At 36.8% G+C, this 252,405-nt stretch overlaps 2 protein-coding genes and 1 non-coding gene across 7 annotated transcripts; 1 reads left to right on the top strand and 2 right to left on the bottom strand.

Moving 5' to 3' along the window:
* Positions 1-20,840: 20,840 nt before the first annotated feature.
* FBXL5 (F-box and leucine rich repeat protein 5) lies at positions 20,841-71,107 on the top strand. Its single transcript, XM_072620300.1, has 11 exons — positions 20,841-21,028; positions 32,091-32,306; positions 34,078-34,173; positions 37,854-38,040; positions 40,500-40,682; positions 42,668-42,793; positions 49,074-49,222; positions 49,534-49,616; positions 49,816-50,541; positions 58,222-58,370; positions 70,276-71,107. Exons 1-11 carry the CDS (start codon positions 20,945-20,947, stop codon positions 70,350-70,352), a joined length of 2,076 nt encoding a protein of 691 aa, XP_072476401.1. The 5' UTR covers positions 20,841-20,944; the 3' UTR covers positions 70,353-71,107.
* Positions 71,108-85,407: 14,300 nt separating this feature from the next.
* CC2D2A (coiled-coil and C2 domain containing 2A) lies at positions 85,408-237,465 on the bottom strand. Of its 5 annotated transcripts, none has more exons than XM_072620297.1 (37): positions 237,394-237,465; positions 223,532-223,580; positions 221,280-221,360; positions 215,730-215,844; positions 198,968-199,056; positions 198,535-198,633; positions 194,682-194,783; positions 193,839-194,015; positions 187,205-187,367; positions 182,185-182,321; positions 178,924-179,055; positions 169,318-169,527; positions 168,623-168,729; positions 165,284-165,424; positions 162,716-162,872; positions 159,914-160,146; positions 156,065-156,242; positions 145,086-145,242; positions 143,188-143,335; positions 141,254-141,383; positions 138,697-138,900; positions 135,561-135,653; positions 130,685-130,776; positions 125,073-125,240; positions 121,466-121,571; positions 121,186-121,295; positions 119,533-119,629; positions 114,426-114,524; positions 111,495-111,671; positions 102,508-102,711; positions 97,231-97,320; positions 95,826-95,939; positions 91,671-91,805; positions 90,948-91,070; positions 90,017-90,075; positions 87,251-87,428; positions 85,408-86,098 (listed from the first exon to the last, which is right to left on the bottom strand). In XM_072620297.1, exons 2-37 carry the CDS (start codon positions 223,568-223,570, stop codon positions 85,910-85,912), a joined length of 4,833 nt encoding a protein of 1,610 aa, XP_072476398.1. In that variant the 5' UTR covers positions 223,571-223,580; positions 237,394-237,465; the 3' UTR covers positions 85,408-85,909. The 5 variants fall into 5 exon arrangements, with proteins under 5 accessions (XP_072476398.1, XP_072476396.1, XP_072476395.1 ...); XM_072620295.1 differs by lacking the exon at positions 237,394-237,465 and adding an exon at positions 228,349-228,502; XM_072620294.1 differs by lacking the exon at positions 237,394-237,465 and having other exon boundaries at positions 223,532-223,701.
* LOC140512917 (U6 spliceosomal RNA) lies at positions 93,013-93,118 on the bottom strand. The gene has a single exon (XR_011969974.1). It is a non-coding gene; the product is annotated as a U6 spliceosomal RNA (small nuclear RNA).
* Positions 237,466-252,405: the final 14,940 nt, after the last annotated feature.

Genomic DNA, 252,405 nt, shown 5'->3' with positions numbered 1-252,405 from the left:
CCAAAATCCCAGAGCATCTCCAGTCATCTCAAAGAACTTAGTGAAATTCTCTCTCAAATCCACAGGTTTAATTTTAATTCATTTGAATTGTTTCTTAAAATATACATTATATTAACATCAGTGTGACCTTAACCCCTATGGACCTCAGTTTCCACATTCATAAAATGAAAGTTGTACTAGATAAACTTAGAGGTCACCTCTAACAATAAATATATCATCTATGATTTTAAGGCTATTAAGAAAATTAGGATGGGGGACTAGTAGGCAGTGTAACTGAGTCAAACAATGATAGGATTCAAAATGGTTAGGAAACACTGGTCTTTGATTTATTGGAGAAATGATCAGTTCTCTGTTTCAATGCAATTGGGTAGACATGAGCCAACTGCTGTCATTTTCAAACAGCTGGAGAACTTGTTGCTCCTCTGGGCAAGGATGAAGCAATCAGCGGCTAGATTTCATCATCAAAGTGACTGGAAGCCTGACAACTTTCAGGAAGTGTGTCTTCCTGGAGATAGTTATTGAGTAAAGCTGTCCAATGACAAGGCAAACTCTGCCTTTGAATCAAAACAATGTAGAAAACCTCTTATGCTTTGCTGCATAATAATTCCTTTGACTGAAAGGGAAAAGTAGCCAATGGGAAGGAATAATTGTTTAAATGGAACGTGGTCCAATTGGTATTTTTAAAGTGAATCACTGCAGGAAATATTTGTTGTTATTATTGTGGCTTTTTCTGTTGCTGCTGTGGTCTAGATCTGTGATTTCATTGGTCAAAGGGGCTCCCTTTGCCAATATAACTGCTCAGCAACTTCTAGTCTTTAACCAAGAACTTTGAAAGACTTAGGCCCACAGGACTAATAGTAAGGCTTGCTTACCTAACAGAGAAGATACAGAATGAGGTATACATTTTTGGGCATTGCAAATTTGGGAATTTATTTTACTGCCTATGTATATTTCTTATAAGTTTTTTTTCCTTTCTTTTCCAATGGGGAGAAGGGAAAGATGAAAGAGAGAAAAATAAATGCTTGTCAACTGAAAAAAAAATTAATGCACAGAAGACAATGAGTTACCAAAACCCTCCAAATAAATACCTCATGTGCTTACAGAGTTTCCTGAGGCGCTGAGAAGTTAAATCAGTCAACCACAGTGAAGAATGTATAAAGTGGTTACTAAGTTGTACTAAGGGATAGGGATACAAAGAAAGGTAAAATAATTCTCTGCTCTCAAGAAACAAATTTTGAGGGGGGGAGGGTGAAGCATATAAATAACTAGGCATACATAAGATATATACAGTGATACTGCTGGATATTCTCCCAAACCTAGGCCAGCTGTACCTTCCATTTGGCTTCCTAATGAGTATCCATGAGGGTAAAGGAAATCTTTTCTGTTATCAGTCCAATTCTGATATGCTTCTTACTCTCTCTGTTAGCTGCTAGTAATTATCACTTTAGTTTCATTGAACCAGTTAACATCAATTAGCTTATACAAAGAGAAAATTTCTTCAAAGATCTATCAAGAATAGACTAACAAACATTGCTCACTACCACCACATGGGACCCACGCTCCCCCATGCCATTTATGATCTCAGACAATAATTACCATACAAGTACTTCTCACCAGTACTTATTACCCAGCAGGCATTAGCTCAACAGGTTGACTTCCAAAATGACATGACTGATGGATGTATCGACGAGCCTATATCTCTGCTACTGCTGAAATGGGTCACATAGGTCACTTTGTTCTTCAGCACTTGACTTTCAGTCCATCCCAGAATGACCTCTACTTTCTGACTTTCTGTGACTCAAGCTCCTGATCTTTTAAAGCTCACGAGATCATAGCCATCTTCAGTCTCCTTCACTAAAAGCAAAAAAGAATATATACAACAGAGCCAGAACCAACAGCAGTACAAAAGAACTAATGAGGAAGATGGGATATGGATATCATGTTAGAAGAATTACAAGTAGATCAGTGTAGCTAGAAGACAGAGTATGGAGGAGAGTAAGGTGAAAGAAGACTAGAAAGGAAGGTGACCACATTAAGTGACCTGTCTGAGGTCATAAAGCTAGAACACATGGGAGATAGAGCTGAACCCAGACCTTCTTGACTCTAAAGCCAGTTTTCCCTTTTAGTTGTTGTTGTTGTTAAAGTTGTGATTCTTTGTGACCCCATTTGGGGTTTTCTTGGCAAAAATACTGGAATGGTTTCCTTCCTTTTCCAGCCCATTTTACAGATGAAGAAACTGAGGCAAACAGGGTTAAGTGACTTGTCCAGAGTCACACATCTGGTAAGATAAGCCTTCCTGACTCCAGATCTGGCACTCTATCTACTGTGCTGCCTGATTATCCTGCTTTCCATCTATTTCCCCTCATTTAACCAGCTCAGTAGCACAGTGGATAAAGCACTGGACATGAAGTCAGGAACACCTGATTTCAAGTCCTGGCTCAAATACTAACTATGGAATCCTGGGCAAGTCACTTATTTTCTATTAGTCTCAGTTTCCTCATCTGTAAAACAGGGATAATAATAGCACCTATCTCCCAGGTGTATGTATGTAATATTTGCAAAGTGAATTGCAGACCTTAAAGCAACCTATAATGCTAGCTATTATTATTTTGTAAGACTGAGAAATACTTTAATACTTCAAGAGCTTTTGGTTTCTATGTCAATTAGTATTGAAGCAACTCTTCTTTTACTTAATAGATAGTATTTCAGAATTGCTACATCCAAAAAAAATTCATCCCCCTATGAACAACCTGGTAGTAATAATCCTTCCCAGTTTAACTAAGTTCATCGATGGTCAACAAACATACTAGACCTATGCTTGAAGCCTTTCCAACTTTGTAGGACCTACCAGGTTTTGTATTCTGCTGATTAAACCACTGAATATCAGAGTGGGATAGACTCATGTATCTATATCCACACTGACAATATGTAGAGCATCTTCCCACCAATGCCTCAACCATTTTTTGAGGGTGGGATGCTGTCAAAGGATTAGATGCTCCACAGATCACCTTATTGGAGAATTCATGCAGTGACTAATGCAACTGTCAGTGCTGTTTTAGGGGAAGAGAAAGAAAGGGACACAGGCAAGGAAATAAAGTAGTGGCTGATTGTTGAGCTGAACTCAGTGGCAGATTTAGATGTGGGTTATAGGATGTAGGATTTTACAGTATGAAATTCCTTTAGAGAAGTCAAGCAAGCCATGTATAACTTCTCTTTGTGGTAGCAAAGAACTAAAGGGGTGCTTATCAATTGGGGGATGGCTAAATAAATTTTGGTATATGAATGTAATAGAATACTGTTCTGGCATAAAAAAAGAAGAAAAGGTTAGTTTCAGAGAGAACTGGGAAGACTTGTATGAATTGGTGCAGAGTAAAGTGAACAATGCGATGACGGCACTACGACCATGATGACTTTGGAATGCTTATGAACTCTGAGCAATTCATTGACCAGCCATGACTCCAGAGCACTAATGATAATGCATAGTGCCCACATCATGACACAGAAGTGATGGATTACGAGGTACAGAATGAAATATACCATTTTTAAAGTTTTCAATACGGTCAATGTGAGAATTGATTTTGTTTGACTATACATATTTATTAGCAGGCTTTTGTTTTATCTGTTTCCAGTGGTGTAGGAGAAAAGCAGGAGGAAAAGAAGGGAACATTTTGTTAATTGGAAAAATAAATAAATTAAAAAATGGACAATTTTCATCTTTATTTTTTATTCTACATGGAAGGTACTTAAAATGCGTAATGAATTAAATTAAAAGGTGTCTCATTCTATGTTTATGGTCTACCATCTCTCATCATGGAGAGAGGAAGTTTATTTCACTTCCATTGTTCTGGTGTCAAGATGGAGAATTTTTTTTTGGTTAATTTAAAGAAATTGATTTTTTTTAAAAAGAAAAGTCAAGCAACTGTTAAAAGCCTGAAAGACTAGGGGGAAAAAAACAACACAACTCTTCCCTTTATCATCTCCTCTTTCCACTCCTTTGAGCTGATCTCAGAGAAAGAAGGAGCCCTTCTAGTTACTTAGGGCTAACACCTCTATTTATGTCCTTAATCCAAGTTCTTACAGTTTTCTTTAATAACTTGTCTTAGTTCAAGAATTTCCTTTGTCTCTCATCTTCATCTAGAGCAGCAGTTCGCAACTTTTTGGTCTCCTAACTCCTTTATATTCTTAAATACTATTGAGAATCCACTTCACACACACTACCCCCATGTTGACAATGCCATTTTTGCTTATTGTTAATATAATTTTGCTTCTTAATGGGAAGATCTTTCCCATCCATTGATAAGCTTAAATCACCTGGATTTGGGATCACAAAATATAATGCCTCTATTTGTTCTAGGATCCATGGCCATTTAGTTTGTAAGGCCAAGGGTACCAGAAGGGTAGAGTGTAATGGCAAGAAAAGTAGGATCTTTTGCTGTTTTTGTTTGAATCATGTCTTTGATTGAATTAATCAGGAGTCTTTAACTAGAAACAGCACATGTATTTGCATTGTTAATTATTTTAATGTGATTAAAGAAGATCTTCCCCACCCATTAATGAGCCTGCCCATTAAGGGGAGTTTGATTAGGGAAGATTTGTAGGAAGGGCCATACCTTTTGTTAATGAGGCGCTGGTTCCCAAGGATTGTGATGCCCTCTGGTTCTAAAAAGAGGTTTCACTTTGGGGCTTACTCATTGAAAGTGTTTCTTTGGGCAGATGAAAGTCTGGGCACCCTCAAAGGAGGCTCCCCCCCACTTTGAAAACCCAGATATTGATGCTTCTCTCTCTGGTAACTATGTATGTATATTCTGACAATTATCTGTTGATCTGTGATCTATGTATTGCTTATTTAGGCAGATGGAAGCACTGTCTGTTGATCTCTATTTTTCTGTATTTTCTCTGAAGTTCAGGGTGCTGACTTTTCCCCCTGAATAAAGTGAATGATAAATGTGCTTGATTAAAGTGATTATTGATCCCTCAAAAGTTGCCTTTCCTTTTAGAAAAGCAGATCTAAGAACCTGTGATAGCAGGCTGTGTCTGTCAGGGTGCTTACTTTTACACCCCCCCCCCCCCCCAAGAGCTTTTGTTCATCTGGCTAATATCTATTGACATATATATTAAAACATCTTAGTATTGTTATGAAAATAATTTTGACCCTGAAGACACCCTTAAAGTGTCTCGAGAAATCCCAGGAGTCGCCAGAACAATTTTGAGGACATTGATCTAGAGAGTCCTTCCCTGGTGCTTAAAAATATCGCCAGGTCACTCTTTTAGAAATATTGCTTGATTCTGCCGTTCCCTATTATCTATCCCTATTATCTCAACCCCTTTACTACCAAACTCTAAGAAAAAGTTGACTAAGCTTGCTGTTTCTACTTCTTTAGCAATTAAACATTTAATTAACTTTCTACAATCTGGATTTTTTTACCCCACTATTTTAGTAAAAAAATTTTTTTCTCAAAAGTTACCAATTTAGTTCCTGCTAAATTTGGTGGGTTTTTCCCCTTCATTGTTTGTTGTTCTTGACTTTTTAATAGCTTTTGACACTGTTGGCCACCTTTTCCTTACTCTTTCCTCTGATTTTCTTGACACTGCTCTCTCTCTCTCTTACCTTACCTTTGTAATGACTCCTTTTTAGTCTCCTCTGTTACATCGTCATTTAGCTTCTGCCCTTAAACTTGGCTATTCTACAAAGATCAGTCCTAGGTAATCTTTTCTCTCTCTACACTCTACCTACACTTACTCCCATGACTCCAGTATTATCTATATGCATGCCAAGTCTATGTCCAGCTCTAATCCTTCTCACATACTCCAAATCTATATTGTCAGCTTCCTACTGGATAGCCCTACTGGATAGCCCTCCAGCACCTAATGTTCAGCATGTCCAAAATGGAACTCATGGCTCCTCTTTCCCCTTGAAATCTGTCCCTCCTTCTAATTTTTCTTTTTCTCTTGAAGTCCTCCTAGTTACTCAGGTTCACAATCTCAGAGTCATCTTAGACTCTTCCCCTTTCCTCACACCCATAAACAACCAATTGCTTAACTCGCTATGTCTTCATAGAATCTTCTATCACCTTTTTTCTCATCACCGCATTATTACTTTAGTTCAGGCCCTCATTACTTCTCTTTTGGGTCATTTTAGTAAGGTCCCAATTGGGGTCATCCTGGCTGCAATCACAGTCACTCCCTTCTCCAAAATCCACTTCATAAAGTGTCCCAAAAGAATCTATGCATATTACTTTTCCATACCCCTGCTCAGAGACCTTTAGGTGCTCCTGATTCCTTCTAAGATAATGTGCAAACTCCTCATCTTGAAAGTTAAGATTGTTTATAATCTTATCTTTAATCTATCTTCTTATTTTATACTTCGTTCATACTATATTTTCCATAAAGATAGCTAGGTGGTATGGTGGGACTGTGAGTGGAAGACATGAGTTCAATTCAGCCTCTGACGCTAGCTATGTGATGCTAGGCAAATCACCCAAGCTCAGTTTGCCTCAGTTTCCTCAACTGTAAAATAGGGATAACAGCACCTACCTCAGAGGGTTAGGAGAATCAAACAATTTGTAAAGCATAGTGCATAGTAGGTTACCATCAACTACTAGTATTCTCTTACCCTAAAGTCTCTGTGTTAATTTACTGGTGTACTATGTTGTGGAATCTAAGCAACTTATGGGCAAGGATTCTCTCTCTCTCTCTCTCTCTCTCTCTCTCTCTCTCTCTCTCTCTCAGAACAGTGTTCAGTGGAACATCTTCCTTGATTTGAATTGTTTGTTTGTATTAAACTACCTTCAATCCAGGCACGGACTTCTCTGAGCTAAAAAAGTTTATATAAACAATTTCAAGTTCTCCCTCAATTGACCTTGTTATTTGGGTTAATTATGCCCCACTAGACCTCATTATAGAATGGAATTCCCTCAGGTCTCCCCTCCCCAAAAGCATGGACTAACATTTTAGATAAAAGTAATACACTGTTTTTAAATTCCTGGGGGTGGGGGTCCTTTTTCAGGTACCATGTTAAACCATAAAACTCTATGTAAATGGAGGCTATCATTATCAATATTTTGTTTAATTTGCTCCTTTTTATTATTTTAAATAAAATACCATGCTTCAAACAGTAGTTTCATAGGAAAGATTCAAGGTAGGTTTAGGAAGGAAATTTTGATGACAGCTGCCACAAGACAAGTTTAAGGATTACCAAAATATTTATTCTGGGGATGTTGGGGAATTCCTTACCCCAAAGGTTCTAAGATCCTCTGGGAGAATAGTTCTTCCCACCTTGGTTGATTTGACTGGTTGATTTGGGTGGTTACCATGTGGACACCAATGCCAAGGAAGAAAGGGAGTGACACACATATATAGGATTTTATATATCTTTAAGGCAACATTGTTGTTGTACAGTTGTACAAAGAGTCATGTCTGACTCTTTGTGATCACATTTGGGGTTTTCTTGGCCACTGGAGCGGCCTTAACCCTGTTTACTGAGGCAAACAAGGTTAAGTCATTTGTCCAGGTCACACAACTAGTAAGTGTTTTTGAGATTGGATTTAAACTCAGATCATCCTGACTCCAGGCCTAGCTCTCCACTGTACCACCTAGATTCCCCTAAGGCAACATTGTTATAAGGCAAAAAGAGCATATATACTGAAAATGTTCAGCTATTTTCCTTATTTTGGAAGCTGAATAAGAGGAATTAAATGTCAGGTGATTTGGGGAGAGAACATTTTGACCCTGGGAGTAGAACGTGTTAACTTTGGGATCTCTGGAGTTGCAAAGATAAGATTTGTTCCAGTGTCATAATGCATTTCTCTAAGGTTAGTCTTATCAGAATATCCTGATGGGAAAGGAAGTCTCTAAGATAGTAGAGGTCTCCTTCAATATAGAAATCAATAAAGTTTATCTTATCCTTGCCAGGCCTAATGTCTCCATTTACACAGCTGTATTTCTGTACTTCTGTTTCTTTAATTTCTAAGATTACTATTTGTGGGGAAGATGTTTCCCTGAAACTCATGTCTACCTTCTCTCCTGGTGCTTTCAAAGAAGTCCTGGACCTATTAATAAGGATGTATTCTTTTTCATTTTTTTCCTTTCTTTCCTTTTCCATTTATTCTCCTTGTTTTAATTTTCCCCCTTTATTGCTCTTTTTCTTTTTCTCGGGTTTTACTTTCAATGTATTGTGCCTTTGTATGTGTGGAATTCAGTAAATATGTAAGTATCCAAAATGTGGAAGACACAGTGCTGGGAATACATAGATAGAAAATTACAATCCCTGTCTTAAAGAAACTTATATTCAAATAAAGAAGTGACATGTTCATAAATAAGTATGATACAAACGAGAATGTGATTTGAGGTGAAGGATAGATCTAGAGGAAAAGTGTCCTAGAAAAGTTGAGAAGCTAGGAGGTAGGACTCAGGGGAGGAAGAATCTGGGGAGACTTCTTGAGGAATGGAGTATATCTGATGATTTTTGAAGGAAGAAAGGGATTTGTAGGCAGAGATAAGAAGAGGTGTGTATTTCAGGCATGGAAAATGGTTTGTGTGAATGTAAGTAGAGTAAATCAACAGATTTTAGAACAATTTTAATGAAATTTTCCTGACTCATGGATTGTGGTCTATGTGTTTGAGGAATTGCAGAATCTTAGAGCTGCACAGATCTGTAGGTGGCTTTTAATCTAAGCCATATAATCTAAACTATTATCCTGGTTGTCTTTTTCAATTTAGCGGGGACTGTAATGTATTTCTAATAAGGTTGGAAATGTAGGTTGGAGCCATATTGCAGAGGGCTAAAAAGCCTATATTTTCACAAAATCTCAGCATTTGTGAGCTAAAAAGTCCTCATTTGTTGTTTTGTCCAACCTATACATGAAAGGAATCTGGATTATAAAGTAGCTATCAGGTGTTTATCCAGCTTCTCCTTGAAGACTTCCAAGTCAGGAGTACCATAGCCATTCAAGGTTTTTGCAGAGGGAAAAGATGATTAGATCAATGCATTAGAAACTTGTTATTGATTACTATGAGGAAAAGGATTGGAATGCATATAAACCAGAGGCAAGGAAATTGGTTAAGAGGCTCTTACAATGGATCAGGTAAGAGCAAACAAAAAACAATTTAGGATGGTGATATTGTAAAGAGGAACAAATGGGAGACAGACTGTGGATGTAGAACAAATAGGATTTAGGGTTAGTGAAGTGCACGTGAGGAATGAAGGATGGACTTTATTTTTCACTATATCCAGCCAACTTATTGATTGAATAGAGGTGAGAATCAGGATTCTTCTTAAATAGGACATAAAATAGTAAAGATTTAGCTAGCAGGAAAATGAAAGTTTAGGATGAAAATTCTCTTGAAAGGGTTTCACACATAAGTATGATTATATTACACAGTGACTATGCCATTTGAAAAGAAAATTTTCTTCTTGATTAATCAGGATGAAAAATGTTGGAAGTGAGCCCATTTAACAAGCCCCCAATAGTGAGAAGCATGCTTACCTTAAATAAAGAACAATATCTGTTGTGAAATCAGGAAAGACTTTATTAATGTTTACATCCAGTCCCCTTGAATGGACGGGTAACCTCCCCAGTAAGATTATAGCAAGACTACAATACGTGCAGGAAGATGGGGCTTCTTATACTGCTTTCTGAACTTTGGATCTCCTGCAACACCATCCCCTGGCTACGGGACTCTGTGTTCTCCTCCCTGATAGGTCCTTCCTCACACAGCTCCTTGCACATTTCTGACCTCTAACCTGACCATGCTAGGTCACAACCCTTATCACCTATGAATGTGGACAACAGAACTTTCTTACTTCCTACAAAAAAGAAGACACAGGGAAATAAAAAAGAGCATAGGACTTTCTACTGAACAGGAATACTAGGAAAGTTAACAAGTATGTTTCTCTCGTTAACTCTAACAGTCTCAGCAAAATGAATAGAATGTCTGTGGGCATGACAAAGAGGAGACCATGGCATCATAATTGCCCAGGGGATGCTAGGAGAAGTATGCAGGAACTGAGACTGACTGAGGGAATAGTGGATTCATATTCACTCAGGGTCATACATACATTCTTTCGGTTGAACTGAGTGCTCAATCATCTATACTACTTAAATTATTTTTCTTACAATTGAATTTGTATAAGTTCAATGTGCATATGATATGTCTCTATTTTGATACTGTTATACAAAATTCTAAATAGTTCCTTGGTTTGAATATATATTTTCAGATGGTATTTCCAACAATGAAATTATTGTGGAAAGGGGGAGTGATTATTGTTGTAACTTTTACTATGTATTGCTAGATTGTTCTTGAAAAGACTTGACAAGTTTTCACTTGTACTGGTAATGAACAAACCATCCCATTTTATAATTTAGTCTCTCAAAAAACAATAAAAAATATATCGTGAAGAATATTTCATGATGTTTCAAGTCTGTTTCTCAACCTTCACTTCTGTTGGACTTCTACTTCAGCCTTGTTTCCCTGCGTACATTTAAAAAGAAGTCTCTCAATAGTTCATTGTTATTTTGTTGCTATTGTTGCCTTTGGTTACTGTCTTTGTTTGCCCTTCTGTATCTGTATCATCTGAGGTATTTGAGAAGCAAATAATCTCTTGAGGTCTAGTTTTCTTCCTAAGACTGTTTCTAATTTTTCTATTGAAAATACATCTTTTTTTTTTTCATTTATGTTTAGGCTCAGATTTGCAGGGTAGCAATGAAGTTCAAGATGCTCTTCTGAACACATTCCATTACCTCTTGGGTTTTTGGGTGGGTGCACATCATTTGCAGAATGTTTTTTCTCAAGGGGATATTAAATTTACCCACTATACATCTTAGAGTTTGCAGCTCCAAAGTATTTTTTTTCCTGGAGATCTATGGATTATTTTAATTGGTACTTTGTTTTCTGTGTTCAGAAGTTCTGAGCAATTTTATTTTACTATTTCTTTTCTTATGTTCTTCAGGTTTTTTTTTATTTGTGTTCTTCTGAGAGACCTATACTTCTTAAGTTGTCTCTATACACCCTGTGTTCAAAATCATTGTGTTGTGCTTGTAAGGAGAGTATGTTTTCTTTTAATGTTATTGTTTTTTGCTTCTTTTCTTCCAGATTGTCCTTTACTTCTATGTAGTTTCATTCTCAATTAGTTATCCTCTCTTTTCTTCCTTTTGTGTGTCTTGCTGCTATAGATTCAAGTTTTTCTATTCTGCCAATTATTTCTGCTTGCAAGTCATAAATTCTACTCTCACAATTCTTATTTCTTTTTTAGACCATTTAAAACCATTTTTTAAATAGCATGATGTGATTTCATGCTCTTCTCCAAATACACAGTAACCTGTCATATCAAGTGTTGAATCATTTTTCTTTATTTTACACTATTTACTCATAGATGCCTGAACTCTCTTATAAGATCTGTAGTCATATTTCCATTTGCTGCTAACATTTTCCCATTATCTATATGTGCTCAGGAACTTGGAATTTTCTTTCTTCTGAGATCTTTGGTAATTTCACTCTTTTCCCCTTTATTTTCCCTTATTACTTAGTTTTTGATTCTTTACCTCTGGTGGTGGTTTCCCTGGGGGCTAAATCTAGAGAACTGGCTGGCCCCAGCTGGATGCTGGGCTCTTTTCCCTCAAGTTTAATGGATTGCCACACATCCCTTCCCACACATGAGTCCTACCTTGTTTCCTCTGTTCCTCAGTTCTCTGGTTCAGTGGCACAGAATGCTGCTGTCATAGCCTCAGCAAATTTGTGCTATTTGAAATCTGGATCTCCTAGTATTGTGAGGAGGATAGGATGGGGTAGAACTATGGGGTAGAGCTCTATTAATGCCGGGACACGTGTCCTGTTCCAATTCCCTCTGTTCCTTAGCTCTCTGGCAGAGCTCTGTTGCAGCACAGGAGGTTTCCTCGTGGCTACTGTAGCCTGAGCAAGTTTCTGTGTTATGTAGTTGATATGTCCTTGGCACTGGAAAGAGGGAGAAGATGTTGGGATGTAGAGTTTAATCTATTGCAGCCATTAGGTCTGCTTGTCCAGCCTAGAGACTGGGAGCATGGTGGGTGGTGGGTGGTGGGTGGTTCTGGGGGTTGCTGAGTGAGTTCTTACAAGGGGTTAGTGAATATTGACCTTCTCTGCAGTTAGTTTATTAAGTTTTTACCTTGTTTGGATTCTTGCTGTCCTAGACCATGGAGACAGCTGACATTGCTTTATGGTTGATATATTTTTCCTATTTTGGAGAGGTCTGAGAAAGAGAGGATCAGAAAAAATGCCTAGTTTGCCATCTTGTTAGTCATGTGACCCAGAAATCCCTATGAACAAGTATATCCACCCCTGCTAGAACTATTTCTTTGTTTTAAATCGGTGGTTCTTAAGCTGGGGTCTGTCAATAGTTTGATAACTGTATTTAAAATATAATTGGTTTCCTTTATAATGCTATGTATTTAATGTTATGCATTTAATAACATTATTCTGAGAAGGGGTCCATAGATTTTCCAAGGGGTCCAGGACATAAAAAAATTTAAGAATAATCCTCACTTTAAATTATTTCTGCTAGTTTGATGAGTGTAAGTTGTTTTAATTTGCATCTCTTACTATTAGTGAATTATATTATTACCATCAAGAATATTATAAGTGATCATCAAGTGATTTTTAAAAATCATTTTTATTTTCTCTTTTGACAATTGTCTGTTTGCTGATCTTGTACCTTTCATTGTGTTGACTAGGGGGAGAATTTTTAACCAACACAAATGATAAAAGTGATAGCAAAAGATAAAATAGATAAAATAAAATCAATATAACTAGGTTAACAATGAAAGCTGTCCTGGGGCGAAGGGCTAGGGAAAGAACCTTTCCTTGAGGGGTCTCTGATAAGATAGGAAAGGAACACAAATGTATAATATTAAGGTCGTTTCCCAGTGGATAAGTGGTCAGAAGGTAGGAACAAACAATTTTTCAAAAAGTTTCAAACTATTAATAACCTTATGAAAATTGCTTTATATAACCAATAATATTAAAAATGCAAGTCATCCAGAGGACTCAGTACTAGGACTATTTCCTAAATTTTATTGAATGGGACATGTCTGGGGAGAAAACCCTGTGGAAAGTTTATCTGAACAAAATTGTTCATTGGTGATTCCTTTGAAATCATTAAATACTAATAACCTATGTATCTAACTATTGGGAAATTGCTTAATAAACTGTAGTGGATCTGTCTGCCTCAAGTCTCTCCCCACTCCAATTCATTCTCCATTCAGTCACAAAAGTGATTTTCCTAAAGTATAGGTCTGACCATGTCACCGCCCTACTCAATAAATTCTAGTGGCTTAATATAAAGAAAAAAAAGAAATGCAAGTCATAACAACTTTGAGGGTTCACTTTAAACCCAGAAAATTGGTAAAGATGAAAAAGGATGGAGATGATCAGTTTTGAAGGGGCCACAGAAGTCAGGCAGACAAACCCACCACTGTAGAACTGTGGATTGGTCTAACCATTCTGGAAAGCAATTTTTAGCAAATGAAATTAAATAATTAATTAATTTTAAATTTTCAACATTTACTTCCATAAGATTTTGAGTTCCAAATTTTCTCCCAATCTCTCCCCTCCCCCCACCCCATGATGGCATGTAACTTGATATAGACTTTATATACACATTCATACTGAACCTATTTTTACGTTAGTCATGTTGTCAAGAAGAATTAGAACCAAAGGGAGAAACCATGAGAAAAAAGAAACAAACAAACAAAAGAGACAGCAAATAATATGCTTCAATATGAATTCAGACTCCATAGTTTTTTTATTTTTTTTTTTTCTGGATGTGGACATCATTTTCCATCACGAGTCTTTTGGAGTTTTCTTGGATCCTCGCATAGCTAAGAACAGATAAATCTTTCAAAGTTGGTCATCAGGTTATGTGGCTGTTATTGTGTACAGTGTTGTCCTGGTTCTGCTCATGTCACTCAGCATCAACTCATTCAAGTCTTTCCAGGTTTTTCTGAAGTCTGCCTGCTCATCATTTCTTATATCACAATAGTATTCCATTACATTCATATACTATAACTTGTTTAGCCATTCCCCAACGGATGGGCATCCCTTCAATTTCCAATTCTTTGTCACCACAAAAAGAGCTGCTATAAATATTTTTGTACATATAGGTCCTTTTCCCATTTTTATGATCTCTTTGGGATACAGACCTAGAAGTGGTGTTGCTGGATCAAAGGATTTTTATAGTCCTTTGAGCATAGTTCCAAATTGCTCTCCAGAATGGTTGGATCAGTTCACAACTCCACCAACAATGCATTAGTATGGAAAGCAATTTTTAATTACACAAGTAAGTAAAGAAAGTGTCCATATCCTTTGACCCAGATGTCTCACTGCTAGGGATATACCCCAAAGAGGTCATATACACTGAAATACGTATAGAGGCATTTTTTGTGATAGCAAAGAATTGTAAACAAAGTAGATGCTCATCAGTTGGAGATTAGCTAAATAAATTATGGCACACAAATGTGTGGAATATTATTGTTCTGTAAATACAATTAATATAGACAATACAATGAGAGGAATAGGAAGACTCCTATGAAATGGTACAAAGTCAAGTAAGTAGAAACATAAGAAACATAACACACCAGAATTCTCAGAGTGTAAACTGAAAGAACAGTTGCCACAACCAAAACATCAAAACTGAATGTGTCAGAATTACAATGAGCAAGGTTGATCTCAAAGAAGATGTATGAGAATATATCTCCCTCTCTTCTTCGTAGAGGACATGATATTCCTGCATCAAAAAAGGTGCTATACTCTATGAACTAAGCACAATGGCAACAGATAAGAAAAATGAAATGGGAGACATCTCTACTCTAGACATTCATGTGAACTATTTCTGCCCAACTTTTTGATGGAGTCCTAGTTCAATCTCCTATATATATATATATATATATTTGGTAACATGGTACAGTGCCAATGGGGTATTCGCAGCACCTACCAAGGCCACGAATATCCCAGTATAATTCTCAATTGTGAAATACAACAGACTCTCCACATGGAAGGCAGAATCAAAACATTGATTCAGACATCAGAAAGTCCAATCCACCACAATTACAAAAATCTATAACAATGGAGAGGACAACACCCTCCTCAAGCCTTCCCCCAGCTAGGCTTCCCACAAAACAACTCCATGAAACAAATCACAAACAATCACAAAATCACTCACATTAGCGCATCCTTCCTAGCTCTGATCACTTTCAAGACTAACTTCTTCTCGGTTCTGCTCTAGCTCTGCCTCTTCCTGCTTCACCCTTCCTGTTCTACCCATTCAGCAAACTCTTTCTACCACAGATTCCATGTGACTTTGACTAATGACCCATGCAGGTCGCATGGGCCAATTAATGAATGAGAAAGACCTCCTTGTTTCAAATGACTATCACATATGTTTAATATACAAAAATATTTTCCATGATTATACATATTTGTGAGAGGTGTTGTCTTTCTTGGGTAGCTAGGTGGTACAGTGGATAGAGTGCCCATCCTGGAGTCAGGAGGGCCTGAGTTCAAATTTGACCTCAGATACTTTGTGTGTGCGTGAGACCCTGGACAAGTCACTTAACTCTGTTAACCTTAGTTCTTCATCTGTAAAATGAACTGGAGAAGGAAATGGCAATCCACTCCAGTATCTTTGCCAAGAAAACCCCAAATGAAGAGTTGGATATGACATTAACTAATCAACAATTGTCTTTCTTGCCTTCTTAATATGGAGGGGGAGAATTTGGAACTGAAAAAAAAAAGTCTCACTGCTTTAAAAAATATTTAAAAAAGAGTAACCTGCATCTCAGTTCTGAGACCCTACTGTCTCTAATTCAGTGGAATTTAGAGGGTACGCCTATTGATGAAAATATGGCTTGAGTTCTCATTTCAGTACAAACTCATTATTCAAATTGTATGGGAAGTACAAATCAAAGAGCAAAGTACTAAATACAGTATATCAAGATAATTACAAAGGAAAAAACTGGACAATATAATCATTCCCATTCCTACAACTCCTTCCTTGTACATAAAATGGCACAACCTCTTAGAGCCTCATGGGTCAATGAAATGTAGTCAACCCTCAGAGAAATGAGGAAACTCATCAAGACAGGGGTGGGGTGGTTACTGTCAGCAGACTGAGATATTCTGTACCCTCTTGGATTTAGGAATTTGCCTCAACTCTGGTATCAGATCTCCTCATTTTACCTCCAATACAATCTCTGGAGCCTAAATTTGTTAAGTATGAGCTGCAACACCAGGAGTCCCTACTCAGCAAGTCATATCCATCGTATCCATTGTATCCTTTGAGCAGTTTGCTCTTCTGCCTGCCATCTTCAGCATGCTTTCTTTGGATGGAAAGAAAGCAATGTTGCCATTATCATATCTCTTTCTTTTAACTCTTTTCTTTAACAAAGCCCCTGGGGAGCAATTCCTATATCCATGTAGAAGATTGGTATAATTCTCAAGCCCTGGAATTTTCTCCCAGAGAGCAATAGCTTCCTTGCCTTTGTCAATTTGTCAGTCAGTCAATTAGCATTTATTAAGCTACTGTGTATCAAGTACTGTGATAAGTTCTGGGGACATAAAGACAAAAAATAGTCTCCATAGAATTCAGATATTATGGGTAATGATCACCATGCCCCTATTACAGAAGCAACTCCCCTTCCCCTAGAAAAGCATATCTCAAATTTTCTACAGAAAGTGAATGGGAAATTGGGTTCAATATAAAAAAGAGATAAGAAATGACAATATATATTTCGTAAAGTAAGGTACAACTATATTCAAAACTATTTTTAAAAATCTAGAGTTATGATATTACATTTCAGTAAACTGATTACCTTTCCCCTTGATATAGTTCACTCCTATATTCTGCCAACCTTGCTTTTATGAAACCAGAAATTACTGGTTCATAGACAATCATATATGGGGCTGTGAAGGACCTTGGTATTAAATCTAAACTCGGCATTTTACAGATGAAGAAACTGATGTCCAGAAAGGGACAGTTACTTGCTTAAGATCACAAAGATAGTAGCAGAGTTTACCCAGATAATAAGAGCTAGTATTTGAATATAAGTACTCTCTTTAAATTCAGTGTTCTCACTGATCCATATTGGCTCTTGTACTTTTTACAATATTACATTGATGTATAGGATACTCTCAGTTCAATAAACACTTATTAAGTGCCTATCATGCGCAAAGTACTAACATATCATTCTTTCATGTTACTAGGGAAGCATTTAGAGTATTATTGCTATAATGTGCCATGCATGGTCCACAAAGATGACCCTTTTGCCCCATCATCAAGAAGGTATCCACTTAGAGTGTAGATGGTTCAGCTCAATCATCTGATCTCCCTTGTGACCATAGTTGGCTAGGGTCAGAAGAGTAGTATGTGGTCATGGAGCACAGAGAAGTCACCCCTAGAGGAGGTAACTGATTTTTATAGAGGGGGTCATATCTATGGCCTTGGCTTCTTTAACACAGAGCTAATCAACTGTAGTTGCTATAACTTGAAGTGATAATACTTAACCAATATTTTCCATTTCTCTCTTGTAAGGGTAAAGTTCAGTTTACATCAGCTGTTTAATTCTGGCTATGTCATGTGATAAAATGCTACACTAGTCAGTTTATAGAGTAAATATTAATGGTTAGCTGATGTGAACTAAAATTTCACTTTGGAAAGGAAAAAATAACCACTCCAATTTATTTCATGTTATTATTTCAATTCTGTAATTTAAAGAAAATTCAGTTGAATTCATGTTCAGAACCCTGAGTGGTATGCAGTGTGTGTGTGTGTGTGTGTGTGTATGTATTCTAGTTCAGAGCACAGCAAGGCTCAAATCTCACGTCACAATGAATCTCTTAGGGCAGATCTATTCTTTTTTTTTTTTTCTGTTGCCACACTGTATTGTTTGATGCATTTATCTACCCTTAATTTATAAGCCTACTATGTCATAATAATTTCCAGGAGCTAGAGTTAAAGAACTTAATAAAAGAAAAGTAAGACAGTCCTCTACCAGGAGATAAGAAATGCAAATGAAGACAATTTGTAGAGAAAAGTTCAGAGAACAAGATGAGGCAGCAAATAGGTACTTAAAAAGCGAGGACTTTGAGTCTAAATTTCCTCAATTGTAATCTGACGGTACATGTTGTATGATTATTGTTATGTTTTGGGCATTAGGCTGCCTAGGAGACCCAAGATCAAAGGTTTATCCTGGTATGAGTCTGGTACTTTTCTATTATATGATCATATAGAGAACCTCTAATCCTGACTTTACAATGATTTCTGTTTAATAGTAAACTAGACCTGGAATTCCAATCCACGGTGTTGACGTCTTTTTACCAGTCTTCTCAGACAATTTAGCCACATCCTTGTTTCCCCCTAAATTTCCTTACTTCATCCTCTAGTGAGTCAGTTATTTAGTCAAGGTATTTGGCAAAGTTTAGAGGTATTGCCTTTCACTAACACTTTCCCTACTACCAGCACTTGTCCTAGGTGCTGTTAGGGAGATACAAAACAAAACAAAACAAACCATAAAGACAATGCAGCAACCTTGGCTTTGGAGCCAGCAACCAATTTACACCTGTGGCTCTGTCCTTAACAACTGTGGGACCTGAGTTTTCTTTTAAACTGTTTCCTTAAATATAGAAGGAGGAGGTGAAAGATAAACTAGATCATCTCCATTCTACCTCTAAAATTCTGTTCTTTTAGAGCTGTATCCCAAAGAGATCATTAAAAATGGGAAAAAGGTCCCATATGTACACAAATATTTATAGCAGCTCTTTTTGTGGTGGCCAAGAACTGGAAATTGAAGGGATGCCCATCCATTGGGGAATGGCTGAACAAGTTGTGGTATATGAATGCAATGGAATACTATTGTGCTACAAGAAATGATGACTTCAGAAAATCCTGGAAAGACCTATATGAAGTGATGCTGAGTGAAAGGAGCAGAACCTGGAGCACATTGTTCACAGAAACAGCCACAGTGTGCTCCAACTGATTTTGATAGACTTAGCCCTTCTCAGAAATGCAAGGACCTAAAACAATTCCAAAGGACTCATGATAGAAAATGCCATCCACATCCAGAGAAAGAACTATAGACGGGGAACACAGAATGAAGCAGACTATTTTATTTTATTATTTTTTGGTTTTGTTTTTCTTATTCGGGGTCTCTCCCATTCTTTATAATTCTATGCAACATGACTAACGTGAAAATGCGTTTAGCAGGAATAGATGTGTAGAGCCATATCATATTGCATGCTGCCTTAGGGAGGAAAGAGGGAGAACATTTAAAACTTTTGGAAGTGAATGTTGAAAAGTAAAAAAAAAAAAGTTAAAAATAAAATAAAATTTTGTTCCTTTCTTCCCCCTTGCTCGTACTGACCTAGTCTTTGTTGATCTGGCAGTCCCAGGTTTGTCTTCTGCCTGAAATATACACTTCCCTATCACCAAGTCTCCTCCTTTCCTGCTGTTAAAGGATCTTTTTTACCTTCAAAATACCGAGAAATTTTGGCCTTCTTCTCTGATCACACAATTCACAGGCATCTTTCTATTAGAATGTAAATACTAAATAGTAATTGTTTCTCTTTTACCCAGACACCCTGAGGGTCCTCTCCCAGTTATATAAGAGGTCCTCCCTTGAGTAATTACTTAAAGAAGCCTTTTCATCGAATGGGTGTCTCCCAGTGCATCCTGATGAATGTCTGGTCCCGGCACCCAGATGGCTCAGGAGGGGAAAGTGAGGCTGGTGACCTTGCGCAGCCCTCCCGCATTCAAATCAAGGTCAAGTGCAGGTCATGTCCTCATCCTGAGGTCATGGTCCTCATTGAGAAGGAAGGACAACCAACCAACCACAGCAGCTTTCCCGTTTGCGCACGCGCACACACACGTTAGCCCCGGATGTTGGATGAGAGCTCATCTCCTCCACTATCCTCTCCTATTTTAGAGATGAAGTCACCTAGGCCAACAACAGTTAAGGGAACCAGCCCAAGGTCACGGTAGCTTTTGCTTTGGCCTTGAGGCACATGTGGCCCTCTAGGTGCTCAAGAGGGGGAGCCTTGGACCAGAACGAATCCTCTTAATACGAGAATGTATTATGTAAAGCTCGGACTCAGACGGCAGCACCCCAAAGCCTCCGTTATGATCCGCATTTTCCCCTCGTGCCATCCAGATTGCTGTACGTTTCAGGGGCAGGCCCAACAGCCCGCCCGCCCGGGGCCTCTCCTGCCGAGGGTCGGACGGAGCCCCGGGGATTCGGGGCACTCCGCTCCGAGGCAGTTCTCGGTGGAGCGGGGTCAGGGGGCCCGAGCGGGGCTCCTCTCGCCGAGCTCGGGACGCCAGGGTTCCTTTGGCCTCGGGCACCGAGCGCTCCGAGCTTCCGGGTGCCGCCGTGTTCCCTAACCACAACAGCGCTACCATCGTCGCTCTTATTACGGTTGGCACTGGAAGAAAAAGAACCGCGCGATGGCGGTGCGAACGGAGCGAGGGGAGGAGGAAAGGGCAACCTTCACACCTGCCCCCCCGCCCCCTCCCCGGCGTGTGGGAAGCTTTTGGCCAGAAAGGAGAATTTTGAATAGCGACCGCAAGAAGTAAACCGTTTGGTTTTTTTTCCTTGGGGAAGTGAGGGGGTCAAGTAGTGGGAATCGAGAAGACTGAGCGCCGATGACGGGCGGCGGAAGCGGGGAAAGCGCGCGCCTCGGTCACGTGGACTCGCGCTTTCTCCCTCCCTCCTCCTGCCCCCCACCCTTCCGACCGCATGGCGGCAGCCCACGAGCCCACGGGCCTCCCTCCCAAGGAGGGAGGGGAAGGAGAGCAGGGGGAGGGCGCGCCTGACGGAACGGCGCTGGCGCATGCGCGCGCAGGGGAGGGGCGGTCGGCGCGCGGCCGCCTCTGCCCGGCGGTGAGGGAGTCTATGGAGAGGCGGCGGCGGCGGCGGCGGCGGAGATGGCTCCCTTCCCCGAAGAGGTGGACGTGTTCACCGCCCCGCACTGGCGGATGAAGCAGCTGGTGGGGCTCTACTGCGACAAGGTAAAGGCGGGAGGAGGCTGGGGGGCGGGCGGCCTGCGCGGAGCCCGGAGCCCCCGCGAATTAGTGCCTGCGCAGCGCGGCTGTCACCGCCTCTGCCTCGGCGGGGATGCCCCGGCCGCCGCGGCCCTCCGGAGGCCCGAGAGCCCGGGGCCGAGGTAGGCCTCCCCGGCGGCGCCCGGGCCCCGGGGCGCTCGGCTCCCTGGGGGCTCGGGACTTGGTGGGCGGATAGGGGGTGACCCCCTCACCCCTTCTTTCCTTACCTCCTCTTCCCCCACTCGCCCCCCTCGTCTTACTCCCCTCCTCAGTCGCGGCTCCTAGCTCCCCTCCCCTTTCTCCCATCGCGCCCCTCCCCCTCGCAGCCCCTTTCCCTATTTCCCTCATCTCTCCCCTTCTCCCCCGCCCCCACTGATACCCACGCGCCCCCCGCATTTCAGTGCCTTCCTCCTCTTATCCCTGCCCCGATGCCCAGTTCACCGTGTTTGATCCCATCTCCTTCCTTAAATTTTAATATTTATTTGCACGGGACGGGATAAAGGCTGGTGTGGTTCCCTGGGCACCTCCGGCGGCGGACTGGGGTTTGCAGCCGAGGAGCTCTGCCCCGGAGGAGTTGGGAGGAAGAGCCCCGGGCTTGGGAGGGGGAGACCTGCTTGGGTTTAGTAGCCCTTCCCCTCGGGTGGTCTCGGGCAGGCTACGGGAGCTTCGGTGCCTCAGTTTCCTCATCTGCAAAATGAAGGAAATGAACTCGATTATCCATAGGCTCCTCTCCCAGCCCTGATACTCTGTTTTATAAATTCTCGGATTTCTGGGCCACGGATTTCATCATTTTGAGATTGCCGAGATCCTTTCCCATTTTAGCACAAGATTCAGAATTACTGTTTTGAAGTCAGCCAAGAGCTTGCCTTTCTGCAATGCGCTGTCTAAAAATAAGTAAATTAAGAATAATTTAAAAATCTGTACTTCCCGTGTGTTTGAATCGACTATATGTGGTAATGGGGGGAAGATGAGGCATAGATTTAACTCAGATAACATAATCTGTAGGGCATGTAACTTAGGTACCAGTTTATTGCCTTTAAAAATTGATGTTTTAGCGAGTACTTAACCTGATAAACGGAAGAGGTGGTAATAGCTTTTGTGCGTTATGTGGGTAATCAGTAGTCATAAAGTTTGCCTGGAGGACATTACAATTATTGTTCATCAAAAACCTCATTGATGGATCCTATCAAGTTGTTTATGGTAATGTCCAAACACTTACCAAGGAACAACACTTTACATTTTTAAATTTGGACTTTTTGTCTTTCTAAAAATTTTTATTTACCTACCGTTTAGAGATGCTGGCTCCTGGCGTAAATGAAGGGTGACCTATAAATCAGAGGATCTTGTTTTGAATTCCCTTTTGCTTACTAGCTGTGTGACCTTAGGCGAGTCATGGTAAACTCAGTGTCTTCATCTATAAAGTGAAATTGTTTGGATTAGATGACCTCTTAAGTTCACTTCCAGCTCTAAATTCAACAGTGTTATGAAATGGCCAAAGATAGAAAAAGCCTGAGAAGGAAAAGCACGTGACCTGAACAGGAGACAAAACTGGATGTTATAGAACAGAATAAATAATCCGTTGTTTAGTAGTAACTTTTTAAAAACAAACTCACATTCTGTGACCTCTACCGCACTATTGTGGTTACAGATGAAGAAAAAATGTTCAATTTCTCTGCCTTTAAAGACCAAATGCTAGTTGATAGGAGAATCTGGATTAATGGCACCTAATGAGACATACCCTTTGGGTTGTTTGGTGGCTAATCTGTCTCTTTTTTTCAATGAATTAGAAATTAAGAAAATTCTGGAGTATGTGAAATGATTTGAAAATTGAGAAAGAAATTTACAGACTATTCCTGTAAATATTTTAGGTTACATGTTCTTGCAATGTTTACCCATTAGTTTGTTTAGGAAAAGGTTTTTTTTTAGACAATGTCAAAATGAACTTCATTCTAGCAACTATATGTGATAGCAAGTTTTGATGGAGTATATTCCAAACGAATGATTTTATTTATGCAAACAGTAAAGATGAAGTGATCCTCATTGTGTGAACCATAGACTACTCAACAAATGATAAGTGCCTACTATGTGCCAGGCATCATACATGCTAAGCCTTGGGGATACCTGGAAAGGCTGTCCCCCTTTTCCCTCAACTCGCTAATCCCTCCGTCTCTGAATGCCTGGGAATTGTAAATTTGCATGTGAAAATACTGAACCTTTTAGTTCTTGGGAAAGGATTAGGCTCCACTGTGATAACTTTTGGGGTCCTCTTGGGCTTGTATTGGTACAGCCTCTGAAAATGAAGTGAGAAACTTATCCAGCTCAGTGTTTCAGGCATTAGATGGAAAAATAGTTATCCTTATTTTTGATAACATCTTAAATTCTGAGGCACCATCTTAATTACATTGACCACTTGTGCCCAGCCAAACTATCTACCGATGCTTTTTTTTACATTAAAACTTTGAAATTTAATACACTTTTATGAGGAAACTTAACTCCCCCGATGCAGATGGGCACCTGCTCAGATGCTTAGGGTTTTCTGGGGCACTGAAGGTTCACTGACTTATTCAGGGTTTACACAGCCAGTATGTGTCACAGCTAGAACTTGAACTCAGGTCTTCCTGACTTTGAGACTTGGACCTTTCCATCCACCTTATCATGCTACTTCTCATTATACGCATTTTAAAGAAAAGGCTACAAAGTACAATGTTTTATTTAAATTCTTACTTATTTGGTGGGCACAGAGATCGATTACTAAGTAGCTATAAAGAATCAATTCATAATTCACATTTAGCTTTGGAACTAGCATTTTAGAAATAGATGGATGTACAAATAATTTTAAACTGTTAAGCAAAGTGGGCAGCTTGCTGACATAATGAATAGAGCACCAGACTGTGGAGACAGGCAGGTCTGTGTTCAAATGTGGCCTCAGATACCTAGTAGCTGTTAGACTCCAAACAAGTCATTTAACCTTTGTCAGCCTTAGCTTTCTTATCTGTAAAATGGGGATAATAAGAGCAACAATCTCCCAGGGTGTTTGAGGAGGAAAGGTAATAATTGTAAAGTGCCTGGCACAGAGTAAATGCTTCATAAATGTTAGCTGTTAAGTGTCAGGCAATATTCTTCAGCTGGATTTTGGTAGTGTCGGTGACATTTCCCAACATTTCCCAGTTTAAACTTTTGTGAAGCACTTTCACACTTGTTAAACCAACAATAACTGACGTAGATAGGGTAGTTTATTTCAGTTTTGCAGGTGAGAAAGTAAATACTGAGTAGCTTGCCCAAGGTCATACAGGCAATTAGCAAAGAGTCACAGCAAGAATCTAGGTCTCCTAAATCTATACTGTGTCTATTACTTGAAGTAGTTAAGCTTCATTTCTTTAATATGTGAATACTTCAAGAATTTCATCAGTGTGTATATCCCTTTCCACTGTCATAGATTACAACTTTGCTATACATTGTTCAAGTCTCTTGAGTTTTTGTGACTGAAAAAATTGATCACCTGGTGACAGTCTAATTATGATGATCCTATCTGAACTTAGCCTGGTCTTTGGACAACTGACTGATGTAGTCTGTCACTGGGCCTGTAAATTGAAGCCTTTCTCTTTTGGTAGGACCTTTCTGAACTTGAGTTCTACAGAACACAGGATTACCATCATGCCATTATGATGCATTGAAGTAGGACTTTAAGGGACACATTTTTTCCACTAGGTAGTTAAGACTTTTCACTAGTTCTCACCTTTTCCTCAATTCATATGAGTTGGTGCGGTTTTATAGTCTATTTGGTATCCTAGTACATTCTTCTTATTCTAATCTTTTTCTATTCAGGGATCCACTTCATTGGAAAAAAGTAGGGGGAAAGGGAAATAAGATGATCATGGTTTTATTTAAGATAAAAAGGATATTTTACAGGCTACCAGAATGTTTCTAAAATACATATATTTGTCTATGTGATACGTTAGATTCATACATGAATATAAATTTCTCTGTCAGATAACAAACATTAAATGTCTACTAAACACTGCTGGTTATTCTGGTGATAGAAAAATAGCTATAACCAGGGAACTTACTCTAAAGGATTTTACATTTATTTAATTGGAAGGAGTGAAGATATATATACATATATATGTATATATAGTTAACTTTAATACAAAGAACAATATAAATACAAAAGAAATATTTAGGTAAAGTTCTTAGAGATATTTGAATATCTAGTAGATATGATATAGGTTCTTAAGACCCTGTCCTAAGGCAGTGTTTCTTTGGTTAGGTCTTTAACTGACAGACAATTGCAAAAACATTTTCCCCCTATAATCTGTTTCTTTTAACTTTAGAGGTATTTCTTTTTGTGCAAAATCTTTTTTAACATAGTCAAACCCATTCAAAATTTCAAATTATTTTTCCATTTGCTTAATAAAATGTTGATTGTCTTCTTATTTGAGACATTTTTTCTTCTGGTTTTTAAAAATGGCAAATTATTACATTATTAATCTAGTTAGTGTTTATTATATAGTGCGGGGTGTGTGCCTAAAGCTCATTTTTCATCTTATACCAGCTTATTTTATGTCATACTTTCACATTCCGTATTAGTTTTACTGAAAGTTCATTTTAGTCATAGATTTTATCATGTGCTAACCTACGAATCCTATTTCTGGGTTCTCTTAACTGTTGTATTTATTTTTTTTCCATACCATACAATCTTGTAATTGTTACTTTAATTATGGAAATCTGGTAGGACAAGTCTTTTTCTGTCTCATTTAAATTTTTATATTCTTGCCTGCTAGAATTTTGTCATGACTTAACTATAAAGTAAACTTTTATATTGTGATTGGTATTTTAAGTCCGCAAATTGTTTTGCAGTTTATTTGTTTTACCTAACCAAGCAAAAGAGAGCCCTTTATATGTTTAGTTCCTTGATTTCTTTCAAAATAATTTTGAAGTTGTCTTGAGAAGTCAGTGCCCAGATATTTGATACTTTTGTTATTGTATAAAAGATAAGTCTATTTCTTGATTCTTGTTCATTGTTATTTTTGTGAGTTTATCTGACATCTTGCTCTTTTACTGAAAACATTTATCATCTCAGTTCCTCTCGTTTTTCTCCACACTCTTCTCCTTAGAGAATCTCATCTGTTCCCATGTGTTCAGTTATCAGCTCTATACAAATAACTCCCAATTCTTTATATGTAACTGTTCTCCTCTGAACTGTAGTTCTGCATCTCCAGTTGTTTGCAGGACATAGATGTCTTGATATGTCTACCAGGCCTCTCAAAAATCAAATACCTGAGACTGAATTCTTACTTGGTATTTATCATCCTTAAGCCTTCCACTCTTCCTACTTCTTTTGATTGTGTTGTCATCTTCATAGTTAAATATGCTTGAAACCTCAGCATTATCTTTGAATCTCTTCAGTCTCTTGACCTTGATGTTACAGTTACCTGCTGATTGTACTTCATAATATTTCTTACATCTGTCTAGACTCCATTAACACTGTCACCACACCTTATCACCCCTTGTCTGGACTATGCTATCTGCCTCCTTACCAATCTTTCTAATTCAAGTCTCTCCCCTTTCTGGTCTTTCTTTAGTATAGCTGCCAAAATAATCTTCCTAATGCACAGGTCTTACATTTCTTTCTTGCTTGACAACTGTAATTGGCTTTCTACTGCTTATGGGATAAAATATAATTTCATTGGCCTGGCATTTAAGGACCTGTGCAATTTGAGTTTGACCTGGGTTTTGTATACCTTTTTAGATGTGCTTTTGAATTATACATTCATGCATTCTTTATTTTTTTTGTGAACAGTATTTTTTTCAATTATATATAAAGATAGTTTCATACATTCATTTTTATAAGATTTTGAGTTCCATATTTTTCTCCCTACCTCACTTCCCTCCCCAAGGCAGCAAGCAATTTGATGTAGGTTATACATGTGCCATCTTGAAGACATATTTCCACATAAGTTAGGTTGTGGAAGAAGAAACAGAACAAAAGGGAAAAAGCCACAAAAAAACAACAACAAAAGTGAAAATAATATGCTTTTATCTGCATTCAGACTCCATAGTTCTTTCTTTGGACATGCTTAGCATTTTCCATTGTGAGTCTTTTGGAATTGTCTTGGATTGTTATATTCCTGGGGAGAACTCAGTCAGTCGTAGTTGATCATAGCAGTGTTACTGTTAGTGTGTGCAATATTCTCCTAGCTCTGCTCGCATCACTCAGTATCAGTTCATGGAAGTCTTTCCAAGTCTTTCTGTAATCTGCTTGCTCATCATTTCTTAGAGCATAGTAGTATTCCATTACATTCATATACCACAACTTGTTTAGCCATTACCCAATTGATGGACATTCTCTCAGTTTCCAACTCTGCCACCATAAAAACTGCCATAAATATTTTTGTATATGTAGGTCCTTTTCCCTCTTTTTTTGATCCTTTTGGGATACAAACCTAGTAGTGATATTGCTGGATCAAAGTGTTTGATTGTCCTTTGGGCGTAGTTCCGAATTGCTCTCCAGAATGGTTGGATTTATTCACAACTCCAACAATGCATTAGTGTTCCAATTTTCCCACATTTTTTCCTTTTTTTTAATCATATTAGCCAATCTGATAGGTATGAGTTGGCACTTAAAAGTTGTTTTAATTTATGCACTTTTTATTCTAGCCAAGCATATTACATATACGGAATGTGCTCCCTTATCAATACCTGTTGAAATCTTTTCTGTCTAGGTTCAGCTCAAGTGCCACTTCTTCCATGAAGCCTTCCCAGATTCTTTTGGTCAGAAGTGTTCCCTACCTCCCCTCCTCTAATTTTCAGAGTATTTTTTTGGTATGGATTTTTCCTTTGCTCCATTTATACTATCTTAAATCATTCTTAACTTCTGTGCATGTCTCTATCCTTGCAATTAGATTATGAACTAACTGCGAGGCTGGTACTACCTTTCAGTTTTGTGTCCTCAGCTTAATAAAACACTTGTTGACATGAACACATTGTCAGATTGACTTGGAAAAGGGAAAAGCAAGTGACTTAATAATGTCTTAATGTGGATGACAGGGCCTATAGTCTCGAAGTGTAATATGTTAGTTAATAAAATGTTGTCCAGCCTTGGAATCAGGAAGATCATACTTTCAGAGTCTGCCTCTTACAGAGGACTAGGTTTGTGAACTTTGGCAGGTCACTAAAGATCTCATTGCCAGGATTGGGAGTTCCAACATTCTGATAAAAGCAGATTTGTAATAGCTTCTCTTTCTCCCCATGCTCTTGGTATTTATCAGAAGATCTGGATTATTGAAATATTTAGCTTATACCAGCAATTTAGAGGGATGAAATTTTGAGATATCCTTTATGTTGGATACTTTGTTATATGTAATCAGTTTCTCATTCTTTCAGAGCCATGATAATACAGGCATAACTTGGAGATATTGTGGGTTCAGTTCCAGACCACTGCAATAAAGCAAGTCACATGGATTTTTTGAGTTCCTAGGGCATATAAAAGCCATATTTACACTATACTGTAGCCTATTAAGTGTGCAATAGTATGTCTTAAAAAATGTACAAGCCTTAATTTAGAAATATTGCTAAAAATGCTAGCCACTATTTGAGTCTTCAGTGAATTCTAATCTTTTCTGGTGGAGTGTCTTGGCTGGATGTTGATGACTGCTTATTGATTGATTCAGGTGGTGGTTCCTGAAAGTTGGAGTAGCAGTGATAATTTTTTAAAATGAGATAACAATGAAGTCTGCTGCATTGATTGACTCTTACTCTCACTTTGAATACTTAGAGGCCATTGTAGGATTATTAATTGACCAGTATATTCAGTATTATATCTACAAAAATAAACTGGAGAAGGGGGATGGAGAAACTTGGAACAGCTGATGGTTGGAACAGTCAGAATACACATTTATTGTGGTGCACCCCAAAACAATTACAGTAGTAATATATCACTGATATTATATTATTATTATCATATTATATAATAATATATCACTGATCACAGATCACAGTAGCAGAGAATCATAATACTAATAGTAGTAGTAGTAATAATGATAATTGAAATTTTGGAATTTGCCAAATTGGGATACAGCCACATTATGTGAGCCCATGCTATTGGAAAAATGGTAGCAATAGTCTTGTCTCAGTGTGGGGTTGCTATGTAGGTGACTGGGGTCCTTCACATTAGGTCCTAGTACCATTGAACCCCATAAGAACTGGAAAAACTTGTTACTATAATTATTTAACATAAAAAGTCAACCTTAAGGTTAGTGTAGCTTGGATGAGAAGAATTGTGTAGAATTACCACTGAAGAAGTACTGGATTTGGAGCCAGAAGATTGTGGGTATGAATCTCAACTTTGTTAGTTGTGTGACCTTAGGCAAGTTATTTTACCTTTCCGGATCTCAAGTTTTTCTCATTTGTAAACAGTGATCCTATACTACTTAAAGGGCCCTTACTAGATTGTGATATGTACCTTCCCAGGGCTTTAGAATCAAATGAAATCATATTTGTAAGGCACTTGGTGAACCTTTTAGGCGTTACTTAAATGCTATTATCATTGCCTTATTTTTTCTTAGTGCAGTTTACACATTTGAATACCTTTCTCTTTGTGTAGGAAAATAGTATTTGAAAAATTGTATATATGCCAAATTTTGGAATAAAGCTGAATTGCATGTTCCTAATTGTTATTTTAAGGGAGGAAACTTGGCAGTAGTAGTAAGTAAAGTAGGAGCCAAAATTAAAATAGGCTAAACTTTATTCAGGTGCAAGATAGGTTTTTTAGTAGCTCACTTTCCAAGTAAAGGTAAAGAGAGACAAACTGAGTATGGTATTTTTCATTTTTTGAGGGCCTAAATTATTCTCATTACAAAAATATGATGTCCTATTATTGGTCATATTTGGTCGTACTGCTTACCCTCTTAGTTTTTCCTTTCTGTTGTTTCTTGAGTGAGTTACATATTTAATAATTACAAAATATATTTGATCTGTTTTTTTCCCTAAGCCTTTTCACCTTGATCGTGATCAAATAAAAATATTCCTTTTTCTTAGTAGCAAAAAAATACATATGCTAATTGCATTACTTCGAGATTTACTTTTGTAATAGAATATCTTCTATGTAACTTCTGTGTGAGATACAAACAAGGCTTCTATGAAACAGTCTAATCTACTGTGTAAACATAGCTACAGATAAAGCAAAGCACAAGGCTGGAAATCTTCACTGATAAAGTTTTCATAAAACTTTCTCATTCCTTTTTTTTCAATAAAGGATTATTTTAAATGGAAAAAGTGGGATATCAGGTTCATAAAGAACTATTAATGGTGTTCAGTACTGGTTAAAATATGAATACCCATATACAGTTTGGCATAAGAAAGATGCCTATCATCTACTTCCCTTTATTTTTAATGATGCATTGTCATTAGATTGAAATTACAGTTGAAAAAGTGGTATTAAGGCAGATCAGACCATAAGTGTTTTAATTGCACAGCACCTTTAGAAAGTTTTATTTAGTCATAGATATTTTCATTATTGTTGGTTGACTTAATCAGAAGATAGATTCAATTCAGTAAACATTTAATTGCCTAATGAGTCCACTTTGCTAGTCAGTGTGACTCCTTTCTTCCCTTGTCCCCATTTAATTATTGGGTTTGGGAATTGATATAATGGGCAGAGAATAGTCTAAAAGTTTACAGGGCTTGAGTGTTTGAATTTTGTTTGGATACTGTAATCTGATTTTGAGGTGTATTCTTTGATTATTTTAATTTTGTCATTTAATTGAAATGATTAAAAACTACTTCAAGTAGCAGTCAATGCTGCTTTTTGGACACTTAAATTTGTGAAAGTGATCAAATTACAAAACTCCTTTTCTAGCTTTTTTAGATTAAATGCTCTCCTAAACCCATTATTTTTCTGCTGTTGTTAATGAATTTGTTTCTTTATTCTGCACTATATCTGTCTTGGTTGCTTGGCTGGTATCTTTAATGTTTGTTGTGAAAGTGTCCCCAAAGATACCTTATAGCAAACTCAGGAAGTGTTCAAAGCATTGATTAATAGTTATGATAATATTTTAGAGGGTACTTACAATCTGTCATCACCTGGAGAGCAGGTACTTTACCAAGTGCTTTGCAAAACAGGTTTATAGACTTTTTAATGTCCCAAATGATGTATTTAAAAAAAAATAATGTCCCTAACATAACCCTATTACTTCCTAATGTTGGCGCAACCACGTTGTAACTTTTGTCTCATTACCTGAGACCAGACCAGTTTTTCTTCTCTATGCTTGACTCTTAACCCGTTCAGGAGGACCATTTCTCAAGTTTTATTCTTCAGGAACCCATTTGCCCTTTAAGTATACCTAAAGTAATGTCCTAGAAACAGTCCTTAATAATGTTGTTTTCGTTGACATGTAAATTCAATAAGTAGTAGTCTGGAGTCACAGAAACATAGGATTTTAAAATTTAACGTATCCTAGTCTTTGGGTCGTAAGATCATAAAGAACTCAAAGGGACTACAGAGAAAATCTAGCACAAACCTCTCGTTGTACAGATGAAGCAAGTCTTTACCTAGGGTGGAAAGTTTCAGAGGTAGGATTTGAATCCAGGTTTTTTGATTCCAAAGCTCGCTCTTCTATACCATGCTGACTAATAATGAATATAGGAAGAGGCGAATAAACAGGATGGTGAATGATGTCAGCGTAATGTAGACAAAAAGATTTCCAACAGTCCATTCAAATAGACCAGGTTTATGTTCTTGAAGCTTACTATCTCTTTTTAGTCATTCAAACCATTTGTTTTGGAGGTGAATCACTTAGTAAGAGTGAGGGTGAGTAGTTTGCCCAAGATTACACAGTTAGTTGTTGACAGAGTTTGTATCAGAATCCAGGTATTCTGAATTCTAGTCTAGTATTATAGCAACCTGCTGCATTTCCAGAGTCCAAAGTTTAAAGGGAGGGGTTTATAAATAAAATAAGTGGGAAAGATTCTGATATTCTTTGTGCATGTTAGTTTGAACTGTGTTTATTTTGAACCCTTATTTTTCATTCAGCTTTCTAAAACCAACTTTTCCAACAACAATGATTTCCGTGCTCTTCTACAATCTCTGTATGCTACATTCAAGGAATTCAAAATGCATGAGCAGATTGAGAATGAATACATTATTGGCTTACTTCAGCAACGCAGCCGGACCACTTATAATGTACACTCTGACAACAAACTCTCTGAAATGCTTAGCCTCTTTGAGAAAGGGTTGAAGAATGTGAAGGTAAGCTTTAAAATAATTAATATTTTTATAGTCTCAAGTTTATGTCATTGGCAGAACTTGACTGAATGGAGTCATGAAGAGTTAGACATGACTGAATAACAACATCATCATCCAGAATAAGGGTTCTTTTGGAAACAGTATTTTTTCTTATTATTTCATAGCCAGTATGGAGGAGTTTGTTTTTAAGCGACAATTGGGTTAATAAAATAACCCAAATAATTGGGTTAATTTAATAATAATATTAAAATAATACTTTAAGAAGTATTATTATTTGTTATTCTTTGACTTTTCATTGTGTTAAGAAAAATAGAAAGTGACTGTTATGTAATATATTGATACTAAGTTAGTGTGTATTTAAACAGTGTGATTGAATTATAATTCTATATATATGTTATGCATTTAAAAACATCATTCCGAGGGAGTCCATAGGCTTTACCAGATTCCTTAAGGAGTCTATGACACAAAAAAGATGTCAACGAACCCTGCTTTCATCAGAATTCTGCTTCTCCAAAACTTAGTATTTAATAGTTTTGAAGCAACAGCTAGTCAAATTAAACAGATTTTACATTTTCTTTTTTTTATTGAGACTCCATCTTGGAATTTGTTACAGAAGGAGAAAAAAGAAAATTAGGCATAGTTTTGATGTGTACCTTATTTTTGGAGAGCAGATGTCAAGGGAGTCAGAGAAGGGCGATAGCTAGGGTCCCCCAGCTCAAAATTCTGTTGGGAGAAGGGGAGAAGAACATGCCATCAAGGCTACATGTTAAAAACACATGTGCTGAAATGGAATCTAGGAAAGATACTTTAAGGATAAATGTAAAATTATCTATGGCAGGTTCCTATAAAGAGAAAATGTGTGTAAAATCTAAGTTCAAAAAGAAAAGCTATAGACAACAAAATTATGTCTTAACAAAAGCCAAATTAGAGGGAAAAAGAATCAAAGAAGTAATTAAACCATAATATTTGGAGTTGGATGGAATGGAATGATAATGGACAGTCAGGAGTAGGCAACACTATTCAACTCATTCTCATGAGTTGTGTCTCACCAAGTATTGATGATTTTTCTAAGGCTGTATGTATTTATCTCCTTGTGTTAAGACCTTTCCTCATTCTGACTATGATCCTGTAATCTTTATGGAGTATCATCACTAGAAGTACTTAATAAAGTTGCATATCTCCCAAAATTGTCCTGATTAACATGGTTTCCAGTTAATACGTTATAATCAAAAGTCACATTCATGGTGTTGAGATCCTGTTACAACATTGTTTGGCTAATTGTCCATTTACCACATTTATGATATTTCTTTGGAATTAACTGTACTCCCCTGTGATGTTGTCTGGCTTACATCATATTTTGGTAGTATCAGTTATAATTTTGTTAGTGAAGAGAAGCCTATGAAATGAAGATAAATAGGAATTTATTTAAATTATATAAAAATATATTTTTGGACTTGTAAGCAATTAATGATAATTTAAAATTTAGCAGTGTAAAATGAATGTAATCAAAATTTTGAGGTCTTTGTCATATATTATATCTGTTCTTTTATAGTGGAAGAAAATGTATTGTATTAAAGGAATCAAAGGTTTATTATTTTAAGAGCATTTTTTCCCAATAGGTCTTGATGTATATAGGTTGCTGTAACTTTTTATTTTGTAAAAATGCCCCATAAAATTTAAAACTTCTTCCTGAGATCAGTATGGGATATAAATAAACAATATTTCGTTAGTTATTAACTTCATTTTAAAGTTCAGTTCTTTTTATTTTCTCCAGAATGAATATGAGCAGCTAAATTATGCAAAGCAACTGAAGGAGAGGCTGGAAGCGTTTACAAGAGATTTCCTTCCTCACATGAAGGAAGAAGAGGAAGTGAGTATACATCAAGTTTTTCTTATGAATCAGCTTTAAGATAAGTCATTGCTTTGATAAAGGTGAAATTGGTTCCACACCTATCATTTTATAGTCTGTAGAAAAGGTCAAGGAAGCAAGAAAGTCCATGTTGTTTGTGAATTAATTCCTTCATTTAACAGTTAAGTTCTTATGTGCATAACTTTCCACTAGGTACCTGGTAGTTTGCAATTACACCATGAGATCCTTCTAACACCTGTATAATGAACTTATAATGATATGTGTATTTCCATACTGTTTTTTTTTTTTTAAGAAGCATTTTATTTATTCAAAACTAAACCTTATTCAGGAAACTAAAGGATTCACAATTCATAATAACATAACAAAATATCACCAGGATGGTTACGTGTCCTTAAACAAAACATATTATTCAGTATATAGCATACTGTACCAAAATATTTGTTTATACGATCAGGGGATACCAGGCCAGGGTCTTCCCTTAACATAGAACAAACCTAGGGGTAGCAGACTCTACTCCTAAGGTAGGTAACAATCCCCTCAATTCAAACAGAGCATCCCAAGTAAAGTCCTCCTGGGGGGTGTGTCTTTGTCTGCACACTACTATTTCAGGCTCCCACCTGGCACTCTCAGGTGCATGCATGCTCACATGAGCAAAAGAGTCCAAGTCTTAATACTACTCTAGCCTCCACTTCTAAGTGCTGAGGGGCAGCTGAGTGACAAAGCAAACAGGGTAGGTGCCTGGGGATTATGGCACTTTCCCCCATCTCACTGCTGACAACTCTACCCCCTGGAAGACACAGGGAGATGTGGCAGGAAAATACACTCACTGCTCCTGCCCTGCTGCAAAATCTCCATCTCAACTCAGGCGCTAAGTTCCGAGCTTCAGGGTTTCTCCTCCTTCAGGTCTAGGGGCCAACCACTCCTGGCTCCTGCCTGGGTTCACATGCAGACAGCTGTCCACTCCTGCTCTGTTTGCCACCTCACGGGGGAAGGGACTGCTCCATTCCAAGCTCTCCCTACTCCTCTCTGGGTTCAGGCACAGCAGGCTCTAGGAGCTCCTGTCCCTAGCCTCCATCTCTGGCCCACACTATCCCAACTCTAGGGCATCTCATCCTCCCCCAGCCTTACATGGAGAGGGACAAGGGACTACTTCAATCTGGGTTCTGGGCAAAGCACAATAATAGAAGGTGGTAAAGGTAAAGAAGTGAGTACCCAAGAATGACTGACATATCCAGTAAATAGGGTTCCAATTGCCTAAACAGAGTAATAGAGTGATTTACATACATCACCCAACCAAAAGAGCACCAATATCTGGGTTCACAAAGCTGGGGGGCCCTTACAATGACTACCCAGAGTTTTTTTTTTTTTGAAGTCTAATTTTCAAATGTTTATTTATTTATTTTTAGTTTTCAATATTCATTTCCACAAAATTTTGAGTTCCAAATTTTCTCCCCATCTCTCCCTTCCCCCTACCACATGACACCTTGCGTTCTGATTGCCTCTTCCCTCAGTGTGCCCTCCCTTCTATCACACCCCTTCCCTTCCCTTATCCCCATCTTCTCTCTTGTAGGGCTACATTGATTTCTGTACCCCATTACCTATATTTCTTATTTCCCAGTTGTATGCAAAAACAATTCTCAGCGTTTGTTCCTAAAACTTTGAGTTCCAACTTCTCTCCCTTCCCTCTCCACCCATCCCCCCTGAGAAGGCAGGCAATTCAATATAGGCTATATATATGTAGTTTTGCAAAAGACTTGCATGATAGTCATGTTGTGTAAGACAACTATATTTCCCTCCATCCTTTCCTGCCCTCCATTTATTCTATTCTCTCTTTAGACCTTGTTCTTCCCCGAAAGTGTTTACTTCTAATTACCCCCTTCTCCCATTTGCCCTCCCTTGTATCATTCCGCTCCTCACTTATCTCCTTCTCCCCTACTTTCCTATACTGTAAGATAGATTTTCATACCAAATTGAGTAAGCTTCTTATTCCCTCCTTAAACCAAATGTGAAGAGAATAAGCTTCACTTTTCCCCTCTCATCTCCTCCCTTTTCTCCTCTGTTGAAAAACCTTTCTTGCCTTTTTTATGAGAGATAATTTGCCCCATTCCATTTCTCCGTTTTCCCAATATATTCCTCTCTCACCCATACTAAGTTGTTTAGAGGATCATAATGATGTTTTTGCACTAATGATCTTTGAGTTTATATTAGTGCAGTTCAGCTGGATAAGTATTTATGGAACATTTAATTGTAGTCTATGATAGGCAGTTCTCATAAACTTTTAAGCAAAGTGCAGGATGAGTTTTGATACTCAAAGCTTTTGTAGGTCCCTGAAAAAAATATAAAATTGGCCACATTTCCATACTTTCCCTAAAAGAATAGTTTTAGATTGTTGTGTTCCTTTTAGAACCAGCAATCTGGAGTGTACCTTGTGAATGCCCTCTTTCTTTGTATCTTTTGTGAGTATGGACCAACATTCCCACTGTCTTTTCAAATAGGCAGTGTGTTTTATTTACTCCAGTTTCTGATGAGGGGGTCCTTCTTTTTACCCGTGTTAGTCAGTATGTGTGTACCGGTCCTCTCCCCATCTTTTCTAGGTAGTTACCTCTCTCTCTGTACCCCCGAGCATGACATTAATCTCTGTTTGCCTCATTTTACTCATCTGAAAAATGGGACAGTTAATAGCACTTCCTGCTGTTAGCACAACTCAGCTCCTGTGAATAGCAAATAAGATATGCATGTAAAATTCTTTGCAAAACTTAAAGCCCTTATGTGTTAGCTGTTACTGCCACTACTGTTGTTACATTTTTCAAAGTAGTACAATTTAATAGAAAATATTACGTATATAATAAAGATAAATCTTACAACTCCAGTATTTTTCCAGTGTTCAAAAAAAAGAACAATTAAAGGGAAACATCACTACAACAAACTAGATTAAGTTGAGCACTAGTTTATTCATTGCTTCTTATTTTGTGAAGCAACTTTTGAGCTCATTCTCCCAATTTGGAACTATTCCTTAAAGATTTGCTACCCACTTGAATCTTAAGTGGAAGATGTGCTATGGTTTATATCATTGAGGTAGATATTCATTTGTATTTATGACGATGTTTAATGATTTACTTTTGGTAGTATTAATGATGGCCATGTAGGTTGTCCTGCTTCCTTTAGGCAGGCCTACATTTAAAATATCTAGTTAAATGGGTGTATAGTTTTAATTAGAATTGAGTCCTTTTTCATTATTCTCATGAGTCATGAAGCATACTAAAAAGACATTGAAATCTATTTTGAAGTTTAGACTTATTTAGTTTAGTGGTAGTCAATTTAATCTATTCCATTCACTGTTGCTCATTTTGATTTGCTTACAGGTAAGTAAACATTAAAATAACCAAACAGCAGATATCGTTTGTAGTAAATTTAATGTAATTACTGCATTTCCTTTGCCTGGTGCAAAAACAATGCCTTGTATAAGATATTTCCTTGTTATTGAAAATTGGATTAGTGTCTTACTACTTTTTAGGACGATTTTATATAGTGCTATAATTTTGGATATTAAGATTTTTGTGAATTTAAGGATTCTAAAGGAAATTGCCTTTAAAAGTAGAAAAATATTTTAAAGTATCACTAATACCTGAAAATTATGACATTTCTTTTCAAATTATTTTTCTGACTTTGTAATAACTTAGGTTTTTCAGCCAATGTTGATGGAATATTTTACCTATGAAGAGCTAAAGGACATTAAAAAGAAAGTGATTGCACAACATTGTTCCCACAAGGACACTGCAGAACTTCTTCGAGGGCTTAGTCTCTGGAATCAAGCTGAAGAGAGACAGAAGTTTTTTAAGTATTCTGTGGATGAAAAATCAGATAAAGGTAAGACTTATGTAGTTCACCATTTACCATCATAGTTCAAAAATACTTCAGATTGTTAAAATGAAATGTAGATTTTTTTTGGTAGGAATTTTAGAAATGAAGCTTGCATTATAGTTTAGAACTGAAGTAATTATTTTAAAGTATAAATTTGATTTAAGCTCCTTATTCTAAACTTTTAAGTATTTGCATTCTAAATAAAGGCATTTAATCTTATTTGCTAAAGATATAGATGACCTGGGAATTTTTATATATATATAAAAGAGAGAGAGAGAGAGATAAATCTGGGAAGAGTGAAATTAAGGGAAATCTACTTGTGTTTTTTTTGGAATTAAATGTGTATTTATTGCCCTAGTATATGCATATCACTGAAGTATTTTTTCTTTTTATGTTCCCAGCATACAAAGTGCTTACCTTCTTGTTTGTTTTGATGACAATATATTTATAAATCGGTTAATAAGCTTTAACTGAGTGCCAGATACTCTGCTAGGTGCTAAAGATGCAAATATGATGGATGATTAAGTCCTTACTCACAAAGAGCTTACTTTCTTCTAATGGAGGACATGATAGGATATATGGAGATACATATTCCTATATGTAGATAGATGTGTATATATATCTATCTATACACGTGTGTGTATGTGTATTTCACACGGACTATCTGTGCCCAACCTGTGGTAGAGCATTCTGAGCTTGTATTGATCTGGTCAGCCACAGTTAGATACATTGAAACTTGAGTTTATCATGGTGATGTCATTTTAGTCCTCTTCAAGAATGAAGGACATAAACCAACCACCAACCATTGTGCGTATGTGTATATACACATGTACATATATATACAGATATGTGTGTGTATATGTATTTTTATATATATATATACACACCTCTATCTACTTATATTTACTATATGTATATATATATCCATATATATTTTCATATTCTGTTTATGTGGAGGGATGGACACACATACATTATAAATGTACATTTGTGTGTATATCTATCCTCCCCATATACACAGAATAAATACAGATTATCAGGAATCAATTCCTAATTGTGCCACTTACTAGAGAAGTTTTTTTTACATTAGTTTCTTTATCTGCAAAATTATATTAGACTGTATATCTATAATAATGGATGTATTGTTCATTCCTGTGACCCTCTCATTGTCTTTCCTCTGAGTCCAGTAAATTTATCTGCATAGAGTTCTCTGAGAAAGCAATTAAAAAGTAAAAACCATGCATAGCCTTATAGATTTTGCCTTTAATTTTCAGCTGCCATTCTGTTATTTATTAATCTTTTATGAAGTATTTGCTACTACATTTCAGTGGACCAAGACCGAAGATTTAGTTGTCGTAATGCTGTTGAAAAGTTCTGAAATGATGCTTGAAGAAATTTGTTCCCTTTGCTGACTTTTTTATTAAATGAAAAACTTAGGGACTCTGTAATTTGAAACAAAACTGTGTAGGTTATCATTAAATCTATAAAACTTCTTCACTGGGATTCTTTACTGGGAAACACATGCTTATGTCTATATGCCAGTTGTGTCATGTTTTATTGTAATTATTACATGTGATTTAAAAGCATCATACCTGGTATTTAATTTGCCACTCCTTTTAAGAAAATGCTAGTTGCGTTGTTTGAGATATCTTTTTCCTTCCTTCCTTCCTTCCTTCCTCCCTTCCCTCTTCCCTCTTCCTTCTTTTCTCCATCCTTCCTTTTAGTCTTTAGGCTATTTTGTGAATCTAGTCAGTTATAGAATGTAGTCAATTCTTGATATAATTTATAAGAAGTTTTTATATTTTATGTTCCATTTCATATATTTTTCAGCCTTCTTGAGAAACTCACTATTAAAATTATGGGCTTGATACGTGAAAATGTTCATGTTACATTGACATTGAGAAATAGTGACTTGGCAGAACATGATATGTAAGATTCTATACAAAGAACAGAATATATTGATATGATGTTAGCTTGTTTAATTTTTGAAAAGTAATTGTTAATGATAGAATCTAGTTAAACATCTGATAAATAGAGGGATTCAGTCTTTGGATTTCATAATTTGGCACACTTCACACATGTTTGTTTTAATAAAGGCTTGTCTGCCTTTAAAGCTGCACAACCTGTCTAGTTCCTTTTTCAAATGATACTACTGTCTGTGACACAAGGTGAAGATTGTTTTCTCTGATGCCTTTGTAAAAGGAAGTTAACTCAGTTTCTTCGTAGTTGTGCATCCTATTAATAAGTATTACTTATGTCATAGTAGTTTGATGTTATGGATCTTTAGCAAGTTAAGCATTCTCATGGTACCTCTAGTGCATATTGTTTCATTTGTACGCCTTGCAAGCAGGAGGAATCCAACCTCAGGCATTGGTTTTTATATGTAGAATTATATTGTTGTGTTTTTTGCTTTTCATTTCTTAAGGCATTAGTGTTGTGGTTGTAATTTTCTTTTCTTCTTCCAGAAACCGAAGAGACAGATTACTCCACAAATATTACCCATCTTCCTCCTGAAGTAATGCTGACAATTTTCAGTTATCTTAATCCTCAAGAGTTGTGTAGATGCAGTCAAGTGAACACTAAATGGTCTCAGCTGGCTAAAACTGGATCTCTTTGGAAGCATCTTTACCCTGTTCATTGGGCTAGAGGTAAGTGATAACTTTATTTTTATAAAAATATTTTCTGAAGCTGTTTATTTAGAGATAAAATGTATCTGAGTTAAAAATGTAAATTAGAAAAGTTCCACCTAACAAACTAATTTCATAAAATAGAAATATTTTTCCAATTATTTTAAAATTAAGTAAAAATTAAAATAGATTAGTAGAAGCTTAAAATAATTGGAAGAAGTTGAATATTGATTTAAAATGGAAATTCTGTTAAATTAAGACAGAAGATAAACTCTTAGGGAAGCTTGTCATAGAAGTTAGGGGTATTCCAAAATGATTTCGCCAAGTATTTTTGCTCTTTTGAAGGTCATTGGTTATGTTGATGTATCATTTTTCTTGTAAAGCGTTTAATTTAAAATTAAAATTTTCATGATAACAGTGCCTTTTGCATCAATACCTTATTGAAAGTTTGGTCTTTTCATGATGACTCCATGCAGGCATAAGATAAAATGCAGCGTGATATGAACCACATTTTTCTCTTTGACTTAAAAGTAGTATAAATATTGCTTTTCTAGGTGAGTGTTCTTTAGCTTTAGATTCACATTTGTAAATTTTATAACCATTTGGTTTACCATGTAATTGCGACAATTAACACGGAAAATGTGTTTTCCTACCTAATTAAGTGTATGTGAACATAAATGTAACCCACTTATATTTTTGATTCCTTTTATATTGTAGACTTTTGTCTAGTTCACTTTTAAAAAATCTTAGATATCCTATATTCAGTGACCAAAAAGAAACCATTTGGGGCATTTTATAAATATACTACATAGTCATTCTTTTGGATGTTTGTTGTAAATTATTTAGATTGATATGTGAATGTCTTTGGATACAGCTTTCTTGATTAACTTTATTTTTGGGGGGACAAAGTAATGAAATAATGAATGATGGGTCAAAAAAGATAAACACAGTGGACACTTTTTGTCCTTATATAGATCTTTTGAAACGTTTAAATAGTGTCCCAGACAAATTAGATGCCATATGATACAAAGGTTTCTATAAAGTCTTAATATTTGAAGTTATTTGAGCCACTTCACACACACACACACACACACACACGTCTCCTTAAACACAGTGCAAACATAAAGATAGTTAATTCCTGTGTGACGTACATTTTTGCTTTGTTTGAATTAGCTTAATCAAAAATTTTATGTAAGAGGTAGTAGTTTTATTTGGTCCTCCAAGCAGATTGGTCATCTTGGATGTATGTAATATTAAAATTGTTTAGAAAACTAAATTACATAGTAGACTTATGCTTGTTTTAAGATAGTAATTGCAGGTATGTTCTGCTAGAACTTTAGCTTTTCCTTTTATCTTCCCCTTTCACTTCTATACCCACCTACTTCTGTTTTCCTGATCAGTTAATTCACTGCAGACCAGAAACTCCTGCCTTTGTGTATCAACACCAGCATATTGGGGTACTACTGCCATGGCCAGTATGCAGCCACAGTTTTCACCAGTAGGGGTCAGAGGTTAGGTCACTTTCATTGACTTACAAGATGGCATGTAAATCCTTGCTATATTGATAAGGTTACACATTGGAATGCGATTATAGCTGTTCTGCTTTTCAAGGTAGAACAAACGAAAAGAAAATATCCAAACTCTTCAAAAATGAAAGAATACAGACTAGTATGTGTTTTTATATTTATTAGAAATTTGCAAACCTTCAAAAGGAACAGGGGTTTTCCCCTATACACTTTATCAGTTAATTTTTTCTGTACTAACATTTCATGTTGAACATACCAAAGTGCCTAAAGGTCGGATCCTATTACAGTGAGCTTCAATGAACTATCCAAATCATTTGTTGAACTGAAATTTTGATGTATTGCTTGAAATTGATGGGCCACTCTGTAATGCAGAAATCTCTTCAAATTTTTTTCATTATGCAGTGATGTTTGTTGTAATGGGATTTCTTGTAAGAAGATTTGGTCTGCATTTATCTTTTTCCTTTTCTTTTTGTTGAGAAGGTGATTGGTATAATGGTCCAGCAACTGAACTTGATACTGAACCTGATGAGGAATGGGTGAAAAATAGAAAAGATGAAAGTCGAGCTTTTCAGGAATGGGATGAAGATGCTGATATAGATGAATCTGGTAAGCCAAATTATGGACAAAAATTAATTTTGCATAGTATTTTTCTGTTCTTTCACAAAATTGTATACACATCGTTTTACATCTTAAAGGTTGTGATTACATAAATAAAGTTTTATCATTGCTTGCTGAAAATAGTTTTGTCAATACCAAATTGTTTTATAAGCCATGTTTTTGGATAATAATATTTGCTTTAAACCTAGTAAGGTTTATTTTGTTGTAAATTATTTAGATTGATATGTGAATGTCTTTGGATACAGCTTTCTGTATCCAAATCCAACTATTATTTTAACTGTGAAACTTGTTACTCCAGTGACAGTTTGGAATAGTCATTGAAAGACTTATAATTGCATCAGAGAGAAAAAAAAGACCCAGCTTTTTTTCTCCCACTAAAACCAAATTTGTAGTTCAATTCATTAATGTATAGCGCATCTACTTAGTTGGTCTGGAAGAAAACTAAGTTACTTGTGAAAATGGAATAGTTCCTGTTCTTTAGTTCATTTGACTGAAGAAGTAGGGTAATTTTTTGATACCATTTTGGGAGACAGAAACTTCTAGATGATTGATACATCACAATCTCAGCTTTAGAGTCATATGATCTATAAAATTATCATTAATATTGTAACTATTTTGTATTTAGATTTTTTCTTCCATTGTGTTTGAAGTGTGTCATAACATCCAATTATATTTATCTTTACTTTTCTGTTAGAAAGTAGGTAAGAAAAGATAGTATTTCTCACTCTTAAGTGAGTGTTAAATTGAAGAACTGAGAAAATGATACTTGTTTGAGGTTATAAAGCACTTGTGAACCATAAAATAGTGATCACTGTGTTTTTTCTTGTTTTTCTTTTTTTTTTTTTGGTGAGACATTTTGGTTAAGTGACTTGCCCAGGGTCACAAAGCTAGTACGTGTCAAGTGTCCGAGGTCACATTTGAACTCCTCCTGACTCCAGGCCGGTGGATCACTGTTGAATTTTTTTTTTATTTTAAAATTAATTTATTTTAAACTTAAATACTATAACTTACATATACAATAAAAAGAGAAATGTCATGAACTTAAATACAAAATAAGAAAAGAAAAAAAGCATTGCCGTATGCACAGCAAATGTAAGAGAGGATTCAAAGTATACAATAAATTTCCATTGCAAGAAAGTCTCTATATTAAATACTACACATTGTGTTTAGAGCTGTCTGTCTTTTCTTTGCTTCCTTGTAGTTTGCTTTTGTTCTTTGCTGTGTACTTTTTACTTTGTTCTTTTTTTTCCTCCTTCTGTTCCCCTCTCCCCAGAGGACTACAGTTAAGTGTGGAGACACACACACACACACACACACACACACACACACACATACTTAGATATCTATAATCATACTCATATATAGACACATACATTCATATGCATCTATATAAGACCATACTATAGTTGTTTGACCTCTGTTTCTTCACGGTGGAGAACATCTTCCTTCATAGTCCAAATCTTTCCCTATTTTTCTAAGTCTACTAACTTACCACTTTCTATGTCACCGCAGTATTCTAACCTTATATTGTCTAGTTATTTTAAATGGTCTAAAATAATATTGATTAATATGGCTGACATATAGTATAGTTTTTCTGCTTATCTCTTTTGATTAAATCTATTTTAGTTTTAACTTAATCTGAGATCATATTACTACCCCCTGCTTTTTTCCCTAATAAATTCTATTCCTGATCATTATTTTATGTTTGTGTGTATCTCTTCCTATCCCTCCTGACTCTTCTACTTTACTCCTACCTGCCACCTTGCCCTCCTATTACTTAGCCTAACACTCTCCAAAGATCCCTCCCTTGTCCTCTCCCCCTGCCCTTTCCTCTTATCCCTCTTGTTTCTATCTGAATTTAGACTTTTATAGCCTTCCAAAACATGTTATTCCCTTTTTATCCCATTCATCTGGGCACCCTTCTATACCCCCTTATTCTATTCCCTCACCGTTTTCTTTATAAATTTTAGAAGACTTTTATTCCCTTCTAATTATATATTGTTCTCTCTTTAACCCAGATCTGATATAAGTAGGATTCTCAATAAAAATCTCTGCTTTATCCTCTTTCCCCTTCTTGTCCCCTTAGTTTTTTATTTCTTTCTGAATTTAGAAGATTTTTATTCCCTTCTATATATTTTTGTGGCATTCCTTCTTTAACCTATTTCCGAAGAGGGTAGGCTTCTAGAGCTACTAGCCTTCTCCAGTCTAATTCCTTTGTGTCAGTTCCTTGTTTGTAGGGGAAATCTGGAGAGCTTAGATTTTCTGACCTACTATCTTCCCAGAATCCTATTTCTACTGTTTACTTTTAATCTGTAGTCACATGGAAGAAAAATAATTTTCTTTTTTTTGTAGAATATGAATAGAATTGAAAAGTTTTGGTAAAAGACAAGATATCCATTTATGTTTAAAATACTAGATCTTGTGAATGTTAAAGAACAGAATCCTCAGAATTCAAAGAAACATGAAGATATAATTAAATCTTTCAGTATTTTCAGGAATTAGGGATAGGAATAAAATCTTTAAGTAGTTAAAGAAAGGACTTTGAAAGATGTTAATTTAAAGTATGTAAGTCAAAGTAAGCATTCCATTTAATGTCTGTGCAACTCTTAAGATCCTAGGTCTTTTAGCAAATTTGTTGTTTAGCTTATGTTTATACTTCTATTGTAAGCTTTTATTAGTTTCATTTCCACTTCAAACTCCTTATTTTATTGTTATGAAATTTAACCATAATCTTTTAAGTATTTTTAAAATTAATTTTATTTATTTCCACTGTTCTACAATGACTACCATATATCTTAGATTTTTTTTCCCCTTCCTCCCCGAGATGGCATACAATTTTATATAGTTTCTACACATACATTTCTATTAAATACATTTTCACTATAGTCATGCTATGTAGAGGAATTAAAATGAATGGGAGAAATCATATAACAAACCAAAACATAATACACCAAAAAAATGATCTGCTACAATCTGCGATTGAATTCCAGTCCTTTCTCTGGATATGGAAGGCATTTTGCCTTAAAAGATCATTGGAAATTTTTTTTTAAGTCCCTGCATTGCCATGAAGTTCTTTTAAGTATTATCAAATTGAATTATTTTCCAGTGAGATTAACCTCAGATGACAATTACGAAAAGAGAGGGGAGAATTTAGTTTGAGTGAAAACTGTCCTTTGTAGTAAAGGTACAAAAATTACTTAATTTATGACTTAGCTTCTGTGTTTTGGGATATTACCCAGAATTGTATCCTTAGGGAAGCACAAATCAATAGGAACTGAAAATTGGGACACAAGTTTTAATTCCTTAATCATTTTAGTATAGGTGGATCATTTTTCTTAGGTGGAAAGGGAACACTGAACAGAAAATTCTGTGCTTGTGGCTTCCTAGAAATTTTTACCTTTTTTTGATGCTTCAATCTGTATCTAGTCACCAACAATTTTTACCCTTTTGCCTAAATTTTTTAAGTCACTTTTAAAAGTAATTTACACTTATCTTCTTATTGATTAAAACCTCTGTGGTGTTGCATTTTTGATTTCAACTTGCTGGTCATACTGCTTCATAAACTGTTTCAGAGGTTTTACTGAGCCTTCTTCCTTGATTACCTATAATTGTCAGTTTTTTTCTTAATTTACATATTTCCAGACTCCAAGCATTTTCACTGCTTGTCCCCCATGCTGGGAACTCTCTTATTCCTCATTTTCACTTTCTGGTTTCCCTGGCTTCCTTCAAGTCTTAGCTTGATGATTGCATTCACTGACATCAGTATATGGCATGTGTGTGCCCTTAGGGATAACACAAAATCCAATAGACCTAGAAGATGAACAGCTCTTGTTGTGAGAGAATGCAGCAGTATTGCATCCAAATAGTAGCCCTGAGTGAAACAAGATTAGCAAGTGATGGCCATCTTACCAAAATTTGAACTGTCTGCATGTTTTTTCTGGAGTGGCCACAATGAAGGGATGCTCCCTAAAACTGGCTTAGGTTTTGCAATCAAGACCCAATCTAATCAGCAACCTTGTGTACTTCCCAAAAGGAGTGAATGACATGCTTGTGATATTGTGATTGCCATTGTAGTAAAGTGCCATGCTATTATCGTCAGTATGTACATTCCAACCATAACGAACCCTGCTGAGGTCAAAGAAAAATTTTATAAAGACATGGAGAACCCTCATCTTTGATGTGCTAAACGCAGACAGGCACAGACTATGAGACATAGCAGGAATGCAGTCAGAAACAGCAATTACTACCTAAGACTTGAGCATCTCATGATCTCATCACCAACATTGTTTTCTGTTTACCTAAGTGCAGTTAAACTTCGTGGGTGCGCCTTCTCAGTAAACATTGTCATTTAATAGACTCTGCAAGAAGAGACAGGATGTGAGAGTGACAAGACAGTGTGTGCTGCAGAATCCTGGACTGATCATAGACTTAGCTTCTCTAAGCTAAATATAACAAAAGCTGCAGATGACTACCAGAAGACTTATTAACATTAATAGATTAGAATGCTTCTCTGAGTTTGGACAGTTTGTTGCTCACTTGGAGGGAAAGCTGAGCCAACATAGAGTTGGCAGCGAAGCAGAAAAGGAGTGGGCAGCTTTCAGAGATTTGGTATACAGCATTGCATTTACTCATCAGGGCCAGAACACTCATATACATCAAGACTCATTGATGAAAATGATGGGGAGATTCAGAAGCTGCTAAATGAAAAATGAGAACTCCACAGGATTCACCAGCAGGATAGTTCATTTGTCTCTAGGAAGGCAGCATTTAACTCCATCAAAAGTAAAGCAAAGCTTAGAGAGATAGATGATGTTTGGCTAAATAAGAAAGTAGATGAAACTTGGTTTTATGCTGGTAATAACAATCCAAAGCACTTTTTTGATGACCTGAAGGCTTTTTACGGGCCAAAGACTTATGGTACATCTTGTCTACTCATGCTGATGGAGCCACATTGATTAGTTATAAGGACATTATCCTGAAGAGATGGGTTGAACATTTCCATAGTGTTCTCATTGGACCAGCATCAGTCAGTGCTAAAACCATTGACTATACCTCAGGATGAAGTCAGTCCATCTATAGCAAACTTAGGGCCTCAATTTTCCCATCTGTAAAGGAGGTTGAATTAATTGCTCTTTACTCCTTTCTTGCTCAAATAGTCTGTTATTCTGTGAGATCTCTCTTTTTAAATAAAGAAAAGTGTATTTATTTTCTGTTCCAAATTTTTTCCCTTTCTCCACCTCTCCCCTGTTCTGAGAAGGCAAGAAACATACCCATTATACATATGAAATTATTAAACATAATTAGTCATGTTACAAGTAGAAAGCAAGAAAAGGAAAGGAAAAAAACTGCTTTGGTTCTCTCTCTGGAGATGGGCAATATTTTTCATCATGGGTACTTTGGATATGTCTTGAAACAGTTTATTTGTCAGAGTAGCTAAGTCTTTTACAGTTGCTCATCATTACAATATTAGTGTTTACTGTGTACTGTGTTCTAGTTCAGCTTATTTCAAATTGTATTAGTTCATGTAAGTCTTCCCAGGTTTTTCAGAAAGCATCCTGCTTGTTGTTTCTCACAGCACAGTAGTATTCCAACACAAGCCTATACTACAACTTGTTCAGTCATTCCTTAATTGATGGGTAACCCCTCAATTTCCAGTTCTTTGCCATTACAAAAGGAGTTGCTCTAAATATTTTTGTACAGATAGGGCCATTTCCTTCTTTTCTGATCTCTTTGGGATTTTTTCTCTGATCTCTAATAGTGGTATTGCTGGGTCAAAGTTTATGGACAGATTTTAGCCCTTTGGGCATAGTTCCAAATTATTTTCCAGAACGTTTGGACCACTTTACAGTTCCACCAACAGATATGACATCTATCTTAAATGACAGCTAATTTTAAGGTAGACAAGGGAAGAAAAATAAGAGAGGCCAAAGTTGGAGGTTAAGCAATTTTTTCTTTTTTCTGCTACTGCAGAGTTGCTCAATGATAATTGTATAAGTTAATTAAATACTTTCTAAGTTATGTTGTAAATGAAGAAAATGTTTTGTTCATGCTTGTTACCTACATTACAAAATACTGTTTTTTTAAATATTTAAATCTGGTACCAGCATAGTATATAACATACTCTGGTGTTTGGGAAGACTTAAGAAATTATGAATGATGGAAATGTGCAGTATTATTGCTAATCTCACATTTGTTTAAAGTCATTTAATATGTTATGTACCACTTAAAATGACCATATCTTTGAGATTTATTATTTTTTTTTTAACAGAAGAGTCTGTAGAAGAATCAGTTGCCATCAATATTGCACAAATGGAAAAACGTTTACTACATGGCTTAATTCAAAATGTTCTCCCGCATGTTGGCACGTCTGTAAAAACTTTAGTTTTAGCATATAGCTCTGCAGTTTCCAGTAAAATGGTAAGCATCAAACAGTGTATCATTAAATGGTTATGAACGAAAACCTTTAGAAATAATAACTTTACACAACTGCAAGTTTTCCAATGAGGTGTTGTAGTTCTATTTTTGTTTTCAGTATAGATTTGGACTAAAAATAAATCAGAGTTTCCCTTTAACTCTAAAATGGTATAACTATATAATGTCTATGTGTCTTGATGAGGAGAAAGTTGAGTTTAAATCATTGTTACAAAAATACATATTCTCTTTTGCCTTAGAATCACAAAGACTGAATATTCTAATTAAAAATTCCTATTCCCTCCTTTCCCTCTTAGGTTAGACAGATTTTAGAGCTTTGCCCTAACCTGGAACATTTAGATCTTACCCAAACTGACATCTCAGACACTGCATTTGACAGGTAAGTTATTTTTCAGTTTTCAAATTATCCATATTGTGAACGTAATGATTCTTTTTTGTAGTTTTTATAGTGATTTAAATTGTAATTTGTTTTGTATCAAGATATGAATTGAATATTTTGATCTGCAACTAGGTAGATGGCTAATCATTTTTGTAATTTTAGAAAAGTTCTTTAATAAGCTTTTAACTCTTGGTTGTAGTTGGTCTTGGCTTGGTTGCTGCCAGAGTCTTCGACATCTTGATCTCTCAGGTTGTGAGAAAATTACAGACGTGGCTTTAGAGAAGATTTCCAGAGCTTTGGGAGTCCTCTCATCTCATAAAGGTGGCATTCTGAAGACTTGCAGAAACAAGAGCACATCGACTACATGGAGAAATAAAGACATTGTCATGCAATCTAACAGCAAATATACTTGTTTGCATGATATAACTAATGAAAGTCTTGGCAAAGAAGTAGACAATGAACACCACTGGACTAAGCCTGTTTCTTCTGAAAATTTCAGTTCTGCTTATGTGTGGATGTTAGATGCTGAAGATTTGGCTGATATTGAGGATGCTGTAGAATGGAGACATAGAAATGTTGAAGGACTTTCTGTAATGGAAACAGCATCTAATATCAGTTGTTCAACTTCTGGTTGCTATAATAAGGACATTGTTGGACTAAGGACTAGTGTTTGTTGGCAGCAGCATTGTGCTTCTCCTGCCTTCACATATTGTGGTCATGCATTTTGTTGTACTGGGACCACATTAAGAACTATACCTTCACTCCCAGAATCATCTGCACTCTGTGGAAAAGCAGCAAGGACTAAACAGTCTGTGGGAAAAGACTTACTTTACTCTGGGAGTGAAAAAACTGATCAAGAGACTGGACGTGTACTTCTTTTTCTCAGTTTATCTGGGTGTTATCAGATCACAGATCATGGTCTCAGGTAGGTAACTAATTGTAGAATGTTAGGAAATAGCAAGAGCTGAGCCAGAACTGTTCAGTTCAGAAGTTCGAATGAGTGATGAAATAATATTACATGGTCATCAATAGTATCAAAATGTTTACTGAAGTCTTTACAAAAATTTGTGGCCCCTCCTAAGGTGATCTGTGTTAAAGATATGCTGTATTCTGCATAATTTATATATTCTTGAAAAGTTATTTGTAAGTTCAATCTTTGTAAACTAAATCCTGTATTCATTACACCTTAAAGGAATCATCTGGTTGAATCTTCTTGTAACGAGCAAATATTTTTTATAGTGTAAAAGTCACCTTTAACTTTTTTCTGAATTTGTTTATATTGACCTTAAAATATTAAATTGTTATGATTATAACTGGATTACCAATCTAGGTTTTATATACTCTAGTAAGATGTGTTAACGTATTGTATAATGGGAGACATGCTGTATCAAAGGGCCCCTTATGTGTTGAATAGTCTCTGAAAACCATGATTCCTTTTATAACTTTCAGGAGCAGTTTCTAGATTGGAAGTAAATTAGCTCAGGCTAAAGTTTTGTATTCTGTGTATGGCTGTAATATACTAGTTTTCTGGCCTGAATGGGTATACAATATCACTTTTTGGTAGTTGAAGGTAGTTATGATCAATTTCACCAGCTATATTTATTTTGAGAAAATATTTAATATTGTCACTAATTTCATTTTTTTATTAATTTATTTAACTTTAACATTCATTTTCACAAAATTTTGGGTTCCACATTTTCTCCCCTTTTGTCCCCTCCCCCCACCCCAAAACACTGAGCATTCTAATTGCCCCTGTCTGCCAATCTGCCCTCCCTCCCTTCCCACCCCTTCCCTTTGGAAGGCAAGCAATTCAATATAGGCCAGATCTGTGTAGTTTTGCAAATGACTTCCACAATAGTAGTGTTGTGTAAGAACTAATTATATTTCCCTCCATCCTATCCTGTCCCCCATTACTTCTGTTCTCTCTTTTGATCCTGACCCTCCCCATGAGTGTTGACCTCAAATTGCTCCCTCCTCCCCGTGCCCTCCCTTCCATCATCCCCCCCACCCTGCTTATCCCCTCATCCCCCACTTTCCTGTATTGTAAGATAGGTTTTCATACCAAAATGACTGTGCATTTTATTCCTTCCTTTAGTGGAATGTGATGAGAGTAAACTTCATGTTTTTCTCTCACCTCCCCTCTTTTTCCCTTCACTAAAAAATCTTTTGCTTGCCTCTTTTATGAGCGATAATTTGCCCCATTCCATTTCTCCCTTTCTCCTCCCAATATATTTCTCTCTCACTGCTTGATTTCATTTTTTTTTTTTTAAGATATGATCCCCTCCTCTTCAGTTCACTCTGTGCGTGTGCGTGTGCATGTGCATGTGTGTGTGTGTGTGTTATCCCACCCTGTACCCAGATACTGAATAGTTTCAAGAGTTACAAATATTGTCTTTCCATGTAGGAATGTAAACAGTTCAACTTTTGTGAAGTCCTTTATGACTTCTCTTTGCTATTTACTTCTTCATGCTTCTCTTCATTCTTGTGTTTGAAAGTCAAATTTTCTTTTCAGCTCTGGTCTTTTCATCAAGAATGCTTGAAAGTCCTCTATTTCATTGAAAGACCAATTTTTCCCCTGAAGTATTATATTCAGTTTTGCTGGGTAGGTGATTCTGGGTTTTAGTCCTAGTTCCTTTGACTTCTGGAATATCCTATTCCACGCCCACGCCCTTCTATCCCTTAATGTGGAAGCTGCTAGATCTTGTGTTATTCTGATTGTATTTCCACAATACTTGAATTGTTTCTTTCTAGCTGCTTGCAATATTTTCTCCTTGATCTGGGAACTCTGGAATTTGGCCACAATGTTCCTAGGAGTTTCTCTTTTTGGATCTCTTTCAGGCAGTGATCTGTGGATTCCTTGAATACTTACTTTGCCCTCTGGTTCTAGAATCTCAGGGCAGTTTTCCTTGATAATTTCATGAAAGGTGATGTCTAGGCTCTTTTTCTCATCATGGCTTTCAGGTAGGCCCATAATTTTTAAATTGTCTCTCCTGGATTTATTCTCCAGGTCAGTTGTTTTTCCAATGAGATATTTCACATTATCTTCCATTTTTTCATTCTTTTGGTTTTGTTTTGTGATTTCTTGGTTTCTCATAAAGTCATTAGCCTCCATCTGTTCCATTCTAATTTTCTGTTCCATTCTAATTTTGAAAGAATTATTTTCTTCAGTGAGCTTTTGAATCTCCTTTTCCATTTGGCTAATTCTGCTTTTGAAAGCATTCTTCTCCTCCTTGGCTTCTTGAACCTCCTTTGCCAATTGAGTTAGCCTATTTTTCAGGGTGTTATTTTCTTCAGCATTTTTTTGGGTCTCCTTTAGCAGGGTGCTGATTTGTTGTTCATACTTTGCTTGCAAGTCTTTTATTACTCTTCCCAGTTTTTCCTCCACCTCTCTATCATGATTTTGAAAATTGTTTGGGCTCTTTAAGGCCTTTTCCCAGAACTGATCCCATCGAGTGGGCTGGGATTTAGAAGCACTGACTTCCGTGTCTTCCCCTGATGGTGAGCACGGCTCTTCCTCATCAGAAGGGAGGGGAGGAGAAACCTGCTCACCAAGAAAGTAACCCTCAATAGTCTTGGTTTTTTTCCCTTTTCTGGGCATTTTCCCAGCCAGTGACTTGAGCTCTGAATATTCTCCTCACACCCACCTCGCCTCCGGATCCTCCCAGCCCACGCTTAGGATCTGAGAATCAAGTGCTGCTTCCTAGCCTCAGTGCTTTGGGCGGGGGCAGGGCTGCTATTCAGTGTGAGATTAAGTTCAGGTGCTCAGGTGGGGGCAGGGCTGCCACAAGGGGCTCAGTTCCCTCAGGGGGTTTATGCAGAGACCTGCAACAATGGATCCGGGCTCCTGCCTGCTTGGGGAGCCCCAGTCTGCTCCCGCCTCCGCTGTTGTTGCCTCCCGAGGGGGCCTGAGTTATGGGGGCACCCCACTCCCCTCTCGACCCACCAAAGAGACCTTCTCACCGACCCCCGTCACCTGTGGGTGGAGGGACCCGCAGGGCCGCTGGAGATCCCGCCCCTGAAGCCCACTCGGATCTTTTCCTCTCAGTGCCACGGCTGCGGCAGGGCTGCACTCAGCTCCCAGTCCCGGTGCCCAGTCCGCAGCTCGAAGGACCTTTTGTGAGAGGTTTGCAGGTCTCTCTGGAACAGAAATCTCCCTCGCTCCAATGTTCTGTGGCCTCTGGGTGCAGAATTCGCCGTGAGTTACTTCTTTGTAGATGTTCTATGGGTTGTGGGTTCGGAGCTATGTGTATGTGCGTCTTTCTACTCTGCCATCTTGGCTCCGCCCCACTAATTTCATTTTTTAAAAAATATTTTATTTTTTCCCAATTACAAGTACATAAAGACAAGTTTTAACATTCATTTTGAAAATTTTTGAGTTCCATATTTTCTCCCTCTCTCCTTTGCCTCCTCCCTCGCTAAGATGGTAAGCAATTTGATGTTATGCATAATTCAGTCTTATGAAAACATTTTCATGTTACCTGTGCTGTGAAAGAAGACACAGATCTAAAGGAAAAAAACGTGAAGTGAAAAATAGTTTTATTTTATCTGCATTTAGACTATCAATTCTTCCTTTGGATGTATCAATAACTTAAAAAAAAATTATTGATTGGGCTTAAGTTTTTGTGGTTAGACTATAAAGTCTCATGAAATTTTCCTTTACAGAAGTATAGAGTAAATCAGAGCAGTTAAAGTAGCAGTCTGAGGGAGGCATAAGCTTGTACTGAGGCAATTGCAATTACTTTGTACTAATCTTATAAATTGGTGCTGCCTGTTATTTGAGTTAGACTTTAGCATCCCATTGTAACCATATGCTGGTTGATTACCCTTGATATAAGAACTAGTGAATGTTGAACAACTTTTTGTTGTTTATTCAGTTTATATTTTATCGAAGATTATTTTCTGAAATGTAAGTCATTTAGGCCTTGCCCAGCACAGCTATTAAAAACAAATGGATGTGTTTTTCATTAAAAACTCCACTTGAGAACTGTTTTCAAAAGTCTTAGAGTAGCCAGAAAATACTTTTAAAGATGCATACAGAACCTCTATAGAAATGTATCACAATAAGCTCAGAATTATTTTGCATGATAAAGCACTTTTCTTGGTACTCTACACAGTGCCAGATTAATTTTATGTATGCTTTGATTTTCTCTGATCCATTATTTGTAGAGATATACATAGATAAATATACAGATATAAACAAATAACCTAAGCAAAAAGTGAAGTACTTAAGTTTCTCATGAGATAATCCTTTCATTCTTCCCTGTCATGCTCATGCAGTTGTTCCGAAATTTATCCCCTCTTCTAACACCCAAAGATGTGGGAAAAGGTCTTGAAATTCCTTGCAGTAGATGATGCCTTTGTTTCCTTTTTACTGAGAAAAAAAAAATCATGGTCACCTTTTATAATCCTGAACCAAGAGTTCCCTTTTCTCGCCTGATCCACACCTCAGAATGCCATGTCTTTTTTCCTTCTTTTCGCCAGTTTCTGAGAAAGAAAGTTGGTCTTTCTCTTTGCTAGGGCTTTTCCTTTTTATATGTGTCTATGTCCCATCCTCTCATCTCTTCCAGGAGATTTTCTTGCCGATAATTCTCCTGCTTTGTTTTCCCCTTTCCTCCCTTTCCTTTCCCTCTATGAAATTGAACCTTTATTGCAATTTTACATGATAGTACCAAACCTGCCTTGTTTATGTCTCTTCTGTGTATTTTTAAATATTTCATTGACATCATTTTCATTTTCCTTTCAGTAATTTCCTTTTCTTCTCATCCACTGTCTTTATTCACTATACTATTGTACTCAGGTCTTTCTTGTTCTAAAAAAACAGAAAATATGAAACTTCACTTGACCCCATTATTTTGCACTTTACTTTCCTGAGTAAATACCTTCTTTCCAAGCTCAAGTTTTCACTTTAATTCAGCATACCTTCATTCATAAAACCTTAACTCCCTTCCCCTCCCCCAAGCCAGTGATTTAATGTCTTCTCCTTCCTTAAATATATTTATTTTTGTACATAATATATCCCCTCCTGAGAATGTTAAGTTCTTGAGGCCAATGACTGGTTTTGAAAAAAATTTTTGTGTGCCTTGTATATAATAAATGCCTAATGAAGTTGTTACTGAGTTGGGATGTGGCACTGAGAAATGAAGACTGGTATTCCAGATGGAGGACACTGGGAGTTAGTCCTGCTAGTTATTTATTTATTAATTACCTGTTAGTAATTGTGTTCTTTGGCAAATCACTTAATCTCTCAGGGTCTCCATTTCTGTATCTGTAAAGTGAAGGAATTTGATGGTTTGTAAGGTTTCTTCTACCTCAGAATACATGATCCTGTACTCTATTTCTATATTCTTTTCACTTTTTCCTTTGTTAATAGATTGGCAAATGTAGTTTTAATAATAACCCTTTAAACTATGTGAGACATAGGGACAGACATTTGGCCACATGAATAGTGCCATCTAATTTTGTCTGAGTGCTTTTGAGATGGAATTTTGATTTTAAAGTTTGCTTTAACCTTTTATCTGTAAAAGAAATTTATTTGTGCAGTATAATATTTCTGAAGACTTGAAAAAATATGAAAAAGTAAGATACGGAAACAGATTCATTCACCTGATATAATATAGTTTATTAAACTGGGACTTAAGCCCCAGGTTCTTACATCGAAATCTAGCGTCCCACTCCTTTCCTAAATATTTTCAGGTAACATTACTTCTATATCAGGAATAAAAACTACAATCCTTTTACAGTTATGTAAGTAATCTCTGCAAATTTCATTTTTTTCTGATAAATAGCAAATGACTTATTTTAAATATTTAACTACTTCAAGGTTCTGTGATTATCAGTAAGCAAAACGTTTTTTCCATGCTTGCTTGGTGATCTTTCTGAATTAATTTGACCCAGACAGTTCATTGTGGTGATGAGCTTCTCTGAATTTGTTTAGTCTTTTCAGTTGTGTCTGACTCTTCATGACCCCATTTGGGGTTTTCTTGGCAAAGATACTAGAGTGACTTGCCATTTACAGATGAGGAAACTGAGGTAAACAGGATTAAGTGAATTGTCCAGAATAAGACAGCTAATAAGTGTCTGAGGCCACATTTGGATCCAGGTTTTTCTGACTCTAGGCCTGGTTCTCTATCTCTCTAGTGTGATTGGATGACAGACAGGCACTCAGTTTGTCAGTCACTCCATTGATATTCTTGAAGCCTTTAATTCTTGGTTGGACCTACCAGAACTAATATTCTGATATTGTTGTATATGTAACTGTAGAGAACTCAGCTCCACCTCCATGTCAAGAAATGGGGCATAAGAGGATTGTAGTCTGCAAGCAGACTACCTTGGCTGTGTGGAACAAAGATTTTTGCAGTTCTTGTTAAAATTTGAAGTGCCTCCTTTTTGCATGGAAATAGTTTCTGTACTGTGGCATGTCAATCTTGATTGTTATTTACCTATTGCCCATTGTAGGGCAATAGGAACTCTTAAACTACTCTTGCCAAGCCTTGAGAGATTCAGAACTGCCACTGTTGTGACCAGCACTTCTGCCAGGTGGGAAATTACATTGAATTAAAACATATTTCCTTATCAGAATTTTGTATGTGAGTAAATCTTAGATTTTATATTTGACATGTTTATAGATACGATACTCACTTTTTTCCATCTTTATTTGAATTTTTGCATTATACTTTTGTAACTTTGTGTGGCTTCCTCAATCATAGCTCGTTATTTTTATGCTGCTTTTATGTTTTTAGTTTTACAATCATTTTAGCTTTCAATAGATTTTTAAAATAAAAATTCTAGTTTTTACTTTAATTTTGACAGCAGAAGATACTATAAATCACAGAATGTGAAAGCAACATTTTTTTTTCTTTTGAGTTCCTGGAATATATTTTACTAAGATAGGTTAGGGGTTTCCTTGTTCCCAAGATCTGGAGAGATTAAACAGTTAACTTGAATATAATGTTGCCTAAAATCTATTTTAAAATGTTTATTTTTATATATGTGTGTATGTGTGTATGTGTGTGTATATATATATATATATATATATATATATATATATATATATATAGTGTGTGTGTGTATAGATATAGACAGATAGATAGACTAAAGCTGTAATTTCAACACTAGTGAGCTCCTAGCAAGCAAATTCCTCTATGAATGTAAATCAACACCTGCTCTGAAACTTAGTGTTAGAGTATAACTTGGGAGAAAATTACATCTTTATTTTAGTATAGTTTCCTTTTTAATTTTGTGCATTTAAAAACATTATTCACCAGAGAACCAGAGTCCATGACTCATGAAAGGTTAAGAACTCTTTTCTTGAAGTAACCTGGGACACTGGGAAATTAAGTAGTTGTTACTTGTCAAGGGTCTCACAGTTTATGTGTCAGAGATAGTTCTTGAAAGCAGGCCTTTTTGACTTCAAGGCCAGTTCTCTGCCTAGTCACTGTGCTGGTCTCTCTGTTTTATAAATGTTGTCATATTCTTTTATTTCTGTTTTCCAGGGACATTATATGGAAAAATAAATTTAAACTGTGTTCAAGTGCACTGTCAGGATTCTTGCTTAATCTTCTCTTTGAGATAGCTTAATCTGATTTGATTATTTCTCTTTTAACAGGGTTTTGACTCTGGGAGGAGGACTGCCTCATTTGGAGCACCTTAATCTATCTGGTTGTCTTACTGTAACCGGTGCTGGCCTGCAGGATTTGGTCTCAGCATGTCCTTCTCTAAATGATGAACACTTTTACTACTGTGATAACATTAACGGTAACGTTTCTTTTTTTTTAAGTGAGATAGTAAAAAGTTGTGCTTTAAAAATACTAATACTTATGCTCAGTTGCTTGGCTGTCTTCACCAAGCTAACTTCACTGATTTCAAATTAATTTCTTTGCCTTTTGGTAAATTTAATACTTAAATTTACATTTAGGAGCTTCTTTTAAGGTAAGTTTTACTTGTGAAAAAAGCATACTTAAATTATAAGCCATATCAAATGTTATTGAGATATATGGAAATTTAAGTATTCAAAGTGGTGGATATTTAGAAATGTTTGTAACTTAGGACGGACTATAAGGGTTTAGAAACATGGAGCATGACTTGGGGCATTGGACTAAATTTCTCTTTCCTAGTTATTCCTGTAGTCCTCTTATAGTAATTACACTGGCAGCCATGACTTTGTCTCTGAGTGGAGTTATAAATAAACTAGAATACATATTTGACAAACCAGCCTAGTGTGACAGAATTTAGAGTAAAAAGGAGCCTTAAAGATCACCTAATACAATCATGTGTATTACAGATGAAAAAACAAACCAAAAGAGGCAAAGGTTCTTCCACCATTCTGCAAAGTACAGTCAGGATTCATATTAACATTATCTTTTCCTTTGATCAGTGGACATCTCTTTTAAGAACTTTTAAAAACCCTTGGAAATGAGAGGTGCACAGGGCAGAAAATTTGCTCACAATTTGAGCGTGCATCACATTTAAAGAGCAGCAGAATAGATCTGTCTTGGGAGACTTACATCATAGGATTCAGTCTTGCTCTTTGAACAGTGTACTTTGATTGTTGGAGGGAATAGTGGTGGTGCTGGAATTCTAGTTTAGGATGCTTGAATTCCCTGGGATTACTTTGGAATTAATCAGAATCCTTAAAGGGTTCCTGATACTTCATTCCCTCTACGAGAGGGTTTTGGGTTTTTTAAGATTTGGAGGATCTGTAGGGCAGCTTTGGTTGTTTCAGTCTGGTATTGAGAAAAATATATAGGTTCGTCCTGGTGACTTTAAAATTACTGTAAAGGTCAAGCTATAGATTAAGGTGATTACTTTAAAAGTACTAAGTACAGCTAAGATTCAAGTAAAAACAAATAAGGCATGCCAATTTGCTGTGGTATAAGTTTGCTACTTATAGATCAGCCCCAAATTCCCCTCTTTCCATTGGATCCCCCTCACATCCCATTAAAAACAGGTAGTGATTTCTGTTTAAAAATAACTTAACTTTGAAATCTGATTGACCTCCAGGATAGATGGAGGTGCTTTGGTGTTTTTCCTTAGGGCAAAAATGACCAGCTCAGTTTGGGAAAACAGAATTCTTGCTTAAGTGGAGGGATAGACAAGTTAGCAGATAAAAGTGGTTTCTGAGACCACTTCAGTCATGTTGGGGTTGGGGTCACGAGCTCAAGTGGGATGGGGGGAGTTACTCTTTTCTTTTTGCGTCAAAAGTAAGTACAAAAGAGTACTGCTCTTGCTATATCTAATATTAGGGCAAGCTTGAAAGGTAAGTGGTCACCTTAGATTCTCAATGGGTGAGGTGGAAATTTTTTGGTTGGAATCTGTTAAGTTTTTTAATTGTAAATATCTCCAAACTATAGTGAAAATATTTTTGATATTAGAATAACTATGTATAGTCATCAAATCAAAATGTCTGTTGCTTGTTATAGTGTACTACCATTACTGTACTTGTAAATTCCATATGATTCTTGAAGAAAAATAGAGATGTTTTCATTTCTTCTCTGCCAAAAAAAAAAAAAACCCCACAGCCCAGACTATAAAGAATAAGAACTTTAACTATTTTAAGCTAAATATATATCTTATAATTGAGGTTCAGCAAATTAGGCAGTTAGGCCTGTGAAGGAGAGATCTATTTACAGTTGTTTAAATGATGATGACTACTATCTTTATTAAGGGTTGTTGTGTGTGGCATTAATAAAATAATAAATTGTTCCTGTATATTGCATTTACATATATACCTTGCGTGTGTAAGATATTGAGATACAAAAGGAGATATAACAGGTTGGAGCCACATTTTAGGGGGAGGTGAGCTTAGAATGCCAGTTAGGGGTTAATAGTTTAATTAGTGACCCTTGGGGAGCCAAAGAATATTTTCAAGTAGAAAAGTGATATTATAGTAGGACATGAGGAAAATTACTGGACAGCGGTATTAGAGTATGGATAAAAAGAAGGTAATGAATGAAGGCAGAAAGACCAGTTAATATAGTAACCTATCACAGTTGTTCAGACAAGAAAATAAGAGTGCCTGAGCCCAAGTTGTAAACACGCAGCAGAGGTTGCTGTTGCCTTGAAAAAAGGAAGATCCATATTGATGATTAATTGGTCATCCTTTGTAGCCAGTTTACTGACCTTAACTATGATATATATAGGTACATATATTTGTATATGTTTATGGATAGTCATCCCTCGACATTCATGGGTGCAGGACCTTCACAAATGTAAAAAATCACAAATAACTTTAGGTCCCACCCCAAGCCTTTATTTTTAATAATTTTGATCATAAACAGTACACTACATCCATAAAAATTCTTCATAAGAGGTTAATATCTCACATGCTATGTGGAGTCTTCAAAACTGGCAGTGTGTCTGTAGCAACTGCTTCCCAGATTTCTTTCTGTGAAAAGCATGCAAAATACAAGAAGCACTGCTGGAGAAAACGTATTGCTTGATTCTGGGTGGTAGATAGAGAAGGAGACGTACCAAAGAGACTGTGTAGCCTGTAATTCTTTATCACATTGAAAGAAAATTTAGCTGTTTATTTTTTGGAGACAGTTGCAGTTGAGTGACCTGCTCTAGGTCCCACAGCTAGTAAGTGTTGGAGACCAGATTTGAACTCAGGTCCTTCTGACACTAGTGCTGGTACTCTTATCCATTCCATTGTACCACCTAGCTGCCCCAAATTTTACCTGTTTATAAGAAATTTATGTATACTTATTGTAGTAAATGATAAATAAAATAGATGACCAACATACAGCATCTATGCATTTATGACTTTCTAAATGTTTTCATTTTCGTTACATATTCATGTCTTCTGCAATTTTCACAAGTTTGCCACAAATCTCCAAAAATTATCATTTGATGGCTAGCCCACAAATAACCAAAAACATGAGAGTGAAAGCTGTGAATATTGAGGAGTGACTTATATATAAACACACTAGAAACCCCAAATTCAGAGAGACTTCAGAAGTCATCTGTTTCAGACCTTAATAATTATCTTTTCCCTTGGAGTGATCAGAAGCCTATTTTGAAATTTATTTGGAAGAAAATGAGAAGAATTTTATACTCCAGTTTTGGACAGTTAGTGAGGAATACTTATTACATTTGACATAATGGAGAAGTTTAATTGATAATTATGTAGGTTGAAATTTGTAATTTGTTATAAAGACATAGATATCTTGACCATAGAAGAGTTTAAAAAAATTTTTTTTTAGTCAGAATTTTTTGGAGTCCCCTTTTCAAGTGCTTTTACCTTTTCTAGACATTTCTATGGAAGACATATTTGTAGTTGAAGAAAAGTTCTAGCATTTCAGAATTATAGAAAGAACTGGAAAAGATCTTAAAGATCACCCAGTTGAAACCTCCTTATATTACAGGTTGGGAAACTGAAGTCCAGAGATGTAAATTTGACATGTTTTAAGTTGATATATTGAAATAGCTAACAATACTATAAAAATTAAATTGTCATGTAGTACCTTGGTGGTAGTAATTCATTTTTATGAGTTTAGCTTATCTCATATTAGACTTTGGTTTGACAAACCTCTTGAAACAATTTAAATGCTATTTTTAGGGGTCCGTACCTGTCATATTTATATATGCAGAATATTCCTACTATTGCATATTAGCAATGTATCTCTGATGTCTGACAAGTTAGATTACTTCCCCATGGTTACACAGCTATAGAATGTGTCAGAAGCAGGACTGGAAGCTTGGATCATCCTAACTCCAATACCTGTTATCTAATCCATCTATGCTATGCTTTCTTTCTGTGGCCATCTAATATAGAATTAAATAGATTTGAATTTGCTTGCTATTGCAATGTTTCTCTCAGTTTTAGTTGTAAATTCTTGTATATGAAACTGTTTTCTTGAACATACTATTGATACTTTAAGACATGGTACTTTGAATTCCCAGAAAAAAATAATGCCACAAGTGTTGTTATCTCAGTGTTATACTCTGCTTTTCACACCCTGACAAACATGATTTGAAAAGCATGGCAACCCTTCAAAGTTTTCACGGAAATGTGCTTTATAATATTTACCCTTGTAGTGTAAACTTGTACCTTGTCATTCTGGCCAATTTCCCTCAAAGCACTGTTGTGATAGAATCTTTTCCTTATGGCATTTGGACAGGCAGTTTATTACCTAGGAAATGTTAAAGTGAGATTTTATTGTACTTAATTTTGTACAATTCTCTAATTATTTACCTTCTAAAAATATTTAATATTTATTGAGCTCCTAAGGTGTGGGCACTGTAAAGATTTTAGCATAAATGTTTTGATTCACTAGTTTTCCTGTTTGTGACTTTATTTTTTTTAAAGGAAAAGTGTGCTAGTAAATATGTCTTCTACAGGTTTAGAATTAGATTTATGTATTTATGTAGATGGAATCTTTGTAATTTTAAACATTAGTATTTTGCTGAAGATTTGAGATGTAATTTGAGTAAAAATTCAAAAATGATCGAATTAAGTGTATGCTACTAACTTTTCCTTTTGTCAGCATTGTCACTATTGAGGGAAAGAATGTAGGTTTTATTTTGCTTAAAATAACTAAGGATATGACATAATGTTTCCCCTTCCCCTTACCCCACTTTTACTCTTTCCCCCTAATATCAGGCCTTGTTAATATTAGACTTTTGAGGGGAGTGTGAGGTGAGGTAGGATGGGAAGGAGGAATGATTTATCAAACAGTAAACTGGATTTGAATGCCTCTCATTGTACTGTGCTTGTGTGATGTACTGATTTAAAAGCTAGTTTGGGTTTCCACATTATTTCCCTATGTGACACTTAACAGTATTTGAACATAAATTCAATTTTAAAATGAGAAAAAAGTCATATCTTAAGGCTCAGACTTTCATAATGCTCTATTACTTACAAACACACTTTTATATTGAGTTCTACTGTTGTGTTCTAATTTAATTTAATTCTGTTTTAGAATTAATTTAATTTAATACTGTTTTGACTACTGCACTTTAAAAAAGGTACTTATTTGCTTTTAAAACCGTGTATAAAATCACAGTAGATTAATTCATAGTTCTGAAGGTAAAATATCCTTAGATGATTTGCTGTTTTATGTTTTTAATTTAAGTTGAAGAGGAGTAAAGGTAAGTTAAGGTAAGTGCAGATATACATCAAAATTACGTAAATGAAGTTAGACAAAAATCGTGAGCATTCCAGTAACAAATGTTGGCGGATGGTAATCGGATTTGCCTATGTAGTTATTTTCCTTCAAATGATATTTACATGAAATTTTATTTTTCTCATAAGTTGTACTTCACTTTCTTGTACAGAACCATTTTATTTAATAGTCATATAAACATTTTAGTTTTAAATTTTTAGAATTGCTTCAAATGGTTTGATTTTAAAATATGACTGTAATGAGTCTTGCTTGCCAAGTACATTGTAATTGACTTATTTGATAGGAATTTTCTCATGACACAAAAATCTAAAAAGCCTTACTTTTTGAATTATTATTTGCTATAAAGTAAAATGAATATACATCTTGTATTAGTCATATCATTTTAAAAATTATTTTACTTAAATAGTTATGTTTTATTCATTTCTATAATCCACTTAGCTTTCTCTTTGGGAAGTTCTACATTGATAGTTTGCTGATTTCTACCTACTAAAACATTTTTATTATATCTTATTTATTATATCTCTGTGCTCTAGATCCTTGTGATTCCTGGATATTAAGAACTACTAATCTTTGCCCTACATAAGCCCAACCTTAGATGAAAGCAGTGCTTGTTTCTTGTGATTGCTTTATCCATTCACTTTCCTGTTTTTGTCCCTCTTTGTCAGAACAATTCAGGAAAATCAAATGATGAGTTGCCTACACATCCATGGATTACAAGAGCTTTTTAACCAGATGACTATGCCATTTATGACAGTTGAATTTTTGAGATGGTGATGATGACTGAGATTACCACTTATCTGCCAAAATTGCTTTCTGACTTTGTTTCAAATTTAGTGAGGCAATGGAAAGAGCACTAGATTTAGTATTATAGGACCTAGGTTTGATTCTGACCTCTCTTCCTTATTTGTGTCCTTGAGCGTGTTGTTTAGTGTCTCTGGACCTCAGTTTCTTTATCTGTTAAATGTAAGAGGATTGGATTAGATGGCCCCCAAATTCTAGGCCCTTGATCCTTTGATTTTTTTTTTTCTGTTACATCCTTTGAAACTCAAAATACACTGTTCACAGGAGGCTTTGAGAGAGACAACTCTTAAATCATTTTTAGAGAGAATAGTGAGCATTGACTGTGTTATCAAGGTGATGTAAAAATGGGTGACAGCTCAGTTCTGAAGCAGCTCTTAACTGCAATTTCAGTGTTTTATTTGACATGAATTCTCAAGAATATTGGACATATTCAGACATAAACACATGAACTGAGCCATGAATTGTGTCATGGATTTCTGAAGGCAGAAATGATGAGGTAAAACATTCTAGACATGGGGAACAGCCTCTGCATAGGCAGAGAGGGAGGAGATATGATGACATTTTTGGCTGGGGATAGAGTGTATAAGGGGAGTCTAGACACTTAAATCTAGAAAGAGCAACTGGAGTGAGGTTGTAAAGGACTTTAAATTCTAAACTTAGAAGTTTATATTTTAATCCTACATGCCAAAGGGAATCTCTGAAGTTTCTTGAACAGGGGAGCTCTTGAGCAGGTCCTATCTGTGCATTAGGAATATCAGTTTTGTGGAGACTTATGGAGGATGTTTTGGAAATTATTGGAGGAGGCAGATCAATTAGAAGACTGTTGCACTGGTTTGGGGGAGATGTGATGAGGGCCTGAACTGTTACTGTGTTTGTGATATAAATGGAAAGAAGACTCTTCCCCCCCCCCCCCCCCCCCCGGATGTTGTGGGACCAGAATTACCACAATTGGTAACTGATCAAACTGAGTAATTTAGAACGTTGACAACAAAGTCTATGAACCTGGACGATTTGGAAGGGTAGAGTGGTGATGGTATGCTCAATAGAAATTGGGAGAGAAAGTTGAGTTTGGGGGAATAGATGATGAGTTAATTTTGTGGACACGTTGAATTTAAGGTGCCTTTGGGATGTCCAGGTGTAGATATTAAGGTAGTCATTGTGTTGGAGTAGAGTTTAAGAGAATGATAAGGGCTGGATTGTAGATTTGAGTTATTATAATAGAAATGACTGTTGAACTTAATGGGAGCAGATGAGATTATCAAGAGAAACTAATGGAAGAATACGTAAGACAGATCCAGGGCCATACCCAGGTATAGGGGCAGGACAGAGGATCATTGATTTAGAGCTGAAAGGGACTTCACAGGACATCTGTCCTCTTCTAATACCCTCATTTTACAAATGTGGAAACTGAGGTCCAGAAGAGGTTAAATGACTTGCCCAATGTCACACAAATAACTGATGAATACAGCTGGCATTCCAAGACAAAAATTGAATCTTTCCTGTTAAGGATCTTAGATTCATTCCATGTTTAAATACAAAGTAGGGAGAGAAAGCAGTAGAGTTGAGAGGGATCAGGAAAGGTTCAGTATAGAATATGGTACTTCAGTTGGTTTTTGAAGGGAGTGAGGTATTCTTTGAGGCAGAAAGAAGGCCAGAGGGGAGTGTATTTCTAAATATGGGAGAGGGGTGACAAGTGCAAAGAAGTGCCATAGATAAGGAACAGGAAGAGAAGACTTGTTTGTCTGGATTGTCGAGAATCGGAAGAGATTTATGTACAATGAAATTGGAAACATAGATTAGGGCCAGGTTGTGAAAGGCTTTTAAAAGCCAAACAAGGGCATTTATTTGGATACGCTGGAATTTGAGTAAGGAGATTTCAGAGTGAGATCTTTGTTTAAGAAAAATCCCTTTGCAAATGTGTGGAAAACAGAAAGGACTAGAGAGAAACTTGAGGCCAAGGAGACCAATTAGGAGAGTTTTGAAGTCCCTTCCAGCACATTAATCTAGGAAAAAGGTGATGAGTCGATGACTAAGGTAGTGACCATGAGATATGAAGAGTGGGCATATTTGAGAGGTATCTTGAAGGTAGAAACGGCAAGATTTGGCAGCTTGATTAGATGTGTGGCTTGGTGAGAAGTCAAGAATAATGTTAAGGTTATGAACCTGGGAGACTGAAAGAATAGTGATGCTCTTGATAGAGGCAAGGAAGTTTGGTAGATGGGTAGATTTGTTAGGAAAGATGATGTTTTGTTCTGGACATCTGGAGTTCTTGATATCTCTTAGTTTAAAACGTTCAATAGATGTTGATGCGGGTCTGGAACCTAGGAGAGAGACTGAGGTTAGAGAAATAGATCTTGGGAGTCATCTGCATAGAGATAATAATTAAACCCGTGGGAGCTTATGGGGTTACTACTACTACTACTGCTGCTGCTGCTGCTACTACTACTAATAATAATAATAACTTACTTGTATTTGACACCTTAAGGTTTGCAAAATGCTTGACATAATCTCATTTGATCCTTACAACAGCCCTGTGAAATGGTTGCTATTGATTATTCCCCTTTTTATAGATGAAAAAAACTGAGGCTAAGAGGATAAATGATTAACCTAGGTCCACAGGTATTGGAGACAATATTTATATTCAAAGTTGTCAAAGGCTTCTAGGTTTTCTAAGTCTATGTCTGGTGCTCTATCCTCATTTTACCATGAGTCTACCAATAAGGCCATGAGAGAATGTAGAGAGAGAGATGAGGACACAGATTAGAGCCTTAGGGTAAACTCACACTTAAGGATGTCATTGAAAATGAGGCAGTAAAGAAAACAGAGGAGTAGACAAGACCAGAGGAGAAACGAGAGACTAGATATGTCATAAAAACCTGGAGAGAGAATATTTTGGAGAAGGTGATCAGCCTTGTTAAATGATGCAAAAAGACCAAGGAGGGAGACTGAGAAAAGACTATCTGATTTGGCAAATAAGAGATCACTGGTACTTTGGAGAGAAGTTTCACTTGAGTGAGTCTAGAAACCAGATAAGGGTTGAGAAATTAGTGAGAGGAGAGAAAATGGAGGAAAGAGAATTAGGCATTTTTTTTTAAAAAAGAACTTTGAGAAAAGAATGAAGAAATAAAGACATGGGAGGATATTAGTGTTTGGTGAAGGTTTTTTTTTTTAATGGAGGAAACTCATTTTTGTTCTGCAAATGGAGGGACTGTCTCTTAGCAGAGATTGGAATAAAAGGAGGAGACAGAAGGGGAGGATATTAAAGGGTTTTGAAAGGAAGAGAAGTCAAGAAGAGGTATGACCTACACTAGAAGATCTCAGTTTTCTCAGTAAGTTTAAAAGGCTAAGTCCTCAGATGAGATGGTGAGGGATCAAAGTGGGATATGTGAAATGTCAGAATAGGAAAGAGAAGATTTTGATCAGCTTCTGTGCCGCGTGGGACAGGCAATCAGTTGTAGAAGAATAAAATGATTGCTTTACTGCATTAAGTAGCTGGACTGTACGGGACACATTCAGTTTGTGTTCTTAGCTCCTTTTCCCATTTGGTAGCAGGTGAGAACAAGTAAAGGAGGTGGAAAAAGAGTAATCTAGTATTAGGGGGTTGGTAGAGGTGTGGGAACATTATGACGTTGACTTGTTAGCTATCGGTAAAGATTGGAGAGAAAGGAAGTCAGAGTAGGAGTTAATAGCCTGAGAAAGTACCTATGAGTTGGAGGAATTGGAATTTCCAATGAGGATAAAGAAAAGATTTGGAGATATAAAGTATAGAGAGTGAGGGAATAATATGAGATGCTTAGCACAGGAATTGTAATTTTTGATCATGAAGGTGGGAACATTTGTGGATTAGGGTGTAATCCAGGGTACATATGGTATACAGAGATCTAGTGAAGGAGTAGGTAATGAGATTTGAGAAAATTTAGGGACTTGGAGGATAGGGTGCTTGTCCTAACAGCATATTTTTTCAGAAAAAAAATTTCTCTGCTTTTAGAAACCAGAATTATTTTTCCAAATGATTTTGTTTTTAAGCTTTCAGTCTTGTCCATCTGAAAAAAAAAAGGCATTGAAAAAGCACTCTTACATAAATGTGTAGTTTATTAATTTCTTTTACTGTTTATATACTTTGACATGTTAAAGTGTATGTACTTGTAATTCTTTTAATTCTATTGAGGATTTATACTGATTTACTTTTCTATATGTAGTTTCTGTAATTTACAGTGAACGTGAGAACATGGAATTAAATTCTCAGAAATATTTTAATTGAAGGCAAATGTTAACTTATGTAATGATCAGCTAGGCTCTAGTTATCTTTTATGTTGCTTCAGTACTTCAAAGATCAGTTACTTCAGTGGTATACATCAGAGGTGTCTCACTCATGGCTTGTGAAACTCTAGAACAGATAAATATGTAATTGGAAAATATTTACCAAAACAAATAAAATGTAATAGATACTATTAGTTTTGTGGTTTTTTAAAGTCAGTATGCTGCCTACAGGCACCATTTCTATTTGAGTTTAATACCACAGATGTCGGCATTCTCTTTATAGAAGCAGATTTTAACCCTTCTTTCATTCTTGAGTGGATAGTTTTTCTGAGTAGCTGATGTTGAAAGATTTACTTTTGCCTAATTCTCTTAATGATGTACCTCTGCAAAGCTAACTAAACTAGTACCCCAGATGATAGAACTACAGTTCAACTCTGGGGCTATACAGATCTTTTATATTGGAATTTTTAAAAAGTGAGAATATATTAGTATGAATATTTCTGAAGTTTTGTTGTGAAATTAGGCATGGATTTTCATGATAATAGTAAACCCAGATTTTCAATGACTTAATCTTAATTGATAAAAACAAGACTCACCTACTTTTGAATTTTTCAGTTTTGAATGAGATACAATTTGATGAGGCTTTGATAGTTAAAATGTACTTTTTTCCCACATCCTTGTTTTTGAAAACTGTCATATTGATCCATTTACTTTAAAATGCAAACATCTGTAATGAAACCTTTTTTGATGGCAGTAATTTCTTCGTGACCTTGACTCTTCATGTTACATGATTCCTTTACTAAATGCCTGTGCATCCAGAAAGACTGAGATAAAGTGTTAATAACCATGTTGTGAGTGGTTGTTTTTTTTGGTAGTTGCTGCTTTGTAAATGAGCCATAAATCTCTTAAGATCTTTGTGTCATTTCATCTTCCATTTTATTAATCTTTTCATTACTACTATTAGATGTAAGTTAAATGCTAAAAACTAGATTTATCCAGAGAGTTATTAAAAAATTCTACTTTAAATACTTTGAACTAAGATAGTGCTTTTTTATATCTGTGAGCTTTATTTTGTTTTCATTTCTGGAATTTTTATTGCAGTTGTTTAATATACTGTATTTTGGAGGAGCAAACAAACACATTTTCTTGAATTGTTTTCTTATTTGGAAGTGGTTGAATTTTTAACATATTTGTTGTTTCTTTGATTTTCTTGTCTACCAGGCATACTTATGTAAAAATTTTTTTAACAGCTTCTTTTTCTTCTACCCAAATTTTTGGTAATAGCTAAAGTCAGGCTGTTTTGATGTGTTCTCTCTCTTTAAAAAATTTTCTTAACAATTGTATAAATGAATTTTGTATTTCTTAGTTTTATAACAATATGTAACTTTTAAATACAACCAGTTTGCCTTTAAAATACCAATTATCTTAGATTTAAAAAAAAAATTCTTCCTTTCACATTTCTTCTGTTTCCACAGGTCCTCATGCTGAAACCGCCAGTGGATGCCAGAATTTGCAGTGTGGTTTTCGAGCCTGCTGCCGGTCTGGTGAATGACCCATGACTTCTGATCTTTGTCTACTTTATTTAGCTGAGCAGGCTTCCTTTCATGCACTTTACTTACAGTACACTTCTTGTGTTAACCATCCCTTTTTGAGTATGACCTTTTTTGGCCCCTTCCTGACAGCCTCAAAAATTTTAATTCACCAATGAATTGTTCAGTGTTGTATTTCATGCAGATCTCATTTTGTTTCAGAACAGGGTTAGACTTTGTGGTGGGGGTGGGAACAGACTTATCAAATTTCTTTTTAGTGTCATGGTTGTTTTTTGTTTTTGTTTTTTGACACTTCAGTATGCTTTTGATTATTTTGTGTTAGAGAGTATGGGGGACCTACTGTTTTTCTTGAATTATACAAATAGCATAACAAGCTTTGCAGATCATTTTAAGTTGTGCATCTTTAGAAGTATTGTTTTTCCCAACCTTCCAAAATGGAAATTTATGGAAACCAATTTCTTTCCCATTGTATTTTCTTTTATTTGACTATATCTATTAGAGCCAATTAAACATAGCCAAATATAAAGATTCTTTAAAAGGTTACTATCAAATTAATTGGCTACTTGGTGAATTAGCTTGGTGTGAGCTCTATGAAAACATCCACTATGTATAAAGTTCCTTCAAAACCCCATAGGTTCCCGCCAGTTTCCCTAAATCTTCAGGAATGTTGAATCTTGGAAGGGATTTTCAACAATTTCACAAACCATGTGAACAAATGTATAAATAAAATCTACTTTGAAGATTTCACTGACTAAAATCTTTGTGTTTTACTTTCATTGTTGGAAGCGATGATAGAGATTTATCTTGTTATGTGGTAGGATTAAAATAACGTTTTTGGACGAGTCTGACAACTAACCTTTGACTGATGTGTCAGTTTTATTGAACTATATTTTCTTTTTCTAAATACCTACTAGTCAAGATTTTAAATTCTTTAAGCTTCTTATAGTTGCTTTTTGAAAAGACATAGGTGAGGTAGAGAGAGATTATATTGAAAAACAATTTAAATGTTGAATCTCTAAATAAATTTTGCATGATTTTGATATTCACTGGAGATCTTTTTGAAAACAGGCCTCCTGCTTCTGTACTGATAGTGATGGAATGTCTGGAAGGAGGCAGGGGTGAGATAGGGAGGGTACTGTTCTTAGACTGTAATTTAACTTGGCTATTGACTATTCTTAAATGTGACTAGTGATGTCATTTAATTGGTTTGTTTCTGGCTTAAAAGGATACGAGCTCCAACAATTGAGTGTTATGACAATATGGGATAGATTGTTTTGTGAGCTGGTTCTAGAAGGTTCTCCATCATTGAAGGTTTAAAAATGTTTTTAATTGAATTTTTTTCAATTAATAAGTATATATTTTTTCCTCATTTCCACTTTCGCACCCAATAATGTCAACAAAAAAATTCTCACATAATAATGTGTATAGTTAAGTCATAATAGCATATATAGTCATTCTCACATTGGTCATATTTTTTAAAAAATGTATTTATTCTACACCTTGAGTCCTGTTTGGAGGTCTTCAAGCGAAGGCCAAATTCCTGCTTATTTATTTATTAATACATGGTCATAAGGATTTGTGGGGAGTATGGATTGCTTTAGATAGCTAGTGGGGTCCCTTCTTATTCTGAAATTCTGTGATTTTCCCTGATTTTACTAGTGATATTAAGACTAAGGTTTGTTTGGTGAAAAGACATACCACTTGGTCCTATTCAGCCATTTTCTGTAGTACTGTAGCAAATTAAGCTATAGACACATGAAATTAAAGAACTAGATGTATGTGAGAAAAATTCTACAATAAGAATTCTAAGCTCTGGTGAAAAAATTGAATGATCCTTATTCTTGGCCCACTGCCTTTTGAGAAGGCAAAAGATTTTAATTAACACATGCATTTAACAAAAGCATACTTGTTTTTGGTTTTTGTTTGTTTTTTGGGTTTTTTTGGCAACCAGTGCTTCAAAGTAAGGTATAGTAAAAAAGGGTTAGTCTTAATTAAAAATGATTGATTCAGCAAAAATTTTCAAGCATATTTATACACACTATGATGTTAGGGGAATACGAAAGAGTTGAGAGTTACTGGCATCTAAGTGAATATTATAGTTAGGAGAATAGTTGTGTCACAGACAAATACAATACAAATTAGGATATGTCTATATCTGCATACCTGAACTATATATAAAAAATACTGCAGTTGTAGTAATTTCTATCAGTAGTTACAAATTGGTAAAACAGTTTTCATGGCTTAATTTATAATCAGTAGATTATATGTTGGCATTCTTATCAGTTTCTGTCAAAGTGATAGTTAACAGGCAACCCTAATTATGCTAGGGTTTGTAGAGGCTAGGTCACCCCTTGGGTTAGGTGGTTGAACATGGCTTCTTAAGTTCTGTGAACTTTGTTTTAAAAAAAAGATATTTTGGTTAACTGACTATACTAGAGCAAGGATTTTTAACTGAGACTTTAAGAACTTTTAAAAACATTTTGTTAGCTTTTTAAGTGTAGTTGGTTTCTTTTGTAACTCTGTATGTTTTGTACATTGAAAATATTGTTCAAGAGATAACCTGTAGGATTCACCAGTCTGCCAGAAGGTGTCCATGTCACTTAAAGAGCTGTGAGTTTCTGAACTGTATGGTATGTTGAATGGCTTACTATATGAATTACTATAGTCTCTGAAAATGCTATGAGATCAGATTACTTTGAACCGCATCCTGTGAGTTCTTTGCCTTGTTAGATATATCTCCTTTATCTGCATTTTTGTACCTATTTCCTTTAGCATCAATGCATTAATGCAATAAAGTAGTTTTGTATCTTTTTCAGAGAATTCATTTTTAATACCACTTTACTGCCCTGAACAGTGATGTTGAAGCTGATCATTTTTGACAATGCCTGGCTTTATGTGGAATAAGGACTGTTTGATTTTTTAAAACTTGGTGATACACAGTCTTGAGGTCTTCAAAGGGGGTCTCACCTATTGTGAGCACTAGAAGCTAATTTATAATTTCCAGTGTAAAATAAGGGGTTTGTTTTAGTTAAAGGACCCCTAAATTTATGATGCTGTGACAAATTATCACATATTTTTAATTTGAGTGAAAGAGCCACAAACATTTGAGCTTTAATGTTTAGTCCTCTAGGGTGAAGTAGGTGAAGTAGGAGATGCAGTTGGGAAGAATTACTAGACTTGACCAAACACATAAGGAAGAAATGTAGATCAGTCGTGGAACATTTGAATTGATTTTTCAGATAATCTCAAATGGTAAGATTTCAAAAGAATGGAAAGATTAGAAACAACATTTCCTTTCCCCCATTCCCCTTCTGTAAGTGACTTAAGTAACTAATACATGTACTTATTGTATCATACTTCTAACATTTAGAGAATAATACGGAATATATTATAATATAGAATAATCTTGTCAAAACTTACCTGCTTCATCAATAATGTTGAGGGAATTGTGCATGTTATAACATGCTTATATTGAGAGTATGCTTGATGAAAATTTGAGAGAATAAGACAAACTTTCATAAACCATTTTCTGCTGCAGGTTGTGTCCGTATAGGCAAATAAGAGCTTGTAGTGTCTAACTTGATTACAAAAGCAACATTTGACTCAAGAAAATGTTTTACTGTTTTTTTCACATGGCACATAGTGAGATCGTGTAAAATTCCTTGATAAATACTGTGGAGAACTTGGTTAAATGATTGTTGTTATCAATACCAGGTCACGATAGGGAGACATGGCATGGCAAAGGAATTTTGCCAGCTTCATGAAGGGTATTGTGCCAAAATCAAATCTTGTTGATGGTGAGGTTCTCTAGATAATTGGTGTCAAATGAGTAGAAATGGCAGCTATTATACATTAAGAATTCCTGTGGGCTGCATATGAGTTAGAAGACCACATATTTGATGCCTGTGTTCTAGACAGTCCTTAACTCCTCACTCTCCATGTGTTTGCCCAATCTTGCCATTTTTATCACCCCATCTTTTTTATTTGACTCAGTACTCACAACCATTGTTCAGGACTTCATCATCTAATTTGGACAGTTGTAACAACCAATTATTGTATAAGCTACCCTATATCTCTTCTTTCTTCAGTCCATCCTGTTTACAGCTGTCAAACTGATTTTCCTTAAGAATAAGTCTATCTCCATGCTTTTGTGTACTGGCTGGCCTCCAGGTTTGGAATGTACTCCTTAGTCTACTCTGTCTCTTAGAATCTTTTGTTTCCTTTAAGACTCAAATACCGTATAAATGAATCCATTATCTTCCTCCCAGCATCTCCTTGACTTATTATATGTTCTATATATCTTAATGTATATACATTGTTTCCCTGCATAGAATGTAAGTTTCTTGAGGACAGGGACCATTTCATTTTTATTCTCAGTACCTAGCACAATATCTGGCACTTGGATGTTTAGTAAATATTTGTTGATTGATTGATAGGGCTTTCAGTAATTCCAGATTGCTTCCTGCTGCAGAGGTACAGGTCACTTCTGTTTACCTTAATTCACTGGAGAAGGAAATGCCAAACCACTCTAGTATCATTGCCAAGAAAACCCCAAATGGATTCATGAAGTGTTGGACATGGGTGAAAAATGACCGAACAACTAAAGATGGGAATATAGTGAATAGCAAGGAATGCTACTGTTAGAAAGAGACTATGTTATAAAGAATTTTAAAAGCCCCTGTAGGATTTTATATATGATCCTGGAGGCAGTATTATGCTGCTGGAGATTATTGACTAGGAGGATGCTATGGTCAGAATGTACTTCTTAAGTGAAGTATGAACTGGGCTGGGGAGTTGTCCAGGTCTAAGGTGATGTGGATCTGTGCCAGGGTGGTAATTGTCAGAGGAGAGGAGGGTGCAAATGCAGACATATGAATGAATTGACAGGGCTTGGTGCCAAATAGATTGGAGATGGGAGGTGATGGTAAGAAGTCAACGGTGACATCTAAATTGGAAACTTGAATGACTTGGGAATGTGGTTCCCTGGATGTAATGTGAAGTAAGGGAAGATTTGGGGGGAAAGATGTGACCAGTTTTGGACAGGTCGAATTGGAGCTGTCTAGTTCAATATGTCTTATAGGCAGTTGAAAATATACTGGAGGTCAGGAGAGTGTTTAGGACAAGATAAATCTGAGAATCATTGCATAGAGATAATTGAATCTGTGGGAGCTGATGAAGTCATCAAACAAGATATTATAGGGAGAGAAGGGAAGAAGGCCTAGGATAGAATCTTAGGTGATTGTAAGGTAGTAAGCACCCCTGCATACACAGGAGGATCTGCTGCACAGGTTCTTAGATCTGCTTTTCTGAAAGGAAAGCAACTCTTTTTGGGAGTGAGCAGTTGCTTTAATCAAACACATACCAACAGAGAAAAGACTGACAGGGCTTCCAACTGTCCGACCACAGGAAATATGTGTATCATTACCAGAGAAAGAAACACCAACAAATGGGTTTTTAAAGCCAGGGTGGGGGGTGGGTGCTTCTTAAAACTACCCTGAGTCTCATCTGGCAAACAAACCTTCTTCCAAAAACTAAGCCCTCAGAGCAAAACCTCACCTTAGAATATATATATTCTTTTCTGGGCCTAGTGCCTCATTAGCAATCAGTCAAAGGTGTTGGCCTTAATAGGAAACAAGCCTCCCCAATTCCTTCCTCAGTAGCCCCACCCCAGGCCTATCAGTGGGAGGTGAAGATTTTTAACTCCCATTATATTTTGCGATTCAGAACTACACTGGCATATTCAGTCACCTTCAGAGCTGTGAATGCATTGCCTTGGTGATATGGGGATACCCATCATTAGCACCTGCAAACTGAATGAAGATTCAGCAAAGGGGAGTAGGAGACTGAGAAGTGTGGTTAAAGCACTGGAGAGAAGAGGGTGCAGAGTGAATAAAGGCTTTGGTAACTAAGATTACTAGCTACTTTGAAGGGAGCCAAATTTTAGACTTTAGGAATGAGAAGAAATGTAAGCACCAGTAGTAGATAACCTTCTCAAGGAATTTAGCCATGAAAGGAAGGAGATATATATAAAACGATAGCAAATATCAAGTGCAGATTTTTTTTTCTTTTAATGGCAATGAAGGACACAGATGTGTACAGGCAGCAAGGAAGCAGCCAGGAGATAGGAAGAGACTGAAGATTAGTGAGAGTAAGCATGGTAGAGAAGGCAATCTTTTAGAAAAGTTGGGATGTCATGGAACCATGTGTGCATATAGAGGGGCTTACCATTGTAAGCAGAAGGCCCTTCTCTTCATATGAGATGAATGAAGGAGGAGGTGAGATGAAAAGAAGAGACCTCTTGGTGAATGGCCTCATTTTTTTCAGTGTTTCTCAACTGAGAATGAGTGGGACAGGAGAGCCAGGGGATGATTTGAAGAGGGAGAACAAGGTTTGGAACCTCTGCTCTCATTCTGAGAGGGCAAGAGAGTAAGCAGTTATATAGTACCAGATGCTGCTAATTTGATCCTCACAACAACCCTGCAAGGTAAGTGCATTATCTCAATTTTTCAATTGAGGGAACTGGTCAAGTGATTTGCACAGCTAGGAAAGTAAGGATGAATTTTCATTTAGGTTTTCCTGACTTCAGGATCATTTATTTCTCTATCCACTGTTCCACCATTTGCTTGATGAGTAGAAATGTGCCAGTTAGGGATTGTAAAAGAATTTCCTTGCTAAAGTAGGGCCTCAGTTGAGATTCTGTAACATCAGTTTGTAGTAAACTCAGCATGGTTTTGTGATTTTTCTACAGCCTCATTCAACATAGTCGGAATAGGAACAAAGGCAGAGGATGGTGGGAAAACTCCAGGTTTGGGGCTTGGCAGGGTGTGATTGGCAATGGGATAAGGGATCCAGGGATTTGAGTGTACACAGCAGTGTGGAGTTGAACTGGTTCACCAAGAAGTCAAGTTGGGAAAGGAAGAGTGTAGCCAGTAGAGGGGTGATGATGTTTTGGGAAAGAACTGAGGTAGGGACTATCAAACTTGCTAGAGGGCCAGTCATCTTTCTAGTGATTTTTTGACCCTTACTATCTGTACAGCAAGTGGAGGCAGATACAGTGTATTAGAGCTAAGGTCCGTTATTTGTTTGAAGGGCTAGTTAATGTTGAATGTAGATTGGAAAAGAAAATAAGCAGTGCAAAAATAGTGTCTAGCACAGATTAACAACTGTTTCAGTGAATTTTATAGACTCTAGGAGGAATTTACTAAGCAGAAGATGGGGCTGAAGGGACAGAAATATCATCAGAGTTGACAAGGCTCCTCCTGACTCATACCTAGCAACTTTCTCACCCTTGAAGATACCTCTACTCTCGTGATGCCCTCCTTGAGACTCATGGCTAGTCCAGCCCCGCATGCTCAAGTCTTTTCCTGCTCTCTGAACTCTGCTCTTGACTCTTGTCTTTGGATTACCATAATGAGCACTATCCCTCTCTGTGTTCCTTGCCTGCCTTTTCAGCTCCCCTTTCTGTTTTTTCCTCAAGGAATGTAAGCTCCTTCAGGTCAGGGACTGGTTTTTTGTTTGTTTGTTTGTTTTTTGGTTTTTGGTTTTTTTTGCTTGTATATGTATTTCTACCACTTAGTGCCTGGCGCATAGTAATATTTAATAAACATTTGTTAACTTACTGAAATACAGGAACAAAGGATTTTGTGTGTGTGTGTGCGCATACTTTTCTTTCCATTGGAATATTGAATATTCAGCACACATGTAAGCATCTGAAAATTACAGCTTTTTCTTTTGAAACATTCCTTTTACAACATTGCTTATTTGTGGCCATACGCAAAAGTAATCATCTTGGAATTAAATGAGAAACCAAGCATATATAATAACCAGAAAATATCATTTATGTAAAATTCAGTATAGTTGAAAAAACATAGTGATCTATAAAAATGCTTTTGAATTATAAAGCATTAATAAATTTACATTTTACAGATCAGTTATATTTCCCATACAATATTTAAAGTGTTTTTTAAAAAATTTGTATCAGTTGCTTTGTTTTTATATCATTCAAATATCCTAATGTATTTCTTTCTTTTTCTACTCATCCCTTACAATAATGAAAAAGGAAAAAAATAGTTCAGAATAGGTTAACCAAGATTTTGAAAAAGTCTAATATAGCACTATACTGTACAAAGATATGACAGACATGCCTTCTTCTATCTCTTCTACTTTTCCTTTGTATCATTCAGTTTTCTATTGTTTTGCCATTCTTTCCATTTATAGTATTGTCATTGTGTTGTATTTTCAGGTTTTTGTCAGTTCATGTGTCTTGTCATGATTTTTTGTATTCAACCTACTCATTGTTTTTTGCAGCATAATAAAATTTCATTCATATTTAACAATTGGTTCAGCCATTCCTTAATTGATGTACAATCGGGGCAGCTAGGTGGTGCAGTGGATAGAGCACCAGTACAGGAGTCAGGAGGACCTGAGTTCATATCTCACCTCAGATGCTTGACACTCACTAGCTGTGTGACCTGGCAAGTCACTTAACCCCAATTGCCTCATCCTGGGTCATCTGCAGTCATCCTGAGGAATATCAGGTCACTGGATTCAGATGGCTCTGGAGAAGTGAGGCTGGTGAAGCCCTCCTTCACTCAAAACAAAGTCAAGTGCAAGTCATGTCATCATTTCTCTGATGCCATGGTCTTCGGCAATGAAGGAAGAACACGCACACACACACACACACACAATTGATATACAAATACTTTTTTTAAAAAAGTGTCTACTGCAAAAGACATTTCTAAAAATATTTTAGTGAATATGAGGCCTTTTTGCCACTGACTTCTTTGGCAAGTATATTAGCAGTGGAATTTCTGAGTCAAAAACTATGGAAATGTCAGTCATGTTCTTTCCATAATTCCAAATTTCTTTCCAGAAAAATTGGACCAATTTGCAGCTTCATCAAGAGTGCATAAGTGTGTCTTTCCACTTATCCTCCAATATTATTGTAATCTTTTGTCATCTTTGTCATTTTGTCAGAAGTCTACATTAGAATCATACATTATTGATATCAATAGGCCAACATCAATCAAAATTTAAAACTTTGGAGGAACTTAAATTTAGAGTGGAAGAGGGATCATGGAGATCACTAGGTCCCATCCATTTATGTTAAAGATGAGAATTTTGAGAACCAGAGAAAGAAGATGATTTATCAGTCACAGAGATAATAAGTAGTTGAACTCATAATGTAGTTCTCTGACTATAAGTTCAAAGTTATTTCTATTACACTAGCTGTAACGTATAGCACAATAGAATTTTTATAATAAAATGCTGATGCAGACAATTTCCAAACAAAAGGTCTAGTTCATTGTCCGCTATAATTGATTGCATACTAACACCCCATGTTTACTGTAAGCATTTGTTTCAGAAAGTGTATTATGTCCTAATTTGGGAGAAAGGGATGATACCACTTTAGCTTGTAACCTTTTCTTCCCTCTCAAATTCCAGTTCTCCAGATTAAATTGTTAAGAGCTAATCTTTTTTTAAAAATTTATTTATTTAACTTTTAACATTCATTTTCACAAAATTTTGGGTTCCAAATTATCTCCCCATTTGTCCCCTCCCCCCACCCCAAAACACCGAACATTCTAATTGCCCCATCACCAATCTGCCCTCTCTTCTATCATCCCTCCCTTCCCTTGTCCCCATCTTCTCTTTTGTCCTGTAGGGCCAGATAACCTTCTATACCCCTTTACCTGTATTTCTTATTTCCTAGTAGCAAAAACGGTACTCGACAGTTGTTCCAACTTCTCTTCATCCCTCCCTCCCCACCCCTTCCCTTTGGAAGGCAAGCAATTCAGTATAGGCCATATCTGTGTAGTTTTGCAAATGACTTCCATAATAGTCATGTTGTGTAAGACTAACTATATTTCCCTCCATCCTATCCTGCCCCCCATTGCTTCTATTCTCTCTTTTGATCCTGTCCCTCCCCAAGAGTGCTGACTTCAGATTGCTCCCTCCTCCCATTGCCCTCCCTTCCATCCTCCCCCCCCCCCCCTGCTTATCCCCTTCTCCCCCACTTTCCTGTATTGTAAGATAGGTTTCATACCAAAATGAGTGTGCATTTTATTCCTTCCTTTAGTGGAATGTGATGAGAGTAAACTTCATGTTTTTCTCTCACCTCCCTTCTTTTTCCCTCCACTAAAAAGTCTTTTGCTTGCCTCTTTTATGAGAGATAATTTGCCCCATTCCATTTCTCCCTTTCTTCACCCTTTCTCCTCCTGATATATTTCTCTCTGACTCCTTAATTTCATTTTTTTAAGATTTGATCCCATCCTATTCAATTCAATCTGTGCTCTTTGTGTGTGTATGTAATCCCACCCACTATCCAGGTACTGAAAAGTTTCAAGAGTTACAAATATTGCCTTTCCATGTAAGAATGTAAACAGTTCAGCTTCAGTAAGTCCCTTATGACTTCTCTTTGCTGTTTACCTTTTTATGCTTCTCTTCATTCTTGTGTTTGAAAGTCAAATTTTCTTTTCAGCTCTGGTCTTTTCATCAAGAATGCTTGAAAGTCCCCAATTTCATTGAAAGACCATTTTTTCCCCTGAAGTATTATATTCAGTTTTGCTGGGTAGGTGATCTTGGTTTTAGTCCAAGTTCCTTTGACTTCTGAAATATCATATTCCACATCCTTCGATCCCTTAATGTAGAAGCTGCTAGATCTTGTGTTATCCTGATTGTATTTCCACAATACTTGAATTGTTTCTTTCTGGCTGCTTGCAATATTTTCTCCTTGACCAGGGAACTCTGGGATTTGGCCACAATGTTCCTAGGAGTTTCTCTTTTTGGATCTCTTTCAGGCAGTGATAGGTGGATTCCTTGAATACTTATTTTTCCCTCTGGTTCTAGAATCTCAGGGCAGTTTTCCTTGATAATTTCATGAAAGATGATGTCTAGGCTCTTTTTTTGATCATGGCTTTCAGGTAGTCCCATAATTTTTAAATTGTCTCTCCTGGATCCATTTTCCAGGTCAGTTGTTTTTCCAATGAGATATTTCACATTATCTTCCATTTTTTCATTCTTTTGGTTTTGTTTTGTGATTTCTTGGTTTCTCATAAAGTCATTAGCCTCCATTTGTTCCATTCTAATTTTGAAAGAACTATTTTCTTCAGTGAGCTTTTGAACCTCCTTTTCCATTTGGTTAATTCTGCTTTTTAAACATTCTTCTCCTCATTGGCTTTTTGAACCTCTTTTGCCAATTGAGTTAGCCTATTTTTCAAGGGGTTATTTTCTTCAGCATTTTTTTGGGTCTCCTTTAGCAAGGTGTTGACCTGCTTTTCATGCTTTTCCTGCATCTCTCTCATTTCTCTTCCTAGTTTTTCCTCCACCTCTCTTACTTGATTTTCAAAATCCTTTTTGAGCTCTTCCATGGCCTGAGCCCATTGGATGGACTGGGATACAGAAGCCTTGATTTCTGTGTCTTTCCCTGATGGTAAGTTTTGTTCTTCCTCACCCGAAAGGAAGGGAAGAAATATCTGTACACCAAGAAAATACCCTTCCATAGTCTTATTTTTTTTCCCTTTTCTGGGCATTTTCCTAGCCAGTGACTTGACTTCTGAGTGTCCTCTCCACACCCACGTGGCCTCCAGATCAGCTCAGCCAGTGCTTGGGGTCTGAGATTCAAATGCTGCTTCCCAGCCTCAGGGCTTTGGGGGGGGAGGGGCAGGGCTGCTATTCAGTGTGAGATTAAGTTCAGGTGCTCAGGTGGGGGCAGGGCCGCCACAAGGGGCTCAGTTCCCTCAGGGGGTTTATGCAGAGACCTTCAGCAGTGGATCTGGGCTCCTGCCTGCTTGGGGAGCCCCGGTCTGCTGCCGCCCCCGCTGCTGCCTCCCAAGGGGGCCTGAGTTATGGAGACACCCCGTTCCCCTCCCGGGGAGCCAAAAAGACTCTCTCACTGACCTTTGAGGCCTGTGGATGGAGGGACCTGTGGGGCTGCTGGGATCTGCTCCTCTTGGTGCCTCGCAGCCAAGGCAGGGCTGGGCTCTGCTCCGGTCGGGTGCACGAGGGACCTTTCGTGTCCGGTTTTCAGGTCTCTCTGGAACAGAAATCTCGTCACCTCAGTTGTTCTGTGGCTTCTGCTACTCCAGAATTTGTTGGGAGTTCTTCTTTACAGGTAATTTATGGGCTGTGGGTTCAGAGCTAGCATATGTGTATCTTTCTACTCAGCCATCTTGGATCAAGAGCTAATCTTTTTGTGGTTGTTTTTCAAAAGCATAAAGAAGTTGATTTCTGAAAGATAATAGTAAAGATTTTAGGATAATAGAGCTGTGCAAAAATAGAATGATCTGTTTCCTTGGTGGTGGGGTGAGAGTAATGAGTTTCTCTTGCTTTGTGTTCTTCAAGTAGAGGCTGGATGACCACTTATGAGGAAAATTCTGAGAGTTCATGCTTTGGTTTTGTTCTATGTTACCTGTAAGGTTTCTTTCATAGTTTTACTTTTATTATTCTAGTGGGCTAATTTCCTTTCCAAACGATTTGAGAAAATTTAGTCCTTATCTTGAATTATTAGTTTATGCAGTTATTACTTGGCATAATTTAATCCATTTCCTTTTTTTTAAATTGATGATCACTTCCATGATAATGCTATCTTTGAATGTATTCTTTGGCTTCTTCTTTTGCCTGCTTCCCACTCCTTTAATTGTTTTTGTTGCTTTCCCCTTCAGGACTTGGAAACCCAGTTAGTCAGTTCTCTAGAAATTCTGACCTTGGTTAAGTATATTGTAATTTTGTATTTAATATATCTTAATATATTTATCAATGTACCTCAGTGATATTTTTTTAAAAATGTTTTTATTTCATTTTTTCTGTTATTGAGTTCCAAAATCCCTTCTTCCTTTCCCTCCCCTGTTCTTGAGAAGGCAGACACTTTGATATAGATTATATGTATTATATTATATGTATTTGCAGTTATGCACAACCTATTTCTATTACCCTATTACCCATGTTGCAAAACAGAACACAGACTAAAACAAAACAACACCCCCAAAATGAGAAAAATAAAGAAAATAAAAAAATGTATGCTTTGATATGCATGCAGACTCCATCAGTTCTTTCTCTGGAGGTAGATAGCATTTTTCATCATAAGTCGTTTAGAGTTGTCTTGGATCATTGTGCTGCTGAGAATAACTAAGTCATTCAGTTGATCGTGATTGCTATACAGTATGACTGTGTGTACGATGACTTTTTGGCTCTTCTCAGTTCACTTTGCATCAGTTCAGTGGTATATTTTTAAATATCTTGGTGTTTATATTCTTAACTTAAACTGAAATTTGCCAGTGTGCAACTGTGTGAGTAGTGAAGTAGTATTGGTTCAGTTAATACAGTGGTGTGCAGTGTCTTGGGATAAGCATTCATTTTGATGTAGCCTTATTTTGTGATAGCAACGATTGTATACTTGCACTTAATTTTGATCATATGAAACCAGATTGAGTTGATTTCCCTACCTTTAACTAATTCCTTGTCAGCTAAGTGCTGCATTTCATGCAGATTTCTTTGCTGTCTGACTCTTATTTTTCTCTCTCCAATGCAACATACAAAAATTGTAGCTCTTAAGAGAACAATTTGATTATTAGAGGTTGTTTCAAGGATCATTCAAGCCCATGATGAAACAGTATCCAAACCAAAACACAAAGGAGAGTGTGCTAAAAATGAGGGGAAAAAAGTCAAGAAGAGACAAGTGCAGCAAGTAATTGTTGTAAAATAGCCTGATGCTCCGAAAACAAGCCATGGATTTTTAGAGATACTCGCAGCTGGATGGGTGGTTATCGCTTCCTCTTCAGTAAGGAAGGAAACACCTCTTGAAGTTGGGAGAATAGCAGGAAGACCAGAAAAACAAAACAAACCAGATAGTAACCATTCCTGGAGGGCAGCCAGGGCGCCAGACCTGGAGTTGGGAAGACCTGTGTTCAAATTTGGCCTGGGAGACTCTGGGCAAGTCTCTTAACCTTGTTTGTTTTCTTCCTCTGTAAAATGACCTGAAGAAGGAATTGTTGCTCTAGTTGTGATTTTTCCTTCATTTTCAGAGAGGACCAATGACATCTTGAAGTGATGTCTTGACTTTTGGGTGAATTGGTTATAAATGAGGCAGAGTTGAACAAAGTTGTCAGCTTCACTCTCTTCCATGGTCATTGAAGTCCAATGGCAAGACAGAAGTCAAGATGACTTGCAGTGCCCCAGGATGCAATGGATGACTGAGGCAGCTTTGATGTTTGACCAAGCTCTACACACTGCACAGGGCCTGCTTCAGCTACCTCCAAGGCTGTTGGAGCAGATTGTTCTCATCCACTGAGAGGTTTGAGGCCTGTCAGTTACCTTCAGCCTGGTTTAGCCTTTCTGCCAAGGTTATATATGGCTGCTATGCTCACTTCTTAGAGGACAGGTGCAGGTATATGGGGTATTCAGGGAGGATTAGCACCTCTAGAGTAAGGCTTGTGGAGGCCTTTTCAGGGCTGCTCCTCTACCTTTGGTGTCCACCTGTCACTCAATCACTCCAGTGTCTTTGCCAAGAAAGCCCCAAATGGGGCCACAAAGAGTCAGGCATGACTGAAATGATTGAACAACCACAGCAGCAACAACAGCAAAAAAAACCCCATCCCTCTGAAGAAAAAATGCTGGCCATGGACAAGACAAACATGATGAAGGCTAAAAACTTCTGAAAGCTGCTAAAGGCTGCCAAAAGGCTTAAACTCTTTTATTCAATGCTATAACAAAACTATGGTCAGAAGAACTCCAGGTGGATTTGTGAGAACTAGGGGGATATTCATCAAACTGAAATGTCTACACCCTAAATTTTTTTTTTTTTTTGACTTTCAGTGGGCCTGGAAGTTTTTTGTCCCTATTGGGGAATGATCAACTCTGATAAATATATTGATATCTTGAGGAACAAACTTGTTCGCAAATGGCAAGGGAATACTGGGATGTAAACTTGTGCAATGCCACAAAATGTTAAGCAATATATCCACTAGAATTGGATAGATATACTTCAAGTACATTCATTTAATTTAGATTTCATTAAAACCTATGAACCATAATCAAAGATAGACTTGGAAAAGTGGACAGTTCATTAGCAACATGTTTAATATCCACTGTGATAAAACTGGTTTCATGATGAATTAAAGACCGTGTCATAAGCCTGAACGTAATGTCAGATCGTAAAACAAGTTACAAAAAGACATGTGCCATATTGTAAAAAGTTTCTTAAAGATATAAAGATGTTTATTGTCTAATAAATTCATTTACTTAGTGTCGAATCACATACAACTATAGTCTGGAGAGCTTCTACTATGTAACTGGTAAATTTCCAAAAATCATACCTCAAATATCTTCTTTACAAATAGAAAAACTCATCTCTGTAAGCTTCAGAATAAAACCAGTAGTATCTAAATGAGGTAAATCAGTCAGGTTTGGTTTTTTTTTGTAATGGCTTTCAAATTAAGCACACTCGTTCTGTCTTTGATAACTGAAAATGTGTTCCCCCATTTCCCAAGGAGCCTGGTGCTATTAGTTCTTGATCTGATTTTACCTGTGGATACTCAAGTATACAGTGCACCATTGGGAGCATTTATTTGTTACGAACAAGTGAAGCCACGTAAATCCATACGGAGAGCACATTTTTGGGGTAAGCATGTACATAGACAGCCAAAGCAAATTCAACATTGGAAATATCGATGTTGTGAACTCCAGTGCTGTATATGGCCTCTATCAAAGGTTTCACTTCAGAAAATGCCATATGAATTGGAAATCCAGAGAACTAGAGGGGAAAATAAAATCAGTAAAGAGTTTTGTTTTTTTTTAAATTAGCATATAAAAAGCATTTTCCTACAATTTTCAGTTTATTTTTTCAAGTAGATGTATTGTAGTTGCTATATATAATTGACCCAACTGCTGAAGTGGAGTTCCTTTGTTTAGTTACTCTGCTTATGCACAAAAGTCTATGTGTATTATACATGTTGAGAGGCATGTGAATTAGACTGCTAACTTGTAAGCAATATCATTTATGGGAGCAGGTGAATTAACAGTTTCCCAGAATATTGATTTAACCTTAAAGAGAAGAGATGTTTTAGTCATTATTGTAAGAAATTTACCCATAAACAACTATTTGGTCTTATAAACTTAAGCCATTCATTTGTCTGGTGCAACTGAAGCAACAAGGCTTATTTTTGGCTATGGTAACTTTCTGGGTTTTATATATAAACTAGAGCTTAATGAGGGGGGAGAGAGTGTTAATTTAGGAATTACGTATATTAAATCTGATGGGTCAATTAAAAAATTTCCCTCCCAATAACATGTAAAAGCAGTTTTTAACATTCATTTAAAAAAAATTTTAGTGAGTTCCAGATTCTTTCCCTGCCCTCCCCCTTCATTGAGAAGGCAAGTAATTTCATGTAGGTTATACATGTGCAGTCATACAAAACATTTACATAGTCATGTAAAAAAAAAAAACAGACCAAAAAGAAAAGAAAAAGAAAGTTAAAAAAAGTGATAGATCTACTTAATAGCCAAATAGCATGCCATGAAGATTGGTTGATGTATTTTAATTGGTTGCTTAATCTAAAGTGATTTAGTTAATTGTTTTTAGTTCTTGAGTTTAATTTTAAAGTGGTTAGTTATTCCTTATGCAATCCTTTGACAGAAATGATTTACCTAGTCTTCCCATTTGGTGGATAAAATACCTTTTATGTCTTCTAGGTTTCGGAAAGTTAATGATAAACATTGAGAATTTATGGTCCCTATTTACATTTCTATTCATCTGCTTAATGCATGTACACAGTAAGAAAAACTAAACTTAGAGGGGTAAAAGTAAATTATTTGAACAAGAAATTTGATTGGTGCTGTTTTATTATTTCCTCTCAAGTAGGAAATGATGTGTTCATTTCAAAAGGCCATATGTATTCTCTCTTACCCTATAATCTCCTAGCTGTCGGAGGAGTTCTGCTCTGTGGTCATCTTCTACATCTTTCCCTTGGTTCTTTTCTAGCAAAGGCAGGAAGTGTCGTAGAGTAGATGTGCAATATCTATTCCATCGAGTCATGTGGCGTGGTCTCCATTCCATGATTTTCTCCTTTAGTATTTTTTCAATCCTGTGTATAAAAAAAAGGTTTGGTCTTTAGGGGACTGTACCTGTAATCTAGCCATGATGAAAATTTGTAAGAGGATTTGCTTACTATAGGAGTCTGATTTAGTCAAAATCAATCACTTGTACAGTAATAGTAAATACTACAATTCCAGAGTTAGCAGAGAAAATACTCAAGGAATTTATAGGCAAAATTTCACAGGGCAGTTATGAACAAAATGCTTTGGAATCACTGATGTGCTATCTAAATGAGAGTTATTTATGTTATTACTGTTCTTGAGTATGTCATTTTCTGAGTTTTTGTTTTAAACCTTCCCTATCCTTCATAACCAGACTCAGAGACAGGGAAGGAGAAGGCTTTAGGGCTACCATTTTTTTTTTTTTTGCTCTGGATAAGCATAAGATTTTAATTTTTAATCATAAGATTTAATTATGATTTTAATTTAATCATAGGATTTAAAATTTCAAGACCTTTTTGCTCATATTGAACATCAGGTAAATCATAGAATGTAAAAAGGATAGAAGCAAATAAATTAGGGGCCTAGTTGACTACTTTGTCATATGATTGTGGACTGTGCTTCTAGTACTATCAACTTACTTTGTAGATCACTTTAAAATTTATAAGCAGCTTTCCTCATGATTATTAATGTAGTACATGTGCTGTACTACAGCACAGAAGAGGAAACTACAAATCCTTGCTATTGGGTCACAGAGTAATAAAGTATTAATGGACTAATGAGCATTCTTGTAGATTTTGTACCTTAAACTGTACACTTTGCCTTATATCCCTTTGTAGCCTAGCTGCTAAGAGCATCCTGCCACAGAAAAGACACTTAATATTTTTTGAATGAGGGCTTTTTGTAATGAATTAACCTTTCTTAATTGGAGTCGTATGAGCAGATGCTAGAGATTCTCTTAGTAATGTTTGTTGTTTTTTTATTGGGGGGTCTACATTTTGTTTTGATGGACATATCAGTTACTTCTCAACAAGCACCCCTCCTGACCCCAGTATTTTTTCATAAAAATGACTTAAAACTCTATAACAGGGATTGGGACATCATAGCACCTTATAGTTTAACAGAAAGGAAGGATGTGCATTTTAACTCCAATAATTAGGAATCAACATCCATTTTATTTGACCTGAATTTTGTTACCTCTTAGTATTATATTTATTTGTATTGTTATAAATATTGTTGTATACATTCTTTTGATTTCTTTACTCTGCAATTTATGCAGATTTTCTCATGTTTCCTTGAGTTCTCCATATGTTATAATTTTCTTCTTACTCTACTAAAGTACTCCTTACTTTATAATATTTTTTTTTATTTGTGTACCACAATTTATTCAACTGTTCCTCAGTCTTTGTAAACACACTTTTGTTTCCTGATTTTCTTTATTAGTATTGCTATGAATATTTTGGTAGAGGGGATTTTTCTTTTTCTGTCATTGACATAAGAGGGAATGCTATGGAGTAGATTCGTGGTTTAGGCATAGGTTGGGTGGAGTGGCTTCTGAAGTCCCAATGATATGATTCTGATTGTAAGGTTCATGATTAAACTAAAAAGTTATAGGCTTTAGCACTGTAAGAGACCTGAGGTGTCATTCTGTCTAAGCCCTCCATTGTACAAATGAAGAAATGGCTCCAAAGAACTAATGGGACATGTCCAAAGATAAATGGGTAGTAAGTGGCAAAGCTAGGATATAAACCTCACCTTTCCTGACATTCATCCACTGTTCTTTCCATTCTGACATTCTTACCAAGACTTAAGGAATTAGAATATGCATCTTGGTTGTCATTTGGAGACATATGTTTATAGACAGTAAGGGGGGAAGATCTAATTAGACTGAATTTAGACTATGTATATCACAGAATGTTAGCTTGGAAAGGACTTTAGAGATTATTTTGTCCAGCCTCATTATATAGATGAAGAGAAGTAATTTAAACATTTAGGACAAAATTTAGGCGCTTCCTTGAGAGGGTCCTATTGCTTCTGTAATGGTTACATAAAGCACTCTTCTCCCTCCCATCCAGCCCCTGACATTTTTGAAAATAGCAACTAGGAAGCCCCTTCAATTTTTTTTGCATGTGTCTCCAGGCATCTAGATTTTCTTATAATAAAAAGAGCACAACATGTTATTGGAGGACTCATAATAGTTAACTGACCAATATGGAATGAAACACTGTGCAATTTAAAGTCTAAACATAATTCACAACACATCTTCGCATCACAGAACCTGAATGACTATCAATTAGTATCTACTCCTGGCAGAAGGGAATTTGTGGTGAGTCATTTTTAATAAGATCAAGGGGAAAAGAATAATGGTCTAGACTTGAGGCATTTAGTTCTTATTTCATGCTCAGGGCTGGTCCTAAGGTCAAAACATATCTTGCACCAACAGAGGTACAATTTGGGACGAGTTTGTTCATATACACCAGCTAATAATGTACAGTGTGTATACAGAGCAGGAAAAGGTAGTAGTTCTATTTAAAAATGGACAAAAATAATTAAATCCTTTGCCTCATTGATGTAGATTACAACTCAATGGACATTTGTTGTTACCCATAGAATTAGGGAATTATAGAGAGAAAATTACCTGTCTTGTAGTTCTGCTGCAGCAACTTTGTCTGCCCGTTGGTAAATTAATTCTTCAGGCTGAGAAGAAATGTTTTAGAGTTTGAAAAGGCTATGAAGAATTAAAAAAGCTTTGATACTATGAAATAATATATCTTAAACATATCTCCACCTGTTTGTGCAAAATTAGGTATTGAAAAGTTCTGGCTATTAAAATGATTCTGTAGTTTCTTTCAAATGTTTCCATGTGTATATTAATTGGCAACTGTGAGAAATAATTCATTTGGCCCCCTACTCTATTCCAATCAGTAGTAATCAGTTTTATGTTTTACATAAATCTTATAGGAAGCATCAGATAAGATAGGTTCCTATAGTAGGCCATTATAATGGGCTTCAAACTTTAATATAATGTTTACTACTTGTTTACCAAGTTAAAAGGCTTACTTGTGCAACCACAAGAATGCTGACAAAGATATCTCCATACTGTTTTACTCAAATTCCATGTCCAAACCTAGCACGGGTGGGATTTCTTCATTGTTTGAAAAGTCTCCCAACTTATTTTTGTACCCCTGGACCATTCTCTCTTGTCCAGTGTGTGAGCAGGTGACAATCTTATGACCATCTTATGACCACTTAGTAGAGATATGACATGCTTCACCCAACCTGTGACCCCCTTACTGATACATCAGTTTTGGTTCTCAAGAGCAAGGTCTATCAACCAATGAGATTCTGTATTTTACCATGTCTCTTTCACATATTTGAGTATTAAATCCTATAAAAACAAGTTCTTGGGGACGAGGAGCATCTCAACTTGAGAAAGATCTGAGGTCTGCTTCTTTAGAGGGGACCATGGACCCTTTAATAAAATGCCATTGGCTCAAAGCTCTTTCTCGATGGTTTTTCTTGCAGATTGGGCAATTTTAATCCCCATAAAACAAAGATAATATAAATACCTGAACACTTGAGAGCCCTGGATAAGGAAGACTTCTTGAAAAAAAAGATTTCCATAGTTTGGGTTTGGTGATATCAAAATTTATCCTCATTGGAGAATCATACCGTTGAATATTAAACCAAATCTAAAGAACCAATTGAAATATATTAGCAGATAGATATTAACCACATTTGGAGGGGCCTAGTCTCTTCAGAACATTTATTCAAAACGTATAATATTAAAATTCATTCTTGTCCTATTTTGTCAGAAGAGAGACAATATTATACATAATTGTATAAATTACAGACTTAAGGGGAATGACCCTAACTTCTAAGAGCTTTACTACATAATTATGAAAAGGAATAAGACTAGTTCCCAACTGGAGAGACCTCATAGTTGTATTACCATCAGGTTTTTTTCCACGCAAATATATTGACACTACTTGGTATCTTCATCAGCTCTTCAAACTTGACAAGGGAGATTAAGCCAAGGAACAACCCATCAATTAACAGCATTTACTAAGGAAGGTGAATTTAAGTAAAAGGTTTATTTGAATTAGTTCTGTTTCAATGACTGGACAGAGTGAAACTGTAATTTTAAAGTTAATTTGCCATTATAAGTCATTATAAGAAAAGACATGATTTATATACAACAGATATACCAATAATGTACAATATTGTTGAAATATTAAATGGAAAAAAAGAAAATAGTGATCTCTTTATAAAAAGAACCAGGGAACACTTACATTGTCAGGACTTATTAAGCAGCCCACACTTTTTAAAGGACAAAATGTATCAAATTGTCCATAAAAGCGTCCACTACAGGGATTCCATATTAAATACTGGCTTTGTTCCCAAGTTAGCACATAGGCGGTTGGACCCTGGAGGAAAAGTAAATACTTATTAAAAACTGAATGATTTTTGAGCTTATACTTAAGTAGTCCACAGAACTAGTTGGAGTTTTGCTTTGTTGGATTATTGCTTTAAATCATAAATTAATATTTCTAAAATCACAGTGAATATATTTGAGATTTTAAGTTGAAGCTGATTAAAACCATAAATTTGGTTGCTGAAGGACAAAATTCTATCCAAGGAACATCCAAGGAACTGCGCTATTTATTTTTATAGTGTGACTAAAAGAACAGTGGGTTTAGGAGTTAAAGGAACAGGATTTAAGTGTCTGCCTATTTCCTCATCTGGAAAATTTGGATTATAATGCTTACACTCATTCAATATAGTTCTCCTTTATCACTTCATAATTGGTAGAGGTGACTTTGGACACTTGAAGGTTTTACTACTGGGGTGTAAGCTCTGGTAAATTTTACTAAGCATAAAAGGTTTTGGGCAAGGAGCCCATGATAAACTCTATTTGTCTTCTGAGGGACTGGCCCAGTTAAGGGCAGAGAATCTTGTCACATCACAAAGCAAATTTCTGGGTGATTTTTTAAAAAGCATCTATTAATAGATTGCAACCTGCAAAGCAGAAGAACGCAGATTTGCTCAGCAATAAAAATAAACTTTTTTGAAGGAGCAAAGCCATATTTGCACTATCTGCTTCAAAGGGCTGTTGCTTGGAGAAAGGGTTTTGTATACTGTAAAACTCTATGTAGTCTGAACAGCTATTAATCCTTAATTTTGGCTTAAAAGAGATAACAGTAATGCTCTAATGCTAACACTGGTGGTATTTTGTCAGCAAGACAAGCAGATTAAATAGTAATCTCAGCTGTGAGTAAAATTGTCACTGGGAAGAAAGAGTTCCTCCAAATGACCAGTAGTCATGTCCGTAGCTTTATAGGTTACCCTGATGCCCTCTAATATTCAGCTTTCCTGGGGATGAATATTTTATTCCCATAGAAGATTTTACATCAGTGTGTCTTAACCATGTCAAATAATAGTGAACATGCTAAGGGGTATCTTTTCTAAAAAATATGAAATAGACTTTCCAAAGGAGTTCTTCCCATAAAATTCTAGGACAAAACAATCCCACTTTGTCTATGAGACTTCTACCTCCAAATCCTAAATTTCATATTTTAATTTTTTTTTTTTGTTATTCTGAGTTTGACAAACTTCCACCAATATGAACAGTTCAAAAATATGGAATGCTTTGTAAATTTGGGTGTCAGCTTTGGGTAGGGACCATGTGATTCTTCTCTGTTATTTTTTCCAATTTTAGCATCTGTGAACACAGTAGCACTAATTCCTTACTAACTTAGAACAGTTGTATAAAGCTGAGATCAGAAGTTGCCAGCTTTTGAGAAGTGAGGTGTCAGATTGCTGATAAAATCTGTTTGCATGAGGGGGAAGGTTAGTAAATGTTGGGATAGGTGATAGAGTAGAAGGAGATAGGAATCACAGGGACTGTCCTTCTGCTCACAAATCTCTATCCTTTCCCTGTATACTCTTAACAAGCAACCTTAAAGTGGTGTGACTTGAAGCAATACGGCCTAGTACAGAATCCAGGCTGACATAGGTACTGAACCAGATTAAAATGTAACTGGGAAATGTTTAACAAAATAATAAAAATACAATACAACAAAGCTAATGTTAATTTATGGTTTGCTAAATCAGTATACTGCCCAAAGGGATCCTTTTCTATTTGTGTTTAACATCACTGGGGTAGTGGAAAAAGTGCAGTATCTGAAGATATATGGGTTCAAAGTCTTGCTGTGCTATTTACTTCCTGTGTTACCACAGGGAAGTAACTTGAACTCTCTGGATCTCATTTGCCTTATGTATAAAAAAAAAAATGAAGTGGTTAGAGTAGATGATCTTATGATTATGGCTCCTTCAGTAGTTATGGTTCATCACAGCTCCTTCCAGCTTTAAATCTTTGAAGCTTCAGGGAGGGTTAATTAAGCCTTTTGGTCCTCTGCATTTTAGTTGTAGGTTTTGGCCAGTCTATCTTCAGAACCTGCACAGTACTTTGTCCCTCCCTAAAATAATTGTATTTTTCTGTGTTATGGTATATATGCAATTTTTACTCAGACTCTAAGCTCCAGGAGACAGGTATTATGTTATATCTCAATTTTTTATCTTCCCTAGCTTCTAGCCTAGAGTTTGACATGTGATAGGTTCTTAATATAGCTGCTGTTTGTCCTTCATTTTTGAAGAGTACCATTGACATCATGACCTTGGGTAAAATAGTGGGTGATGGGTAATGACTTGTGTGTGCCCAGTTCAGGCATGTGGGATAGCCAATGCAAAGGCTATAGAGTGTCATGGGTGGGGAACAGGAAGAAAGCCAGTTTGGTTGGATTAAAGAATATGGGAAGTAGAGTAGTGTACAGAGGGACTGTAAAGGCAGCTGTGGGCTAGGTTATAAAGGATTCTAAGAGCCAGACAGAGGAATTTATATTTTATCCTAGTCAATAGAAAGTCACTTTTTATTAAGTAGGGGGATGACATACCCACATCTGTGCTTAAGGAAAAATCACTTTGGCAGCTATGTGGGTAATAGACTGGAGTAGGGAGAGATTTGAGGTTGGAAAGATCGATAAGGAGGGTGTTGCAGCAATCAACATGAGAGTTTATGAAGGTCTGAACCAAAGTGGTAGGTATTTTAGTAGGAAGAAGGGTGATATTGTGGAGATAGAAATTGCAAGATGTGGCAGGTGATCCTGTAAGTGGGGTAAAAGTGAGTAGATGAAGGTGATGTTGAAGTTCTTATCCTGAGAATTTCAAAGAACAATGATTCCCTTTGAGAGAAGTAAGAAGGTTTGGAAAGGGTTGGGGTGGGGACAATAAATTCCGTTTTGGAAGTGTTGACATCGAAAGTCTCTAAGACTTCAAGTTGGAAATGTCCAGTAGGCAGCCAGTAATGTGGGACTAAAGCTCAGGGGAGGACCAGGACTGGATATATAAATCTGTAGGTCATCTGCATAGAGATGATAATTAAGCCCTTTGGTACTACTGGGCCACTGAGCGGGTGTAGAAAGAACTAAACCTCTGCTTTGTCTTCACTGTGACATCTATTCCCTCTACTTACCGGTAACCTCTTTGGTCAGTAAACCTGCTTTTAAACATTGACCCTATCATTAACCAGTTCTGAAGTCTAAGACAAATTTTACAGTTTTGTCCATTGTCTTGGTTGCAATGCCTAGGTGGCACTTACCTCTGGCATGACTGGTCATAATGTTACTAATAGCTGTCTTACATAACTATTAGTCTCTCCTCTGATTTAAGAGGAGACCTCTCCTGACTTTTATGTCAAAATCATGTCAACAATACAAATTAAATTCTTAGAACCTGGGGAATTCTTTGTCATCTATGTAAGCACACTGAATGGTACTAATGATGATTAATAATTAGATATAATAGGGCTTCCATGTGCCAGGTATCAACTGCTCCTAAGTTATCACATCATTCACTTCCTAAGGATAATTAATTGGCCAGGGATGTTCATTTTAAAATAGTTGTTGCATAAGGTATGCTGGCACTAAGGATGGGTGAAAGGAGTTGGGAAAGCAGCTGCCAGTAATGACTGAACCCTCTGCAGCTTTTTCTTTAACCATAACATCCATCACAGTTCCCAGGTACCTCGAGTGCTCTAAGTAAGGTTGTTTTGTTATTGTGAGTCAGTCATTTCAGTTGTGTCTGACTTTTCTTGAGCTCATTGGAATTTTCTTGGCACAAATAATAGAGTGGTTTTGCCATTTCCTTCTCCATCCAAGTAAGGCATAGTCTATCATCCCTAGCCCAACCAAAGGTCATTTTGTCATTTTCCAATAAGCAACTCTGTACATTTATAGAAAATAAGTCTGTCCACGATTAGATCTATTAAATCAAATTTCAACCTTAACTACTATTTGGGATATTTTAAAGGAGTTATGCATTTAATGAAAGGAAGGTTTTAACTGCGTGACTTCTAACTCTGTGACTCTGGGAAGTACAAATGACCTTACCTCAGGAATGGCACTGCCCATCACAAGCCAGGCTTTTTTACCCAGGGCCAGAAAATAATTACACAACAGCACTGCATGCTCTTCTTCATCTCCCGCCAGCAGATCAAGAAATTGCTAATAAAGAAAGACATTTTGCTAAATAGATTGGCAGATTCATCATTTTGGCAAGCTCTTAATTCCCTTCCAACATGTCATATATTTTTTAAGTTGCCTTTAGTGGAAATGCCTTAATATAAAAATCCTCAATGAAAAGTTGACATCCTGTTTAACACACAACAAAGAATTCACTTAAGTTGTACATGGAATACCCCCGTGATGTGGATGATGGTACTGATGGGCAGAGTGCATATGTGATTACTGCAAATAGATGGGAAAAAAGACAAGCCTAGTATGTTAAATTATGCCCTGAGAAAAAATACATGCTTTGAAAAGGTTTTAGGTAAAAAAACCAAACAAACTGGATATCTCTAAAATTACCAGTCTAGATGCTGTCAAAACATATTGTGTAACAATTTAATGAATTCATTTAAATACCTTTATTTTTAGGCTCTCTGGTTTGTACCCGATAAGTAACTGTATATTGAGATGGCACCTGAATTATAGGAGAGTGTGGGAGATACAGGGTTTTTTGTTTGTTTGGTTTTTTGGGGTGTTATTTTTTTAAAGGAAGTACATTAAATGCAGTGAATAGATAGTAGAAATTCTGTCTGATGAAAACCTCATGCTTACATGGATGCTTGATCTTGAGAACACCTAAGAAAGAGCTGGCCCAGTTTTAGTGCCCCCTCCCCACCCCTGGAACAAAAGGTAAGGTACAAGACCACTAATAATGATCAGTGGATAGCAAGAGATTGAAAGATGACCTAATAATTTCTAAGCTCAAAGAAGGATGAGTTAATGGGCAATTGAGGAGGGAAGGAGGACAAATGGTGATGACACTGAAGAGAAGAGGTCTGAAAAAAAAAGATGAAAGGGATCTACCTACAAGTGCTTCTAGGTGGTATTTAATGCTCCATAGGTTCCAGTATCAATGGACAGAGCTGAGTTAGGCTCAGAGCATGCCCCAGGACAGTAGGTTGCTAGAAGAAGTGGATAGATTGAGGTTAAATTCTGTGTGACCCTGGGCAAGTCTCTTGACCTCTGTCTGCCTCAGTTTGCTCTTTGGTAAAATTGAAACAATCATACCTACCTTGCAGAGTTGTTATGAGGATCAAAGAAGATAAAATTTGTAAATTACTTTGTAAGCCTTAGAGTGCAAAATAAATGCTATTTTTATTCTCATTTATTATTATTATCCTCAGTTGGTAGGTGTTTAATAAATGTGTTATGTCATCTTAGTGAATCCTAGGTAACAGTTAAGTTTCAAATAATAAATATATGAGAATGAAAAATTATCATGACTTACATCTGATGTGCTCCACAAATCACAGATCCCATTAAATGAAACACTGTCAGGCAAGAAAGGAATCAAAGCAACATATCTGGCCACCAGCTCCTATAGAATGACAAAAAATGTGAGAATTTCCGTTTGGCAAACTTTATGCCAGATAAAGCATACCCAAACCATACTTTCTGCATTTTGTCTACTGTCCTTTGACTTCTTCATCCTCCTCCCACTATAGCCTTGGAGTCTGACCCTGAGACCACTCTGGGTTCTGATAGATGAGCTTTCATTTTAAAGGGTCTGCTTTCACCTTCAGTTTTGTCTAGAATCAGAACTCCATATCATTTCTTGACCATACCCAAATCATGCTCTCTGTGCTCTGGCCTCGGGCCTCAGTCTTATCGTTTCCTTTCCACTGCAACCTTGGAGTCTGACCCTGGAACTATCCTGAGTTCTAGTAGATGAGCTTTCCCTTTATTTTGCCTGGAAAAAGGATGCTCGGAAGGATGGTATCAGTAACATAGGGAGGGAGAGGAATTAGGAGTAGAGACATCATGAAAAAGAGGTTGCTCACTTTTTTTTTTCTGTGCTCAGTTTTCATTTATTAACTGTTTTTACTTCTAACATGTTATTTTTATTTTTTATAAATTAATTATTTATTTTTAGTTTTCAACATTCACTTCCATGAGTTTTAAATTTTCTCTGCCTCTCTCCTTTCCCCAAGATGGGGTGCAATCCAATATAGGCTCTACACATACATTCTTATTAAATATATGTTCACATTAGTCATGTTGTATAGAAGAATTAGAATGAATTACAGAAACCATGAGAAAGAAAAAACAAAATGCTGGGGATACAAAAAGAGGGAAAAGACAGTCCCTGCCCTCAAGGAGCTCACCATCTAATGGGGACAGATGAACAGGTAGGTACAAACAAGCTACATACAGGATAATAGGAAATAATTAAAAGAAGGAAGGCACTGGAATTAAGAGGAGTTAGGAAAAGGTTTCTGACAGAAGAGAAGATTTTAGTTGGAAGCCAAGGAGATCAGTAGTCAGAGTTGGAGTGAGCATACCAATGCGTATTGAAATCTTTACAATTTATGGTCTTCGAGAGTTTCTTGGGAAGCACTTAGAAGTTAGGTGATTTGCCCAGGGTAATATGGAATATATCAGAGGCAGGACTTGAACCCAGATCTTCCTGACCCCAAGATTAGCTTTCTGTACTCTGTATTGTCTCTGAGATAGGTATTAAAGTATATTATGCCCATTTTACAGATGAGGAGACAGGCAGTAAGTGATTTGCCCAGGGTATTTTAGTAAGAGAGGCAGGATTTGAACCCAGGTCCTACTGAATTCCAACAGTTATGCTACCCCTATACAAATGCTGTACACTTTGTATATCTAGATTTCAGGAAAGCATTGGCAAAGCCTGCCATGCTATACTTGAATTCCCATCTGCTCTTTAAAAAAAAAATGCTATCTCCTTGAGGAAGCCTTCTTTGACTACTCCAGTTGGAAGTGATCTTTTCCTCTTCTGAATTCTACTTGTACCTTGTTTGTATCTCTCTCATGATCAGTGGTGGAGCCCACTTCCTCCTGGAGCAACCCTTCCATTTTTGGAAGGAACTCTAAACACCAGGAAGTTTCCCCTTATATCCTAACTGAATTTGTCTCTTTGCACATAGGATCATGGAATCAAGGCTCTAGAGCTGATCAGAGACTACCTATTTTGACCTCCATATTTTAAGAGGAGGACATGAGATCTAGCAACGTCCAGGTACTTGCTCAAGGTCTTGTCAGAATAAATGTCAGAGACCGGATCTAAACCCAAGTCCTCTGACTACGGTCATTTCTACTTCTGATGAACCATCCTCTCTCCTGTCCATCTCTCCAAGTTATTCTCTTTAGGTCTAAGCAGAGCAAATCTAACTCCTACAGAAGATGACCTTTCATAGAAGTTCAGAGAGCCACCATATTCTCCTTAAGTCTTCTTTGCCAGGCTAAATTTTGCCAGCTCTGTTAAATGATCATCATATGGCAGGACCTCAAAGCTTTTCACCATCCTGGCTGCCCCACTCTGGAGGGTCTCCAGATCATCAATGCCCTTCCTCACCTATGGACTAATTTCAGTATTAAATGCAATATTCCATAAAGTCTGTATGCTTCAAAGAAGATGATAGTGGGGTTATCACTTTTCTAAACTTATCCCAAGATCACATTGGCTTTTTTTGACTGCTTTTTGTTCTTTAATTTTGTTTTTGGTTTTTTTTGTTTAAACAAATTCCAAATTTTGCCCCCTTTTTTTGGGGGTGGGGTGGAGGAAGAACACTGGGCCAGTAATTTCACTGGTACAGGGAAATTCTGGTAAGGAAACTCCCTCTACAAATGCAGGTTAATACCTTTTCTTCAGTTTATAGTTTAATAGAGTTATAGGTTGCCCTGAGAGGTTAAAGTGACTTCTCCAGAGTCCCACAGTCATTATATGTCAGAGGCAAGACTTGAATCCAGGCATTCCTAACTTTGAGGCCAGCTCTCCATCTACTATGCCATACAATCTTTTACTGCCAATGTAATAAGTCTGTTTAACTCCTTTTGAACTTTCAGTCAACTTTTAAGCCCCCTCATCTTTCTTTAACTCCTATCTTGTCATACTTCCTTAAGCTAGTTCTTCTGAAGCTGAGTTTTGAACTCAGGTAAGACACTGTCCTTATCCTATTGAGGTCTTTTTGGAGCCCAATTCTGTCATCTAATAGGTTAACTAGGTTTTTTTTTTTTGCTTTATGTTATATACAGATTGGATAGGGATACTATATACCTTCATCCAAGTAATTGGTAAAAATATTAAATATCACTGGACCAACTATTTATTCCTCTGTCATTCTATGGTTGATATCAAACCATTAATAATTATTTTTTTATTTCAATCATTCAGTAAGCTCCAAATCAACCTAACCATAGTATTGCTAACCTACATCTCTATCTTATCTACAATGACAGTATAACAGATTTTATCAAAGTCTTCGCTAAAATTGAGGTAGAATTTATAGCATTACCTTGATCTACCAGTTTTTTCAATGTCATAAGTGAAATGAAGTTAGTCTGGCATGATTTGTTCTTAACTAAACTGTTCTGGCTCTTTGTCATCACTGATTCCTTTTCTGGATATTTATCAACCATCCTTTTAGTAACAAAGTCTACAATTTTGCTGAAATTTACAAATCAGTGTTAAAGTCCATTGACCTATTTTATCGACTCCCTTATCAAATTGGTAAGTGACAAAGTTGAGTGAGACAGGTAATATGTAACGTGACAGTCAAAATCTGAGAAAGTTATTGACAGGCTAAAACAATGATTCATAGCTAATAAGATAAAAATTGAGAGAGAGAAACATTGAAAGCCCTTGGGTTTCGGAACAGTCATGTTGATAAAGATCAGACAAGATTCCATAGCCATTTAAGTGTCAAGTACATGCCATACTTTTGTCCCAGGACTGGCAAGAGTAAGGCATGATATGAATTTATTAAGTAAGTGCTAACACCTATTCCCAAGTTACAAAGACCTCTCTAGGTTAAAAGTCTCAGTTAAGCTTGGGACCCAGCTTTGGGTCACTGAACTGAATAATGATGAGTAAGTACCTCCTGCTTAGAAAAGTTTACTGCACAGCCCAGATGTGGGAATAGTGGAGTCGGTGACTATTACTCTGCTTATGTGGTTGGCTCCTGATGCTGTATATCCTTTTAAGAAACAACTTAAAATGATAGCCTTGAGTCAGAGCAATAGCTTGTAATTTTTGCAGCTAGGGTAAGCCGTGGTGGGCAGAAGAGAGGGAGGCCATTGTAGAATATAGGGAGGTTGTTATATTTTTATGGATAAGGAAACTCACCTGGGGTGTGGCCTTAACCACTTGTGATTCTGTGTATAGTCATTTACTCTACTTCTAAGTAAGATACAATTTGGGCAACTATCTTAAGGTGGTATGACTATAGGTTCATTGGGGAAAAAATTGGGTTGGTGGCTGTAAACTCAATATAAATAAACATTGTAACATAGTCACCAAAAAAGCCAATGTACTAGGCTGCATTAAAAGAGAAATATTGTCAGACTGAGGGAAGTGAATGTCCTATTATTCCCTACCTCAAAGGGGATATTTAATTCTAGATACTATATTTTAGGAAGCACATTGACAGCCTGAATGGAGCATGTCCATAACATATGGTACCCATAAGAAGACACCCGTTTTAGAAGTCATTTGGAGCCCATGCCCCAAGAGGACTAGTCAAAAGACATGGAGGTTATTAGACCCAGAGAGACAAGCTCTGGGGATGTAGTTTTCATGTATCTGAAGAGATTGCACATGGGAGAGAGTTTAGATCTGTTTTCTTCAGAGCACAGAACAAAGAAAACTGATGAAAAAAAGATTCTTGAATGGCTACATGTAAGGCTAGATGTTCTCTGATGTCCCTTTTGACTCTGAGACTATGTTGATGAGTTACTATTTTAATTAGCTAGGTAGCTGCATCTGCCCTATGCCATCCACCTCGCAAAAGTGGTTTATAAGTTAGAAGTATTCATAAAACCAAAACAATGTTAAGAGCCTTGTTCATCCTCCTTAGTTCACAAGGGAGGAACCCTAGAGCAATAAGTGACTTGTTGAAGTTAAAACAAGTCAGTTTATCCAAGAGTGGAGCTAAAACATGACACACTTTTCCCTATTCTAAACAAGTAAAGCTTGGACAAATTGCTTTTGGTCTCTTTGAAGCTCTAGCTAAGATGCCTTAGAGCTTGGGACAGAGCTTTAACACTATATACTTAGCTTGCTTGGCTCCAGAGAGGAAAGCTGGAATGAGTGGCAGGCTATTTCAGCTCTCTCTAAGGAAGGACTCCTTAACAGAGTAGAAAGGACTTCCTCATGAAGGGAGCTCCTTACACTGGCAGAGATGTATGAGCATTGTCTGTATCACTTATCAGGAATATTGAAAGAAGACTCATTCCTTGCACAAAAGTTGTATCATCTCACTTATAAGTGCCCTTCTTGTGCTAGAATCTTATGCTTGATAGGAATAGTATAGTACTAAAAGTTCCCCTTGATTTCTGTCAAGTTAGGGTCTCCTTTGTGAAATAACTATTGTGTGATTTGTGATAACCATTCAGATCCCCATGAATGAGAATATCCTCTTGGTGTTAAAGACTACCTCCTCTGAACACAAAAATTTCTTACAATAGTTGTCATTTTAAGTGAAATTAAAATGTCATATTCTTGGTTAACCAGGACATTATTTAGGAATTAAATACTTACTGCCGTTGCTTGTGGATTATTGGGGTACATATCTAGAAGCTCCTGGGGTGGGTTTAAAGGCTTGAGATAACGCGTGATAAAAACTGTTTTCCCACTTAAGTTGGTTACGGTAGTAAGGCATTGGCGTTTTGGAAATTTCAGGGCACATTCAACATGAAACTTCTCTGTTGCCCAAAGTAATTTCTCATCTTCCTGGGAATCAAACTTCAGAAAGAGCATAGATTAATAGATAGTTGTGGGTACATGATAGGATATGTTTATAACTATAACATCCAACATGAATGAGACTCACCAACATGTAACTAATGGAAGGATTTCTTACTCAGATGACTGTTTTTACTTTCTGTAGATTATGTGTATAGCTCAACATGCTGTCAGATAACTGCCCACAAAACTGTGCAGCTCTTCTACCATACTGAAATGGTTGCATTCGTAATTTTTCAAAAAGAAGATCAAGTCTTTAAAGTCATTTAATGCATTAAATAGACCAATCCTGAATGAAGAGCTGCTAGTTAACCTAAAGGTGTCCACTTCTTTAATAGAAGGTGCTTGACTGAAAATCCCATAAGCATCAATATGGTGAGCTAAGGCAAATTGACAAAAACCATTGCAGTCATGGACTGTGTTTGTCAATGTTCCCCTCAAGCAAGTCTCATTGCTCTTGTTTTCAGGTTATTAAAACTATTTTTTAGGTTTAAATTTCAACAAAATTCTAAGCTTGCAAGTTTGCAGATGTGCCTGTATATGTTTTGGAGTTCCAGATCCAGTTACATGGGGACATCCAAGAATTCTTCATCTCCAGAGAAAGGATGTATAAGCAGCACCACAGATACAGAGCAGTGATTTAGAATGATTCACTCCAGGGTGAGTGACCGGCTGCCAGGATATTTAGGTAACGTTAAACAGATGTAACAAAGAACATGGCATGCTTGTCTAGAAACACGTGTCAGGGTCACAAAATCACTCAGGTCATTGTTCCGTTGTTTAAGTATGTTAAAAAGATTAGAATATCACCTTAGCATTCATGAAAAGAATGTATGTGTGTTCTGATTTTTATTTATAGTGGCTTTCATGGGCCTCAATTTGTCAAGCTTACTAACTAAAGAAACCTATTTCTTAGTCTTTCTAATTGGTATTCATAGTTGAAATGTGAGCCTCATTCTTGTATTATGTAAAGGGGATGGCTGGGGGTTATGGGGTGGAAATATCACCATACTTTTTTTTTTAAATGTCTGGTTCACAGTCATAACTGCCATAAACTATCCCTCACAATAGGGCTAACGTTTGACATCTGTCTTTGGCTTGGTGTGAGAAGAGGGAGCATTTAATTATAGAATCAGAATTTTAGAGTTCAAAGGGAGATTAGAGGTCATCCAGTACAGCCTTCCATTCCACATAAGAATCCCTTCTACAAAATCCCTAAACTGTCAGCTTCTACTTGAATGCTTTCTATGATGAGGAACTATGATGAGGCCATTTCCATTTTCGGACAACTTTGATCAATAGTAACTTCCTTATGTTGAGTCAAAATCTGTCTTCCTGTAATTTCAACCCTTTGGTTTTAATTTTGTCCACTTGAGCCAAACAGAAAGAATATAATCCCTCTTCCACATGACAGGTTTTCAAATAACTGAAAACAGCTATCACATTTCCTCTCCCTCCCTGTGGGCTGTTTTTCTCCAGGCTAAACCTTTCTACTTCGTTCAACTGTTCCTCACAAGGAAGTTTTGAGTCTCTTCACCATCTGGTGAAAACTTCCAAGTTTTGAATCATCTTTCTCAGATTGTGGGGCCTTTAACGAACATAGTAGTATGGATATGGTCTGACCATTGCAATGGATAGAGCGCTGGGTCTGGGATCAGGAAGATCTGATTTAAAATCTGGCCTCAGACCCTTACTAGCTGTGTGATCCTGGGCAAGTCACTTAACCCTGTTTGCCTCAGTTTCCTCATCTGCAAAATGAGCTGGAGAAGGAAATGGCAAACCACTCCAGGATCTTTGACAAGAAAACCCCAAATGGGGTCATGAAGAGTCAGACATAACTGAAATGACTAAACAAAGTAGTTGTTATCTATGCTTTAGAACATAGGTTGGTGATGCTCTCAGGAGAAAAGATACAGGGGTTTTGAAGAACGCTGCCCTATTGTTCAGGTTATCAGGTAAAATGAAGGGTCCCTCAGAAAAAAGATTTGAAGACAGAGGGAAATTCTGACCTGTTTCTGAGGTCAGAGGGGAGAAGAATGTGACATAGAGGGGACTTGACACTTGAAACTAAGTAATAGATATAAATTTCTTACTGAACAGGAGAGAACAGAGCATTTGGAGGAGTTAGGAGCTGCTTGTTGTTCTGGGTGCAATGAGGTGGATCCCCAAGGTAAGACAACAACTTCTTAGGGTTAGAGGAAGAAGAGACAAGTTCCGGCTGCCCCCTCGAGGAAGGGTTGGTATTGAAGTTGCGACTTACTGAAATGATACCAACAAATTCTTTGCTTTGTCACTGTCTTTTTCACTTATGGTCGGCTCTCCAAATCTGCCTTTCTCTGCTAAAGCCCCTGTCATCCGTCAGCAAATGACATCATTATCTCTGCTCCCCAAATCTTTTATTTCTTGATGAAGATTTCATGTTGTTCAGTTGTTTTTCAGTTGTGTCTGACTCTTTGTGACCCCATTTGGGATTTTCTTGGCAGATACTAGGGTGCTTTGCTATTGTTTTTTTCTAGCTCAATTTTATAGATGAGGAAACTGAGGCAAACAGGATTAAGTGACTTGCCCAGGGTCATGGAACTGAGGCCAGATTTTAACTCACAAAGATGAGTCTTCCTGACACCAGGGTCATTGCTTTATTCATTGAGCCACCTAGCTACCCATAAATACTTCATATTCTTTAGCAGTGCTTTCTGGATACTTTCTAGCAGAATCGGTATTCCCATGAATATCAACAGAATTGGGTAGTTGTTATCTGGTTGGATAAATTTTGGGAGGTTCTGAGTTATGCCTTAGATGTATGATAGAAGCAAGTAAGATAGAAGAGTGGGTGATGAGACGAAGGATCAGAGAGAGGAAGAATTTAGGAAGAAGGATATTTGGACCAGGAAGGATAAAACAAAAATATTAATAGGGAAATGGTACTCATGATAAGTTGAGAGGTGGCAGGAGAACACCTAGTTTCCATTGATAAGTTCAAATTTTTGTTGTTTGATCATTTTCAGTTGTGTCTGACTCTTTGTGACCCCACTTGGGCTTTTCTTGGCAGAGATACTAGAATGGCTTGCCATTTCCTTCTCCAGCTCATTTTGCAGATGAGGGAACCGAGGCAAAGAGAATTAAGTGACTTGCCCAAGGTCACACAGCTAGTAATGAGACTGGATTTGAATTCAGTGAGATAACTTTTCCTGACTCTAGGACCAGCACTGTATCCACTGTGCCACCTAGTTGCCTGTTCAATTTGACAAGCACAAATGAATTACATCCCGAGGTATACAAAATAATTGGTGCATCTGATTACTATTCCACTGTCAATGATCTTTGAAAGACTATTGCTTTCACACAGGAATCAAATTTTATCCTAATTATATATACATATATATATATATAAAATGACTTAAATTATTGGCACAATTCTAGAACCTTTTATTAGGTTTATGTTATGGTTGGTTAGTGAATATTTAGAAAAGAAAGTGAGAATGATAAAGAGCCAGAGTGTTTTCATTAAGATCAGGAATTCCAGACTAATTTAATTTCTTCTTTTGACAGTGATTGCTCACAGCAATGTGATAGTTTACCTAGATTTTAGCATAACATTTAATAAATCTCTCAATCATATAGGTCAGTGTCTTATTCAAATATAAATTCAAATCACTTTTGACTGTATATTGACTTAGAAAACTACAAATTAACATTGTCTGTTTTTATTATATATATTATTATGTGTTTTTATTTATTTTTTCAAACATTTCCCAATTACGTTTTGGTCTGGTTCAGGCTTGGGAATTTTGTGGCTGCTTGTGACCTATAGGCTATGTGTTTGACACTTCTATTGTAGACTAGATAGGTATATGTAAACTAGACAACTTAGTTAGATTCAGAACTAGTTGAGTGGCGGGATCTGAAAATTGGCATCAATTGTTAGATGACAATTTGGAAGAAAGTCTCTAGTGGAGTGTGACAGGCACTTGTGATTGGTTCTGTCTTCCTTAGCATTTTCCTCAAGCATTTGTATAAAGGGATATGTAGCATGTTTATCAAGTGTGCAGATGACCCAGTAGTTATCAGGCCCTCCTACTTTTGTATGAGAGAGTCAGGAGCCATAAAGATAGAATAAAACATTGATCAATTAGAATAAAATGAGCCATAAAGGGATAAATCTAAAGACTTACATTTGGGTTAAAAATCAACTTTACAAATACATGATGGGGACAACAAGGCTAGATAGATCATCTGAATAGATTTAGAAATTTAGAAGATTACATCTTAACTATGAGTCAGTTGAATGATGTGGAGGAGAGAAAGCTAGTGATCTTAGGCTGCTTGAAAAGAGGCTTTAGGCCTAGGGAGATGATAATTCTACTTTACTTTGTCCTATCTAGGAATCTGGATATATTATCTGGAACACTGTCCTCAGTTCTGGACACTATCATTTAGGGACATTAAATTATGGAGGGTGCCTTAGGTGGTGAATGGCTTTGAGCCCCTGCCATCGGAGTCCATTACAAGGAATGTTTAGCCTGGAGCAGAGAAGCCTCAGGGGGAGATAGTAATTGTCTTTAAAGAAATGTCATGTAGAGGACAACTTGACAATTTAATTGAAATTGTTCCTTTGGATATAGGAGAGAAAAAACCAGAAGCAGTGGATGAAAGTAGCAAAGAAGACAAAGTTAGGTTTGATGTCAGAAAAAAATAAAAGAAAACCCTTTCTAGCCATCAGAGCTATCCCACGATGGAATAGTCCGCCTCTATTGGCAGTGGCTTTCTTCTCATTGGAGATCTCCAAGCAAAGGCTAGATAAATGTGTTTGTAAGAGAATCTTTCAGGTCTCTGAGATTCTTTCCCAGTTTGGGGGACTTTAAAATCCTGTGAAGTGTGTGTAGAAAAGGCTAGGCACACATGCTACGACAGAAAGCGTTCAAAAGTAGAAAAGAAGAGAAAGCTGCTATTTCAAGACCAGTAAATAAATATTGACCAGTGTATTGGGAAATAAAATGTTTTTTACCTTCTTTAGCATGTCAGCCATCTATCAGAAGCAAAGAAGAGAAAAAAATAGCAAGCAAAACAGTGTAATAACAGAAATACAAAGTTAAAAAATGGAAATAATCAGTTTCTTTTGCCAAAACAATACAGTGAAAGAGCTGCTAAAATGGTGAAAGGCATTCAGCTTCTACACCTGTTTTTGTTTAAAAATTTTCCATTAAGAAATACTTGCAAAATGGCACAGAAAAATCTGCTTGGTTCCTAGAGTAAATATGAAGATTGATACACTATTCATCATTCCTAAAAGTTTACAAAATGAAAAAATGCATCCAAATCCTACATCATACCCAATTTCAGTGGCTGTTTTATGGCCCGAACTCCTCTTTCCTGAATAGATCATTGAAGAACAAACAGTGCCTGCACTCTCCACCTCTTCTAGTGGAATGCTAGACATGTTGGATATGGCTGTCATCAGAAGGCATAAGAGCATCTTGGTGAAGTTTTAGGGTATAGCTAAGTCCATATGCACAAGGATCATATTTTCTATGACCACACTGTGGCAGTGAGGCACCGAAAAAGGGAGCAGATTGGGAAAAAACATTTTTACAAAAGGAGGAAAGAATGTATAAAACTGTGTTTGAAAAAAAAGGAAAGAGGCTTAAAGGACACTGGAGCACAATTAAAATTAATGAAAAATGATGTCAGTGTCTGTAAGTTATGTGCCACTAAGGATGGAAGGAATCCTAAAATATATTAATTCTTTCAGTCATATTCACATGCGTTGACAAATCCATGTGAAAACTTAACACACTTAAAAAAAAACAAGCAAAACACCACTTTACTTCCAGCTCCAAGTCTCACTAGACTTTTCTGTCTCCTAACCAGCAGTCTTGTCCCAATCTGGGCATTCTTCTGCACTCTCTACCCATCCCCTCCAAGCGTTCCAACTTCGCATTATAGGTTGTCTTCTCCCATTAGAATGTGATCACCTTGAGAGTAGGGGCTGTCTTGTTTGCTTATACTTATACCCAGTGCATCCCTGTTCTTGGCACGCAGTAAACAGTTAATAAATTTTCTGCCTATCTATGGATCTGTCAGTCTGCTTGCATGTCTGCCTATGTATCTATGTTATCTATCCACATCATTCCTCTCTTTTTCTCTTGCTCCATCTTTATCAGCTATTAATCTGTCTTTCATTATAAAGCAGAGATGTCAAACTTTTGGACTGGCTGAACTAGATTAAGATATAATTGGGAAATCTTTTTTTTTTTTTAATTTTTATTTTTTTTAATTTTTAATTTTTAATGTTTAACAATCACTGCCATACAATTGCGATTTTATCCCCCTCCACCTACCCCCCACTACCCCCCTCCCTCCCCACGACTGCATACAATTCTGTATAGATTCTACATATACTTTCCTATTGAGTATATTTTCACTATAGTCATGCTATGTAGTCAGACTAAGATAAATGAAAGAAATCGTATAACAAATCAGAACATGATACACAAACACATACACATACACAAACATGATCTGCTACATTATGTGAGTGACTTCCATATTTCTCTCTCTGAGTGTGGAAGGCATTTTGCCTTGAGATCCACCATTGGGATTTTTTTTTTTTTTTGTAAGAAGTTCTTGTGTTATTACAAAAATCTAAGTCTGCCAGAAAAAACTCTCACACACTGTGGTTGTTGCTGTGCATAAAGTTCTCCTGATTCTGCTCCTTTCACTCAGCATCAGGTCATACAAGTCCTTCCAGGCCTCTCTGAAGTCGTCTTGTTCATCATTTCTTATGGCACAATAGTACTCCATTACATTCATATACCATAATTTATTCAGCCATTCCCCCATTGATGGGCATCCCCTTGACTTCCAGTTTTTGGCAACTACAAAGAGTGCTGCTATAAATATTTTTGTACATGTGGGACCCTTTCCCATTTTTATGATCTCTATAATTGGGAAATCTTTAACAAAATAAAAGAATACCACACAGATAATGTTAATTTGTGGTTTTCTTTGTCAGTATGCTACTTCAGAGTTCTATTTCTGTTTGAGTTTGACACCACTGAGCTAAAGCATATATGGGGAAAAATCCTTCAGAAAGTCCTGCTCAGATGTTTCATTGTGACCTGGAAGTGACCCAGGATTCTCAGTGGTCAGTGACAAACTAGCCCGGGCAGGTCTTACTAAGCTGGAAAGGCTTTGAGTACAGACCTTGCAATAGATCATATGTCTAGTAAGTTGGAGGGGCTCATCACGAGAAAATTATCCAACAGAATGTGATGAATTCTTTTGGCCATTTCAACTCTTTCTAAATAAATTCCTGAGACTTATTACTTAAAGGATGAACTATAAAATCCTAAAAAGACCTTTACAACCTGGTCCCCCTTTATTTTTCCAGCTTTCTTACACCTTCCTTCCATCCACATTAGTCTCCTTGTTCTTCCTGGAACACAGTGCCCCATTTCCTGACCTTTTCATTGGCTTTCCTCTGTGCCTGGAATGCTCTCTGTGCTCTTGGAGGAGGTTCCCTCTTGGCTTCCTTCAAGACTGAGGCTTTTCTCAGTTCTTCTCTGTCGACCTCATCCCCTACAGCTAGTGCCTTCCCTCTGTGATTGCTTCTAGTTTACCCTGTGTATATCTTGTATATAAACAGTTGTTTACATGTCTTCTCTACCATTAAAATGTGAATTCCTGATGGGTAGGACTGTGTATTTTGCTTTTCTTTGTATCATCAGTGTTTGGCATATAGTAGGATATTAATAAATGATTGTTGATTGATTGAATGAACTGTCTCCTGAGTCATGGGGAGGTTGTCACCTATGTCAGTGGAGGAAGACTTTACACTGATGAAATCACTAGTCCTTGAATTATTTAAATAACTATAAGAAAAATATCATCCTTTTCCTTAGAGCAAATGGTTATGAAGTTATACTTACTTCTTTGTCTTGTATATTACTATTTCTAGTTTACAGATGTAGAAAAATATATAAAAATATATACCTATATTTTCCCTTTTAAGAATATTTTGAAATAGGTATGACCCAAAGTGCTTCCTTGTGAACAATACTCTTCTTCAATGAAAAGCATATCTACTACATAAATTGTCTTAAAATTTGGTAAATAGGAAAATTTCTTTTATGTTTTATGAATTCAGACTTAAGAAAAGAATTATAAGATTGCACTTCCATGTGAATCTGAATCCATCCAGTAAAGTACAGAAAATGAATATGAGAATATATTTGCGCTCATGGAAAAAGTGGTTTTCCTTCTTCTTTGAAGGAAAGACAAAACAATCTTAAACTGAAACATTGAGGAAGAGATTCTGCACAGTACAGATTGTGAAATTCAGGAGTAGCTATCAATGAAGTCAATGAAATCACCTTTTTTGGAGGTCTCTAAAAATGAGGAAACAAGTAAAAAAAAAAAAAGAAAAGATAAAAAAACCTAAACCCACACTTTTATTTGCCTGTTCCTGCCTTAAGGCACTGGGGGTGACCTCTTAAGGACCTCTGGTCTTATGATAGGTTACTGATATATTCAAACATGTGAGTCTAGGCAAAGAAGTGTGTTTCACAATCCATTTCCTTTTTGATCTATTTTTGCAATTCAGTTCAACACTAAAAGTATAAAGTTATTGGGTCCAAGCCAGAAAAAAAATACCCAAATAAACATTTCTGTTAGAGAGCTTGATATGCATAAAATAACACAGTATGTTTGCATGTATAGGGGACAGAAATTTTAAATGATCGACCAGAAGCACTGATTAGTTTATAACATTGAAAACTATTTACCTTTTCTCGAACTGACTCCCCAGGTACAAGGTGAGGTTCAATAGTTATGAAGAGTGTGATGTAGGTGCCTTCACTCAGACTTCTGACAGAATCAAAGCCCCTTTCATTAGTTATGTTTCTTTCTTTACTGTAACCCAGGAGAACTGGGGGAATATCTATTTTAAAGGTACCATCAATCTGTGAGAAAAAATAAAATTCAATAAATCTCCTCATGGAGAGTGCAAAAGAAACAATCAACAAACACAAGATATCTCATAAAATCTATTTCCTGAGGCTCAAAAAAGGTTCAGGGTAGTATTTCAGCGGTGTGACAATGGGCAAGCCATTTTCCCTTCTCTGTCTTGGTTTTCTTATCTGTAAACTGCCCTAAATGACATCTACTTTCCTTTGCAGCTCTGGAAATCAGAGGATCTGAGTTCTGATACCCCCACTGATATGTCTGCCTAAGTGAACTTGTGTAAGTCACTGAAGTCTCCCTGGTCCTCAGTTTTATAATTTATAAAGTGAAAGAATTGGGCTCAATAGCATCATAGGCCCTTTCTAACTCTGGAACAATGGGTCTATGGATTTGGCTAGGGTCTTCTAATGATACTAGCTTCTATGAACAATATTCAGATAGTACCAATAAACAAGTATGTATGTTTTAGGAGGTGAAATTCCCCAAAGTGAAATGTACCCAATTTAAAGATTTATCCTTATTGATTAATTGACTTCCATATCTGAAAGGCCAATGAGATAAAATGAACTTTGAGAGAGTGAGTTGCCCTTTAGATTAAATTGATCTCTTCTCTGCTTGAAGATATGTTTTCTTTAGGTTATAAAGATATTTTGCTCCAAAACCTAGAGCAAAAACATGTTAGAGGGCATGGGATTTTTAATTTGTAAAAGGAAAGTATCATAAGAGAATTTTGGTAGAGCTGCCATTTTGCCTGAAACATCTAACTTTAGACCGTTGCTGTCTTGTTAGTTTCTGCTCTTTCTGCAACTGCCAGCTAAAAACCCTTAGTATTTGCTGATTCAGTTATTATTTTACCTGATGTAGATCTTCCCCTCTGACTATTGATTCTTTGAGGTGTAATTCGTTATCTTTTCCTTTGCCCTCTGTAAGATTCCAACTATATCCCTCATGCTGATATAAGTAAAGATCATAATAAGATTTTTCAAAATGCTACTCATGGCCCATTTGTTTTTGTGCATCGTGGGATCATGCTCTGAGAATATAATAAACTGGTTATTAAATGTCTCCATTTGTTGATAAGAATGATTGGCAGCAGTATTTATCAGTGAATAATTTTAGAAATCATTTGAATATCCATGCAAAAAGAACCCAAGTCTTCACTTGGGGAGTTTAATGCTTACCTAGATAAGCACTTCATTGCATTAATAGCTACCCATTGTCTGCCTAATGAGAATGATTGCCTTGACTGAAATGGTAAATGTTCATCTTGCCACTCCATGTAATCAGATAGAATTTTAAACTTCAGAGATGACTTAGTCTAGCCCTGTTGATTTTATAGATAAGAAAACTTGGGCCCAGAAGTGGGGGAAATGAATTGTCTCAGATCACACAGCTAGTTTTTCATAGGATCAGAGTTGGAAGGAATTTTGAAGATCATTTCTAGTCTAGCTCCCTGCTTGAGGCATGAAAATCCCTCTACAACCTGACCAACAGCACTAAGTTTTTCTCTATCTACTCCCCTTAGGTAAAGTTGCTTCAAGGCAAGTCCGTTTATTGGGTTAAACCTCCAACTCCTTTGTTGGCTGGTAAAGATTAGCTACAACCCTAAACCTCAGGCCTGCTGTTGCCATGGATGTAACCTCAGGCTATCAAGGGCACTAAATGGATTAAAGCTATTTCAGGAGAGAATTACTATAGCAACTGAAGATTTAACTCAACAAATCCTCTTAAGTAAATCCTTCAACTCTGCAGAATTGTGTATTTCTCGGATGTGTCGCTATCAGTTTTTTCCTCTACTTCCTTGATTGTGAATATTGATGGAAATTGACTTTTGACTGTCATTGCTCCCAAGCATTTTGTTCTTTCCTACTTTTCCCCTTTATACTTGTTAAATTCCTACCTATCCTTAATCAAAACTTAAATGCTTCCTCCTTGTCTGATCCCATGCCAGTAATGACCTTCCCTAATAGGAAGCATTTCATTTTTATACCTCTCTAATGTATACATCTCTATCTCATCTCTCTTTTTGACAATAAGGTCTTGAAGGACAGTGAAATATTTTGTCTCAGCTCTGTATCTTCCCCAGAATTCAGCAGTATTCTGCTCACAGTAAGCACTTAGTAAATATTATTGAATGAATATTATAATTTTCTATGTGTTGTATTTAATGAATATCACAATTTTTTGCTAAATGTTATTTATAACTTCAAAGAAACTTACATATTCATTCACTTTTACTATTCTGGTGAGTTTTTCAATCCAATGCCCTTTTTTATCCCTGCTAGTATTTAATTTTAAGGGGAAAAAAGAGAGGGAAGAAGAGATAAGAGAAGAGAAAGAGAGCTTGTTTCAGTAGCCAGTTTCAAAAATATAAGTTAGTCAAACGTTTATTAAGTGTCTACTATATGCAAAGGACTGTGCTAAACACTGGGGATATAAGGAAAATGTGTATTTTATGTCATACATGTGACAAAAATGAGCACTGAGTGATAACTGTAACACCACCTTCTTTTTGCATTATAATTTGGGATTTTTAGAGTGTTTACTCATATTATCTTGGTGCCTAGAACAATTATCCCTAGAGTGCTCTCCTTTAAAAGGTAGAAGTTGATGGATTAATTCACTGTAATGAATTCTAAAATTACTCGCATATATTCTGTATTACTAAAGGTGACCCAATTAGAAAAGACTGTTGACACATTTGTTGTGATTTTGTAGTGAGAACATTTCAGCACTAAATTTCAAATGCTTACCCTGCCCTGAAAATATAAAGTACTAAATGGAATTCGAACTGATCCCAGCCAATGTCTCTCAATTCGGGTGTGGATGCCACTTCCTCTTTCACGATCATCCTAGAGAAGATATAAAAATTGGTAACAGTAAATTAATACCCAATGATAAATTCAATTATTTGATAAGTGTTAGAGTGGCTTCTGTGTTGTAGTAGGTGCTTTGGGAGGTAAAAGGAATAAGATGAGGCAGGTTTTGTCCTAGGCAATTTCAAATGTTGATTTAAATCTGAGATTCTCAAAATTTTTGACTGAGAAAGAAACTTCTTTCTTTTTTTTTTATTGATGCCTTTACTTTCTTAAAACTTTTACTTAGGCATTTTCTTTTCTTTTTTTATTTAAATTTATTTATTTAAGTTTTCAACATTCATTTTCACAAAATTTTGGGTTCCAAATTTTCTCCCCATTTCTCCCCTCCCCCACCCCAAAACGCCAAGCATTCTAATTACCCCTATCACCAGTCTGTCCTCCCTTCTAACATCCCTCCCTTCCCTTATCCCCATTTTCTCTTTTGTCCTGAAGGGCAAGATAAATTTCTATACCCCATTACCTGTATTTCTTATTTCCTAGTTGCAAGAACGATACTCAACAGTTCCTAAAACTTTGAGTTCCAGCTTTTCTTCATCCCTCCCTCCCCACCCATTCGCTTTGGGAAGGCAAACAATTCAATACAGGCCATATCTGTGTAATTTTGCAAATGACTTCCATAATAGTCATGTTGTGTAAGACTAATTATATTTCCCTCCATCCTATCCTGCCCCCCATTGCTTCTAGTCTCTCTTTTGATCCTATCCCTCCTCAAAATTGCTCCTTCCTCCCACTGCCCTCCCTTTCATCATCCCCCCCACCCTGCTTGTCCCCTTCTCCTCCACTTTCCTGTATTGTAAGATAGGTTTTTATACCAAAATGAGTATGCATTTTATTCCTTCCTTTAGTTAAATGTGATGAGAATAAGCTTCATGTTTTTTCTCTCACTTCCTCCCTTTTTCCCTCCACTGAAAAGTCTTTTACTTGCCTCTTTTATGAGAGATAATTTGCCCCATTCCATTTCTCCCTTTCTCTTCCCAATATATTTGTTTCTCACTGCTTAATTTCATTATTTTAAGATATGATCCCATCCTATTCAATTCACCTTGTGCTTTCTGTGTGTGTGCGTGTGTGCATGTGTGTGTGGGTGTAATCCCACCAACTACCCAGATACTGAAAAAAGTTTCAAGAGTTACAAATATTGTCTTTCCATGTAGGAATGTAAACAGTTCAACTTTAGTAAGTCCCTTATGACTTTTCATGTTTCTCTTCATTCTTGTGTTTGAAAGTCAAATTTTCTTTTCAGCTCTGGTCTTTTCATCAAGAATGCTTGAAAGTCCTCTATTTCATTGAAAGACCATTTTTTCCCCTGAAGTATGATACTCAGTTTTGCTAGGTAGGTGATTCTTGGTTTTAGTCCTAGTTCCTTTGACTTCTGGAATATCATATTCCACACCTTTCGATCCCTTAACGTAGAAGCTGCTAGATCTTGTGTTATCCTGATTGTATTTCCACAGTACTTGAATTGTTTCTTTCTAGCTGCTTGCAATATTTTCTCCTTGACCAGGGAACTCTGGAATTTGGCCACAATGTTCCTAAGAGTTTCTCTTTTTGGATCTCTTTCAAGAGGTGATTGGTAGATTTTTTCAATATTTATTTTTTCCCCTGGTTCTAGAATATCAGGGCAGTTTTCCTTGATAATTTCATGAAAGATGATGTCTAGGCTCTTTTTTTGATCATGGCTTTCAGGTAGTCCCATAATTTTTAAATTGTCTCTCCTGGATCTATTTTCCAGGTCAGTTGTTTTTCCAATGTGATATTTCACATTATCTTCCATTTTTTTCATTCTTTTGGTTTTGTTTTGTGATTTCTTGGTTTCTCATAAAGTCATTAGCCTCCATCTGTTCCATTCTAATTTTGAAAGAACAATTTTCTTCAGTGAGCTTTTGAACCTCCTTTTCCATTTGGCTAATTCTGCTTTTTAAAGCATTCTTCTCCTCATTGGCTTTTTGAACCTCTTTTGCCAGTTGAGTTAGCCTATTTTTAAAGGTGTTACTTTCTTCAGCATTTTTTTGGGTCTCCTTTAGCAAGGTGTTGACCTGCTTTTCATGATTTTCTTGTATCTCTCTCATTTCTCTTCCCAATTTTTCCTCCACCTCTCTTACTTGATTTTCAAAATCCTTTTTGAGCTCTTCCATGGCCTGAGACCATTGAATATTTATTTTGGACGTTTGGAATATAGAAGCCTTGACTTTTATGTCTTTTCCTGATGGTGAGCATTGTTCTTCCTCATCTGAAAGGATGGGAGGAGATATCTGTTCACCAAGAAAGTAGCCTTCTATAGTCTTATTTTTTTCCCCTTTTTTGGGCATTTTCCTCAACCAGTTACTTGACTTTTGGGTCCTTTGTCAAGAGTAGGATATACTCTGGGAATCTATGAGATCTCAGTTCCTCCATGGTGGCACGATCAAGCGTGTACTGGTCTGGACGCAGAAAGGGATTTTTGTGCCCAGAATCTTAGCAGTTGCCTCTCCACAGCCTCCTGGCCTCCAGTTCCACCAAGTCAGCACTGGGGGCTGATTTTCAGATGATCTGGATGGGCAGGGCTGCCATTCAGTGTGAGACAAAGACCAGCCAGGGCCAGGGCCTCCACACAGAGCTGAGGTAAGACTCAGCTCTTCAGTGCCCCCAGGGGTTTTTACACTCCAACAGTGGAACTGCTGTGCAGCCTCTGTGGGCGCTGCCTGCTGCCAGAGCTATGGGAAGGCCCTTCTCCCTTCCTGGCTAGCTGAGAAAACCCTGTCACTGACCTTTGGTGCCTGTAGGTTGAGGGATCTGGGAACCGCTGCTACTGGGACTGGGGATTCCGCAACTGGAGATTCCGCCCCCAAGGGCTGTTCATGAGCCATGCCGCGCGGCTAAGGCTGGGCTCTGCTCCATGTCCGGTGCAACCAATGTTTCCTCTGGGTCTTTCAGGTCACCTTGGGCTGGAAATCTCCTCCACTCTGTTGTTCTCCACTTCTGCTGCTCCAGAATTTGTTGAGCGTCCCTCTCTACAGGTATTTTATGGGCTGTGTGGGGAGACCCTGCATATGTGTGTCTTTCTACTCCGCTGTCTTGCCTCTGCCCCCAAGAAACTTTTTTCTGAAGCAGTTATCCTCGTAGGTTTAGAGGAGAGAGAGCATGGATGCAGGAAGACTTGTAGAGAATCAGTATGACACAGTGGAAAGAAAGCTGGTTTTGAAACCAGAGGATCTTAGTTCAAATCCTGCCTCTGCATGTAGATGTAAATCTCTCTGCGCTTTAGTTTCCTCAGCTGTAAAATGAGGGAGTTGAATTGGATCTAGGCAGCTAGGGGGCCCAGTGGATAGAGTGCTGGCCCTGGAGTCCTGAAGATCCAAGTTTAAATCCATCCTCAGATACTAACTAGCAGTGTGATCCTTGGCAAGTCACTTAATCCTGTTTGCCTCAGTTCCTTCATCTGTAAAATGAGCTGGAGAAGGAAGTGGTAAACCACTCCAGTATCTTTGCCAAGAAAACCCCAAATGGGGTTGTGGAGAGTAGGACATGACTGAAAAGCTTGAACATGAACTTGATCTGAGGTGTCAAACAACTGCCTGTGGGCTACGTTTGGCCTTCAGCACTCCTCTGCAACCCAAACCAGATTAAAATGCCAGTGGGAAATATTTAACAAAATAATCAAAAGTATCAAGAACCATAGATAATGTTAATAGGTAGTTTTCCAAGTCAGTATGGGGCCTTGGGATTCTCATGTACAGTTTAGTGGGTCCTGTTTCTATCTGAATTTGACACCCCTGGCCTAGATGACCTGTAAGTTCCCTTCTAGTTCTCAGTTTGTATATGTGTGGTTATTGCAATAGTTCAATTCAGTTGGATGGCAATGAAGACCTGTACTTGGGTGGGGCAATAGGAATAGTGAGGAGGTGGTGGATTTAGGAGATATTCTATAAACAGAATTGACAGAATTTAGAAGTATTCTATGGCCTTAAAACCTTGAATGATCTTTTATCTTCAAAGAGAGATTCAGTTCTATGCATTACATTCTATTTACTAAGGCAGTAAATGAGCTTAAACATTAAAAAAAAAGACTTTTAAACAATGACTGAAACAAAAAGGGTTTGCTTCTTAACTCTTAGTCATGCAAACGTTTCATTTTTATCAGAATGGCCTTTCATACTGAATAATTTTTGGAAGAACTAATAAAAATTATCTAGATAACCCATTCTTTCAGAATAAATATTTATAGAGTTTGTGTGTATTTTTGCCAAATCCTAGGTAATTCATTAACATGCCACCGTGTAGAGTCTAGAAGTGTAACAGACCTGTAAACACCAGGTTGAATACTTTCCAATAAGAACTTGGAAAACTGGCTTGATATTGGCACTGACTCATTGGAAAAAATGAGGCTGGTATTGGTAAGGGGTATTCCAGTTTAGAGGAATTAAGAAAAAACTGATGGACATTCTTAACATGAGTTGGCATTAAACACACACGTGCACATGCACACTCACACCCATACATACGAAGTCTAAAGACCAACTCTGGTAAATTCAGATCACTCTTTGTCTAGTTTAATATCTTGTTTCTTGTCCATCATCAAAATACATTTAGCTTGAACTCCTACCCTTGTCACTCTTTAGAATCCTGTTGGATGCTGTTGCAGTTCTTGGTTTTAACAATGCTTCTATGCCATTCACAGTTTCCCACCCTTGCCCCTTTCAGCAGAATGAGTCTAGTTTTGGAGCTTGACTTGACGTTAGACTCTTGCCAGTAAAGGAATTCCTTGACTGCAGTTGGTGGGCAGGAAGGGAAAGTGGCCAGAAATTTGACAACTCTTTTTTCTCTGATCCTCAACTCTGAATAGATTCCCACTTATTCACAGTTTTTGACCCAATTCACTTTGACACAACTCACTCAACTTACCCAGTTCACCCATTGTTAGGATCAGGGTAAGCAATATACCTACAACTGCTAGAAGGTAGAAGCAACAGTACGGACATCTTCCTCAAAACCATGAGCTTACCTCCAAGATATCGTAGAGTACTTCATCAAAGATGTTAATGAATATGTCATCCTTCACCGATTGCATACTGGCTGTGCTGTAATCACTATTAGGAGCTCTAGCAAAGCAAAGTACAATCAGATTATTATAAACATGAGTAATGAGTGTGAAGGTGAGGGTGGTGATCCTCAGGGGAGTCCCTTGAGGAAGAAAGACTAAAGAGAAGAGTTTAAAAGTGTGGGGGGGGGGGAGTGAAAAGGTTGAGCAGGTTTATGAGCTCATTTCTGAAAAATCCCATCCTTGTGAGTTTCAGCCAGCCAATCAACTTGGGGATAGCCCAAGTGTCTGCAACCAATCAAATGCCACTCTCTGTCCTCTTACCAAAGCACCAGTGCATGTGACTGTCTTCTGCATGGGGTTAGACAAACCCTGTAAACTTGTCACATTTTTGAGGAAACTCATAAAATGGATCACATCACTCCCCTGTCCAACTTTCCTTAGTCTAGAAATTATAAACAATATTTTGTTCACAACTGTGCAAAACATATAGTGTAAATATGATTTTTTCACTTTACAGACAGAGAATCTGAGGCTTTGAGAGGTTGTCGTCCACCTATGGTCATGCAACACATATGTGGAAACCAGGTCTTGAAGTCAGGTTTTTTTCTTTTGTGTTAAGAAACTTTTTCTGAATTAGTTTTATGACTACCTTTTCCTCAAGAGAGCTAGTCACATCACTAGCCAAAGCATGAGGAATTCAATTGAGACACCAGACTTTAGTTCAGCCAATTTAATTGGTTAGTGGCAAAAGAATTTCTGGCTCAACTTTATTATCTCTGTTTACTTAATCTGAGATATTAACTATAGCCCTGGTGCTATCTGATTCATTTTTCCTATTTAAAAAATTCCAGCTTGAGATATCAGCTATAAAGCTCCAGTGTTTACTGGCTAGTTTCCTACTTTAACCTCATATAGATTATCCCTTTCTGCTATGTTCTTTGATGTGTAAATCTTTAGCTTCCCGTTCTACCATCTGTAAAATTCCAATTGTATCTATACTGCCTTGTAATTAAACCTACAAAAAGTTGTCAAAAATGTTATTTGGGGCCCTTCTTGGGACTGTGCTCCAAGAATTATAAATTGGTTGTGTTAATAAGTATCATTGGCAGTAGTCCATATCAGTGACTCCTTGAACAATTTTTATGTCATATTCTCAGTGCAAGAAAAATTCACAATTATTCATTAAGCACCTAGTATGTGCTAGTCATTGGGGATACAAAGACAAACATGAAGCAACCTCTGCCCTTCAGGAGCTTATATTTTATTGGAAGAACCAACAAGTACATGAAAAAGTATATACAAAATAAGTAATAGTAATAACGATAGCTAACATTTATATAATGCTTACTATGTGCTGGGCATTGTGGTAAGTGCTTTATAATTATTATCTCATCAGATAATAAATTGTATAAAGTGATTTTTTTTATTGGAGGGAAAAGGGCAGTGTCAGCAAGGTGGAATCAGGAAAGAGTTCATTCAGAATGTGCTATTTGGACAGATTTTGTCTTTCTAGATAACAGTTTCCTCTTCTGTAAAATGAAGGGGTTAGTTCAATGATTTCTAAGATTTTATGTATCTGTGGAGAAAGAAAAAAAAAGCATGATTTGCCCTTACCTAAATGGAAGTTCAAGTTCCTCATTCCAGCTAGGATTTGGACCTTCAGCTGTAGTAGTGTGGCAAACGGTTCTTTGAAAAGAAACTTCTACAAAAGGTCGAACTAAAACCTTAAAAATAAGAGCAAATTAGGAAAAAAGCCCAAATTCATAACAACCAAACCAAAGGTTTTGTCTTAGGCAAAAGTATGGGGCAAAAGAAAATATGAAGATGTGCTGTTTCTCAGATTTAATTCTAGAATAAAATGTAAAAAAATGAACTTGAGTCTGGATTTTATTACCTGATTGAGCACATTATCCACAATATGGACTGGACTTTGCATTGATGAGGAAGTCACAAGGGTTTCACCAAAAGGCCTTGAAGATCGGGAAGGCTGCTGGAGTTTGCTAGGAGAGAAACGTTCCAGGTGACATGAGACCAAGGATTAATTAATCTTTATAAGATTTAAGGAAGAAATGAAGGTGAGAATCATCCAGAGGACAAGGGAGAGATAAAGGTGAGCCTGAGCAGACTGGAGCATGTTATAAATAAGGAGTTGCACCAGCAAGGTGCTGTAAAGGAGTTCATCAAATAAATGTGCAAGTGGAAAGAAATACTGGTGAGTCACATAGCAAGAGAAAGGGATAACAGCCCCTGTGCCCTGCTGGTATCTATGTAGTGTTAAAACGCACATGAACAAAGCCTCAGGCATGCTGGGTAGACTCCCTGTGGCAACCTTAGGGAGAGGACATGGAAGGGCAACACACGAGGTGGGTAGGCATGGACAGACAGACTGAAATTTTAATTTCTGGAAAGAATACCGACTTTTTAATATTTAAGAATGTTTTTAATAGATGATGACATATTGAATATTCTTAACCTCCAAATTATGTGGAATGAAAAGCTCTTCAAGCATAGAAGTGGAAGGAAACCAAGCCTGGACGTTATCATCCTAACTGCACATATCATCTCCAAGGAGAACTTTGGTGAATCTGTCAAGGAGTTTCTATGCTAATGCTTTTATAAAATCACCAAAAGCAACCATTTTATGCACCTGTATAACAGTCTACCAAACATGAACTCTAGTAGAACAATAGTAGGCTATTGATTTGTCCAAGGACCATTTCTACCTGAACTCTATTGAATATGTCAGTCAGCTCATCATCACTGTGGGGAAAAAAATAGATGAGTCAAAAATTATCTCATTGGACTAGACCTTATCTTTGCCACTTAGTATATTCTATTTACCTCAACAAATAAAGCAATGGAAGGTTGAGAGAAAAAAAGAATGAGTTAGCCTGGCAAATATCAAATACCAACTCTGATGAGATTACAAATCCATGAGAGTATTGTACTTATACTTAAATGTCTAAGTATAGGTCTTCATGCAGAAGCATGCTTCTATAGACATGCTTCATTTTGTTGAGCTTTGTTGATATTAGGTTTTGGGTTTTTTTGTTTTTTTTTTTACAAATTGAAGGTTTGTGGCAACCCTGTATGAAGCAAGTCTATTGGAACATTTTTCCAACAGCATGTGGTCATATTGTGTCTCTCTGTTACATTTTGGTAATTCTCACAATATTTCAAATTTTTCATTATCACTATGTCCATTATGGTGATGAATGATTTTTGATATTTCTATTGTAATTGTCTGGGGGCCTCACATATATATGAATGCCCACATAAGACAGAGAACTTAATTGATAAATGTTGTGTGTTCTGACTGCCCCTCCTTCCAGCTGTTTCTTCTTTCTCACTTTCCTCAGGTCTCCCTATTTATTCCTTGAGATACAACAACCCTGTGGTGGCCTCCAAGTATTCACATGAAAGGAAGAGTCAATCATATGGCAAATTTCACTGTTGTCTTATTTTAAGATATTTCTCCTGCCCCCTTAACCTTCAGGAACCACCATCAGTCAGCAGCCATCAACATCAAGGCAAGACCCTCCACCAGAAAAAGATTATGACTTACTGCAGGCTCACATGATGGGTAGCATTTTTTAGTAATAAAGCATTTTTTCTGGCAAGGCAATTGGGGTTAAGTGATTTACTCAGCATCACACAGATAGTTCTCAAGTGTCTCAGTTCTGATTTGAACTCAGGTCTTCCTGACTGCAAGGTTGGTGCTCTATCTACCATGCCACCTAGCTTTCCCCAATAAAGTATTTTTTAATCAATGTGCAGTGTTTTTTTTTTGACATAATGCTGTTGCATCCTTAATAGACTACTGTATAGTATAGTGTAAACAACGTTTTTATGTATTGGGAAACCAAAAAATTCATGTCACTTGCTTTATTGTGATATTTGCTTCATTGCATTGGTCTAGAACTGAACCCACAATATCTCTTGATGTATGCCTGTATTTATTTATTTATTTGAGGTAAAGTGGATTGACTTTAAAAAAAAATCTAGCCAGAGGCTTTAATAAATAGAATTAGCCATGTACATATTTTCTGAGAAACACAAATTTTTATTTGACTGTCATGATCCTTTTAGAGTGAAGAGGTCATGTTAGCCATAAGAGTAAGTCATACAATAGTATTAATTCTTGGGGTATTGTGAATATGTACAGGCAACAGATCTACTATTCCTAGGAGCATTTGGCTTTGTGACAACCAAGCACCAGGAAAGACATCAACAAGGGACCATTTGCATTCATTAAGAATAGCTTGCCTTGACATGGCTTATGCTGGATCCAACTTGGGCCTCACAACTGTGGAGTGAGGTAGAGAGCCCAAGTCTTACCAACTCCCATTTTTTTTTTCCAGATGAATAAACAGATGCTCATAGAAACTGTGACTTGACCAAAGCCACATAGCCAGTTAATGGGAAGAGCCAGAACTCAAACTCAGGTCTTCTGCTTCCTAGTACCACACCTCCCTGCGTGCCTCTTTTTATAAGAGCAGGCCAAGCAGGAGAAAGAAGAGGAGATAAAAGGGAGGAGGAGGGACAGAGAATTAAGAATAGCAAAGACAGAGGGGCGGAAGTGCTATTGTTCACTAGAGCAAGGAAGACTGTAGCACCAAGGTAGAGAGTCCCTGAACTGGAGTAAGTTACTTCTTAATGCTGAGGCCTTTTCTTTCAGCCCAATGAGAGAACCCTCTGAATCACAACTCACTTTCCACAAAATGCAGGAAGCACAGAATCAGACAGAAAGGGGAGAAGTCTCTTTTCACATGGTCACTTGCGGTAATAAAAAAAGCCCTGGACCTAGAGGCAAGAGACCTGGGTTCTTATCTATGCAACCCTGAGCAAGTCACTTACTTGTTCTGAGCCTCAGTTTCCACATCCATAAAATGGGAACAATAATACATTCACTTCCCCTTTCTCAGGTCTGTATAAACCTCTTAAGAGGTTTATAAAACTTAAAACACTGTAAAAGTAGTGTGAGCGATGAGTAATCGGTGTTTGCAAAAATAACTTTTGCTTCAGCACATTAGGGGAATAAGTACATATAATGGCATAAATACCCAGTAGAATAGATATTTTTAACAAATGCAATAACCATTTAATTGAAACTGTGCATTAAGGGAAAGGTAAAGAACATTAATGGCCAAGGTTAGCTATTTTTGAGGTAGAGGAGGGATCACTGGTTCTGTCTGACCTTGGAAGGCAGAAGTAGGAGAAATGGGTGGACATTACAAAGAAGCAGAATTTGACTCAAGGGAAAACTTCTCTGGTACAAAGAATAACTCCTCAGGCTATTCAAAAGCAGACCAGACTTCCTTGGCAAGTCATGGACTCCCACTCCTTACAGATGCTCAGATGGAAGATGGATACTCCCCTGTTCAGGATGCCGTAGAAGGGGATGCTCTTTTTAGATACAGCTTGGATCAACTGAGCTTTCACATCTCATCCACCCCTCAAACAACAGTCTCACCTTGGAGGAGGTGGTGGCTCTTTCTTACCTGGCTATGGGTTGTCGTACTGGAATGTCATAGGCTCTAAGGATGTTCACCAAGAGCTTGATATCTCCATCTGACAGATTTTGTGCAGGAACCTTTTTCCTTCCTTTTCTTCTGGGCTTCAGTGGTCGTTTTTGTTCTGCCAACTTGAAGAGGCTTACACCCAGAATGCTAATGACCACAGAATGGGATGTTAAAGACATTTTATTAATTTAATTTAATTTTTCTTTTCAGTTCTACATTCTCTCTCTCTCTCTCTCCCCTCTCCCCGTTGAGAAGGGAAGAAATATGGCACCTATTTTACACACACACACACACACACACACACACACACAGAATCATGCAAAACATATTTCCTCACTAGTCATATTCTGAAAAAAAAATCTAGAAAAATAAAGGAATAAAATAAGTTCCAATCTATACTCTGAATCCATCAGTTTTGTATTTGGAGGGGGATAGAATTTTTGGAATTGTGGTGGATCATTGTCTTGATCAGAGCTACTGAAGACATTTTATAAAGTACAAGTCTGAAAGACCATGAGACCTCCACCCATGAATTGCCTCAGAGCACCTTAACGGTCTCTCAATGATCCCCTAGCCATTTTAGAAAATTGAGATTGACCTGCATAACCTACTGTGATGAGAGAGACACTTCAGTGGGGACTGTTACTAAATTTATTTTAACTGCTAGCTGCCTAAGGAAGAATATTTAAATTCTGAGCCATCCTATACTATTCTACTATATGAACTCTCAGTTCTAACCAGATCAGTCCATTAATTAACAAAAATACTTTTCCTTGAAATTGTGTTTATTTCATTTCCTCTAGCAAGGAATGTTCATCATACTCTTCCACATATCCACATCCTCCTCTTCTAGCTCCCAAATCCAATGACATCTCTTCAATGAAGCCTTCCACAAAAAATCTCCTCCATTAGAAACAATCTTCCCCCTACCCTTGTACTGCTGAAGCACTTGTTGTCTATGTGCATTTCCAAAATTTATTTGGCTATTTTGGGGCTTGAAATATTTACATAACACATAAATTCATGACCAGGGGGTCTGAAGATAAGGAATGTCCTCAACAAAAAAAATTAGGGGATAGGCAATTCTAGAGCAAAGTAGAGGAAATTAAGCCTATTTTCAAACTTGAAGAAATGATGCAGAGAATATGTATTTTTGATATGTATGCAATTTGATGTTGAATATTTTTGTAAAGCAAATAGCTTTAGCAACAAAATTTCCTTAGGGAATCTCTTTTTACTTTGTGCAAAATAGCAAATTTCTATAGAACTCAGTTTGGGAAACAATGGTCACTTTCCCTTATATGGTGCTTAACTACATTTTACTTAATATTTGGTTTATCTTTGTACCTATGTTATCCCCTCTACTAGGCTGTAACCTTTTGAACAACAGCATTTATACATTTTTATATCCCTGATAGGGCTTTTCACAATGTATTGAACATAATAGGCATTCAATAAATAATGAATGAATGAAAACAATATGTCACAAAAAGAGGAAAGTAATATGAACCAAAGAATTAAATTCTCATCTAGTTTAGAAATATACATCAACCACTTTTACCTAAATTTCATTCTGTAGGTAGAATTGTGGAGGGTGAGTTAAAAGGTCAAGGGACAAAGGGAGTTCTGCAAGACCTTGATCTCATATGGGCAACGGCTGGAATCTAATGGAAGGAGCCAAGATGGTCTCTCTGTGAAGGATCAGAATGTTGACCACTGTTCATGTGGATAAGAGCTACATTCCCAGCTGAACCTCAGGCCCAGGTCTACCTGATGTTTTCCTTATTTGATCTCTAAGGCAGGTTTTCCCCCAAAGTTGTAAAGAGTGATAGACCTCACTAGTCTCTGTTTGGCCTCCAGAGTAATTCTGTTCCTCCAGATCTTTCTGTCCTCAACACAGAGGATCTTTTCCACCTACTTAGTTCACTTGAGGAAGACAATGAGTTTTTTTCAAAATCACATAAGGCAAAGTAATTCTATTTAAGGCAGGACACCTTTGGCAGTCTAGTGAAGCCTATGTACTTTTCCTCAAAGTGATATTTTTAAATACATAAAATAAAATACATAGGACTGCAAAGGAAAACAATTATGTGGGAATAGTTATTAAAATAGTTTAAAAAGCAAACAAACAAACAAACAAGGTCATAGACTCCAGGTTAAGAAACCCTGACTTAAGGGAAAGAAGATAAACTTAACAAAGTATAAAACTAATGAGTCACAGAGCATGGAAACTTTTCCTTTTTTTTCTTTTTATAATTTTTTCTTTTTCCTTTTTTGAAACTTTTTCTAAGATAATCCTTTGCTTCAATACTTTTTAAAAATCAGGATTTTAGAAAAAAAAATCTGTGTGGGCAATTCTTCCATTGATTCTGATCACAACTGCTCCAGATTTTGTGAGTGACCATGGCCAAAATATTCCTCTTTGTTTGGTGGCCGACTTCATGATGAAAATATCCTCCATGCTGAGTCAGGCTGCCCCTTGAGTGAGAGGTACACAGTCCGTCAGCTACCCTGTACTTGCCAGATTGGTAGGACAGGGAGCAACTTTTGAGAACCTAGAATCACCTACATGTCATAGTGAGGCACTGGAATAGTTTTCATTGAGGAAGCTGTTCCTCATTTGGCCACAAATGAGTGGCATAGCTTTGTAGACTTCATTGATTCCTGTTCCCATGTAAGGAGCATGTAATCCTGGCTATGTTTTAACTGAGAGTTTTGTTTACATGTGGTACTGAAAAAGAAGAGAGTCCAACACTGAACAGCTTTGAGAGATGGGCTTGCTTTAGCCACTAATGAAGGAAAATGATAGAACTGACTCTGGGGCTTGTCTATATGAGCTGATCCTATGTGGGGACATTTTTTTTCAGTGCCTGGCTGGACTTCATGGTCCCCTAGGCAGCTCACATCAGCTGATAACAAAGTATGTTCGTCCTCCCTGCCGAATCCACAAAGTAGATTTCATAGGTCCCACCGATAGATAAGTTCTTTTAAGAAAGTTGGGTAGCTATCATAGTTATCAGGTCTGGCTATTTGTAGATCCATGCTCTGTTATCACCAGGGTTAGGCAGATTGTTCCAAGGAAGTGGGCATGAACTTGGAGTTCTTCTGTAAGTTATTGTGGGGCTGGGAGCATAGGGTATGATCTGCTAAAGCACTTTTCCAAGTCAGTGCACTGATCCTGGAGGGTGACCCACCTATGAGGTATTCTATGCAGGGGGCTATGGCATGTTGACTGGGAGTACCAAACATAGAAGCAGATTAATAGCTAAATGCAAAAACAAAATAGGAAAGCACATACCCTGAGCCATCAGAACTTAATGCCCCAAATAAAGCAGAATGGCATGCACAAAAAAGAAACAACATAAAATGAAAAATATATTTCTGTTCTACAAGTAACTTGCAGCATTGTAAACAAACCAAGAACCTGGATTTCCCCAAAGTATAGGCAAGAGAGGGCTTTGGTGAATGTTACTTTGAACATATCCAACCATGTACCTGATCAAAGGGACTAAATGGATGTACTCTTGGGTTCTAGATTCTTGGATACCCAAGGAGGAGTGTCTGAGGGTCAGGGGTTGAGTAGAAGAAGAGTGTGTGTCCTACAATGGATTCTGTAGTAGGCTTCTCTAGTTAGTTTCTTTTGCATTCTCCCACCTTGATCATGTTCCAAAAAAAGAAAATCTCTGCAGCAGAAATGTTCTTTTTTGGGGAGCCATGTAGCCAGATGATTTTGTGGAAAGCTAGGAAGAGACTATGGCAAAAGGAGAGATGTTCATTGACAATGCATTTATAATGCAAAACCACAAATTCAGTTACTCTGTTGTCCAAAGCTTTGGAGTATTTTCATGCTTGCTTCCTCTCTGCCTCCTTCCCTCCAGTCCAAAACACATAGTTTTTGACATAATTTAATTTTCTATTATTCAACACAACACATTTGAGGAAATTAGTTATAAATAACTCATCACACAAAGGTAGAATGGAAAAAAATCTGGGTTTGAATCTTTGCTTTGTTACTTACTATTTGTGTGACTTCAAGTAACTAATTTAACCTTTCTGGGCTTCAGTTTCTTCTATAAAATGAGGAGGTTGAATTGGATTCCATCAGTGATATCCCTTTGAACTTTAAAGACTTAGATAACCCACTGTAATACATTTATTAGAATTCTTAATGCACGGCATCATACAAGACACTAGGGGCCACAAGGGATTTATAATCTAATGGGAATAAGATATGTACTTAAATAATTGTAACAAAATGGAATAGGATAAGATCAACACAGACACATAGATAAAGTGTTTTCTGAAAATCTGAGGAGGGAGAGGTTGCTTGCAGTTGGGAAGATCTGAGAAAACTTCATAGAGAAGGTTATGCCTGACTAGTTTGTGCCTTGAAGGAGGAGAAGGACTTTAGTAGATGAAAATGAGGAAGGAGTCCATTTCAGACATGGCAGAAAAGCCTATGTGAATCCACGGAGGCAGGAGAGTGTGTGATGAGATTGAGCGATGCCTAGTAATCCACTAGGGTTGGAATATAGACTATGTGAGAGGAAAAAGTGAGGGATCAGGCTTCTTGTGAAAATTCAGAGGTTATTTATGGAAATAAAACTGACAAGAGAAATACAGTCTATTAACAACTTATATGAATATGCCAGGTATCTTTACACTAGTGGCCACAGCATTTCTCCCATTGAGGTAGCTAGATCCATCTCATCACCATTCCCATTGACTATTCTTGGTCAGCCAAATTCCTATGCTTCTGTGATAGTGAGGTATGGTAAAAATTGGATCGGGGTGGGAAAAGGAAGGGAGTTGGAATGGCATGGAAGGATACGTTAAAGAAACAAGACTATAAAGAACCTAGGTGGGCTAACAGCTCTGTGGGAAGAGAGAAGGTGGAAAGAATTGGTAACGCCATCTTTGAATCTATGTTCATGCTCTTTCTTATTCCTGGAGTGCCCTCCTCTTTCATCTCCACTCAATGAAATCACAACCCATTCTTCAGGGGCCATCTTTAATGCTATCAGGTTAACCCTGATTAACCATTCTTGTTCAATCCCATTTCGCCTAAAATCCAAAGCAATTTCTCCTTTCTCAGACCTCTTAGGGGATTTTTTTTGGGGTGACATATCTATTTCTGTATGTGTGATTGTCTCTAACAGATTGAAAGTTCCCTGAGGACAAGGAGTACATATATTTTTCTTTGAATTTCTCCCAGCATCTGGTAGCAATGCCTCACACAAGGAATGGGCATTTTATAAATGCTTGTTGTTGAAATGAAATAAAGGGTGAGAAGGGCTCTGGCTAAGTGGGCATAGGAAAGGAGATTGTAACAGACTAGCTGCAGGCTTTGTGTTGTCACTGCTCATGGTTCCTTCTGATAGTGTGTTCATAGCAATGACTTTACTATATATGTAACTTCTAATAGCAAGGACTTTGCCATATGTGTTACCAGTTATAGTGCAGGCCACAATGAGACTTGAATGATGAGGAGATCCTACATTCACAGGCCATCTTTCCTTCACAAAAGACCCTAATTATGGAAAGGCAAACAAAACTCAAAGTTCTAAAAGAAACATTCCCCACTTACCTACCTAATATTGGGAACATCCTCTTCTACAACCAGGTCCGAAAGAAGGAAATGGTGTTTTGCAATTAGGAAACGATTTATCACAGATTCTCTAACCTAGGGGGAAAAAGTCAGGTTGACTTGCAGTTTTCTCAGTAAATTTGTGAGAACAATTCACATTTATATAGGACTTTAAGTTTTGAAAAATAATCCAAGTCTTATTATTCCCATTTTACTGATTCTCTGGGAGATAAAGTGATAATGTCTGAGTTGAGATTTGAACGTAGGTATCCTAACTCAAAGTACAGTACTTTACTCCTTCATGCTGCCTTGTAGATTATTTTATTTTTTCCTTAATCATATTTTATTTTTTCCAATTACATGTAAAGATAGTTTTCAACATTTATTTTTATAAAATTTTCTCCTCTTTTCCTCCCCAAGACAGCAAGTAATCTGATATAGATTATACATGTATAATCATGTGAAACATATTTCCACATTAGTTATGTTGTGAAAGAAGAATTAGAACAAAAAGGAAAAACCATAAGAAAGAAAAAAACAAAGTGAAAATAGTATGCTTAGATCTGCATTCAGACTACGTCAGTTCTTTCTCAGGATGCGGTTAGCATTTTCCATCACGAGTCTTTTGGAATTGTCTAGGATCATTATATTGCTGAGAAGAGCTAAGTCTATCAAACTTCATCTGCAATGTTACTGTTGTTGTACACGGTGTTCTCCTGGTTCTGTTCACCTCACTCAACATCAGTTTATGCAAATCTTTCCAGGTTTTTCTGAAATCTGCCTGCTCATTGTGTCTTATGGAACAATAATATTCTATTACATTCATATACCACAACTTGTTCAGTCATTCCTCAATTGAGGGGCATGCCTTCAATTTCTAATTCTTCGCCACCACAAACAGAGCGGCTATAAACATTTTTGTACATGTAGGTCCTTTTCCAGTTCACAATGCATTAGTGTTCCATTTTTTTCCACATCTTCTCCAACATTTTATTATTTTCCTTTTCTGTAATATTAGCTGATCTGATAGGTGTGAGGTGTACCTCAGAGTTGTTTTAATTTGCATTTCTCTGATCAATAGTGATTTAGACCATTTTTCATATGATTATAGACAGGTTTAATTTCTTCCTCTGAAAATTGCCTGTTCATATCCTTTGACTATTTATCAACTGAGGAATGACTTGTATTCTTATAAATTTGACTCAGTTCTCTGTATAGTTTAGAAATGAGGCCTTTATCAGAAACACTGGTTGTAACAATTGTTTCCCATTTTTCTGCTTTCCTTCTAATTTTGGTTATGTTGGTTTTGTTTGTGCAAACCTTTTTTAATTGAATGTAATCAGGATGAGCCATTTTGCATTTCATAATGTTGTCTAACATCTACCTCTTGTTTGGTTATTATTTTAAAATGCACTATAGATTATTATTCTAATGGAATTTAAAAGTCTGGGCTTGATTCCAAAAGCCCCTTTTCTCCACATCTAACTTGATGCCTAATTATCTATGAGCTACAGTTTGCCTTAATAATCAAAATGAAATTTTAATCTTGAAGTTTTATGGCCATTTAAAAATTAATTAATAATTATTCCTATGATCCAGGGACCCCCAAGTTTTTTTGTGGGGAGGAGCTACTTTCCATTTTTAATATGTTGATAGTGATTATGCTAAAATAAATTACTTGGGTCAGGGTTAGGGAAGAGATAGATGGAAGGGAAAGAAGGCTATATTTCCATGGACGCATAGGGGGACGTGTCCGAAAGATAACAAATGGAGAGAGAATTTGAAGGGTTTGTAATATACTATATATTACCTTATCAGATAGAAGAAAGATATAATGAGTTCCCATAGCAATTCATAAAATGGGCATGGAGCCAAAGTATAGTAGTGATAGGGACTTTAATTAGCTGAACATCTGCTATGTCTTACTCTGCTAAAATCTGATAAAGTCCTGACTCTGCCTTGCTGACAATTCCATATCTCAGAAGGCAGAGGAAGTAATGAGAGAAACTAGTACAGTAGACTTAATTCTGACCAGTGAGGTTAGTAAAATGGAATTGATGAGAGCCTTGGGAAAAAAGGGACTTTTTTTCTTTTTAGGATTTGAAATAACCTACAAGAGGAGCCCTGGAGGCAGTCTGATACTCTTTTTTTTTTTTTTTTTTAATTTTTTTTTTTTTTAATGTTTAACAATCACTGCCATACAATTGCGATTTTATCCCTCCCCACCCACCCCCCACTACCTCCCTCCCTCCCCACGACTGCATACAATTCTGTATAGATTCTACATATACTTTCCTATTGAGTATATTTTCACTATAGTCATGCTATTTAGTCAGACTAAGATAAATGAAAGAATCCATATAACAAATCAGAACATGATACACAAACAGATACACATACACAAACATGATCTGCTACATTATGTGAGTGACTTCCATATTTCTCTCTCTGAGTGTGGAAGGCATTTTGCCTTGAGGTCCACCATTGGGATTTTTTTTTTTTTTCAAAAGTTCTTCTGTTATTACAAAAATCTAAGTCTACCAGAAAAAACTCTCACACACTGTGGTTGTTGCTGTGCATAAAGTTCTCCTGGTTCTGCTCCTTTCACTCAGCATCAGGTCATATAAGTCCTTCCAGGCCTCTCTGAAGTCGTCTTGTTCATCATTTCTTATGGCACAATAGTACTCCATTACATTCATATACCATAATTTATTCAGCCATTCCCCAATTGATGGACATCCCCTTGACTTCCAGTTTTTGGCAACTACAAAGAGTGCTGCTATAAATATTTTTGTACATGTGGGACCCTTTCCCATTTTTATGATCTCTTGGGGATATAGTCCTAGTAGCGATATTGCTGGGTCAAAGGGTATGCACATTTTTGTAGCCCTTTGGGCATAGTTCCAAATTGCTCTCCAGAATGGTTGGATGCGCTCACAGCTCCACTGATACTCTTTCTTGATGTCAGGAGTACAGATTGCAATGATTTCAGAGAAATGAGAGGCATGATACCATGAACTGAGACAATAAAAGGGAAAGGGGCTCAAGAGGAATGGGGACCCCTCAAAAACAAAATTCTGTCAATACCATCAACACATATCTCAATGAGGAAGAAAAATTTAAGCATTCAAACTCTTTTCTTTTCTCTCTCTACTCTTGGCAGTTTCATCAGCTGCCTTGGATTTTATTATCAGTTCTATGAAAATGGGTCCCAGGTCATCCAACCTCAGTCTCTCTCCTGAACCACAGTCCTATGTGACCAGCTACTAATGGCCTATTTCAAACTCGGTATCAAAGAGACAGTGATCAAATTAAAAATATCCAAAAACAAAACTGATCTTTTCCTTCAAATCCACCCTTCAATAAACTTCTCTATTTCTGAGATCCAACTGCTGAGGAAATCCTACATTCTTCCAGTTTCCCAAGTGAACATCCTCAGAATCATCCTTGTCTATCCAGTCTTCTTATCCCACATAGTTACCAGTTGCCAAATCTTGTTATTTTTACCTCCATGACTTCTGTTCATTCTTACAGCTTCACTCCCAAGGCCATCACCCTGATTTAGGCCTTCATCACATCTTGGCCAGACTATTGCAATAGCTTCTTAATTGCTTTAACTCTCTCAGGTCTTCTCTCTCTCTCTAATTTATCCTTCACACAGAGGTCAAAGTGATATTTCTAAAGCAAAGGTCTGATCATATCACTTCCCTGTTCAATGAAATCTGGTGGCTCCTTATTACCTTTAAGATTAAATACAGACTTTTCTGTTTGGCACTAATGCTTGTTAATTGATTGGTTGTTATTTAAATCCCTTCACAATCTGCCTTCAACGTACCTTTCCAGTCTTCACTCCTCTTCACACACTTCAGTCCAGCTAAACTGAACACTTTTCTGTTTGTTCATACATGACACTCAATGTCCTCTTTTTAGGTCTTTGCCCTGATTGTCTCCCATGCCAAGAACTCATTCCTTTCTCACCTCTGCTTCTTAGATTCTGAGTCTCCTTCAGAACTCGGATCAAGTGCTATGTTTTAAATAAGTTCTTTCCTGATTCCCTCAGTGCCTCTCCCCTAAATTACCTTGTGTTTATTGTATAAATATTTCTATATAGTTAAGGTGATATATGAATTGCTTGAGATAAGCAGTAACTCTAATATGGTTTCCTTTTGTGCTAGGAATGCTCATGTTTCTATTGACCCTTCTCTGATTCACAATGTTTGATCTTAAAAAGTTGAAAAAGGATTAAGTTGGTTTCCTCCCCTTTAATTAGTTCTCTGTCAGTTAAGTGCTGGATTTCATACATACCCATGTGTTTTATGCTCTCTTTAATTGCATTTTTAATTCTGTGGTTTTTAAAAATGACTTACTTTAAGGAAAATTGTAATTAAAAAGCATGTTTCATTGACAGAGATACTGCAGTGGCTGTTTGGTGTGGGAAAGCAAAGCATTTCAAGGAGTATGCAAACTAAAAATGAAACACTCCATTTCTAGTTTAAGCCTCTTCATCACATAGAGAAAACTGCCCAAATGTTCTTTCCTGTCTTCATGAGATATGTTCTGTCCCTTGCCAGAAGCCCTGAATTCCAGTGTGTTTAGTGGTGGCCCAGAAATCCAAATACTGTTTTTTGTTACTATCTACATAGGCAGTGGTTTATTTCCTGTACCTTACTTTCTTTTCCAAAGCCCCACATTTCCACTAGAAGAAAAGAAGAAAACACCATCTCTGTCCCAATATACTTGAATTTTCTGTCCAGGATCAGTCCCACATGACTTTTTTCTTTTTTTCAAGCCTAAACACACTTGTGCCTATAGTAAATTACTAATAATTTGTAATAGGCAAATAATGCAAGAGAGAAAAAGACTGAATTAATTTTTCTCACCTGTTGGAGGTACTTGGCCACTGTAGCTCTATGAATATCTAAGTGATCCTTCGTTTCAATTACACCTCTGTCACGTATCCGTTTTTCATAGTCCTGCATTTAAAATAAAGTGTAATTTTATGATTTAAAATTATTTTTGATATTATAAAGAACTTAAGTATGTCCCACCTTCCATTGTTTGATTTTGTTTCATGTAATCTGTTCTCCCCAACTAGACTGTAAACTTTATCTGACCTCCTCAGTTGGTGGTGAACTCTTCTCATTTGAACTCAGAGCATGCTGTTTTTGTCTGGATGTGTGAGTTCATCAATATAGCCACTCCCAGTGATGATTGCAACCCATCTTTGTCTTTACTTCCTCTGTGGTCGTCTCCATATCCTTCCTTAGAGATACCCACAGTGTAGTGGAAATAGCATTGTATCTAGAGTCAGAGAATCTGGTAGTCTGTGTCTTAGCTCTGAGACTTATTGTGGGAACTTGGACCTTTCACTTCCATACTCTGGACTCCAATTTCTCCATTTGTAAAATGGTGGACTTAGACTAGTCATCCCTTAAGGTCTTTTTCAACTTGAAATCTATTATCCAATGACTCTACAACTGACTAAGTGTGTATGTAGCTATGCTGAACAGTTAATAGGTTTAGTATATGGTTAATATGGAGCAGTGGAGAGCAATAATGGAAGGGCCCAAGGGTGGTTGTGGATCTAGTCCTCTAGAAGGAGGGTTAGGCGCGAAAGAAGGCAAGTATCTTAGGATGAAGGATAAAGTCCTGGATGAACGCTGGTAACATTTGTGATATGGGAGTCTGAAAAGAATTGGTCAAGTTGAGGCAAACACCAAATGGTGAGATCAAAGTAAGACCCATGGGTCCTGAGGGGAAAGCCAAGATGCCTCTGGGCAGAGAAATATTTTGCAGGTAGCTCTCTGACTCCACCTCCTGGCTTCCTGAAAGTTTTAGCTCAAATACCTGCTAAAACCTTTCCATTCCTCCTTAATGTCAATACCTTCCCCTGAGATAATCTCTAACATTATATATATGTATAGATAGATATCAAGAAATAGAGTTAGGTAGATATCTATCTACATAGATATTGAAAGAGATATCTACAGATAGATACTGATCTTCTATAGATAAATATAGATGTCTATGAAGAATAGCTGTCTATCGATATCTGTCTTTTTTTGAAGCTACACTGACTCTCAAGCAGATGACCATCTTCCCTTTGAAGGATCAGACTTTTAAGGAGGACTCTGGCAAGAATCTTGCCAGTAATGACTAAGAGAGAGACTGCCCTGTGATTGTCTCAGGACAATTTATTTCCTTTACCTTTGTAGAGATGGACCTTGGTAATGTACTTTCTAGGGATATACGCATTGATAATGAGGTTGACACATGTGTTGCCAAAGTTAGCTCAGTGTTTGGGAGGCTCCAAAGGAAAGTATGAGAGAGAAGTATTAGACTGACTACCAGACTGAAGGTCTACAGAATTTTTATGCTGACCTCATTGTTGTATACCTGTGAAATCTGGACAGTCTACCAGTGCCATGCCAGGAAACTGAATCGCTTCCATTCCAACGTCTTAGGAAGATTCTGAAGATCACCTGGCAGGATAAGGTGGTCCTGCCAGACACTTGAGGTTTTTGCTTGATCTAAACTGCCAAACGTTCACACTCTGCTTCAGAGAGCACGACTCCGATGGGCTGGCCATGTTTTTCAAATACAAAATGTACACTTGCCAAAAAGACTGTCTTATGGAGAATTCACACAGGGCAAGTGTTCACCTGGTGGTCAGAAGAAGTGATACAAGGACACTTTCAAGGTCTCACTTAAGAACTTTGGAACTGATTGTGTGACATGGGAGACACTGGCAGAGGACTGCTCAACATGGTGTGCCCACATCAGAGAAGGTGCTGTGCTCTATGAGTAAGCAGAATTGAAACAGCTCAAAGAAAATGCAGGATGCACAAATTTAGAGTATCTACCCCAAATGTTCACATGGACTATTTGTGCCTAGAGCATTGTGAACTCATATTGATCTGATCAGTCACAGTTGGACATATTGAAACTTGACTCTAGCACAGTGATGTCATTTTGGTCCTCTTTGAGAATGAAGGACAGCAACTGTACCATACCATTGAGATCAATTGATCTGTCTGTCTATCTATCTATCTGTCTATCTATCTATCTATCTATCTATCTATCTATCTATCTATCTATCATCTATATGTCTGTCTATCTCTCCATCTGTCTATCTGTCTGTCTGTCTGTCTGTCTGTCTATCCATCCATCCATCCATCCATCCATCCATCCATCCATCCATCCATCCATCCATCCATCTATCTCTTGTTTGTACTTAGTTGCTTGCCCAGTGTCTCCCCAATCAGCCTGTGAGCTACTTAAAGGCAGGGATGACTGTACCTGCTAACTTTCCATGGCTGTTTGTGGTGCAGTGTGGAGAACACTGACTTTGGAGGCCTGGCTTTGAAACTCTTGATATTTATGACCTTTCTGAGCCTCAGTTTCCATATCATTAAATAATGGGACTGCACTAGATGAACCCTAAGGTCCTTTGCTGCTTTAAGTTCATGATCACTTAATCAACATTTATTAAGTTCTTACTATGGACCAGGCACAGGGGCCTTCTTCAGGGGTTCTTAACTTGGAGTGAACTTGTATTTTAAAGTGTTCTTAAAAATTTTAAAATAAAAAAATATTTTTGATAACTGTATTTCAATATAATTGATTTTATTTGTAACCATATATTTTATTTTATGCATTTTAGAATGTGATTCTAAGGAAAGGTCCATAGATTTCACCAGAATGCCACAGGAGTCCATTACACAAAAACCAGTTAAGAGCTTCTGCTCCAAGTTTATGGTATTTCATATATTTCATTTGTATTTGCCATGCATATTTCATATATTCATGTGTTCATAGTTCCTTCTTGCTCTATGACCTTTTTTGGCTATACTGGCCTTGACAATGTCTTTTATGCCACTTCTTGCATCCAAGTCATTGTGGGTAGTATGCTGTAGTCTACTGATCGCTAGACACTTTATCATGCATTGGTGTAGGAAGCACCCATATGGATGGACCTGGAGAATTTTCAAAGTGTCAATGGAGAAAATGTCTTACCTGGAATACCTTTTCCATGATTTCTTGGTCATAAATGGGAACTTGCTTAAAATTCCGGAACTCTGGTACCTCCAGGGTTCTGAGATGTAGGAGTCTGAATCGCTTAGATCTATTTAGCTCCTCATCTGAAACAAAATTAAATTCTTGTTGCAACTGCTCCAGTCTGAAGTATTCTGGAACATAAGTGTCTCCACTGGTAGCAACCTAGAGAAAATAATGAATATGAACTTACAACATGTACATATCATTCAGACCAATTTGTTTGTGTAGGTTGTGTGGTACCTGTAATGGCAGAAATACTGCATGTGTAGGTCAGCTTTGTGATAATAGGCAATTGAGTATTGATTCTGCTATAGTATTCAAAATCCAACTGTGAGGGCCTGTCATGGTGTGAAGGTGACCCTGTCTTCTCTAAGGTTATGCCAATGGAACTCAGGCTCTGGTATCTAGGTGGTTCAGTGGACAGAGGGTCAGAAATTGAGGGTCAGAGAGGATGAAGGACTTGCCCATGATCACACAATTGATAAGTATTTGAAGGAGGATATTTGGACCCAAATGTCTTCTGACTCCAGGTCCAGGTCTCTTTTCACTGAACTAGACACAATGCCTCTCATACTTTCCATCATTTTTCTTTCTGACTCCCTAGTCCTGTCCTTCTTTCCAACAGCCTCCCTAGCAGCCAGACCAGAGATCATACTCTAGAGGTTTAACCTCTTTCACCTTTGGGAATTCCATCTGGTGACCCCACTGTTCTGTCTAGTGACTGCTTCAGCTGGCCCACACTTCACTCCCTATTCCCCAGCCATCTATTCCTCTAAGGTCTCATTTGTCATCCTTGTTACTTGAACTGAAGGGACTCTCCCTAGTCCTGTATGTGTTGTCTCTTACAATTAGAAAGCCTTTTGAGGGCAGAAACTGCCTTTGATTTTGTGTTTTCATTCCCAGCACTTAGCACTGTGTTAGCCACAGAAGGAGTGCTTAATGAATGCATTTTCACTCCTTTGAGTCAGGCAGCAATAAATTGCTTTCCTACGCCCAGCAAAACCTCTTCTGGATTTCAAAAATGGCACAAGATGACAGTGGTTTTGAGGAGCCTCAGTCACAAGTTCAATTCCCAGATGAACTGGTGAGTTTTGCTTCATTCTGTAGCCTCAGATTGTGTTCCTGGCATTCAAATACCAGCAGGGACTCAGTGAGTGTACACTAGACTGATGATATGACTAGTTCAGTGAAACGGGGAGCAGTTTGTTGGATGCCACTTAATGGAGGAATTCATTCCTTTCAGTGTTGCCAGTCCTCTTTCCCAGGCATTTGCTTTTCGAACAGCGTGCTGGTGCCATATTCAAGTGGCATGACTACTAAGCACAACCTAGCTCCTGAGTGTAAATGTATGTGTGTGTGTGTGTGTGTGTGTATGTGTGTGTGTGTGTGTGTGTGTGTGTGTGTGTGTGTGTGTGTGTAGGGTAAGGGATCTTTATCTGCTTTAAACTAAGCAAATCCAATAAATAAACCATTGGATTTAGAGTTAGAAGGGATTAGTTTAAACCTCTAATTTCATAGAGGGGGAAGGTGAATAGCAGAGCTGATGTTCACATGGAGGTCTTTTGCCTCCAAAGGCAATGCTCTTTCCATCATACCATGCTGACTTGCAAACCATACTAGTTTACAGATCCAGAGTTGTAGAACAGAAAAGTTAGGCTTGGTATTTTTAGCCTTTTCTGCAAAGTGAGACTGATGATACTTATACTACTTCTCAGAGATTTGAGAGGAAAGAGATCTGCAAACCTTAAAAATGCTATACAAGTTTATTACTGTTGCAGGAAGACAGCTGAAATACGAATTGAGAAGGAAATTACAAATATGCTTATAAAAAATTTTTATGACAATATAGTTTTAAAAGTTTGCATGCAACAAATTATACTGCTCTTAAATTTTACAGATTTATTCTTTAGTAATGTTTACAATACCTGAATTAAGAAAGAGAATTTTAGCAAAAAGCTTTCATTCATTCAACAAACATTTCCTGAGCATCTTTTATGTAGTAGGCACTCTGCAATAGACCCTGAAGGATGCAAAGAACACTAAAATATAGTTTCTGTTTTATGCAATGTAAAGTCTAATAACGAATATTAAATAGTTTATAAATTATATGAACTCACATTGGGACAAATCTCTAGAATCTAAATGGAAAATCTTCACCCTGGTTATAATTATCTCACTGATGAAATCATCATAATAAACACAATCACAGGAACATGTTGCTAGGAGCACTTCCCGGCCAGTATATTTGTTTATCTATTATATTTTTATGCTAATGTGAGCACTTCCAAGAAAACAATTCAGTTGGCTGCCTGGAAAAAATGAGGTCCCTGACTGATATAATCACCAAAACTTCTAGTGTTATGTTGGACAAAAATAGCTTAACTGCTAAGTATTGATGTAAAATAAAAATTTCAACCTTCAGCCAAGGTTATTTGTTTGAATATAATTATCCTCAGAAGGCTAAGTTACTTTTAGACACACAGTTCACAGGAGTGGAATTGGGAGTGTTCCTTACCATGATCAGCTGCATCAGGGAGGCATTGTTTGGGTCATTTGGGTCCAGTTTTGATTCTGCTGCCCACTTTGCCAACTTCTTCATGTCTGTTAAACCTGATGCTCCAATGGATGCAATAGCATCGACTTTCCTTAAATCATTGAAATAATATAGTAAATCCCAAATCATTCAGATTTAAAGTCAGAGGTTTTGATCAGGATAAGGAGAATCTATCAATTGATTTTCATCACGGTTCTATTTCTTTTTATTCATTTGAGAGTCACTCTCTCTCCCCTCAACCAGTGCAGCACTTTCTGTATTTTCCTCCCTTGATAATAAATAATAAATATGTTTTTGGCATCCAAGCAAATGAAAAGAATAATTGCTAACATAAATGGGAATAACCCAAACCAGACCCATGCTGAATGCTAGGAACCAGTTTGAAAAATGAGCTTTGATTGCTGTCAGGGGGAACTGGGCCAATCAAAGCAATCCATCGACTTCAGATTATAGAAGCACTAGAAAGCTGTAAATCATTCTCAGCTGGTGGCCATTTGTAGCAATGTGCTGAGCACAAAGTTAAAGGAAAAATAAAGCTTCATGGACCAGCATCCACTTTTGACAGGAGGGAATTTCAAGGCAGATCCAAGTAAGTCAATGAGACTATAGGATTTAGAGCTGGAAGGGACTTCTGAGATCCTCCATTCTGACTCCAGCCCTTTAGAGTTGAGGAAAGTTGGCTCCAGAGAGAGGAATTGACTTTCTCAGGGTAATACCCATAGTATTAAGTAGAACCAGGATTTGGAAGTATGTATTGTCATGTTACTCCTGTCATAGAAGCAAGTGATGTGAGCTTGGACAGACTTTGGGAAAGAGAAGAGGATGGAAGAGCCATGGGGTTATGAACTGAACAACATGACTGAACAGCGACAATGACTTATGACTCCAGGTCAGGAAGATCTGAGTTCAAATCCAGCCTCAGAAGTGTACTAGATATGTGACCCTGGACAAGTAATTTAATCTCTCTTTGCTTCAGTTTCTTTAACTATAAATGAGGAAAATAATAGCATCCACATTGTAGGATTGTTGTGAAGATTAAATGATATAATATTTGTAAAGGGCTTAGCACAATGCCTACGTAGTAGGTGCTTAATTGATGCTTATTCCCCTCCCCTTCCTTTTTCAGTGTTGTTTCCAATCTGTTCCTCAACTTTTATTTCCATGGGTCTTTTCAACATGTGTATACTTTTCTCTCTTGTCATGATTATATGGAAGACTTTAATTAACATGGAAGATCTCATGCATTGAATCTAAATCATATTAATCTGAAAGACTTCAACAGGAGTAAAATCAAAGACATATTGGAGTGGACAATAAACTCCAGATTATTCTTATTTTTATTCACTCTCAGTCTATTTTTTATGTTAACATGGTACATAGACGTTAAGAAGTCACCGTTGGCTAGAGAGACAGTGTTGTATAGTGAAAAGGAAGTTAAATTTACCATCAGGGCATCTAGGTTTGAATCTGAGATCTGATATTTCCTAGCCATATAACCTCATCTGTAAAATGGCGATAACCATACTGACATTGCCTGTCTCACAAGGTCATTATAAGAGAAGTGCTTTGTAGACCTTAAAAAAAAACAAAACCCAAAAACATAGATCAATGTGAGGTATTAGTAAGCCAGTTATACTTCCTGGTCATGTGACCGCAAGCAAGTCATTTTAAATATTTAAGCCTCAGTGTCCTACTCTGTAAAGTAAAGATAATATCCATCTCTCAAGCTGCTGTGAAGTTAATGGAAGTCTCATAACTGTGACATTTCCACCCTCACATATAGGAGCAAGAAATCTTGCCAATAAGGTATTGTATTAAAATAAGAAATGAATGTGACATATGGTTTCTCTTAATACCGTTGAGTTCCTCTATAGTTAGCACTAATCAAACATTACCTTCGAATGCCAATGCTTTGCTGTGATGCTGGTGGGATCAAAGGTATCCCATTTTCTCCAACTGCCCAGGCAACGCTGTTGAACACTTTCCCAGAGGTCATTAAAATCATTTTGTTGCTGCCATCAGCTTCAAATGAAAAGGGCTCACCTGTAAGAAGCATATCGCATACTGAGGGAATCCACATTAAGAGCAACTAAATTTTTCTGGTTGGAATTGATTGTATGTAGGTGTGTGGTGTTTGTCCTTCGCTGCCAAGAAGACCGTGTCATCAGAGAAATGATGACATGGCTTGTACTTGACTTTGTTTTGAGTGAGGAAGGGCTGTGTAGGTCACCAGCCTCACTTTTCCTCCAGAGCCATCTGAATCCAGTGACCAGATATTCATCAGGACAACTGGAGATGACCCAGGATGAGGCAGTCGGGGTTAAGTGACTTGCCCAAGGTCACCCAGCTAGTGAGTGTCAAGTGTCTGAGGTGAGATTTGAACTCAGGTCCTTCTGACTCCTGCACTGGTGCTCTATCCACTGCACCACCTAGCTGCCCCTTTGTATGTAGGGGAGGGAGTGTAAATAGCAAATATGGCCTAGAGAAATGTTAGTTACCTTTAGGGACATCATGGTAAGAGTGCCTAAGTGCACTCCATGATAAGAATGGTTAATCTTTTTCTCTTACTACCACTGTGCCTTATTAAGCATGTATGTATATATATTTATACACACACACACATATATATATACATATATGTGTATACATGTGTGTGTGGATATAGATGTATACACACACCAAACAACTCTCAAATGATAAAAGAAACCCCAAATGCCTCATTCTGTATCTTTATAGTCCAGCAAAAACAGATGACTACATTAGTCATGTCTGAAAATGTATACATCTTTCTGTATTTAAAGTTTGTCATTTATGATTTATAATTTTGCTGAGCTGGTGAGAATAGGGTAAAATCTCATTGAACCTGCATCCTACTAAACAGAAATTTCTGATAATATGAAAATGGGATTGGGCTGTGGTTTGAATATCTATGAAACATTCATTTCCTTCATAGTACTTCATAATTATACCATTTATTGATATTTTGGGGATTAGATCTATTCTTTCTTTGGTCTAGGGGACTCCTGGATGAGGAAATTGCCTTTACCAATGCAAATTGGCAGCTGTTCTACACCTTCTGACCTTAGAGAATTGCCTGGGGACTGAAACCTTAAGGGACTTGTCCAGGATCACACAGCCAGTATTTGTCAGAGCCAGGATTGAATTTAGTTGATCCTGACTGTGATGTTTGACATCTAGCTACTATACCATGCTATCTTTTTTTTTAGCAAGACTTCTAAACCCAAGAACTGTGAATTTTTTCTCAAAAAAATTTTATCACTGTATTTTAATATATTAAGCAACTTAATATATTAATGTTTTAATTATTCAATATGTAAATATATTAATATAATTCTTTGAAAGCCTATGTATTTTGAGTTATGCATTTAAAGCCATTATTCTCCAAAGGGGTCCATAGGCTTCTGCAGTCTGCCATTTTTATGTCCATGACACACACAAAAATGTTAAGAACTCTTCCTATAAAAAATGTTTTTTTCTTTCATCTTTTATTGTACAAAATGGAAATGATAGCAATCATTATTGTTTATCTAAAAAGATAAGTCATTTTTGTAAAACCAATGATTTTTTAGAGAATGCTATCCAAAATATATCTGTTAAAATTTGCATGTAAAAGTATGTATAATATTATTGGAAAAATTGTGACATTCCAGAAATCTCTAATGCCAATTTTATGACTATCCCATTGTCTAGAAGCAAAAGAAGTGTGCTAAACTATGTGGTCAAATGCTAAAATATAAGCAAGAAATATTAAGGTTTAAAAAGCTCTTTGTACCACTTCCGACTCCCTCATGGTCCAGTGTCACATGCTGACTGCTGCTAAACTCAATTTCTTCAATAGAGGCCCTTCCAGTGAACACTGTTGTCTCCGGGATAGGCAAAAAGACTTCTGCTAACAAGTTACTGCTGCCATAGCCCACTGTTTCATAGACCTAAAGCCAGATAAGAAAAAAAAATCTTAAAATCTTAAATAAAGGCAATGATAATAATACAGACCATCTTCTATGCTGACTGGCCCCTTCTCCTCCCCAGTAAGGTACCTACCTGCTTTGAGTTCTTTTCCTGGTAGTAGGGATACATTTACTCTTTTTCATTTGATTCCTCTCATAGGAACCAAATATCTCATATTTTCAAGGGGGACAGAGTTTGGGATGATGAAACACAGCAAAACTACCTGACTCAGGTGAGGACTCAACCCATGACCTTGGCATTGCTACTGGGATGTTTTAACTAATAGAGCTAATGAACCACCAACAAATAAAGAATGTACCATTAAGCAGAATATTCCTTAGGATAGCTATGAAAATTCAAGTAAAACTAGGTAATATAAAAAAAGGTTAAAAAGACATTAAACCTGTACACTCAGCATACAAAACAGCAAGGCTGCATGGCTTGCCAAGTGAATATTTTGTCAAGCTATCAATTAAGAAATCTTGAGCAAAATAAAATATAGAACTATGAAACTAGCAACATTTAGTTAAAATAAAACACTGGATACTTTAACAGTAGATAAGGTGAGTTCTGCTCAGACCAATCATGATTCCAGATGACAGATGATGATGTGATAGAGGTGATGGACTAAAAAGGCAGAATGAGACACATTTTTAGATAAGGACTATATGGAAATTGGTTTTGCTTGATTCTGCAGGTTTATTATAAGAGTTTGCTTCTCTCCCTCCACCCCCAATGTGATGGGAGAGGGGGAAAGGAGAAAAAGGGAATACTTAATAATTTGAAAAAAATTATAAAAAAAAGACAAGTTCTGAATCCATTGTGTGAATCATGACCCACTGAATGAAGGATCCTGTAGGTTGGTCAATCTAACATGAATTACATAATATCAGTGTCAACCTATATGACTTTTAATTTGTTGAGTATGTAAATTAAAAGATATTTCCTCACTTGTATTATAACAGAGACAGTTCTCATAGAAAACATTATGGCTCTGAAACATAATAAAAGTCTTAAGAGTATAGTTAATTTTTCAGAGCACATATTCCATCCCAATTCCTCATGATGGGGTATAGGTAACTCTGAGTTCTCAAAGGTTATGATCTATATTCATCTGTATCTTATACTGAACTATCCTCTCCAGCAAACCTTACCAGACTGGAAAAACTTCAAATACAAGTCAACCAATGGACTCTATATCTGTATTCCAACACAACTCTACTGATGGACTATGGTCTTCCTTTTTGTGCCTTAGGAAACAGGAAAACTAATGAATGAATATATTCAGAAATTCAGTTGAAAAATTTAATAAGGCTTTTCCTTGTAACTGTAGCCCATAAAGAGCCAATTAATTTAAATTAATAATTTCCTGGGGGAAAGGCAAATGATTGAAATGCCATAAAAACTGAATAGCATAAAGTAAAGTGACGTGGCAACAGCTGCACTCAAACCATAAAGGATTTTGCAGAGGGTGATGGAGTCATCTTCATAGTTTGAATAGTAAGCAGAATGGGATCACATTCCCAGGTTTCTTTCCTGGGAATTCTTTGCTTATCTTTGTTTACCCTCTCCCATATCACCTGAAATGCTTAAAGGCTACTTAGTATGATGAAATGCCTACACAGATGAAATGAGGAAGCATCCCACCTAGGATTCAAACCGGCAGAGCAGGGAATCATTTATGGGATACTCACTGTTGGAACTCTAGTCTTGTGGCTATATTTATTAAGAAGGAGGGCTGTGGTCATGGCTTCCCTGGTATAATCACCATCTTGAATATATATGTATATACATACATACATACATATATATATATACACACACACATACATACATATATTTATATATATAATTCCTTTTAGCTTTTCAAAAGCACCTCTTTGTCTAGTTATTCTTTTATTTTCATAGCCACCTTTGGAGGTAGAAGGAGAGGTGTTACTGTCCCTGTAAAAAGAAAAAAAAACTGAGACACTTTGACCTACAATTTAACGAAGAGCCTCAGAGTTAGTCAGTGATTGAGCCAGACTGGTCAGAGGCAACAAGGGCAGCCAACACTGAGCTGACTCCTAGACTGACTGATGATGATGATAAACGATAACAGACGTTAATATAGTACTCTAAAGTTGTAAAGTGCTTTATATTCATAAACTTATTTGGGCTTTATGACAGCTCTTCAAGAGAGGGGCTATAGGTGTTATTATCCCCATCTTACAGATGAGGAAACAGACTCAGAGCTAGCTAGTGATTTCTCTAAGGTCGTATAACTAGAAAATGACTGAGGTGGGATTTGAACTCAGGTCTTCCTATTTCCAAGTCTAGTAGTCTATTCGCTGCAGCATGATATTTTCCATTATATCATTGGTTCTTAACTTTTTTTTTTGGTCATGTGTTCGTTGGGCATTCTGGTGAAATCTAAAGACTCCTCAGATTAAAGTTTTTATATGAATAAAATAAAATATATAGGACAATGGAAACAAATTCTATTGAAATATTGTTATCAAAATATTAAAAAAAAGTTCATGAATTGCAGGTTCAGAATCCCTTCACTATGCTAAGATGCCCTGCCAAAAAAGATACCCTAAAGTTCAGGAAATTGCTTAAGAATACTCCCCCAGTAGCAAATGTGGCAGTCCAGTTCAGTATAAAAGGCAAAACTTGCAGAATCCAGGCTACTAAGGGAATAGGAAGAGATTTCTCAAATTTGGGTATTTTTATTTCAGGGAAAGCACACACCACTCTGGTAAGGTTAACATACAGGTTGTCCCAATGGTCTTAATACATGTTTAAGTTACTAGAATTTAAACATTTGCATTGCTTTTGACTCTTCACCTAGACTATAAGTTCCATGAGGACAGACACATTCTCTTACGCTTCTTTTGTACTTTCCATAGGGACAGTGTTTGACACCTAGTAGATGATCAGTAAATGTTTCTGGAACATTGAATGACTATGGTTTTCATCCCTCCATCTCACCAACCCCTGAAAAGTTAGGCTGACTTCAAAGTATTCATTGCCAAAAAAACATAAAACATTCCCATGAGGTTTTCATGTTACTCTGTTTTACTGTTTTGTTGGTTGTAGTGGTCAGATTTAACCCAGGAATTCAAGCCTTAACACCAGAAAATGGACTCATTTTGGTGCTTCAGAAGCCCATGGTTCCATTGTTGTTAGTAGATAATACCTTGGAACACAGACATTGGTTGGCTTGTATTTGAAGTTTTTCCAGTTTGGTAGGATTTGCTGGAGAGTATAGTTCAGCCTATATAGGTGTAGAAGGTACAGGTGAATATAGATCGTAACCATTGAGAACTCAGAGTCACCTACATCCCATCATGAAGAATCGGGACAGAATATTTACTTCTAAAAATTTGCTGTACTCAAGTAAGACTTTCATGATGTTTCAGAGCCATAATGCTTTTAATGAGAACTGTCTCTATTATAATATGGATAAGGAAATATATTTTAATTTACATTTAAATTTTCAGGAACGTATCTGTTACACAAAGCAAGGTGGATCTGAAATCAATAGCAATTATCAAATACTAAGAAATTGAAACTATGAGGTTGTATTCTTTATTTTCTTTTTAATGTTTAGAAAAGAAAAATGCTTGTTTTAATTCAGTACTTGGGTATTGCCAACATTTGTTGTTGTGTGGAGAAGCTAATCACTAGAATCTTTGGGAAAATGAGTTAGCATAACTGAACCTAAGATTCTGGGGTAATTATTTATTCATATTGTGTTTCTTTCCCTAACTGGGGAATATTCCAGAATTTTACTTCTATGTTCCTTATAAAACTTCTTTAATGTAGCTTACATGCAATCCCATTCTTGTACAATAATTTACAAACTGTATGAATTTCTACCTTTTGTCCTAATATCCATACAATTCAAGAAACTTTAAGTGCTGACAAATAATTCAAAGTGTTCTAAAGGCACATCAAAATGTCAAGCTGTCTGAGAACAGAGAATGGAGCTTCATTCATAGCTGTTTCCTTCACCCTGCTTACACATAAGTAATTATCACATATTGCTTGCTATTCTCAGTGTATAAATCCAATTTGCCATTTTCTTCCATTTCTATATTCATGGCTTTAGTCCAGGCCTTTGTCACAATATCCTTGGATTATTATACCAGCCTCTCAACTGAGCCTACTTCCTTTCATTTTCTTCACTCCAACTCATTCCATACCCTGTTTCCAGTAAAATCTTACCCAGACATTTTCTGTCACAAAACTTCCTGGCTTCCAACATGGCTCCCTATTCAAAATCCTCTTCACTCCATGTTCAAATCTTTCAACAACCTAAGTTATTGACAGCTCATTTGCTAGTGTAGCCAAGATAAGAATGAAAAATAACTCTTGGGCTAATCTCCTTCAATGTTTACCTCACATAAAGCCTGTCTTAATGGGACATGGGTTCTTTGCACAAGCAAACAATAATTGAGTCAGCTAGCGGAGAATTAGATGGCATATCTATCCAACTAATTATAGATTTTTCATCTCTTCTCAACTCCATGGATGAGCCAGAGAAATCCAGAGAGGCCTAGGGAGGAGAAATTAAAACGATAAAATAGTAAAAACTGCCAACTGGGTTAAAATGTAAGTTTCCATTTCTCCTTCCCTATGGTAGAAGCACAAAAACTAATCTTGCTTTATCCTCAAGGAGAGTTTACGTCTCTAAAGAATGGAGGAGATGCACAATAGTTTATATCAGATACTCATTCTTGAGAGCCATAAAGATGCATATGGTGTCAAAGTCATAAATGTGGGTGGCAAGTTAAGAAACAGAGGTAATCATCACAAGGCATTTTGATTTCTAGTCCAGATTTCAATTTTGCAGTAATCAAAGGATATATGAGAGAAATGAGAATCCAAGAATTGATTCTCAGATCTTGCTGTGGAAGAGCTTGTGATACCCCTGAAGCCGAACCTTGTCCCATTTCCCTTTGTCTTTGCAATGGCACCACTAATATCCTAGTCTCAAAACCATGTCATGATATTTGTGACCCAGTGCTTTCAGTTTTCTTTGTCCTGCCTCTTAGATTTCCTTGGGTTTTCCATGTCTCGTGCTACCATCCTAATAGACAATCTCATGCCTTGATTACCCCTACAGTGTACCTAACTTATTTTCCTGCTCCCAGTTTCTTCCCTTTCTTGTTCTGCATCATGGGTCTCTAAACTTTGTAAGAAGTTTACAGCCTATCTTGGAGAAACAAATTTAGTTCAACAAGTACTGACAACTACTGAACATGAATCAGTTAGATACAACTACCCTGATACAGCCCTTTATCACCTCATGTCTGGACTATTGCAATAGTCATACTTTGCCTGTACCTTACCCATTGCCTTCTATTGACTTCCAACTGATTCATGACTGGTAGTTGTCAATGCTTGTGGAATTAAATGTTTCTCCTAACTAAACTATGAATTTCATACGAAGTTTAGATATCCAGAATGAGACATCCATTTTTAGACACAGTCAATGTGGGATTTTTATTTTGCTTGACTACATATACTTGTTATAAGGGTTTTCTTTTTTTTTCTTTCAGTGGGTGGTAGGTGGGAGAGAAAATAAATGATTGTTAAATGAGAAAAGTAATTTTAAATAAAAAATTTTAGAGAGCAAGTAGTATGGTTCTCTCATATCTTCTTGCAAAATGCTGATTATATGATAAGCATTTGACCAATTTGGTCAAAATGCACTAGATACTAGAGTCAGAATTTGATAGTTGTGTCCTTACTTGTATATACTTCAGAGGGTATCATCAATTTTTCTCCTAAAACTTCCAGCAATTCCTGAACATTTTCCTACTTCTAAGCTAGCAATTGCATGGACATTTTCCAAAGAGTGTATTACTTTCCTGATGTAGATAAATATTCCCTGAGAACTGAAATGCAATATTGACCTACATTAATTTCATCTGTAACTTCAGTCATTACAAATTATGCCATGAATCCACTACACTCCATGATCAGTTATTAAATTCCCATGGAAAACTTTAGCATCTAGCCAAGTTTAAAAATTTAATTAATTTTTATTTTCTAAAAAAGATGCTACAAAATTTAGGTACTAATGTTTGGATCATCTGTCCTAAGCTATGTGCAAGTGGATCTGAGAAATATTACAACAATCTTTTCATTTAAAAAATTATTTCATAATACTTTAAAGAATTAGTTTTTTAATAAACATCCCAATTGTGATACAGCTTATTAATAGATTCAACATTGTAGTGGGGAATGTTTCATGTGCAGAAGTATGTGAAATAAAATATTCAAATGCTGATAATTAAGGCACTATTATAAATTTAGACATGAAAGGGACTTCGGAGATCAATGAGTTCAATCCTTTATTTTGTAGAGGAAAAAAACCTTAGGCCTAGAAGGGAGAGACTTTGCTTTGGTTTACCAAGGAAATGAGTAGCAGAGCCTGAGTTGAAATCTCCACATTGCCTGACTCTCACCACTTTACCAAACCGCCTCTCTTCTACCTTTGCTCTCATATTTAGTGAAGTTTTTCTTCCTCAAACTTTACATGGCACTTCATAGTTTCCATCATATTCCATTGTTTCATAGTTATACCCCATACTGTACTTCCTCTATTAGACTATAAGCTCTCTGAAAAAACTTGTCATGTCTTAATTATTTTTGTATTATATATAATAGATGTTAATAAATTGTTATATATAATTTACATATAATTATATATAATCTATTATATATAATAGATGTTAATAAATTCAACAAATTCAATCCAGCTAACTTTTATTAAACACCTATTGTATTCAAGGCACTATGGTAGGTCTTGGGAAAATTTCATCCATTTCAATAAATGGGTAGATACAAAATTCAGATGGTCCATACACTCATGAAGCACAGGGTCCAGGAAAGGGATAAGAGAGAGAGGACTATCATATATAATATCTATAGTACATGCTAAGTATATTAGGGAGGTACAAAATACTGTTATGTGAGGTTTCAGGTCTGGGTCATAAAAAGTTGGTGAATGACTAAACAAATGAATGGATGGCATTTTCAAGATGACAAATAAATAAAAATAGTAGGTAATCCAACATTTCATTAATAATGAGCAAGAAAATGGTAGAGGGAAGAAAGGGGAAGGACTTTCTTTTTTTCCTCAACTCTCTTTTTGCCTTTTCAGTGTAGGACTGGTTTGCATTCCAAAGGCTATAATCCTTACTATCTTGTTGCCTTACTTTCATATTTCTGCTGCGCTTCCCTCTTTTCATTCTAGCCTTTCTATCTGTTCTTCATTGGCTGTCCTTGGTCTTCCTCTGATTATCTTTCCCTCTGCAGAGGAGGAATGGGAAGAAACATTAATGATTATCTGCCAATGTGCTATCATAACTTTGTAGAACCAAAATCTATACAGAGTGATCTTTGTCATCAATCGCAGCTGAAATCAGAATCCCTAGACCCTCACTGGGCAGTGTGTGGATGTCTCAGAATTCCCAAACCTACTTTAAGTAGTAGAAAGTTTCATATTCAGAACATAAGGAAAAAAATCATATAAAATGATTTACTAGGTATAGATTCATTCGTTAAAAAGGTTTTCTTATTTAGATATTCTTTAGTCTCTTATGAAATTATCACCTCTTTTCAGCACATACTTTAAGGTATTCCCAGATCCCTTAAAGAATAAGAATCATAAATCTTTCTTAACATATTTTGGACTTTATTTTTGGTAGCATAATGTACACAAGTATAGACTCATGGGGGTCTCTTAATTACCTGGGTATTTGCATACCACAAGAAACCCCTTAGTGGACCTTTCTTGTCTTCTAGGATACAATTTAATATATACTTATGATATGAAGGGAATTTAGAGACAATTCAATGCAACATCTAGGGCAAACGTGAATTCCCTCCAAACCATTCCAAACAGGTAAAGTGAATAGGAATTGACTACATAAAAGAAAACAACTTCCTCCTGTTAAGCAGTTACTGGAACTTGGCTTTTTTAATACTGGCATTATAGAAAAGAACAGGATCAGCCATTTTGGTTGTTCTTCTAGACATGAAATGCTTAAAAATGGAGTCACTGGATTCAACCACATCAAGCCTGTATCTGTCAAAGCTGTCTTTCTGACTGGCTCTGTCTCCAAGCAGACGTATCAGTGAGACAATTTACTTCTGTGGTCTCCATCCATCCTCAACTCTGTGAACAACATTGGGGGGAAGTAAAAGGAGCAGACCAGAGAGAGGAGACCCTTTTCCTAAAGCAATACTCAGTGAAGTCAGGGAAAAATCAAATACCATCAATAAAGAAAAGTCAAAAGCTCTCTGTGCCTCCCAATGCTTTTTTTCTCTTTCTTAAAACATTTTAACCTTCCTTTGTTGCGTTTCAAGTTCACATTAAGCTTACTATAGGAAAAAAGTAAGTTGTATTTTTCAAATTTTCTGAACAAATGGGGGTTCTTTGGAATCATTATTTTCCTTACTTGAAATTTAGAGAAAAATCTTAGTATTCATCCATGAAAATATCCACAGTTCTAATGAATAACATTTCATCCATTCTAGCATTTCAGAAAATGCTTTGAGCCAGATGTTTCAAACTCATGATTTCATAGAGATAATACAATTTTAATAAACTCTGAATAAAGATCATATTACTACTTTGTGATCATTTGAAACAGCTCAGGTGAATCTGTGAGGAATACCTTCTGAATATTTTACTCTCTTTTAAAATTCTTCTTTGAGTGAGAGAACTGCAGATTAAATACAAACTTAAAAACTGAGATGATGATAGGATTGCGCAGGTCTTTGATTATGAAAGAAGGTCCTTGAGTGTTGTGCAGACATTATTGATTAAATACTGTTATGAGTACATGGGGGGGGGGATACACACACAATTTTTTAACTCCTAATGCTTTTAACTTTAGAAATTAAAAGTTAAAAAGAGAATGTTTGAAGAAAGGGAAAAGGGCAAGATAGAAAACAAACACATTTGTTTTTCTAGTTTGTTTTAAGGAATCAGTTACTTTCAATGTCAGGGTTAATTATTGGCCAGTGTTTTGAAGGTGGCCTCTGCTGCCTTCCAGTGTCCCCGTTTAGGGGCCCTCATCCTTTTTCCTCATACCTCTGAGACAAATGGAGTCCTATAAAGAGTGGAAGCTATGGCAGTTAAAATTGGGGACTGTATCCATACAATAATGTTTAATTTCCACCCTATTTTTCTCACAAGCACAAATTGATGAAAATGTGGACCCATATGGTAATTTATTTAGGACTTAAAGGACTTTAGAAATCATCTAACCTGTCCTCTTATTTAACTAATGAAAAGTCAGAGGTCCAATGAAAAGGACTGTTTTGTTCATAGTCAAAACAGATCAAATGGAGGTGGATGATTTTTATTTTTTAAAAGATTTCTTTAATTTATAAAAAGCCTCACCAGAGGATTTACAAATATCTTTTCAGGAAAACACCATTCTATACATTCTATACAATTTTACAGATCCTCTTAGAAAGGCCCACAAATTCTCAGAAAGCCTGGGAGAGGCTGTTTAGTAGGGCATCTGGGAGGGGAAGATGAGGGGGTTATATATTGGGAAAGGAAAATGGTATAAGAAGAAAAGATATCAATTTTAAAAAATGATATACTGTTTCATCCCTCTTCAGGAATTTGGAATGGGACAGATCTTAGGCATTTTATGATATTCTGCTTCAGAGATTAAAAGATTCTTAATGTGAACCTTGGTTCTAACTCTTCTAGTAATTTTCTGCTATACCGATGGCAGGCTTGGTGTGAATTAGAGTCAGAAAACAGGGAAGGATAGGAAAAAAATAAAGAGGAGCACCCCCTGTTTCATGCCTTCCCTTTTTTCCTGTGTGGCCCATCCTCCCAGGGAGTCTAATCTATCATCTAGCCATTATAAAGTTCCCAAAGGAGTTAGCTACTAAGGTTTAAGATACTACTTTCCTCATTGTTATTAGAATTTTTATGATAATACTAATAAATAAACCTCATGGATTATGAAAGACTCTCAAATCTATTATCATATTGTATCTTCCCAGCAGCCCTATCAGCTAGGTATTATATCCATTTTATAGATTAAACTGAGGCTCAGAGAGAGAAAGTAAGTTACTCAGCTAGTAAATGAGAGAGGTGGGAATCAATCTTAGGTCTTCTGACTCCAATACTAGTGCTCTTTTCATTAAACTATACATTTGTTCCTATGTTAATATGAGACTCTTGAAAGCTGGAGACCATATCTTTATGTTGACATTCAGGCATGGCTCCAGAACATACCACTGAGGAGATATTTTGGGCAATAGAACTTCCCTGGGACACCTAAAATCATATTACCCTCTGATTGTGACACAGCTACCTATTCTTAAGCCTATCCCTACATATATGCATGCCAGGAATATCTTTACCTAGGACAAGCTAATTCTAAGAGAATGGATCTCAGGTCCCCTGTTGCCAACCCCAGTGCATAAGCCATAGGATTTAAAAATGAATGTTTCACACAGAACTATTCTCATGGAATCAATGGGGCTACTGGTTCTTGTGAAAAATCCCAGACTTGCTCTGCTAAGGTCACCGAGGCAGAAATACCACTTTTTCCCATGGCCTCCACCCACAGTACTTTTAAAAGGTCAGAGAGAGGGTCCTTGAGATTTTACCCAGTCACAGAACCTTAGAAGTTGTAACAAACCTCATCCTATACTTCACCCGAAGAAGCTAATAGCCAATTTATCTTCTAGAGTCATTACAAATGTCATCTTTAAAAAGAATGCATGTTAAAACATCCTAAAATAATTACTAAAAATTAAATTTATTACCTGAAGTGTTAAACTCTCTGGCCAGTTATGTATCTGTAAATTGAAAATTTGTCCAAAATGTACTCGGAAGTCCATGCCTATTTGACGACTGACCGTCTCTGAAACTTCTTTGTTGTTGAAAAGGACTTTTAAAAATACTGAACGCTTCCTTACATCCTCTCTTCTCAAGATCTCTGCCCTAGGAAACGAGAAAGACAGAATCATATGCTCATGTAGGCTTAGCACAACTTTTGATAATGACTAGAAAGAACATTTGCCAAAGGCACAACTAATCTAACCAAATTAAAAAAAAAAAGTGTTACCTTACAGAACAAAAAGAAAGTTCTGACAGCTTGAGGTCATCTTTACAATCACTATCAACCAAAAGAGCCAGATGACCATGCCCAGTAGAGGTTAGTATAATGTTATTCTAACACAGAAAGCAGAAGTTGAAAGAGTTAAAATTTTGCATCGAAAAAACACATAAAGCTTAATGAGCTTTGGTGTTTGTCACTGGTTTCCAAAACTCTTTACTCCTTCAAGCAGGCCTTGCAAACCATATCATAGATGGAATATTATATTTGCAAGAAACTTCTAGGAATGCATTGGGTATCAAACACAGGGTATTAAAAATATGGACTCTGTAAGAGAATTTCACATTTTGGCAGTACTTTTCACCCACAAATAATCTAGTGTATTATAGAATGCAACAAAGTAATCTCACAATAGACCAGATATTGCTGGTCATAAATAAGACATTTTAGAAATTACATGAGTATTTTCGTACCACAAGAGACCCCTTAGTGGACCTTTCTTGTCTTCTAGGATACAATTTAATATATACTTGTGATATGAAGGGTCAGTAACAAATATTAATCCCCTAATATATATGACACTATGCTAGATTGTGGATACAAAGACAAAAAAAAATAGTCCTGCCCCAGGTAACTTACATTTTATTATAATGTCAATTAATTTCTGTCTTCTTGGGTGATTTTATACCTCTTCTAGGAACTTATTAATTTCTACCTTAGATTTTGGTTATCTGTGAACCTCCCTTGCCAACTTTATACATTGTAAGGGCATCTTCTCACAGCACTTAGTACCTTGCTTGTACATATTGCTTAATACATATTTATTAATTATTAATTTTTACATATGTATTAATACAATGCTTAATACCTATTTACTGAATTAAATCAAATGCTTACTACACAATAATCCAGGAAAGTAGCAAGTATAAATGTGGGTGCTAAAAAGATCTTTCATGCAAATATAAAGATTAAAAAAAGGGAAAAACAAAGATAGCAGCCTGTAGTTTCATGATGCTGTCTTCACAAAAACAGCTCTTGGCTTAGGACTGTCACCGAAAGTCAGAGTGTTGACAACGGGGGAAAAAACTCCACCCAGATCGTGAAATCAAGGGCCATATCAGGTCTAAGATTTACAGAGAAGCAGTTTTGAAGTTTTTCATGCTCTTACCCAGATGTATGTCTACCGCACATGTTCATTTGGACTATTTGTGCCTGACCTGTGGTAGAGCATTCTGAGCTCATACTGATGCAGTCAGCCACAGTTGGACACACTGTACCTTGACTCCAACATAGTGATGTCATTTTGGTCCTCTTCGAGAATGAAGAACAACAATCAATCAACCCAGACATATTCAATTTCTGCTGCAGTTTAATTACCATATTAATGAGCATTTAACGCCAACTGTCAAGAAAGTGTCACCCCAAATCCTTGTGGATTCAGTTGGGTGTGAACTAAGTAAAAGTCACCCAAAGGGCTGATGAGCAGTTTAGTCCCAAGTTATCCCATGCAGAGAGCTGAAGTCCTTTATGGAGGCAGCCTCTTTTCATTGATCACTTAGGCAAAGGGAAAAGATGGCTTCTACTTGTAGTCTGGCTTAATTTAGGATGAATGGTCCAAATCTTGGTATGGAAATGGGAACATTCAGTGAGACAACCTGAGGGGAAAAAGACTCCTCAAGACTCTTAAAACAAGACTCTTAAAGGTGAACAACTAAAACTCACCTTTTCCCCTAAAAAAACCCAAAATATATAGTCCAGGGATTGTGAGCCTGCAGCCTTGAGGTGACATGTGGCCATCTGGGTCCTCAAGTGTGACCCTTTGACTGAATTCAAACTTCTCAAAGCAAATCTCCTTAATAAAGGGATTTGTTCTGTAAAACTTGGCTCAGTCAAAAGGCCACACCTAAGGATTTAGAAGTTCACAAGCAGGTTCCCCACCTCTGGCATAGTCTCTGAATATAGTTATTTGAAGAATTTATTTTTTAAAAATAGTCCTTGTAGCTCAAAAGTGTCTTAACTGCTAGCCAGAGCTTATTTGTTTATATGTAGGATTCAGAAACAAATAATATTAAAAAACTTATTATGAAAGGGAAGTAGCTCACTAGAGAGTGAATTTAAAAGTAAATGAACATTTAAGGAGAAACAAATAAATAAATAAGACATTAGTGTGCTACTAAAAGACCACAATGATCCATGAGGCTCCTAAGAGATCATTTCTCCTGTGAGGTAACTAACTTACAACTGTATTTTTTGATGGCAAAATTTCATAGTTATATAAATACTCCTTGGATACAAGATAAGTCCCCTTCCACATTGAAGCTCTCTGACAGAAAAGAATAAAGCAATAGCCTGGATAACCCTTTTCCAGGGAATACACATATACATCCCCAACCAGACTTGTAATTTCATTTATGTGGAAACTCCCAATGAGGACGTGCTCCCTACCAATGGAGAGCAGTCACTTTTATACAACTTACAATCTCAGAAGAGTTGTTTGTGGCCCAAGAGGTTAAGGACTGACCTAGAGGCAGTACCCGTCAGAAACCGGAGATAAAATCAGGTCTTCCTGCCTCTGATGTTGGTTCTGCATTTACGGTGTCATACTCTTTCTCATATATGTGTATGTCAATGTGCATACATGTATATAAATTATAACAATTCATGTAATTATTTTTAAGCCCCTACTAATGTCCTGCTCTGATGCTCTAACATTGGGAGTGAGGGTGAGGGAGCTGGCTCTGGGCTTTTGAAGGTGATAACGTGATGCCAGTGGAGCACATGTTCAAGGATGTCCTATGGTTAGAAAGGCATTGAGTACTGGCCTGGTTCCTTGTCTGAAGACCAGCCCAAATAACCAGAAAGACTCAAGGTTCATCACCAGATTGAGTTTTTTGTTTTTTAACCAAAACAATTCATAAACAACCATTATTAAAGTAGAGAAGATTTGCAATCTGCATTGGTGGACGGAGTTTATCAGTGATCTTGAGAATCTGTTTTTCATTGTGCTGTACTTAAATATGGTCAGCTAGGTGGCGCAGTGGACAGAGTGCCAGGCCTAGATTCAGGAAGACTACTCTTTCTAAGTTCAAATTTGGCCTTAGAAATTTCCTAGCTGTGTGACTCTGGGCAACTCACTTACCCTGTGTGCCTCAGCTTACTCATCTGTAAAGTGAGCTGTAGAAGAAAATGGCAAACCACTCCAGCGTTTGCCAAGAATATCTCACATGGGGTCACAAAGAGTTGGACATGAGTGAAAAAATGACCGAACAACAACATAGATGAATAGAAAGACTTGTATCTGTCTAGATAACTCCTTTTAAGAGATCTTATTTTAGGATATAGTTTATATTTAGACCAATGTGGTATACAGCTATAATATATGCACGTCATTTGTATCTATGGACATAAATTATATTTATGTTATGTTTACATTATATTTACATAATATAACATAATTATATGTAATATAATTATATAAAATATATTATATTTATAAATATATAATTATAGATTATAAACAAGGGAAAGATTCTTTAAAGTCTGAGAACTACTTTACCTTGGGCAGAGTTCATTGGGTGTCACACTCCCAGCCAGGCTCAGCTCAGGAACTAAAATAGGCTCTCCGGGTTTCCTCCTGCTGTGTAAGGCTTTCTCTCTAACCTGTTGCTCTATTGTTGATCTATTAACAGGTTCTGGAGGAGCGGGCTTCACAGGTTCCTCACCATGTTCTGATTCCTCGGCTACCTCATCTTGGTCTTCTGTTGCCTTCTTTTTCTTTTTCTTGACCCTCTACACAAAAGAAAGGGAAGTTACAAAGCTGATGGAAACTTTCAGCCTTGTATCATACGATTACATGGCATTCCACTTAGGAGATATTTGTTGGATACTCTTTGTGGATCTAGCACTGGGTAAGGCAAAAAATATGCAAAATAGAATGTAAAGAAGTATACGTCATGGCCCTTCCCTCAAGGAGCTTACATTTTATTCTAACAATGCTAAGGAAGTAGAAGACTAAATAGGATCAAGCACAAATATGTACAATATATAAAATGATCATTACATATCAATATATAATATATTGTGTAAATATAATATATAAATACACGTGTAATATATTTGTGCAAATATGATACATAAATATATATGTAATGTATTTGTGTGAATATATGATTATATAAAAATATACCTATATATTTGTATGAATATACATCATTATATATAAATATGCACAATGTCTGTGTGAATATAACGTTACTTGTAAATATATAATGTGTACTTATATGACATAATATAACACATGTATCATACACTTGTGCTTAATTATGTTTAGTCATATTTCCATATTAAATTTAATATAAGAGCTATGGGAAGTTCAGCCAGGGAGAGACTTAGAAAGAAAGGACGTGTAAACTGCACCTCTCATTTGTTGAATAGGGATTTAAAGCCTAAATTGTAAGAGCCTGCTTATAATTACTTCACTTAGGTAAAAATCCTGTATTTCTTCTATTTGATTTGTGGTCATTTTAAGTTGTCTCTGCAGTAGTAAGGATAGTTTTTTGCTCATCTATCCACATTATGCTACACAGTTCCCCTTGTGACTAATGATATGCATGTGACAAATGGCCAGATGTGATTAGGGTTTTAGTCTGTGGCTAGGGAACACAATGGGCCCCTGTGGGGATGGAAGCCATGAGCTTGGCCTCTCTATCATAGTGTTCCGTCCAATTGTGCTGTCCGTGGACAAGTATATTTTACTAGAGATGAGCTCAAGATGGCACTGTTGTCTTCATTACTAGTTCTATAACAACGGCGTCTGAGATTCAGATTCTAGTAACACTAGGAAGCAGGGGCTCTCGGTCAGAGAGCACATCTAGGTATTCATAAGACATTGATAGATGAGGAGAATTCATGAGAACAGACCTCTTCTTAGCGTTGCTTACTTAGCACCAATAGCTAAATGAAGGATTTTGCTTCTGTAGCACACATCCCTTCTCTTCTGCCCTTTCCAGACTCGATCCTTAATGGCCATGTTTTCAGCAGCATCATTCTTTGGAGATTCCAAGAGGACAGTGCTATTCATTCATTCATTCTCTCCTTATTCATTCAAAAATAATAGGTAGCAAAATAACACTGCTGATGGAAACATGGTGCCCTTTAGTTGCTAGAGCATTATATTCCTGGCAGCAGAGGCTAAAAAGCTGGCAAAAATCAATAGCAGAACAGACCATAGGGAAAGGATTCTGTCAGCAGCAGTGTCTGACGGTGCTTGGGACTACTTCTGTACATAACAACAGTTATTTTCATCCTCCTTCTATGTCAAGACCTAATCATTTTTAAAACATAGCTAAGGAGAACTGAGGCTAAAGACCTTAACCCATATTCTTCTTCTAATAATTTTTATTTAAACAGATGGCAGGCTTGGTGAGGTTTGTGGTCAGAAGTCAGGGATAGGGATATAGAAAAGACAATAGATATAAGCTCCTTGGGAGCAGGGGCTGTGTCATTTTTATCTTCACATTCCCAGTGCCTAGTGTGGTACTTTTCATGTTGTAGTCAGTCACCAACAATATTAATGGCTATGTACCACATATCGGGCTAAGCACCTTACACTTGTTACTTACTTACTTCACCTGATCTTCATGCAACTCTAGGAAGTAGGTGCTATTGTTACTCCCTGTTTGCGGTTCAGGCAGATAGATGTTAAGTGACTTGCCCAAGGTCACACAGCTAGGCGGTATCTGAGGTTGAATTTGAACTCAGATCTTCCTAACTCCAAGTCCAGCATTCTATCTACTGTTCACCTAGCAGCCCAAGTATTTACTAAATGCAAGGAACTGTGCTAATCATTAGGAATACAAAAAAGAGGCAACAGCAGGGTCCCTTCCTCCCAGGAACTCATATTTGGATGGAGGAGAAACAACAGATAATTATATTCACCCAAGATATATACAGTGGAAATGCAAGGTAGTCTCAGAGAGAAGGAGATTGCAGCCGGAGGGTGGGAGATGGAATGGGGAGAACAATAATGGTTTCCTGCACAAGGTGGGATTTGAATTGATTCTTGAAGGAAGCCAGGAGGTAGAAATGAGGAGGGAAGGCATTTTAAGCATGGGGGACGGTCAGTGTAACGTCATGGAGACAGGAGATGGAGGGAAGGCCAGTGTTACTGGGGAATAAAATGTTAAGAATGAAAAAGCAGCAAAGTGTCAATCTGTGAAGGGCTTGAAATGTTAAAGGAGTTTATGTTTGATTTTGGGACAAGAAGAGGCCCACATTAGCCAAGCCTGCTTACCATAGAATCTCACATTCCACACTGCCAAAGGTCAGCTGTGTTCAAAGTTGAAACCTCTCGACATACCTGTGCTTTCTTCCAGGTTTTCCATTTCTGATACTCGGTTCTATATTCTTCCATTTTCTTTTCATACTCTTCCATGTGCTCTTCTAATAACTCATTTGTTTCTGCTTGAATTTCTGTTTCAAATACCTTTTCGTCTATTTTCCAGTCGACTTCTTCCCTTTAAAATAATTCATAGCATTTATATTTTCCCTCAAAAGGGCACTTAAAGTAGATAAAGCATATTTAATACCTTTAAAATGGAAGGGAAGCTAGGTGGTGCAATGGATAGAGCAATGGCCCTAGAGTTCAAATTTGGCCTTCGACACTTACTTGCTGTGTGACTCTGGAAAAGCTACTTATCGCCCATTCTCACTCCCTCAATGGTGTTAATGCAAGCCACAAAGACAGCACTTAATGATGTGGGTTTCTTATTATTATGACAAATCTCTTCAAAACTCTTGAAAACTATGTATTTATCTGTACAACTTAAGTGATATTACATTATGATAGTGTGATAAGTGTCCAGTGCAATCCTAAGATCAGACCATATCTATTGTATTATCATAGGGGTCATAAGTTTCAACGTTTTAGGTGCCTAGAGCTGTCAAGCCCTGGCAGATTTATAAGGACATCCAGCTCTACTTAACAATTACTAGATTCCCCAATACATATATTCACTACTTCTGCATTTCAGATTTTGATTTAATACATCACTATTTAGATATACTAAATGTAACCTGAACTCTTTACACGTTTTCCCTAATCTACCAGATCTGGTGGACTACAGTAAACAAATATTATTTAATTATGAAGACAAAAAAGAGAGATGTACAGTGATATTAATTAGCATTTCTTGAATAGCTGTGAATATTTCTCATTACTGAAATATACTGTATCTAAGATGACAGAGTAAACATTAGTAAAACAGAAAAATTGCAGAGAAATCTGTCTTTGGTCAACTAGCATTTATTAAACTATTTTTAAACCTACTATGTGCTGGTTATTCTACCAAGTATTAGGGATTAAAAAGGAAGGGGAAAATGAACAATTGCTGTTTTCAAGAGCTCATAGACTTGGGGACAACTAGCTAGGTAGAGTTCCTCAATGGGATAGAACACAGCTAAGTTTTGAGGATCACTTTTCTACTTCTCTTTGTTCCTTGTCCTCTTCTGGGAAGGTGCCACCCAGAACTTATCAGAGCTGTTATATTGCTCTTATAGCGTGGATGAGATGGGAGTCACCAACGCTTTTCATTCGTTCAAAACTCAGGCAAAAAAGGGAAATCTCTTGAATCCTGGGCTAATGCTCTGTTGAGGGTTGCATAGAGTTTCTGTTTGAAAACAAAACATGAAATATCCTATGATATTTCTTCTTCATGTTGTGATGTCCAAGTAGAGGACAGCATATTTTACCTTTTAATTTTGTCACAAGTATATTTGAGGAAAAAACCCAGAGGAATCAGTATTCCAAGGTAAAATATTTATGTATCCAAGGGGATCATAAAAATGGGAAAAGGACCCACATGTCCAAAAATATTTATAGCAGACCTTTTTGTGGTGGCAAAGAATTGGAAATTGAGGAGATCAATTAGAGAATGGCTGGATGAATTGTGGTATATGAATGTAATGGAGTATTATTGTGCCATAAGAAATGATAAGTAAGTGGACTTCAAAAACACCCAGAGGGCCTTATATGAACTGATGCTGAGTGAAGTGAGCAGAGCCAGGGGAATATTGTACACAGTTACAGCCACATTGTGCAATAACTAACTTTGATAGACTTAGTTTTTCTCAGCAATGCAAGATTCTAAGATAATTTCAAAAGATTCATAGTGTGGAAAATGTTATCCACACCTAGAGAAAGAACTATGGAGTCTAAATGCAGATTGAAGCGTAATATTTGCACTCTCTCTCTCTCTCTCTCTCTTTTATGATTTATTTCTTCTTTCTCATGGTTCATCCTATTAGTTCAAATTCTTCTTTACAACATGAGTGTGAAAATATGTTTAATATGAATGTATATGTAGAGCCTGTATCAGATTGCAAGCCACACTGGGGAGGGGGAAGGGAAGGGAGGTGGAGAAAATTTAAAACTCAAAAGCTTGTGGAACTGAACGTTGAAAACAAAAAGTTAATTAATTAATTAAAAAATCAATATAGCATTATTGTATCTTTCTGACCCTTCATTTTCTCATCTATAAAATGGAGTTAATCATACTTGCTGTACCTGTCTTACAGGAGGTAAGGAAAATTCTTTGTGAACTTGAATTTCCTGCATAAATATGACAATTTATTGTTCCATATCTCAATTTTTCACTCTTCCTATGGATTTTCTGATACATAATTTATTTAAGTGGGCTAGTAGGCTACAAAAAAGAATCTCAGAGCTGGATGGGGTTTCAGCAGCTAGCTAGTCTAACACGTATCTAAGCATCTTAAGATCTTACAGCATCTCTAATATACAGCCTGCAAGGGAAAAGAAAACCAGACTTCCCTGACTTATTACTTTGAAAGAGCTTAACTATCAATGACCATTCTCTGAAGCATATATAAAAATAGTTCCTGGCCTACATGTGTGATCAGAACGTACTTTCTCAGAAATAGTTTTATGGGTGTGTTGGTAAACTTCTGAAAGTCTCGAAGGGATTTCATTTCTTTCCAAACTTTTATGATGTTTTTTAGTAATATTCGATCCTTTTCTTCTTCAGCATCACGTAATCTCCGTGTTTGCCTACAAAATATACAGCATATGCATGTATGAAAAGTTATTCTGGCATAAGTAAGTACGTCCTCAAGCTAAAGATCTAATAAGAATAGGAGCCAAATGAACCAATCTTCCGTTTGATAATTAGATTAATTAATTTCAAACCATGAGGAAAACTAATTAATAATCCAAATTTGAAGAGGACTCTATTTTATTCCTGCAGTTCATAGTACTTATGGTTAATTCTGCCATATTGTATAATTCTTTACAATTCTTCTTAGAGCTGTACATCACTAAAGAAATAAACATGCTTTGAAAGTTTTGTGAATAAGCCGTCAGTTGCTTTGGTGAATAAGTTTCTATGCAAGGTTGCTATCCAAATTGGTAAAATTACAGGCCCAGATCACTATATCTACACTTCCTACCATAAAGATTTTCATGATGCACTTTTTCAGGGGATTAATTAGCAACTTCTAATAAAATAATATACCAAGGATGCATCACAATAGACCATTAGGTAGTAATAATAATTAGGTTGTAATCTCCTTTTTTGTAATGCAGTATAAAAGTTTGATCTTGCCAAATTAGCTTTAAAATATGTAATTTTTACTTTTCTCATCAATCTCCAGCCATGGAACCCCCCTTCTTCCCCCAGATTTCAAGGAGAGTTCTGAGCAAATGAAACATTTAGTTGGTAGTCTAAACAGGCAAAAAGTACAGTGCTGCACTCAATAATATAGGTCAAACGAGAAATATGATACAGTGGATAGAGAACTGTCCATTAAGCTAGGAAGTGCTGGGTTCAAGTCTTGTCTTTGGTACATAATAATTACGTGACCCTGGGTAAGTCAGTGTTCCAGGCAATTCTTTAAAACTCTTAAGTTACAAAGAGGTGGAGGGAGTTCCCACATATGAGAGATCCCTACAGCAATGAAATCAAAAGTCCAGATCCTATTCCTAATATAGGACAAGAGTTTTAATTTAGTCATTTAATTGCAGAGCATACAATCATCATAAATTACTTTTACAGCATATTTTAATATTTTGAGTCAGGTGTATACAAATTAATCTGAATTAATGGAGAGTAAAAGTCTCCTTCGATTTCAGACATCTAACAATTGAAAAGCAGACCATCCCAATGGCAATGCAATTAACAAATTCCATTGGTCATTTGGGAGCTTGGATACTGACTGCACAGCATGGATCATATTGTATACAACCAATAGAGGCATGGACATGTATGTGATAAAAGACCTGCAAGTTTAAGTGGACTGCTATCCTATACTATATATTCCTTTCCTGTCAAGGTTTATTTAAAATTAAAATGAATCAGACCTAAATGACATTCTAGGGAGAAAGACATCTTACTTATCTGGTATCAAAAGGGAAAGAACTGATCCACAAAAATGAAATTTCCTAATAGCTTTAAGAGCCAATATTTCTTTCATTTAAACTATTTTGGGTATAAATATTCCTAAAATAGACTTCATGTTTCCCTGCCTTTTTTACCAGAGCATAAAAAACATAACTTAACCTTTCTTGATGACTCAGTGTCACCATTCAGAATGTCATTTGTTGTGCTGGACTGTTATTCAGTGATGACTTCAGTAGCTATTGAGGGAGTTGGGGTGCTTGCTTTTATACTAAATGGACCCAGACTGCTGTGCTTATTGAGCTGTTGTGTCTTCTAATAGCTATTCTGTTTCTTCCATTCCTATGAGGCTGCTAGCTGTCACTTCTTACTGCTTTCTGTGTGACTGACGCCAGAATTCCCAATCCTTCTGATCTGTTGTTTCTAATTGTCTGTGGGCTAGAAAAGGAAGTAATTAAATTTATAGGAACTTTCTCTAAAGTAAGAATAAATGCACTCTGAATAAGAGTCCAAAAAGCTTTTCTATGAATCAGGTAATTAAATGAAATGTTAAGTTTTTTTCAGTTACTCTTAGGGTCTGTTTTAAACTCCCTCCTTGGTTCTCAGTTATGTTCTGAATAGCTCATTTGCATGAGGAGTGAACTCTTGATAAAGCAAGGTATTAATGATATAGTACACATATATTCCCCTTTTCATCTACTGAAATCCTATTCCCATGTTTATTTGTGGCCTTGGGTCTTCAAAGGCTGTGTCAGCAGAGTTCAAGCCCTGGCAGGTCTTGCCAAATGAAAGGGCATTGAACTTGGAGTCAGGAAGACCTGAATTCAAAATCTGCCTCAGACACTTATTAGCTGTGTGATTCTAGGCAAGTCACTTTAGCCACTTTTACCTCCAGTTCCTTTTCTTAAAAATGGGGATAATAATAGCACCAACCTCCCCAGGTTGTTTTGAAGATCAAATACGGTAACATATAAAGTGCTCTGCAAACTTTAAAACATCATATGAATTCTAGTTTAACACTACTATCACTACTCTCACCACCACCTACTCCAATTATAAGTATGGGTTTGGTGATGGAATGTATGTCTGTTATTGAGGACCAACCTTTCTCAGTTCAGGCAATCTCATCACAGAATTGTCTGGAGACTGATTAATGTTTAGCCACAAGAACTGTGAGGTCTTCTACTAAGTTATAAAAGGCTTTGCAGATCCTTGAAATGCCTCTTTTACTTTTTCTCGTCCATACCAATATGAAGACCAACTGTGCATTTATGACCTTGTGTGTCATAATTAAAATGAAGAGGGCTTACAGAAGTGTAAATGGTGGCTCTCTAATCTGACCAAACTTTCAAAGACTCCACTGGGAGGCCTGGGGGGAGGCAAAGAGAATTTGATTGCTAGAGGAAGGAAAAAAATTGTTTACCCTGAGTTGAAAGCTTGGAGCAATTTCCCTACGTAGATATGTGCAAATGACTACGTGGTTGGACATGCTTTATCACAAAATATAAAATGTGATTTTTAAATTTTATGTGCCATGTGTTTGCATAGGACCAATTGACAACTGTGACTATATGCAAAAAGACAGACACTATGATAAAATAGAACTAGAGGACTGGATCTGTGATTTCATTTGGCAGAAATAACTCCCTGTATGACAGGTTAAGTGATGGAGAGGTTAAGTGATTATCCATTATGTGTTGAAGGTGGGCCATGAACCCAAGTCTTCTTGAATTTGAGGTCAACTCTTAGGACTCATTGTTTCTATTGGCTGAGAGATTTTTTTGAATTTATAGGAAGGGTCTGGAAATCTCATACAAAAAAACCCACTGATCAAAAATTAACATTTTACTCACCAAATTTCAAATTTATACTTGTTCATGCTTTCTTGAGCTGTGTGGCCAGACCCATGAGGTTTGGTGAAATCAGGGTGAGTGTGTACAGCATTCCTGAGAGCATTGAGCTAACAACAAATAATACCAATTCTGAGTTATGAACATTTTTTGTGAGAACCATATTACCCACAAAAGCAGGGTGCCTTGAGAAAACAGAACTGAATAATCCAACATTGACAAAAATTAATCTCAAATTGGGACAGCTGTGGACAAAGCATGAGTCATAGTTGTTAACTTGATATGCTTCATCAGATCATCTAATGTATTTCTAAGCCTTTAAGCAAGACTTCACTAAGATAACAGGAGGGAGAAGTATGTCTGTTTTCCTAATTTGTGTTCCTTCCTTGTACTGATACATGATCTTCTGTGTAGTACCATTGACATTTTAAAGTGTATACAACCAAGGTTAAGGAGAGCAGAGTATTTTTTTGTGTGTATCTTAGAAATATCAATAGTAGAGTAGTCACAACAAAATATTTGTAAATCAGAGAATCACAGGGCTGAAAGAATGTAGCATTTTGAATACAGGAAGGATCTCATGTAAAGTATCACCTAAAGAAGGATATTCTGTAAAGAAATATTTTACTGTTAGAATTTTATGCATCTTAACTCACTAAAAAGATCCAGCCTAATCAAAGAGAACCAATCATAAATACCTTATCTGTAAGAAATTTTGTCTGGTTCCTCTGACGTCTTGATAGATATTGATCATATAATTGAGCCAATTTGGCTGCTAAAACATGCTCACGGCTAAAACAAGGATGGTGAGTAAATATTAATCCTGAAATGTCGATGTCTAGTTGAAACTGACCCAGAGAGTCTCCAGAACCAACAATATACTGGTTATTGGGTACAGAGTTGACTGCCTGAGAGAGAGAGAGAGAGAGAGAGAGAGAGAGAGAGAGAGAGAGAGAGAGAGAGAGAGAGAGAGAGGAGTTAAAAACCATCCTAGATAATTGTTCTATGTTTGTGTCTATGCTATATTATACTAAATTACTGATAACTATTCAGTTTATTTTTATACAATATACCATTAGGCATGCAAGTTGGAAAATATTTGGAGTATCTAAGCAAGTTGCTAGGTGTTAGGTACCTCTTAGGTCGAGGGAACAATTTGACAGTGTGAAGAATAGTCTTTGATGTGTGGCTTTACCAATACACAGCTTTCATATGTAAGGCAGTGAGGGAGCATATGGGATAGCATGTTGGTCTTGGATTTAGGAAGGCCTGAATTCAAGTCTTGCCTCAGAAATTTACTAGCTCAACCTCAGTTTCCTCATTTGTAAAACAGAGATATTAATACTACCTACCTCACAGGGTTGTTTTGAGGATCAAATGATGTAATCTGTAATAAAGTGCTTTGCAAAAATTAAAGTGCTATATAAGTGAGAGCTATTATTGTTATCATCATTATATGTCAATCCCCCATTCCTTTTATATCTTCTCTATTTTTCCAGTTAACTAACAGAGGAATAGAATTTTGTTTTGCCAAGAAAATTCACAATCATACATTTTTCTTACCTGTAAACAAAATGCATGTATGTTTCCATATTTATTTATGCATATGATATACATATATGTATATTTTTTATAGTTTTTTGACTTTTGCTGTGACTCCTTCATCCAATACATATCAACAGTTACTCTTCAACTTAGAGTCTTAGACAACTAGCAGGAACAGTAAGAGGCTAGTGACTTTATCAGGGTCACACAGTTAAGATGTATCACAGAAAATGAAACCAAGTTTTTCAGATTCTGAGGGTGGTTGGTCCTTTTCCATTATTCCCTAATACCTCTCATTTTATTTATATACATGTATATCCATAATAATGGTGTCATGTATTTATATTAAATATAATTATACATTAAATATAGATATATTTATAAATATAATTATATACAAGTACATAATTATACATATATTTATATGATGAATATCTATCTATATTCACAATTAATAAAATCTGTAGTTATTTAATTAATCCTTCAGTAATGTACAACTCCAATCCTTTGTAGTGGTATGGCAACGAGTCTGAATTCTTTAAGGGATACAACAGTAGCCTTTGGCAGACCTTGAAGCTGGAAAGGCCTCAAGTACTGATTCAGTGATGAACTTTGTGTCTATCCTCCAAGGACTGGTCCAGCTAATCTCAGAAAGGCCTTTGCCCAGAAAATTTGTCATCAGGAAATTTTTTTAGACGTTTGTCCGTATCACTAATATGGGGGAGGGGGGAGAGGCAGAGGTAGAATCTGTGTCAGTGATGGAATTACTTGTACCTGTGACATGTATCTTTTGAAATCTTGATGTGTCTATTTCGTGTCTCTTTGTCTTTACATATGAAATGTTCAGATTTTTTTAAGCAACCCTGTAGCATCAAAAAAATAACTATGCTGGAGGAAGGGTTTTTTAGCAATAGTATCATGAAAAGGGCCAAGCTAGGAAAAGGACAGTGGGGACAGGCTGACCAATTTGTAAATATAACACTATAAATTAAAGAGGTCAATGAAGAAAAGAAGACATGAATGACTGCAAGGAGCAATAGCTAGGTGGTGCAGTGGATAGAGCGCCAGGCTTGGCATCAAGAAGACTCTTCCTCCTGAGTTCAAATCTGGCCTCAGACACTTACTACCTGTGTGACCCCAGGCAAGTCATTTAACCCTGTTTGCCTCAGTTTCCCCTTTCATAAAATAAGCTGGAGAAGGAAATGCCAAATCATTCCAGTATCCAAGAAAACCCTAAATGGGGTCACAAAGAGTCAGATACAACTGAAATAACTGAATGACAACAAGGAAAAACATTATTAATGTAATAAATTTGATTTCCTTTGTTTTCAAGGTTTCTAGTGCAGGGTCTCAGGTTCTAAGGAATGCTGAAGGATCATAGAAATGAGAGCAGAAGGAACCTCTGAGGCCGTTTAACCTAACCTGTTCATTATAGAGATAAGACAACCTGGGACCCAAGGGATGTTACATAGCTTGCCCAAGATCACACAGACAGTAAGCACAGAGTGAGATTTGAACTCTTTGCACCACACCATGATGCATCAGATACATTCCAAAGGTGATCTACATGCCAGAAAGATAAAAAATATTCATTTGTAGTAAGTTCTGTCTCTTCCCTACTATTCTCCTCTTCAAGATCAAGCCACCTTTAATATTCTCTTCTCCTTTTATTTTCCTTTTCTCCTCCTAGTAAATTTGAGTAAGCTTTCTCAGCTTACTTCTGGTTAGAAATTCAGAAATTGTGAATTTGATTATAAACTCCTCTAGAAATTCAGTCTATTTCTTACTATTTGGATCATGGGATTTTAACTGTCTTGTGTCATGGAACCCTTGGGTAGACTGGTGAAGTCTCTGGAGCCTCTTCTGAATAATGTTTTTAAATAATTTAAGGAAGTGTTGAATTTAAGTTAGAAGTTCATGAACATAAAGATGTACTTTTCTTCTTGGGCATGTTCACTGAATGGGTATCCATGGTTCACAGGTTAAGAACCCCAGATTTAGACACATCTTGGTCATTCTCTACTCACCATGCTCTACTTTGTCTGTCAACCATAGCAAACTTGTGATTTTTCTCCTCTGAAGGAGCTTTGTTGTTTAGTAAGTTGGAAAGGCAAAATGTTCTCCCATTAGTAATATCTATATTATATCAATACTCAATTTCCCTTAGATCTCAGTAGATATAGCTGTGGTCAATAATGTACTGAATTAACTAACTGATGTACCATTGTATGTGCTATGTGGAATGTTACAGTCATTACTTATGACTGCAACCCTAGACTGTCTTAAAAATTACCAGGGATGTTGAGATGCAGTTCTAAAATCAATTTGTGCATTCATGGGCATTCCTCATGACCAAAAAAAGCATTTTGTTTAGTTGATGCATTCCATAACCTAGACAGAACACAACTCTAGAGTCAAACAGAAAGGCCCTGCTGATTTAATATTAGGAGATGGTGCAGTAGATAACATGCCAGATCTGGAGTCAAGAGATACCTGAATTCAAAACTGGCCTCAGAAATGGACTAGCTATGTGACCTGGGCAAGTCATTTAACCCAATTTACCTGTCAGTTTCCTCATCTGTAAAGTGAGCTGGAGAAGGAAATGGCAAATCACTCCAGTATCTTTGCCAAGAAAACCCAAATTGAATCACAAAGATTTGTATATTACTGAAATGACTGAACAACAATTACCCATATTAACAAGAACAACAAATCATATGGTTAGGTGGAAATAGATGTGGAAATAACTTTTGGTAAGATATAGAACCCATTCATATTAAAAACACTAGAAAGCACAGAAAAAATCAATCTTTCCTTATAATGATACATGGTTTGCTAGTGGTACAGTGGAGAGAGCGCTGGACTTGGAATCCTAATCAGTACAAATATGGCCTCAGACCTACTTGTATGACCTTGGGTGAGTCCCTTAATCCCTATTTGCCTCAGTTCCTCATCTGTAAAATGGGACCCACAGTATCTTTGCCAAGAAAACCTGATGGAAAAATCCATAGGGTCATGGCTGAACAAAACAATAATAACAATCTACCTATCTAAAACCAAGAGCCAATATTATCTATAATGGGGATAAACTAGAAGCCTTTCCAATAAGATCAGAGGTAAAGTAAAGATATCCATGATCATTATTACTTTTCAATACAGCACTAGAAATACTATTTATATCAATAAGATGAATTGAGGAAACCAGCAAGGATAGATAAAGAGGAAACAAATTATTGCTTTTTTTTTTTTTTTTGCTGATAATAAAATCATTTACTTAGAATACCCTAGATAATGGAATAAAAAAAGCTAATCAAAATAATTAACATCAGGACATAAAATAAACTCATATAAATTGTTAGCATTTCTGCATATTCATCAATGAAATCCACTAAGAAGAGATAGGAAGAGAAATTCCATTTTAAATAACTAAAGACAATATGAAATACCTGAGAGTTGATTTGCCGAGACACTCACAGGAACTATATAATATAAGGAAGTAGACTAGAGAATACATTCAACATAAATAAGACAAGAAACATGGCACAAATGAGTATTATTTCTAAGGGAAAAAAACTTCAGAGATACTTTAGAAAATTTAGTAGCTATTGTAAATGAACTTAGGATTCTAAATGCAATTTTAATTCATCAATTCATAGATTTAGACCCAGGAAGGACTTGAGAAGTCATCTTGTCCAACTCCATTTACAGATGAGGAAACAGAGGTCCAGAGATGCAAAGTTACTAATCCAAGTCATGTGGAATAGCAAGTGGCTTGTGGATCTGATGTGAAAAGTTAGAATAAACCTGAAATTCCAACTCTAGCTCATTTTCTGCTGACCTTACCTTAACTGATCTCACTTCAGAGTTGTTTTATCTTTTCTCTCCAAATGATTGTAGAGTTATTGCCATTAATGTTATGTGTCCCAACATGTGTTAGAATATGAAGAATGAAATTAATGAGTGAAAATACATACAAAGGATATAAATTCACAGTTGCATAACATTCTCTTTGAATGTTGGTTTATAAAACCATGGTGAGTATATTGTATGTGTGTGCAAGTAATCCCATATTGTCCTAGACTCAAACCTGATTCTGGAACCATTCCCTCTTCCTGTTGCCTCAAAGTTTACTGAGGATGTCAGTTGAGATCAAAATAATTAAAGTGGACCTTGGTATCCGTTGTTATAGCAAATTTAATACCCACATAGATTTACATTGAGGAAAGGACACCATAATAAAGATTCCATTTCATCCACATCCATGTTTTAGGAAATTGTCTCATGGCAGTCCAGGGATCACTTACTTATTAATTATTGTTATGTATGTCACAGAGACATAGCCTGAAACCACCTTTACATTTCTGTTAAGGTATTTTCCATTGTATCTTTTCTTAAATTTGGGTTCAAGGTATTAAATCATATCCAGTTGCAAGAAGTAGCTGCCAGATTTATTTTGTTCTCTGCAAAAATATGTGACCACATGTAATTAAATAAAAATGTATGTAGTCATATGTAACTAAATTTCTAAACTTATAGGACTATCTCCAGATAAATCTCAAAATTCAGACTAAACAGAAACATTCCTCTCAAACTGATCTGTTCCTTACTTGAACTAAAAGAATTCCACTTTTCACTTTCCCTGTTTGATGCCTTTTTTAAAAAATTAGTTGGCTTACAAATTTTACAGGAACATTTTTGGTTCGTGTTCTCAAGGCCTATTCTGTAGCACTCCAGGTATGAGTTAAAATAACTTAGAATCACTTTTATTTATTCTTTTTCCATTTGGTTACCTAGGATACTCACATCTTACCTCATTGTACCAAATCTACATGATCTCATTTCTTAATAATTTGCTGTGATCACAGTCTAGAGTTTAGGTCATCTAATCCTAAACTATCATTAAAAATGGATCGGATTGGGACAGAGAGAATTTCTTCCTGGATGAGATGTTATCTAGGAAATATATTGTTTTGATGCTGAAATAAAACTGACTATTGAGTCTTTAATTCAAAACTGAAAAAAAAAAACTAGTCCCAGAATTGTTCCACAAGGAAACTAGTAGGCACATAAAACACCTCAGATATGTGCCAATATGGTTACTGTAGGGGAAAAACAATTCTTTCTAGTATGTTTAAAATAAAAGCACTGGGAGATTACAAAATCCTTAACAGAAGAAATAAGCAAATAAAAATGAAGAATGTTAAGAAGTTGGGAAATCAAAGTTCTCATTGGGTTTATCAGAAAGTAGAAAACCTGCACAAGCTAGAAATTGGTCTAGACATTGGGAATCCAAATCCAGATTGGGATTCTGCAAGCAGGGCTCTTTGGAGGATTTTTAGATAATTGTAACACCAGTGGTAGTGAGCTATATTTTATATTCATTTCTTAATATTATTCTCAAAGAAAATTATTTTCTTTCTGAGATTTTTAGTTGTTTTCCCCAAGATTTATTAATTTGCATTTCCCCTAAACTGAACTTAATCCCTTCTCCAATATAAAACATTTCTTGTAGTTCCTTTTTCTTTGATGGCATTTGCTAAAGCTTTCTGATTTAGTAATAGAAAGAAATTTCATTAATATTTTTCCATTCTCTTTCTCAAGTTAGTAAAAAAAAAATTAATAGAGCTGAAACAACTGCCAAACCACATCTTGAGTTAATACCATATATCAGCTTGATAGTATTGATAGGAAGGAACCTAGGTCTTATAGTATGTGTCAAAAGCACAATGAATTTTCCTGATCATATGGGAGATGAATAGAGGAGGAAGTTCCATTCTGGTCAATCAGATTCCCAAAATGGTTGCCAAAGTGTTAATTTTCCTTAGTCTTTTTATAGGTTTAAGACATCTCATTGGATAGCCCAGGAAAACAGGTTTAATTTTCAACTACTTGAGGGTATATCAGTCACAAGCTCAAAGAATTATATATCTAGAACTGGATGAGACCTTAGAAACAAACCATCCAGTTCAATCCTCTCATTTTACGGGGAAGAAACTTGAGGCTGCAGGAATTTAAATGACTTACCCAAGGTCATTCAAGTAGCTAAAGGCAGAGCTGGGATTCTAAGTTTAGTCTTCATTCTGCTGTGCAGCTTTCAGATAATGATGAGGATTTGGCCAGATTTCAGGGGAGAACATATGTTCTATACTCAGGGTTAAGGGAAGAAGGAACTGAAGTAAGAGGAAGGCATTATTTTTAAAATTTTCTACTTTCTTAATTGCAGAGACATGAGAATATCATAATGATACAAATAAATAATGGAAACAGAGGCACTAAATAATTACTGACCGTTGACTCTGGGAAAAGTTGTTAAAAGTAACAGGGACTTTCTAGAAATAACAGAGAGCCATGAGGGAGAGGAAGGATTAGAAAAGGGTTGACATCATACAGATTTTTAAAAAACTAGCATTTCTGCGAGTGGTTTACAATGCTTTAAATTACTGACTGAAGAGAGGTTAGACTTCTTTGTCTTGAAGAAACTGAGCTGTGAAGAAGAAGACTGAAAATATAATTTGGTGAACTGATACTGTGTGGAGTCTACAAACCCTCCCCAAACCATTAATCTCACTATGCATAAAGGATGATCCAGAGTAGTTTTAAGCTTTAATAATTCCAGAAGTAAAAATGCTACAAACTTACAAAAATATCATTTGAAAATTTATTTGCACATATTTTATGATTTTTAAAAAATAATACATTCATATTAACTTGGAAAGAAAGGTCACCCTGTCCTGCATTCTATGTGCTACCGTTTCTCATTCAGTGCATCAGTAAAGGTCTACTGACTTGGTCTTCCTTATATTACAGGCCATTCGGGTTACCTGATCTATCTCCATTAGACTTTTTCTTGGTGGGAGGGGGTACCTCAAAACTGTTGTATATATATCAGAACCTTGTTCTTTGGAAGATTTTCTAAAAACATTTTTAGTTAAAGTTTTGAGTTCCAAATTCTATCCCTCTCTCCCTCTCTCCTTGAGGCAGTAAGCAATCAGATATAGGTTATACATGTGCAATTATGTAAAACATTTCCTTCTTAATCATTTTGTACAAGAAGCCTTGAATAAAAGAAAAGGATGAAAGAAAGTGAAAAATAGCATGAGTCATTCTGTATTCAATCAATAGCAGCTCTTTGTCTGGAGGCAGATAAAATTTTTGGAAGATTTTAAGACTAGAATTATAAATGTAATGCTTTCTGTCACTGAGCAGAAACAGATGAAAGTTTTTACAAAATTAGAAAATCAACCAGAGCAACGTTGGTGGCTAAATAACAAAAATGTCAATATTTTAAAATTTTAGATAACTAACTTTAAAAATGATATATTCTGAAGATTTGTAGCACATATACTTTTGGAATTAGCAAAGCTTAAAATTACACTTAGCCTTTTTTGGGACACCTTCCATGTTGTTCAGTTGCTTTCAGTCACGTCTGACTCTTCGTGACCCCCTTTGGGGTTTCCTTGTAAAGATGCTAGAGTGGTTTTGCTGCTTCCTTCTTCAGCTCATTTTAAAGATGAGGTGAGCAGGGTGAGGTGACTTGCTTAGGCATAGCTAGTAAATGTCTGAGGCCAAACTGAAACTCAGGAAGATAACTCTTTCTGACTCCAGCCTGGTACTCTATCCACTGTGCCACCTAGCCACCCCAAGACCTCGAAGAAGCTGCTTTTTTGAAAGTCAGTATTATCCACTCATTTGGTTATGGTTCTGAATTCAAATACTTAAAGAGCAAATTCTTCCAAATTCTGAAGAGTCATCTTTAGTATAGTATGGAAGTCCACCAGTTAAATATCAGTCTAGAGTAGGCCACATGGTATTGTGCAAAGAGCACTGGACTGGGAGTCAAAAGACCTGACTTCAAATCTTGAATCCATTACTTACTGTGGGAACTTTTGGGCAAGTCACTATTCTTCTCTGAGTGTCAGTTTTCTCAACTGCCAAATGACAGCTGTTACACCTGCCCTATATGTTTTAGAGGGTTTCTGTGAGAATCTAAGGAAATAGTGGGTATGAAGGTTCATTATACAGCATAAAGCACTTCATGGAGAGGTAACATCATTAGCTTATTAAGTATTGGCAATAAATTATGATATAATTTTTCTTGATCAGTTTACTGAAGGGCTAAGAGTACGGAGACTGTATTTCTACTTCATGGCTGGAGAAAGTAGTTGATGCCATAAAAGGATCTGCATATATCACTGAATAGATTTAGAATGTCAGAATTCCTCTATTTTAGCCCTCTTTCTTAGAGATGAAAAAATTAAGGCCTATACCAATTAAGCAGTTTTTAAAAGAACACAGCAGTAACTGGAAGAACTTGAGGCTACGACTTAAGTTTCCTGGTTAACTGTCCAATGGTTCTTTCCATTACACCATAACTAACACAGTCTAGCTAATAAAAATGAAAAGTGTATGGCATACATCAATACATAAAAATGTTCATATGAAATAATGTAAAATAAAACAAGCAAAACAGAAGACTGTAAATTCACGATCATAACCGTGCAAATATACATATATACATATACACATATATATTTAGCAAAATATACAACAAATACTTGTTAATTAATTAAATCTCTTCCATTTTCTTCCCTGATATTTTTACTGTTGGAGTACTTACACATTATACACTTAAAGTCTATGAGTATGATACATTATGCCTTAAGACATGGTAAGAGCTTAGTAAATATCCCAGTACTGAATATTTAGTGGGAAGGAACATTAAGGCTAGTACATTTTTTAAAATGTGAAACTGTTATTACCTTTTTATATAATGTTTCTAGTCCTGCTTCTATGCCTTCTTCTGGTGAGAATATTGGTGGTCTTGTAGAAAATTGTTTAATTGGATTGGGGAGTGCTAGGATCCTGCCATCATCACCAAACCACTTTCTCTCCTATGAAATGAGCAAACAGAGCATATTTTTATTTCTGTAATATGGAAATGATTTGCAATATGACAACATTTCCAGAACAATTTAATGTCAACCATTCATATCTTATGACATAATTTTTGGTATTTCCTCTCCTAGAAAGAAAACTTCAAGTATTTTTTGCCATTAAAATTTTAGTCTTGATCTGTAATCAGTTTTTACTACTCCCAAATGGATTATTTTGTAAAAATGGAACAAAAACCTAAAGATAGTTCTTAACAAAATAATTCTGTTGTATGCTATTGTATAGTTTTTCTATTATAGTCTATGTACTATATTTCATTAAATTATTTTTTTCTAGATTTTAACCAAATAAACATTAGAAATACAGAAAAGGTTGCTCATGGCTAGGTTGAGCCAATATGATAGAAATGGTAATACTACCTAAATTGATTCATTTATTCAGTGCCATACACCCACCTCAAAAACTATCAATGGATTACTTTACAGAATTATAATAATAATAATAATAAAATTTATATGAAGGAACAAAAGATCAAGAGTATCAAGAAAATCAATAAAAAATGGGAAGGAAAGGGGCCTAACAATACCAGATCTCAAAACTAATTTATACAGTTGTAATCAGAACAATTTGGTACTGACTAAGACATAGAGAGATTAATCAGTGAAAGATATTAAGGATAAAAGACACAGAAGCAAGTGAGCACAGCAGCATGGTGTTTGCTCAATTTGACGATCCCAGCTATTGGGGCAAGAATTTGCTATTCAACAAAAACTGTTGGGAAAAGTAGAAAGTAGTCTGGCAGACACTGGTATAGACCAATATCACACCCTGCGTAAACTTCAAGTAGTTCATGATTTAGACATAAAAGGTGACATCATAAACAAATTAGTGGATATTGGAAGAAATTGCCTGTCAGATCTGTAGATAGGGAAAGACCTCATCATGAAATAGGAACTGGAGAGATTCATAAAAGGTAAGATGGGCGATTCTGATCTCATAAAATTAAAAAGTTTTCATATTAACAAAACCAATGGAAGTAAAATTATAGGCAAGAAACTGATAAAAAATTTTGGAAAACATTTCTCTTATAAAATATTGTTTCTAAAATACATAGGGAACAGAATCAAATTAGCAAGAATAAAATAGTCAAAGGATGTGAACAAGTTCAGAGGAAGAAATCCAATCTGTTGATAGCTAAGTGAAACAAAATGCTCTTTCACTATTACTTAGCAAAATGAAATTAAAATAACTCAGAGGTACTACTTCACAACCATCAGATTGACAACTGACCGATAAAAGGGAAATAACAAATGCTGAGTGGGCTGTGAGAAAACAGGTACTTTAATGTTGGGATTGGAAGCTCAAATCCGTGTGGATGGTCTCGGGCGGGTAAAAGTGGGACTTCTAAATCTTAGAGTCTTACGAGGCCCTCCATGAACAGCGGGGGTTCGAGAAGGTCAGACTGAGCTAGCTCGGCTAGCTCGGGTATTTCCGCCTCTCCCCGGGAGATACGTGATGGGTGGAGTCTCCCTGCCCTCGAGATTGTCCCGGATTGGAGCACACCTAGTTACCTAACAGCACGGTATTGAGATGCAAACTGTGCGGCTGAAGGTTAAGTAGGATTGAGGAAGCCTGAAAGCTCGCTCTTAGCACGTGTGGAGCCAAGAGGACAGTAGGCTCCGTTCCTCTTCTTTCCTCTCTCCCCTCCCCCTCTCTCCCCGCTTGTACTTCTACTTCCAATCCCTTAAGCTTAGCCTCCTTAGGAAATCTCCCCCTCTTCCTCCTAAGGAAGACCCCCCTGCACTTGTAACTAGACCCTGTAATAAAGCTCAACCCTTGTTCGACTCTGGAACGACCTTTCTCTCATACGTTTATCCGGTTTGGCCAACCGAAGACCTGGGACAGGTAAGAAAGACTCGGGTAGCCCAATACAGGCCTCTAGGCCTGGCACTTTAACACATTGTTGGTAGAGTTGTGAATTAACCAACACTCAGGATAATAATTTGGAACTATGCCCCAAAAGCTATTCACTGTACATACCTTTTGATCCGGTATGTTGCTACCCCAAAGAGATCAAATAAAGATGAAAAGAACCCATATGTACAAAAAGATTTATAGCAGGTTTTTTTGTGCCAAAGAATTAAAGATTGAGGGTATGCCCAATATTGGGGCATAGCTGAATAAATTATGGTATACAAATGTAATGGAATACTGTTTTACTATAAAAAGTAATGAATGGGATGGTTTCAGAGAAACCTGAAAAGATGTGTATGAATTATTATTAAGTGAATTGAACAGAACTAGGGGAATAATTTATGATAATAATAACAACATTATCAAAACAGTCAACTTTGAAAGACTTAATAATTCTGATGAACACAATGACCAACCACAATTCCAAAAGAAACATGATAAAACATGCTATCTACTTCCAGACAGTAAAATAGTGGACTAAGGGTTCAGATCTAGGAACCTGCTGCCTCAAGATCACATATGGCCCTCTAGGTCCTCAAGTGCAGCCCTTTGACTGAATCCAAACTTCACAGAACCAATCTACTTAAAAAGATTTATTCTGTAAAACTTGGACTCCATCAAAAGGTTGCACCCAAAGACCTAGAAGGCCATGAGGCTGCAGGTTCCCCACTCCTGAATCCCTGGTTCAGACTAAAGCATCTTTTTTCTTCTTTCTCTTTTCTTTTCCTCCTTCCTTCCTTTCTTTTTCCTTCCTTTATGATCATTTTTTTGGACATAGCCAATGTGGGAATTTGTTTCGCAAGACTACATATTTGTAATAGGTTTTGGTTTTTTTGCTTTTTCAGTGGGTCAGGGAGGAGAGGGGAGAATTTGGAACTGAAAATAAAATTGAATTAAAAAATAGAAAAAAGGAAGTTTGACTGACTTAAAGAAGTAAATTTTATTTAGATATCTATAATACTATAATCTTCCCATGTAAAAAAAGATAAGCATACAAAATCCACTAGCTATATAAAATCAGGAATGATGACTGCTACTGAGATTTTATATATATACATACACACACACACATACATACACACACACACACACACACACACATATATATATATACATATATGTTAGCTTATATTATATGGATAGTGATTACTTACTGGTTCTTGTATCAGCAATCGATTCTCCATAATATTTTGATTAATTCGAGGGACCGCTGGCCTTTCTCCAGTGTAAAGACCTTCATCTTCGAGGTACCGTGGCTGCATATTTTCAGGTATTTTTTTATAAATAGGCACTATGTAGAAAAAAAATCAGTATCATACTGTGCCTTCAAGCTACTTAAAAAGATATCATCCATTGAGAGGTAATATGGTATAGTGGAGAGATGAATTTAAAATTAGGAGAGAATATAAATCCCTTGACCAATACTTGTGTTTCTTAAAGCAAATCACTAAACTCTTCTGAGTTCTTCATCTGAAAAATGGGAATAATAATAATAAACTATAAAGACGTATCATGAGGACAAATGAGATAATATGCCAAAATTGACTTGAAAACATGTAGTAGTGTATAAATGCCAGTTGTTATTTCCATTGTCAGTCTATTAAACTTTTTCATTCTGTGACCTGAGACATGATTTACTATTTCTTTTAAAACAACAGATTTTTCCAAGTTAATTTTCTAGAACTGATATAATAAAAATGCCAAATGTGTAAATTCATGATATCAAATTATGTATGTATATGTTCCCATTGTCACTCCTAAATTTTTAGGTGCTCAACTCACTACTTGTCCAATATGGTGCCAGCGTGAGCTTGAGCAAATCACTTAAACTTTCTGTACCTTACTTTTCTAATCTGTAAAATGAAGGGGTTGAGCCAGATGAACTCAATGGTGTCTTCAAGTTATAACATTTGTAATACTTTCTGCTTTTCCTCCCTTAAATACAGTTCCATACTGTTATACATAGATTGAAATTTCTCAAGGACAGGAACCATAGCTTATTTTATCTCTGTATATTCCTTAGCACCTGGAACAGTAGGTTCTTAATAAATGCTTCCTGACTGAATAAATGGCTATTTTGTGGTGAGGTGAGAGTAGCAATATAGATGTGATCTTAGATTCTTTTTCTGTTTAATCAACTTAATTTTTATATTAACATTTTAATCAAAAGTTTTGAGTTCCAAATTCTATCTCTCCCTCCCTCCCCTCTCCCCTTCCTGAGGTGGTAAGCAATCAGATATAGGTTATACATGTGTAATTATGTAAAACATTTCTATATTGGTCATTTTGTACAAGAAAATTTTGTTAAAACAAAAAATGAAAGTGAAAAATAGTATGCCTTCAGTCTGTATTCAATCAATATCAGTTTTTTGTCGGGAGGCAGATAGTACGCTTCATCATTAGTCCTTTGGGATTGTCTTGGATGATTGTATTGCTGAGAACTAAGTCATTCACAATTTTTCATTGAACAACATTGTTGTTACTGTGTACAACGTTCTGCTGCTCTGTTCACTTCACTATGCATCAGATCATAAAAGTCTTTCCACGTTTTTCTGAAATCATTCCCTTGTCATTTCTCACAGCACAATAATATCCCATTACAAGCATATACTACAACATGTTTAGCCATTCCCTAATTGATGGATAGCCCTTTGATTTCCAAATCTTAGCCACCACAAAAAGGGCTGCTATAAATATTTTTGTACAAATAGATCCTTTCCCCTTTTTGGGATATAGACCTAGCAGTATTACTGGATTAAAGGGTATGCACAGTTTTATAGCTCTTTGGGCATACTTCCAAATTGCTCTCTAGAATGGTTGGATCAGTTCACAATTCTATTAATAATGCATGATTGTCCCAGTTTTCCCACATCCTCTCCAACATCCAGCATTTTCCTTTTTTGTCATATTAGCATAAGTGTAAGGTGGTATCTCAGTGTGATTTTAATTTGTATTTCTCATCAATAGTGATTTAGAGCATTTTTTCATATGACTATAGATACCTTTGATTTTTTGTCTGAAAACTGCCTGTTCGTATCCTTTGATGATTTATTAATTGGGGAATGACTTGTACTTTTATAAATTTGACTCAGTTCTCCTTATATTTGAGAAATGAAGCCTTTAGAGATATTTGTTACAAAAAATTTCCCCCAGTTTTCTGCTTTCCTTATAATTTTGGTGGCATTGGTTTCATTTGTGCAAAAACTTTTAAATTTTATGTAATCGAAATTATGTATTTTACATTTTGTAATTTTTTTTTATAAATAAACTATCTCACACTCTCTTAATTTGCTCATGGTACCACACTTTATGTGTAAATCATGTATGCATTTTGACCTTATCTTGGTATACAGTGTGAGATGCTGTTGATCAACATTTTGCTGCACATGATACTGTTTAAAGTCAAATGTCACCTCCTTCTCATCTCTTGCTAAAAATGCAAATCTCCTAGTTAGGTGCCCTATTGGTTACATACTAATAACTCAGGGACTGGAGAAGATGGGAACATTAATGTAACATAGAGAAGCTCTGAAATATATCCCTGAATTCTGTGACTGTTGCTTTGATTCAGAATAGATGTGGATAGTGATGTAAAGGTCTGGGGGAGAGGAGAAGGAAAAACAACGAGTGTAAACTAATCCTATCCTTCAGAATTTTCCATTTAGCCAGGAAAAAATGGGAAGATTTGCCCCTTGCTGTCTTAGCCTTCACATGTTAAATTATTCTTTTAGCCCACTGAAAGGAGGCAGGCCATGCTGATCCTGGGCTACCTTCATTCCCTATTCTCTCAGTCTCTTCCAATGTCTCCAGTGTTTTTTTTTAAATAATTAATTTTTAGTTTTCAACATTAATTTCCACAGGATTTTGAGTTCCAAATTTTTTCCCAATCTCTCCCCTCCCCCTACCCCAAAACACGGTGCATTCTGATTACCCCTTCCCCCAACTGCCCTCCCTTCTATCACACCCCTCCCTTCCCTTATCCCTGTCTTCTCTCTTTTCTTGTAGGGCGAGATAGATTTTTATACCCCATTACCTGTATTTCTTATTTTCCAGTTGCATGCCAAAACAGTTCTCAACGTTCCTTCCTAAAACTTTGAGTTCCAACTTATCTCCCTTCCTCCCTCCCCACCCAGGTATCCAGTGTTCTTAAGGAAGAACTCAGATCCAAATCACATCAAACTTTCTAGGGCTGTCTTCAGCAAGTCAGAAGTCTTGTGTGGCATTCTGTACTGACCTGCCTTCTCAGCACTCCTCAAGCCTAGAATCTTGCCCAGATTCTAAGCAGACCCCCACCCTTTAGTGTCATTTATGCTAACCTCCAGAAGTATCTTGGTGTAGGAGGAACAACAAAGAACTCTAAGTCTCCTTAGAGATTGTTCTAAGACAAACATCAAAGATGTTCTCTGGTTTCAGTTTCCTTCTTCTGTGGGCATTTCTAAAAGCACCATTCTCTGATTTATCTTCTTTCTCTTCACTTCTTCCTCTGACATATCATCTATTCCCACATCTATAATTAGCTTCACAAACTTTCTGGGCTTCTCACATAACTCTCTTTCAATGACCAGTTTATTCAAAGAAATACTGGGAGGATTAAGAAATTATACTTATCTGAATATCTGAGATTTGACATGTCATATAAAAGTGAAATTTTATTCTCTTAACATGATTCTACATTTATTGGAATTTTTATAGAGTTAAATTTTCAGGCAGAGATGATTTAAGAAAAAGGAGATACAAGAGGAAGAAAGGAATATGAATTTGTAACTGAGCTGATGAAATACTTCAGATCACAAAGACTGAGAAAAGAGTGTTCCCTCATGATAATCAATCATTGTTAACACACCATCTGGTGATGAATATTTCTGGCTTTTTTTTCATTCTCTCTTTTTTTTGAGATGAAAATAATTTTTCAAAGAAAAAGATAAAATAGGTTAGAAATCAGAAGCAGTCATAGCAATTTTGCTTCTTTTGTAAGGAATTCCTCTAGCATGGATTTTGATAAACATTGGTCTTTAGACATATATGTTATAAATCATTTAGGCTGTTAAATTGAATGTGTGTTTTATTATGTTTGTAGGAGGATTTCTACTCACAACTGCAAATAAAATATCCATCAGTTATTTAAATTGTGGGAGAGCGTGTAGGAATGACCTATCTGTCAAGGCTAAAATCTGTCAACCAGGTAAATAACAATCAGTGTTCTACCATTTATAGAACCAAGTACCAAAAAGATCATTAGTGATTAATTAGCTCAGCTTCCCGTTCTATTCAGGTATCCTCTGTATTCACTTCTTTCACTTCCTTACTAATTCTTAGGGCCTTAGAATATAGCTTTTCCCCCCATTTCTTTAGTGTATCTTCTCTTTTGACTTCAACATAAACTTCAAAGTCATTAAATCTAATGTCTTTTCCTCAATTCTCTTTGTTCTAAGGACCTCCTTGATTGACCTGTGGAATATCTATCATTACTGTCTGTCCTCTTTGTTTCCATGGAGCTATATTACACTTATTCTCTTACCGCTATGATATATTCTTCCATATTCTGCCATCTCTTATGCCCCATCAATGTGGCCATTCCCAAGGATTCTGTCTTCCCTCTTTTCTGTCTCTTCAGTTTCTCCCTCAGAGAGCTATCTTATCTATTTGCATAGCCTCTGTGCAGTTGACTCACAAATCAATGGATTCAAGTCTGATCTCTCTCCCAAGCTCTAATTTACCTTTTCCAAAAGTCATCTCATTCACTTCTCTTGTCTGAAATCGCAAAAGTTGATTAAATTTTCAAGAGATCTTTCTTAAAGTATCATCAACTAGGGGTGCCTCTTCTTTGGCTTCTAATAGATTCTGAAATTAATTTCTCAAGTGAAACTTGCTTGGAATAATTTATGACTATAGAAATGTGAAGAGGACTGGCATATTTGAACCTGAGAGATTTTAATTAAAAAGGGAAAAGAATCACCAGACTACAATGTTTTTAGAACCCTGGAAAACATTACTAAGTGAGGTATTGGAATATGAATATTTAAAAAGTAGGACAGATATTTCATACTCAGACAAAGCCTGAACGTAGGCAAGGAGTAGATTCAGTGGCACTCCTTTTGCATTCCATGTAATCCACATTTTGTTTTCAAGAAAGTGATCAACAAGCAAAAGAGACAAAATAGAAACATCCAATACCTGTAAGAGAACTGGGTGTGAAGAGAATTTCTTTTTCCTTTTGCTTTATTACATGGATGCTTTCATATTCTGCAGCTCTCATTACCAGAAAATCATGGACTGTCTGATCTAAGTCAAGCAAGAAGTCATCAGCCTCTTTCTCATTAATAAGATCCTCTTCATCCTGTAATTGCATTAAATAAAAAAAAAAAACCTCATTCATATTGTATTTGGCTATTTGTTTTCTTAGAAAAGGAATTCTTATCACAAATTATACATGAATAAGTTTAACATATCTCACACTGAGTTCTCTTCCTATTTTGTTTTTTAAAAAAGCTTATGCCTAATTATTGCCTCAGATTCCAATGCTTTTTGTAATCATCATTATAATGAAAGTGCTTTCCTCAAAACAACCCTGTGAGATACTGTAGATATTATATATGACAGGTATTATATCCATTTTTCAGGTGAAGAAACTAAGGCTTGCAGAGATTAAGTAACTCACCTAAGGGAACAATCAGAGTTGGCAGTTGAATTCGTGTATGCTATCTATTATTTTTTGTCCAATTTACTAATTTAATTATTTCTAGTTTTCAATATTCACTTCTGTAAGTTCCTAATTTTCTCCCCCTCTCTCCCCCTTCACTCCCCAAGATGGTATGCAATCTGATATGGGCTCTACACATACATTCCTGTTAAACACATTTTCACATTGGTCATATTGCATAGAAGAATTGTAACAAATGGGAGAAACCACAAGAAAGAAAAACAAAACAAAAATGAAAAGAGTACACTTTGCTCTGCATTCTGACTCTATGGTTCTTTCTCTGGCTGTGGATGGCTTTTTCCACCATGAGTCCTTTGGTAGGTCTTTGCATTGCTGAGAAGGGCCAAGCCTATCAAAGTCAATCCTTGAACACTGTGGCTGTTTCTGTGAACAATGTTCTCCTGGCTCTGCTTACTTCACTCAGCATCAGTTCATGAGTCCAGGTTTTTCTGAAGCCCACCTAATCATCATTTCTTATTGCACAAGAGGATTCCATTACATTCATATACCACAACTTGTTCAGCCATTCCCTGATGGATGGGCATCCCCCTCAATTTCCAGTTATTGGCCACCACAAAAAGAGCTGCTATAAATATTTTTGTACATGTGAGTCCTTTCCCCATTTTTATGATCTTTCTGGGATACAGCCCTAGAAGTGATATTTCTGGTCAAAGGGGATACACATTTTTGTAGTCCTTTGGGCATGTTACTATCTATTGCTAACCCCTGGTCTATGTTGAGACCCCATGCCATTTCTGTAACTTGAGGTTTTGTGTTTTTGCTTAAGTTCCTATATAATTTCAGCCTTTGTTCACTACTCTTTCTGGAATAGTTTTAAGTCAGAAAGATCTCCAGAACCTGGATAAAGGGGGTACATACAACTTTTTAAGATAGCAGCTAAGTGGGGGGAAACTTGCTTAATTTAAAGGGAGCCATAGTTAGAAAGATGCACTGATACTACCTCTTAATCTTTCCCACCTGATCTGCAGATTCTCTCCAAACTATTTTGAAATGTTATTACAATAACAGTATATAAAAGTGGCACATTTTTAGCTAGTGTTTTTTACAACAGGTAGGCTAATGTTTTCCTGAAAACACCATGAAATCCAAACTTCATGGAAACACCAGAATTATTAACCCCTTTCTGTTGGTTTAAAAAAAAAGGTCAGTGAAGCTAAACAAATCAGAGACATGCCTTGCTTAAAGTTGTTAATTGTTCCCTTAAAAAGAAGACGTTGAAAGATGTGGGTCAGTTAGGTTCTCAAGATTATCCTTGTTATAAATGGGTTATCATCATAATAACCTTGCAGCTGTTTTTCAAAATTTTGAATTGAGGTTTGGTTATGAAGTATTAATGATGCTATTGCCAGTGGATGTCATCGTCTACTTTATGATGGATATGTCTTTATTAAAAAAAACCCCACAGAATGAAAATGTAGTAGATGTGGGATTCAATGAGCCATGCGCCCTTTGAGAAGAGATTGTCTATTTTTCAAAGCTTCTTAAGAATTCTGGAGTAATAAAATGGAAAAATGACACCACTGCCTGTTTTCTTTATTAATGATTATTAATTTTTGACCTAGTATATTCTTATTATTCTGGTCTTCTGTTTTCTTTCAGTGAGACTTTTGCTACCCAAGCTTCAACCCTGAGAGAGAAAAAGAGAGACAGAGATAGATAGAGGGAGAAAGAGAGAAAGAAAGAGAGAGAGAGAGAGAGAGAGAGAAAGAGAGAGAGAGAGAGAGAAACAGAGAGAGAGAGAGAGAGGAGGGTGGAGAGGGAGAGAGAAATAGAGAGATACAGAGACGGTGATAGAGACAGAGAGAGATAAAGAGACAGAGTGACAGAGAGATAGAGACAAAGGTTAGAAGTTTTATATGGGAAAAAAAGAGTGAGAGATGCATAATCAAAACCTACAAAGTCATGAATAGTTCCAGGAGGGACTCATTCACCAAATCTTAGAATTCAAGAATCAGAAAGGAAAATATCTGAAGCTTGAAAGAGGTAGTTTTAGGATAAAGTAAATGAAATGCAACTGTATGTATCTGGTAATAAACTTAAGAATCTTGTGGCCCTAAGACATGGTCTAGGCCAATATGATGAAAAGGTGAATGCAGGATTGACCATGTTTATGGGTGATACTCCACAATAGAACACTAAGGGAAATGAGGGATCCTTGGGACCCAGAGGGAGGAGTGCATCATAATACTCTGAGTTATGTTCATGAGAGATAACCATACATTTTGACAAAACATTCCTTAGTCCCACTTTATTTGCTGAATGTAGTGTTGGCATAACCTAATAGAGAAATTAAAGTTTTGAGTTTTTATACTTAAACCATAGAGTTAAAACTTAATGGGTACAAATCAGAAGAAAAAAGTTAATATTACAATGTCTACTGGTTATCAGCATCCTATAACCTTATTATAATTTGTTTGCTATAGAAGAGAATTCAGTGTTAAATCTCAGGCTCTATGAAGGGGGGTTTAATTCAATTACAGCAGTTCCAAGGAGACCTCATTACATTTAGATAGTTCCTCAGGGTGGTATAGTCTCCAAAGATAGCACTGTAGTAAAGCTCCTGTGAATTACTGTTCTTTGAATTTGAAAGGAAAGAGTTGACTAATTATCTTCAGGTAAAACAGTCATTTTAAATACAATTTTCTGATAGGTAACTAATCTTAAAATGTTCAAGGCACAGGAAACTGAAACTACTGTCAGATGTTGAGGAAGACACACTTTGCTTTGTAAGAAAAGTGAGAAATTAAAATTTGAAATATGGCATTTAAATTGTAAATATTCTGAGGATAGGAAAAAGTTTTCATTCATTTGCATTGGAAAAAGTTGACTGTTGTTATCATAGGCATCCATTTCTTTATAGATTATATGAATCTGAGCCAATTTGATCGTAAGCTCAATGTCAATAACATGAACCCTATTTTTTCATTCCTGTATTGTAAAACTGCGAAGTATGTTTTGTCAGAATAAATTCTCTCTGCACCAAGTCAAAAATATTTCTTTAAGGCTGGTCATTACAGCATTTGCCTCTTGGAAAGTGAAATCCCTGTCTACTTGTTCACAATGTTCCTTCATGGTATATTTAGGATTTTGTGGATCTTTTCTCAAGATAGCAATAGCAAGGGCCCTACATTCATCTCCACAGGCCATAGATACCCTTTTGTTCTAGTTACATGTCTGTGAAATTTTATTCTGCCCACTTTTGCCTGAGTTTCAACGTCCAATGGGTTGGGATATATATACATGCATACATACATACATATTTACATACATACGTCCATGTGTTCATGTGCATTTTTGGCAATAGGTGCTACCATCTAACATGATGCATTCTAGTTTCAAAATCCCTCCACTTCAAAGTTGTAATTTATATTTTTTCCCCTTAAAATGAGGGATAATATATAGCATGTTGCTCCTTTTATAATTTCAGTGTTATCTGTGGCCATGAGCCCTCCTATGAAACTTTCAGGCTTAGTCTGTGCTTTACTCTCAAGTTCTTGCGACTATTTTTTGCCCAAATTACTTAAAAGTATGTTTAAGACAGGTAGTGATTTGGTCATGTATGTGGCTAAGTTTAAGTCAGAAATATTAGAAAGAGGTTTCATACTGGGCCAGAGGATTATGCTGGATGACTGTTATGATTCTATCCAATTATGAGGCTTAATGAATTATAGTGTATTTTATCCAAAGGCTTCTGGACTTACCATAGTTGTAGACCTGAATTTTTCACTACAGCGATGAAAGCATAGCATTGACCCTGGTTTCTTGAAGTCTAAATTCACTAACGACTGAACTCTGACAGGTCACATTGTAGAAGCATGGTAAGGGACTGTATGTATTCTCTGGGAGGACTGGACTGGTGTAATGTTAATTACGTTAATGAGAGTTAAAGATCTTCCCCACCCATTAATGGGCTTCCCCATTAAGAGAAGCTTGATTAGGAGAGATTTGTTTTGTAGGAAGGCCCACACCTTTTGTTAATTTCTAATGAGGCACTGGTTTTCAAGGTTGTGACTCCCTCTGGCTCTGAAAAGTGTATATATACTCTGAGAGGAGGTTTTGTTTTGGGGCTTACTCACTGGAAATGCTTGTTTGGCCAGACAAGACTCTGGGTAGCCAGGAGCACCCCCAGCTTTGAAAACCTAGATGTTGGTGCTTCTCTCTCTAGTAACTATGTATGTATTGCTTATGGTCAGATATTTGGATCTGTCTGTTGATCTGTGATGTATGTATGTGATGACCACTCAAAAGTTGCTTTCCTTTTAGAAAAACAGATCTAAGAACCTTTACAGCAGGCCCTCCTGTGTATGCTGGACTCCTTGCTATTATAACTGGGTAAACTTAGAGAAATTCATCACCAAAAAATTGCCTAGTAGGTCAATATACTTTTGGCAATAGTATCTTAAGATCTGTAAAGACATGGAAAAATTTTGACCTACATCAGTAGAGGAAATATCCTTACTGAAGAAGCTGTCAGTTCTTGAAATAGATATAACTGAAAAAAAAAAAAAATGAACCCAAGATAGTGTATAGAAACTCTAAAATTGGGTCTATATCTTTCTTGAATTTGGGTAGTTGAGTAATGAGTATGGTCTGAGAAAATATTCTTGAGTTGCATATCTTGAGAGCATACAAAGTCAGTGAAGTTTTAAACTTTAGTAGCTTAAAACTTTTGAGATGCTCAGGATATTGTATCTTATAGTACAATAGGAACTCTTTGAAGGCAGGGGGTATCTCACTCTCAATTTTGGACCTGTTGTAGTACCTTGTACTTTACTAGTTGGTTAATAAGTATCTGTTGAATTGAATTGTGTTTGTAAAAGGAACATGAGACAAAAGAGAGCAGATCTCTGTCAAAAAATTCCGCTGTGGCTCAAGACTCTCTTTCATGACAAGGTCTTTTGCTGCTCTAGAGGAAAAATTCTTCTAAATTTGTAGAAGGCAATTTTTTTTTAAAAAAAAGTGTAGACTTTGCCTAGAGGCAGTGTGCTGTAATAGAAAGAACAGTGGATTTAGAACCAGGAGGTCAAATGCTTTTTCTGGTGTAATAGGTATGTGATCCTGGGCTAATCACTCAACCTCCAGGAAATTGTTTTCCTCATCTGTAAAATGGAGATAATAATATGTATCCTATCTCCTTCACAGGGTTTTTGTTAGAAAAATATATTGTAACCCTTAAAGAATTATGTCAATGAAAGTTGTTATAATCTGAGGGTCACTATGTCATTGGTACAGTATCATTCTAAGAATAATGCATATATATATGCATGTTTGCCTCAGTCTGTGACTTTATTGGTATGGAAAGCCCCCGTACTACTGAAACTCCCTCCTCCAAAGCGGATCAGCAACTTCTCTGTTGCTTGGCTCTACTTCGGGTTCTGAGAAATTATTGATTTGTCTATGGTGAGACTGCTAGAAGAAGACACAGGCAGGTCCTGACCCCAGTTACCTGCTACCAGTTCTTCTCTACTATCCAAAAAGTGTTGTCTTTTTATGATTTACACAGACTGATTATAATTAGAGGGCTGAGGTGCTTTGCTTATTATCATATTTGAGGATATAAATCTATTGGACCGTAAGCAAAACTACAAAAGCTATTTTCTTGGCTCTTAAAACTGAAATACGTCCTTGCTAGACAAATGCTAATCACTGAACTGAATTTTAATTCAGGGTTATTGCAAAAAAGCCTCCAAGAATGTATTCCTAAATAAATTTTTTAAAAAGATCAGATTTTCTCAGTATATTTACTGATGAAAATTGTAAAGTGATAGCAAGGATATTTGAAGTATATCCTTAAGTCACTCAGTCAACAAGCATCTATTAAACACCAACTGTGTGTCAGGCACAGTGTTAAGTGCTGGAGGAGTTAATGTAAGTGCATTGCTTTATAAATTTAAAGCACTATAAATGTCAGTTATTATTATTAATATCAAGTGAATGCAGGATCATGTTTTTATGTGCTGTCTTTCATCCACAGAAATGACCCATAATCAAGAAATAACTGAGTTATTCTCCTGGCAGTTGGGAGATATTTGTTCTGAGTCATTCACTACTTTGCCTAGGATATCATCGTTATTCTGATTTTTGTACCATATTTTCCACTTGTTCTTCATGAGCTGGTTTTTCTTCCTCTTCCTCCTCTTCTTCCACCTCTTGATTAGATTCCTCTCTTTTTTGGTCTTTTATCTCATCTTTTTCTGGTTCAGGCTCAAAATTGAAAGTAAAGAAGTTATAGGCTTCTTCTGCAGATGGGAATCCAGGAGGAACCTACACAGGGAGGCACAGCAGTGTTTTTAGATGATTTAAATGAAAATAACCTCAGTACAAGCAACTAACTAAAAGCAATCTGTATGTGAGCAGTAGTAATAACGGTCCAGTCACCACACAGGATTGGTATCTCAAAAAGTTAGTGGACTATAGACATTGAACTTTAATGAATGGAATTTATTGCCACAGGGGGTGCTCTTTTATAGGTCAAGTTTTTATTAGTTCACTTTTCATGAACCATAAAAAGTTTGGTCTAAACCAAACAAATATTTTATTTGTAGCCAGGAGACCTGATAATTTTTGGAAGTGATTTTCAAAATGCCAAGACCCGCTATTTCATAGGTAAATGCTAGAATAGTTCAATTTAATTAATAGTAAGATATAGCTTCTTACACATTCAATTTTATAAAGGTCAATTGCATCACCAGTTGTTTGGGTTCTTTTTGGTTTATAGTATATGTAGGCAAGATAATAGGAACCCAATGTATCTATACAGTACAGTCTACCCTTCCATATAATATTTTTTTGTTCTGAGCCTTATATGAGGACAAGAATAATGCACAGGGATGAACGGTATGTGGAACTTGAAAACTGAGTAATTTCATTGTTCTATCCTCTCCTAAGGAAGGAAAAAAATCATCAAAGGAAAACAGAACTAGTTCTGACCTGTGGTTTGAACCTGGGCTTCCTCCCAGAATCTTGAAACCTGACTCTTGTAGATCTCTGGGAATCTTCCTCTTGTGGCTCCCTTAATACATTTTTGCCAGGCTGCATTAAAAAAAATTAAAAGTGAGCCCTTCAAGTGAATACTTGTCTACTAAAGTCCTTTACTTTTTTACTAATTTTATATATATATTATATATATATTTATATTTTATGTTAAATTTTTACTAATTTTATATCTCTCATCAGAGTACCAGCAAGCAAAATTTCAATTGTCTCACCACCTTAAGTCTGGACCCTGAAATGACGAATCATTTTGCTACTGCTGCTCATGAAGATAATAAGCTAATAAGGCAGTGTGGCTATGGGGGTGGAGGCTATACTCTGCAATTCATTTGAACTTTATAGGAATCATAGATAGCATCTACTTCCCAGGTCTGTTATGGGGGTCAGATTAGATAATATTTGCAAAGTGTTTAGTACAGAGCCTACAAGATAGTAGTTGCTTAATAAATACTTATTCCTTTTCCTAAGGGGGTTGTATGTTCAGACCTATGCCTAAGGAAAATCACTCAATACCTGTTTATCTACTATTATTCACAATACGAATCTATCTAAATAGTCTATTAAATCAAATGTAATAATATTAGCTACCATTTGTAGTTGTAAAGTCTGCAGAGGAGCAGCATAGAGAACTGAATTCCAGTCCTGCCTCTGATGCCTATTGGCTGTGTGAACCTAACCAAGTCACTAAACACTTCAATATTCTATGCAATTCATTAAGACTTTAAGTTGGAGAAAAAGTGCCAACTTGCATTGGCAGAGGGAGTTTCCTCATACTGGATTTCCATCCTGATGAAATCATCATTCAGCCTCTATCCATTAAGATTTGCAAAATGATTTACATATGTAATCTCATTTGATCCTCATAACAGTCCTGTAAAGGTAGCACTAAATAGTATCAAGGTCTTATGATTAAAATGATACAAACACATAGGTTTTTAAAGATCATCTAAAGCCATTCTCTCTTAGACCCAAATGACTCCTGGGACTTGCCTCTCCTGTTCTGGCCCCAGTTATTCAGGGCTAGACGAACAACAGCAGAAGTGACGTTTTATTGCTTGTGCTTGGTATTTCTGGTCAAGTGGAAGCACTCCTCTCCCTCACTACAGAATTAACATAATAAGCATAATCTTATGATTAGATATACAGTATTAACATCAGCAATCATGCACCAAATATTAATCTGACTGGACACAATACAATAATCATGCTTCAGTTATAATCATAGATCATTTGATTGCACAATAATTGCTTACATTTATATTTTCTCCATCATTTCAGAATAACATCCCGTTTGATTAAAAATATGCTTACTACCCCAACTCCTGTGTGATATTCCTCTCTCCCAGTTTCTCTCTCACCCACGCAGTGATTTCTTCATAGCTATTAGCTACACTGCCCCCTAATTGGGTCACCCATTAGCCAGACATTTCACTTCCTTTTTTTTAATTAATTTATTTTAAACAAATATACAATAAGAAAAGAAAAAGAAACATGTTATAAACTTAAATATTAAAAAATTCAAAATAAGAAAAGAAAAAAAAGCATTGCTATGTATACAACAGAATGTTAAAAGAGTATTCAAAATATACAGCAATAAATTTCCATTTCAAGAAAGCCTCTATAATAAATACTGCACATTGCGTTCCATCTTTTCTTTGTTTCCTTGTAAGTTTTTTTGTTCTCTGCAGTGCACTTTTTGCCCTGTTCTTTTCTCCCCTTCCTCACCACCTCCCCCAAGAAGGCTACCATTAAGTCTGGATATAGATAGACAGACAAATGATACACACAAACATATAGATGTATACATACACTTACATATACATACATATACCTAGATAGCTATAATCATACTCATATATAGACATATACATTCATATGCATCTGTGTAAGACCACAATGTACTGTTTCTTTGGGGGTGGATAACCTCTTCCTTCATATGTCTGAGTCTTTCCACATTTTTCTAAATCTACCAACTCCTCATTTCCTATATCACAGCAATATTCCAACCTTATGCTGTCTAGTTATTTTCAATAGTCTAAAACAATATTGGTTAATATGGCTGACCTATAGTACAGTTTCTCTATTTTTCTCTTTTGTTTAAATCTATTTTAGCTTTAATTTTGTCTGAGAGAGACTTTTCACTTTCAACTCATATTGAAGCTGTGTTTTTACATATGATTGTACTTCTTACTTTGATATCTCAGAATCTGTGGTATCTGAAGGCACTCCCTTTTAGGAAGCAGAGCATTTCTTAACGAACAATTTAATGAGTTAGTGTGACTCTAGATTTTCATCTTCTAGTGGTCTGGATTCTTGTAATGTGGATTTATTTCCAGCTGTCTACTGCTGCTCCTGTATTCAGCCTTCCTAATGCTGGACTGCTCTGCTGATGTCAGTCCACGGCTCCCAGATCTTTAATGCTCTCTCCCATTGTCTTGCTATTTAACTTCTTTTATAATGACTCCAACCTTCATTTCCAACCTTATTTCTAATTAATCGCCCTTATGTGCTCTATACTCCAGGCAACCAGGACCTCTCTTGAAGCTTTATTTACACCATTCTCTACCCCTGAAATGCCCAATAGCTCAGTCAATAGAAATCTTACTCATTTTTCAGAGTCCAGCTTGAAATATATGTTCTTTCTGAAGCTTTCACTAATGCAGCAACCTTTCCCTTTTAGTTGCTACCATGACACACTACCCATTTTCCTCTTGTGTACTTGGTATAACCTAATTTATATTCACATATATATCCTATTCTGGTGACTCCCTGTGTTTCTGGAAGGAGGACCCACAACAATGAAAGTATAGGCCTTAGAAATCTTGAAGCAAATATCTCAGTCTTGTTTTCCCCAACTAGATTGTGAGTAGCTTGAAGCCTACTTAGCACTGTCTCTTACCCATTTTTGTTTCTTCTTGTACCTTTCAAAGTCCTTTTTGATTATAGGCACCTAGTGAAAATTTCTTGAATTGATTTAAATAGAATTAGAGCAAAAGTGGGGCCTATATTATTGCCCTTTGTAGATTATGTTTTAATGACTTCTGTGATATAATGATATAATACCTATCTTACCTCCTCTTTGACTTAGTGCATGCTGCGTGCTCTCTATGCTCCAGCTGAACTGGCGTATTGGTTGTTCCCATTATGTGACAGCTGGTTCAATGCCTTTGTATACACCATTGCCCATGACAGAAATGTTCTCCCTCCTCATCTCTGCCTCTGTCCCACCTCCCTCCTCTCTTCAAGAAACTTTTTCTGATTCTGGAAGTTGTTAGTGTTTATGTCCAAAACCATCTTATATTTATTTTGTATATATCCCATGATAAATTATCTGTAAAAAAAAAATTTTTTATGTGGCCAGTAGAACATAGGCTCTTTGAGGGAACACACAGTCTCACATTTGCATTTTTGTCTGAAGACCCTAGCCCAATGTCAAGCATATAGTAGGCACTTAATAAGTGCTTACTGATGGATAACTTTCTCTGGGCATCAGTTTCTGCATCTGTAAAATAAAGGATTTGGTCTACATGATTTGAAAGTCTCTTCCTATTCTAAATCCTATAACATTTCAATAGAATTTTAAAAACATGTATTTTTAAAAAATAAACCATAACCTGCTGTCTTTCTATTGGATTGTATTTAGATTTATCTGACAGGAGAACTACAAAATTGAATTTAAGAAAAACATTAGATATCTCTTCATATCTTAATTATGGAACTAAAATGCTGATGTTATAACTTTGTCTATTAATGGTGACAAAAGAATTTTAAAGCCCGCTATATTTCTCACCTCTTCATCAAATTCAGTCACTTCTTCTTCTCTGAGACTTACAAAACGCCTGGGTTTTGGGCTAGGGATTTCCTGCAGCAAGGCGCTTTCTGCTTTGGACTAAAAAAATAAAAAAGGAAATTATTATCTGTATCATGTTAGTAATACAGAAAGTGAGTCTGTCACTCAGGTTTCAGTTGATATTAATCAGTAAAAAATAGTCAGGGTTTTCACTCTTAAGAGGTAAATGAGAATCAAATTAATTGTTTAGAAAATTAGATAAAATTTTTCTTGTGGGTAATAATCATCCATGCCAACCTAAAATACCACATTAACATTTGCAACACAAAAGATAAATCCAATATATTCAAATGAATGCAGCATTAAGCAAATGAGCTAGAGAGGAGCTATGGAATTGCAATCAGCATTGAGCAAATTATTAATGTATCCTCACCCTTGCAGCCTTTAATTTTTCTCTCATTCTTTCCCTCATGGAAAATTCTGCGAAGCCTGTTCTTGAAGTGGAAGGAATAGGAGGTAAATCTATAACAAAAAATGTGAGAATAACCTTTAGAACTTGAATTTTGTGATAGTCACATCAACAAGTATTTAATAAATGCCCACGATGTGCCAGTCACTGTTTTGGGGATCCAAAAATATAGTGATCTTAAATTAGTAGGTAAAAACTCAAAATTCTCTTTCAAGCACTAATAATTGACACATATTTTGCTTTTCAATTTGAAAAGTAATTTCTTGTAACCCAGTGAAGACAGAAAAATTATCATTGTTTCCATTTTGCAAATCATCAATATAATAATAACTAACATTTGTATGAGTACTTAAAAATTTGTAAAGTCTTTGACTGATTTTCTAAGGAACGATTGAGCTTTTATTGTTGTTTGCTTCTGAGGAGAACCAATGACATCAGACAATGTTTTAATTTGCACATGAATTGATTTAAGTGAGGCAAAGTTGCACAAAGTCATCAGCCTCACTCTCTCTTCCAGAGAAGTCTAGTGGCAAAACAAAAGTCAAGATGACTGGCCATGGCCCAGGATGCAGTGGATGACCTTGGTGGCCTCTTTGATGTCTGACCAAGCTCTAAGCATCCCACGGAACTTGCTTCAGCCACCTTCACTGCTTCTGGAACAAATTGTTCTTATCTGCGCATTCCACCAGGGAAAGTCTTCACATGCTTGGGGTAGACATCCTCCTAGCTCATTAATGTATTTGAGGCCTGTCAGTTACCTCAACCTAGTTTAACCCTCCTGCCAAGAAGGTTTTTATCAGGGTGATGAGTATGCTACAGCTTCTTGGAGCCATAGGTGAGAATTAGGTGAGAGGTGGACACTAAAGGTGGATGAGCAGCCCTGAAAAGGGCTCAGCAAGTTCTCACATCAGAGGTGCTCATTCTCCCTGAACAGCCCAGACACTCCTGAACTTTTATTAAGTGTTTACTATATGTCAGACCCTGGACTAAATGCTAGAGATAGAAATGCAAAAGCCAGACAGTTCCTGCCTTCAAGGAACTGATAATATAATAGAGGGAAAAAACCATATATACTGGATTGGTGGCCAAGGAAGGGTGGTTTGGTCTGAAAGTCACAGAATAATAGGGCAGCCTAATGACATAGCCTTTCCAGAAGCATTGACAGAGTGGATTTGATTATAGTATAAAAGACTACAGTGGAGACATGGCAGGGGGCAGGAAGAATCATGGTTCCTGGGAGGAAGTTTGTAGCTGAGTTGCCTAAATGACAGAGCCAGAAATTTAATACAGACTTTCTGACTCCCAATTCTAGCATCCTTTCCACTATGTTATACCTTCCTTATGTGGTCCAACCCCTTTATTTTAGAAAAAAAACCTGAGACCTAGAAAAGTAAAAATGATTTTGTTCAAGGTTGCACCAGTAGTAAGCTGCAGAAAACTATTTGAACCCAGACCCTCTGATTAGAAACCCAATGCTCTTTTCAGGACACTATCCTGCCATCTGATGTACTCTTCTTGGCTCCAAGGGTAGAATTTGAAGCAATATGTGCAAGTTGAAAAGAGGTAAATCTAAATGTAAGCATCATTTTCATAACAATTAGAGCTGTCCAAAAGTGGAATGATTTGCCTTCATGCTCATAGTGGTGGTTTCTTTTCTACCTGAGGTCTTCAAATGTAGATTGGAGGACCACACTTCAGGAATGTAGTAGAGAAGATGCCTATTCAGGTATATGTTAAACTAAATGACTTCTCTTCCAACTCTGATATTCTGTGATTCTATGTAATTTAAACCTTCATGTAAATGGAAGAGATAGCATGGCCTGCTGGATAGAAAGCTGGTCTCAGAGTCAAGAAGAACCAGTTTCAACTGTGTCTAACATATAGTGGCTGGGTGACCCTTAGCAAGTCATTTAGTCTTGCAATCATTTATTCAGTTAATAAATATTTAAGCTCTTACTATGTGCCAAGCATTGCTTTAAGCGATGGGGATACACTATGTGTTTGGAGTTTGCAGCCTTGTTTTTTTTTTTTTCCTGGAGTGACATATGAATTCTTTCAATTGGAATTTAAATGTCTATGCATAGAAGTTCTGGGAAGTTCTCTTCTATTATTCCCTTTATTATGATTTTTTTTTTTTACCTTATCATGTTCTTCTGAGACCTATGGTCTTTAGGTTGTTTCTACTTATCTTGTCTTTGAGATCAGTATGTTTTATTTGCACAGTGAGTGTGTGTTTTTTTTAGTATCACTGTTTTTTGCTTCTCTCCTTTTAGAGTGGCCTTTACTTCTGTACATTTATATTCCCAAACTATTGTTCTTTGGTGAGGCTTGCCATCACAGATTCCAGTATTTCTATTCTGTCCATTATTTTTGCTGTGCAGGACATAAATTCTACTTTCATAATCCTCATTTCTCTTTTGAACCAATCAGAAACAGTGTGTAGTAGTTCCATGTTGTCATATCTCAAAATTTTGTCTCATCAAGTGTTGGATCATTTCCCTTTGTTTTGTAGCATTTAATCATAGATGCCTGAACTCATTTACTGGATCTGGAGGCAATATTTTCTTCTGTTATTATTGTCTTTTTTTTGTATGTGTAGCTTTATCCATTTATGTCTAAGTCTGAGGGTTTTTTTTGCTGAAATCTTTGCAGTTTCCGTCTTCTTTTCCCCTTATTTCCCCTATCACTTGCTTTCTGACTCTATCCCCCCGTGATTTTCCTGGAGGCTGCATTCCAAAGCCTTCTCCTATACTGGGCAACTCACAGCTCATTAGTCTAAGTCTCTGCCCCAGCTGACCCTGACTGATTTATATTCTTTCTCTTAGGCTTTGTTGAGTATTTCTTCCCCCACCCCTCCCCCCACACACATACACATGAGTGTTCTGTCTTGGTAATCTATCCTACTCCCTTTGTTTCTCAGTTCTCTGGCATCGCATTGGCTGTTCATAACTTTGCAGCCCTGCTTTCCCTAGCACCAGCAGATTAGAGCTTTGCTGCACTGTGCTACAGGGTTGCAGCCCTTGGCAGGCTTTTGGGCCTGAAGAATTACGGCCAAGCTGGCTGATGTGGCTCAAGCAAACTTCTACAACCTAAAACAGGAATCTCCATGGCACTAGAAAGAAGGAGAGTGGACCAGGGTTTCAGAGTGTATTTTTTTGGTAAGCCTTGTGTTGTATGTTTGAGTGTGCTAGTACAGCCTCAATTCTGGTAGTGTTAGAGGTAAGGGAGGAATCCTGAGTGAGCTCAGGATCAGAAAGCATATATTCATGATTTTTTAACCTTTATTTTTTGGGGGGAATTCTAGATATATTAGACCATGGAGTCAACTGACTATCTTCTCTCTCTTTGGTGCTTAATTTCTCTTTTGGAGAGGTCTGAAAGATAGTAAGGATCAGAGAAAATGTGTAGTCTTCCATCTTGTTGGTTACATGATGCAGAAGTCTCCAAAACACACTTTTCAAGTTTGATTCATAAAGGAAGCAGGTCCTCCCTGGTGAATTCCCATGTATTGGGAAGCTGAATTCCAAATAAAAATAAGTAGGAGAGCCAAAAGAACATATAACAAGAATCAAATAGTCTTGACTCTACATAGTCATCTTGTATAAGTCACATAAGCTCTCTATAATATATAGTTTCCTCTCTTGTAATATGAGGGTGTTAAGAGGCAATGGTCTGCATCTATGAAATTTGATGGGTACCTATTTTCTAAAATATACCATTATCCATAAAACCCCCAAACATAAAATGTAATAATCTGCTCATCTGTACACTACCCTTTTGCTTTTGGATGGATTAATTTAGTAATAATAGCATTTATATAGAGTTTACTAGATGCCAGACACATCCTAAGACATCCTAAGTGTTATGTCATTTGATCCTCACAACAACCTTATGAGGTAGGTGCTATTTTTATAACCATTTTACAGATGAGGAAACTGAGGTGAATAGAGGTTAAGTGACAATCCACTATGCCACCTACCTGCATTCATGAAACTCCCAGTGAAGGAACTTTCTCCAGTGGAGGTTGACCCCTTCTTTATAACTTATAGTCTCATAGAAAGTTACCTGGGACACTGAGAGGTTAAGTCACTTGCCCAGAGTTACCCAGCCAGTATGTATCAGAGGCAGGAGTTGAACACAGGTCTTTCTGACTTTGAGAATCTCTCTGGATCGTTTGATTAAATAATTATTAGTCACAAAGTAATATGACCTTTGCTTTGGTAGCACTTAACCAAACAGTGTTTCTTTAACAGCTGCAAACACTGTAATATCTAATATAATTTAAAAAAATTATTGTCAATTACACCACATTACTAGTCAGATGTGTGATCCAAACACTACTCTATTTTTCCTGCCCTTGGGAAGCAAATCTATTTGCCAAGACTTGAGTAAGGGAATGATTTCACTTTTATATAAAGTATCATATTTGACAAATACAGCTGACAGGGCCAAAAAGACATGAAATGAACACATTGTTTCACTAATATAAATGCATGTGTAGTGAAAGTAACACTTAATTTTTTTGCATTAATATATTACCATTCAGACACATGCATAACTTATAGGTGGAGACAGACTTTTAGAAGATTCAATTAAAAGCAAAATTATGCATAATATCCTTCAAACATAAATCTAATGTAGATTTCCTTGAGAAAAGTGGTATGACTTATCAGGTTAAGCAAGAGATTATAAAATCAAGGCTATGAAGTTCTCTTCCTTAGCAATCCTACCTATTAATCAATGTGTTTAAATAAAGGAGGTATGTGAATTGCTATGTATACAAGTATAAGGAATGAAACAATCCTTACTCAAAAGGATCTTACATAAATTTCGTATATAAATAGACTTAGCATGAATATAAAGTTAACAAATACAAAAATATACAAATAGTTAAATACAAGGTAGTTTAGGAGTGAGGAGACTAATAGTTGGAAGGGTAACAATAAAGTACTTCAATGGATATTATTTTTATATATGTATAATTAACACTATTATCTCTCCTCAATCATGCATCTGTTTAAATGATGTGCCCAGGGTTATATGGTTATTAAGTGGGTGAGAAAAATTTGAATTCAGATCTTTTTGACTCAAGTTGAACACACTAACCACTATGGCATCTAGCTATGGAACAAAGATGCTGCCTTAAGGGCAATGACTTTATTATTATTCCTGGCTATATGCTTTTAAAAAGGACATATTGGGATATGCATTGTGGCTGCAAATGTTTAATGAGAGGCAGTATCATAGCATAGTGGAAAGATGACTGACTTTGAGGTTAGGAAGACTTCAAAGAGTGCCTGTGATGTATATTAGCTATGTGACTATGGGAAAATCACTTCATCTTTTTGTGACTCCAGTCAACTCTCTATGACTCTAAGTTGCAGACAAGTGGCTAATCTTCATTTGTAGAGAGTTTCCATTGCAGACATACACTGATGAAAATGACATGTCCAATGAGAGCTGAGAGAATTTTGTTGGTCTTCAGTCATTTCAGTGTTTGACTCTTTGTGGCCCCATCTGGGGTTTTTCTTGGCACTGGAGTGGTTGGTCATTTCCTTCTCCAGCTCATTTTACACATGGAGAACTGCAGCAAAAAGTTAAGTGACTTGCCTAGGGTCATACAGCGAGTGTCTGGGATCAGATTTGAACTCATGAAGGTGAGCCCAAGCCCAATGCTCTATCTCTAGCTGCTTCATCTGAGAGAACAGCCTAAACAATATGACTTCAGGATTGTGGAAAGTTTCCTTGTTACCAGGGCATTAAAATAATTATTGGATTAGATAAAGGAGGCAGACATATTATCTCCAGAAGGTCACTGTTAAAATGTACCTCAATTCCCCTCTCCCATTAGCACAGATTAATTATCAGTCTAGTTGACAGTTTAGTATTCTGGAGAATTGGTCCTGAAATACAGAACAGGTGCTTCTGGGAGCCAAGATGGCCGAGTGATCAGTAATTGCTATCTCCCTCCCCTTGTTCACCTTGAAGAGCCCAGAGAATATCTCCCCAGGAAAAATCCTGGAACAGTGGGAGCAGCAGAAGGGTAAACAGTCTCTTAGCCCATGAGGCCAGGAGATCGCTAAGGAAGGTCCCCCTTGCTGTGGCTGAAGGGGACCAGTGCAGTTCCAGAGCTGTCCCAGACAGCCCCACATCAGTAAACCGGGAGAAGACCCTGAGCCCCAGGGGGTGAAGCTAGCAATTGCCAACACCAGGACTCCAGGTGTGCCTCAGCACCCCAGGGGAATCGGGAAGACACTAGCATAGACTAGATTACCAACCACTGAGCTTGCCTATGCTCTAGCTCAGCAGAGGAGACCTCCTGTGGCCAGACCACCCCTCCCCTATACTGAATGCAGCTAGCTCCAGGGTAACTCTGGGGAAACCCAAAACCACTTCACCTGGCCTCTGCTTTCCAACACCAGTCAACTCACCACCAGTAAGCTGCAACATTTTAGCTTCTAGCTGAAAGAACTAGAGGCCACAACACACAAAGCCTCAAGTTTTAGGCACAAGAACTGTGGGACAGAGCTCCCAGTGCCCCAGATGCAGAGATTTACTTTAAAAACCAGGAAAGGGGTGATTATCATGAGTAACAAGCAAAGAAGAAAAGACTGTAGAATCTTTCTATGGTGACAAGGACCAAAACGAATACCAAAGAGGTCAGCATTGAGACTATATGAACTGGTCTGAAGCATAAAGAGCATTCTTGAAAGAGCTCAGGAAGAATTTAAAAAGCCAAGTTAGAGAAATAGAGGACAAACTGATCAATGATTTTAAAAATATGAAAAAAGAAATCACAGAAGAATTTAAAAGGAAAATTTGACAAATGGAAAAGGAAGCACAAAACCTAACTGGAGAAAATAACTCCTTAAAAGGAACATTTGGACAGATGAAAAAGGAGATGCAAAAGTTAACTAAAGAAAACAATTCGATAAAAATTAGACTCAGGCAAATAGAAGCTAATGATTATGTGACATCCAGAATCAGTCAAACAGAATCTAAATAATGAAAAGATAGAAGAAAATGTAAAATATCTAATTGAAAAAACAACTGACCTGGAAAATAGATCCAGGAGAGAAAATCTAAGGATTATTGGTTTACCAGAAAGCCATGATGAAAAAAAAGAGCCTGGACAATATCTTCCAAGAAATCATCAAGGAAAACTACCCAAAAGGCAAAATAATCACCGAAAGAATCCACTGTTCACCTCCTGAAAGGGATCCCAAACTAAAAACACCAAGGAATATCATTGCCAAATTCCAGAACTATCAAGTGAAGGAGGAAATACTGCCAGGAGCCAGAAAGAAATACAGAATAAGTAAACTTCAGTAATGAAATAGAGAGAAGAAAGGTAGAAAAAATGCCATAATTGAAAATAGAGCAACACTGAGACACCAGGATTAGAGAGTGGGTCCAATATAATTTTGCATGTCTATCACTTAGTATAACCCCTGCCAATATCAGAAACAGAATTCATACACAGGCTTTTAACTCATTTTGCTCTAACTGAGCCCCCCACATCAAAGTATAAACAGATTCTAACCTAGGAACCTAGAGGACCCCTATGCTGTTTTTCCCAAATCCTTGGACTGGGCTTGCTTTGTCCAGCTTGAGTTGATTTCTCTGGTCTCGATCTAATCTTTTATTTGTTTTTAATTCCACTACTATCATCTAGGCCTCTCCTTAGTAGCTGGACTCCTGGTCTTGGCTTCTCATGTTCCGTCAGATCCGTCCTTGGAAAAGAGGCCATAAAGGAAGAATAGCTGAAAGGTGGATCAGGCCAAAGATAACCTTTACTTTGACAATCTTACCTCAAGCTGACCTTAATTCTCCTTTGGAATAGTTTCCTAAAATCCACTTATACTCTTTCAAAGTATAGAAGTACAGTATCCTAGACCTAATTTATTCTTTTTGTTGGTATGAGTTAGAAACATTATGTGTGAAATACAAATCCCCCTTATGCCACTTTTTAAGTTTACAATGCTTGTCCTTCCAAGACCTGAAAGTTTTAAAAGCTTCCCCTTGAAATAAATTGGCCATTTCCTCTAATTAATCTCAAATTCTACTAAATTCTAAACCATCTTTTTTAACCGGCACTGAGAAGTTGGCCCTAAAATAGTCCTTTTAATCATAGAAATAGAGAACAGCTGTTAGTAATGAACAAATCTGTGTTTATGAGAACCTACTTAACATTTGCTAGCTACTCTCTGAAGAGTCAGAACAAGATGGGAACAGAGGGGCTGAAGGGTAAATATGTACTTTTTAGGATATTTGTTTCACTTGGAACATGACTTAAAATAATAGATATCAAGTTTTAGTTTCTGAGTTTGTTAATTTTTGCTGCTTGTAAAACAAGACTTGACACCTCTGGTATCATTTATTCATTCAGTCAATCAATTGGTCAAATAATAAGCATTTGTTAAGTGCTTACACTATGCCCTACAGTATGCCAAGGGCTAGGGTTTTGTTTTTTTTTTAAAAGGCAAAAAGAGTCACCAGATTAAGGACTCCACATTCTAATGGGGAAAGACATTCTGTATTTGAACTAGGTACAGATAAGACTCACAGAGAAGACCCATCTTCATGAGTTCAAATCCCGCCTCAGACACTTATTAGCTATGTGACTCTAGTCAAGTCACTTAATATCTATTTGCCTCAATCCTCCAGAGAAGGAAATGGTAAATCGCTCTAACATTTTTGCTAAGAAAACTCCATGGATAGTATTAGGGTCCATGGGGTCATGAAGAGTCAGACACAGCTGAATGACTGAACAGAAACAGACAAGATCCATACAGAACATTGCTTCTATTATGAAGTTCCTTCCTACTTGTTAATGTCTCACACTCATGCTTCTGTTTATTTGTCCTATCCTGTAGCTCTTTTAGAACCTTAGAGAGAAAGGCTGTAGCAGCTAACAGGATTGGGAAATTAAGGGTCAAAGTAGGGTCACATTTAAAGCCCTTTGGTGACTATAAAACTTTTGGGTGATGTCCAGACTGAAGCAGCATGTGGGTGGTGGTGAAGAAGCTAACCACCATTTGTCATCAAAGGTTAATTTCCTTGGAACTAGAAATACATATACCAACACTAAGGATCTTATTTCTTCCAGGAAGTGAAGGTATTAGGCATTTAAAAACATTTCATTTCAGCTGACTGTACAAGTTAGCATCTATAGCTCTGATTATCCAATATTGAAATGACTTACAAATAGATAAGATATGCATCAGCATAAGTTAACAGGGAATGCTCTGCATGACTGATATGGGTCACATGACAGGTCATTCAATCTGACGTTAACTGGCTACAGTTTGATTACCATGTCCCACAGAGCATCCTAAGAATTCCAAATTGTTATCACCAGGACTATAAGTGGTCATGTGCAAGATGGTGAGACTATAGGAGCTTGAGAAAAGATTGAAAGTGTAGGGTAAGAGATAGGCCTAGAAGCAGACCCTGGTAGGGTCTGGAATCTGAAACCAGGTGAATAGTCCAGGGAGGTATATATAAGGTTATCAAGAGATCATAGGGTCATAAATGTACATGACAGGCCATTTAGGCCCATCCCTGTATTTTACAGATGAGGAAACTGAGGCCCAAGGAATTTAAGTGCCTTGCCCAAGATAAGGTGAAAGTGAAAGCAAGGTCATCAGTTAGAACCTAGTTTGAGTCAAACACATAGAGATAGTGAAATCTTGGGTGAGCAGTAAGTCCAAGATGAGGCAGATAGTAATCAAAAATAATCCAAGCACGCAGAACCCTGTAGGAGTTTGGAAGTGAAGTGCAGGAAAATATTCAGGATCAAATAAGCAGAAGGATTTAGATGTGAGATGTGAGATAACAGCAGTAGGCATTGTCTTTGCTTTGCTGTTATCATAGCTCTCTTACATGCTTCCTGTTAGAATGTAGGCAAATGGGAAGCAGGGCTACTCAGGAGGCACTAAGGGGGAAAAGCAAGCTGGAAGGAGAGAAAAGCAGCTACCAAGAGAGATGTCTCAATACTTCTCTTTCTTCTTTTAACATCCCATCTTTCAGCCATTCTCCATGAAACATTGGTTTTCAGTTAAGTAGCAAGGGTTCTTGGGTACTGTATTACAAGTAGATAGAGTAGCCTCTATGGTATAATTTAAGGGATGCCAAAAAAGTCACTTGTGCACACTACCTTTCTGACAAAAGGCTCAGTGCTTGAAACACCACCATTAGAGATTAAATCCATTGCTATGACTATTAATTTCTGTCTTTATAAATTACAGATATGCCTAGAATGAGTAAGGACATTAATTCATTAATTTATATCAGTATTTCAAGTTATCTGTGATTTCATCAATGATGGTAGGTTCCTCTACCAAGAAAATGGCACCTTCTCTACAAGTTAGTACACTGTCTTTTCAGGTTGCTGCACTCAGTTAAGTATGCTGGAGTCAAGTACCTTCATGGAATAATTTTCTAGGCTCTTAGCTAAACTGGTCCTTATAAAGCAGACACAAGACTCAGTGTCAGATACATATATCTGTTGGTTTTGCCACAGTTTGTGTTCTGCTGGGTTAAAAAACCTGGGATCAAGCTTCATACCAAGATATAACACTGGGGGACTGAAGTGGAGGATTTCACTGAAACTCTAGTGTAATTATTTTGTCAATTTGCTTGGACAGTCATGACCCAGGACAATACAAGGCACTAGGTATTTGAGAGAAGGGATGGCTGAAATGGAATGAAAGGAGACAGAGTACTGCAGTGGAAAGGGTACTAATTCTGAAGTCAGAAGATTTGAGTTCAAATCCTTCCTTGTCATTAATTATTTATGTGAATGTAGGGACAGCTAAGTGTTGTGGTAGAAAGAATGCTAGGCCTGGGGTCAGAAAGACTTGAGTTCAAATCTAGTCTCAAGTCGTGTACTAGCTGTATGGCCTTAGCCAAGACACTTACCCTCTATTTGCTCCAACTATAAAAATGGGGATAGTAACAGCAGCTATCTCTCAGGGTTGTTGTAAGGATCAAATGAGACAATATTTGTAAAGTGTTTAGCACAGTATCTGGCATATACATACATACATACATACATATATATATGTATATATGGGTCCTTTGTAGGTCCACACTCCAAAAATTGTAGCTCTCAAGCCTTCACCAGTGTACATACTTTTAATAACTAATAGACACAATCAGTTCAAAGCAACATCATTACCAAGATGGTCTAATAAAAATAGTAGCTACACAACATTCCCCAGATAACCTTGGGGTCTATCCTCCCACAAATAGCCAGCCTCAGTGGAAAGAGTGGGCACATATACAGGGTACACACTGGTCATATATATATGTATGTATATGTATATATACCTATTTCCTTTTCCCTCCTACTTGGGAAAGTTACTTAACCTTTCCAGACTTTGTTCTTCTGTAAAATGAGCATTTTATACTAGATAAGATCCAAAGTTCTTCCAAGCTCTAAATCTGACTTGATGAATCTATGACAAGAGAGGAGAAGTAGGAGGTGCCAAAGACAGACTTTATCTGATCTGACAAAAATCCGTCTTTATTGCTGGCACTGGCATGTAGGTCTCCTATATGATTCATCTACATACTCTTCACCAGGCTGTTGTAGCAATATGAAATCATTACTGATTACTGTGGCAACTGCAAGTTATTTTTCTTCCTTTTCTTGAATACAGATAATTTTGAACATATCAAAAAGGACTCATATATTAAAAAAATTTGTAGTAGCTCTTTCTGTGGTGGCAAAAAACTAGAAATCCCAAGAGGTGCCCATAAATCGAGAAATATCTGAACAGATTATGGTATATGAATATAATGCAACATTATTGTGCGATAAGAAATGATGAAATAGATGGTTTTAGAGAAACCTGGGAAGACTTCTATGAACTGATGTAGAGTCAAGTGAGGAGAAGTAGGAGAACGATGACAATAATTGTAAAGACAAAGAGCTTTGAAAGACTTCAGAACTCTGATTAAGGCTAACTATGATTCCAAGGAACTCAATATGGAATTGTTTTTGAGTTTGATTATACATATTTGTTACAAGAGTTTAATATTTTTCTAATGCTGAGTTGGGCTGGTAAGTAAATAAATGCTTATTAATTGAAAAAAAAACAAATTTAACTTAAAAATGGTTTATTTAAACCATTTCAGCCATGCTTCTTAAAGCATCATATGTACCTTATGGGAGAGGATGAGAGCAGAAAATTAAAATGTAACTATCACAAGGCATTGTAAGAATACTGAACTGTTAGGTTACTTTTTCTAGTGTTACAATGTATCCAAGATAGATTACATATGTTGTGAGCAAGGCAAATATTTGTCTCTGCAACTGTGTTTTCCTCATTAACTTTTCACAGAAAAATAAAGAGGTGGCCCTACAACAATGTTAATAATATTAGCTACACTTAGACAATGCTGCGGTAAATAAAGTACATAGAATAATGACAAAATAAAAATTGGACATTTGTTAAGAACCTAACACAAAGCACTTTGTCAGGAGCTAGGTGAGACTCAGGAATAACTAAGTCACAGTCCCTGCCCTTGTAGAGCTCTGGTAGTTCTGGTGGCATTTAACAGGGGTTTATAATAAATACACCAAAAACCAGGATATCAAAAAACCCAAACCTAACCAAAACAAGATAAATTCAGAGTGATCGACCAGTGATTTCATTGATAATAGCAGCTCTCATGTGAAGAAAAGTCTTCTACTAATCTAAATGAGATAACATATTAAAATACTTTACAGACTTTCTAAGCTACAATGATTAGTTCACTGAGAGGTGTTGGAATTAGGGTTAATTAGGGTTAATTTTCAAATCCCTTCATTCCAGCCAGTATGGGTTGGGAATGGAACTGAAGCCCAACTCTTCTGGCCTTCAGACCAGCTCTGTATTATTTCATTCCACCTTTGTGCATAAGAAAAATGTAAAATGCTATTTGAGGCTTAAGGAAGGAAATATTTTCAACTAGGTGGGGTGGGAAAAGAGGAAGGAGAAATCAGGGGAGCTTTCATGGTAGAGGAGTCTTTGGAACTGATTCTTGAAAGCTGGGTAGGATTGAATAGGCATGGAGGAAAAGTAAGACTTTTCAGGATATGGGGGATGGCAAAAGGAAAGATGCAGAGGCAGGCAAAGCGAGGCACATATAGTAAATAACAAGGAGTGTAGTTGAGTTAGAACATAGAAAAGCTAGAGGGAAGTAATTGGAAGCAAATCTAGATGAGTGGGTGGCACCAGACTATATTGGGCTTTCACTGGGAACCCAAGACATTGGCACTATATTCATGAGGCAGTTAGGAACCCACTGGCAGGTGAAAAGGATGAGACCTATATATAAAGAAGATTAATCTGGTAGGGATGTGAACTGCTAGAAAGTGAGAAGAGTAGTGAGTAGCTTATTACAACAGTTAACAAGTGATAATGAAGGCCTGGTGGTAGCAATGGGAATAGAAAGGAGAGCACGGATCTGAGAGTTATAGCAAAAATGACTGTCATACGGTGGCAAGAGTACTGACTCCAGAGTCAGGGAGTCCAAGGACTTGAATTCAAATCATGCCACTGGCCCTTGCTATCTATATGATCTTGATCAAATTACTTAAACTCTCGGGGCCTCAGTTTCCCCCTCTGTAAAATGATCTTGGTAGATTAGATAGCCTCTGAGGTTCCTCCTGGTTCCAAATCTATTAACCTTTTTAAGAAGACATTTATTAGGTGTATGTGCCATATGTTGGAAATACAATGAAAGACAAGACAGAAACAGACACCGGTCTCAAGCAGCTTACTATCTACTGGGGAGAGACAACACGCAAAAAACAATTATTAGAAGTGTATAGGCTTGTTCCAATGCGGCTGCCATTGCTTAACAGTTTTAGAAGTGCTTCAGAGCCTGAAATGTATCCTTAAAAATGTTAGTGCTGTTTTTTTAAAAAAAACCCTGCTAATCCTTTCCAAACCTCATCCTCTTAATCCCACAGAATCTTCTCTCATAACAAAGTACAGTTAAGCAATTCAAAACTGTTCACGCTACGTCTGAAGCTTGTGCCTCGTTCTCTGATAAACTCTCTCTTAGGATAAACTGTTCAGCAAAAACAGCAATCACACCTGTCTGCATCAAGCAGTATTCCTTGCAGTAACCTCCATAGTGACACATAATAGTAATTCTTTGAAAGTGAATTCTACTTTTCAAAGCAGACAAAAGCAATTGCGAGCCAATGGTTATGATTATGTCAAATCATACCCATTGTGGCCAACTACGGAGCATGACTATAGAATAATGAAACTCATATTCTTTCCTGCATGACTTATAAACTGATTCTGAAAATAGAATTTCCAAAGTGTTGTGCCCATGGCAGCATCATTGGAATAAGCGCATGATATCTCAATGTGACTACTTCAAAAGGGATAAAATTCATCTGGTTGCATGTATTCTGTAATTATGTATAACTTTAAAAGATCAATAACCTATGACCTCACTGGCATAGTACTCTAGTGTTGAGATTGTAATAACACAAGTCACACTCCTCTCTATGACTCCAAGGTGGTTTTCAAGAGTTACAATTGTCAAAAATCTCAACACCCTGCAACCAACCTGGTGATGAAGAGACTTAGCTGCAGTCAGTAGACACATAGTCCACTGCTAGGACCACACTTAAAGCTTTTTCTTCGGATAAGACCTGTCAGAGACTTCAGTTTCAAATTCAATGCCATGATGAGGGATTGGATGAGAACGTTAGTGGAGGACTTTTCCTTTCCCCATAAAAATAAGTAGCAGAGACTGTGTGAAGTAGTAGATCTAGAGGTGGCCTCAGAGCTGGAAAGATCTGAATTCAAGTATTGCCTCTGAAATGTGCAAGTCATTTAACCTCTTGGTGCTTTAGGCAGTTAAGGCTCTAAGTTGAAAAGAAATCACCACCCTGCACTGACAGAAGTAGTTTCCTTACCTGGGATTTCCCTAGACCAATGAAATTATAGGTCTATTGCCTATCCTTCTATTTGTAGCATTTATCAAGAATGTGTTGCTAGGCGCTCTGCTACATGTTGGAAATATGATGAAAGACAAGACAAAAACAGTCACCATTGTCAAGTAGCTCACTAATGGGGAGAGACAGCAGGCAAAAAAAATGTACATACACATACTACATATGTACACATACTATTATAATATAGCTCTATAACATAATTACATATAATAATAAAATATATAGGTAAAGTTACATAATAAATTATATATAAGGTATAAACATAGTTATTTTTTGCATGTTGTCTCCTCCCATTAGTATATGTACTCATATACTATACACACACACACATACATACATATATACACATATATGGGATAAATTAAATATAACCACAGAGAGAAGGTACTAGCATTAAAGAAAGCTGGGAAAGGCTTCTTGCAGAAGGTGGGTCTTAAATTGAATATGGAAGGAAATTAGGGAAACTTGGAGGTAGCGATGAGGAGGGAAAGAATTCCAGGCATGGGAGACAGATGGTGAAAATACACAACATTGCTTTTAAAAATGTCATTTTATACTTATAGGATGCTTCACAAATAATAGACAATTAACAACTGTCCTTTGAATTGAATAGTTCAGAAGCAGTCTCTTAATTCTACCCTACTTTTTTTTTTTAAAGAAGTCAGGCAAATGAATGTTCAAGCTACAGTCTTTCATAGGCAGTGAAAAGCCCATATACAGTAAAATGCCCTACACAGTTAATTCTCATTTCAAAGGGAACTCTTAAGGACTCTAAGGTATTTCTTAATTTAGAGATCATATAGCATAACTACGGGAAACTGAGGCCCTAGTGGTTAGGTAATTTGCCCCAGGTCAAACACATGAGACTAGAATCTGGATCTTCTTAAAATCCCAGGGCCACTTCAGTCCCACATCAATTTTGAATCCTTCCATAAATACTTTATTTAGTCCACTCTCTTCTCTGATTAAATCCTCTGGAATTTAGTGTGCATTACTCATTTTTGCACTTAATCACACACTGCCTTGTGTATGTGATTTATCTTGGCCCCAAGTATACAGCCTGACTACCTAAGAAGATTTTTAAGGTCCTTGGGAAATGGACATCAAATTGTCTTGACTTGTTAGAAAAAAATCCTCATGAAACCTATCACAGGAGGCAACCATAAAACTCACCACATGAGGAAGTCATGGAGTGTTGGGAAGATCTAGGTTCAAGTCCTGCTTCTGACAGATATTGACTGTGACCCTGGGAAAGTCACTTAATCTCTTAGTGCACTAAATATTTAATAACAACAATAGCTAGCATTTATATGGCACTTTAATATTGGTGAAACATTTTTACAAATATCTCATTTTATCCTCACAACAACCCTGGAAGGTAGGTACTATTATTTTCCCCTTCCCTCCATTTTCCAGATGAAGTAACTGAGACAGACAAGGTTAAGTTACTTGCCCAGGGTGATATAGCTAGTAAGTTTCTCAGGCCAGATTTACACTCATGTCTTTTTGACTCTAGGTCCAGTACTCTACCCATGAATCACTTCACCTCTAAGATATCTTAGATTATAAATTAAAGAGAAAATACTGATCTGCATATGTAGGAGAAGTTTCTTGATTAGGAGTTTTCTATATCAATAAAAGTTCTTTCTATATGGGTTGGATACCAAACAAACAAACAAGCAAACCCTGCTACAGTGGTGAGCTTGAAGTAAACATGCAGCGATCATTTGTTGAGTGAATTTGAGACAAACTTACTTCGTGGTCCTCGTCGGATAGCCATGCTTAGGAGGTTTGGTTCTTGACACTGCTCCGGTTGAAAGCCGAGATTAGCAGCCCCTTCCAGCTGTTCCTCAAGGCCAGAGTCCTGCAGCTGAAGAAGCATCAAGGTAAAAGTTTCGTTGAAATACCTATAGAACACCCATACTTTAGGAAATGAACTCCATTGTTCCATTATGTGTGTGTTTAGTCATTTTCAGTTGTGTCTGATTCTTTGTGACCTCATTTGGGGTTTTCTTAGCAAACATGCTGAAGTGGTTTGCAGAAGGTGGGTCTTAAATTGAATATGGAAGGAAGTCAGGGAAACTTGGAGGTAGCGATGAGGAGGGAAAGAATTCCAGGCATGGGAGACAGATGGTGAAAATACACAACATTGCTTTTAAAAATGTCATTTTATACTTATAGGATGCTTCACAAATAATAGACAATTAACAACTGTCCTTTGAATTGAATAGTTCAGAAGCAGTCTCTTAATTCTACCCTACTTTTTTTTTTTTTTTAAAGAAGTCAGGCAAATGAATGTTCAAGCTACAGTCTTTTATAGGCAGTGAAAAGCCCATATACAGTAAAATGCCCTACACAGTTAATTCTCATTTCAAAGGGAACTCTTAAGGACTCTTCAGCTTATTTTATAGATGAGGAAACTGAGGCAAACAGGGTTAAGTGACTTGCCCAGGGTCACATAGCTACTAAGTATCTGAGGTCAGGTTTGAACTTAGGAAGATGAGCTTTCCTGACTCCAGGACTGGCACTCTATCCCCTGTGCCACCTAGCTGCCTTATTATTCCACTATACTGTTTTAAAAAAGGGAAAATTATGAAAGAGATGGGTCAAATTGGAGGTAGAACATAACATTCCACTGAAGTAGGTCATAGGATCATAGATTTAGAGTTGAAAAATGATCTTTAGGGAACATCTAGACCAATAGTTCCATTTTACAGATGAGGACAAGGAAGTCCAGAGTTAATTTGCCTTGCCCAGTGTCACTTGGATGACAGTGACAGTGCTGGGATGTGGATTTAGGTCTTCCAAATCTGGTGGCCTTTCCCACTCTACCATGCTGCTTCTTGTAAACATAATTTATCACTGTAAATTGGACTAATAGGGCCTTATGAGTCTAGATTCTTGAGGTTGTCTGCTATAATGTTACTAACAAATCTCTAAATATTTTAATTTGTCTCAATTTAAAATAGAAACAGATGTCCCCATTTATGGAGGGGGGGGGCATGTAAGAAATCCAAAACAAAGCAATAGTGTTCTCAGGTTCAAAAACAGAATTGGGAATCTCTCTCAAAATGCCCAAGCATCTTCTCCTCAGCCCTGGATTATTAGGGAAACTCCATACTGCTTCCCTCTCTCTTCCCCTCAATTCTAGACATGTATGAGCAGGAGCTGAGATAAAACAGTGGGTAAAGAATATGGTGAGATCTCTCTCAATGTTTTCCCCTCCCCTCCCCCACACCTTCCTTCTGGGCTTCCTAAACTCCTCGCTCTAATCCCTTACTTGACCCCACTCAGCCCCCAGCAGTGGCTGTCCCCCACCAGGATTCACTTTTACTCTGGCTGTACATCCTAAGGCCGGGAGATCCCCTCTCCCCATCCTGCCTCCACTTCCCATCCCCTCTTGTCTCTCCCATATCAAAGGGTCCTCACACAGACTCTGAGCCGGTTTCAGTGTGGGAAGGGGTGGCCCTTAAAGGAGCTGGCAGCGCTAGGAGCCGAGAGCATTGCTGGGAGCCCAGAGCACCAGGGGCTCTTTTCCCCACTGAGCTAACCTACATATGTGGCAGCGTCTCTAAGCTGCTTCTGAGGCTCCCTCCCCAGACCCCATCAGTTTTTCCCAGGCAGCTTGTCTCCCTCTCTCCTCATTTAATCTGATCTGTGCCCAGGCTAACCCAGCCCCCTAGGATGCCAGAGGCATCACGTGCTGCTCAAGATGGCGTCCCCTGCTTCCACTGGGAGCCTGGATTCCACAAAGCTCACCCTGTGCCTCTGCTCCTGGACAAAAGAGTTGTGCTCTGTATGGGCCCCATCGATCGTATCATCTCTACAGCCTTTTACCTTAAAATGAGGTTGTTCACAGGCAGAGAGGATGCCTTCCTGGGGTCTGGGGAAAGGAGATGGATTGCCAACTCAGATCCTGGGTGGCGGGAATTCTGACCCAGATGAATCCAAGAAAACAGTTCAAAAAGGCGAAGGGAAATCTCAACGCTTGATACGGAAAAACCGAGAGAGCAGCACGGATTTGTAAGCCTGCACTGCCATCTATAGACCATTTTGGTTTGTGGCTGCCAGGCCGGTCCAAAGATATTCTTTCCTCTCTGCCTAGTAATTCAATCACTCTTTTGCACTTTCTCTCCTACAGAAATATTAAATCTTCTAAGTTAGGAAATGCTACTCCTGGGCCTTGTTGGGAGTGGAGGTGACTAGGCTTTAAGAGTAACGGCAAATTTTCCAAGATAATAATCTTATACCCATCGTTCTCAGAAGGAAGACACGTTCTCTCCAGGCAGCATGGAGCTACCACTGCTTTAAATGAAATTCTCCCTTCCATCCCTTTCCCCAGTCCAGAAGACTGAGGCACTTCAAAAGGAATGACCCCGTTCTCTACCTGCCAGATCCACACATTTGCAGAACCCGGGCCAGTTTCCCACTCTAGAATCAAAAGGGTTCCAAGGCAAAAGGCAGTCTCTGAGTCATCTAAGATATCTGGAATCTAAACCTCTGGGTGGTTCAAGGATAATTCAGAGGGGGCATGCTTTTATTAAGGATGCCATTGACTCAGGACAGAAGATAGAATTTTGTGTTCTAATCAAGTGGCAGATCCTAGGATCAGAGATGTAGAACTGCAAGGTGGCCAGGCAGTCTAATCCCATCACTTTACATAGAAGGAAACTGAGGTGGTAGGAGGGGAAATGCTTCACCTAAGGTCAAACAGATAGTAACTGGTAAAGACAGGATTCGAAACCGGGTCCTTTGACACCAGAACCAGTGCTCTTTCTCATTGAACTTTGTATGAGGTCTACCTTCCCCGCTATCCAGCACTTAACACAATGCGTAGCACAAATTTGGTGCTTAATAAATGTTTATTGACCAACTGATTGACTATTGAGTTTAAATTGAATATGCCTCAGACACTTGCTATCTATGTGACCCTGGGCAAGTCACTTAAACTCTCTCAACCTCAGTTTCCTCATCTCAAAGTGGGAATAATAAAAGCACCTACCTCACAAGGATGAAATAATGCAAGGTATGGAAAGCATTTTACAAACTCTAAAATATATATTATTATTATCATGAACTACATGTTCCTACCCACCTGGAATTTAACTACTTACCATGATTCTAAGTGGGAAATACCATTTCTAATTCACATTCCTCTCCTGGGGCTAGACCTTTGCCTTAAAATGTTTTTTAATTCCTAATATAAAAAACTTTATAAAGATCATCTGTCTTCTAGTTTAGGGGTTAGGAACCTATGGCATTGAGGCTATATGTGGCCTTCTAGGTCCTTGGGTGTGGCTTTTTGACTGATTCCATGTTTTATAGAACAAATATTTTTGTTAAGGGGATTTGTTCTGTGAAGTTTGGATTCAGTCAAAGGGCTGCACTTGAGGACCTAGAAGGCCACACATGGCCTTGAGACCACAGGTTCCCCATCCCTTTCTAGTCAATTAGCTTTTAATAATAATAAGAGTAGGTGATGTCTGTGCAGGAACTTGTTATAACCCCTGTAAATTTACCCCTGTAAAATTGGTTCAGTAATTCATATTCCTGTTTTAGAGTTAGGAAATTCAGATGTAAGGAAGCTAAGTGACTTGTTCAAGGTCACACATCTATTAAATATCAGGAACAGGTTTCAAAGTCAGATTTTCTTACCTTAAGTCCATTACTACTTTCTGCTAAGTTCTACTCCCCCTTTCGTTTGTGAACATCAAATCAAATTAGCATCCCTGGTTTTGTCATCCAATCACAACTCTTTGATCTCCCTTAACTCAGAAAGTCCCACGCAATCCCCTCCCAAAATGTGAACTTTAGAGAGGGATAAGCATGAATTAAAGAGAAATGGAGGCCTTTCTCCTCAATCTAGAGTCCAAAATGGCTAGCCACCCAAGGATAGAATTGATTGAGATTGTAGCAAGAGAAAATTCCTCTATCTTTTGGTGGTCCTGACTTTCTTGCAGCCTGACTCTAAATCTGCTGGACCACCAGGCACAATGGTTCTTAAACTCCCCACCAGTCCACAATCATTTCTGTCCCTCAGCTTCAAGAGAAGTTTAACCTAGTAAACAATTCATGAATACATGACAAGATGATAGCCCATGTCTGACTCCCAGTCCTACCATGGGGAGGCAGCGAGGTGGTGTAGTGGAAAGAATGATGAATTTGGAGTCAGGAATACCTGAATTTGATCCCCAGCCATGTGACCCTGGACAAATTACTTGACTTCTCTCAACTTTAAAGTTCTTATCTATAAAGTGGGGATAATAATAGCACCTGACTCATAGTTGTGAGAAACAATGCATGTAAAACTATTCATAAACACAGAAGTATTATATAAATGTTGTCATGAGGATGATGAAGAGAGGAGGAGGAAAAGAATAATGAGGAGGATGCTAGTTATATTCTGAGGCATAAAGTCAAAAATTTATGAGCAAAGTAATAAAAATAGAAAAAATATTAATATTTTAAGGGATCTGTGACCTGGATGCAGTGCAGATCACAATTCACTGAAGCCTCCTAATCCTGTCCTACCATAAATCCTCATCAAAGGCTCTTCTCAACATACTAAACGCCTTCTTCTGGCCCATGGTTTCTTAGTCTTTTTTATGTCTTAGGTCTTTTTGGCAGTCTGGTGGAGCCCTTCTCAGAATAATATTTTTAGATGTATGTGATAAAATGTATAAGATTACAAAGAAAACCAATCTTTCAAACACCAATATTTCTCCAGAGGATAGGGGCAATGTGCCATAGTGGATAGAGTACTGGACTTGTAGTTAGCAAGTCCTCAGTTCAGACCTAGCCTTTGACACTAACTGTGTGATGTGGGAAAAGTCATGAGGCCTCTGTATGTCTCAGACAATTCCCTGAGACTTATCTTCAGTCAGATTGCTTAGGGGTCCAGTAGCATATAGGGTTAGGGGTATGGTAGATAGCTAGGTATCTGGATTTGTGGAGGGTGATTCTTCAAGCAGACAAAACCACAGATCTCTCATGTATTCACATATTCTGGTAATGCTGTACAACTATAAATCATTCAGTATAGTTGTCATAGAATCAAAATTGCAGATCATTCAAAGGGCAATAGAAAGTTATGGTGCGGGTCTGAACAGGCTATTCCTAGCGAAGATCACCTGCATGAAAGAAGTGAAAGAGACTTACGACCAGAAAAGTAGATGGTTCAGTTAGAAAAGCAATGGAAAGTGAGAGAAGACTCCATGTGCTGTGCCGGTACCCTTCTGATGCTACAACATTGCTAAAGTTAAACATCAATTCAAAAGACAAATATCAGAATGGTGACAATCCTACCTGTTTTTTTCTTCTGTGTTTTTGAACTTTCAACTTTTTCTTCAGTTTTTCTGCCTCCGCACCTTCATTTTCAACAAACTCCTTTGTCAAAAAAAAAAAAAAGAAAAGAAAAAAAAGAAAAGAAAAAATTGAAGTGTGATAGGTTTATTTGCTGAAATTTAAAACAATTCAACAATTAAAGATCTGGAGCTGTATTTTTAAATATTAAAAACAAAATCACAGTGAAGATGAAAAGGCTCAGGCCCTCTACTTCATTCTGTTAGCCTTCATTAGGAAATAGGAGACTAGATCCTTTACTGAACACAACTGTCACCCCCATCACCAACACCCCACCATCATCAATGTCACCATCATTCTTGGCACCAGATGACATAATATGAAAGACTCTGAAGTCAGAGAACTGTGATCAGATTCTGCCTCTGTCACTTACTGGCTGTGTAATCTTAGGAGAATCACTTAATTCCTTTGAGTCTCAGTTTCCTCATCTGTAAAATAGCAGAGTTTGACTACATGACCTTTAAGGTCCCTTTGGTTGCTAACATTTTGTAATTCTGCTTGATTTTTTAAATTATTCAGAGGGCTGTATAAAGCCATACTGTATCCTTGTTCTCTCTATCTCTGTCTCTCTCTGTCCCTGTGTCTGTCTCCCTCCCTCCCTCCATATCTGCCATAGATATCCATATAGCTATCTACTATATGTACATGTAAATATATAGATTCATTTATCACTCTATATCAGATCATAGGATCAGAGATCTAGAGCTCAGACTTCATCTACTCCAACCTTTTCCTTTTACAGGTGAGGAAACTGAGTCCCAGGGATGTTAGAACTCTCCCAAGATCCTGTATTGTGAGATCCTTGAGGATAGTAATTGAATTTTGCCTCTTTTTTGTATCCCTAGCATTTAGCACAGTACCTGACATTTAGAAGGCACTTAATGTTTATTGAATGATTATTGAATATACATGCGTGTATACAAATATGTACATATGTAGATACATGTATGTACATACACAGGCATACATTTTTGTGTGTATATACATATGTATGTACGTATGTTAAGCTTAGAATAAGGTTTGATTCAAGCCATTTAACTACAGTGCTAGTGATCTTTCCACTCTACCATGGTGCCTCCTATCACTGGTGGCTTCACAGAAATTTTATTCTAGTAGATGTTTGGCCAATCTCCTCACCACCTGCCTTTGGCTCTACAAGTGTTTATCCAGATTCCACAAAAATTGCTCTGGTCCTTTCATTCAGGACAGATTCTGGGGCAACCAACCTAGCTGGTAGGGAAAATGTGTAGTTTTGGAGAATTAATAAGAAGAACCCACTTTCTAGTTATAAAGCACTAGATCCTTTCACCTCATTTGATCCTTACTACAATTCTATAAGGCAGGTCCTAGAAGCCACTTCAGAGTGAGGCAGGAAAACTTTCTGGGAGTAAATAGGAAAATGGCTTTGATTCTGTTGACAGAAAAGGAGTCATAATGGGAAAGCAACAAACTTGCTAGGGAACACATTTGGCCCATAGAGAGCAGGAAAGAACATTTTGCAGTTGTCTTGAAAGGGACAAGAAGGAGAGGAAGAAAGAGGAGGAGATGAAGGAAAATAAGAAGAGGGGGAAGAAGAAGAGGAGGTGAAGGAGAATCTCCTCTCCAGAACCAAGAACATGACAATTTGAATGGGTCTTAGACTTAAACCCCCATATTTTACATATAAGGGAATAGGTCTAGAGAAGGGAACTGACTTGTCCAAGGTCATGCAGCAAGTACAATTTCTGGCTTCCAGTATTTAAGAAATGAAGAGAAACAAAAGTTTTTAAAGTCCAGGCTGATTTTAAACTCCTTGGGAACAGGGAATGTTTTTTATTGAAAATGACAATAATGTGCTTTAATAGTCTGGATCCTTGTGAAATCTTAAAATGTTTTAGAATTGAGAATTCTTTCCTTGTTTCTCAAATGCTCACCACACCACCTGGGTGTGCTGACGCCAGCTCTAACAGTCGTGAAGTTTGTAAAGTTTTCAGTGAGAGTATAATTTAGAAATCAGTGATCACTAAATCAGGGCTTGATTTCCTGCTTTATTGATTATCTAAACTAACTTAAAAGTAGGCCATTTCCCCCAAAAGTGAATAACCCTGAGTATAGTATACTCTGTAGTAGGTAGATTCAGCAGAAATAGATATTCATTATTAATATGATTTCTTCACTCATACAGAACCCTAACAATGATATAAACATCTACTTACCTCTGAGATTATTTTCACTTTTTCTTCTTTGTGACTCATTTCTGGATCCCTGAGCAGCAAAGTGAAAACAAAGAAATCAGGCATCATGTGTTGTTTGTGTGTTGTTGTTTGGAAGCTGGAACTGAGTATGGCTTAGAATGAATGTGTGTGAAACTTTAGCAAGAATACTATAAAATCAAAGGGCTAGATCATCATCTGTTCCAGTAGAACCCCAGCTAAGCTACAGGTTAGGGTTTATTAAATTTACCTCATTTAAATTGAAAATTAATTCTACAATCTCCCTTGATGTCTAACTCCTCTTCCTTCTCTCCTATTATTCTAATACAGATTCATCTACCTGATCATTACAGTATCATCCCCAAATGTTTTCCTAACATTTTCTTTCTCTCTCCCTTACAATCTATCCTTTCTTATGCACAGATATCTGGTCATGGAATTCTGTTCAAAAACTTTTGTTGACCCCTTTTTGCTCCAGGATGGTGGTACTAGGCTCACTCCCCCAAATCTCACCATAACCTCCTTTCACTTCGCTGTTCTTATGTTTCAACCAAACAGACAATTAGTTGATTACTAAACACAGTATGCTTTCGTTCAATTCCAATAAACAAATATTTATTAAGCATCTACTATGCGCAAGACACTATGTAAGGTGCTAGGGAGACAAAGACCCCTCTTTACCCTCAAGGGCCTTACATTCTACTGCAGTGTGGAAAGAGGGACACAACAGATAAACAAACAAGTAAATCCAAAATAATTTAGGAAGGAGAGAATGCTAAAAAACTAAGGGGATCAGAAAAGACTTCTTGTGGGAGGTAACACCTGCACTGATCCTTGAAGGAATCTAAATATTCTAATTACTGGGAGACCAGTATACGTAGTGACTATAATGATGTAATTGAAAACAAAGGTGGAAGGCAGTTTTGCTGATTGTAATGACCAAGATTGCCTTCAAGGAACTAACATAACTAATCTAACATACTTCTGTCTTCTTGGTAGATGACTAAAGATTCAGAATGTTGCTTACCCTGCCAGATGTGGTTGCTGTGTTGGTTGGTTTTACTAACTTCCCCCCCTCTCCCACCCCCATGTAACAGGGGAGAATTCAATGGGAGAAAGGAGATATCAATGCCAAGAGGCATCAATAAAAGTTAGTAAAAGAAAAAAAGAGAGAAATATGGAAGAGGAAAGGAGTGAGATGAAAGAAAAGTGGTAGGGGGAAACTAGAATATTATAAAGTATAATAGAGAACCTTCCCCAGATGCTTTAGGTGTCACTCACAACCACACCCACACCCACTTAGGCATCATTCACACCCACACCCACTTAGGCATCATTCACACCCACACCATGGATTGTCCATCATTCCTTTAATTCATCTCATCTGTGGAAATCTGTACATAATTCTTCCTTTTCTTCAGAGGAAATTTTATTCTAAAATAATCAATTTTTGATTATACATATGTTCCTAGGGCACTCCTGTCTTTTGTCATGATGTGTTTCCTCTACCTGCTGAGATTCCAATCCTGAAAGATCCTTATTACCAAGCTAGTCTTTCCTTTCCCCCTTCTTGTCCCATGTCCTCCCTTTTCTTTTATATTCACTATACTTTCCATTTTCCCATATATCTAGATGGATATAGGGCTGGGATTCCCTAAGTAATCTGGACACAGAACATTATTTTCCTGATAAGTGTTGATAGAATCTATAAGTATTCCTCAGACTGGAAAAATATCAGGAAAATCTCGAAGGAACCAATGTTCGAAGGAATACTTGAGAACTCTGATAAATGCAATGACCAACCATGATTCCAGAAGACTCATGATGAAGCAAGGTACTCACTTCCTAACAGAGATGATGTACTAAAGATGAAGAATAAGATGCATTTTTGAATACAGCTAATGTGGAAATTTGTTTTGCTGTACTATGTATATTTATTACAAGGATCTTGTTTTTCTCCCCACTCCCACCTCCAATTTGGTGTGGGGGAGAGAACAAGGGGGAAAGTAAAACCATAAAAAAATTTTTTAGGGCAAGATGGGGAAATGAAACCTACTTTAATACTGAAAATTGTCTCACAATTCTTTTTTATACCTGCATAATTTCACATTTAATATTTCAGAGAGGAAATTAAATCTGGTAGTAAATTCTTTTTTCATAGAATCATCATTCATATCTCATTGAAAATCCAGATTTCATGGTATACCCTGGGAAAATGTCAGCTCATTTTTCTCTCCACTCCTTCCAGAGCTATCCTTTTCTCCCTGATCCCTGATGAGTTTCCTCCACCCAAACGGTTTCAAGGGTGCCATAGGCACATAGGAGATAGTAAATACCCACTGTATTGATGAACCAGTAGAAAAAATATTTCTTCCACTTCATATCACTTAATAGCAAGGATTGGCAATAACTCTAAAGAAAAAGCTTAGCACCTAGTTCATATCTGGAATATATAATTTTCTATTAACATCATATGTAATAATTAGGAGAGGCATAGTGGATAAAGAACTGGTCTAGAACAGAGAGTCTCAGATTCAAATCCAGCTGCTGACACAAAGTATGTCCTTGGGCAAATCACAACCTCTCAGTTTCCCAAATAACTCTTATATAAGACTATAAGTTACAGAGAAGATGCATACTTCTTTCTTGGGAGTTGTCACAATGGGAGTTCCATATGTTAATGAAATCACATGACTGGACCCTTCAAAATAATATTTAGATAACATAAACATTTTCAGTACCCCAAAGATCTATAATTTCATCAGGGTGAGTATTTATTTCATCCACAATTTAGGAGATGATCTTCAGGAATTACTATGCCCCATAATTTATCATCCTTCAGCCAACATAGTGATGAGAGTCTTCCAACTTAATTAGCCTGGTGCTCAGACATGAAACATGCATTCTAACCCTGGGGCATATGCAAAACTTCCTAAAACTCAAGTCTGATCTTGTCATTCTCTTGCTTAAGAACCTTCAATGGCTCCCTCTTGTCTCTCAAACAAGGTATAAACACAGGTGTACAGTTGCCATTTAAAGCCTTCACAATCGGACTCTAGCCTATTTTTCCATGTGGCTTACATAGTGCTTCCACCTGTGTGCCCTAACGCATAACCAGATCAACCTACTTGTTTCACTGTTCTTTGCACACTAAGTTCCATCTTCTGTCTGTGAGCTCATGGTTTGGATGCCCTCTCTGCTCACCTCTGCCTCTTGGAATCCAAAGCTCCTTTATGGGCTCAGTTCATGTGCCACTTTTATGGGGCATCTTTCCTGATCTTCTTGATTATGCCTTCTCTCTTCCTCTTCAAATTATCCTTATTATATTGCTTACATGCTGTATCCCTTAGTTAGGAAGATCTATCAAGTTTTGCCTCTGATACACCTTGGCTGTGTAACCCTGTACAATCACTTAACTTCTCAGGGCCCTGGTCAGTTTTCTAAGACTATAAATTGTAGAGTAGGTGCTGATCTGCATTAGTAGAGAGGATTCCTCAGGAAGAATTTCTTGTACCAGTGAAATCACAGGCCTGGACTCTCTTGTCCCTTCCCTCCCAATAGGATGTATTCTCTTTAAGGATATTACTTCTCATTTTGTTGTTGCATCCCTAGTTCTAGCAGTCTGGCACATAGTAGGTGCTTAATTAAATACTTCATAGTTTGGATTAGATATATGATGCCTTGTGCTCTTTTGGGCCAGCCTTTGACAACCCAATGCCACCTCCATTTCAAGAAGAGATATTTGAGGAAAATATTAGTCTAACACAAATACATTTAATAAAATATAATAATTTTGCTAGAACATAGAAGTCATATACTCATATGTAGTATATAATCCACTCATGTAGTAGAGTGGATAAAGAACTGACCTTGAAGCCAAGAAGACCCAAGAAGTCCTAATTTTGGCACATACTGGCCATATGACCCAAGGCTTTAGGACTTTTTAAAGACTTTACAATTACATTGGTAGAGGGAGTTTCCTCACTCAGAAGTTCCCTATGTCAATAAAATGGCTGGTCCAGTCCCTACAGATTTCCCTGTAAACAGTCACTTTATATGTAAATATATGTGATGTACACATCTATATATAGATAAAATAGATATGTGTTTGTTATACATATGTACAAAGAGTTGTATATGCAGTGATTTGCCCCACGATGTTGTCTGATGTATACCTATGTAAAAATACATATGTATTATATGTAACACACATAAATCTGCATAATATGACATATAATACACACATAATTATATATATACTATACACACACATCTTCATAACACCTTTCCTACAGAAGAAAGTCATGTAAAACTGCATCTAACATATTATCTTTGTGTCTTTTCAAAATAACAAGAGTAACCTTTTGGAGGATGGTTACAAGGCCCCTAATCATTGCCAAGAAAAACGATGTTACAAGTGTGTTATCTCATCAAACATCCCTCCCCCTCAAGCGAAGATAAAAAGGCCTGAGGCTACATAATATACTCAAATATTTCCATCAAGCTTTAGTTGCAAACTAAGCTGAATAGCTAGTCAGGGAGCACAGAAATAGGCCTTGAAATCAGTGCTGAGAGTCGGGGTAGCCGCCTGTATTTCCTGCTTCCCAATCAGGGGCCAGATTTGTGCTAAGCCCACACTGTCAATGATCAAAAGGACTTGGAATTGTGCCCCTCTCTTTTCAGAAGCAAACACAGAGGAGGGCATGGAAAATTCACAAACCCCCACCCAGTTGTACACAGGTAGGCAGAATTCTGGGCATTTGCTGTGCCAATCTGAGTGTCCCGGGCTGGAGGACCCTGTTTGTAAACGCTTTCTTTACCTGAAGGAACTTTACTCAAGGCCCTGGAAAGGTTCTCTTAAGCCTAGAGACAAGAGAGTAGAGAGAGCAGTCTGTGCCGAATCTTCTAACGGGCAGCGCTGAAGTCAGAGCCGGCTTTCCTAGGCTTCACTTCCCAAGTTGTAAGAGGCTGATCACATAACAAAAACTGCCAGCGTAGCAACGCCTGTTGCTAAGGGAGGTAACATAGTTTTTTTTTTTTTAAAGTGACAGCTTCCAAGGAAGCCTTTTATGGCAAGCAAAGAAAAACACATTGGGTAAGGAGAGGAGCTGATCCAACTGGAAAAAAACAGAGACCAAACTCAGACAGGAGACAGAGGGAGGGACACAGAGCAGCCAAGATTCAGACACCCCTCTCCCCTCCTGTTTTCAAATATACAATGTCATAAGAGTTTATTCTAGAAATATTAATAGTCTAGTTCAGACAGACTTAGGGGTTTGGGAGTCTGGAGTGGTGAGGTGTCTGTTTTGTGACAGCAAGGTTCTTATTTACGATTTTTCTAGAACAAATATTGTATTTTTCCCCTTGGACTGACTTTCCCTCTTACCCAGTCTGCTTCTCAGTTGTTTCTTCTTACCACCAACTGATTTATACTCACTAATGTGACTATTCACCCAAAGGAAATAGAGGAAGGAAGGTGAATATTTTGAATTCATTTCCCCGAGATTAGATCCCATCAATGCATCATATTTCACTGCTATGGTTGGTCAATAGTGCAGATTGCAAGATGTAATCCTCTGCAACTGTTATCCGCATTCTTGCCAAAATCCTCCGGACGAGAGCCTGCTCACCATTCTGAGCACTTCCTCTAACATTCTTGATATTGACTGGATTCCAGTGAAACATACAGGCTTTCTGTTGTTTACTCAGGGGCCTATCTTCTTTTCTGGTTATATGATGACAGGAAGGTAAATGGGTTGCACCTACAGCCTGTATCTACATACATACATACACACACATACTTTCATGCCCACACACATACACACATATTTGTGTGTATATATAACATATATGTGTATACATACATATAGTAAACACACACACACATATACACACACGTATTTATTTGTGTAAGGTCACATGGTGAGTGAATACTAGAGCCATGAGTCTGATGCTCTTTGAGCACTGGATAAATTGCTATCAATTACTTATAGGAATACAAAGAGACTAGAAAAAGAAATCTGAGACTTTGAATCCTAAACTACTTTTAAAAAAATCAGAGATAAGCCTTAAAAAGTGGCTCTAAAAATAGTTTCACAATTGATAATAGCTGTGATGTTAAACTATTATGTGAATTGATATGTTGTGACATGTCTCATTCTAAATCACTTCAATAGTTAAGGCTGAATGACAGCAATAGAATTCAGTTACCTTTGGGGAAAACATAGTTTTAAAAGGTTTGATTCTCCTTCTCTTCTTTCTTTCTATTACCATTTACTAGAGATCAATCTCCTTACCATGGACCTATTCTTTGACCTTCTTCTGCGCCATGAGAAACTTCGAGTTCACTCAAGGGGGCCCCCTTCCCTGAGCTGTGAGCTTTTGGGCTTATTTTGCTTAGACCCAAGTCTGTCATCCATAGTTTGCTCGCAGTGGCCAAATCTGGTTACTTGCTTCCCCTTTCCAGCAGGGCTTTATATGTTGTCTGCCCTCATTAAAATGTAAACTACTTGAGAAGGGAGTCTGTATTGCTTCCTTATATTTGCAGTCCCAATATAAGCACAACACCTGGCACATAGTAAGGCATAATAAATTCTGTTTGTTTGCCTGCCTATAATTTGTCTGTTTATATATCTATCCAAATGTACTGTGCTAGGTGTTCTTTGTTCTCATCTATCAGTCTATCTATCTATCTATCTATCTATCTATCTATCTATCTATCTATCTGTCTGTCTGTCTGTCTGTCTGTCTGTCTGTCTGTCTGTCTGTCTGTCTATCTATCTATCTATCTATCTATCATCTATCTATCTATCTGTCTACCTAATCTATCTGTCTTTATATCTGTATGTCTTTCTATTTGTCTAATACTTCATTAGATGCTCCCTGTTTTCAAAGAGTCTATAACAGAATACAATGTAACATCTATCCTCTACAATACATAAGAACATTTCAGGACCACAAATTACTTTATTTATTTTAATTGATCTCTTCTATTGTTCAATATTATTTGAGTACACACCATATGATAGGTATTATTCAAAACATAGAATCTAGAGCTAGAAGGTACTTTAGAAGTTGTCTAGTCTATATGACCCTCTATAGAGAGGAGGTCATGAGGCTAGGGGACTGCCTTGTGTTCTCATAGTGAGTTTGAATGTGAAATTTTGTCCAGAATGTACAACTCCTAGTGCAGTGGTCCAAGACCATACTTTCCTTCAAGAAACCTACAAATTCCCAGTAGTTTATGCCCTTTGTTAGTTTGTAGGAAAAGATGAAATACCATATGTGTTTCCATACTTTGACCTACATTCCCAAGTAGAGAGCACTCTGCCCACATGTACTGTTCATGACCTATGAAATCTATTTTATACATTTACTTATCCATGCTCCTTTTGTTATTTTTTGTGCCTGTCTTTTTGTTCTTTAGTTTAAGAAGACCTGTTTTACCTCTTCTGAAAGATTCATGCAAAAGATTCCTTTTTTTTTCTGGCAACTAGGGGCAGTTATGATACAGTAGAAAGAGCAATGAACTTGGAATGAAAAGACCTGGGGTTCAGTCCTAGTTCTGACAATGATTAGCTCTGTAAACCATATGAGTTTCTCTTGCATAAGAATGCAAATTATTAAAAGGGAATAGGATAAGTCAGAGGGTGGAGGTGACAAATAACATAGAATATTCCCCATTTAATGAAATCTGGGAACCAGAGGGGAAAAGCATGGTGGAGAGCATTTGTGTGAAGATCAGTGAAGTAAAGAATAAAAGTGATTTTGTCATTAGACTAAACTATGGACCACCTGAACGGAAAAAGGCCATAGGCGATAGACAAATGATGGATTCCAAAAATGTGTCACAAGCTTGGTACACAGATATGACAAAATTAATAGTTGAGGATCTTCAGTTGTCAAGACATCTACTTGAGCTGCCTCTGCTAAAACAGCAAGGCTTCTATTGACTTTCCTTAATGATAACTTCAGTCTACAAAAAGTGGAAGAATCAATGAGAGTGGCTTACCTTCTGAACCAATCAGGATGAATTGATTTCTGGAGTGGAAATGAGGAAACCTTTGGAGCAAAATAACCACCTTCTTAGATTTTGTGATAAAAGAGAGGAAAACTAAGCATAATCTGTCTCTTACCTTAGATTTTAGGAAGGCAGCTTTCAAATGATTCAGAGAAAGGTCAGGGAGGCTGCCACAGGTAAAAATTCTAGAAGGGAAGTCAGACCTGGAGTGATAAGGGGCTCTCAAGCAGGAAATTCCAAAGATAGAGTTTTGGTGAGAAAGTTTGGACTTGTCCAAATACACCAATATAGACTTTCAGGGAACTCATCAACTCCCTTAGAATTTTAAAAGTTAGGAATAGATAGGAGCAAGACCAAGAAGTAGAGGATTAATACAAAAAGATGGCACAGTCCTGTATAAAGTGTTAGGAATGGTGAAGCTTGAAATAAATGGAAGCTTTAGACTTTAGAGACAGAACAAAGGCATTTTAAAAACTATTTTGTGGCCAAGTAGAGGACTAAAGGAGAGAGAAGAGAAAGTTTCAGGGTGTATGGGATGATGACAAGTGATAATAGAGAGAAGCCTGAACTTCTCAAGACTGTTTTAATTGAATTGAGTTTAGCTGAGTTTGTTTTACTGAGGACAGTGATCTCTGAATTAGAAAAAAGAGAACAAGAATGGTTAATGGGGAGCTTATTCTCAAGATAAAGCAGGGAGATAGTGAAAAGGTATGCAGCTCTCTTGATGAGTTCAAGGCCCCAGGACCAGAAGATTACAACTCATGTTACTGATAGAGTTTTTGTACATGTTAGGGGAAGTGAGGTGGCACAGCAGATAGAACACAGGCTTTGGAGTCAAGAAAAACTGAGTTCAAATATGCCCTCAGAAACTGAGCAGCTATGTGACCTTGGCCAAGCTGCTTTACCTCTGTCTCAATTTCTTCATCAGTACAAAGGGGATAATAAAAGCATTTTCCTCAAAGAGTTGTTGAGAGAATTAAATAAAATAATTTTAAAGTGTTTAGCACTGCCTGGGAGATAGTAAGTGCTATATAAATGTTAGCTATAATAGTAATAATGATAATAATTAACGGTAATAATTAATGATAATAATTATTATCTACTCACTGACCAATAGATTTAGAAAAAAATAAAGATTTTTGAAAGATTTGTTGGTAGTCTTTGAACTATCATAGAAAATGGAAGAGATGCTGCTTCTCTGGAGAAGGGCAAATTCTGGATTTATCACAAAAGGAAAGAGAATGGAGTCTGTAAACTGTAAGCTACCATTGTGGGAGTTTTCTCAGGCCAAGGAGAATCTGACTTACCAGTTAGATTTATATAATTGGAGGTCAAATAAAGTGAGGAGCCAAACTGGAAAGTAGAAGAAGTATATTAGCCAGCTAAGGAAGACCAGCCAGACTGATCGCACCTTCAACTACCTAAGGTAAATTCAGAGCACTTAAAGCTTGTTAGACTTACTTAAAGTACACAGCCCCCCAGAGAAAAACAGTGGGGGAAGCAAGGGAAGGGTGAAAGCTGTGGAGTTACAAGAGTTAGTAAAGATCATATGGGAATATGGGCTTCTCTGTGGTTAGTAGTCTTGAAGAGAGTAGAAGCCTCTTTCAAGACAGAATTGATCTGTACTATCCTGTTGCCAGTAAAAAGGGGAACAAAACACAGACTGAAAGCTTCCGTTTGCAGAACACCAGAGCTGTTTTCTTTTGTTCCTGGAGGCTGTTGTTTTCTGGGGAGGTGTTTGACCAGAAGCAGGTGCAGAGCGCTAATGTCCACCCTCCTTACATCCTGGTGAAAACATAGCTATTAGAGATGTGGTAGTGTACCTAGAAATGGAAGAAGCGGTCACGATGGCTAACACACATTCCTTAAAATAGAAGTAAGCCAACCTAAGCCCCTCCTCTCCTTTTTTTTTTACAAGGTTATAGAACTCTTATATTAAGGAAATGCCAGGAAATTAAGTTTACCTTGCATTAAGAAAACTGTTTGACAATGCCCTTTAAACTGTTCTTAGAGTCAAGATGGAGCTACGTGGGATGGACAATAGTATGATTGGGTGCCTTTGGAACTGGCTGAATGACTGAACCCAAAGAGTCATCACTGACATTTTGTTGTCAGTCTGGAAAGAGATCTCAAGCAGAGTTCCCTGGGGGGGTCTGTGAATGACCATTTTGCTCTTTAACATTTATTTATTAATGGCTTGGATAATGATGTAGAGAGCATACTTATTCACATTTGCAGATGATACAAAGCTGGGAGGAATAAATAACCCAATGCATGATACAGTCATAATGCCATCATAGCTCAAGAAACTAGTATGTTGGATTGAACAAAAATCAGATGAAATTTTTATAAGGATGAGTTTAAAGCTTTATACTTGGGTTAAAAAAAACAAAACAATAAGCTGGGGAGGTACATGGCTAGACAGAAGTTCATCTTTAAGAAGTCTGGGGCTTTTGATGTCAGGAGTTAACTGAGTTATCTGGTAATTTAGAAAGCCAATGTAAGCTTAGGTTGCATTGAGAGGGATTGTCCAAGATAGAGGAAGGTGATAGTTCTGTCGTACTCTGTCCTAGTCATATCACATCTGACATCAATGAATTTAGTACTACTATGGTCAGTTCTGGGAGACATATTTTAGGAAGCATATTGATAAACGCAGAGAGTATCCAGAGGAAGGCAACTAGGATAGCAAAGGACTTATTATACTGCATGAGAATCAAGTTGAAAGAAGTAGGAATGGGTAGCCTGGTCATGGGAAGAGTCACAAGGGACATAAGATCACATAACTTTTTCTTATGTCAGACCCAGCTTCTCCAAGAGTTGAATGAGTCTTCTTCTTCACTGGATATTGGCCCATCTAAATGCAAAGAGATGGCCAGAGGGAAATGATTTTTTTTGGCTCCTATAGACCATGATGTTTATTACTTAAGGTACCAGAGAAGAAAAGACCATTGGGACTATAAGATTTCAAGCCAAGTCAAGAGCTAAACAATCACCTAGTCCAAATCCCTTATTTTCCACATGAGGAAATTAAAGGCCAAATAGTCTAAATAACTTGCCAAAGATCAGAAAGGCAGTCCCTTTGGGATTCTGGGAAGCTTGCCAATCATCATGGGGGTAATACAGTTGGGATTTGAATCCAAGTCTTCCAACACTGTAGTGAATATTCTTTGTACTGCCATGCAATAATTTTAAGCTACATAGCCACATGCTTCAGAGTAGGCATCATGATAACACCAGGAAGAAGATTATGTCCAGAATGGACTTTAATTCCAGTCCTTACTCTACTCCTGACTGTATGGCCTTGGATAAGTAGCTTGACCCATCTGAGCCTCAGTTCCCTAATCTTCCCAATTAAAGAAGTGCACTACATGCTTTTTCAGATCCCTTTCAACTCTAAAATGGTATGATCCGATTCTATAATAGCTGACACTCAATGAAGATTTCAACTTCTACTTTCACTTAACTCAAAGGCTTGTTATGAGTATGGAATGAGATCAGGCAAGGGAGTCTGAAAATGCTTGGAAATGTATAGAAACCTTGGCCAACCAATACACATTGACTGAGCATCTACTTTTGTTTGAAGAGCCATCAGAACACGTTAACACATGGTTCCTTCTTTTTGATACTTATAGTCTAGTGGAAGAGATACGTGTGCTATTGTTTTATGTCTTCCAGGGTTTTCAGAGGCTTCCTGTTGCCTCCAGGATGGAATATAAGCTCCAAATTCTAGCACTTTTGGGGGAGGGGTGACATTCCTCCATGTGCCTGGAGTCTATCTTTTCATTCTCACTTCTCATTCCTCTTCTTCACATTGACCTAGAATCTGAGTTATTTACCTAACTTGGCATTTTATCCTCTGTCCATGCAGTCACATAATCTCTATAATTTCCAAGGACACTATTGGCAGGCCTAATATGGAAACATGAGAGATGGAATAAAAGAACAAAATGACAGGAAGAAAGCCACAATTGTGGTTTAGTAGGAAGGTAGAGCAAAAGAGAGAGAAAAGGAGGTTGGGGGAAAGAAGAGAAAATGTCAACATTTTTATGATACTTCAAAGTTTGCAAAGCATTTTACATAGGTTATCTCATCTGAGCCTCTCAGTAACATTGTGAATTTTGTACTATGGATATTTTTTTGGTGGGGACCAGATTTTTAATGTCAGTAATGTCAGAATGTCCCAGTGAGGCAACTTCCCTCTACCAATACAGCTTATCAACTGCTATGTATTTTATAGTTTTAGAGAGTTACCTGTGGTACAGAGAGTTTAAATGACTTGCCCAGGGTCATACAGCCAGGATGTGTCAGAGGAGTAACTTGATTCCAGTTCTTCCTGACTGTGGGGCTAGCAATCTCTCTTCTCCCCTATGATGTCTATAATAGTATAGGTATTATTATCCTCATTTTGTAGGTGAGGAAACTGAGGAATCCAGTGATATTGAATAATTTGCCCAAGTTCACACAACTTGGTGGTATATCCAGTATTAGAATCCCCTGACTCTCAAACCAACACTATTTCCAGCACACCAAGGAGATCCTAAGAGAAAAGAATGTCAAGAAAAGAAAGGCTATGTTTGCTACAACAAAGGATAAACATGAATTTTTAATATCCTAAGTAATGCACATATTGTATGTATATGTATTGTATGTATACATATATGCATACACACATATATACATATGTATAGTGATTTACCGATATAGGATCTAAGCACAAAAGTTTACATTTATTTTTTCAAAAACTATGAATGCAGCTAAGGCAACCTTTAAGAGTAATCTCTTTAAAGCATCTTGCCTGCTTAGCAGCTTACTTAAGAGATTAGGTAGGCAAGAATAGCCCTTGGTCAGCACCTTGGAGAGAAAAGTGCTATGCTATATTTTCTTTTAAGAAAAACCACAATAAAGCATTGTTCAATTTATTAATATTTTAAAATATGCAGTTCCTAGGTAAATGTGGTGACTATAAAGATTACATTAAAATGGATATTACTTCTAGATATACATAGACATCCTTCTTAAATTAAATGCATAGTATTGTGAAATTTTGAATATTTAACACTGTAATAGATCCATCACCTTTAAATACTTATGTATTATAATTGAGAATAAATCAATGAAACAGGGGTTGGATTGGTAACTAGCCACTTATTGAAGAATCACCCATTGAATCTTGTGTTTCTTCTAACAGATTCATCATCTCCTGGTATGTAGAGGTACAACTAAGGCATTGATCCCATCATATCACCTGCCATCGTATAGTTTAGATCATTCAAGCAACTGGAGCTACATGTTTAAAGAACAAAATTGACATGAGTCCTTATTAACCCAAATATTAAAAAAAATTAAAATACTGATACCTTGTATTTCCCTTTCCTTTCTTGTGCTTGACAAATACATACATACATACATACACACACACACACACATATACGTTTACAAATTGAAAGTTTGTGACAATCCTGCATCAAGTAAGTTGATTGGCTCAATTTTTCCCACAGCATGTGCTCACACATCATGTCACATTTTAGTAATTCTCACAATATTTCAAACTTTTTCATTATTATTGTATCTGTGGTGGTGATCTGTGACCAGTGATCTTTAATGTTACTATTGTAATTGTTTTGAGGAACCATGAATAGTGCCCATATAAGACAGTGAACTTAATTGGCAAGTGTTGTGGTGTTCTGACTGCCCCACCAACTGGTCTGCCTCACTTTAGCCCTCCCTATTTATATTGAAATTAGGCCAGATAATAACTCTACAGTGGCCTCTAAGTGTTCAAGTGGAAGGAAGAATCAATCAATGCAGCAAACTTCATTGTTGTCTTATTTTAAGAAATTACCACAGCTACCCCAACCTGCAGCAACCACCCTGATCAGTCAGGAGCCGTCAGCATGGAGGCAAGACTCTCCACCTACAAAGAAAAAAGATTATGAAGGCTCAGATATAGTTTTCTTTTTCTTTTTCTTTTTTTAGTAACAAAGTGTTTTAAATTAAGGCATGCACATTTTTAAGACATGATGCTATTGCATACTAAGCAGACTACAGCATAGTGTAAACATAACTTTTATAGGCACTGGGAAACCAAAATATTAATCACTTTATTGTGATATTCACTTTATTGTGGTCTAGAACCAAACCCATAATTATCTTTGACATATGCCTGCATTTGTATCTTTTACTTTAAAGCCTCTAAAATGTTAAAGTTTCTTATTCTTCTTCAGCTCTTTACAAACTTTTTTTGAGTTCTCACATCCACTGACAGATATGTTTGATTTTGTAACACCTCTTCTCTCTTCCAAAATGTGTGATTTGATGTTATTTTTTAAAACAAAATCAATTGAAATTAATTTTCTTTTTAAATTTTCATGTCACAATACAAGGTAAATGGAGATATTTTAGTATGAGGAAAAATCAGGGCTAAAGATCTCTGACAATGGATACAGTGAAATATACGTCTTCTCTGTAAATTTATACCTTTCTCCTAACATCCTTTAAATTTATTGTGTTGGCAAGATCATTAATTTCTCTAAATTTCTTTGCTTCCTGAAATTTGCAATCATTGTCTCAAGTTATTTTGGAGTGTATGTTCTTTTCAAGTTTTAAATGAACTGTATTTGTGAATCCCAATTCATAAGCTTTCAGTCTCTAATCACAGGAGTAAACTGATCTTTGTTCTTTAATTCAGAACTCCTGAAGAATGACTGATCTAGAAAAGTGACTGTTATTTCTGGCTCTAAAGACCAAAAAAAAAAAAAAAAAAGATAAATACCTAATAATAAATGTAAAGAAAGCTTTCTCCAAAAGACCTTTTTATAATAGATTCAGCCCTTAATGTAATACTGACCCTTAGCCACATTGTTTCTGTCACCAAACCAGAAAAAGGGATGTACCAATTTATGTTCTCTTTCCTGGCTATTTGCCTGCAGAATAGGGCTCTGGGGAAGAGATACAAAGATTAGGGAAATCCTTATCACATCCCAGAGGCTTACCTGGATTTCACTCTCATTCTTGACTTGTCCAAATTGTAAAAAAAACCCAGAAGTGAACTAGTCTAATTAAAGTTATGGACTCTAGTCACAGATCTTTCTCCTTAAGAATTTCTGGTACAGTTAGGTCTTTCCTCCTGGTCTAAAGAAGCCCAGCTTTAGGCAGGGGTTTCCCTTGCTATCCGCAGACATCAGTGCTGAACCAGCCAACTCTTGCTTAGTTTTGCCACAACCGCTGGCTGTGGTGCTGACAGTGCCTTCTCTTATAAAGCTGTAGAATTAACAAGTTATTTATGCCTATGTGTCCCTGCCTCCTTTTATATACTTCCGCAAATAGTCCCTCTTCTTTACTCTTGTCTTTTGGGGAGTCAACATCACCAATGAGCAGGGGAAAAGAAATCTTCCTAAGATAGAGCATGAAATGAATTTTCCCACAGAAACAATGTCTTCAATGGTTCACAGATGCATATGTTCAAAGGTGTAGAGATGGAAGGGATTTCATAGGTCACTGAGAGCAACCCTCTTCTTTTACAGATGAAAAAAAAAAAAAAACACCTGAAGACCAAGGAGGCTAAATGACTTGTCCAGCAACACATAAGTGGTAAGACTTAGAGGTAAGATATGAACCCATGTGCTCTGGCCTCAGAGTTGATCAGTTTCCTTTCCACTATAACAAATAGAGAGGTATAGTTGAAATAGTGGAAATAACTTTACTTTAAGTTAGATATATCATGAATTTGAAAAAGCTTTTGTGAGATGGCTTGGGAAGATAATCTCCATAGGTAGCATCCCTTTAGAAAGCTACTATCTAATTCTAAATTAATTTATCAGCAAACTCCTGGGACAAGACCTATGTGTGAGTTGGTGATTGCAAACATTCCTATGATTTGCTATAAAGCTTGCCCCTGAAGAGGAAGGCAGTGGTTTCTCTAAAGGAAGATTTGCACTTTTTTTTTTAAAATAAAAAGAGACAAATTCTTGACTGAAATCTGAAGGTGATGACTTCTCTTCAGGGTATTGATATGTATGCTCTTTTTGTGTGTGTGTGGTTTCAAAATAGTGGAAGCATGGTGGATACTCCTTGATTGTGGAATGATCAAACATTGTGGTACATGAATGTAATGCAAAATCACTGTGCCATAAGAATTATGAATATAAAGAATTCAGAGAACTAGGACATGACTTGTATAAACTGATGCAAAGTAAAAGCAGAACCAGCAAAAAGATATACGCAATGAATAAAACAATATAAGTGGAAAGAAGAACAGCAAACTAAAACCAACAAAACTGAATGGTGTGTAATAATAACACTGTTTGCCCCTGAAGAGATGAGAAAATGAATCTCTCTCTTATAAGTAAAGAGGTGGAGGTCTGTGATTATGGAACTATGTGTGTGTGTGTGTATAAAATCAAACTTAGTTCCTATGTTGTTTGGATATTTCTATCAAACAGTTCTTATGTTGGTTGGTTTTGCTGAATTGCCTTTTTTTTCCTCTTTTTTTCTATTTTTTTTGTTGTTGTTCCTAGGGATGGGTACTGGGTAAAGGAGAGCGGAGGGATATATTCATAAGTGAAAGTGATTTTAAAAACAAAGTGCATCAATAAAAATAAAAAAGCATGTCTTTAACACCTTTAGTGGTGCTTTCTAGTTTGATGACCAACCAACACTCAGGAGACAACAGAAATCATTCTCATTCATTCAAGCTCATTCAAGGAGCTTTTGGCTAGAGTACTTTGTACAAGACCACGTGCAAAGTGTTGGGGGTGTTGAAAAGTCATAGTACCTGACCTCAAGTAGCTTACAAGTTAATAAACAATCTTTGGGAGGCTCTACTGAGTCATGACTTGAGACAAAATTTATAGGCAAGGTCAGCATCGGTAGTCTGACACTTTTGTCACAACAAATTATGGAAAATAATGAATTGCTGGCCTTTAAATCTTAATGCCTCTCCTGAGTTTATGTTCTTTAGATATCCAAGATCTAAAAGGTCTTCAGCCTTTTTGTGTGGTATCAATTTTGAAACTTTTATGTGAGTTGGGATAGGAAGGTTATTGTCTCTGTTTTAACAATTTGCCAAACCAGTGCATCAAAGAATAACTTTTTAATATATATATATGTATATATATATATAATTTCATCTGATAAGTTTTACCTTTTAAAAACTATATTTGCAATGAATAAAAATGAAAACTCATACTTAAATGACATTTAAAGGATTACTAGGTAACTTCCTTATGGTAATGACACTTTAAGGATTACAAGGTAACCTTGTAAGGTAGATACTGCAATATAAGCAGTATTGTCCCCATTTTACAGATGAGGACATTTTGGCTCCTAGAAGCTAAGTCACTTGTCTCTGGTGATAGGGTCATATATTAAGTGCTGCGATTGCTATTCAAAACCAAATATTTTGAAAAATCCAGAACTCTTTCTATTATGTCACACTGCCTTCTGTTGTGGACCTGAAAAAAATGCAGTGAATGTAGTATATTATCATTACTATCTTAAAATAGTAGCTTTAGCATCTAATAATGCATTCTTCTTTTTTTGAGTATCCTCATAAAGCCTTCACTGTCAATTTCATTTTTTTCATCCATGCTTTACAAAAGTCCAGTGGTTTGGAACACTGCATCATGGATTAGATCAGTTTTGGCAGTAGGTCAGAAATCTTGGCGGGTTATTTCCCCAGTCCAGGCCTCAATTTTTTTTATCTATAAAAAGTAGAACTTGGATTAGATGATCTGAAAAGTCTCCTTTGGCTCTAAAATTCTGATTTTTATGAAATCTTGTCAAAACCAATCTGTTATTCCTTTTGACCACTAGAGGACAGCATTTTAACAAACTAAAAACTAAAAACATAAAACCCGTGTGTTGTTGAAAGAAACAAAATTTTCAAACCCTATTTTCATTTACAAGTAAACATTTATAGGAACATTCTTTATTTTGAGATATTGAATCCCCTCTCTGTGTATTTCTAAGACTTTTATGACTGTAAGGAATATATATTAAGCAGCAAAGCAGTGCAGTGGGATGATGGATGATTTTTGACTTACAGTTGGGAAAAACTGAGTTCAAATCTCACTGCAGACACCACTTACTAACTGTGTGACCTTGGGCAAGTTATTAACTGTTCCGTGCCTCTGTTTCCTTATCTATAAAATGAAGATAATAATAGCACCTACCTCACAGTGTTGTTATGAGGATCGAATGAAATAATATTTGGAAAACTCTTTGCAAACTTTTAAGTACTATATAAGTGCTAAATATTATTACTGGACACTTATAGTGTGGTATTAAGTGACCACTGGTGGTTAAAGGGAGAACGTGTATAATTAGAGTATGAATTCACATTTATATTCTATGCATCATTCATTAAATGGGCATTTCTTCAGCACTGCGAGGCACTGTGTCTAGGCTACAAGGATAAAGCCAAAAACAGTCTCAGGACATTCATATGGATAAGTAAGTACAAGATCAGTTGAAGGAAAGAGTTATTAAAGATTAGTAGTTAAGAAAAAGTCTTCCTGTAGGAATTAACAACTGGGTTGAACCCAGAAGGAAGCTAAGTTTTTGAAGAGACAGAAGTGACTAAAGAGGACTTACCAGGCCCAGGAAACAAACTGTGTGGAAGCAGAAAGGGGAGGATCAAGTTTGGGAAGAGCAAACTGACCAACCTGGCTGAAACACAGAGTTTGTGATGGGGAAGAGAGTGAAACAAATCTGGAAAGGTGGGCCAGAGCCAGAGATAATAGGGAGACAAATGGAGGTATTTTGAATAGGAGAATGATATGGTCACACGTGCTTTAGTAAGATTAATTTGGCAGTTGTGTAGAGGATGGATTGGAGAGAGGATCCAATTAGAAGGCTTTTAAATGGTGCAGAAGAGAGATCTAGACTGAACTAGACGGCTGGCTATTTGATTGGAGAGGTCTCCTTTGAAAGGAGGTGGAGTTGGTGATGGAATTGAGAAATGCTAGGGGGGGAGAATTAATGTGATATGGCAACTGATTTTATATAGCTATACATACAGGCATACGTACTTGTATATATGTACATATATGTACATGTATGCATATACATATGCGTGTGCTTTGCATTCTATAAAGTGCTTTCTTTACACCAACTATCTGAGGAAAATATTATAAACATTTTATTCCCATTTTACAGATAAGGAAACTGAGGCTCAGGGAGGGGAAATCACTTATCCACCCCTAGTAAGTGCTAAAGTCAGGACTTAAACCCAGGTACACCGATGCTGAGTTCATTTCTCTTTCTACAGTTCCACAATGTACAGTTTCGACAATGTAAGAATTTAAAACATATTGTTGTAACATATCTTAAATGCATTTTTTTAAGGCATGACCAGGGAGGAACATTGTATTTCATCATTTCTATATTTAGATCATAGGATCTAAATGAGGAAACTGAGGTCTGGAGAGGAAGTGACTTGCGCACCCAGCAAATGACCCCCCTGGTATTTGAACCAGGTTCTGTGACTTTAAAGCCAATGTTCTGCATCTTTTGTATTCACTGACTCTCAGCCCACAGCTAAGAACTGAAAAGCTCCCACCACAAGGTCACAGCACTTGCTATCACCTATTTGTTATACTTCACAAAAAGAAAGAAGTGAAGTGGAAATGATACTTTATGACCAACTATTCCCCTGACAGAAATCTGTTAAAATTAACCTTTATAATATTTACTCCTATGACCTGGTTACCTTTATGGAGAGTGGGCTCCAGGGACAACCCTATGGGATATGGGCCCAGTGAAAATCACATCTTGTACAAGCTTCCTAAAAACACCACCAGAGTCCCAAACATTTTTAAATTTAATGTTAGGACAAATAAGCATCAAGGGTAGTCTTGAAGGGGACTGGGGGATCACAAAAGGGCAGCCTGCAGGATGTGTGCAAAGTCACACGTACTTTACATTCGTGATGGGGACAGACCTTAGAAGTTTAAAAAGCTTCTGGTCTTTTTTTAAGGCCCCAAATTGAAGCCTACCTTCTACTACTGACAACTCTCAGCAGTATGAATTCTTTCCACAATGCAGAGCAGAAGTTCTTCCTAAAATTTCGTGGATTTTAAAAATCCAAGTTTTTGAGGCCATTGCTCCATTGACGTTACCTGCAGGACATCTCTGTACAGGACATGTGCAGAATGTTGCACCCCACAGGGGAAAGGGACTCAATTCTCTGAGTAGCTAAATATCATCATTCAGCAGAACTGATAGATTTTCTCCTGGTTAAGTTACAAATCCCTGGAACCAATCTTGTTTATGTCATCTACCTCTCTCGGCCTGGCTTTGCCAATGACTCATTGAATGACTTCTCTTGAGTTATTTTTCCTCCCATGACCTCAGGTTCTGGATCTGTAAAATGAGGAGCTTGGGTGATTAGAGAGCCTAGTGCCTGTGGACTTCTTTTTATTTTTAAAATTCATGTACTTGTTACTTAAATATTTTGATAACTTTATTCCTTTGGAAGCCTATGTATTTTGTTTTGTGTATTTGTAAACATCATTCCAAGAAGGAATTCTTAGACCTTGCCAGGCTGCCAGAGGGCTCCATGACACCAAAGAGATAGATGATCTTCAAGGTCCTTTTAGATCCGAAATTCACTGATTGTATGATCTCAACTTTTAGGCTGGAGTAATTCACCTCAATTCAATTCAGCAAAAATAGTAAGTACCAATATAGCAACTAACAACATTGTGGTAAGCACCTTACATTTTGTAATGCACAGTTCTGCACATTGAGGATTGTGCAACTCCTAGTGCAGTGGTCCAAGACCATCAAGAAAGGCCCATGCCCTCTGTTGGTTTATGTTAAAAGGCAAAATACATATGAATTATATATGTCTTTCCAACTCTATGTCCCTTGGTCTGTGGAAGCCATTTTTGGAAGATTTGATCTACCATAATATTGATCCACCCTATGTATTTATGGTCCGACCTCTCCCTATTGTTCAGTTCTTATCCATCTTCACTTTCACCCAGCTCCTACTTTACGTTTAAGGAATTGGATTTCATTGGCCACAAAGTGGACATATACATTTGTTTTAATAAGTAGAAATGAAGTTAATAGTATTCAGAAAAACTATAGAATTTAATGAGAATAGATACTGCATTTAAAATGTAAATATTAGCAATATTTGGCTTTCTGGAATATTAAACATGAAGTTTTTTACATATGAAGAATATATTACATATAGTTTTTTGAAATATGAAAATAAGTGTAATTTGCATTATTTCACTTGGAAATTTCCTGGGCTTATTCCATGTATTCCTACTGTACAAACTGGAAAAGAATTCATAGATTCCATCAATCCATTTCAAAGTCTAGAGTATTCCATGGCTAAATTAGTTTGGAAAAGAAAGATGATCATATATGATCTGAATCTGACCATCTAGGATGGCAACTATCCAAAGATCTTGTCTGCCAATCGTTCAGACCAATTGAACCTGCCTAAGGGAGTCTACTTAATTTTTGTTTTGAAAACAAGGACTGGGTGTTTTTTTTCCCTTTTTTTGCAAACACTTTTCTCCCCCATATCCTTCCAATGGAGATATAAAACAAAGCCAAATACATTCTCTGATGTTTTTCATTGTGAATGGGGTAAAATAAAGATGTCATGCCTTTCTTAAGATAGGGATGTTGGCTGTTTCCTCCCATTATTGCAGCAGTATACAGAGTTCTTAGAAGCATAAACTGCTGGATTTGGAAGGGACTTCTGAGATCATTGAGGCCAACTGCTTAATTTTACGGGGGAGAAGAGTGAGTTCCAAAGGGGGCAAGTGAATTGTTTCAATCATAGAATCATAAATTTAGATTTGGAAAGGACCTTAGAGATCCTCTAATCTAACTCCTTCATTTTACTAATGGTGAAACTGAGGTCCAGAGAGTATTAATGGCTTTCAAAAGTCACCCAGGTAGTACAGGATGGAGCCAAGAGTTGAAGCTCAGTTGTCTGACCCCAAATCTGTGTCCTTCTCATTGCACTGATACTGTCTCAGGTGACTAATGAGTGGCAGATCCAGCATTAAAACCCAGGTCTCTGGAGCCCACTCTGAGAGTTGTACCACTATACCATGCTGTTGTCATTGCTGTTTAGCTGTTTCAATTGTGTCTGACTCTTCAGGACCCCATTTGGGGTTTTCTTGGCAAAGATACTGGAGTGGTTTGCCGTATCCTTCAGCTCATTTTACAGATTAGGACTGAGTCAAACAAGGTTAAGCAACTTTACCAAAGTCACACAGCTAGTAAGTGTCTGAGGTCAGATTTGATCACATGAAAATGTCTTCTTGACTCCAGGCCTGGCACTGTATCCAATGTGTCATCAATCTGTCCATGCCATATTATTTGTAATCATAATATGTATTTAAAATATATTTGATAGTTTAATGCTTTTCCCTCCCTTACCCTTACATGATCCCTTCAGATAATTTTTTAAAGCAGATAAATAAATTTATTCAAATCTTGGTTTCTCTAAATTCTGCCACTCAGATGGAGAAACTGCAATAGGGAATTATTGACCCATTTTGTGCCATGGTCCTCTTTGGCAACCTGGTAAAGCCTATAAACCCCTACTCAGAATGATGCTTTTAAGTGCCAAAATAAAATACATAGGATTACAAAGGGTATGAGTTATACTGAAGTTCAGTTGTCAAAATATTTTTTAAAAACCAAGTCCATAAACCCTCTGAATCTTCTTCATATATCAGAAAGATTTGATTTGACTGGATTAGTTTTCACATTACCTCATAAATAACTAACCCTTTGGGCTAGTAATTCCAAGCCCATATAGTCAAAATCTAATAAAATCTAAATAAAATGATGTCATTCAAGTCTTACTACTATCCACTTTTCTTTTGTTCAGGGTTAGACTCCCACTACACCTTTTTTTTTTTTTAATGTAAGACTACATAGAGCCTTATCTTGCTTTTAAAGTTCCCTTGAAATCTACTTTTGAGTTAATGTCAAAGGCCAACTTCAAAGATTATTTTTGCACACTAGCCTGGTGAACTGATGATCCAAGATTATCATCTCCTTAAACTCCATGTCTTTATTTCATGTGTCCATAATCTTTTAGCAAGTGTTGACTGTGTAGCTATCCTGCAGATCTGGTAGGTCTGGGGTTTAAAAAGAAACAATAATTCATTGAGATGGCACTATTCATTAGAGCACAGAATTCAGCACATGATTTACCCAGTTACTGGTTTATAAAAGGTGGTTGCCCTCATAAAAATGAGGACAGAATTACAGGGGCTATCACCACAATGAGCAATTTGGGGACATTGCCCCATGAGAGATCACTGGAATCTCAATAGCACATCCTTTTACTTCCTACAGATTACTGATGAGATAGTAAATGGAGGTCCTGAGGCTGTGGCTGTGTCCACCTTTGTTCTATAGTATTTCTAAAATAGCTTAGGAGAGACTGGGTAGTACAGTAGAAAAAAGCTCTGCCTTGAAGTCAGAAGACCTAGATTTCAATTCTAGCTCTGACATTTACTAGTTATGTAACCCTGAGTTTATGTTCTCTGAGTGTTTACGTCTATAAAATAGGGATAATAAGATTTCATACTTCTTACCTCACAAGACTGATGTGAGGGAAGAATTTTTATAAACTTTAATGTACTTTATAAACCTTATAAACACTCCAAAAATGTGAGTTAACATTATTCTTACACAGACCCCATATGGGCTATGGACCAAGATCTTCTTGTGTTAAATCAGCAGAGGGATAAATTCTCAGACACTGACTAGCTGTGTGACCTTGGGCAAGTCACTTAACCCTGATTTCCTCAGTTTCCTCATCTGTAAAAATGAACTGGAGAAGGAAATGGCAAACCACTCCAGTATCTTTGCCAAGAAAACCCTGAATGACGTCACAAAAACTTGGACACAATGAAATGATTGAACAATAAAGTATCCTTCAGAGTTATTTTGTTCCTTCTCATTGGCTACCTCGGATGTCAGTAAGCCTCAAAAAAGATATTCTAGTATAACAGTAAGTCAATAGCTGATCTGATTTTGATTGATTCATAAGCCAATCAGTTAATTAATCAAGTATTTATTAAATGTACTTTGGGTCAGTCACTCTTCCAGGTGTTGTATATACAAATACAATGAATGAAATAATCTCTACTGGCAAAAGAGCTTACTTACAAATTGGAGAGAGAAAGACATATATAAATATGTACAGAATAAGTGTAAAGAAAATAAATACAAAGTGAAATACAAGTAATTTGAAAGAGATGATACTAGCAGTTAAATAGATCAGGAAAAGCTTCATTAAGAAAGGATTAGCCTATGGCTGATGAAAAGAGAGAGAATGATGTCTTCCCCCTATATTTTCATTTGTTTCATAACTTTTGGGGCCCCCATTTGCATATAATGGCTATTATGGCTTTAATATTATATTGGTATTTAAAATATCAACATAGTATTTCAAAGTTTCACTTCCATTAAGTATGTGATTTCTATGAATTAGAAAAGACTTGCTTGAAAAAATTTTCTTATCTTGCAACCCTCTGAAAACAATAACATTCATTTCTGTGGTGTTTTAAAGTGTACAAATTTCTTTCCTCACCACAACCCTGTGAAGTACTTAGTTCAAGCATTTGTGTCTCTATTTTAAATATGAGGAAAAAGAACTTATTCACCATGAGACATGTCTTGTATGTTAGAGCCACTGTTTGAATTCAATGCTCTTGACTCCAAATCCAGCTCTTATTTCTGTTGTACAAACTACTTGGTCACTTTAAACTCAAGGTACTCTGTCCAAGAAAAGCATTGCAAAGAGTCAAGTAAAAAAAAAAATCCTCATTTTAAAAGTGCCCAAGACATTCCTTCTTCTTGCATCATTTGTATGTATTTTAGATTTGAGCATACCATTCTAACACTGGCCAATCAAAAATGTCTCTGAAGAAACTCATCCGTAGGATATTTTAATAACTATATATCACGTCACCTTTTTGGGTTAGGATCAGAATTAAGATTTCATTGGCATAGGAAGTTCCCAGGGAAGAACCTTCCTCTACCAAAACAGATTAATGTCTGATATGTCGCTTCCAGGGTCAGTTGCTTAGAGCACTGAGAAGTTAAATGACTTGTCCATTATTAATAGAATATGAACATGGAGTACTTGGAATTCTAATCTACCATTGTAGATGGAGAATGTTGGACTAAGTGACCCCAAAGGTTCTTCTGATTTTGGTTCTGTGATCTCCCTCAATGAAGGGCATCACACAGAAGCTAGATGATCACTTGCTGGGTATATGACAGTGGGTATTCCTTTCCAGGTAGGAGTTGGGCTAGATGGGAAGGGAAGGGAATATGGTTGAAAAATATTGAGATCCCTTCCAACTCCCAAATCTCATGATTCTGTGAATAGAAACAACACTGGGGTGAGAAGTCAGAAACATTGGTTTGGTATCCCAGATCTACCATCAACTTATGGTACGACCTGGACAAATGGCTTTCCCTCTTTGGGTCTCAGCTTCCTCCTCTGTAGAATGATGGAGTTTGATTACATGATTCCCAAGATGTCTCCTTGACCTTTATGCCCTGATTCATGACAGAAATAAAACCGAATTGCAATGGCCATTATGGGAAGGAGTTGGGGCAAGGAAGTGCTCCTTGGAGTCTTCTGGAGTGCCTGTAAGGAAGGTGGATAAATTTGACTGATGTCTTCACAATAGGTCACCCTTTCTCCCTCTAAGGCATGACTAGTGTAGCTAATCATAGGATAAATCTATGCAACACCAAGACAATTGCTTAAGTGAAAAAGCTATGATGGTTGTTTGACATTATGTAGACTAAACATTCTCAGTCACCAACTGAGTTAACTATTAACCTCTCTCCCTCACAACAACAGAACCCAAACCAAACCCCCATTGCTGTGACTGCCTGATTCTTAGATTTACCCCTTCTTTTCATTCTGACCCTAGAAGCACCATGGGGTCAAAAGGAAGTATCGGTGTTTGCTTTCTGTTAAGAACACTTATAAAACATTCTAACATTGGACTAGGAGTCAGAAGACTTGAGCTGAAATTTCTGTTTATGCTTCTTTCTTAAGAGAGATTGTGTGGTACAGTGGGAAGGAGCTGGCTTCTAATCCTGGTTCTGCAATAGATTCCATGATTTGGAATCTATGGTTAGACTACTTGATGTATGAGGTATCCTCCCACTCTAAATCTGTGATTCTACTTTTATGATTTGGGGCCAAGTTATTTCACTTCTCTGAATTTCAGTTTCCTTTAGGCAATAATTGAAGATCGTTAAATTCAAAATTCTATGACTATGAAATTAATGCATCAGGGGTGATAGTAAGCTCCTTGATGGCAAAGGATATGTTACTTTCCATCTTTGTGTATCAACTAGCACCTTCCATAGATTGGGCACTTGCTAAATGGTTGCTGAACTGCTGATTATTTGACTTCAAAAGATTTTTTGAGCTGCCACAAGGATTCTCCCCAATGATCAGCTCTTTTAATGCATTGAACATACAATTGCCACACACATCTTGGGAGCATATAGACAATGAAAAGGGAGATACTAACTGTCCTCAGCTTCTCTTGGATTGACTACTGAAGAGAAAGCCATGAGAGAATTCCAAAACTTCTGCCTTTTGATACTCTAGGAAAGATGAGATAGAAAAGGGATGCAGGATGCCTAGCTTTGCAAAATGGAGTGTGGACAGGAAAATAAATAGCTAGTTTTATAACTCCCTCTGTAACAGAATTGGACAAGAACAAGAGATCCCATAGGCTCAAGTCCCATAGGCTCCTGAACATAATATACTTAAATTAAATTCAGTAACATTAACGAAACACCTGTTATGTGCAAGGCACTGTCTTAGGCATCAGAGGTGTAGTGATAAAAACAAAATAGTACCTCCCCTCAAGGAAATTACATTATATTGGGAAAATATACAGGGATATAAAAATATCAGTAGAGTACATAATCATTCAAGGTAGTTTCAAGAAGGAGAGAACTCCAATAATTTGGAGCAATCAGGGAAAGCCTCTCATAGGAGGCTTTTTTGAGCTCTACTTGGAAAGAATTTTAACAGGTGGAGATGATGGGGGAGAGTATCTGAGGATCCAAAAGTATGGAGGCAGGAAATGACATGAACTGCCTGGGAAGAGCTCCATGTCTAAGAAATGCAGGGAATTAATTGCACCCATGGAATGTTCTAGTTACAACCCCATTCTTTAGTGATTGTATGGTGTCAGCCAGTGTATGAATAATGAGGTGAGGGGGGGAAATTAACTGGGAATAGTGGGTTAGCATGAAGAAAGCAAAAGCTTTTCTAAAAGTGGGGATGATTTGTCTCCTAATAAAAATGAAGGAAATCTCACTGATTGATTTCAAGTGGCTCTAATTTAAGTATTTCAGAGTGGAGAAGGAAACTTCAAGAGAGAAATATAGCAAGTGACCTAAGATAACTTTTCATTCTCCTATTTCTGTGATTTCATTATGTTAGCTAGGAATGAATAATTAGATTTATTCTTCTCTTTTGGGTTCCATTGAATGAATGGTTTTCAAAGTTACTCTTTCTCTGTAATTATGAAAGATGATTGCTTATATTGTTACATGTATAATAGTTTTGCTATTAAGGATCATTTGGTCTGGAGAAAAATGAAAGTGTTTTATCTGAGAATAATCTATTCTCTTATTAAGATGAAAGATAAGGAACTAAGATCATGATGGCATTCAGTCTGAAAAATTTACAAGCAGGCCACATCTACATAACATGAACATAACCAGCCAATTCAGTTATTAAAAAAAAAATATCAATCACCCCAGTAGGGGAAAATGTTCAGTCAAAACAGCTGTTTGAAATCATGTAGAATCACATAACAACAGAGTGTTTGAATTTTTTCACTCTTTAACCAACTATTTTGAGGTTCTGTTGATGCAGCCTGAGTTTTTTCATTTCCTGACCACACCCCCTCTGCCAGTATGACCTTGGCCATGACCTCGCAGAAGACTTTATTTTGAATTTTTTTGTGGGCAGGGAACATGTCTCAACTTTAGATCTCTTATCTGAATCCAGTATAGGGCCCCCTTCCACACAGTAGGGATTGAATAAATACTAGTCAAACTGAATCTTATGTGATAATAAAAATATGACACAAAAAGGAGAAAATGTATTTGAAAAAGCACCACTTAAAATTCATGTCCCCAATCAATAAGAGTTACAGAGAAAAAATCCAGATTGCTTTTAATAGAGACTCACTTCATAAACAATGCCATTCATACTATTGGAATTTCCTAAGGCTATATGAAAATATGTATTTATACGAAATGTGTTGGAGTGGAGTATATAATAAGGCATTTCCCAGAAATAATTATGACTATGGTTTTTTTTATTGAAATAGGAAATTGTGCGGTATGTATAATAAGGCAGTTCTCAGAAATAATTATGCGTATAGGTTTTATTCATTTTATTGAAATCTCTTCCACTGGATTAAATTTTTTTTTGCATAGAGAAAAAAGTGCCTTGGAAATTCTTTAGGAGAAAAAGCACAAAACACCTTCACTTCTTTAAAAAACTGGAATAGTTTCCCCCCAATCCCATTTCTCAAAACAAAATGCACCTCTGTAATAAGAACTAGCAAAAGAAACAAACTTGAAAAATGAATGAAATAGGTTTTGGAGTGAATATTTTTTTTTCAATAGCTTGGAGTAACAAAAAAATACATGACCAAATTACAATCAAGATAAATTAAAATTATATACATAATAATATAATATGTGGGCATTATGTATAAATGTATATATAATATAGATATATAATTATATCACATACATATACACATGCATACACATCAACCACAATATGTATCTTATA

Source organism: Notamacropus eugenii, chromosome 6, assembly GCF_028372415.1.
Source record: "Notamacropus eugenii isolate mMacEug1 chromosome 6, mMacEug1.pri_v2, whole genome shotgun sequence".
NCBI lineage: Eukaryota > Metazoa > Chordata > Mammalia > Diprotodontia > Macropodidae > Notamacropus > Notamacropus eugenii.
Note: the sequence above shows the minus strand (reverse complement) of the source record. Positions and strands in the feature narration are given on the sequence as shown.

Coding starts and splice junctions, on each gene's coding strand:
- FBXL5 (XM_072620300.1), top strand. CDS start 20,945: ATGGCTCCCTTCCCCGAAGAGGTGGACGTGTTCACCGCCCCGCACTGG. Junction 34,174..37,853: donor ACATGAAGGAAGAAGAGGAA/GTGAGTATACAT, acceptor GTAATAACTTAG/GTTTTTCAGCCAATGTTGAT. Junction 38,041..40,499: donor GGATGAAAAATCAGATAAAG/GTAAGACTTATG, acceptor TTCTTCTTCCAG/AAACCGAAGAGACAGATTAC.
- CC2D2A (XM_072620294.1), bottom strand. CDS start 223,618: ATGATGCCTGATTTCTTTGTTTTCACTTTGCTGCTCAGGGATCCAGAA. Junction 179,056..182,184: donor GATTGCTGATACAAGAACCA/GTAAGTAATCAC, acceptor CTCATTTCATAG/GAGAGAAAGTGGTTTGGTGA. Junction 141,384..143,187: donor CAAAGCATTGGCATTCGAAG/GTAATGTTTGAT, acceptor CAATGATTTAAG/GAAAGTCGATGCTATTGCAT.